The sequence below is a fragment of the Pelophylax lessonae genome (genome assembly GCF_965119305.1).
Source record: "Pelophylax lessonae genome assembly, chromosome: 5".
Taxonomy (NCBI): Eukaryota; Metazoa; Chordata; class Amphibia; order Anura; family Ranidae; genus Pelophylax; species Pelophylax lessonae.
The window spans coordinates 228,846,922-229,123,499 of NC_138772.1; the positions used below are offsets into that span (position 1 = coordinate 228,846,922).

Sequence of the window (276,578 nt, forward strand, 5' to 3'; positions counted from 1 at the left end):
CCCCACTCGGATAGACTGGCATCCGTGGTGATAATCGTCCAATAGATTGGAAGAAATGACTTCCCCTGACTGAGCATTGGTGACCGAAGCCACCAAACCAGAGATTCCCTGGTCCGTTCGCTCAGCCGGATCCGATTGTCCAGGGAATCGGGATTCTGGTTCCATTTGAGAAGAATCTCCTTTTGAAGAATCCGGGTATGAGACTGGGCAAACGGTACTGCCTCGAAGGAGGCCACCATCAGTCCCAGAACCCTCATGCAAGTCCGCAGGGAAGGCCAGTTGACGGTCAATAATAACTGAGTCGTCGACTGAATCTTCCGGAGTTTCTCCGCCGGGAGAAACACTTTTGCCAAGGATGTATCCAAAGTTAGGCCCAGATAGTTCAGTCTCCTGGTGGGGACCAGGGATGATTTCTGCCGGTTCACCAGCCACCTGAACTCTTCCAAAGAGATCATAGTGATCTCCAAGTTTAGCAACAGAGCCTGCGGAGACTCCACACGGAGTAGAAGGTCGTCTAGGTAGCCTAGAACCAAAATGCCCCGCTGTCGCAACAGTGCCAAAACTGGGGCCAAGACCTTTGTGAAGACCCGGGGAGCAGAGGCGAGACCAAAGGGTAACGCCGCAAACTGATAATGGTTCTCTCCCACGGAAAAGCGAAAGAAACGCTGATGTCCTGCGTAAATGGGAATGTGAAGATAGGCATCCTTGATGTCTATGGACGCCAGAAAATCCCCCTGATGCAGGGAGGCCACTACTGTGCGAATGGGCTCCATCTTGAATTTTTGCACCCGGACAAAATGATTGAGTGCTCTCAAGTCCAGAATTGGACGCACCTTGCCCTCTTTTCTGGGTATTGTGAATAGGTTAGAATAGAACCCCTGAAAACGTTCTGTCCAAGGAACGTGGACCACCACTCCTTGTTGCATCAAATCCGTCACTGCCCCCCGCAAAGCTTCTAAGCAATCCGGGGATAGTCGGATATTGGAAGGGAAGAACCGCACCTGTGGAAGTGATCGAAAATCGATCTTGTATCCCGACCGCATGATCTCTTGAACCCATTTGTCTGGAATCCTGGAGAGCCATGGGTCCGGAAACTGGTGAAGACGTCCCCCCACCCCAGATATGGGTGGGGGCGCACCTTCAGGCTGTAGTGGTCTTATCTTCAGGTCTGGCAGAGCCGGACCTTTGTTTACCCGACCAGCGCCCTTTGAAACCCCCTGGGGGGGCTTTGGAGGACTTCGCCTTATCGCCCGCCCCAGAGGAGCGGAAAAACTTTTTATGAGCGGAAAAGGAAGGTCCCCGTCTGCGACAAGGTCCTTTCCCTTAGTAGCCTGTGGTAAAAAGGTGCTCTTGCCACCAGTGAGACCCTTGATGATCTCATCCAAGGTGGCACCAAACAGGAGATCCCCTTGAAAGGGGAGATTAGCCAAAGCTTTTTTGGAAGCTTGATCCGTCGACCAGCATTTTAACCACAGCATACGCCGAAGGACCACCGCCGAGATCAATACGCGCCCCATTAATGGAGCGGCATCCAGGGGGGCGTCACAGACAAACTGTAGCGCTTGTACCATCTGCTCCAGCAAGTCCGATACTGCCGGGGGGAGACTTCTCCCCTCCAGATCTCGGCGTAACAACTTGGTTCACTCTGTCAATGTTTGTGCAACCAGAGCAATGGTGAACACTGGCCTAAAGGCTGACCCTATCAGGGAAAATATAGAGCGGGATATAGATTCCGCTTTACGGTCCACCGGATCCCGAAAAGACGGAGCGTCCTCCACCGGGATAACAGTAGCTTTATTCAGTCTGGAAATCGGTGAATCCACCGACGGTGGTACCGTCCATTTATTAAGGAGGGATTCTTCAAACGGATAGCGTCTAGCAATCCGTTTGGAAATACCAGGGGCTCGTTTTGGACGGACACATTCTTCCTTAATTATATCTTGAAAACATTTGGGCAAAGGAAACACCTTTGCCATCTTGGTAGGCTTGCGAGTACCAAAAGCAATTTCAGTATCAACTGCTTCCGTAGGTATAACCTCAAGTCTTAAAGTTTCCCGCACAGACACAATCAGTGCATCTACCAGCGCTTCATCTTGCGCTATAGCGGAGGCAGAAATGTCTTCCTCACTATCCGAGTAGATGGGATACGAGACACTAGCCCCAGAAGAGGGACCTGCAGCCGCCGCGACAGGCTCAGAATCTGTATCTGAAGTGTCAGACGAAATAGGGGTAGGCGGGGGTCGCTTTCTCGCCCCCCGTCCCTGATAGGCCACCTCCACCAGGGATACTGGAGGGTCCTGCGGCCACCTCGAGGGGATCAGGTGGGGATACATGTGTGGCAGGGTCCATGATAAATCCAGGAACACCTGTCAGCAAACAAGGATTGCAAAAGAAAAAACTTTCCTTTGTTTTTTTGTATGTAATCCCCCAGCGCAACAGCGCCCCTCAGTGGCACCTGCTTCGGAACCCCCACAGAGAGAGAGAGAGAGACCCCAAGGGCTCACCACCTGATGCACAGAAGCTTCTACCGAACTGCTCTCAGCGCTGTCCTTACAGAACAGGAAGTCTTATGGATCGATTTACCCGGGTAAAGGAGGCGGCTCCGCCCCTTTACACGTCTTCCGGCACTCCCACCGCTGCTCCTCGAGGCAGGCTGGGTGTATCCAAGATGGCCGCCCCCATACAGGAGACATTAGGCTACGCCAAAATGGCGGCCCGCGGAAGGATGGCGGCTCCGTGCGGCTGCATCGCTAATAGAGGACTCCCGTGCGATAGGTAGGTGCCTGATAATATCACCCCTCTGCACGATTGTTTACACAGTAACGCCAGCGGCGCCCTGTCTCCATCCTTGACCAACATCAGTCATGGATTCCTCAGTCATTTTACAATGCAGGCTTTCCTTGCAGCGACAGACTCATACAGATTGTCAGCTCCCAAATCAAGCCTCCTGGAGTGGTATTCCTTACTCACCAACTCATACTAGAGAGGGGGAGATATGTGGAGTGTGTCACAGGATAGAGGGGAACCCGGGATCATGAGGGTCCGACCATCCCACGGAGGGGCCCGCGTCTACTCACAAAACCCGACAGGGGGAGAGGGGGAACATTCTACTCACCATACCGGAACAGGCGGGCACCCACTCCTGACAGAACCCCTCTCCACCGAGGTGGGGGAGCTGTCGGCCAATACGGACGCCGTGACTCAGATTCCGACTGGTCGTAGGCGACCTGGCGAGACGTTTAACTCGCGGGGCCAGTCCCTGTCAGTGGGACTATGTCGCGGCCGACCCAGCGCGAAGCTAGGGCCTGCACGCGCTCGTAGGCCGGCTGGGGTGACCACTGGATCTCAACATCCAGCCCGTCGCCCAGATCCAGCATAATTGCTTGAAGATCTCACAGGAACAAAAAACTGGAGAGAAAAATCTAACTAAAAAAGATTTATCTAAAAAAGCTTGCCAGGACCAGAGATCCCAGCAAGGAAGGTCCTTACTCCTGACTAGGCAGAAAAAAACTGACATCCTGTAGCAGGGAGAGAGAGGATATACCCTCTGGGACTGCCCCTAAGGTGTGGCCAGAACGTTTTTCCTACCTAGTGTCCTACTCCTGTAGGGGGCAGTATAACCCTACTGATATTAATCAAAGAGGACTGCGTCTGTCAATGAGCGACAGAGAAAATAAACCAAAAAAAATGTGGCAGACTCCTAAGACTACTGACTTTTTCTGCCGTCCCCTTTCTATATTTCTATTCATGTCAACAGTTATGCTCTTGATACGGCTTTTTCAAACTAAGGCATGCTGTGAGTAGGAGGGGTAATACTAGACTAGCCCCTGTTTTTTGTTGGTAGTGTCCAAATCCTCCTGTAGGCAGCAAAACAACCCAAAAGTCTCCAAATTTCTTTGTCCCTCGAACCAATTTTGGGGTTTACACATACTTTAAGATCAAATGTTGACCTTGCATCTCTTGATTGAAGGAAATCTGTCACGATAGAAAAATATAGACCACCATTTAAAACTACCTTAAAAATTATAGTTAGTATGTTGATTTTCTGTCTTTAATACTTGAAATCACAGAACAAGTATGCAACCAAGTATCCACAAGGGCAGCTTGTGTACTGCTCTTACACAGGTTAATTGTGAATTTTTCAACATGGATGTTGAATAAGAATTGCATTTACATTTAAATGACACCACAGTTTAATTATACATTTACAAAATGTATTTTACATTTTGTGCAAATAAATTGTCAGTGTGTGTTGTTTAAAATAATAACAATAGTAATATATTCTGTATAGAAAACTGAAAACCATACTCCATGAGACAAAAGACCTGGAAAAGGTTGGTTTTGACTTTAATCGTTATTAAACCCCAAAAAACTAAATTGTATTATATTGTTCTTAAATGTGGTGGCTGCATTTCTTTTTTTTAGCCCTTTTTACTTTATTTTCACCTTGTAATCCTGCCAGTAAGTCTGTTATTTTTTTAACTCCCTTTAACAGGCTAATTTGACCAGCAAAATGACAGTTAGAGAGTAAAGATAAATCTTTTAATTCTGACATAAAATATCTCAAAAGTAGAAAAACGGTTGCTGTAACGATTTAAAAAGTCTTAGCTAGAGTTCGACTTTAATTTGTTGGTCAAGTCAATCTAAATCTGCTAGTGTATCTAACACTACACAGATTGAAAATGCTGATGTCCAAGGGTGTCTCTGTTGCTCCTCCATCCAGAGTGGAGACACCCTGAGACAGGAAGAGTGTTACTGACAGAATCATGAGGTGAAAATAAAGGTAAAGATAGCCTAAAAACAAAAAACAAAACAATGCAGCCACCACATTTAAGAGTTGGTAAGCTGCAATATATTACATTTTTGTTTTCAGCTTTAGTACTGCTTTAAGACATATGCAACAAAGGAAAAACAGGGATACGTGCAGTCTACACTAACCTCTCAGGAATCACTAATTTAACAAACTACACTAAAAATAAACTAGAAACTGGTTGCTGTAACAACTCAAATTTCTTTTTGTTGCATTAATTGCAACCTGGTTGTTACTCAATTTGCTTTGGGTGTACTTACACTGTACTTGAATAGGAACCTCAAATGGCCTCAACATTTTGCAACTTTATTCTACCAATAAAAGGCATCCTTAAAAATTACTGAAATTAGTCCTTCAGGTGGATCTTTGTTCTTCTTTGACAGAATCTTTTGTATCGCGAACTTCTTCCTTTTCAACGTTTTCCTTTTTTCTTTGTAACATCTTTCCACCTGTGAAGCCTAGAAATCCACCGCCAATCGCAGCTGCAACACCCGCTACTTTAAATCCTGCTAGCAAGCCAATTGGACCTCCAACTATACCACCAATGAGAGCGCCTGCTGCGGGAAGCACTGCCAGCTTGTATTTTAGAGCCTAAAAGTGAAGAAAATAAATTTACATAAACTCCTAAGCATACAATACAAATCATGTGAAAATTGAAAATTAATTTTCTCTTTCTCGCCCAATAAGGGACACAGGAAGGCATAAACCTTTGGCTACTGCTAAAGGAGAAACAGACACTGGAAACAAAAATAAAAAAACGCAGGCCACCCTGGAATAACTCTTGTTTCTACCAGCATGTCTTAATTTTTTGCTAGTGTCCTATGAGAATGGACTCCTTTTCTCAGCTTCACTGATTTAAGTCTTAACCTACTTTGTTCTTTAAACCAAGATTAATTTTGGTGTAACTGCATAAAGGGGTTATGTTACAGCATGCGATAAGGTGGTCACGTGACTCATTTCCATAAATTATTGCATGGGGTAAATTAAGTCCAATTCATAAAAAATAACAATTACCGCGAAATGAAAAATGTTCCGGTAAATATTGTTTAAATACCATGCGGTAAGCTCTTAAGTCCAATTCACAAAAGGAACAGAGAGTAAAAAATATGCAATATTTACCACTAGGGTTTTGCTGGCGGTACCTGTCAAAAACCTCCAGACCCCCACGCTGTTTTTTGAGAAATAGCTGGTTGCTAAGGAGCAGGTCGGGAAGCTGGCCGTCGCGTCCCTAATGAAGGATGACTAATCAGCTGTCAGTGGGTTCCCTGCTGACAGCTGAATGTAAAAAAAAACATGCTGACCCTTAAAAAATAATGAAAAATAAACAGCGTGGGGTCCCCCCCAATGCACACCAGGCCCTTCGGGTCTGGTATGGATTTTAGGGAGAAACTCAGGCCAAATTTAGAAATAAAAAATGGTGTGTCCCCCCCCCCCCCACAAAAAAAATCCATACCAGACCCTTATCTGAGCATGGAGCCCAGCAGGTCAGGAAAGGCTGGGTCGTTGACGTAGTGAGGGGGCAGTGCAACCAGGTGGCCCTGCTCTTAACTATATAAGAACTGTCAAGCAGCAGGGGAGGCATTCAGCGTTTTTTTTTTCAAGTGCGGCGGGCGGCGTGATTGATGATGGATTTACATCGGGGACACTGTTTTTTTATTTTTCAGATTCCAATAAGCCCCCTGCCCACAGACCCAGACAACCACTGGCCAGGGTTGTGGGGATGAAGCCCTTGTCCACATCAACAAAGCACCTTGCCCCTATGTTGGTTGGGAAAAAAGGCCTCATCTCATCAGACCTGACTGGTGGTTATAGGGGTCTATGGGCAGGGGCTTATCAGAATCTGAAAACGCCCCTTTGAACAAGGGGCCCCCATATCCCGGCCCCCCCCATGTGAATGAGTATGGGGTACATTGTACCCTTACCCATTCACCGAAAAAGTGTCAAAAAAGTAATAAAAACACAGACAGTTTTTGACAATTCCTTTATTAAAAAAAAAAAAAAAAAAATTCATCATCAATCACACCCCCCACCGCACCGCCGAACCTGCAAAAAAAAAAACATCAAAGAAAAAAAAAAAACACCTCTACTCGTGAGAATGGGTGACCGCGGAATGAACAGTTCTTTTATAGGTAAGGGCGGGACCACCTGGCAATGTCACCAGGTGCCAGGTGGCACTGCCCCCTTGTGATGTCACTGACCTAGAATGCACCAGTCCGTGATGTCACAAGGGGGTGGTACCACCCTTACATGTGTAAGAACTGTCAAACAGCAGATGAGGAGGCATTCGGCGGTCAACCATCCTTTGCGGGCAGAGCTTTTTTTTTTTCGGTGTTGCGGGATAGACGATGAATTTACATCAGGGGAAACTGTTTTTTTTTTTTTTATTTTTTTAATAAAGGAATTGTCAAAAACTGCCTCTGTGTTTTCATTACTTTTTGACATTTTGGTGAATGGGAAAGGGTACTATGTACCCCATACTCATTCACATGGGGGGTGGCTGGATCTGGGAGCCCCATTGCAAAGATTCAGATTTCAATAAGCCCCCTGCCTGCAGACCCCCCCAACTATCGGCCAGGGTTGTGGCCCTTGTCTCCTTCAACATGGGTACAAGGTGGTTTGGGGGTGGGGGCAGAGCCCCCCCGTGCCCCAAAGCACCCACTCCTCATGTTGAAGGCATGTGGCCTGGTATGGTTCAGCAGAGGGGGGCGCTCGCCATCTGGTAGGGATTTTGGGGGGGCCCATACCTTTTTGTTTTTTTTTTTGTTTTTTTATTGCCAGCAATTTAAATGTCATTTTGTTTTTTGTTTTTTTTTCATTTAGAAATTACATTTTTGCTGCAGCATGTCCTCTACATGCTATAGATGGTATGCATGGGAGAGCAAGCTTTTTTTTCAAACATTTTAATTGTCAGCATATTTTGTTTAACATTCATCTGTCAGCGGGAACCTGCTGCAGCTGATGAGTCATCCGTTGTTAAGGACTCCGTGGCAAGCTTTCCGGCCCACTCCTTAGCAACCAGCTCAATGCTGTAAATTACTGCATGAAAAAAATGCGGTGATTAGCGCTCAATAGAAAAAATATGGCATTTGTAATTTAAACGCACAATTCCTAATGAATTGCACTTTTACAATTCAGCAATATTTTACCTCATTTTTATTAGCCTTTATTTAATTCTTAATGAATTGATTCCTGTGTCTCTGCATTCTCACAGCTAGCTGGCACAGCGGTCCTCCGTCTTGAATTTTGGTCTTACAGTGACCGGACCCTGCTGGATCAGACACCGTGGCGTGAATGTGGAAGTTAATCCCTTGCACTGATTACTGCTTAAGCACTTTCAAGGATGGTTCTGGCTAAGTTAGCTTTCCAGAGTTCTGCATTGTCTCTGTGCTCTGTCTCTGAAGTCTTGCTTTTGTGAGTGGGCCAATCAGGCCAGGCACTAGGAGTTCCCTAATCTTTATTTTTGATTTCGCTTTTCCTGCTTGCTTGCTTTGAAAGGAGTTATTGCTGTGGGACTAAATGCTGATATTCTGCTGAGTGCACATGGCCTCTTTTCCTCCTTTCTTCTGCTCCTGCTACGAGCCACATCAGACTTCAATCCCAGATCTGTTCCTATTGTCCATCTGCAGTGAAGCTTGGTCATCTCTGCCTGCTCTATTTGACAGCTACCAACTGCCCAGATTCTGAGGTTCTCAAAGCCTAGCCTCCTACCTTTATTTAGTCTGTTTTTGGATTACCACATTTAAAGCTGCAACATTTTCGCAATTCTAGATATGGGGATTGGAGTTTGTACTCAGCACACTGTACACTAATGGGGCGCAGGTCTGCCTGCAGCATGCCTCTTGTTGGTACTGATGCATGTAGCATGGAGTCATGTTACTCGTTAGTACTAGAGTCTATCCCCTTCTCATAGTCCTCTGTGGCGATGTACTCTGTTGGGTGTTGCTGGGCCTGCTAGGACAGTGGTTCTCAACTCCTGTCCTCGGGACCCACTAACAGGTCAGATATTTAGTATTACCTTGGGGAGATGCAGACTAGAATACTGCAATCACTGAGCAGCAAATGATATCACCTGTGATGCATTTCAGTTATCTTGCAAACCTGGCCTGTTAGTGGGTCCTGAGGACAGAAGATGAGAACCACTGCTCTAGGAGGTTTTCTTTTCTCAGTCTCACGTGATATGTTGCAAATTGCCAGGCTTATCTCTTACCCTGCCCATCTCTTACCCTGCCCAAAGAGGCCACAAATGCACTACTGTTCTGTCCTCTGCAATCCCAGTGACTCATCTGCACAGCTGCTTCCAAGCCTTCAACATTGAACACTCAAGTTGCTCACTAATGAGCATCCCGCAGAGGGACCGCAGTCTTCTACTATTACTCCTAAATTGAAAGAGACAGTTTCAGCCCTCATTGATGTGGTATGCTACACCCTAAACCTGCTAGTCTTTCAATTCTACCAGCACTGTATCCCACCTTGGATTCTACAGTGCCCCTAAAGACTCCAGAGACATCGTATTGAATATGTAGTAACATTTGGACCAATCTAACTATGTGTATACCTTACCTGGCCAATGCCCCTGGAAGCTGGAAATCGCTAAATTAAACACTGCTACTTCAGTGATCTCCATTTGCTTCCGGGTCCTGTGCTGGGCAGCTGCTCTGCTGCATTATTAACACAGGAGGTTGGCCCTTTGGCATAGGCTCCTTTAGGAGAATGCTTTGTACATTCTGAATGAAAGCAAAGCATTCTCTGATTGAATGAGGTGGAGAGTATGATGTCACCTTGTCCAATTACAGAATGCATTCCGGAGGTAAGATTGCCACCTTCCTTAGTGAAGGTAACGTAAGGGGCTGGCTTGCAAGTCCTCTACGTTTACCACTTTTCAGAAGTGTACCTTTACTACACCCTCAATTTCCATGCTGAGACCCCCTCCCAACCTTGGCTTTCCTTCCACCCGCAAAACCCGGAATTCCAGGTGTGCCAAATCCACCGACCAGTCCTCTTTGGCATGAAGGTGTACCCCCCACTTTCTACTTTACTAGCTTTTGTGGAAACTTGAAAGTCTTGCAGTCTCAAGCTAGTGCTTTGTTTGCTGCTTCCTCCTTGTGTTCTCACCTCCAAACTTTCGGTATCTCCTCAGAACCTAGGTGATCTTCATCATTGACTCTTTGACAAAGAGGGCTATTACTCCAGTCCCTACTGCATACATTTTAAAGTATAACTAAAGGCAAAAGCTTTTTGTTTTCATTTTGGTAAGTAATTTTGGGGTAAGGGAGGGTTATAATCCCTGTCAGATATTTTTTGCCATCTCTGTCCTATTGGGGAGATCTAGCTTCACTTAACTTAGACTGACCAGGAAGTGTGAGGAAATTCCTATAAATTAGCTGCAGAAGACGTCTGATGACGAAACGCGTACAGCGCCGTCACATCACTTCCGGTATCCTGTTGGAACGCATTGCGTTCCAGGACGCCATTATCTCGCTCTGAACTGACTTTTTGAATGTGAGTACCCATCTTTTATATACTGATCTGAATAAAGATTTTAAACAATATCACACTATCGAGCCTTTCTTTGCCCTATGTGACCCTCCCACCCATACACCATCGAGTGACCGGACCTCACTCACGGACCGCCGGACCCCATACCACTAGGAGAAGACCCCACTAAACCCGTTCTCCTTTGGGACATCTGGGAGCACCATTGGCTGCCCATTACACCTCCCCCTATACAGAAGGGAACCAAGAATCCAGAGGAAGGAATACCCAGCTATATTCCAAATACCCGCTCTATACCCCTGTGTGGGGTGGGTATATCTGGTTAGTAGGTCTTTTTACTAGGGGTCACCCCGCACCTTGCCAGTCACCCACCTTGTGGTCACCGTAAGGTTATTTCCACTTTTTTGGTACACCTACCAAGATATGGACTAATTTCTTTTTCTTTTTTCCAAGTATCGGCTTATTGGACTGTATTTCCAGCCACACACTTCAAATTAAATTTTTTGGGCACTATTTTGCACCATTTGGTGTGTCACTCTCTCACCTTATCTTTAATAGCATACTCTTATGCTCAATTTTCATTTTATCTTTCAGTGCTACCATTTAGCACTGCACACTAATAGTTCACATTTTTTTTCACTATTGCACTTTCTCTATTAATTCAGGGTTCATTATACCACTTATTTATTTATTTATTGAGAAGCATTTTGTAATTTTTTACGCCTCCTGCTGGTCATACATTTGTATTGTATTTTATCAGGTGCTGATTGCACATTGCTGTTTTCTATCTATCAAGTTTTTATTGTTTTTGATACGCACTTTTCTCACGCCCCTTGTTGGCTATTCACTCTTATTGCACTGTATTTATTGTCGATTGTATATTAATTGAAATTGTTCACCTATTTATATATTTATTTGATTTATTTTACATACCATTATTTTGTGTAACATCAGACTACAGGTTTTACACTTACTTATTTAGTTATTTGCACTTTATAGATTGGCAGCGCCAATACCCCAATTTTTATACACCACCAGATTAGTTTGTATATCGCAGTGTGAACTGTCAATTCGGACATGAATTGGATCGCATAGGTGTGAACACCCATGCGATTCGATTCTGGTGAAGACCAAAAAAAGGGTCCTGTGCGACTTTGGTCTGAATACGATGCAAATTCAGCCATGCAATCTGTATGGCTGAATTCGCAACGCACAGACATTGCATGTGATTTGCAGAGCAGTGCGCTCCGAATCACATGCAATGTCTGTCATTGCATATATGTGAACCGGCTCTTAAGGTGGCTGTGGAATAGATGATTCTCTTATTTAATTCCTACTACAGCCACCTTAAATTACTGCAGATAGTGAACTGAGCTGCTGAAGTGTTGGAAGAGATAACAAGTGGTGGCAAAGGAGACAGTCAGACTGCAGGCATGGTGGCACAGGAGACAGTCAGACTGCAGGCATGGTGGCACAGGAGACAGTCAGACTGCAGGCATGGTGGCACAGGAGACAGTCAGACTGCAGGCGTGGCGGCACAGGAGACAGTCAGACTGCAGGCGTGGTGGGACAGGAGACAGTCAGACTGCAGGCATGGCGGCACAGGAGACAGTCAGACTGCAGGCATGGTGGCACAGGAGACAGTCAGAGACTGGAGAGATGGTACAGTAAATCAGTAAATGGCCAGAGACTGCAGACATGGTGCAGGTACTGTGGAGATGGATGCTACTCCCCCTCCATCTCTGTAGAGGTGGAGATGTAGCAGATCAGTGTACACAGCTCTAGGACCTGGGCAAACATGTCCTCCCTCTAGAATTTTACTGTTCAGTGTGATCCCTGTTCCCTCCCCCTCCTCTGTGTGCAGGCATGGCCAGACTTCTCAGTTTACTCTCACCCCCCGACCCTTACTCACGTCTCATCAGCATGTCCTGATCCAGACAGCACACAGATCCTCTCATACTCACAGCCAGTCAGCTCAGCAATGTCCCAGTCCAGACAGCAAGTTCTCTCCCTCCCTCACTCAGCTACGGCATCCTCCTGTGTATCAGCAGCAGGGAGATAATGGAAAAACGTGTGGGCGGGCTCAGGCAGGAAGCAGACAGTGACACCCAAGCACCGCCCCTATGACGTCCACTCACAGGAGGGCATCCAATCACAGGACGGCAATCGGAGTGGGAGCGTTCGGGCGCATCGCTCTGCGCCCCGGGGACACTCTAAAGAGCCACCAATCAGCATACCAAAAACTGGCACATGATGGGAAAATCTCCATCCCTCTCCATAGCAACAATGTGTCCGGCGCCCCGCTGCATTAAAGGTACACTTTTTTTTTTTAATGCTGATGCTACGATGACTAGCCTGAGGGGGGGCGGCGCCCCTGCGCCCCCTATAGACCAGCCGCCACTGCTTTATGGGGATAACTCAAAATGTTCTATTACTTTCACTTTCAATGATAAGCACATATCATCAATAAATAGAGAGGGTGAATTTTGCCACTGAAGGCACATACAGCAAAAAAAAGAAAATCTAATAGGTGTTCTAATTCATCTCCAGTCTGTCCAAAACTCTACTCCAAACTACTGACCATTCCAAAACCCAAAGGGGGCATTCACCCCCCATCCTGTACTTGCCCAAAATGCTTACTATCGTGTCCAAAAACTCCTGATGGATGAACGAGATTTTTGCCTCTGTGTATCAAGGGAAAGTTCTGTCCTGGGTGGAAATAAAGGATGCTTACCCACATATAGCCATCTTTCGAACATGTTCTCCAAGGTGCTAGCTCCAGTATTGGACCTTTTCTGCTCTTAAAGTGGAGTTCCACCCTATTTTTATACTTACCTCCATCTTCTCGCTCCGGGTCACCTGAAAAAGAAATGGATAATCGCATATTTTTTTTTTTTTTACTTACCTCGTAGCGAAGAAAAAATACTTACCTTACTTCCTTCTTCCTCCTTCCTCGGCCGCGGCCCGTCGTCACTTCCTGGCTCTGCAATGATTCCTGGGAGCTGAACGTCATAGCTCCCAGGAATCATTGCGCCTGCACCGGCCCCGACGTCAGTTCCGGGGCGCGCGCGTCATCCCCTTCTAAACAGCTTCTGGGCATGCCCAGAATCTGTAGAGGGATGACGCGCGCGACCCGGAAGTGACGTCGGGGCCGGCGCAGAGCATCGTGGGACCAAAGAAGGCGGAAGAAGACGCCGAAGGGGATCTCGCTGGCTTCAAGCTGCCCACATCTGAGATGGCAGCGCTGGACAAGACGTTTGCAAGGTAAGTATTTGTCCTAACAGGTAAGTGCAACCCGGGACAGATCAGAGGCTAGCCATTGTGGAATGTACTAGCCCTTACTGTCCAGGGGGTATTAAAAAAAAAAAAAAAAATCCAGGGTGGAACTCCGCTTTAAGGTATCCCAGTTGTGGGCTACCTAGATGAACTAGACAGAGTCCAGAATGGAGAAACCGCTCCAAGTGAGACAAGAATCAGGTGCCGGTCGCATCCGCAATCCAAAGTCACATGAAGCAAGAAGGAATGACCGCACTTCCGATAAAGTTGAAAAACGGAGTGTATTTATTCCACAAACGAATAGCAAAATATAATACATACACACTGTGAGTGTTGGACAAAAACGGTAGACGCGTTTCACGACTAGATGTGTCGCTTACTCATTACTTATTAATGAGTAAGCGACACATCTAGTCGTGAAACGCGTCTACCGTTTTGTCCAGCACTCACAGTGTGTATGTATTATATTTTGCCATTCGTTTGATGTGGAATAAATACACTCCGTTTTTCAACTTTATCGGAAGTGCGGTCATTCCTTCTTGCTTCATGTACCTAGATGAACTACTCTTGAGGGAGCATTCGGTGAAGCCTCTGGAGGACAAGTTGTCCCTGACTATCCAGAAGTTGCAAAAGTTCAGATGGATCCTGATTCTTTAAGAGTTGCTGCTATTTCAGTCCCATCACCAAATTTCTGGGTCTGATGCTAGACACATACTAGTCCAAGGTATACCTTCCCCAGGAGAAATTTTAGACTCCAGTTTTAGGTTTGTGCACTCCACTCCAGGAGACCTCATACTGTTGAGAGTCTTGGGTCTTCTGATGGCCTTTGAGAGGCGGTTAGGTTTGCCCAGTTCCATCCATTAAATCTGCAATGTGACGTTCTGTTAAAAAGGGATAAAACGATCTTCTTTCTGGACACACCGATTCCTTTGACACCAAGGGCTAGGCTTTCCCTGTCCTGGCGGCTTCAGATTTCAGCTCTGACATCAGGGTCATCATTCTACACCATGTTTTGTAAGATCCTGACAACAAATGCCTGCTTTTCAGGCTTGGGAGTTAATCATGAGCACGCTATCAGGGGACAAGATTCCAATGACGACCAAGTCCTTTGCACTGAAAAACATTCTAGAACTTTTGAGCCAATCTGGCTGTTTTAGAAAGAACTGTGGTGACTGGGGACTAATCCCCACTACAAGGAACTTAAGTAGGACATCAGCTAGCCTAATAATTGTTTCATTGACTTGAAAAAGCTGCAGGGCATTTTGTGTATGATTTATTGTGGCTCAAGGAGGGCCTGCATTCTTCGTTTGTGTATATAATTTCTTTATGTGGTAAAATATTTATGAAGGCTGCTCCTGGAAGGGTCTAGCGTGATTAATCCTCTTTGATTGATTTGGTTTTACCCGAAGGATTATAACTTCCCTCCGTGGACTTCAAGAAAATGATTTTTTGGGTAGTACAAATAAAAGGAAAATTTTATTGAATACTTAAACTATTTTCAATAGCGTAACTTTCATTTCTTGGTGCCTAGTCATAGCAGCATATTAGTGACAGAGCTCCGCCTCTGACCACTCCCTCAGAACCAGTAAATAGCATAAAAGAGAAATAACAAGGACCCTATTATTCTCGGTAACAATCTACATACTGAGGTTGGGCTTGTATGCTGCTTTGGAGAGGCATCAGGAAAAGAAATAACAGTAAGTATTTGATACAATTTTCATTTCCTGGTGCCTACACAGCAGCATACTAGCAATAAATACCTAAAAATAAAAAATGTGTATTTTACGCTGACCTGCTATAAAATGAGAACTGCTGCAACCTATAAATCCTGGAAATGTGGATTAAGGAGAAATAGTGCAAAAAGTTCCTAATAATATAAGTTGAACTACCAAAAAATATATGGCAAACCAAATGTCATATGAACAGCAACTGTCCTATAAAAAGCGATAAAGTTGTAGTGCGAAAAGAAAAAAGTAGACTAATCCTGTAAATCAATTATGCATATCATACTCCTGTGATTGATGTAGGAAAACACATAAAATAATCTTGCAAAGAACAATAAAGTGCTAATGTGAAAATTGTGTACTGTCCCTTTAAATCAAATGTATAAGAATAAATCAGCAGATAACACAATGTTTCATACAAACATAAGTGTTAGTGGTGATAGTGCAAAAGTACAAATTTGTGTGAATCAGTCCAGTCAGTGGTGTATTTTGGTTTCGTGCTGCCCTAGGCAAGACTAAAATTGGGCGCCCCCCCCCTTCCCTTCTGTGTAAATTTGCCCACCCCTTCCTGTTTAACGGATGTGACGCCCTCCAAAATTGAAGGACTGAGAGAGGGGGGTGGGTGAGGGAGGGTGTGAGAAAGAGAAGGGGTGGGAGGGAGAGAGAAACAGAGGGTGGGAGGGAGAGAGACAGGGGGGTGGGTGAGGGAGGGTGTGAGAGGGGGGAATGAGAGAGAGAGAGAGAGAGAATGGGGTGGGGTGGGAGAGAGAGAGAGAATGGTGGGGGGGGAGAGAGAGGGGATGAGAGAGAGAGGAGGGATGAGAGAGAGGGGGGATGAGATAGAGGGGCCCAGATGAGAGAGAGAGAGAGATGGGGATGAGAGTGAGAGCGAAAGAGATAGAAGTGGGGGAGAGGGAGAGAGGGGTGGGGGAGAGAGACAGAGAGGGGGTGAGAGAGAGAGGGGATGAGATAGAGTGGAGATATGAGAGAGAGGGGGGTGAGAGAGGGGGGATAGGAGAGAGAGAGAGGGGTAAGAGGGGGAATGAGAGAGAGGGGGGGTGAGAGAGGGAGAGGGGGGTGAGAGAGGGGGAAGGGGGAGAGAGAGAGGGGGAAGGGGGAGAGAGAGGGAGGGGGGTTGGAAACCCCGTAGCCCTGTCTGCAGTCCCTCCTGTGCCCCCCTGTCTGTGGGTAGGTGTGTGATGCACCTACCTCCCACCCGTCCTCGTCTTCTGGGCCCTCGGTCAGCCTGTCTTACTGTTGATGTCCCAGCTGGGACTGGAGAGGAAGTTTGATGAGTGCAGGCTCTAGGAAACCCCAGGGATGCTGCACTCGCTGCTGCTTAGGACAGGATGGTGCTGTGGCAGTGGAGGTCTTCTTCCTCTTGGGCTCTCAGTTCTAGCCAGCCTCCAGAGCTGAGCAGCAGCTGCTGTCGGCGGTGGATTGGCTGATTTTGCTCTGTTGCCATGAACCCCACTGTTACGAACCAGCGGGACTCTTTGGGCCCCACGAGCACTAGGCGCAGAGGAAGGGGAAGTTAAACCCTCCTCCACTTTGAATTATGGGCAGGGCCAGGGAGTCACGGCCATGAAGTCACTTGTTGCTAGACGCCAGCCGGCTCTAGAAAACAGTGGCCAATAGAGTCTCAGGTGGAAGCGGGGGCAGTTATTTTGCCGACCCCCTGCAAAGTGCCGCCCTAGGCCTTTACAGCACTGGAATCAGTAAAGTGCTTTATTGAGAACATTAAAATATGCACTTACAATGTGGTAGAAATATTCAAGCAGTTTAAAACAAGCTGGCCGTGGGGTCATCTATCAACCAGCCGTGTCAAACGCAGTCTCCATCCAACACATTTCCCCAAAACTGGCGTATTTTGGGATTGGCACCTAGCATTAGCACCTTTATGCTAGTATATAACATGGTGTTTTCTGATGATTTATTACAGGTGTATATCATATACATTTGATTTAAAGGGACAGTACAAAATTTTCACATTAGCACTTTATTGTTCTTTGCAAAATTATTCCATGGGTTTTCCTGGATCTATCACAGGAGTATGATATGCATAATTAATTTACAGGATCAAAGTCCTCTTTTCTTTTGTTTTGCACTAGCACTTCATAGCTTTCCATACGACGGTTGCTCTTCATAGGACATTTGGTTTGCCAAATATTGTTTGGTAGTTCAACTTATATTTTTAGAAACCACACACATTTTTGCACCATAGCAGAAAATACCTAGCTGACATGGGTCTGTTGAAGCTCAAAAATGGTTTTACTGAGAATTAGAAATTGAAGTCTTGATCGTCAGTCTTCCAAACTCCACCATTGTCCACCATAAGTTTGACTTTCCGTGATGCCAAAGTTTTATTGGGTGCTTCTTTCCCTTTGTTCTTCCCCCTGGGGATTACAAAAAGTCTATTCGAAACTCTGAAGTAGTGGTGGCCACAAAGTAGACCTTTAAGACTCTTAAAATGTCCAGCTCATGTAAAGAACCAGTTCAGGAATCTGGGAAGCCCATGGTATTAGTCAGGTGATAAGCTAATGCAACTTTGGGAACAAAATGCTCCAACAGATGCAACTCTACCCTGTCCATTAAAAGGAAGATATATGGCTCATCTCAATTTGAGGCTTGCATCTCTGACATTTTTTTGGCTGTGGTTATGGCTACAAGAAAGCCTGCTTTGTATGTTATATTTCATAAAGACAGTTCTTCTGTTGGAGCAAGGACTGCTTTGCCAGGAACTCTAGGATTAAAAAATAAGTTCCACTGAGGAAAAGGGAACCTCATGCCTCCCTGAATACTTCCTGGCTGCTGGAAGCACATCATTTCTGGACTGGATTACCTCTGCTATGTGCTTTGGTCTGGATGACAGCCCCCAGTGGATAAAGCTGATGTGACAGGAACTTTACTCTTTATCAAATGTGAGTTGCCAATTGTTGTTTTTATCAACATGTTTTTTTTTTTTTTTACTGTACTTAGACGTGCTCTCTGCTGTTCCTTTTTGTTACTTTAGAGATTCCTTCAGTCTCTTGAGGATCTGCATTGAATTTATGAAGCCAGCAGAATCAGCCCTTGATGTGCCACATATGGACTTTATGAATGCTTTGCTGAGCATCCATTTTAGAGGAGTTACTGTTTGACAGCTTATGCAACAACAGTGTTTTTAGGATCAAACTTTACCTGCCACGAAAGACACAAACTTGCCTTGCATCTGCACATATATGTGAGCCGTAGGTACTTTTCTTGCCTTCAGGACTGTAGAATTAATTACTGCAGAACAGCCTAAGCCCTAAGGTTGAACATCTCCAAACTTGCAGGGTGAGCTAGTGTGGACTCGGGTGGACAAAAGTGAGGGAGGTGAGGGAAGAAAGGATTTGGATCTCGAGGACTAGGGTTGAGGTGAATGGCCAGTGGAAACCATGGCCTTCTTAGCCAAAAAGGCAGAATAGCTATGGCCATTAACTTCTCCCATAAAAGCGAAAGAAACCTCATGATAAGAGGTATCAGAAGGAAGGAATAAGCCAAAGTACAACTTCACTGACAGGAGAGTACATCTACTCCCTCGGACAAGTGATTAGGCAGGCAGGAACCTAGGTAGCTTGCAGTTGTCTACTGATACAAAGAGGTCCAATTGAGGGAAGCGCCAGAAGCCCATGATCTGACCGAATATGTGCAAATGGAGAGACCAACTGTTATGATCCGAAAACTCATGACAATTGGTCTGCCTCCATAGATATCCTGGCTGGTATATAAACTACCCTCAGGTCTATTACGTTTCCTCTTGGCCCACAGCATGATTGGAGCTACCTCTCTGAGGAGCGAGTTGCTGTGTCTACCAGCCTGTTTCTGAGAATGTTGTCCATTTGGAGAATGACTGGCTGCCTCGTGACATTTGCCATAGACGTTGTCAAAGCCAAAAAGGCTGCCCAAATCTCCAGTACATTGGATACTACTTCTAGGGTCTGGAACTTCCATCTCCCTTGGACCTTGAAACCTTCACAGTGTGATCCCCAACCTTTCTCCCTGGTGTTTGTAGTAACTATGGTCAATGTTAATGGACCTAATGGGCAAGATTTTTCCAAAAGATTCTTCCACCAATGGAGGCTCTTGCACATGGTAGGAGAGATCTTGATTATTTGAGTAAGGTGTTGCTTCTTCCACTACGTTAGGAAACCCATTTGAAACAGCCTTAGGTGCTAATGTTCCCATGGGATTAGGGGAATACAAGCCAACATGACAATTACTAGACTCAGACACTGTCGACAGGTAAGGAGAGGAGATCATTTTGTGGACCTTCTACCTGATGGACATGACTTTTAAAAGGAGGCAGGGACACCAATTCCTCATGACATCTGCTTTGTCAGCACTAGCTGACTCTTCTTGTAGTTAAACATCCGGCTGAACTTTATTGAATCTCTCTGTGGTCTATGAGCTGTTCTGGACTGTAGGCCAGGAGGAGGATGTCATTGAGATAATAGTGGACCCAGAGGCCCCTTTCTCGGAGGTGGGCCAAAATGAGCAATTTAGTAAAAGTTCTGGTCAAGGTTCACAGGCTGAATGGGAATTTCTGGAACTAAAGATGGGTATGGCCTATCCTAAATCTTAGGTACTTTTGACAAAAGAAAAAGATGGGAATGTGTTAATACGCATCCTGGAGGTCAATTAATATCTTCCAGTCCCCCAGCTATACTGTATTACCTTGGTTTTGAAACCTCTGTGGGAATGAAAGAATGAGAAGAAGGAATGCCAACGAAGGTCCAAAAGTGGCCATACTTGAATATTGAAATTAACCAGGGATCTTCACAAAGATCCGTCCAGACCTGTGCAAAATGCCTTAATTTGGCCCCAACTGCAAATGCCTGGGTGGTCAGCCAGTGAAAATTATTTTGAGGAGTCTTGGGAAGCAGTAAGGGTCTTCTGTTTTTATGTCTTTAAAAATAATGCTTGAGTACTTTTCCAGTTTCTTTTGGGCTCTGGACCTGCTGAAATCGATTTAGAAAAAACTTTGTGCGTCTCAGCTTCTTGTCCTGTGGTGAGAGGATGCATTTTCCCCCTGTGACCCTGGAGATGGCTGTTTGGAAGAGATATCAGCTGCCCAAGGCTTTGTGGTGATCAGGTGCTCTGGTTGAACGCTGAGTTGTATCAATTGTTGATCCCCCCCCCGCCCTCCCCTCCTCATGAACTCCTCTTTCTGCTTCAAATCATTTAGGGCTCTGATGATGCCCTCTTTGGGTAGGTCTCAATATATTTAGTCCACAGTGAGATTCAACTGGCGTTAAGGGCACTGGCAGGTTTGCACGTCCCTCCCCCCGGCCCCTGGGTAAGAATTCTTAAAGGTCTAGGTCAATCTGCATAATAATTGCTTCCTAAAAAGAGGCAGAATCTTCCATGGTAAGCGCAGCATTATTCGCCAGGCACATTATCACGTCATCTTCCACTGGAAGTTATTCAAAGCTGCAACATCAGATTCCGCCAGTGGAGAGAGCTTGCTGAGAAGATTGAGGAAGAACCCCCCTATAAGCGTTAATTTAATATTACAATTAAGGTTATGGGGAGAATCAATACTAACACCTTTTGGCACCACCCCTTTAATAACTGATAATCATACAATAACCCTTCTCCTTTCTCCCACCGGTTGGAGAAGGAGAAGGTAAATTGGGACTTTAATTGTGTCTTAAGGAGGACATATCCAAATTTAAAATCAATACAACTTTATTACAAAGAAAAAATCCAGTTAAAAAGACCGTACACAAAAGAAAATCAATAGACATAATCACGCTCTACATCTTGACCACATATGCGCAGTTTCAAAAAAGTGAGATGGATTGATGCATTTCATGATATTCTTGCTTCCTCGGGATCCATGCCCTTGTAATGGTAAATAATATGGCTCAAATGATCTGCAGCAACAGATTAACAAAAAAAAGGGAAGTACAAGGCTAACATAATAGACCTCAAGGGATGGTGTAGCAAATATCCCCTAAGAAAAAGACCTTAAAAAATGCCAAAGCATGCAGTGCTCACCATGTATGCCACCAAATTGAATATCCGTCACATGCAAGTGTGACGCCATTTTATTGCACCATCATGCGGTTCTTCCTAAAGATTGGGAGGCTTTGATATGTCAAGGGCAGTACAGTATTTGGTGACACCTTCTTTTCTCCACTAGCATGTGACAGATCTTTTGTGTACTCTCTTCTTAACGGAATTTTAACATTGTTAGAAAGTTGGATTGGATTTATATTTCTATAGGTCCTCTTTAAGGCACAAATAAAGTCCCAATTTACCTTCTTCTCCAACTGGCAGAAGAATGGAGGATTATTGTATTTAGTTCTTTAATCTATTACATTAGCGTGAAAAAGGATTGAGGTTTTTTAAGATAAGGGAAATATTTCCTAGTTTTCTTAAGAGACTGCTGTCTCTTCCCAGCCTATGGCCTGCTTGACTACCTGGATATATGGCTCGAGGGTTCTGTTTCTTTCTTCCAAAGAGGAGGTAGGTTCTTCTGTCTGTTGCTCACTTGAGCGTGATACTTAGGCAGAATGCTGAAAGGATGAATGATCCGTGGAAGGACATGGCTGAACTGGGTTATCACTCTTCAAGCACAGAATTGAGTGGGTGCTGGCACTGAGAAGTTAGTAGTCAATTCTAAAAATGAATCCCTGACAACTTGTTTAAGGCGGAGGTGGCCACCTACTGGCTTTCTTGATCTCAGTTGATAGCTAAATCTCCTAGACCAGTGATGGCGAACCTTGGCACCTCAGATGTTTTGAAACTACATTTCCCATGATGCTCATGCACTCTGCAGTGCAGTAGAGCATCATGGGAAATAGTTCCAAAACATCTGGGGTGCCAAGGTTCGCCATCACTGTCCTAGACAGTCTCTGCAAACCAGGTTGTTCGCTATAGTGGGAGCACCACTGGCTCAACATGCTTTGCCCCTGAGGCGATCCAGAGAAGAGGAGGAGTGGTGAAGTTTCCTTGAGCTTTTCCTGCCCCGAGATGAGTGTCTTCTGTGTTCCTCGTCCAACTCGTCATAACACTTTGAAGATACTTTGGACCTTTTAGAGCTTAAATGTACAGGGCCTGAACAGAAACGTAACCAGTGTTAGGTGCACTTATTTACATAGATCCAAGCTTACCTGACCATAGGTTCCTTACCTAAAAAACATGTGAGGGTCTTGTAAAGGTGGCAAGTGACTCAAAGGTGATGGCAAAGGTGCTAGAGTGAGGAGCTAGTATAGTGGTAAGCTAACATAAATTCAAATGAAAAAGGTAAGCATCCAGACTAGGACGACTGCAGAACCCTCCCTGCTCAGCGTGCTGAAAATACAGGATTACGTTTGCTGTCAAAATATGTGGCTTCTCTGCAATGAGAGGTGATGCAATGGCCCCCAACATTTTAAAAAGGCGAGGAATATACAGCCACTATTCCCTCCCTACCTGCCACTGCCAACGGGCAACTTAAAGCTAACCAAGATATCCCCCATGCTACCCCAAACCTACTCTGCATGCACAGTGCTAATGCCCACCCCAACACCATGCTGTCAGGCAGCATCTAGAAGATAGGAGCGGGTGAACGTGCAAAATCCAGCAGTATCACAGGAAGAGATGCAAGTAAAATGAAAAAAAAAAAAAAAAAAAAGACACAGAAAGGGGAAAGCAAGCCTAAAGCAAACAAAAGCAACCAGCAGATACAGCAAAACTTGTAAGGCAAGTAAAAACAATAAATGCGCACACTGCTCACCCTGCTTTTAACCAAATAAATAACTTCATCCAAGCAAGTGACAGTCCTAGTGAGGAGACTCAAACCCTAAAAGACCCACAGAGCAACTGCATTTTTCAGGACAGGGACTGCATCAGGGAGAGCCAGAACCTGTGCGGATTGCTGCTCTGAGGCAAAGGTAGGGACAATGTACTATTCACTAGCATTATGAGGTGTGAAGTATGTGGGGGGAAAATTGAGAATACTGGGATGCCAGGTTCTAATAAAATATGTGCTATTCAGTGGTCCTGAAAGAGTGGTCTGAGGTGGAGCTCTATCACTAGTATTCTGCCATGTAGGCACTAGGAAGTCATATTTTATTAGTTCCTCTCCTCCCATCCGTACCCCCTTGAAGAACAACTTCATCTTTAAGTCAAGTTCTTTTATTAATTAATATTAAGTCAAGTTTAAATCTTTTAATAATTCCCCCCTAGCCCTCTGCATGCAGCCCACTTGGAATATTACCTCATTTCCAGATACAGAAGTCTCCTCTTACATGGCCCTACCTGGCTCCTCTTCAAAATGAGCATGTGTGCTGCAGCCCCATTCATATAGCCCAGGAAGCAGTATTCTTGGCAGCCTACAACGGTCTCCCAGAGTTTGGTGCATTCATATGGATAAATGGGCCACAGTCATGTATATTCAGTATTTTTTTTTTGGGGATATTTCTGTTTATTAAAAGTTTTCAAGAAAAGACAACACATTACACAGCACAGTGCCACGCAGGGCAACCACAAAACAAGAAAAAAAAGGGACAACATGTCACCCAAAACTCCCACCCCCGGCTCCACCCAGTGGTCATCATAAGTAAAAGAAAAAAAACAAACAAAACAAAGCCCCCGAAGGAAGCAGGACAACCCCTTGAGGTTAATTAAACACAGCATCAAAAAAGTCTCTTAGTGCAGAAAAACAGCACACATGAAACAATTAGCATGCGACAATAGCAGTCTTTGATCTCAAAGGAAAAGCAAATAAAAGGAAGAACAAGGAAATACGAACATCTACAGTGCAGCAGATAGGTGACACAGGCATTCAATATCCCACCTCACATCCCCCACATTATAAGCACAAAATAGGTACAATACAACAGGCCCTCTAAGGCTGTTCATCAGAGGTTGAGCCCGGGGAGTCAATCCATACCTTCCACACCTTATCAAACTTACGAGGACACCCTCTGCTGAGATACGTAGCCTTATAGAGCGGAGTCACTTTGTTCACCAGACCTTTCCAAAATCGGACGGTGGGGGCCAACGGGCTCTTCCAGTGTAGGAGCAAGGCCTTACGGGTATAAAAGAGGAGCAAGCTAACAAGCGTACGAATGGCCCTCGCCGGGGCCAATTCCTCAACCAAGCCCAGAAGACACACCTCAACTGAATCAGGGACCGGGACAGCAACCACAGCCGTAATGCATGCCAGCACAGCAGTCCAGTAATCCCGAACCACCGGGCAGCGCCAGCACTCCGCAGAGGATGTGGGAAAGATACAGGCCAGTCTCGCCGGTGTATAATAAATCCTATGTAGGAATTTAAAATGTATCAGGCGGTCCCTAGCAGAGACCAGGTAAGCAAAGGGAGCACACCACATATCATCCCAATCATCACCATCCAAGTCTGGTACCTCCTCCACCCATCTAGCCCCACACTTACGCACCGCCAAGGGAGTAGTAACAAACAGTTCCTTATACAAGGCAGAGAGGGTTTTTGGCATAACCTCAACTCGCAGAGCAGTCTCCAACGCAGAGGACTCAACCTTTACCCGGGAGGCATTAAATTGCGCCTGAAAAGTATGACGGAGCTGAAGATGGCGGAAGAGATATTGATTCGGCAAGGCAAAACATTCCTTCAGGGCATCAAAGGAACAAAGATCTCCACCGGAAGTAATATCCCCCAGCGTCTTGATTCCCCTAGACACCCAGAGGGCAGGATCCGGAATCGAGGCAAAGTGAGGAAACCTAGGATTTCGCCACAGCGGAGAGGCAGGGGACACCCCAGTTGCTCCAGGTTCCATCAGTGCCCGCATGCAATCCCAGGCCTTGATGGTGGAGCGCATTGTATCAGTCAGAGGAAAATCAGCCCCCGCACCGCGATACAGAAGAAGACGAAGGCTCTCATAGGAACCCAAGACAGCCGCCTCAAGTACCGTGGCAGAGTCCCCATCATCCCCACAAAGCCACCTCCTAGCAAACACTCCCTGTCCAGCCAGAAAGTATTTAAAAAGATCAGGCAACGCAAGTCCCCCTTGACCCCAGGGCTCCTGGAGTACCTGCAGGCCAATCCGCGGAGGGGAGCTACCCCAGACAAAGGACCCAATTAGGCCATGGACTCGACGGAAAAACGAGCGGGGGACCCATACCGGGGAGATTCTAAGGAAGTATAAAAAGACAGGAAGGAGTTTCATCTTCACCAGGTTAATGCGCCCCAAAATCGACAATGGCAAGTCCCTCCACACCTTTGCCCTACGCTTAAAGACATCAAGCAGAGGAAGCAAATTAAGAGCAAGATAATCTGCCACCCTAGCCGAGACCCTGACCCCCAAATAGGTGAATTTGGTAACCCACTTCAGCGGCAACTCACCATCAGCCGCAGCACCTGGATCCAATGGTAGTATGGTAGATTTGTCCCAATTAACCCTGAGGCCTGAAAAGTCGGCAAAGGTGTCCAAAATATGTAAAACCGCATGCAGGGAGCTATTGGGGTCCCGCAAAAACAGGAGCATGTCGTCCGCATAGAGAGCAAGACATTCCTTAATCGAGCCAATCTCCAATGCACCAACCTCCGGGGACGCACGCAGTGCTATAGCCAGGGGTTCTATCATCAGGGAGAACAGGAAGGGCGAAAGAGGACAACCCTGCCTGGTCCCCCGGCCTACCCCAAAAAAGGGAGACAAAGATGACCCAATCTTCAACGCCATGCGAGGGGTAGAGTATAGGAGAGAGATCCACTTACAGAACTTAGGACCAAACCCCATGCGCCGCAACACCTGCCCCATATACACCCAGTCCACTGTGTCAAAGGCCTTGGCTATATCCAGCGACACCACCACTCTAGTACCCATAGAGGCATACGACACCTGCAAATGGGTAAACAGGTGGCGCAAGTTGGTGTCCGTGGATTTACCTGGCATGAAGCCTGTTTGATCAATGTCCACCAAGGAGGGGAGGACCCTAGCCAATCTAGTAGCCAAGACCTTTGTAAGGATTTTAAGATCAACATTGAGCAGGGCAATGGGGCGGTAGGTAGGAGGAGCAGAGGGTGTGGTCCTTACCCGGCTTAGGGAGGAGAACATAGGCCTCCAGCATAGAGCCCGGCAAGGCTCCCTCGTCAAAACAGGCAGCATACAAGGCCTGAAGTCTGGGGGCCAGGGAGTCCGAAAACTGTCTATACCATTCCACCGGGAACCCATCCGGGCCCGGCGATTTATTAGGAGGGAAGGAGGAAATGGCTTTCTCCATCTCCTGCATAGTGATATCATTATCCAACCAGGCACTATCATCATTCTCCAGAACCGGTATCAGCAGAGCAGCCAGAAGGCACTCCAGATCCCCCAGGTCATACGCAGGCAAGGGCGAATACGTGTCAGCATAGTAATCCACAAAGACCCGAATAATCTTTTCGGAGTCCCTAACCAATTCCCCAGTGCCGGACCTAATACAGGGTATACTCACCGAAGGCCTCTGATCTGCCACCAGATAAGCCAGCAGTTTGCCATTCTTGTCCCCTTTCTCAAAAAGTGACTCCGCTCTGTCTTAAGTTAGCATGGGCAAAGTCCGTATCCAGCAGAGCCAAGCGTCTACTGGCCTCCTCCAGGGCCGCATAAGCAGCAGGCCGTGGAGTAGCCGGAGTAGTCAGCCTCCAGCCCACGGACCTCCAATAGGACAGCCTACCTAGTAGCATTAGCGTCCTTACGTGATGCCTTAATTGCAGAAATATAGTGACCCCGCATAACAGCCTTAAAAGCATCCCATAACACCACCCCAGTAGTGGAGGAGGCATTCTCCTCCCAGTATGCAGGCATTTGGGGCTCCACCAGTTGCACCACCCGCTCCACCTGCAACCAGCTAGGAGACAGGCGCCACGCACCCCTCGCACCCTCAGTTGCCATCCGCAACGGGAGCAGGAGTGGATTATGGTCAGATAACCCTCCAGCCAAATAGGTGGCATCCTGCACAAGCGAGAGACAATGGTCATTGGCAAAGGCCAAATCTATCCTGGATGCCGTCCTGTGAACCCCGGACCAGCAGGAATAACCCCGTACCCCCGGATTTTTCCAACGCCACAGCTCAGTGAGCTGGGCCTGCCGAAGCCCATGACAGTAAGTCAGGGGCCGGCGCCCTCCGCGGATTAGAGGTGTCCAGTCCGCCATCCAGGATAGCATTAAAATCTCCCGCCAGCAAAAGGGGAAGGTGCATGTAAGGAGCCAAAGTCACCAGGAGGTCCAGGAGGAGCTGAGAGTGAAATGGCAGCGGCAGGTAGACACTAACCAAAACTAGTGTTTTTTGATGTAATTCCAAAAGAACAACATACCGTCCTCAAGGATCCGTAATCACCTTTTTTACCGAGCAGGGGGCGCTCTTACCAAGCAATATAGATACCCCACGGACATACGTGGAATACGTGGCATTAAAGATTCGTTGGATCCAAGGCCGTTTCAGAGAGAGCACCCTGCCCCCATCCAAATGTGTTTCCTGGAGGAGGATAATGTGAGGCTGAACTGTTTTAATATAATTTAACACTGCCGTGCGTTTCACCTCATCGTTAAGACCCCGTACATTCCATGACCAAATCTTAATTAACCCAGCCATGGTGTAATAGTGTGGGAGATAGAGCGGATGAGGAGGGAGACCAGGGACAGCCCAAAGAGCCATCCCCAGCACCCAGCCCCAACCGCACAACCTGCAAAGAAAGACATGCATGCAATGTAAAAAAAATGCAAAGAGCAAATACCAGAGGCGTGTAATAAGAAAATCTGACCACTAGATGGAGCCCAGAGCCTAGAAAAAAAAACATCCCTGCTGTAATACCCAAAACCTGAGAACAAAAAAACAAAACAGTGGTATCCAGCCTAATCCCAGAACCCAAAACTGTAGTTAAAGGCATGGCTGCGTCATAGAACAACAGCCGGAAAAACCCGTGTCCACAAAAGACTGCCCAACCAGCAGGCCGTCAGTCCAATTGCACAGAAAAGGAAAAAAGAAAAACTCCCAAAAATGCAAAAAAAAGTTCAGCGACGTGCAAAAAAAGTGGAACAGAGCTCCCATGGGCAACAGTCCAGTCCACGACCCCACTTTAAAATACCAGAAGGGCACAATGTATAGCCAGGGATAATCCAGGGGGACAGCCGAAACACGTGGAAAACAAAACAGGAGAAAACCCCCCCTCCCCACCCCCCCAGAATCCAAGTCCAGAAGGACATCAGCAGACAGGGTTAGAAGCCAGAGGGGTAAAACAGGTCATCTCACAACAGGATAGGCACAGCAGGCATCAAAGCACTGGTATAGGACAGCAATTAGATGGATTCCAGCCAGTCCGCAGCCTCCCCCGCTGAATTGAAAAAAAGTGCAGATCCCTTGTAATCCACCCGCAGCTGACTCGGATACATCATGCCATATTTCAGTCCCTTGGCCCGCAAACCTTTACGCACCTCAGTATAGGACCTGCGCTTCTTCTGCATCTCCCCGAAAAATCAGGAAACAACATGATCTTGCTGTTTTCAAACTGTAGCTCCTCCCGCTTACAGGCCTCAGTGAAAATACGGTCCCTATCACGTAAATTCAGAAACCGGACCAGAAACGGGCAGGGAGGTGCCCCGGGCGGGCGAGCTCCGGTGGGCACCCTGTGGGCCCTTCTCCACCACATAGGTAGGAGGAGGGGCAGGCAGGTGAAGCAGATCACAGAAGAATTGTTCAGCAAACTGAGTGGGATTAGATCCCTCAGCCTTCTCTGGTAGGCCCACCACTCTGACATTATTGCGGCGCTGTCTATTTTCCGCATCCTCCATCTTATCCACCATGGCATTCACTTGGGCCTGCATAGCAATAATCTGGGCTGAAAGAGAGGCCGTAACATCCTCCACTTCCGTTTCAGTCAGGCGCCCCCGTATTTTATCCAGATCATGGCGGATAAGGGTGCATTCAGAGGCCAAATTATCAATTCTAAGCATCAGAGCAGTCTTGCACCCATCTATGGCAGCTAAAATAGGGGCTGCAGAAGAGAGGAGGCAGCCTGTGCAGGCAAGATGACGGCGGCCGCGCTGGTGCCTCGCTTCTGGGCCTTCCGCTGCGGCCGCGGGGTGGGTACAGAAAGTGCAGATTTTTTCCCCCCGGCATCAGTTCCCAGCCGATGCCCGAGGTGGATGGGGACAAAACCGCCGCTCTACAGGGTCCAGGGGCCGCGGATGGAGGCAGATTAAATTAGGATGGTGCTGAGCTCTTGAGAAACACGTCCGGCGCCGTCTACATCCCGGCCACGCCCCATATTCAGTATTAAGAATAGAGTAGAGGCGAATGAAAAATTAAAACTGTTGGCCAGGATGTGCAGGTCTGCCCAAGTTTCAGCCTGCTGATCTATTAATGGAAGCCTTGAGATTGTGTCGGTTTTACGTACCAAGACATGATGTGGGTGTATGTGCCAAGTGCACAGGTGTCAATAATGGGGTGTCTTCTCCAAACACAGTGCCATAAATGCCATACTCCTCACTGACTAATACTGTACTCTGTGCAGTACATACACTCCATACTGCTTCACTCGGAACCCTATACTCTGTGTTATATTTTTTATACCGCTAATATTAACCTTATTGTCATATTAATAGACAAATTATCTTCCACCAAGATTTTCAAATTTGTGTTGCATGTATGTATACACCAGTAGATGTTGAACGTTTCAGTATATCTCAAAATTTATGAAGTAGTCTGAAATTCTATATCACAAAGCAGTAATAAACCATGTACTATGCATTCATGTCACCCGCTTATAATATAGGGCAACCTAGCCATTCAGCAATATCTTCTGAATTTAGTTTAAAAAAAAAAAAGAAACTCTTAACTTTGTGCCAAGTGCAGGATGTCTGATTCCTAGTACTTAAAGAATGAATGTGATAGCATATCACAGCAGAGATTGATTTCTTCTGTACTAAGCCCTCCTTCCTACCCATGTGTCATTCCTTTCTTATTTCCTTAATTGCTGTTTCCCTCAGCATTAAAGACGGCAGATCAATTGGGTTAATACAGAAGATTGCTAGTAGGCAGAGTACCATTGATTCAACAGCAGGGGAATATTCCTACCTTCCCCAGGTTTTTGGTTCCCTCTTCAACATTCACAGCAGCAGTGTTGACATGGTCTTCAATGCTGTCAATCTTCTCCTGCTGAGTCTAGATGCAAAGGAATTATGAGTGAGATTTCCTGCTGAGAAGCAGCAGAAAGCCAATACACACTATTTAATTTTTGTAATCAGGGACCCTGCAGCAGCTTTCATCTGCAGCACTGTGTAGCTGCACAGCTGTTAATGGCAGCTCACTAATAGCACCTGATAAACAGTGCTGGAAGGAGGAAGAAATTAAAATTAAAGCTTTAACCATTAGACACCCATCTTCTTTTTCTGCAGTTGCTCTAACATTTTTTTGAAGGAATCAACATGCTTTAAAACAAAAGTCATATGTTGCTGCTCTTTTAATATACAGTAGAACATTTAATAGTATTGATTGGTAACATATGCAATTGCTTATTTATTTTTTCTTATATTAAGAAAAATCTAAACTGAAAGAGTATAGCCACTGTAGAATTAATGGAAGCTTCCGTTGCGGATTTGTCCTTGAAGAAGCATGGCTTGCATTGTTAAACTTTATTTATTACCAAGGGTCACCAAGCTCCTAATAATCATGTGCACAGTATTTTTAAATTTGACATACACATGCTTGTTTCAAGCCAGTGAGTTACCAAATGGTTAAGAAAGGATAGGGATGACAACAATGAAGCACATACTGTACTTAAAAGTACAGCAGTCAGCAGTGGAGTTCCCATATTTTATCCTGATAGATTTGTTAAAAATACAAAACAAAACTTGAAAGCAAACACAGATTTTTAGGGTATCAGTCACAGAAACTTGCACAGATATTTGCCATAAATATAGAATAACATTTTATTACAGTATTGTTAAAAGTAATAAAAAGCATGTAAATACAAACACTCTACAACGCTTGCTTTGTTTTACCAATCCACGTTATCTGACACAACATTTGAGTTTTAACCACTTACCCACTGAGCACTTAAACCCCCTTCCTAACCAGACCAATTTTCAGCTTTCAGTGCTCTCATAGTTACATAGTTAGTGAGGTCGAAAAAAGACATCCGTCCATCCAGTTCAACCTATGATGTGCGTGTGTGTTTGCTGTTAACTGTACATTGTATACATACCGATTCTGATACTGGAACAATCACCCTTCGTAGTAGCAAGGCTTGCACCACCACAAAAAGACCTCACAGGCGGACTGGGAAAAAGGCAGGTTGGAAGGAAAGAACCTCTCTGGAGGAGAAGACCGAAAAAACTCGATCTTGTAGCCGGACCAAAACAGCTTGTGGACCCCTTGTCTTGAAACAGGGAAATCCACAAGTCCAGAAAAAGGTGAAGACGTCCTCCCCCACCCGAAGGGGTGTTTGTCTGCAGGTCTGGAAGGCCCCATCGGCATACCAGACCAGTCCCTCTCGGGAGGAGTTCCTTCCAGGGAGGCTCCAAACAGATGATTTCCCACCAAGGGAAGATCACATAAGGCCATCTGGAAAGTCTGATCTGCAGACCAGCATTTTAGCCATATCGTGCGCCGAAGGATTATTGCTGTCACAGCCAGCCCAGAGATTAATGGAGCCACATCCAGAGAGGAACCACAGACTAACTACAACCCTTGGACTAACTAGTCCACCAGCTCCGCAAAAGCAGGAGGAATCTGTTCCCCCTCCAGATCCTGGCGCAAAAGCTTGCCCACTCTGGAAAGTCAGGGACACCATGCACTGGTGAATATCGGCCACAGAAGACATGTGATGGACCAAAGTCTACGCTCTACCGTCAAAAGGATATTTTAAACCGGAGACTCCTGCAACGGAAATAGGACAGAATTATTCAGCCTGGAAACCTGAGAGTCCACCACAGGTGGGACTGTCCACGCACTCAACAGAGACTCTTCAAGGGATACCGACTATCGAAACGCTCAGACACTGCCATATTGCGTTTAGAGCAACTCCACTGACTCGTGACAATTTTGTCAAAGTAGGTGGGAAAAGGGAATACCTTTGCCACTTTAGGGGATCTGAGGGCCCCATGAGGACCGGTGCCTCTGATGCAGCAGCAGCTGCATTCCCCATGTTTAAAGTTTCCTGCACCGATGCAATCAGTGCATCCACCAGTGCCCTTGCATGCGCATTTGCAGTAAAAAGAGGAATCATCCTCACTGCAGAGTACCCGCAGTGTGTGGACGCAGACCCAGTAGAGTCGCCCCGACAAGCAGGGGAGGTCGTTGACCACAGTCCCACAAAGACGCCGGCTAAAGGTCCACAAAAAGACCACCTATTAGGCCTAATGGCCATCCACCTTAAAGGACATAAAAGGACATAGCCACCTAGAAAGGGGAAGGGAGGCCCGCCATAACACAGACGCACAGGCAGAGTACCCCCATACAATAATGGTTGCTTCACTTTTCTAAAAAAAAAAAAATGCAGCCTCCAAGACGCCCCCGCGGATCAAGGGGGCACCAGGGAATGTCCACCCCGCCCCCAGGGGGCGGACACCCGTCCACTGCTTTATCACCCCGACAGCAGCTCGAACAGCCTGGTCAACAGCTCGGTCAGCTTGGCCAGTAGCTCAGATAGCCAGGCGCGAAAAAGGCGCAAAGCCAAGGCCTAAATTTGGAGGCCGATCTGGACGTATGTCCGCCGGCAGCTCTGTTAGTTTGATCAACAGGTCAGTTAAGAGCTCGGACAGCCCAGTCAGTCACTCAGACAGCCAGGTTCGTCAGCCATGAGTAGGCTGCAAAGCCACAGCCTCAATTTTTGGCCTGATTCGGCCGTGTGAGGCACACATCCGTTGGCAGTACCGTCTGCTCACCTCGGTCAGGCCTCGATCAGCTTGGTCAGGCACTCGGACAGCCGCGAGTAGGCCGCAAAGCTGTGGACTAGATTTTCGGCCCGATCCAGCCACGTGAGGCGCAGACCCGCGGATGAGGAGACATCCGCTCTGCCCCAGCCTTTAACCACTGCAGGGAGCCCAAAGAACATTCCTACCCCAGTCACTAACCCCCAGGGGGCCGGGAACTTGCTCAAAGGCCCCCGTGTGCGATCTGGACAGCCTGGTCAGCAACAACCACATCCACCCCCCTATTGGAGCAAGTGGAAAAGCCAGCTCCTACTTCACCCAAAACACTGTGACTGTTAGAGGGGCTGGGCGGAATGGAAGGGAACCCGGGGGTTCGAACAACCCAAGGAGGGGGCCCACGTCCACCCCGAGGGACCACAAAGGGAGAGGGGGGGACACTACCTACCACACCATGGAACCAGGTGGGCACCACTCCGGGCAAACCACCTCCCCATCTTGGAATGGGGGTGTTGTGGGCTAGAGGTACGCTGCGACTAAGGCCGCGACCATCGTGGGCGTCCTCGCAGGCCAGTCCCTGTCCAGTGTATTATGTCACGGACGACCTATCGCAGAGCTGAGGCCTGCACACGCTTCTTGGCCAGACTGGCGAGACCCTAAGAATCTAGAATATTCAGTCCGTTGCCTAGTCCGGCAGTTGATTGTAGTTCTCACAGGAACCAAATTGAATGTAGTTCTCACACGAACAGAAAATAATAAAAGAAAAAAATTCAGTTTTAAAGGAAAAAATGCCAAGACCAGAGATCCCAGCAATGTGCTTGGTCCTTATTCCTGACTAGGCAGAAAAAAACTGAATCCTAGAGCAGGAAGTAGGAGTATACCACCTGGGATTGCCCCATGGGTGTAGTTAAAGTTCTGTTAACTTTATTGACCATTTTCTGCCTAGTGTCCTACTCCTAGGAAGTGCAGCATAACCCATTCAACTAATGAAGATATATGGCTATGTCCGTCAACGAACGAAAGAGAAATATTTTTTCAGAAACAGAAACGGTTCCATACCAATATAAGCCCAGAGACAGAATAAGTACTGTGCTGACACACCAGAAATATGTCCTCAGAGACAGAAGTATTGTACTGATACCTCCAGAAACATGTCTTCAAAGACACATTTAGTACCATACTGTCATACTGATACACCAAGACACATTTAGTACTATACTGTCATACTGATACACCCCAAAACTTGTTCACAGAAGTACAATCAGTACAATACTAACAGCCAAAAACATGCTGGCATAGACACATGTACAGTGTATAGAGTGCACTCAATACTTGTTCGGGACTCCTTTTGCATGAATTACTGCATCAATGCGGCGTGGTATGGAGGTGTGGCCTGTGGCACTGCTTAGATGTTATGGAAGTCCAGGTTGCTTTGATAACAGCCTTCAGCTTATCTGCATTGTTGGATCTGGTGTCTTATCTTGCTCTTGACAATACCCCACAGATTCTATATGCTATGGGGTTCAGGACAGGCGAGTTTGCTGGCCAATCAAGCACAATGATACCATGATCATTATACCAGGTATTGGTACTTTTGGTAATGTAGACAGGTGCCAAATCCTGCTGGAAAATTAAATCAACATCTCCATAAAGCTGGTAAGCCAGAGGGAAGCATGAAGTGCTGTAGAATTTCCTGGTAGAGGGCTGCGCTGACTTTGGACTTGATAAAACACAGTGGACCAACAACAGCAGATGACACGGCTCCCCAAATCATCACTGACTGTGGAAACTTCACACTGGACCTCATGCAACTTGGTTTCTGAGCCTCTCCTCCAGACTCTGGGACCTTGATTTCCAAACAAAAATGCAAAATTTACTTTTATCCAAAAAGAGGACTTTGGACCACTGAGCAACAGTCCAGTCCTTTTTCTCCCTAGCCCAGGTAAGACACGTCTGACGTCTCTGGTTTAGGAGTGGTTTGACAAAAAGAATGCAACAGTTGTAGCCCATGTCCTGGATACTGTACGTCTGTGTGGTGGCTCTTGATGCACTGACACCAGCAGTAGTCCACTCCTTGTGAGTCTCCCCCAAATTCTTGAATGGCCTTTTCTTCACAATTCTCTCAAGGCTGTGGGTATCCCTGTTGCTTGTGCACCTTTTTCTACCACACTTTTTCCTTACACTCAACGTTCCATTAATATGTTTGGATACAGCACTCTGTGATCAGCCAGCTTCTTGAACAATGACCTTTTGTGACTTACCCTCCTTGTGGAGGGTGTCAATACCTATCTTCTGGACAACTGGCAAGTCAGCAGTCTTCCCCATGATTGTGTAACCTACTGAATCAGACAGAGACCATTTAAAGGAACAGGAAACCTTTACAGGTGTTTTGAGAAAATTAGCTGTTTAGATTAGGACACAAAATTCGAATTTTCTGAGATAATGAATTTTGGGTTTTCACTAGCTGTAAGCCATAATCATTGCAATAAGAAGAAATGTTTGACATATATCCCTGTGTAATGAATCTATAAAATATATGAGTTTCACTTTTTGAATTGAATTACTGAAATAAATTAACTTTTTGATGATATTAAAAATTTTTGAGATGCACCTGTAATGTGTAGGTGCGTGTAGACCTCTAGGTGTTAAGGTTCACACCCGTGTGTTTATGCACTTTCATCAAAAAGGATGTTATATAGGAGTTCATTAGGAAAGCACCTAAAATGCATGAAAACTGGGGTACTTCAACTATCCTGATATTGATTAGTCAGACATAACTGCACAATGAACAAAAGCTCATAATTTCTTGAATGTACTGTAGGATCATTTCCTCGGTCAAATGGTGCAAGACCCAACTAGAAACTTCTGCTGGACCTTCCAATTTCAAACAATATAGAGCTGACTGCAGATGTGGAAGTAAGGAGTAATTGAGGAAACCGCAATCACAGTGTAATTACATTTGCCATAAATTACAGGAAAGGGAGACTAAAAGAAAGAATAAGTACACTAAATTTCAAAAGAATCAACTTTACTAAGCTGCACTCCATACTACATGATACTAAACGGGACCAAAATTATTTCAACAAAAAGAACAAAAAGAGGAAAAGTGGAAGGACATATTAAACATCAGCATTCCTCAGTGCATTCCACCAAGCAACAATTATAAAAGAACAAATGGTAAAACATAAGTGGCTAAGTAATAAGGTGAAAAGGCAGGTTAATGGGAAAAGGCTGTCCTTTAAAAAATATAAAAGACTGAAGGATTATCATCAGCGTTCAAAAACTGCAAAGAATGCAATAGGAAATGCAAAAGCATGAACAGGGCAGCTAAAATAGATTACAAGTGACATGTTGCTGAGGTGAGTAACAATATTTTTCAAATGCATTAACAGTAAGAAAGTTAGGTCAGAATATATTAGCCACATCAGGGGAAGTTGGTCACAAGAGACAGGGAGAAGACAACTGCAAAAAAATACATTCTTCTCCTCAGTTTATACAAATGAAAAGGATGTTAATAACATTACTGTATACTAAATGTACCCTTGCAGCTGACATAAACCTGTGTGGCAGATAGATCAGAAAAACGTAATGTGAATAAATCAGCAGGAACAGATAGTCTACACCCGAGAGTTCTAAAACTCTGAACTACTGATTAAACTAGATCAGTGATGGCAAACCTTTTCACCCCAGATGTTTTGGAACTACATTTCCCATGATGCTCATGCACTCCGCAGTGTAGTGGAGTATCATGGGAAATATAGTTCCAAAAACATGTGGGGTGCCAAGGTTGGCCAATACTGAACTAGATGGACTAGTGTCTTTTTTTTTTTTAACATAACTATGCAACTCAACCATGTCATAGCCAGATCACTGTTCCTAATTTTGAAGGACAGCTTACTGCCTGGAATGGTACCAGCTAAATGGCAAAAAGCAAATGTGGCAGCAACATTAAAAAATAGGATTTTTCCTACAGCTTACGTTTAAAATCCTTTTCTTGGAGTACATCACGGGACACTGGTAATAACAACTATTTGGGTTATACGCCACCTATAGGTGAATTTACACTGGCAACCAATAGACAGGAAGTTCCTCCTATATAACCCCTCCCATACAGGAAGAACATCAGTTTTTGAAGCAAGCACTAAAGATCCCAGAAAAGAGGGGAGGGAGCTCTGTGTCCACTGATGTACTCCAAGAAAATTATTTTACAGGTAAGCTGTAGGAAAAATCCTATTTTCTTTATCGTACATAACAGAGCTGGTAGTAATAACTTTTTGGGATGTCCTAAAGCAATGCCCTTGAGGGGAGGGGGAAACAGAGTCCCAAATTTGCTCCTGAATTACTACCTAATTGAGCCCCTTCACGGGCTCTAACGTCCACTTGGTAGAATTTTGTGAACGTATGAACTGAAGACCAGGTAGCAGCTTTGCAGATCTGGGCCAAAGATACTTCACGGTGCACTGCCCATGAAGCACTTACCCTTCTGGTAGAGTCGGCCTTTAAGCTAAAAGGCGGGACCTTTCCTATCAAGCCAAAAGCTTGAGAAATGACCTGACGAATCCGCCTAGAAATAGTGGAGGAAGTTGCCGCCTGATCTTTCTTAGGCCCATCCGGCAATACAAAGAAAGCATCAGTATTACAAATCTGTGCTGATCTGGTTAAATAGACTTTAACCACACAAACAACGCCAAGAGAATGTAACAACCTTTCCTCAGTAGACTGAGAATTAGAAAAAAAGGAAGGAAGATGTCCTGGTTCAAGTGAAAACCAGAAAACACTTTAGGGAGAAAAGAAGGATGAGGAGGAAAAACTACCTTATCCCTATACAGAATTAGAAAGGTTCTTTACACAAAAGAGCCACTAACTCTGACACCCTACTAGCTGAGGTTATAGCAACCAAATAGACCAGCTTCCTCAACAACAGCAGCAAGGGAATAAGCCTGATAGGCTCAAAAGGCCGCTCCTGCAAGGCCGTGAGAACCAGATTCAAGTCCCAAGGACAAGGGGTGTTTTAACTGGCGGAACAATGTGAGTCACACTGTGCAAAAAAAGTCCATACCAAAGGCTGCGTGGCCGACGGTCTCTGGAAAAAAATTGACAAGGGGGAGACTTGTCCTTTAATGGTTCCTAATGCCAATTTCAAGTCCACCCCTAACTGAAGAAAGGCAAGAATTCTCCCAATAACATACTTTCGCAGATGCCATTTCTTGGATTCACACCAAGAGATATATAGGCTTTCCAAACTCTGTAATAGATTTTACTAGAAACTGGCTTCCTGGCATTGATTAATGTGGCCAGAACCGAACTCGAGACCCCCCGGTCTCTTTAATATTCTGGTTTCAATAGCCAGACCATCAAATTCAATGACCGTAAAGCAGGGTGGAATATGGGACCTTGAGATAGCAGATCCGGACTACATGGCAGCAACCATGGCTTCCCCACTGCTAACATTATGATTTCTGTGTACCAAGACCTCCTAAGCCATGCTGGGGCCACCAGGATCACCGGTTTCCCCTCCACCTGTATCCTGTCCAGCAGCCGAGGTAGAAGCTGAACTGGTGGAAATGCATAAATCAGGTCGAACCCATGACCAAGGAGTCACCAAAGCATCTATTCCGATCGGGATCGGATCCATGGATCTGGAAACAAAGTTGTCCAGTTTGTTGTTGAATCCTGGATGCCAAAAGATCTACATCGGGAGTACCCCAACGTTGACAGATCAGCCAAAACACTTCGGGGTGTAGGGACCATTCCCCTGGACACAACTTCTGGCGACTTAAAAAGTCCACCTGCCAGTTGTCCACCCCTGGAATGAATACTGCTGACAGACATGGAACATACCTCTCTGCCCACGTTAGGATATGGTTCACCTCTTTCTGAACCGACTGGCTTCTGGTGCCGCCCTGATGGTTGGTATAAGCCACTAGGGTCGAGCTGTCGGACTGAATCCTGACAGGACACCCCTGTAGTCTGGACGTCCAATAATTCGTGCCAAACGGGCAGCTCAGATTTCCAAAATATTGATGGGTAAAATATTTTCTGCCCGAGACCACGTTCCCTGGGCAGACAGATCCTCCAGGATAGCACCCAGCCCAGCAGGCTGGCATCTGTGGTTACCACTTTCCAGGCTATCGACAGAAAAGATTTACCCTTGATTGAGTTGGTGGGAACTAACCACCAATTAAGTTCCTGCCTTACTCTTGGGGGAAGGAACATTGGGCAATCCAAGGCTTGGACCTTATTGTTCCAGGCCAAAAGAATACTGTTCTGAAACAGTCTGGAGTGGAACTGCGCATAAGGAATCGCCTCAAGGACACCATTTTGCCTAGCAGCCTCATGAACAGTCGAATAGAGGGAAACATTTTCCCCCTTACAAACCAAACTAGCTTCTTTAGAGCCAGAACCTTCTCTGATGGCAAGAAAATCTTCGTCTGAGCAGTGTCTAAAACTAGACCTAGATATTGGTCAGTGGAACAGGCCTTAAGGCCGACTTTTCTCTGTTGATAATCCAAACCAGTCTCTCTAAGAACTGGATTGTAAGAGACACATCTTGTGTCAGACCTGGGCTTGAATGATTCTTGAGCAGCAGGTCGTCCAGTTATCCTATTACTGAGATGCCTTGAGCCCTTAGAGCCCTTAAGGAAGCCAATACCGGTGCCAATACCTTTGTAAACACCCGAGGAGCTGTAGCAAGGCCGAAAGGCAGAGCCACAAATTGAAAATGGCACTGCCCCACTGCGAAACACAGAAACTTATGATGGCACCTGAAGATTGGCAAATGAAAGTATGCATCCCTGATATCTATGGAGGCCAAAAAGTTTCCTTTTCCTGGAGAGGCTACTACCGAGCGGATTGATCCCATGTGAAAACACCGTGCGGTCAAATATTGATTCAGAGCCTTGAGATCCAGAATGGGTCTCACCTCGCCATTTGGTTTTGGCACTTTAAAGAGGTTTGAATAAAACTCTGTGAATCTTTCGCTGACTGTAACCTCCACAATTTCAACCCTGGATCCACAGGTTCTCTAGCGCCTGGAACAAGGACCTCCTTTTTTCTGGGCATGTAGGAATATTTGAGCCTAGAAACCGATAGTGAGGAAACTCTCAAAACTCTATCATGTAGCCCCGAGCTACAGTGGATAAGACCCATCTGTCTTGAACCACTCGTTCCCATGTTTTTGAAAACTGTATAAGTCTTCGCCCCGAGTGAGTGGGGGCACCCTTCATAAGGTGGAATTCAAAGCTGTTTTAACAGGCTTTTGGACCCAGGGCTTTTGACCTTGAGGCTTTCTGAAACCTGATGGCTGAGGCCGTTGAAACTGCTTTGAAGATGCTGCATTGGTAGGGACAGTGACACTCGGAGCCTTAAAAGACGGGTTTTCATTCCTTCTCTTAACAGGCAATAATGCACTGCCCCCCCCCCCCCCCCCCCAAGATTTACTGGATATATTTATCCAGATCCTCACCAAAAAGATGTTCCCCATGAAACGGTGAAAGCTGTCAACAATTTTTTACAAGGCATTTCTGCCGACCAATTTTTCAGCCACAGAACTCTGCGCGTATGAACAGAAAGGAGGGCCACCCGGGATACTTGTTGGATAATATCCTTAAGCCCATCAATTGAAAACAACAAAGTGCGAGAAATGTCTGCTAAATCATCTGCAGATTCACTCTGAATAGGCAGATCCTTAGATAGCCTCTTAAAACAGTCCTTCAAGGACTGACAGACCCCTATAGCTGCAATGGCTGGCTGAACAGCAGAGCCAGCAACAGTAAAGTAAGCCTTAAATAAGGACTCCAGTTTCTTATCTGCTGGATCCTTAAACACTTGAGCATTATCAACCGGACAGGTTAAATACTTATTCACAGAAGAGATGGCAGCGTCAACAGACGGCATAGTCCATTTTTTCTTGAAATTCTCCTCCATAGGAAATCGCAAAGAAAATCTAATGGAGGCATGAACAACCTGTCAGGATAATCCCAATCTGCATACACCAACTGCTGCAGCAGGGGGTGAAAAGGAAAGGTTTGTACACCCTGCTGAGGACATAAAGAGCTCAGCGAGGAACAAGAGGCCTCAGATACCTCAGAAGGGGGCAATTTAAACCCAACCCGCATCATTTCAGTAAGGGACTGAATCAGCAATCTTTGGGAGTGAGATGCTGTAAATGGTTCCTCAGACTCAGAATCCTTGGAAGAAGAAATATGTTCAGCCTGTGACTCCTCCATGTCACCAATGGCTACCTTCTCATCATCATCTACTGCCCAATCTGGTTCTAGACCAGAAGCTCCCATAGGACCTAGGGCTATAGGCCTTACCTCTTTGCTGGGCCCAGGTGTAAGAGATGGAGACCTATTCCTTTTCTTCCCACCCTGAAAAACAGAAGAAATCATCCCGGCTATTTTATCCTCTAGGCTAGCCAGGGCAGATGCCAAGTCATCCTTAGTAACATAGGGAGAAACAGGAGCATCAGAGGCAGCAACAATACCTGATAGACGTAAAGGCTCGTATTGGCCAGTAGCTTCAGGTCTTTTTGGGGAAGAAAATGCAGTGGAAACTGGATTAGGAGTATTTAATCCCGGTGCGGCAGTACTTGACCCTTTCCCTGCTGCGCCCCAGCGTCTTTTTCTGGAAGACATTGCTTTAATCATAAAGAAGACACAAAATTAAAAAGTTTGCACTGTAATGGTATCCTGCGCTGGGACACCATTTTGTCAAGCAACCATTTTGTGTTACTCCAGCTGCCATGACAGTTTGAAAAGCCACTCGCTCACCCAGCCCCCTCCTCGAGCTAATTAACTCCTGGGTCAATTAACTTAAGAATGCGAGCTTCAAAAGAGCTGTTACTTCAAAGAACCTTATCTAGGAACCTTGTCTCAGCACATCCTGGAAGATGTCCACTAAGGCTGACCAGGCTGGGTTGTAAATTCCCGAGCCAAATTGTTAATTTGAGATGTACCAAATACATCTAACAAATCCATACCCAATTCATAAATGCAGACAGGAACATGACACATAACAAAAAGTATATATTTGGATGAGAAATAAAATACTGAACAGAACAAGATCATACATGATCACGTTCGCTCCTATGGAAGGACAAGCTAGCTGTCAGATGCCTTACGGGTCAGAGGTTACTTGGAGAAAACCTGTGTTGGTGTCTATATGTGTAAAATTCAATGCAGCACAATAATATATCAGTTTCAAGAAGGCCGCTGGTAGATATTGGAAGATATGAATTATGTTATAGATCTGTCTAAACGGGAGGTTCCTTGCCATTGTCTGAGCCTAGGGTCGCCCTGGGCCACTGTGTTTATTGATCAAGGACCTCTGGTGACACCCCTGGGGTCTCAGAGAAAAGGAAAGAAGCAGATGTTTTTTTCAGTTCTCCTGTATCATCAAAGAAGAAAACATCTATCTATCACTTTGGGAACCGGCTCAGCTTCTGAACTCTGATAATACAAGGACATTGAATGCAAGTACCTTCATTTCAAATTCTTTATCTTATTTTTCTAAATTGCTGAATTGTGTCTCTATTTCTTTGTAACCCATTTTTCTGTAAATATTTCTATTTTGCACCAATTTTAACCTTTTTATTAAACCTTATTTTGAAAAGTGTTAATCTTGTCACTAAGCTCTTAATGCAAAGCTACCCAAGAACCTGTCTCTTGAAGAGCGCTAGTGTCTAGAATAAATCCTCTGGACCTTCCTGTCTGCGGTGACAGTGCGTGTTACAGATGATTATTCTAAAATCATAATTGGTATTTCTAAAATTACGAGCGTCCGCTGGGGTCAAACGTAGCGGTGGTGGCAGAGAAAGGGTTAATTGCTTAATTAGCCCGGTGACAATCGCTCTCAGCCTGCTGGCATCTAGATTGTGGTCCCGCAAGCTGGAAAATCTTTGTGCCAGGTGCAGCTGAGAGTGGCATTGTTACGCAAGTGACGGCAGGGTGTGAGATTGCCTGGTCCTTGGTCACGAGTTGGATGAGAAGGCCAGGGGTCTGATACCAGCCACCGTCACATATTGGCTGGCAGCGTACGTGGGATAGTTTTGCATTAAGAGAATTTAGTGCACTGTTAGGAATTAGCTCTGCACTGAAGGATTTTAATGGTTGTGGAAAGCAGTCCTTAGAGACAAGCTGGTGCATATTTTTTGTTTTTTAAAAGAGACATACAGCAACCTCTACTTTCTACAGCTCTTTCCTATCTTTGCTTTCTGTTCTATCGTTTCTGCTTGCAAACATGCCTGGTTTATCGGATTATAAGAAAATGAGCAAAAGTGAACTGAGTGCTGAGTGCACATTGAGAGGGTTTGACGCCAGTGGCAAAACTCGTGAAGGAATGATTCATGCCCTGCAGGAGCATGATATCCAGCCAAGCCAAAATCTGGCAGAACCAGAAGAAGAGGCTTCCATTTCTTCAGAGCCCAGTGATTCAGGAACGGCCTTGCAGGATGGGCCAGCAGAGAGTGACACTGGAGTATCACTGGAAGTCACCCCCCAGCCACAGCATGAGCGGACCAGCCCCAGCTTGCCTGCAACCAGCATAGACTCTCCTCAAATGCAGGAAACCCTACAACGTATCAAGGAAGTGGATCCTATGGCGTACATGCAGTTTCTGGAAAGCCAGGCTGAGAAAGAGGCTAGGGAACGCCAGGCTGAGAGAAAGGATGCACAGAGGGAGGCTAATCGTCGGCACGAACTGGAGATGGCTAAGCTCCAGCTGCAGCGACAGACTCAGAACCTCGGATCCCTAGAGCACAGGGACACCTCTCTGCTTGTGAGCCAGGCAGCCAAATTTCCAAGTATGGAAAAGGACAGTGACATTGATGTGTACCTACTGTCATTTGAAAAGACTTGCCGTCAGTACCAGCTGCCCCAAGCACAGTGGGCCCGGTACCTGACGCCAGGGCTGCGAGGCAAGGCCCTGGACGCTTACGTCAAATTGCCAACAGCTGTCACAACCCACCTGGGGTCTTGCAGTGGAGAGGGAACCCAGTTGCAGTGGAACAGCACTCCCTTACAATCACGACCCTCAGGAGTCCCTGGAAGTGGGAACAGGGCCCCGTAGGGTCTGTGGTGGCACGGAGGCCTTTAATGAAGAGGCGGAGGTAAGGTCGACAACTCTAGAGTCAGGTCTGGCAGGCAATCAAGGAGTATCCACCTGAGGGAAAAAGGATCAGGAACCAGGAACACAGACAATGCAATTAGCAGACACACAGGAGCAAGGAAAATAACCAAGCACTGACTGGAAGGTGTGCTTGGTTTATATAGGGAGCCAGGATCACATGACCCGCCACCTCCCACCAGTAGGTGGGGCTGCCAGGGGCTATAAAGGGAGGTCAGAGACCCAGCGCCATCTTGGTTTGCTTCATAGAACCTGATCTTACCAGATCTTCAACTCTCCTCTCTCCCTCTGTGTAAAACACAGTAACCAAATGGCGGCCGCCATCTTGCCATGACAGTGTGCCGCTGCAGTCCTCAGAGGTGAGGGGAGGAGAAGGAGCCACCACAGACCCAGAGGGGGTGTCTCTGCGACCGGCAAGCACCGAGACTCTGTTGCGAGAACGCGCAGGCGCCCAGACGCAGGTGAGTACGCGGCAGTGCCGTGACAGAGCCCCCTTCCTAAATGCGACCTCAGGGCGCGAAATAGGGTTGGTCGGCCAGGGTGTCTTCTGTGGAAAGCTCTAATCTTGGCAGGATATTTCCTCTGGGCCATACCCTTTCCAGTGGATGAGATACTCCAGATTTCCCCTACGACGTCTGGAATCGAGAATCTCTTGGACTTCAAACTCTTCAGAGCCATCCACAACCACTGGAGAGGGTGGAGCAACAAAACAGGAAGGAAATCTGTTGGGTTTCCAAGGCTTTAGGAGGGATACATGAAAAACCGGATGTAACCTGTAGGTGGAAGGGAGATCAAGGCGGACAGCCACAGGAGATAGGATCTCGGTTATAGTGAAAGGCCCTATGCAACGTGGTCCCATACTTCCGTGAGGGGCAAGACAAACGCATATGTTGTGTGGACTGCCAGACTTTGTCTCCTGGCACATAGGTGGGTGCTGGGGACCTTTTCTTGTCTGCATATCCTTTGTAGCGTTGTTGTGCTATTTTCAGGGTCTGGTACAACATAGGCTTAAGATGTCTAAGTTTGTTCAGTTGTGAGGCTACATCGGGCACTGTGTTTGGACAAGGTAGCTCTGGAAGGGCACATGGATGGAAACCATAGTTGGCATAAAAAGGTGTCATCTTGCTGGAGTGGTGCATGTGGTTGTTGTAGGAGAACTCTGCTGTGGGAAGCAGAGATAACCAGTCGTCTTGCAGATGTGTAGTGAAACAACGAAGATATTGTTCTAGAATCTGGTTGGTACGTTCTGTTTGGCCGTTGGTCTAGGATGGTAAGCCGAGGATAAACATCGTTGGATCCTTAGATGACGACAAAAATGGGACCAGAAATGGGAGGTGAACTGGGACCCACGGTCAGTGATGATGGTTTGGGGTAATCCATGTATCCGAAAGATGTTTTGCAGGAACAAGGAGGCAGTCTTTGAAGCAGATGGAAGTCCTACAGAAGGAATGAAATGTGCCATTTTTGTGAATCTATCCACTACCACCATGATGGTGTTGTGTTTGTGTGATAAGGGTAGATCCACAATAAAGTCCATGGTCCTCGAGGAACTGCAGGAGGTTGGAGAAGACCCACAGGTTTTATCCTTGGGGTCTTTGATCAAGCACAGACATCACAAGAAAGGACATAATCCCTGACGTCCGATTTAATAGAAGGCCACCAATAATAACGGCTAATGTTTTCAAATGTCTGGGTAATTCCTCCATGGCCTGCTGAAAGGGTATCATGGAACTGGCCATTTACCTCTGGAGTGAAGGTGGTATATACAGTTGTTCACCATGGTACCATAAGCCTTGTTTCTGGATCAGAGGAGGTATCATCACCGGTGGTTGGACCGATGAATTGCGTAAATGGTCTAGGAGTGATACCTGTATTGCTAGGAATTGGTTTGGAGGTAGGATGGTGTCTTGGGTTTGATCTGTTGGGTTTGTCTTTTCATACATGCGTGATAGAGCATCTGCCTTTTGATTTTTTGACCCAGGGCGGTAGGTGATCTGCAAATTAAATCTGGAAAAGAATAAAGCCCAGCGGGCTTGACGGGGACGCAGTCTCTTAGCAGTACGTAGGTACTCTAGATTACGGTGGTCTGTATATACAGTTACAGGTAAGGGTGCTCCTTCAAGGAGATGGCGCCATTCCTCTAGAGTGTTTTTGACAGCAAGAAGTTCCCTTTCGCCCACGTCGTAGTTTATTTCAGCGGGCAGGAGTTTTCGTAAGTAGAATGCCACGGGGTTAAGTCGATCATCCCTCTCACCTCTTTGGGACAGGATACCCCCAATGGCAATATCGGAGGCGTCAAGTTCAAGGAAGAAAGCTTTCGTAGATTCGGGCTGGATGAGAATAGGAGCCTGGGTAAACAGTTCTTTTAGTTTCTCAAAGGCCTCTTGAGCTTGGTTGGTCCATGTGAACAGGTTGTGGCTTTTTGTCAGGGCTGTAATGGGGGAGCATACCTGGGAAAAACCTCTGATAAAACGTCTATAGAAATTGGCAAACCCAATGAAGCGCTGCACAGACTTCTTGTCCTTAGGGGTAGGCCATTCCAGGATAGCTGTGATCTTACGAGGGTCCATTTGTATTTGCCCCGGAGAGATCAAGTACCCCAGGAATTCCACGGATTCTGTATCAAAAACACATTTCTCCAATTTGGACTAGAGTCTGTGCTCACGGAGACGGAGAAGTACCCTTCTCATATGCTCGCTATGTTCAGCAGAAGAAGAGGAGAAGATCAGGATGTCATCTAGATATATTACGACGAAAGAATCCAGTATATCACGGAAGACATCATTCAGGAAGTCCTGGAATGTGGCCAGAGCATTGCAGAGCCCGAAGGGCATGACGAGATATTCAAAATGTCCGTAGCGTGTCCTGAATGCTGTCTTCCAATCATCCCCCTTGCGTATGCGGACCAGGTTATATGCCCCTCGTAGGTCTAGTTTCGAGAAAATCTTTGCTTTCCTTAATCGATCTAGGAGCTCGGGTATCAGAGGTAAGGGATATCGATTCTTAATAGTGATGTTATTCAAGGCACGGTAGTCAATACATGGGCGAAGACCTCCATCTTTCTTACCAACAAAAAATATACCTGCTCCTGCTGGTGACGTGGAAGGTCTGATGAAACCTTTGACGAGGCTGTCAGAAATGTACCCTTTGAGGTGCGCGAGTTCAGTTTCCGATAGAGGGAATACACGTCCATAGGGGATAGGGGCACCTGGGAGCAAATTGATTGGACAATCATATGGACGTCTTGGGGGCAACTGATCTGCATCCTGTTTGTTGAAGACATCCTGGAATCCCTTGTATTTGTCTGGCAAGATAACTGGAGGGTCAAGGTTTATCGTGAGTAGATGCGTGGGTGTCTCTTTTAAGCAAGTGGTGGTGCAAAAGGTGGAAGAGAAGGTGAGAGTACCCTTGATCCAGTCGCTGGATTGTGGTCACGAAGCCAGGGAAGGCCGAGGATGAGTGGGAATATTGGTGAGGGTACAATATCCAAATTGATAGTCTCTTTATGGTGACCAAGGAGGAGACAGATGGGACCGGTTTCATGTAGTATGGGTCCAGTTTTGATAGGAGTCCCATCTACCACGAATAGGGATAAGGACGTGACTTAAGTTGCATAGGCAGATGATGTGATCGGATTAAGGTCTGGTCTATGAAACACCCGCTGGCTCCGGAGTCGATGATGGCTGTAATCTGGAGATCTCTACTTCCCCACTGGAGAGAAAGAGAAACAGATAAGCAAGAAGCAGTGGATGGAACAGTAGAAGTCCAGGAAGAAGGGGCTAAGGAACCCTTACCAGGTGAGGTTGTGGGTCGGACTGGGCATGACCGGAGTTGGTGATCGGCTTTCCCACAATAGAGACAGAGTCCTTGAGAACGGCGTCTCTTGCGTTCTTCTTCCGTTAGTGGACGACAAACCATGCCTATTTGCATAGGTTCTTCGGATGAGGAAGAGGACGGAGAAGCAGAAGGCATAGGCCCTGGGGAATCCAAGGACCGGAGATTAGTTGGAGCCTGTCTCTCACTTCTTCGTTCACGGAAGCGTCGGTCTAATTGGGTGACTAGGAGGATCAGACCCTCCAAGGAAGGGGGTACCCCAACTCTGGCTAATTCATCTTTTAAGGCCTCGGATAGTCCTAGTCGGTACTGTTCTATCAGGCCAGTTTCATTATAACCAGTGTCAGACGCCAACTCCCGGAAATCCGTGGTGTAGTCCTCCACAGGTCTTCTTCCTTGCTGGAGGGAACGAAGGGCTGAGCGAGCAGCGGAGGGTCTCAAAGGGTCATCATATAATGTACGCATAGCTGCGGCAAAAGAGTCCCAGGTCTCCAATATTGGACTTTTTGAGTGCAGGAGTTGGTGTGCCCAGGTTTGTGGTTGACCTGACAGCAAGGCAATGGTTGTGCGGACCTTCACATAATCATTGGGGTAGGTGCGTGGTTTTAGGACGAAGAATAGTTCACAAGCTGTGATGAATGATCGCAGTTCAGACTTCTTTCCAGTAAACTTGTCAGGCATAGGAATGGCTGGTTCTGGGAATGCAGTTAGTACCGGACCAGTGGCTGGGGGCAGTGTTGCCAACCGCCCGTAGATTTACGGACAGCCCGTAAAATCAGGGCACTTTTCTCCTGCCCGTAAATGCCCGTAGCAGGAGAAAAGTGCCAGTAAATCTATGGCGGAGGCGGAAAGGTTAGAACTGCGCGTGCGCGGCGCGCAGTTCCGGATTCGGAGATCCCCGAAGCGAGCCGAGTTCTCTTCTCTTCTCTCATGTGACGTCAGCCCCAGCTTCCCCCCTCCCTCTCTCGCACACCAAGCGCTGCGCGTCAACTATCCCCGCCCATCACTTGTGGAATTAAAATCAACAGCATGGCACTCTGCTCCTGAAATCCCGCCCCCAGCCCCTAGTGAAGCCCTCCCAGTCTATCATCCCAGTGGGTGTGTCCGGCCGCGCCTCCCCCCTTGTGGTTGCCTAGCAGCGGGACTTTGTAGAAGGGAGCGCTGCCGGGAAGAAGGAGAAGAAGACGGAGGAGAGGACCAGAGGGGAGCCGGTCACTGAGGAGAGCAAAGACTTCTACCAACTCCAGATCCGGGACCTGGAAGGCCGCCTAGAGAGGTGATTAGGGGGGGGCACTACAACTCCCAGCATACCCTAGCTGAGGTTAGAGGAACCACAACTCCCAGCATGCCCTGTCTGAGATCAGAGGGACTACAAGTCTCGGGTGTGGTAGCACTATAACTCCCAGCATGCCCTGACTGAGGTCAGAGGGACTAAAAGTCTCATGTGTGATAGCACTACAAATCCCAGCATGCCCTGGCTGGAGTAAGAGAGACTACAAGTCTCAGGTGTGGTAGCACTACAACTCCCAGCATGCCCTGATTGGGGTCAGAGGGACTACAAGTCTCAGGTGTGGTAGCACTACAACTCCCAGCATGCCCTGATTGGGGTCAGAGGGACTACAAGTCTCAGGTGTGGTAGCACTACAACTCCCAGCATCCCCTGGCTGGAGTGAGAGAGACTACAAGTCTCAGATGTGGTAGCACTACAACTCCCAGCAAGAGAAGAGGACTGGTGAGTGGGGCTCCGAGCCTCCGACAGCTAGCAGAGCAGACTGGAGTAGAGAGATGAGTCAGGGGGCAGAGGACATCAGTGTCCTGCTCCTGTGCCCCCTTCACCTCTCCACAGGCAGTGTCACAGCTTCACTCTGCAGTAATGTCACTGATATGGCTATGGAGAGGTGAAAGGGACTTAGGAGGAGGACACTGATATGCTAATATGAAGGGGGACATAGGAAGAAACTACTGTGAGGGATGAGGAGGGCACTTCCACGTCCGCAGTCTCTGACCACCTCCTGTTCCATGTCCGCAGCCTCTGACCACCTCCTGTTTCATGTCCGCAGTCTCTGACCACCTCCTGTTCCATGTCCGCAGTCTCTGACCACCTCCTGTATCATGTCCGCAGCCTCTGACCACCTCCTGTTCCATGTCCGCAGTCTCTGACCACCTCCTGTTCCATGTCCGCAGTCTCTGACCACCTCCTGTATCATGTCCGCAGCCTCTGACCACCTCCTGTTCCATGTCCGCAGTCTCTGACCACCTCCTGTTCCATGTCCGCAGCCTCTGACCACCTCCTGTTCCATGTCCGCAGCCTCTGACCACCTCCTGTTCCATGTCCGCAGCCTCTGACCACCTCCTGTTCCATGTCCGCAGTCTCTGACCACCTCCTGTTCCATGTCCGCAGCCTCTGACCACCTCCTGTATCATGTCCGCAGCCTCTGACCACCTCCTGTATCATGTCCGCAGCCACTGACCACCTCCTGTACCATGTCCGCAGCCTCTGACCACCTCCTGTATCATGTCCGCAGTCTCTGACCACCTCCTGTTCAATGTCCGCAGTCTCTGACCACCTCCTGTTCAATGTCCGCAGTCTCTGACCACCTCCTGTTCAATGTCCGCAGTCTCTGACCACCTCCTCTTCAATGTCCGCAGTCTCTGACCACCTCCTGTTCAATGTCCGCAGTCTCTGACCACCTCCTGTTCAATGTCCGCAGTCTCTGACCACCTCCTGTTCAATGCCCGCAGTCTCTAACCATCTCTTTTCTTTTATCGTGTCTGCAGTCGAGTCTGGAGAGGAGTCAAGAGTGAGAGCGCCGCCGGGATGGGGGTCACGGGAGAAGTTAGATGTGTGGGGTCCCGGCCTGCGGAGTGGAGACCAGAGCCGTCTGACTGAGCCCTGCACAGTGCACCTGAGGGGAGGTCAGTGAGAGAGCGCCGCCAGACCAGTCTGATAGGGGGGGGGGGGTCACTGATGTAAGGGGGAGAGAATACAATAACATAAGTGGGCACTGACTTTTGTTTAACTTAAACTCATTGCTAATAGCACTATCTACATGTTTATAGTTTAATTATTCATATTTGCACGGTTTAGCACTGAAAACGGCTATTTTATGTACATTTTTGCAGTGCCAGTTAAAAATTGGTGCCGTCCGTAAATTTTGGATGTTCTGCCAGTAAATTTCACTCCGGGGGGTTGGCAACACTGGCTGGGGGTGAGTCTGGAAGGGGTACAGACTGAGCCCTTCTTTGTTCATGTTGAAGAAGCATAGCGTTACTGGCTCGTAGATCTTGGTCGGCTTGAGCCAAGGCTGTCATCTGTTGGGTGAGAGCAGTAATAGCTTCGGCTGTCCCTGCGGGTTCCATTTTTGCGGCTTGGTTATTATGTCACAACCCACCTGGAGTCTTGCAGTGGAGAGGGAACCCAGTTGCAATGGAACAGCACTCCCTTACAATCACGACCCTCAGGAGTCCCTGGAAGTGGGAACAGGGCTCCGTAGGGTCTGTGGTGGCACGGAGTCCTTTAATGAAGAGGAGGAGGTAAGGTCGACAACTCTGGAGTCAGGTCTGGCAGGCAATCAAGGGGTATCCATCTGAGGGAGAAAGGATCAGGAACCAGGAACACAGACAATGCAATTAGCAGACACACAGGAGCAAGGAAAATAACCAAGCACTGACTGGAAGGTGTGCTTGGTTTATATAGGGAGCCAGGATCACATGACCCGCCACCTCCCACCTCCCTAAGAGACCCAGCGCCATCTTGGTTTGCTTCATAGAACCTGATCTTACCAGATCTTCAACTCTCCTCTCTCCCTCTGTGTAAAACACTAACTGCATGGCGGCCGCCATCTTGCCCAGACAGTGTGCCGCTGCAGTCCTCAGAGGTGAGGGGAGGAGAAGGAGCCACCGCAGACCTGGAGGGGGTGTCTCTGCGACCGGCAAGCACCGAGACTCTGTTGCAAGAACGCCGCAGGCGCCCAGACTCAGGTGAGTACGCGGCAGTGCCGTGACAACACAGGATGTCGATTTTGAGGCCATAAAGGCTGCGATCATCCAAAAATACCAGTTGACTCCGGAAGTGTACCGGAAGCGATTTAGGTCTCTGCAAAAGGGGCCTGGGGACTCATATGGATGTGGTAAGTCACTTACGCACCACAGTGGACTAAAGACTTGAACGCCATTTCTTTTGAGTCCCTGGAGGATCTTATGATTGGAGATCAACTCTTGCACATCTGTCCTAGAGACGTCAGACAGTTTGTGTTGGAACGGAAGCCAACCTCTGCCCAAGCAGCAGCAGAACTGGCAGATACCTACATCCACACTCTGGTATCTGACCATCGCAAGGCTCCTCTGTATGGCACGAAAGGAGGGAAATCGCACATGGAAACACCTCCTGCACCTATGAGTCATGTTCCCCAGCAACCAGCACCTGAAATCCCTGGTGTCATCTTCACTGCAACTGACACCCGCAGATGCTACACCTGTGGGAAAGCTGGACATCTCAGGACATAGTGCCCTGAGCAGAAGAAGATGACATCACCTGGTCAGCCGGCCAGCAACTCTTCCTCAGTGCTGTTTGTCCGCAGGAGATCCCGAGTGACCGCCGCCAACTTGCAGTCAGTCACCGCGGGCAACCGGACTGTAACTGGTTTCCGGGACACAGGAGCTGAAGTCACCTTGGTCAAACCAGAAGTGATAAGAAGGGACATCATCCCTGGAAAGTTTTTTACCCTCACTGGAGTCAGGGGGACCCACTCACGAGTACCCCGTGCCCATGTTTTCATTGATTGGGGTGCTGGAAGTGGGATGAGGGAGGTGGGAGTCTCTGAGGAAATCCCCACAGCTGTTTTGTTGGGTGCCAATTTAGGTACCCTTGTTTCTTACTACACCCCTGCTAAGAGCACCCTTGAACTCTCTGGACTTAACAAGGTACTGTGTGCAGATGTTGGGCTAATGTCTGGGCAACCTATGGATTGACAGAGGGAGGGGGAGGGGAAGGGTAGAGTTGAATTACCAGGTCCTCCATCTTCTGAAGGAGAGGAGGCCCCCTTGCCTGTGAAGTTACCAGGGGTATGCTTTAATAATGCTGATGATGATGATACTGATGATGCTAATGATGATAATGCGAATGATGTTTTGCCAAGGTTGGTGGTCACTCGCAGTGTTGCAAAGGCAGCAGAGATGCAGGCCCTGGTCGTAGAACAGCAGGAGGAGGTCTCTGTGCCCTCTCCCTGTTCTGACCCTGTGGACTCCACCTCTGTTAAGCCTCAGCAGCTGTCTTTGTTTGCCACAGGACGTCTGGCTGGGACTTGTAGTTCCGCCTGTAAGCCAGCACTGCAGATCGACCAGACTCTCAAGCAACTCAGGAGTGGAGCTGATTGGCCCCCTGCTGAGAAGAGTAAACAACAGTTTGACTGGGACAGAGAGCAGATAGGTGTGACAGGCCAACAGGCAGGAGGCCTGGAGACTGAAGGGGTTAAACAGCTGCATATTGTGTCCAGTCAACCTCACCAACATGTATTGAAGGTGTCAATTGATCTGGTTTGTAAGGATCCCTGTGAGATCAGAAGGACCAGGCCTGGAGTGAAGCACCAGGGTTTGTGGCTTAACCTGATTCTTACACAGCGTCCTAGCACAGCACATGCCAGGGGCAAAGTTAGTACCCCCTGAACTGGGAAAGACAGATGTCCTGTTAGCGGTAGATGACACTCAGGGAGTGGGCTTGGGCCTTGAGCCGAAACCACCCTTCTCCCTCCAGGTATCTATGCTGCTGGCAGTGCTTACAGCATGCCGTGTCAGAGATATTGGAGACCATGGGAGGGCACACCATGACGTCCATGAGGTGGGCGCCTGGGTGTCTGCTCCCCCCATACCTGCAACCTCCCCTGTCTCACAGGAGGCGCAGGCCGATGGGGAACAGGAGACCAAGAGAAGGCTTTGTGTAGCCTTTAGCAGGCTGAATGCCAGCCCTGCGGTTGTGGCCTACCCCGTGCCCAGGAACCATGAGGTGTCAAAGCAGCTGGCTGGTGCCCGCTGCCTAACCACCTTGAACCTGAGCAGGGGGCGTGGACCAAACCCTCTAACCTGGAAGGCTCAGGACAAGCAAGTCTTCACCACTCCATGTGGCTTGACTGCATCTAAGACAATGCTAGATGGGGTTGAGAATGCATCAGACACCTCCCTAAGGGTCATGCGTGATCAACGGGGAGGGGTTGAACCTTGTGCAGTGGCCTGCTTTAGGGGCCTGGTAGTGTTTGGCCCTGTCTGGGTGGGACACCCAGGGCTCCTGTCAGCAGTCCCAAACAATCTGGCATGGCCTAGTTTGACAGTTCTGATCAGTAACTGTCAGATGGACATGTCAGTGGTTTGGTACTGGGAACAGCAGTGAGGAGTAGGAACCCAGAGATCTGGAACTGAGGCTACCAGGACCTGGCCTATTCCTCAAACCAAAACATTGGTTACGTCATTCCTGGGTACAGCTGGCTACAGGAGGATGCTAGGGTGCGACTATAGTGGCTCAGCTGAACCTGTGACTGACCAATCCAACGGTACCCTGGTTAAACTGGCATCATTGACGCCAGTGTGTCAAAAGGACCGTCCGGCCCTGACGGAGGTACTGGCCAGTGCACCTAGGACGTGGGGCCCGGAATTTAAACGCCCAGTCCCGACACAACCCTATGCCACTAACTTTGGGCCAGATGCCATCCCTGAGCAGAGGTGTCTTGTGATCATGTGGGCACCACGGACGCTCGCCCATCACAAACCACGTTTTCTGCCAAACTGTATTGATAGGAAGAACAACCCACTCCTCAGAGGGAACTTGGTTCTCCAGCAATACTATTGGACCAGACCGCACACAGGTGAACGGCTTAGCGAGGTGGACCTGTGGGGTGACAAAGTGAGCCTGCAACAGTTGGTTGCGTCAGGAGGGAAATTGCAGTCCCCTCCTATGCAACCGCCTGAGGGGGGAGGTGTAATGGTATCCTGCACTGGGACACCATTTTGTCAAGCAACCATTTTGTGTTACTCCAGCTGCCATGACAGTTTGAAAAGCCACTCACTCACCCAGCCCCCTCCTCGAGCTAATTAACTCTTGGGTCAATTAACTTAAGAATGCGAGCTTCAAAAGAGCTGTTACTTCAAAGAACCTTATCTAGGAACCTTATCTCAGCACATCCTGGCAGATGTCCACTAAGGCTGATCAGGCTGGGTTGTAAATTCCCCAGCCAAATTGTTAATTTGAGATGTACCTAATACATGTAACAAATCCATACCCAATTCATAAATGCAGACAGGAACATGACACATTAACAAAAAGTATATATTTGGATGAGAAATAAAATACTGAATGGAACGAGATCATACATGATCACGTTTGCTCCTATGGAAGGACAAGCTAGCTGTCAGATGCCTTACGGATCAGAGGTTACTTGGAGATAACCTGTGTTTGGTGTCTATGGATGTAAAATTCAATGCGGCACAATAATATATCAGTTTCAAGAAGGCCGCTGGTAGATATTGGAAGATATGAATTATGTTAAAGATCTGTCTAAACGGGAGGATCCTTGCCATTGTCTGAGCCTAGGGCCGCCCTGGGTCACTGTGTTTATTGATCAAGGACCTCTGGTGACACCCCCTGGGGTCTCAGAGAAAAGGAAAGAAGCAGATGTTTTTTTCAGTTCTCCTGTACCATCAAAGAAGAAAACATCTATCTATCACTTTGGGAACTGGCTCAGCTTCTGAACTCCGATAATACAAGGACATTGAATGCAAGTACCTTCATTTCAAATTCTTTATCTTATTTTTCTAAATTGCTGAATTGTGTCTCTATTTCTTTGTTATCCATTTTTCTGTAAATATTTTTATTTTGCACCAATTTTAACCTTTTTATTAAACCTTATTTTGAAAAGTGTTTATCTTGTCACTAAGCTCTTAATGCAAAGCTACCCAAGAACCTGTCTCTTGAAGAGCGCTGCTGTCTAGAATAAATCCTCTGGACCTTCCTGTCTGCGGTGACAGTGCGTGTTACAGATGATTATTCTAAAATCATAATTGGTATTTCTAAAATTACGAGCGTCCGCTGGGCTCAAACGTAGCGTTGGTGGCAGAGAAAGGGTTAATTGCTTAATTAGCCCGGTGACAATCGCTCTCAGCCTGCTGGCATCTAGATTGTGGTCCCGCAAGCTGGAAAATCGTTGTGCCAGGTGCAGCTGAGAGTGGCATTGTTACGCAAGTGGCGGCAGAGTGTGAGATTGCCTGGTCCTTGGTAACGAGTTGGATGAGAAGGCCAGGGGTCTGATACCCGCCACCATCACATGCACCACGGTAGATTTACTGTGATCCAGCATTAACATCTATCACAGAAAAAACACCAACTTTTTTCTTTGCCATGTACTGTAACACATTGCCAAACATGTTATATTATTTTTAAACCTGCACCTGCACCGCACAAGTCCATATGTATGCAATATTCCTTAGCACTGAAGGCTGCTCTGATGCAAGTAAGAAGAAAACTTGAGGGAAACTGTAAAGGAAAAACAGGGGCCACTCTAAGTGCAGTAGGAAGGCTTTAATATAAAATGGCAATTAAACACCAATGTACTCACAAACGAGTATGTACAGGGAGCATCATATACAGTGCCTTGCGAAAGTATTCGGCCCCCTTGAACTTTTCCACCTTTTGCCACATTTCAGGTTTCAAACAAAGATCTAAAACTAATTTTTTGTGAAGAATCAACAATTGGGACACAATCATGAAGTGGAACAAAATTTATTGGATATTTCAAAGTTTTTTAACAAATAAAAAACTGAAAAATTGGGCGTGCAAAATTATTCAGCCCCTTTACTTTCAGTGCAAACTCTATCCAAACTCCAAAAAGTTCAATGAGGATCTCTGAATGATCCAATGTTGACCTAAATGACTAATGATGATAAATATAATCCAACTGTGTGTAATCAAGTCTCCGTATAAATGCACCTGCACTGATAGTCTCAGAGGTCCATTTAAAGCGCAGAGAGCATCATGAAGAACAAGGAACACACCAGGCAGGTCCGGGATACTTTTGTGGAGAAGTTTAAAGCTGGATTTGGATACAAAAATATTTCCCAAGCTTTAACCGCTTCCATACAGAGCCGTTAGACCCCCTTCTTGCCCAGACCAATTTTCAGCTTTCAGCACTCTCACACTTTGAATGACAATTGCTCAGTCATGCTACACTGTAACCAAACAAAATTTTTATCATTTTTTTCACACAAATAGAGCTTTCTTTTGGTGGTATTTGATCACAACTGGGGTTTTTTTTTTCGTGATATAAGCAAAAAAAGAGCAAAAATTTTGCAAAAAAAAACACTTTTTTTTAGTTTCTATTATAAAATTTTGCAAAAAATTAATTTTTCTTCATACATTTGGGCCAAAATTTATACTGCTACATATCTCTGGTAAAATTAACCCAAATGAGTGTATATTATTTAGTCTGTGTGAAAGTTATTGAGTCTAGAAGCTATGGTACCAATTACTGAAAATTGATCACACCAGATGTACTGATGGCCTTTCTTGAGGCCCTGAAATGTCAGGACAGTACAAATACCCCCAAATTACCCCTTTTTGTAAAGTAGACAGTCCAAGGTATTTAGTAAGAGGCATGGTGAGTTTTTTGAAGTTATAATTTTTTCCCACAATTCTTGGGAAAATGAAGAAATTTTTTTTTCTTTTTTTTCCCCAAAACGTTGTCAATTTATAAGCTATTTCTAACACATAGCATGTACACAGCAAAAATGACACCCCAAAATTCATTCTGCTACTCCTTCTGAGTATGGTGATACCACATGTGTGAGACTTTTACACAGCCTGGCCACAAAAAGAGACTCCACGTCCAAGTAGCACCATAAGGCGTTTTAGGAGCATAAATACACATAAAACTTTCTTACTACCTATCACACTTTTCAAGGCCCTAGAGCACCAATACAATGGAAAAGTCCACAAAATGACCCCATTTTGGAAAGCAAACACTCCAACGTATATTCTATGAGGCATTATGGGTCCTTTGAACATGTCATTTTTTTCCACAAGTTTTTGGAAAATGTGGGGAAAAAATAAAAACTTTTTTTTTTTACACAAAGTTGTCAATTTATAGGATATTCCTAACACATAGCATGTACATAGCAAAAATGACACCCCAAAATACATTCTGCCACTCCTCTTGAGTATGGCAATACCACATGTGTGAGACTTTTTCACAGCCTAGCCATATAGAGGGGCCCAACATCCAAGGAGCATCATCATGCATCCTAGCCACTTGCCTAGGCCTATTTTTGACATTTGGTGTTTACAAGCTAAAATCATTTGTTTTTGCTAGAAAACTATTTAGAACCCCAAAACATTATATATTTTTTTAGCAGAGACCCTAGAGAATAAAATGGAGATTATTGCAATATTTTTTTATCACATCGTATTTGCGCAGCGGTCTTCCAAGCGCAATTTTTTGGGAAAAAATTCACTTTTTTGAATTAAAAAATAAGAAACCAGTAAAGTTAGCCCAATTGTTTTCCATAATGTGAAAGATAATGTTACGCCGAGTAAATAGATACCCAACATGTCATGCTTCAAAATTGCGCACGCTCACAGAATGGTGACAAACTTTGGTACTTAAAAATCCCCATAGGCGACACTTTAAAAATTTCTACAGGTTGCTATCTTAGAGTTACAGAGGAGGTCTGGGGCTCAAATTATTGCTCTTGCTCTAACGATCGCGACGATACCTCACATGTGTAGTTTGAACACTGTTTACATATGTGGGCGGGGTTTCCGTATGCGTTCGCTTCTGTGCGTGAGCTCGCGGGGACAGGGCGCTTTAATTTTTTTTTTTTTACTATTTATTTTTTATTTTTACACTTTTTTTTAAAAAAAAAAAATTGATAATTTTTATTTCTATTACAAGAAATGTAAACATTACTTGTAATAGAAAAAGGCACGACAGGACCTCTTTTGTGAGATCTGGGGTCAAAAAGTCCTCAGATCTAACAAGTACACTAAAAGATAGAAAAAAAAAAAAAATTAAATAAAATGAAAAAAAAAAAAAGGGACCTTTAAACTGGTTGCTAGGCAACGACGTTTGCCGTAGCTCCGGTCCTCCAAGACCATAGAGTCGAGTGAGGGCAAGCTTGCCCTCACTCGACATCCTATCTGTGAGGATCTGGGACCGGATCGTTTTGCCCGCTGCCGGGTCCGGTAAGCGGGAAAAAGGACCAGAATGCGGCGGGAGGGGGGGGGGCACCTCTTCCGCCACCCCGGAAGGTTGATCCCGCGGCGAATCTGCCGCTGGGACCACCCTTATCGGAAAGCCAACCGTCCACCGTTTAAAAAAATACCAGGGTTATGGCAGCTATCTGCTGCCATAACACCGGTATTTAGGTTTAAACGGAGAACGTATATAAACCTTTTTGGACTTAGACATGGTGGCTGTATGAAGGGTGACAGGTACTCGGGTACTTTGCTGGGCAGGTGACAGGTACTCTGGTACTGATGAGCAATTGGCAGGTACTCGAGTACTCCGATAGGCAGGTGACAGGTACTCGGGTACTCTTATGGGCAGGTGACAGGCAGGTGATAGGTACTGATGAGTAGTACTGATACTGATAGGTGATACTGATACTGTACTGATGGGTACGGATGATCAGTACTGATACTGATAGGTGATAGGTACTGATGGGTACTGATGAGTACTGATGAGTACTGATGAGTAGTGATGGGTACTGATGAGCAGGTGGCAAGTATTCGGGTACTTCAGGTGTCAGGTACTCTGATGAGCAGGTGGAAGGTACTCGGGTACTCTGATGGGTAGGTGACAGGTACTTGGGTACTCTGATGGGTAGGTGACAGGTACTCCGATGACGAGTACCCGAGTACCTGTCATCAGAGTACCCGAGTACCTGTCATCAGAGTACCCGAGTACCCGTCATCAGAGTACCCGAGTACCCGTCATCAGAGTACCCGAGTACCCGTCATCAGAGTACCCGAGTACCTGTCATCAGAGTACCCGAGTACCTGTCATCAGAGTACCCGAGTACCTGTCATCAGAGTACCCGAGTACCCATCATCAGAGTACCCGAGTACCTGTCACCAGCCCATCAGAGTACCTGTCATCAGCCCATCAGAGTACCCGAGTACCTGTCATCAGAGTACCTGATGGGCTGGTGTCAGGTACTCGGGTACTTTGATGGGCTAGTGACAGGTGCTTTTTATTGGGGGGGGGGCAATCAGTGTGGTTGGGGTGCACTGTACTTGGTAACTAGCTGTTACCACAATCTCCTCCTCACACAGGATCAGTGTGTGAGGAGGAGAACACGGTGACAGTTACCGTGTTCTCTGATGACATTTGTGACCGGCTGTGATTGGACACAGCCGGTCACGTGGTAAAGAGCCACCTAGATCGGGGATGGGCTCTGTCCGAGGGACGAGCCTCGTCCCCGATCGCCGCGCTGCGCGCCCCCGGGGGGTGCGCATTAAGAAAGGAACGAGCGGCTCGCGCTGGAGCCGCTCATGTGATCGGCTGTGATTACCACGTGATCGGCTGTGTCAAACAGCCAATTTTATTGGCTGTTTACCTTGATCGGGGTTGGGCTCAGTCCGAGGGACAAGCCTCACCCCCCGGGGGCGCGCAGTAGCGGGGAGATCCGGGCGCCGTCATATGACGGCGGCCCGGATCGCTAAAGCCATGTTGCCGACGTCATTTTACAATGACTCGGTATTGAAGTGGTTAAACATCCCAAGGAGCAAGCGATAATATTGAAATGGAAGGAGTATCAGACCACTGCAAATCTACAAAGACCTGGCCGTCCCTCTAAACTTTCAGCTCATACAAGGAGAAGACTGATCAGAGATGCAGCCAAGAGGCCCATGATCACTCTGGATGAACTGCAGAGATCTACAGCTGAGGTGGGAGACTCTGTCCATAGGACAACAATCAGTCATATACTGCACAAATCTGGCCTTTATGGAAGAGTGGCAAGAAGAAAGCCATTTCTTAAAGATATCCATAAAAAGTGTCGTGTAAAGTTTGCCACAAGCCACCTGGGAGACACACCAAACATGTGGAAGAAGGTGCTCTGGTCAGATGAAACCAAAATCAAACTTTTGGCAACAATGCAAAACGTTATGTTAGGCATAAAAGCAACACAGCTCATCACCCTGAACACACCATCCCCACTGTCAAACATGATGGTGGCAGCATTATGGTTTGGGCCTGCTTTTCTTCAGCAGGGACAAGGAAGATTGTTAAAATTGATGGGAAGATAGATGGAGCCAAATACAGGACCATTCTGGAAGAAAACCTGATGGAGTCTGCAAAAGACCTGAGACTGGGACAGAGATTTGTCTTCCAACAAGACAATGATCCAAAACATAAAGCAAAATCTACAATGGAATGGTTCACAAATAAACATAACCAGGTGGTAGAATGGCCAAGTCAAAGTCCAGACCTGAATCCAATCGAGAATCTGTGGAAAGAAATAAAATATAATAATAATAAAGAAAGATACAAGTAAAAATAAATATAAAAATAAAAATGAAGGAAAAAATAACAAAAAGAAGAATTAGAAGAAAAAGAAAAATAATAAGAAAATAAATAAAATGATAATGAATAAAGTGAAAAATGGAAAAATGACTCTAACAAGGAAAAGAGTGAGACTTGTGAAACAATAAAAATCTTTAATCTTTCTTCACATGCCTTGTCTGAGTCAGAGGGCTTAATTTTGCTCCATCCTCATCTCCCAACCCATTCACACTCTATAAAGATCTGAATAGCTTTGTACGGTTACTCACCCTGAAATGACATTTCAGTGTACAGACCTCTAAAAATAACTCCATACAGTCAGTTTCTCTGATTGAGGAGACGCAACCCGTTTCAGAGATTGATGCCATTGGACAACTTCTAGAGGAACTTTACATTAGAGATGAAGATGAGGATTTGGTCCTCTTCACACAACACCCCTCTACGTCTCCACCTGTGCAGCATACAAGCTTTCAACCTAAATACAGGTTTAATCCTGTGCAGTCCAAGGGTCCATATGTCCAAACATTTTATCAGGTGGTTTTCATTGACATTAAAAACATGTGTAACATTAATCATAATAATAAATCGTCTTTATATAAATACTTCAATCTGACCCAAAATGAAAGGAAAGCTCTTACTGACTTGTCTAACAATCATGTTTTGATTGTTAGGATGAAAGATAAGGGAGGAGGTATTGTAGTCCAGAACAGAGCGGACTACCTCAAGGAGGCCCAGCCATTATTGAATGACACAACCACATATAAAACTTAAAAATGATCCATTACCAGGTTTCATAACTGAAGCCCAAGCACTTACAGCACAGGCTAAGGAGGATGGGATCATAAATAAATTACAGCACAGGCTAAGGAGGATGGGATCATAAATAAATTTGAACATGCGTTTATTCACAGAGATTTCTACTCCACACCATACTTCTACCACATCCCTAAGGTGCATAAGGACCAAGAGAACCCGCCCAGTAGACCTATAGTTGCGTCCATGGAGAGTATTACAAACTCTTTCTCTCAGTATGTGGATCAGTTCCTACAGCCTTTGGCGCAGGACCTGCCGTCTTACATTAGGTATGGAGTCCATCTGTTAGAACTTTTGACACCTTATACCTGGGAACCCACGTACTTATGGGCATCCCTGGATGTGAATTCTCTCTATACATCCATTCCCCATTCCGTAGGTCTCCAGGCCATTACTTTATTTTTAATGGATTCTTGCACTATAAACCCAGCACAGGCCCAATTCATTGTGGATGCTACTTGCTTTTGTCTAACCCACAACTATTTTGAATTCGACAGTGATTTTTATTTGCAAACAAATGGCCCAGCTATGGGGGCAAATTTTGCCTCCAGCTATGCCAATTAGACTATGGGTATGTGGGAGGCCAACCACATTTGGAAGAACAACCCATATATCTCCCATATAATTTTCTATGGGAGATATATTGATGACATTGTGGTCATCTGGGATGGCTCCGTACCCACATTTTTGGAATGTGTTAGCCACTGCAATGCCAACCCATATAATCTATAATTCGCCTCGGTATCTAGCTCTGTGGAACTAGCATTTCTTGATCTTATGCTATATCACAGAGAGGGTAAAATTGAAGCAAAAAATGACACCAAGCCCACGGCCGGCAACTTATTCCTACACTTCCAGAGCTGCCACCATCCTAGGTGGATCCAAAATATCCTGAAAAGCCAGTACTGTAGGCTACGGAAAAATTGTAATAACGATGAGGATTATGTAGAGCAGAGTGCTTTATTAAAGAAAAAAATTGCTGATAAAGCCTTTCCTGAGCCCTTTTTGGACGCAGCACACGATACGTATTTAAAAGGTTACATAAGAAACAAGAAAGCTACACCGGAAACACAGTTTACCACACCCAGATTTGTAACACAGTTCCATAATAAATTTAAGAAAATGGAACAAGTGTTAACTAAACATTGGTCCATCCTTTTGGAGGATCCACATCTTTGGGAGAGTTTACCATCTAGGCCTAGAGTAGCATATAGGAGAGCCAGGAACATTAAAAACATGGTAGCCGCTAGCAAATTAAAAAGCAAAATTCAATCTCCCATGCAAAAGCTAAGCCTTATTCCTCTTACAGGCATGTACCAATGCCGTAAAAAAACGTGCCTTACTTGTAAGTATGTGACCCATGGCCAAAATACCATCAAAAGGCAAAACTTATCCCATTAGGAAGTTTTATAATTGTTCCACGGAATTTGTCATCTACTGTTTGACTTGCCTATGTGGTCTTTTTTATGTTGGGAGGACTATCCGCACCCTGAGAAAGAGGTATGGAGAGCATCGTCCTTTTGTGGAAGCGGGAGACAACAAGCATAGTGTCCCCCGCCAATTTTTAGTACATCATGATCGATCCTCCCTTAGGCTCAGGGTGTGGATTTTGGAATCCATACCAGTTACCTCCTCAACAGCCCAACGCTTCAAATGCTAATGCCAGAGAGAGGCATTCTGGATATATACTCTGGACACTCTGGTGCCGGGGGGGGCTCAATGAAGAAATATAAACCAATTCTTTAATCTAAAATTTGGACATCATAGCTCAACATTCTACTTTGACAGTTACCAATACGCCATTTTCCATTTTTTGGCAACTTTTCCCATGTGGCTGCAATATGGACACAAGCATGCAGCCTTATGCGTATATATTGCTATTATTATTATGATTTTTATTAGTTCCTTTTTATCATCATTTTCATGTATTATTATTATTATTATTATTATTATTATTAATATGATTTTGATTTTTATCATTACGATTTTTATTATTACTATTTTCATTATCATTATTTACCATTTTTCACTTTATTCATTATCATTTTATTTATTTTATTATTATATTTTTATTCTTTTTCTTCTAATTCTTCTTTCTTCTTATTTTTTCCTTCATTTTTATTGTTATATTTTATTTTTCTTTATTATTATTATTATATTTTATCATGTATCAAGATATTATTAAGATTCACAGTCAATTATATATCTTGTTTATATATATTGTTTGATATATATATATATTCTATATATTATTTTGTATATTGGTGATATCATTACTGTCACTATTATGTTTAGTTTCAGTTCTGTGTCACTAGTGTTGAGTTTTTAATTTTACTTTTATGTTGATAGCTTCCGGTGTGTGAATAATTCGTAATTAGTATTTGTGCATTTTAATAGTTTCTTTGCTGTTTTATTATGAATCACGCCAAATAGCATATCCCTATCTGTATATAGCATATTGTATTATTGGCCGCCTTATTTGTGCCCCTTGTGGACCTGCAAGTAATGGCCTTTAGGACCCAGCGGATGTTTACTGGCATCCATCCTATAATTTCCCTTGTCCAAGATGGCGCTACAGAGGCCTGAGGAAGGAGAGCATGCTCCGCAAACCCGTCGCCACCTGCATCATCACGTCACGACTGGTAAGTGACGTTGGAGAGTGTAAGACTGAAAAACCTCGCGCTTATGGTGAATAGATCTCAAAAAATTATATTGAATGAATAAATATATATGTGAGCTGCCTGCTGCAAGAAAAAAAGTGCAAATGCTTTTTTTAAAATGTGTTGATCAGTGATTGCGGCGCTGCTACAAAGTGTTTACGTGCATAAATAACATATAATACCATAAAATTCTCTAATACATGAATAATAAATAAATAATTGATATTAGAATAATATTTTCATAAAGTGCAAATCTCTATGCTGTGCTGAAAATTGTGCAAAAAATGACTTGTTAAATATCATAAATAAACAAGTGCAAAAAATAGTGCTATGCTAGAGTCCATATAATAGTCCTTTTTTCCAAATTATAAAAGTGCTGGTGCTTATTCCGTGCTGCTTGTGGGGTTTCCCCCTTTGTAGATCTACTTACCACAATGTGGCTTATACAAAGCAGAAAGTGATGGCCATGGTAATCCTTAGATTCCTTGGTGGTTCCTGAAAATCTGTAAGAATCCTTTTCCTTTTTAGATAATCCCAGATATCCTCATAAAAACAAAAGGCTTTCCATAGTGAAGACCGTTTAAAATTTGGATTTATTGAGGTAATAAGACAATGGGATACTCACAAACATGTTAAAAATAAAGACATCATGAGAATCAAACAGATATTTATATATGAGCAGACGGCACCAGCCTAAAAGGATTAATAATAGAACGACTCCAATAGACGCCGTATGAAGAGAGCAGGTTCCACATTCACTCTCTAGAGGGCAGTGTGTCCATAAATCGGCTATTATAATGATCGCAATCACAGTATAGATCATCTTTTATTTGTAATAAATCTGAGATTTAACTAAATCACGAGATAGCAATACAGCATTACAAACACGCAGCTAAGTGAAATACATAAGTAATTAGTTAGCACTGAGCGGTAACCGGAAGAGCCGCATAATGCATGAGTATTTATAGCACAGTGACAGGCTCGGTTAGCTAGCTACAGAAGACGCCGTGTTCAACAGCGAAACGCGTCTAGCCATTGGCCAAGCGGTCTGTCACATGATATCCAGTCGGTGAAGCGCACGCTGCGGGAGCAGCTAACCACCGAGCCGAGTGTATATCCACATGTCTTTGTTTTTAACATGTTTGTGAGTATCCCATTGTCTTATTACCTCAATAAATCCAAATTTTAAACGGTCTTCACTATGGAAAGCCTTTTGTTTTTATGAGGATATCTGGGATTATCTAAAAAGGAAAAGGATTCTTACGGATTTTCAGGAACCACCAAGGAATCTAAGGATTACCATGGCCATCACTTTCTGCTTTGTATAAGCCACATTGTGGTAAGTAGATCTACAAAGGACGTTGGAGAGTGCCCCTGCGTTCCAGCTACCAGGAAGCGCGGACATCCATCAGCTGTTACCGAGCGTCTGAGACCGCTGGAGCCATCCTGAATCACTGCTCCCATGGACGGACCATTGACACTACTATATGATGCTCCCTGTACACACTCGTTTGTGAGTACAATGGTGTTTAATTGCCATTTTATATTAAAGCCTTCCTACTGTACTTAGAGTGGCACCTGTTTTTCCTTTACAGTCAAGTTCCTCCACTCCCAAACTTGCTCATCCTGCTATGAAGTAAATGGTGCATCCCCCCCTGCCAACATTCTGCTGTTCTACTTTAATGATCCCAAAGCCCTCCAGGTCTGCCTTTACTTTAATATATCTCATAGCCCACTAAAGTTCCTCACCTGCAGGCTTCTTAATTACCTGGCCCACCAGGATACCAGACCACCTGTGGTCATTACTTTACAGTCCCCTGACGGTGGCCTTATTATTAATCCCAAGCTATTCACCACAGAGTTCCGTAATTTCTTTTGTACCTTGTACTTTGTTGACTTTGATGAAACAGCTGCCATCAGCGAGGGACCTGGATGGGGGGAATTCAAGTACACATAACTGGCAGCACCATTTAAGGAAAATTTTGCAGTGGGAAAAGGATCAGTAAAATCTTTTTTTCATCGAGTTAAGCTTTAATTTTTATTTTTTCCTGCAGATGTCCAAGGTTCGAATAGCACCATATTGCCATCATCACATCCTTCCAAATGTTCCTCTTCTGGGATTCACCCAGCAGCTCCCAATGTGGATTACTGGCACCGGCAAGGAGCACATTATCCTTACTGTCCAAGTTAAATAATTTTCATGGCTTCCCACTTTCATGCCAGTAATCCTACCCAGTAGCCCTATTGCTCAGTGCCAACCACTGGTAAGATAGAAAATAGAAGGGTTCCTGCACAGGAAGTTGAAACACTGTAATTAAATCGGATTTACGCAGTATTCTTAAAAATAACTTTTACTATACTTTAGGTTTGAATGAAATTAGAATCCACAATTGGTATCTGTAATTGGTAGCGGTTAATAACATACAGGTAGTGCAGAATTATTAGGCAAATGAGTATTTTTGAGGATTAATTTTATTATTGAACAACAACCGTGTTCTCAATGAACCCAAAAAACTCATTAATATCAAAGCTGACTATTTTTGGAAGTAGTTTTTAGTTTGTTTTTAGTTTTAGCTATTTTAGGGGGATATCTGTGTGTGCAGGTGACTATTACTGTGCATAATTATTAGGCAACTTAACAAAAATCAAATATACTGTATACCCATTTCAATTATTTATTTTTACCAGTGAAACCAATATAACATCTCAACATTCACAAATATACATTTCTGACATTCAAAAACAAAACAAAAACAAATCAGTGACCAATATAGCCACCTTTCTTTGCAAGGACACTCAAAAGCCTGCCATCCATGGATTTTGTCATTGTTTTGATCTGTTCACCATCAACATTGCGTGCAGCAGCAACCACAGCCTCCAAGACACTGTTCAGAGAGGTGTACTGTTTTCCCTCCTTGTAAATCTCACATTTGATGATGGACCACAGGTTCTCAATGGGGTTCAGATCAGGTGAACAAGGAGGCCATGTCATTAGCTTTTCTTCTTTTATACCCTTTCTGGCCAGCCACGCTGTGGAGTACTTGGACGCGTGTGATGGAGCATTGTCCTGCATGAAAATCATGTTTTTCTTGAAGGATGCAGACTTCTTCCTGTACCACTGCTAGAAGAAGGTGTCTTCCAGAAACTGGCAGTAGGACTGGGAGTTGAGCTTGACTCCATCCTCAACCCGAAAAGGCCCCACAAGCTCATCTTTGCTGATACCAGCCCAAACCAGTACTCCACCTCCACCTTGCTGGCGTCTGAGTCGGACTGGAGCTCTCTGCCCTTTACCAATCCAGCCACGGGCCCATCCATCAAGACTCACTCTCATTTCATCAGTCCATAAAACCTTTGAAAAATCAGTCTTGAGATATTTCTTGGCCCAGTCTTGACATTTCAGCTTGTGTGTCTTGTTCAGTGGTGGTCGGCTTTCAGCCTTTCTTACCTTGGCCATGTCTCTGAGTATTGCACACCTTGTGCTTTTGGGCACTCCAGTGATGTTGCAGCTCTGAAATATGGCCAAACTGGTGGCAAGTGGCATCTTGGCAGCTGCACGCTTGACTTTTCTCAGTTCATGGGCTGTTATTTTGCGCCTTGGTTTTTCCACACGCTTCTTGCGACCCTGTTGACTATTTTGAATGAAATGCTTGATTGTTCGATGATCACGCTTCAGAAGCTTTGCAATTTTAAGAGTGCTGCATCCCTCTGCAAGATATCTCACTATTTTTGACTTTTCTGAGCCTGTCAAGTCCTTCTTTTGACCCATTTTGCCCAAGGAAAGGAAGTTGCCTAATAATTATGCACACCTGATATAGGGTGTTGATGTCATTAGACCACACCCCTTCTCATTACAGAGATGCACATCACCTAATATGCTTAATTGGTAGTGACTTTCGAGCCTATACAGCTTGGAGTAAGACAACATGCATAAAGAGGATGATGTGGTCAAAATACTAATTTGCCTAATAATTCTGCACTCCCTGTATTTCCTGCGAACATGAAGCATACTAACAAGCAGAGTGTAGGAAAACACAAATGTGCACATTATGGTGTTTTGTTTTCTCCAACTAACAGGCATCTATCATTGTCTGGTACAAAAAGTTATATTTTGAATGACCACCTGAATACTGTAGTTCAATACTCATATTATGTCTTCATATTCATTATGTTTACAGGTACAGTGAACAAAGGAAACTTATGAATTTAGAACAGGTATTGGCTGATAGAATGTGGCATATACTGATTGTATTATCTGTACCTATATTAGACTGTCATGTAGAAAAAATATTACTGTCAATTAGTAAATGCAAATTACATTATTCCTTCTTATGACAATAAAATGTAATCAATTTACATCCTCTGTCATCTGTGTTTATGTATATGTGTCACTGACACATTTTTCCACTTTGCACGGAGCATTCAATCAGCACAACAAAACGTGATTACTACTTAGCAATTGACTAATCATGTTGTGTACAGGAGGCAACTAGAAATTCCAGGGAATTGCAATTTAAGTAAGAGACAACAGCATACTTACATGTACTAGGTGCGAAAATTCATTAACCATGTCATTCAGGTCAAGTAAATCCTAATGGGAAAGTGAACAGAAAATAAAATGTAAAAAATGTAAATGCAAAACAAGCCTGAGATCCTTCATTTATCAGATAATATACACACAGTACATAAGTAAACATGGCAGCATTGGGGACAAGGCCAAGACACGGCGCTGTGAAGACATGTCCCTAGACAGCTCCCTTCCCCCTGTGATATACTTCAGCTGTAATATACAGTTTTGACCTAGTCACCCACATGCCCAAAGGCAAGAAAGTCTCTAAACCCCAGCAGGAAATTATTGAGGACTTATTTAACCCCCCCCCCCCCACTCACTTTGGAAACAAGATCGACATCTGTTCCCAATATGGTGCGGCTTCGGGAATTTGGCTATGCTGCACAAGACCCGGAGCCACAGGAGAGGAGTGCAGGTAGGGATGTGCTGCTCTCTCCCTCCACCCATGCTGCCTACAGTGCCATTTCGACTCCTAGCCCGCTGGCTGCCCAAGCTCTTTTAGACACATCAAACCTCTTGTTCCTACCCACTAAAGTGCGGATGACTGACAGTGAACTCAGAGAACTCTGCAAGTTGTAAAGCAGATATAGACTTTCTTGAGGCACACATTAAAGAGCGCTAACATGAGAAATTGGCCTTGAATACAATGATTGATCCTCCCTAATATGGTGGGCTTCATACCCGATAGAGAGGCTAAAGTAAATACCACAGGGACATGGAGGTCATGCTGGATAACAGACCAGGCAAGGATGTCCCCTTTCCCCCATCGTTTGTATCCTCACATTGCAACCCCTCCTATGCCATGTCAGGGCAAACTCAAACATCTCCAGTCTACAAATATCTCAGGAGGAGCACAAAGTCGCAGGTTATGCAGACGACCTGTTTTTCTTCATCACCCAGCCTCTCACCTCCCTCCTGAATTTCATGGAAGATTTTGGAAGTATAGTGAGTTATCTAACTTCAAAATACATTTTAAAATTTCAAGGCTTTAAACATTAATCTCTCATAGGCCACTGTTGATGCACTGAGGCCTCACTTCACATTTAAGTGGGCTCACTACCACATTTGCTACATGGGGACCAGTGTTAATTTTGTCAACGAAAAGGTGTTCGTCAAAGTTTTCATCAGTGGCATTTTTACATTGACAAAAACTAAACAAAAAGTACAGCACATTTTCGTCCGCTGACGAAAACTATGACAAAAATCAAACCCGTTTTCGTTAACGAACCAAACGGGACAAAAATGTGAGGCAGGCACATTTACTAACTTCCAGTTTTCACTGAGCTTCACCTGCTTACGCTCTCATCAAACAAGTGAGTTGAAGCGACTGTGTGCACAATCCTTGACGACTGCCAGAGACCAGAGCAGCACTGTGCATTACAGGCCATCCCTTAGACCTGGGAATACCATCCAGCACTGTGCAACATTACAGGCCTCCTCTGACAAGTGACCACCGTCATGGTGGCATCCAGAGCACTGTGCATTACAGGCCATCCCTCAGACCTGAGACCACCATCCAGCACTCTGCAGCATTACAGGCCTCCCTAGACCACCGTTCAGAGCACTCTGTAGCATTACAGGCCTCCTCAGACCACCATCCAGAGTGGCTAAATCTGTATCTGTGAATTTGTTCAAACCTTAATACCATAAATAATAACATGATAATGGGATTTTTGACTTACCATAAAATCCATTTCTCTGATTCTCTGATGTTCATTGACGGACAAAGCTCCTGATTCTTCTTAACCATTGGGTTATACTGCCTCTTACAGGAGTAGGACACTAGGCAGGAAAAAGCTCAACTATGCCTATGGGCAGTCCCAGGGGGTATACACCCACTCTCAGCTATAGGCACTGAGTTATATTACAAGCAGTGTCAGAAGAAAGCCAACTCCACAGAGGGGTGGGCGCTGTATCCGTCAATTAACTTTAGAGAAATAGATTTTACAGCAAGTCAAAAATCCCATTTTTCTTTTGTTCATTGATGGACACAGCTCCTGATTCTTCTTAACCATTGGGACGTCCCAAGGCAGTGTTAAACATGAGGGGTAGGAAAAAAGCAGAAAAAAATTTCCAAAGCTAACTACAGCCAACCAAATAACATGAAGCTCAACCATAAACAAATGAAGCTGAAAAAAACAATATATCCTCAAAGAGGACCAGTCCTCTTAACAGCAGCCAGCAAAACATTGCGGCCAAAAGAAGCATCTACAGATGCCAACACATCCACTTTATAAAAATTTTGTAAAAGTGTGCACTGACGACCAGGTGGCCGACTTGCAAACCTGCGTCACTGAGACACAGGAGACACTAAGCGCACTAATAGAGTGCTCATTGACAGGGAAAGGTGGAACCTGACCCCTGATGCAATAGGCCTGAACCACCGTCTGTCTGATCCATTTGGAAATGGTCACAGAAGAAGCAGACAACCCTTTGTGAAGTCCGTCCGTGAACACAAATAAAAGAGTCTGACTTCCTAAAAGACTCCGTAGCTGCAGGGTACACCCTAATTGCCCAGACCACATCCAAGGCATGCAAGGTAATTTCCTTTGGCCGACACAGGGAAGGCAACACAATGTCTTTATTCAAATGAAAGTCAGAGACCACCATAGGAAGGAATGACACACAGGAGCGAAGCACCACCTTATCCTTGTGAATCATCAATAAGGTGGACAGGATAACGCTGCCAGTTCCAACACCCTGCGCGCAGAGGTGATAGCCACCAAAAAGACCACCTTCTGGGGCAGCATAAGCAGGGAACCTCCTGAATATTTTCAAAGGAAGGCTTCCGTAGAGCTGAAAGCACCACATTAAGATTCCAGGGCGGCAACTGAACCCGCACTGAAAGAACCAAATGTCAGAAACCCTGAAGAAAGGTCACTGGAAAAAGACCGCCAAAGCCGATACCTGGCCCTTGATGGTACTCAAGGCCAATTTCTGTTCAACCCCCCGTTAACGGAAGGTTAAGATCCGACCAACCGAGAATGAACCCCATGAGACTCACACCACGCAATGTACGTCTTCCACGTACAATGGTAGATCTTCCTAGAAGTAGATTTCCTAGCCTTCAACAGCATAGGAATCACCAACTTAGACAAACCTCCATCCTTCAGCACTTGGCGTTTAACAGCCAAGCAGTCAAAGCCAGCGACTGTAAAGTAGGATGGAAGATCGGTCCTTGGGACAGCCGATCCTCCCTGAGAGGAAGCCCCCAAAGAGCATCAACAACCAGCTGTACCTGATCGGCGAACCAAGACCGGTGAGGTCAGTCTGGACGGAATCCCTTCTGCTTTGATCCTGCACAGGAGTCGTGGCAAATTTGAGAGGGTTGGAACGGATCGGTCAGCCCACCTTAGAATGCCGGTGAGGTCAGTCTGGACTGAATCCCTTCTGCTTTGATCCTGCACAGGAGTCGTGGCAAATTTGATCGGTCAGCCCACCTTAGAATGCCGGTGAGGTCAGTCTGGACGGAATCCCTTCTGCTTTGATACTGCACAGGAGTCGTGGCAAATTTGAGAGGGTTGGAACGGATCGGTCAGCCCACCTTAGAATGCCGGCTACTTACAGAGCCGCCAGGACATTACTTGTGCCCCCATGGTGATTGACATAGACCACGGCCGTGGCATTGTCCAAATTAATTAGTACCAGACACCCCTGAAGACGAATTGTCCAATGAGCCAGACAAAGGCTGATCACTCAGAGTTCCAGAACATTAATCAGCAGTCTGGACTCTGCCACAGTCCAGACCCCCTCCCTGAGCACATGTGTGCTGAGGACGCCTCCCACCCGGACAGGCTGGCATCTGTGGTGACAATCGTCCAGTACAGGGGGAGAAGTGCGAGAGAACGAAGCCACCTCTAGAGACCGTGGATCCTTGTCCCATTTCACCAGAATCTCTTTAGCAGAGATCTTGTGTGGAACTGTGCAAACAGACCCCCTCAAGTGTAGACACCATCAGGCCCAGCACCAACATGCAAGCCCAGAGGGATGACCATCTGATGAACAACAGAAGCTGAATTGTCTCCTGCAATGTCTGGAGTTTTTTCTGAGGAAGAAACACTCTGGCTGAGGCCGAGTCCAGTGTCAGGCCCAGATAGTCCAGTTTTTATGGACAGAACCAAAGCAGACTCCTGAAGGTTCAGAATCCAACAGAACTCCCTCAGAGTTCGCAGAGCAATCTCCAGTTGTCCATCAGAGCAGTCGGAGACACCGCTCGCAGAAGAAGATCGTCCACGTACCCCAGTACTGCGATCCCCGGCTGACTCAAGCAATGCCAGCACGGGGCCAACAATCTTGTGAAGACCCGAGCAGCGGAGCTGTTGCACGCGCTTCGAAACATGTAACCGCCCCCTCTGACGTCACTTCTGGTATGTGCGTTCCAGGCTGGTCTCGAAAACCAGGTGGCCATCTTGAGGATCTAGGAGGGCAGTGACAGCAGACCTGCCGCTTTGTCTGTGTGGGATTACGAGCTTGCTTGACATCACATTCCTGTGAGCGTTTTTAACCGCATTATATCAACAAATACTGGTGTTGCTGCACTTAGAAGCGCCTTAATTTCTGTTCATCATGGAAGAACTCAGACTGCAATCCCCCCAACAGTCCCCCCCCCTTTTTTTCCCTCTCTCTTTTTTGAGTACCCTGGTCAGCAGATACCTACATTTTCTGGGCCTTGAAATGTGTTCAATGAATCCTCTCTTTCTGTATATGTCAATGAGGTTAACAATTTAACAATGCCTGGGTATCATATCATTATATGCCTTTTGTTGACATTCCACACCCTCCATGCGTTTTCCTTGGGTGCTGTGTTTATTTTTGTCCCACCATGTACTTTTAACTATGTCATTTTGATAAAAAAATGTAAATATGTTTTTTTTTAAATGGTCGTTTTAAAAGTAGAGCTACTTTTTTTTTTTTGGACAGAGTAGGGGAGGGTTACAACTAGGGATCGACCAATTATCGGCAACACCTATATATCGGGGGCCGACATGCACTTTCCCCGATATATCGGAATCGGCCCCTGAGGTTACTGATATTGCCAATATTTAGGGAAAGTGCATGTACCGGGGTGATGCCTGCAGCTAGAGGCATCACCCCGGTACCAGTGTCCAAAGCCGATGGTCGGCTGACTTGCAACGACAACCGATGCGGCTGAAAAGCTGCTCGGCTGTCATTACAAGGAGTGGGAGGGGACGTCCCCCCTCTCCCGCCGCCTTTCGCGGTGGGACGGAAGACCCGGGCATCCTACCTCCACCGCCGCTGAAGAGAAGACCTGGGTCTCCATGTAAAAAACCCTGAAGTGATGTCATGACATATATATATTCCGGGCTATCCAGAAATGCAATGCTTCTGTTCACCATTTGCAAGTACAATTTGGCAGCCTGACCGAAGCTGTGTTATTGATCTGTCAGGACCTTCAGAAGGTTAGAGAGCACACTACTGCAGCTGAAGGCAGGATTAGTGAGCTGGAAGATCAGTTGCCCCCCTCGACCAGGGACTTTCAGGACACTGCTCGGCTGACCAGGGCCCTGGAAGCGCCGGGCTGAAGACATGGAGAATCGCCTTCGGCGAAACAATGTCAGGATCGTGGATCTCCCAAAAAAGGTGGAGGGTAGAGATCCCACGGGCTTTGTTGAACTCTGGCTGACAGACATTTTTGTCAAAAATGCCTTTTCCCCTCTTTATGCCGTTGAGAGGGCCCACAGGGCCCCCCTCGTCCCCTCCAGCCCGGCCGCCCTCCACGCACCATGCTTGCATGCCTGCTTAACTACAATGATAGAGACTATACTGCGGCTGGCCAGGGAACACCATGATGTCCAGTTTAATAGAGTGAGAGTCTCTTTCTACCCTGATTTCTCAGCTGACGTCCAAAAAAACAGGGTGAAATTCTCTGCAGTTAAACAACGCCTGCGGCAACTGCAGGCCTCATATGCTATGTTGACCACGTTCTACGTCCTCGCCCGCCTCCACTGGAGGGAGGTGATTGAGGCAGGTGTCCCTCCTGTTGGCTGTTGAGGGGTCAAAGTGGTGTACTATTATCCCCCTGTTTATACCGCTGTGGAGACCTGATGGGAATGTCCAATCATTCTTGCTGATTTAGAGCTCAAGGGATCTGACCATACCGCGGACCTTTGGTTCATCTAACTGTTCCAATTTACCCCCTTAACTGTTGCTACCTCTCTGCCCCTACTCTGTATCTGTTGGGTTCAGTAGTCCTAAGTAGTGGGGTGCTGTTTCATCTGGAGAGTTCTCCAGCCCTGTTTGTTTTGGTGCTGGGTGGGCTGGGCCTTTTGAGTGATGGTTTGCTTTGCAGCCCGGGGAACATGCCCACCGGCACCCCAGTTCTTATATTGCCTGTTTCATTTAATGGCCCTGTTGGCCACTTATATGAGTCCAACCGGGGCTTGCCCTGGATACTATACCTGCATCGGTGAATTTAGTCTCCACACTTCTGCACACCCTAGTATATATGCAACGAGGCCTGCATTGTCATCTGCTTGTGGGCCCCTTATTGTATTAATTACATTCCAGCCATAGTGGGATCCTTCGGGAGCTGGTGGCATACTTGATAAAGCACCCTGAGGTTCCTGTATATATTATTGGTGATTTTAATTGTGTATGTGACAGGACTCTTGATAGACACTCTGCCGTGGCGGGGGGGAGGGGGCTCAGGTCGTACGACCCTGGCTAAACTGGCCGAGGAATTGGGATGGGTGGACCCATGGCGACTCAGACACCCCGATGAAAAGGTTTTTTCATGCTTTTCCAAAACTCATATGTCGCGATCCCGTATAGACCTGTGCCTCTGCTCCAAGGCCGCGCTCAGATATGTCTCTAGTATTAGGTATGATCCGAGGGGTGTGTCTGACCACTCCCCCCTGGTCTTATACCTGGAGGTGCGGCCCAGTGCTACCTTGCGGAAAGCTCCCTGGAAGCTGAAAGCCTTTTGGCTGAACCGGTTTCCCTCCGACAATGACATCAAGACTAAGTTGTTGGAGTACTGGCAGGTACATGCTGGTGAAGGGGAGCTTGGAATTAAATGGGAGGCGTTCAAGGCCTACATGAGGGGTCTGTTTATAGCTGAGGTTCAATCCATTAAGAGGAAAACGGCCGCTCAGGGGTACAGGCTGAGGAGTTGGTTTTTCTGCCTGGAGGCTCGTTTTATTGTGGACCCCTCGGAGGCCAAGCGGGAGGGCTGGTTTGCGGCGCAGGAAGCCCTCTTGCGCATCAACACCTCTGGGGCTGAGAGGAAACGATTTTTCAATCTTTTACCATTTTATGAGGAGGGGGAGTGTACTGGACGCCTCCTGGCTAAAATAGCTCATTCCCATCAGACTTCCCCCTCGATTGGGGCCCTAAGGGGGAGTGAGGGTCGTTTAGCGAATACTCCTGATAAGAGTCATGGATGTTCTGGTGTCGTACTACTCGTCTTTATATCAGTCGCGGCAGACCCACTCTATGATGGATCTCTTGGAATATGTGGAGGCCATCCCACTGTTGTCCCTGTCTGAGTCAGAGAGGGGCCTTCTTGATGCCCCCCTGACTCTGGAGGAATTGCACCATGCCACTTCCCTCTTTCCTAATACTAAAGCCCCGGGCGAGGATGGGATCCCAATTGAAGTGTATAAGACATATGTGGAGGAAACGGTGTTGCATCTTCTGGAGGTATTTATGGAGGCGAAACAGAACATGCGGCTGCCCCCTTCAATGTGCAAAGCTAACATTATTCTCCTAATAAAGCCAGGTAAGGATAGACTGGATCCGGGTTCTTACAGACCTACCGTATATCCCTTCTGTAAAGTGACAATAAAATCCTAGCGAAGGATCTGGCATTGAGACTTAATCAGGTTATTGCCTCCGTCATCCATTCGGACCAGTCAGGGTTTATGCCTCAGAAGTCGACTTCTATTAACTTTCGCAGGCTTTTCCTGAACCTGCAATCTCCGGTGGATAATGGTGGCAATAGAGCTTTGTTATCCTTAGATGCGCAGAAAGCATTTGATAGCGTGGAGTGGGGCTGTTATGCATAAATTTGGGTTTGGGTAGGAATTCTTCTCCTGGGTTCAGTTTCTTTATTATTCCCCTGTGGCGCCAATCCGGGAGAATGGGCGCATGTCCCCTCTCCTTTTCGCTCCACCGGGGCACTAGGCAGGGCTGTCCTTTGTCCCCGTTGTTATTCTCACTAGCTATAGAGCCCCGTGCTGCAATTATTAGATCTAACCAGAAAATTGTGGGCTTTAAATACGGCGCCTTGGAGGAAGAAATCATGCTATACGCGGATGACACCATGCTTTCACTGGGCGACACGTCCCAGTCCCTTTCGGAAGCAATGTCTGTTATTACGGACTTTGGTTCCTACTCTGGCCTCCTTATTAACTGGACTAAGTCCTCTCTGATGTTTCTGGATGTGGCACCTGGTGGCCAGTCCTTGTCAGCTGCGGGAATTCCCATTTCTAGTGAATTCCGTTTTTCTGGTATACAGGTCACCCCTAAACCGTTAGATTTTGCTAGCCTTAACATAACGCCCCTGCTATTTAGATTTCGGGAGAAGGTGAAAGTCTGGTCCCGGTTCCGCTTGTCTTTAGTGGGTAGGGCCAACCTGATTAAAATGATTCTTATGCTGCAATTGTTATATGTCCTCCATAACTCTCCGGTGGTCATTACTCTGAGGGTGTTCCATATTGTCAACTCCATTTTTAGGTCTCTTCTGTGGTTGTCTAAAAACCCCAGGTTTAAGCTGGAACACCTTCAGCGACCTAAGGACTTTGGGGGTCTAGCACTCCCAAATCCATGGCTGTATTATTTGGCTTACCATTTACAGCATGTAGCCCGGGCTATGGGGTGTGGTGTGGGGGGGGGGGGGGAGTCCACTGCCCTTCTCATGGCGGGAGGATCAGTGGATACAGTCCCCAGCCCCTGTGTTTCACTTTATGTCCGAGGTGGGTTCCCTTTAGGGATTCATATCACACTGCTATTCCTTACTATTGTGTTCCTTTTTGTAACAGCACCCCCCTGCGCATGGCAGCCTACTGGGAAAATGATGTTAGCTCCTTTGAGGATGAGCAGTGGGAGGAGGCCCTTCAGGCGGTTCAGCTAAGCTCTTTCAATGTAGCACAGAGGTTGTCTCAGCTCTATATACTTCACAGGTCCCACTACACCCGGCACGGCTGCATAGGATGGGTAGGCGGGACACACCTCTCTGTACCAGGTGCATGAGGGACCATGGGGATTAAGCGCATCTTCTGTGGCGGTGTCCGAAACTCCACGTATACTGCAAGGGGGTGTTCGACACTCTGTCGGGGGCTTTTGGGATCACACTGTCAGAGGATCCTAAGCTGTGCCTGTTGGGAATTATGGGCGAGGTCCAGATCCCTGAGATTACCAAACAGGTAATTCTGAGGGCCTTGTTTCAGGCCAGGAAACTAATCTTGAGGCACTGGATCTCCCCGAGTCCTCCTTCTATTAAGGAATGTATTGTCTAGATGGGGGAGGTGATTAGATTGGAGAAATACATTTATCAACACAGGGGTAGCCCGGGCAAGTTTGAGAAGCTGTGGACTCCCTGGCTGGCAGTGCCTGGCTTAGCGCCGGTGGATCTGGTGCTGGAAAGACTGGTAGCTGGTGGGCTGTGAGTGTAATCTTTGACACTTTTGTGGGGTATGCAACTTGATAGTATGTGGGGGGCGGGAATGTCTCTTGTTTATATGAAGGTTACTGTGGGTTGCCTGCTTGGGTGCCAGGAGTGCTGTATTTTCTCCTATTTTGTTTGGTTACTGACTGTATGCAGGATGTTTATCACATTTGTTTGTTGTATGTATTTTGGGGGGCGTGCCTGCCCTGGACTCTGACTTGGATTTGTTTTCTTTGCACAAAGTTTAATAAAGTATTTTCTTGGTATAAAAAAAAAAAAAACTATATCGGTCGATCACTAGTTACAACCCCTGTCATATTTTTTTTTCGCCATCTGTGTCCCATTCGGGAGATTTCCCTTCACTTCCTGTTCCATGGCCTAAACAGAAAGTAAGAGGAAATCCCTGCAAATTGAGGGAATTGCTTGAGGATTTCTGGTCATCAGAACTAGTGTCCCAATTGGAAGATTTCCTATCTATTACTTTTCTGGGGACAACCCAAAATTTGGCATTTTCTTTTACTTTCATTTTCAATAATAAAGTAAATGTAAACAGGACAAATTGAGAATGAGAATCTCATTAACAGGGGCACAGACAGCAAAAAAAAAAAAAAAAAAAAGACACGTGTCCTTATCCCTCTCCACTCTATCCTAAACAAAAAAAAAAAAAAAAACTTTTGCATTTAGTTATACTTTAACAAAATACAAAAGGTAATGCATTGAATGTGTACCTTTTGCAGCGAATTCCAGGATTCTGAGGCAATCTGACCTTGAATTTCTAAGAACTGTGCATCAATTTGGCTCTCAGAATCTTTTACACAAGAACCTACAGAAAAAGTAAACAATTTAGAAAGTGAACACCAAAACCAAGGAAACACTAAAACTGCTACAGCCCTTCCCTGTGGCAACTAGAGTACTTTTACCCATGTACCAGTTCTGTTCTTCCTGGACTTGAAAAATTAAAAGGGTTTCCTTACTTGCTAACAACATTCAAGATATGAGTAAAAACGAAAAAACAGACACTAACCCATTTCTGCTCACAATCTGTATATAAACATTGCCACATTCTAAGAAATATTTTTATAAACACCACCGCTATGAGAGCTGACACTATGTGTAAGATTTGTTAATACTGGCGCACACAGAATCTGGTGCAGCTCTGCATAGTAACCAATCAGCTTCTAGGTTTTGTCAAAGCTTAATTGAACAAGCTGAAGTTAGAAGCGGATTGGTTACTATCCACAGCTACATGAGATTCTGTGTGCACCAGTTTTAGTAAATTACCCCTTTGTGTGCATTGGGACTTTCAATCCTGCTTCTTACTGATAGCCTAAATGGAGGAAAGGATTGGGACTTTAGATGAAGTGGAAACCAGAACGCTGGGAAATATGAACAATAGAACCATTTTGTTGCTATACACCAGCAATTAACAAAGTACAACATGTGAAATGTCAATTCCTTTATAATCAACACAATCAAAACACTTGGGTCAGTCTGATATATGTGCAAGTACAACGATTATATGTATATATCAAGAGTATAGGGACTGAAGGCACTCCGTATATGCCACATAGTCCATAATTATTCCATTGTTGTCATAGTATAGATAGTCTGCAGGGTACACCATGGCAATGAATGCTGAATCATCAACTTGCTGCAGCAGTCATGGACCTAGTTTGTATCGTGTGTATATAAAAAAAATACACAAAAATACAATAAACGTACAAAAGGTAAGTAGACGTTAAAAAATGATTAAGTAGCGATGGAGTCCTGTATGGTTGAAAAATTGATGACATCCTTGTAGCTCTACACGTTTTGTGGTTTAATACCACTCTTCAGCAGCGGATGCCAAAAACTCTGTAAAAAGTATAAAATGTTTCAATAATCTATTGGTCGACTAAAATCGCATACATTCAAATTAAAAGGGAGGAAATAGTTGACCAACCCTATTGTTACTTACAAGGTGACTCATTGGCATTGTGCGGTCCTGTGGATGCAGGGCATCGCATGTGCCTTTCCCGGGAGCTGTGGTGGTAATCCCCGCGGTCCTGCCAAACGCACCACACACATCCCCATATAAAAATGAAGCGCAATATGGTGAAAGAAAGTAAGTGGTGACTGTGTTGCTGTGATTGCTGTGTACTGATAGCCTAAGACCCACTAAAGATAGGGAAGCAATCTCAGAGGTTTCCAAACACGTGATTACGATCTAAACTATGACAGGACAAATGTCTAACTCACTTTGTAGGGATTTCCGCAAAATTACAATATAACAGTAATAAAAAAAAATTCTTGAACCCCTTCATGACCAAAGGTATTCAAACATTTGTGACCAGGCCAAATACTGATGCTATAGTATGCTTTGGTTTACTCAACAATACCAAAATATTTTGCACATAATTTTATTAGCATACACAAGGCCTTTGTTTAGTTATTTGTATAGTGCTCAGTACCATTCTAACACAAGCACCTAAAGCAACAACCTGCTGCTGGGGTTTTACATAAACAGTTACTTTTTTTACTGGGCTTAGAATACTGTGCAACGACAAATGTAAAAAAGAGCAGTATTCTGCTGTAGGTAACATGCAAAACAGTGGACAGTGTGCATTGGTCTACAGTATATTATTGTTGGAAGCATGTGCAGAGAGCTTGAAACTGCTTGCTCTGTGGCATCCCCAGTGACTGTGGTGCCCTTGGCCATAACCTATGTGGCCTAGAGGCAAGTCTAGCCTTAGTACAGGGCACATACATTTTTTTAAATTTACTTTCACAGGCTTCAAATGAGTCAAATGAGTTCTGATTGCAAGGATACAGAAAGGTAACCTTCCTTTCAAAAAAGGTAATCTAAGTGAACTACTCATGGGAATACCAGAAAAAGGAACTAGGCTGGACATAGGGTCTAGAGCAGGGGTCTCCAAACTTTCTAAACAAAAGGCCAGTTTACTGTCCTTCAGACTTTAGGAGGGCCGGACTGTACCCAGTAGGAGTAGAAACAGTCCCAACGTCAGTGGGAAAGACTATGCCCCATTGTTTGTTTTAGTGAGAGTAATTGTGCTTAATTATTGGTGTAAGTGGGATGAATGGTGCCCCACTGTTGTCACGGGGCACCATCATTGCTGTCATTGGAAGGAAATGTGCCCCCTTCATTGGTGTCGGGGGGGGGGGGGATTATGGCCCATTGTTGGTATCAGTGAATGAAATAGGACCCCAAGGGCCAGGTAAAAGCAAGATAAGAGCCTTTAAAAAAATATAGAGCTTTGAAAAATAACAGGTGCCTCCGAAATACACGGAGTTGTCAGGTCCTCGTTAGGAAAGCGAGCAGCAGAAAATGTGACCTTATTGAATTAGAAAGTGTTCAGCAAAGGGCAAAAAAATTAATGAGGGTGATAGAGATCCTCAGGTATAGAGTTCAATTACACAGATTATAGTTATTCACTCTGAAGAAGAGGCACGTAAGAGGAGATATGAATATAACATATCAAAGGTGACTCTAGTTAGGGAGATAAACCTTTTACGCTAAGGTCCCTGAAGAGGACATGTGGCCACGATTTGAGGTTAGAAGAAAGGAGAACCTTAAATTGCGGAAAGGGTTCTTTACTGTTAGAGCAGTAAAATTGTAGAAATACCTCCGCCAAGAAGTAGCTAAGAGTGTCGACAAACTTCTAAAAACCTTTACATGTCTTTCTCAGGAAGCAGAATATACAGGGCTATTGTTAGAGAATAAAAAATCACATGCGTCTTTTTTCAACCTTACAAACTGTGTATCTAAGTATAACTGTTTCCAGATGACCTTTTAACCACTGCTGGATCGGAAGGTTTTACCCCCTTAATGACCAGGCCATTTTTTGTGTTACGGCACTGCGTTACTTTAACTGACAATTGTGCGGTTGTGTGAAGCTGTACCCACATAAAGGTTATGTCCTTTTTTCCCCATAAATAGAGCTTTCTTTTGATCACCTCTGCATATTTTATTTTTTGCGCTATAAACAAAAAAAAATATTTTTTACTTTCTGCTATAAAACAGCCAATGAAAAAAAAAAATGTAAAGAATCAAGTTTCATCAATTTAGGCCAATATATATTCTGCTACATATTTTCGGTAAACAAATCCCAGTAAGTGTATATTAATTGGTTTGCGCAAAAGTTATAGCGTCTACAGACTATGCAATTTTTTTATTTTTAGTTTTCAATAGTAATGGCGGCAATCCGCGATTTTTAGCCTGCGGTGGACAAATCGGACATCTAACGGACACTTAACACTTTTTGGGGACCAGTGACACTAATACAGTGGTCAGTGCTAAAATAAAATGCACTGTTACTGTACTAATGACACTGGCAAGGAAGGATTTAACATCAGGGGCGAACAAAGGGTTAAGTGTAACATCTGTAAACACAGCCCCCACTTGTAGGGTTTCACTGACTTTTAGCTTCGGGCCCTATGACCTGTGTTGCATTTAGGCTCTGAAGACCTATGAATATTTACTATGAATATAAAAGAGGTATAATTCCTCCTACCTTTTCACAGATCTCCTCCTGCTGAGGCAAGGTCACACTCTTGCTTCTAGCCTCTGGTGGAACTACTAAATGACAGTGCCAAGAGTAGGTCCAAAGAGGTGACATCCCTCAAAGGATAGGCAAACCAAATATTCATTGGATAGCTCATCAATGTTCCATCCACGTAGCCAGAGTGTCCTACGCATTTGTACAGACATCCGTCCCATGTGAGCTACACATTTCAAGGCTTGTAACAAGCTGTCATAACAAAAGCATAATGCTCCAGGCTTTAGCTATAGCTGCTCTAAAAAATGAGGAATCCTCTTTAAAGGTTTTTTTTTACGCATTCTAACATGATGTGCAAGATCAATGTTACTGCCAACATAGGGTGGAAGGCCAAACTAGTTGATTTTAGCTGGGATTTAAGTAGAAAATGCAACTGTTTGTCAGTAAAGTCCAGAAAGGTAGCTACCCCATCATCCCTTTTAGTGGTACTTCGGTTAATGTGGATAAATGGTACATCTAAGTTGGGTATAGAACACTGGTTTACAAGCCTCAATGGGAAAATAGTCTGCCATACATCCACGTGGGGACCAAGATCCTTCAGGGTGTTTCAAGCCTACATACAAGAATGACTCAAATAGCAGGTGAAGCGGAAAGGTCTTTGCAGCTGTAGGAGCTCTAAAAGACACATGGCTTGGAACGGCAGGCTGTTTCTCTGAATAAAGGGTGATACACACTGCAGCATTATGGTCTGAAACAACCCCCTGTGTATCAAGGTCAACAAGCTTGATAATCATAGACCCTAGGCTATAGGCCAGTGATGGCGAACCTTGGCACCCCAGATGTTTTGGAACTACATTTCCCATGATGCTCCACTACACTGCAGAGTGCATGAGCATCATGGGAAATGTAGTTCCAAAACATCTGGGGTGCCAACGTTTGCCATCATTGCTATAGGCTGTTACCTTCAGGCAATTGGACACTAGCACTCCCCCCAGGCAATTGGACACTAGCACTCCCCCTAGGTATATTACTATATGACTAGGGGCAAGAAATGAAGTAATACAGAGTAATAAAGAGGAGAGGGTGTCCTGTGTCCTGTACAGTATTCCAAGATATTAAATTTACAGATAAATCTAAATTCCTTTCATCCTAATCCACAGCACAGGACATAGGCTGGATATTCATAGACCCCGGGACATCCCTGAGCAATGAAACAGAGGGGTGGGCAATAACAAGGCAGGTAGAACAATGCAAAAAGGCCTAATAAAAACACACAAAAGATCAAAGGCCCAAATCAGCGTGCAGCTGAAAAAACCTTGCGGCCATATGCTGCATCCACGGGGATCTGGACGTTCACCTGGTAAAACCTGGAGAAAGTATGAACCCAAAAACCAGGCGGCAGAATTATAAAGCTGGACAAGCAGGTGATTAATGTTAGAAAACTCAAGAAACCCCAACTGATCTGGATGAGTGAGCATATACAGGTACTGGAGGTACAGTCCCTTACCTTTGACAGCATAAGCCCTCACAAGGAGTTGTCCTATTCACCTTGCAATATTGGACTTAGAAGCAGAGTGTGCTTTATGAAACCCTGTCAGCAATACAAAAAAAAAAAAAAGAGGCCGTGGCTGTGAGATAACTCTGACAGCTTTGACCTGACCATGTCCAGCCAATAGAAACAATTTTTTTGGGGCGTGTGGAGCAGGACACAAAGAAGGACAATGTCCTCAGTTTGAGTATCAACTAAAATACAGATAAAAATGGGAGCAAAACCATGAACCATTTATACACAATTGCCGACTCACCATATGCTTTGGTGCGGTCTGCCTAACTAGCATAACTGAATCTAAAGAAAAACTGGACTAAGGGAAGTCCAACATGAAAGTAGTTACCTCCAATGGACCAGGCGGATTAACTTATTTTATTAAATACTGTATAGTACAAAAATTACAAACTGTATCTTACAAAAGTCAGTACACTACTTACATTTTTGTAAGTATTTTATTAAATGTTTTCATGTGAAAACACTGAAGAAATTACACTTTTCTACAATATAAAGTAGTTAGTGTACAGCTTGTATAACAGTGTAAATTTGCTGTCCCCTCCAAATAACGTGACACACAGCCATTAATGTCTAAACCGCTGGCAACAAAAGTAAATACACACCTAAGTGAAAAGTTTCCAAATTGGGCCCAAAGTGTCAATATTTTGTGTGGCCACCATTATTTTCCAGCACTGCCTTAACCCTCATGGTCATGGAGTTCACCAGAGCTTTACAGGTTGTCACTGGAGTTCTCTTCCAATCCTCCAAGATGACATCATGGAGCTGGGGGATGTTCGAAACCTTGCACTCCTAAGCCATCTGTTTGAGTATGTCCCACTGATGCTCAATAGGGTTTAGGTCTACAGAAATGCTTGGCCAGTCGATCACTTTTACCCTTAGCTTCTTTAGCAAGGCAGTGGTCATCTTGGAGATGTGTTTGGGGTCGTTATGTTGGAATACTGCCCTGCTGCTCAGGCACCGAAGGGAGGAGATCATGCTTTACTTCAGTATGTTACAGTACATGTTGACATTCATGGTTCCCTCAAACTGCAGCTCACCAGTGCCAGCAGCACTTCTGAAGCCCCAGACCACGACACTCCGACCACCATGCTTGACTGTAGGCAAGACATACTTGTCTTTGTACTCCTCATCTGGTTGGCGCCACACAAACCCGACAACATCTGAACCAAATAAGTTTATCTTGGTCTCATCAGACCACAGGACATGGTTCCAGTAATCCATGTCCTTAGTCTGCTTGTCTTCAGCAAACTGTTTGCGGGCTTACTTGTGCACCATCTTTAGAAGAGGCTTCCTTCTGGGACAACAGCCATGCAGACCAATTTGATGCAGTGCACAGCGTATGGTCTGAGCACTGACAGGCTTACCCCCCAACCCCACCCCTTCAAACTCTGCAGCAATGCTGGCAGCACTCATAGGTCTATTTCCCAAAGACAACTTTTGGATATGATGCTGAGCATGTGCACTCAACTTCTTTGGTCGACCATGGCAAGGCCTGTTCTGAGTGCAACCTGTCCTGTTAAACCGCTGAATGGTCTTGGCCACCATGCTGCAGTTCAGTTTCAGGGTCTTGGCAATCTTCTTATAGCCTAGGCCATCGTTATGTAGAGCAACAATTCTTTTTTTCAGATCCTCAGAGACTTCTTTGCCATGAGGTGCCATGTTGAACTTCCAGTGACCAGTATGAGAGCGCGAGAAAACCAAATTTAACCATTTCTGGACCGGAAGATTTTCCCGCTTAATGACCAGGCCATATTTAGCGATTCAGCACTGCATTACTTTAATGGACAATTGCGCGATCATGGGATGCTGTACCCTAATAAAATTGATGTCCTTTTTCCCCACAAATAGAGCTTTCTTTTGGTGGTATTTGATCACCTGTGCGATTTTTATTTTTTGCGCTATAAACAAAAAAAGAGCGACAATTCTGAAAAAAAAACAATATTTTTCACTTTCTGCTATAGAACATTCTCAAGAAAAAAAAAAAAAAAAAAAAATTTTAGGTCAATTTGTTTTCTGCTACATATTTTTGGTAAAAAAAAAAAAAATCACAATAAGCATATTTTGATTGGTTTTCGCAAAAGTTATCACGTCTACTAACTACGGGAAAGATTTGTAATTTTTATTGTTTTTTTTTCTTTACTAGTAATGGCGGCGATCTGCGATTTTTAGCGGAACTGCAACATTGCGGCGGACAGATCGGACCCCTAACTGACATTTTTGACACTTTTGGGAGGACCAGTGACACTACAGTAATCAGTGCTAAAAATATGCACTGTTACTGTAATAATGACTGGCAGGGAAGGGGTTAACACTGTGGGTGATCAAGGGGATAAATGGGAGCCTAGGGGAGGGATTCTAACTGAGGGGGGGGCGTGGCTTGTGGAATGATCATAGAGACCTGTGTTCCTATATAGAAGGATCACAGTCGCTCTGTGATCATTCCAGGGTAAAGAACGGTCAACTGTGTTTACAACAGCTGCCCGTCCTTTTCTCTCAGCGGGGAATGATCGCGGGTGTCAGGCGGCAATCAGAGCCACCTGCCCCATGCATCCGTGTCCCCGCTGCCGGCGCGCGACCGACGTAGATCTACTTCGGTATTTGCGCAGGAGGGCCGCACTGCCACAGTAAATAGGCGGCGGGCGGCCGGTAAGAGGTTAACACACCTGCTCCCATTCAGACCTGAGACCTTGTATCACTAACAAGTCACATTATACTGGGGAGGGAAAATGGCTAATTGGGTCCAATTTGGACATTTTCACTTAGGGGTGTACTCACTTTTGTTGCCAGCGGTTTAGACAATAATGGTGTGTTGAGTTTTTTTGAGGGGACAGAAAATTTACATTGTTATACAAGCTGTACACTCACTACTTTATATTGTAGCAAAGTGTAATTTCTTCAGTGCTGTCACATGAAAAGATATAAAATATTTACAAAAATGTGAGTGGTGTACTCACTTTTGTGAGATACAGTATATACTATTTTACCATAAGTATTGGGTCGCCTGTCTTTACATGCACATGAACTTTAATGGCATCCCAGTTTTCGTCCATAGGGTTCAATACTGACTCTTCTGGGAAGGCTGTCCACAAGGTTTAGGAGTGTGTCTATGGGAATAATTGACCATTCTTCCAGAAGCACATTTGTGAGGTCAGGCACTGATGTTGGACGAGAAGACCTCCTTCGCAAACAACTGATGACACACTCGTTGTTAAGGATGCTGCGGCCGGCTTCCCTGACCGCTCCTTAACAACCAGCTATTCACTGTGCCCTGATCAGGGCTTAGCATGCACTGTGCAGCGCACAGTGCATTGTGGGGTGCTCGGCGGGATGTCGCCACGCAAATTTCGGTGTTTGCTAAACGGACAAACAGGCGATGTTCGGGCCAAACTTATGCTCAGTCATAACCGTTTGCCCCACACTAGTGCCAGGGTTCGGCATGTGGAGGACAGGGTTGATACAGAGCCTTGAAAAAGTAATCATACCCCTTGAAATTTTACACATTTCGTCATGTTACAAACAAAAACCTAAAATGTATTTTATTGGGATTTTATGTGCTAGACTAACACTAAGTGGCACATAATTGTGAAGTGGAAGGAAAATGATAAATGGTTTTCAAATTGTTTTTACAAATAAATATCTGAAAAGTGTGGTGTCCATTCGTATTCAGCCCCCCTGAGTCAAGACTTTGTAAAAGTTTGGAGAACCATCTTTTGTTGCAATTACAGCTGCAAGTCTTTTTGGGTATATCTCTACCAGCTTTGCACATCTACAGGGGTTGAAGTTTTTGCCCATTTTTCTTTGAAAAATAGCTCAAGCTCTGTCAGATTGGAGCACAAGAGCACTATTTATTATCGATTATACTAGATATATTTGGACTTTTGTATATTTTGGTTTCTATGGGTTTACATGATGCTAGCACTGTTTTTTTTTTTTTTTGTATTTTCAAGTTCCGCGCACATGGCTAATGTGTAAGGTAAAGTCTACAGGCTTGAAAAGCACAGTTTGTAAATGGATAAAAAAAACTGGCTAAAAGACCAAATTCAGGGAGTAGTGGTTAATGATTCTTACTCTGAATGGTCTAAGGTTATTAGCAGTGTACCCCAAGGTTTAGTGTTGGGACCCATACTTTTAAATATATTTAAAAATTATATAGGGTCTGGGATTAAAAATGGGATTTTTGACTTACCGTAAAATCCATTTCTCTGATGTTCATTGACAGACACAGCTACAGATTTTTCTTAAACATTGGGTTATACGGGGCGTGGCCTGGAACGTGATGGGATAAGTCGCATGTGGTGAGAGCTCCGTCTACCCGGTCTCCGTTATACTCATCCTGACCCGATATCCTGGACTTTACTCACCTTTTCTCGTTCCCCGTCTTCTCCTGATCCTCCGGGTACTATGTCTCCGCCTAAGAGAGGCACGACGGCCGGTTCCCAGCTTGAGAAGTTTCGCCGGCAGGATCCGGCCTCGCCGGCCCAAGATGGCGCCGGCTCCTCCACCCCGCCAAAGCCTACGACGGAGGAGACATCCAGGGTGCTAGAGGCCATCTCCCTATGTCAAAGTACCCTTACCTCCAAGATCGAGGAGGTCAAGATCGACATCTCGTTGATCAGGCAGGATATGTCCGCGCTGAGAGACCGGGTCACTGAGGCTGAGACACGGATCAGTGCGGCTGAAGATATCCTGCATCCCCTGCAGCACTCCGCCGAGGACATCACACGGCAACTTCAGCAGCTCCATTCCAAGCAGGATGACATGGAGAACCGGTTGCGAAGGTGCAACCTTCGGTTTATTGGCCTGCCTGAGCGTGCTGAAGGTACTGATTCGGCTGGATTCCTGGAGGATCTCCTTGTGCAGTGCTATGGACGTGACTCTTTCTCGGTGATGTTTGCGGTGGAGAGAGCCCACCGCATCCCTGCACGTCCCCCTCCCCCTGGTGCCCCGGCCTGCACACTTATTGCCAAGTTCCTCAACTTTCGGGATAGGGACAAGATTCTTCGCCTCTCCAGAGACAAGGGGAACATTCCCTTCCAGCAGGGCCATGTCGCTGTGTTTCCGGATTTCTCTGGGGAGGTTCAGCGCCAACGGGCTCGGTTCCTGGAGGTGAAACGCCGCATGAGAGCTCTACATTTAAAATATGCCATGTTATATCCAGCTCGCCTTCGGGTGGAAGTGGATGACCGAGTTCAATTCTTTGAGGACCCTGCCTTGGCCATGGACTGGTTAGACCGGCGTAATGTGGCCCCTACCTGAAGCCCCTCACTTCCCCTGCTGACGGTCTTGGACTGTTTCCTTCCCTTTTGAATCTCCTGCTGAAGCGCCGAGGGATTCCGGATGGATGTGCCTGATGCCTGGTCGGCCTGTCCTTTTGTGCTTCCCCCTAATTTTGTTTCTTTATCCCCCCCTTTTTTTTTTTTTTTTGGACTCTCTGGTACCCTGGTTTGTCTTTCTGTCTCGTGCCCGGAGACCGTTCATACTGTTTGGAGGGGAAACCTTTTTTTCTTTTTTCCCTCCCTCGCATTATGGGAACTGTACAATTTTTTTCGTTACCGTTATTACTGTTTTTTTGGGTAGCATTGTTTGGCTCTAATGGACCTACTGTGCGATCCTGTTCCTTTTGGAATGAGATTTGTTCTCTCTCCACGTTACTCAGTGAGACTTTCGCCCCTGATTACTGCTGTTGGATTTTTTATGTTTTTCTTATTTTTACTCCTGACTGATTTTTTTATTTTTACAAGCTATCCGTGTGAATTTGGAAATGCCTTAAGTATAGTGCCCCTGTCCTCACCTGTCCCCTGTCATGGGGCTCAGGTGGGATGCCGGCGAAATGACTTATATGCTGTTTTTTCTTTGTCTGTTCTGTTTGGGGATTATGCTTGCACATGTTGGGGGTGGTGCAGAGCCGGGTGGGTTAGGGGTTTCTGTTTTTTCTGTTTTTTTTGCTGCCATGGGGTCCCCACATGCTGTTTTTCTGTGCCTCTTGTCTAACCTTGCCCTTCGGGGCCTCCTATGCTGCCAGTGCGTACCGTGTCATGTCCACCTTGCTAGCTTGGGGGGCTCCCCCCTGCTGCTGGTAGGGTCTGCTGCCACAGGTTTTTTATTTTTTCAATGTCATCTTTAACCTTTTTGACTTGGAACGTCAGAGGTCTTGGGGATAGAGTGAAGCGTACGGCTGTTTTTTCCTACCTGAAACGTCAGCACGCTGACGTGATTATACTAGCCGAGACTCACGCTGCTGGATCCATGCAACTCGCGCTACGGCGCCCATGGATTGGCTGGGCGTTTCACTCTACCCACACCACCTTTTCCAGGGGGGTCTCGGTATTGGTGGCCAAGTCGGTTCAGTTCGCCGTTCATGAGGTTGAGCTGGACCCTCAGGGCCGATATGTCTTCTTACGGGCTGTTGTTGATAATTCACCTGTGTTGCTTCTGGCATGGTACATCCCGCCCCCCTATTGCTCAGGTGTCCTCACAGAGGGGTTTTCCTTCATGTCTCGACACCCGACTGTTCCAGCCGTATGGCTTGGGGATTTTAATGCTGTGCTGAATCCGGGCCTAGATAGGCTTGGGCAACCCGGGAGTGACCCTCTTCCCCTTCATGATACCCGTTTTGCTCGTATGTTGTCAGATTTTGCACTAGCAGACACTTGGAGGCACCTTTACCCTGCCCGCAAGGCATATTCATGTTTTTCGTCTACTCACTCATCCATATCCCGCATTGATCTCATTCTGGTTTCCCGTCATCTCCTTCCCAGGCTGCAGGGTGCATTTTTCTGCCTGCGCATATTATCTGATCATGCCCCGTATTGTGTTACTCTCCGTAGGACGGTAGTACCCCCCGTAGTGATTTGGAAGCTTAACCCCTTCTGGCTGACTATTTTGACGAGTATTGCCAAGCTGGGGGGTGAGTGGCAGTTCTACTTTGCCTCCAACGCGGGCTCGGCCTCTCCAGTGCATGTCTGGGATATGTTTAAAGCACACGCTAGGCGGTTGCTTAGCGAGCATGTTAACAGGCATAAGCGGGGGGGCGAAGCTTCCTATGCTCAGGCCCTGACTCGGTTTAGCGAGTTGGAGGCTGACTATGTGGGGGCCCCCTCCCCTGCTGGCTTGGCTGATGTTAGATTGCAGACTCGAGTCGCTGACCAGTTATGTTATGAGAGGGCCAAGCGTCGTATGTTTTTTGCGAAGCAGCGGTTTTTTGAACATGGGGAATGCCCGGGTAGATTACTAGCATATCTTGCACATCTTGACTCCCGACCCCCTGTCGTGGTTTCACTCCTTTCCCCTTCGGGGGATTTGGTGTCGAAACCGGCGGCAGTGGCGGAGGAGTTTGTCGCGTTTTTTTCGGACGTCTACAAGACTAGGGCGAAGTATTCTGATTTGGAGCTCCGAACGTTTCTTGATCAGTTTTCTTTTCCTACACTGACTGATGAACAAATTAAAACTCTTGAGGCTCCCATTACGGAAACGGACATAGCTACTGCAATTTCCCTTTTTGCACGCTCTAAGGCCCCTGGATCAGATGGCCTGCCGGTGGAATTCTACCAAACCTTCTCTGAGGTCTTGGTCCCTAGGCTTCTCGAAGTATATCAGGCGGCCTTTGAGGCGAGTGCTCTCCCGGACTCTATGACAGAAGCACTTATTGTGCTTATTCCTAAACCAGGTAAGGATCCTCATCAGCCGGGCTCGTACAGACCGATCTCCTTGTTACAAATAGATGTCAAGATTTTAGCAAAAGTATTGGCTCTGCGTCTGAACAAAGTGATCCTTTCGCTTGTTCACGCAGATCAAACAGGGTTTATGCCTGCGAAAAATACTGAGTTTAACACCAGGCGTTTGCATATGAACATCCAGGCATCCCATTCGCAAGTTGGCACCAGGGTGATAGTATCGCTAGATGCAGCCAAGGCGTTCGATTCGGTGGAATGGCCATACCTCTGGCAATGTCTACGTTGTTTTGGCTTCGGCCCTAATTTTGTTAAGTGGCTTTCCATACTTTATACTTCCCCGAGAGCGCGGGTGGTGGTGAATGGATGGACCTCTGCTGCTTTCCCCCTTTCGAGGGGGACGCGTCAGGGGTGCCCCATCTCTCCCCTTCTATACGCCTTGGCTGTTGAACCACTTGCTATGGCCTTGCGGGACCACCCTGGTGTCACTGGCTTGAGTTCAGGTGCTCTGGAGGAGAAGGTCGGGCTGTATGCTGATGACATGGTCCTGTACTTGGCTGATTCTGGATCCTCCCTGACTACTGCCCTCCGCCTTATCGAGGACTTTGGGACCTTCTCGGGTTTGAAAATCAACTGGGATAAATCCCAGATATTGCCTATTGATCTCTTTCCACCCCCACTGGAACAGGCATCCTTGCCCTTGCAGAGGGTTAGTTCGCTCAAGTACCTGGGAATTCAGGTGTCTTGTGACCTTTCGGATTATGTCCCTCTGAATGTTGAACCCCTGATCTCCTTGACCAAAAGTAAGACGCAGACCTGGTCTAAACTGCCCTTGGGTGTCATGGGTCGTATAGGTTTAGTGAAAATGGTGTTGTTGCCCAAGATTCTGTATATTCTCTGGCACTCGCCGGTTTATATTCAATTGAAATATTTTCGGGTTTTGGAATCTGTTCTTAAGTCTTTCATATGGGGTTCGTCCAGACATAAGTTGTCTTGGAGGGCGCTGAAGTGCCCAACTAGGCTGGGAGGCCTGGCAGTCCCTGACCTCGGCTTGTACTATATTGCTGCACAACTCTCTCATTTTTTCTATTTTGACAAACTTGACAGGCTACGCTTTGAATCTCTTGTCTGTGCGCAATCCCCTGGCCATTTCCCACACCCCTTCTGTGATATCCTCAGAGGTCTTGGGGGAACGCCGGGGGGTTCCGGTAGGCATACCTTTCAGTTTCATACCAAACGGATTTGGGATCTGGCAGTGGTGAAATTGGGGTGCCCCCTATTCCATGACGATACACCCCTGTGGTTCAACAGGCATCTAAGGGAGCTGTTGCTGATCCCTGACCCGAGGATATGGATACAGCATGGCATTTATCTCTTGTCCCATGTGCTCCACGATGGTCGCCTCAAATCGTTTGACAGGCTGAAGGCTGAGTTCCATTTACCGAATTCTATGTTTTTCCGATTTCTTCAGTTGCGCCACGCCTTCTCTGCACAGTTTGGTGACGCTTGTCCCCATTTGCAGCCTTTGGATGTTCTGCTGGTCGCGAAGGGGGACAACCCACGGCAACTGATCTCTATGTTTTATGATATGCTTCTTAACCCCTCGTCGACGCAGTTGGCCTATGCTCTTAAGGCCCCCTGGGTAGACTGTGCTGGTGACGTGGATGATGATGATTGGAGTGAGGTGCTGGAGGTGGGTAAATTGGTGTCTCCCAAGATGTCTGACAGGTTGACACAAACTTATATTTTACATAGATGCTATCTTACACCTGTCAGGATGGCGAAATTTGATCCTTCCCGTTCCCCTGATTGCCCCAAATGCCTCCTGTCTCCCGGGACATTTGAGCATTTAATTTGGCGATGCCCTCGTATTAATGGTTTCTGGCAACAAATTGTTCAGTTCCTACATGACCAAATGGGGCTCCCCGGTCTCTTTGGACCCTAGGCAATGCCTACTAGGTTTGTTCCCAGATTTAGAAGTTGACAAAAAGTCTTTGAAATTTATTCACGAAACGTTGTTTAGTGCCCGTAAGCTGATAGCTCGCAGCTGGGTGCAGTCCTCGCCTCCTACCCTGGCCGCGTGGATTGCTGACATCAACGCTACCCTCCCATATAAGAAGCTGATTTATGTTGGTAGGGGGTGTCCTGCTAAGTACAATAAAATTTGGGATAGATGGCTACAGTCGTCGCTGACATGTGCAACCTAGGAGTCCACTCTTCATATCGTGTAGATGAGGTTGTGCTTCGCTCCACAGTGTGCACTGGCTGGGTGTTGAATCACATGGTGAGGCTTGGATGGGCCCTTGTGGCCCGGGTGGGGGTCCCCATGGCAGTTTTTTGTTTTTTTTAATGGGAATTTGTTGGGGGGGGGGTTTTCTTTTGTTGTTTATGTCTATGCTACTCAGATATGGTCGACAGTACTGCATTTATCACCTGTGTTTTTTATATTTGCTGTACAATTTTTTTTGGTTTAATAAACTTTGACTTTGATTCAAAAAAAAAAAAACATTGGGTTATACGGCCTCCTACAGGAGTAGGACACTAGGAAGGAAAAAACTTGACTACGCCTATGGGCAGTCCCAGGGTGTATACACCCACTCTCAGCTATAGGCACTCAGTTTTGTTACAAGCAGTGTCAGAAGAAAGCCAACTCCACAGAGGGTTGGGTGCTGTGTCCATCAATGAATATCAGAGAAATGGGCTTTACAGTAAGTCAAAAATCCCATTTTCTCTTTAGTTCATTGACAGACAGCTCCTGATTCTTCTTAACCATTGGGACGTCCCAAAGCAGTGTTAAACATGAGGGGTGGGAAAACATCAGAAAAAAATTCCCAAGGCTAACCATAGCCAACCAGGTAGCAGAGCTCAACCATAAACAACTGGAGCTCACCTGAAAAACAATACACCCTCAAAGAGGACCAGGTCCTGTAAACAGCAGCCAGCAAAACCTTGTGGCAAAAAGAAGCATCCACAGATGCTAATACAACCACTTTACAAAAAACTTGTAAAAGTGTGCACCGACGACCAGGTTGCAAAACCTGCGTCATTGACGCTTGAAGACAGGAAGCCCAGGAGACATTAACCACTTAAGCCCCGGAGGATTTGGCTGCTAAAAGACCAGGGGGTATTTTGCGATTCGGCACTGCGTGACTTTAACGGACAATTGCGCGGTCGTGCGACACTGTACCTAAACGAATTTGACGTCCTTTTTTTCCCACAAACAGAGCTTTCTTTTGGTGGTATTTGATCACCTGTGCGATTTTTTGATCACGCGCTATAAACAAAAAAAGAGCGTCAATTTTGCAAAAATAACAATATTTTTCACATTTTTTTATATGAAATTCCCAAAAAAAAAAAAGTAAAAATCAAAATTTTTTAACATTTTCGGCCAATTTGTTTTATGCTACCTATGTTTGGTAAAAAAAAAAAAATCGCAAAAAGCGTATTTTGATTGGTTTGCGCAAAAGTTATCGCGTTTACTAACAAAGGGAATGATTTTTGTAATTTTTGTTGTTTTTTTTTCTTAACGCGTAATGGCGGCGATCTGCGATTTTTTTTGCGGTACTGCGACATTGCGGCGGACAGATCAGACCCTTGACTGACATTTTTGACACTTTTGGGGTTACCAGTGACATTTCTACAGTAATCAGTGCTATATATGCACTGTTACTGTAAAAATACACTGGCAGTGAAGGGGTTAACTTTATTTGAGAGGGAGGGGCTGTGTGTGTCCCTAGGGGCGTGATTCTAACTGTGATTGGCTGTGGCTTGAGGTGTAGTTACACTGATCAACGGTTCTACATAGTAGAACCGTATGATAAGTGTTTCTACACAGGGAGAACTGACAGGCAGCTTGTTTACACAAGCTGCCTGCCTTTCTCCCGCCGATCACCGAGTGACCACACTCATCGGGTCCGCTCATCGGGTCCGCCGGTCACACGCGCGGGGGGGGGCGTGACCGTGCGGGAGCGCGCCGCCGGCGGCGCGCGCTCGCTCCCCAGACCCTCCCAGGCTAGTGACATACCGATGCGTCACTCTGCCTGTGAGGGGTTGACCGCCGCAGCATGTGTTCGTGCGGCGGTCAGCAAGCGGTTAAGCACCCTAGTAGAGTGCGCCTAAACAGGGAAAGGAGGGACCTGACCCCTGATAATGGAAATGGTTGCAGAAAAAGTGGACAACCCTTTGTGAGGTCCGTCCGTCAACATAGAGTCTGACTTCCTAACAGACTCCGTAGCTGCCAGGTACACCCTAATTGCCCGGACCACATCCAAGACATGCAAGGTCATTTTCTTTAGACGTTTAGGCCTGGGACACAGGGAAGGCAACACAATGTCTTCATTCAAATGACAGTCAGAGACCACCTTAGGAAGGAATGACAGACAGAGGCAAAGCACTACCCTATCTTTGTGAAAACACCATAAGGTGAACGACAGGATAACACTGTCATTCCCGATACCCTGCATTAAGAGATGATTCTTCTGGGGCAACGTAAGCAGTAACCTCTCCAATATTTTCAAAGAGAAGCTTCAGTAGAGCTGAAAACACCACATTAAGATTCCAAGGCAGCAACAGAGCCCGCACTGAAGGAACCAAATGTCAGACACCCTGAAGAACAGGTACGCACCAGAGAGTGAGTGGCCAAAGGTCGTTGGGAAAAAAATGCCAAAACCCGATACCTGGCCCTTGATGGTACTCAAGGTAAAATTTTGTTCCACCCCCCCATTGAAGGAAAGTTAAGAACGGATCCACCGAGAAGGAGCGAGGATTAACCCCAAGAAACTCACTTCCACGTATGATGGCAGATCTTCCTAGAGGCAGATTTCCAAGCTTTTATCACCGATTCGAATAAACGTCAACCCTTCAGCACCTGGCGTTCAACAGCCAAGTCGTTGCTATAAAGGCAGGATGGAAGATTAGTCCTTGGGACAGCAGATCCTCCCTGAGAGGAATTCCCCAAGGAGCATCTGCGACCAACTATACCAGATCAGCATACCAAGACCGGCGAGACCAGTCTGGATCCACTAGAATGACCGGAATCCCTTCTGCCTGAATCCTGCACAGGAGTCATGGCAGAAGTTTAAGAGGGCTGGAACGAATAGGTCAGCCCACCCCTGAAGACGATTGTCCAATGAGCCAGACAAAGTCTGATCACTCGGCATTTCAGTACACTAATCGGTAGTCCAGAGTCCAAAACCCCTGAGCACGTCTGTGCTGAAGACGCCTCTCCACCTTGGACAGGCTGGCATCCATGGAAACAACCGTCCAGTACAGGAGGAGAAGGATTTTCCTTGTCGAAGTGCCAGAGAGCAAAGCCACCTCTCAAGACCCAGGATCCTTGACCCATTTCCCCAGAATCTCTTTTGCAGAGATTTTGTGTGGAATTGTGCAAACAGACCGCCTCAAAAGGTGGACACCATCAGGCCCAGCAAGTGCATGCAAGCCCTGAGGGATGACCGTCTGCTAAACAACAGATGCTGAATTGCATCTTGCAATGTCTGGATTTTTTCCAGAGGAAGAAACACTCCGGCTGAGGCCGAATCCAGAGTCAGACCCAGATAGGCCATTTTTTGTGGCCAGAGTAGACTCCTGAATGTTCAGGATCCCACTGTCACAAACCTGGTTGGAGGCTAAGGTGACGAGAGGGCTCCCCTTGCGGCAGAGGGTGCTGTGCCAAAAGGTGCACGGGTTGTCTGCAGGTGTAGCTGTGTCAGGAATCAGATCTGCAGTAGATAAGACAGTCACTTGGATCACTGGAAGTGCAGGCAGGTTAGTGCAATCAAGGTCAGAAGCCAGGCCGAGGGTCAAACACAGGTAGTCAATCAGGAGCAGGCAGGGCGAAGTCCGTAAGGCAAGCCAGGTTCAGAGCAGGAGAAAGCCAGAGCAGGTCAAGGATAGCTGGGTCGGTAACGGGTAATCAATCAAGCAGGAGTTTCAAGGCACAAGGAAATCAGGTACTAGCTGAAGATAATCCAGCAATGAATGGCAGCCAGTTTATATAGGAAGTGGATGTTGGAAATTGGTACATCTGCCATTTCCTGACAGTCCTGCGCGGCCATTTTGGAAATTGGCATATCTGCTATTTCCTGACAGTCCTGCGCGGCTATTTTGGAAATTGGCATATTTGCCATTCTTTAAGTTCTTCCCTGACACCCACCAAACTCCCTCAGAGCTTGGCGAGCAATCTCCAGTAGGCCATCGGAGCAGTCAGGGACTCCGCTCGCAGAAGAAGATCGTCCAGGTACCCCAGTACCACGATTCCCAGCTGACTCAAAAAATGGCAGCACCGGGGCCAACACTCCTGTGAAGACCCGTGGTGCAGAGGAGAGACCAAAGGCCAGCGCCACAAACTGATAATGCTCCGCATCCATGGCAAAATGGAGGAAGCGCTGGTGACCAGCACATATTAGAATGTGCAGGTAGGAATCCTTGATGTTGATCGAATCCAGAAGAAATCCTCCTGATGTAGGGACGCCACTACCATGTGAATAGACTCCATGCAGAGCTTCTGTACTCGCACAAAGCAGCTTAGCGCCTTGAGGACCAGAATTTGATGTACCTTGCCTTCCTTTCTGGGGACTGTAAAGAGGTTTAAGTAAAAAAATAATTGAAAATATTGAAAATGTCCCGAAGTCGGAACCAGAACAATCACCCCTTGAAATAACAAGTCTTGCACTGCCCCAAAGAGAGCCCATAAGTGATCTGGGGACAAGTGCAGGTTAGAAGGGAAAAAAAAAAAAACCTTTCTGTAGGTAAAGACCGAACTCTATCTCGTAGCCTGACCGAATAATATTGTGGATCCACTCGACCTGTACCAGAGAGGTCCATGGATTCAGAAACCAGCAAAGGCGTCCCCCCCACCCCGATACGGTTGAGGGCACCCCTTCATGCAGAGGCAGCCCTGTCTGCAGGTCTAGAAGAGCCCTGCTCATGGCTTGCTAGACCGGGTCCTCTTGGAACCTCTGGTGGAGGCCCTGACTTTTGATCCCTAATCTTGAGTTCCTGAGAGACGAAGAGGCCGCTTAGGAGCCAAGGAGAATGGCCCACATCTACAACGTGGCTCTCTGCCCTTGGTAGCCTGCGGAAGAAGAGTACTCTTCCCCCTTGTGAGACCCTTGACAATGTCAACCAAGGAAGTTCCAACAGGCGACCCCCTACAAGAAGGAGATCAGATGTTAGAAGTCTAGTCTGCAGACCTGCATTTCAGCCAGACAATACGCCGAAGGACCACTGCTGATACAGACATTCTAGAATCAAGAGGAGCCGCATCAAAAGAGGCATCACAGACAAACTGTAGCCCCTGGACCAACCGGTCGGCCAGGTCCGCAAAGACAGGGGGAAAATATTCTCCCTCCAGGTCCCGGCGTAAAAGCTTAGCCCACTCGGTCAGAGTTTGTGACACCAGGGCAATATTAATTACCGGCCTAATTGCCGAACCAGCCACAGCGCACATATGGCGGGCCAGAGTATCCGCCCTCTTATTAGCTGGACCTGTAAAGGTCGCTGACTCCTCAACCGGGAAGAAGGTAACTCAATTTGACCTAGAACACGACGTGTCCACAACAGGTGGGTACCTTTTATGCAGTAAATCCTCATAAGGATACTACAAGCAAAAAACGCCTAGCAACCACTGCGTTTTGGACAACCCCACTGTTTGTGACAATGTTGTCAAGGTAGGCGGAAAGAGGAACACCCTCGCCGCTTTGGAGGGCCTGTGGGTGCCAAAAGGAACCGGTGCCTTCGATGCGGCATTAACCGCAACCTCCATTTTTAAAGTTTCAGGCACTGACACAAACAGTGAATCCACCAGCCCCTATTTAAGCGTGGCTAGAGAAGCAAAGGAATCCCCACTATCTGAGATCTTAGGGTGCGTGGGCGCAGACCCAGTAGTGTCGCTACATACTAAGCTCACCCAGAAAACATAATCAGGGGAGGCCACCAACTGCGATCCTGCAAAGTGCGAGTCAAGAGTCAACAAATGGACCACTTATTGGACCCCGCAAAAAAACAAGGGAGTCGCTCTTCGAGCCGTCCATAGAGGACATAATGGGACATAGGCACGCAGACAGGGTACCCTTGCTAAAACAAGGCAGGTGCCCCCCACAACAATGGCGGCAAGACTGTCATTAAAAATTAAGCACCCCCACAGCACCACCCGGTTCCGAGGGAGGTGCCAAGCTGACCATATGGCCCAGCAGGCTGCAAGCCATGGCCTAAATTTTTGTGGGGGGCCTAGCCGCAATTGCACGGATCCCAAGATGCCCAAAGGAAGAGTGGTGGCTTCAGCTACATGCACTGGGGCTGCCCCCCAACGGCGGCGCCCAAGTCGGCCGTCGCGGGCTCCCGGTCGCTAGGACGTGAGTCCCAGCCGGACTGGGGGGACCCTAAGGATCTATATTATCCAGTTCGTCGCCCAGTCCGGCACTTGATTTTAGTTCTCACAGGAACAAAGTAAGAAAAGAGGAAATAAAATTCCATTTAGAATGAAAAAATTGCCAGGACCAGGGATCCAAGCAAGGAACTAGGTCCATACTCCTGACTAGGCAGAAAAAAAACTAAGTGCCCATAGCTGAGAGTGGGTGTATATCCCCTGGGACTGCCCATAGGCATAGTCAAGCTTTTTCCTGCCTAGTGTCTTACTCCTGTAGGGGGCAGTATAATCCAATGGTTAAGAAGAATCAGGAGCTGTGTCCGTCAATGAATGAAAGAGAAAATAAGATTTTTGTAAGATCTTACCGTAAAAATCTTTTTCTCTGATGTCCATCGACAAAGACGCAGTCTCATCTCCATGAGCTGAGTTGGTTATGCTGCCACCTGCAGGAGTAGTCTAGGCAGTACGTTAGTACAAAACGTTTAACATATACACGCCCACGGGGCTGTCCCTCCCGGCATAGCCCACACTGCCACAGCCCAGCACATCAGTTTAGTTGCAAACAGGGAAGACAAAAGAACCATCCCCATACAGAGGGGCGGGTGCTGCGTCTGTCGATGGACATCAGAGAAAAAGATTTTACGGTAAGATCTTACAAAAACTTTATTTTCTCTATCGTCCATCGACAGACGCAGCCTCATCTCCATGAGCTGAGTGGGAAGTCCCAAAGCAGTATAGGCATGAGGGGTGGGAAAAACGCAACTAGACAGTAACGTCAACTCAAAGAGGCTAAACCTAGCCAACCAGGCAACATGGAGCTCAACCGAAAACAGGAGCTCACCCAGGTAAAAGACCCCTAAGAGAATAACAAAAAAACATTCTCTCACGAAACAGCAGCCTTCAAAACCTTGCGGCCAAAAGAGGCATCAGAGGATGCCAACAAATCCACCTTGTAAAATTTGGTAAAGGTGTGCACAGACCACCAAGTTGCTGCCCTACAAACTGGTACAACAGAGGCCTGATGGCAAAAAACCAAGAGGCACTCAGCGCTCTAGTATAATGCGCCTTCACAGGCATAGGAGGAATCTGACCCTTGATTGAATAAGCCTGAACAATCATCTGCATCTCAAAATGGTAGCAGTGGACGCAGCCAAACCTTTGCAAGGACCGTCTGGAACGACAAAGAGAGAGTCCGACTTCCTGATGTAACCGTCAGATAAACCCTTATCACCCGAACCACATCCAGAGAGTGCAAGGCAACTTCTTTGTGATGTTTATGCTTAGGACATAAGGAAGGCAACACAATGTTTTCATTCGGGTGAAAATCCGGCACCGCCTTAGGAAGAAAGGACGGATTAGGTCGGAGGACCACTTTATCCCTGTGGACCACCAAATAAGGCGAACAACAGGACAGCACCGCCAACTCAGAGACTCTGCGGGCAGAAGTGATAGCCACTAGGAAGGCAACCTGCGACAAAGAAAGCAGAGAAATCTCCCTAATATTCTCAAAAGGAGGCTTTTGAAGAATATACAAAAACAGATTAAGATCCCACGGCGGTAACGGGGATCTCTGCGGAGGAGCAAGATGATGCACCCCCTGAATGAAAGTGAAAGAGCAGCCAACGGACGTTGGAAGTAAATAGCCAAGGCGGACACCTGGCCCTTCATAGTGCCCAAAGCTAAGCGCTGCTCAACCCCTTTTTGTAAAAAGGTCAAAACCCTAGCTATAGTGAAAAAGCGAGGGTGCAGCTGCAGCTGCAGCGATTCACAACATGCAATGTACGATTTCCACGTACGATGATAGATCTTCCTAGATCTCGACTTCCTGGCCTTCAAAAAGGTAGGAATCACTGAATCAGAGACCTCTATCCCTCAACACCTTGCTTTCAACAGCCAAGCCCTTAAAGCCAGCGACCGTAAAGCAGGATGGAAGATAGGTCCTTGAGATAGTAAATCTTCATGCAGAGGAAGATGCCATGGAGGATCCACGACCATATTTACCAGTTCTATGTACCAGGATCGCAGAGGCCAGTCTGGTGCCACCAGAATGACCAGAATGCTTTCCATCGCCGCCCGGCGAAAAAACCTTGGCAGGAGAACGAGTGGAGGGAAGGCATAGATGATGCAATACTGACTCTGCCACCAGAGCATCTGTGGTGTCGGCCAGAGGATCCCGAGACCTGGCCACAAACCTCTGAACTTTCCTGTTGAGGCGAGACGCAAACAGATCCACCTCCAGAGTCTCCCACCAGGCACACAGGAGATGAAACATCTCTGGATGAAGGGACCATTTCCCTTGACCCAACACCTGATGACTAATCTGCCTGCCAATTCTCCATACCCGGGATGTGGACTGCGGAGAGAGCTGGAACATTGTGTTCTGCCTACACCAGAATCTTGGCCACCTCCTTGGCTGCCAGGGCCCCCCTGGTGCCCCCTTGGTGATTGATGTAAGCCACGGCCGTGGCACTGTCTGACTGAACCCGAACCGGAGGGGGCCTCCTGCATTCTTATTTTTTTATGAGGATTTTAAGAAAGTGAGGCATCCAGCATCCCTGTTGCTATCCGGTTTATTACCAATCCCAAGGAGATTATTCCAGGTTGACCACATTCAATTATCTGAGAGTGAGACATCCAGCATCCCTGTTGATATCCGGTTTATCACCAACCCCAAGGAGATTATTCCAGGCTGACTACATTCATTAATCTGGTGAGTGGGGTCACCTAAGGGGAACACAGGCACCTTTGATACAGCTGCATCGGAGCACATTATGCACAACAGCACTGAAGCACTATTTTGCACAAAGAACTGTTTTATTTAAGGACTTTTATGCACAGTGAATTTCATCCATTAAGGAATATATTGATTGTTTATTGTTTTTTTTTTATTGATTAGATATTGATCAGATCACATAACAGCACTAGCACTTGATGAGATTTACCATATGTTGATACTTATTATTGATTATTTTGCACAACTATTTAATAGCACTTAGCACTTTCATATGATCCAGCACATATATTCATTTATTGCAAAAAGAGAGAGGCAGCGCTGACTACTTCACTTACACATCCATAGAAGCATCACACAGGAACACCAGAGCCTAGATCACCTGGTCCAACAGTTCCAGCTGTTCCGGAGGAACAGTCTCGGGGTCCAAAGACTCCCGCAAACCCCTAATCCATTCTGTCACTGTTTTGAAAAACGGTTTCAAAATGGAACCCGCCAGGACGTGAAGATGGCGGGAAAGGGATTCCACCCGCCTGTCCACTGGATCCGAAAAACCAGTGAATCCTCCACAGACAAAAGGGTAGATTTGTTTATTCTTGAAACAGGATGGTTCACCTTAAGCGGCACCCATCCGTTTGGAGACCCTTTCAGCAAAAGGGTACCGGCGTTTAAAGCGTTTTGGTACAACTAACATGTGCTTAACGCGCCGGCATTGGTCATTCACAATATTGTGAAAAGTGTCAGGACAAGGGAAAACCCTTTTAGGTTTTGGAGAGCCAAAATCCACCCGCATCCCTGCCGGCGTGGGGTCATCAGCCAATTTTAAAGTATCCCGTACTGAAATAATCAGGGCTTCGACTAATGCGCGTTCCCGCGCTGCAGCTGAAGAGGACAGGTCCCCTTCACCATCTGACTGTAAGGACAGCGACCTCTCAGGTAGGGGGGTGTTGGGGCGACCCCATCAGCCTCTGAATCGGAGGACACCTCCATAGATGGAGAGGGCAGCAGCCATTTTCGGCTATCAACCTTTTTCATGACTAAATCAACTTTAGTCGCCAGGCTTTCCAGGGCTGCTTAAATTACGGCCAGCGACTGCGATCCGGACTGTCCGGGAGTCGCACAGAGCGGGTCTGAGGGTGATTGCACAGTTTGGGACTCCATATTGCAATTTGCAAAAAACGGAGTACTGTCGCTTTAAGAGCGCCGATCGCGGTATTCACCACCGATCACAGCGGTCTGCAGGGAACCCCTTTACACTAAACTGACCCTAAGTACTGTACCACCTCAGACAAACCGTCCTCCTGATTCTTCCAGCAGCATGGAAAGAAAGACCGGAAGTGACCTCGGCCAGTAAGAGGAAACAAATGGACAGGAAGTGATGTTGCCTGAGGAAGGTCACACTGCTCAGCATAGCACAAGGGCTACACAAAGATGGATGCCCATACAAATCAATAGGAAGCTACAGGGAAAATGGCTGCCCCATAAAAGTCTATGGGGAAAAATTAACATTGGCCCCACTTAAGATGGCGGCGCCCACGGCGAACCATGCGGCTAAGGACTGACACATGAAGGCCTCAGAAACCACAACAGGGACCAGCAAGCCCAAGGTACCATGTCACCCCCCCCAGGGTGCCAGGGGCTCCAGACACAAAGCCACCGCAGGGACAGGGAAGGGGGGAGGGTAGGACACACAGACCGGGCACCGGGCAGGCCAGGGGGATCTTTTGCAAGGCACAAATCCCATTATCCCCAGGAGAGGGCCCACATCCCCCGAAGGCCAGCAGGGGCAAGGTGGGCACATTTACTCACCATACCATGGACCGGTGGGCTACGCTCCGGGCAGACTGCCTCCCACCCAAAGTGGGGGTGCTGCTAGCCGAGGGGTACGCTGCGACTCATGGCATTCCAGTCGTCGCGTCACGGCGAGACATCCGCTTGCAGGCTCGTCCCCATCCGGAAAAGGGGCACCGTCGTGGCTAGTCCTAGGTCGGGACTATAACCTGCTCACGCTCATAGGTCAGACTGGGGGAACCATAAGGATCTAGATTATCCAGTGCGAAGCCCCAGCCGGCATCGTTGCTTGTACATCACTAGGAAATTCTCCCCTGAACACTAGCTAGCAAGTGAGTAAAGAGAAAAAAAAAATATTCTGAAAAGAATAAAAAAACTGAGACCGGAGTCTCAGCAGGAAACCTAGGTCCTTCTTCTTCTCTAGGCAGAAACAAACTGATGTGCTGGGCTGTGGGAGTTAAGCCTGGAGGGACAGCCCCGTGGGCATGTATATGTTAAAAGTTTTGTACTAACCTAGTGCCTAGACTACTTCTGCAGGTGGCAGCATAACTCACTCAGCTGATGGAGATGAGGCTGCGTCCGTCGATGGACGATAAAGTACAATTTCAGTCTTTGCAGATAACACCAAGCTATGCAGTAGAATAACGTCCTTACAAGATGTCTCCAACTTACAAGCGGACCCCAATGCACTATTTATTTGGGTAACTAGGTGGCATTCAAGGTTTAATGTTGATGAATGTAAAGTTATGCACTTGGGGGCTAAGAATATTTATGCATCATACATACAAGGGGGAGTACAACTGAGGGAATCAATAGTGGAAAAGGATCTGGGTGTTTTGGTAGATCATAAGGCTTTAAAATACCATGCAATTCCAAGATGCAGTTTCCAAAGCAAGCAACGTTCTTTCTTGTATTAGGAGAGGTATGGACTCCAGAGAGACAGATATTACTTTGCCCTATAAATCCTTAGTATGACCTCATCTGGAGAAAGTGCAGAGAAGAGCAACCAAACGCATAAAAGGCATGGGGGAGCTCAGCTATGAGTAAAGATTAGAGAAACTGAATTTATTCTATTTTAAGAAGAGGAAATTAAGGGGATTATGATCAACATGTATAAATACATAAATGTTCCATATAGTGAACTTAGTGTTGAGTTGCTCACTTTAAGCCCATCACAGAGGACAAATGGGCACTCTCTACATCTAGAAGAAAAGAGATTTAAACTCCAAAATACGGAAAGGTTTCTTCACAGTAATAGTTGTAAAAACGTGGAATATACTTCTTCAAGAGCGGATTCTGGTTAGTTCAGTAGATTGCCAAAAAATAGGCTGAATTCTTTCCTAAATGTACATAATATAACTGGATACTAACATTTACAGGTAAAGTTGATCCAGGGAGTATCCAATTGCCTCTCAGGGATCAGGAAGGAATTTTTTCCCCTGCAGGAACAAATTGAGTAATGCTTTACTGAGATTTTTTGCGTTCCTCTGGATCAACTTTGGGTATAAGATTGTATGATCCCCCCCCCCCCTTTTTTGGTTGAATTGGAAAGACTTGTGTCTTTTTTCAACCAGACTAACTATGTAACTATGTAACGGACATCCAAACTCTTTAGAGTGAGGGAACTCCTTCATTGTGAAGAAGGCTCTGGGGTTGACTTGTTGGACTTTGTGTTCCAAGTCATGCATAGAAAGCAGGGGCTACATTTTTGCTTTGAAGGCGAAGCCTGGAAAGAACGAAAGGGCGTCTTCTTTTTGAGGAGGAGAACCCCTGGGGAGAGGGTTTTTTTTTAATCTTGGAAAGACTTTTCCACCTAGAACCTTTTTTTATGAACATGTCAATTGCATCAGTAAAGAGATGAGCGAGATGTTTTTTTTACCCACTGCTTTAGTTGTCCAGACTTTAAAGCCATGAAATTCTACGCAAATCAACAGAAATCAAAGCCATTCTTGAAATTTGTGTCATGACTTGTTCTAGAGCATCAACACAGAAAAGTAGGGCAGAAGGCAAAGTTTGTAAGTTCTGCCAGAAATTTGTCCTGGAATCCAGGATTCTGTTAAATGTTCGCTCCCCGTGTCCAATTAGCTACAATTTGAGAAACTGAAATTGCATCAGTAGCCAGTTGCAGGGCTGGACCTGCAGAAGCAAAGAGAGCCTTTAAGAGTCTCAAATTTTCTGTCAGCAGAACAAAGGAACATCTACTATAAGGACAGTAAGATGTTTATTTATAATGGGGACTGGGTCTACTACTGGAACAATCCACTTTTTTATGAATTCCTTTTCCACTGGATATAGCTCAACAATGATTCTCAAAGGAGTGAAAATCTTTAGGATGAATCCAATCTTCATACATTGCCTTATTCATGAATTGAGAATGTCTCTTTAAACTTGTCATGTCTCTTAGTACCTAGGGAAATGAAGGAAATCAAGTGCATCTATGCTAAGGATCCCCAAAGGATTGATTGCACATTACAGGAGGGGACAAAGCGGTCTGCACTTTAATGTAGTGATAGAGGGTGGATGAAAGCCCAATATAGCGTAGGGATGGCTCGCAGAGATGGGGCTCACATGAAACCACCAGGGATCTAGAAGCATCACTTGGTAAGAGATATCATGCAATGGAGGGTTCCAGTGAGAATAACCTTTAGAGACAACATCATTGCAGAGATGGATGGTGATGGTTATAACATGTATTCTGTTTATGTTGTTGGCTGGCATGGATACTATTTGTCCCCACCCAGCGTACACGGAGGAGGGGGAGGGATTTGTGCTAGCACATTCACAATAAATTTGGGCCTGCAGAATGACGGACCAGCACTGAGGAAGGGAGGTGCCTCCCAAAACGCGTCAGCGGTCCTACGACATGTCCTTTCCACATCGAGGTGCACTCATTTTATGCGATTTTTGCTCTTCATGTTTGGGAGTATGTTTTTGGCATTTTATTAAACATTTTAAAGGTGTCCAAGGGTAATGCACTAGGTGCTTGCGCCTACTTTCTTTTCTATATTTTAAGGACACGGACTACTAGAAGCATGTCCTGTGGTCTGGACGAGACCAAGATAAACTTTGAGCATCTGTGGGGCATCCTGAATCGGAAAGGTGGAGGAGCGCAAGGTCTCTAACATCCACCAGCTCCGTGATGTTGTCAAGGAGTGGAAGAGAACTCCAGTGGCAACCTGTGAAGCTCTGGTGAACTCCATGCCCAAGAGGGTTAAGGCAGTGCTGGAAAATAATGGTGGCAACACAAAATATTGACACTTTGGGCCCAATTTGAACATTGTCGCTTAGAAGTGTACTCACTTTTGTTGTCAGTGGTTTAGACATTGATAGCTGTGTGTTGAGTTACTTTGAGGGGACAGCAAATTTACACTGTTATACAAGCTGTACACGCACTACTTTACATTGCAGCAAATTGCCATTTCTTCAGTGTTGTCACATGAAAAGATATAATAAAATATTTACAAAAATGTGAGGGGTGTACTCACTCTTCTGGGATACTGTATATATATATATACACACATACATACATATTTATATATACATATTTATATATATATATATATATATATATACACTCACACACATACATATACACACACATATATATATATATATATATATATATATGCACACATACATATACACATACATACATATATATATATATATATATATATATATATATATATATATATATATATACACACACACACACACACACACACACACACACACACACACACACATATATATATATATATATATATATATATATATATATATATATATATATATATATATATATGCGCAACATTTTTGTTTTTGCCCCCATTTTTCATTAGCTGAACCCTAGATCTAAGACTTTTTCTATATACACAAAAGGCCTATTTCTCTCAACTATTGTTCACAAATCTGTCTAAATCTGTGTTCGTGAGCACTTCTAATTTGCCAAGATAATACATCAACCTCACAGGTGTGGCATATGAAGATGGTGATTAGAGTGCATGATTATTTCACAGGTGTGCCTTAGTCTGGCCACAATAAAAGGCCATTCTAAAATGTGCTGGATTGGGGGGAGGTCCAGGGGGGGGGGTCCGAAAACCAGTCAGTATCTGGCGTGACCATCATTTGCCTCACGCAGTGCAACATATCTCGTTCGCATAGAGTTGGGGATTGTGGTCTGTGGAATGTTAGTTCACTCCTCTTCAATGGCTGTGCAAAGTTGCTGGATATTGGCAGGACCTGGAACACGCTGTCGTATACGCCGATCCAGAGCATCCCAAACATGCCCAATGGGTGACATGTCCGGTGAGTATGCAGGCAAGCAAGAACTGGGATGTTTTCAACTTCCAGGAATTGTGTACAGATCCTTGCAACATGGGGCCGTGCATTATCATGCTGCAACATGAGATGATGGTCGTGGATGAATGGCACAACAATGGGCCTCAGGATCTCGTCACGCTATCTCTGTGCATTCAAAATGCCATCAATAAAATGCCCCTGTGTTCCTTGTCCATAACATACGCCTGCCCATACCATAACCCTACTGCCATCATGGGCCACTCGATCCACAACGTTGGCATCAGCAAACTGCTCACCCACACAACGCCATACACGCTGTCTACCCTGTACAGTGAAAACCGGTAATCATCCGTGAAGAGAACACCTCTCCAAAGTCACAGACACCATCTAATGCGAGCATTTGTCCACTCAAGTCGGTTACGACGACAAACTGCAGCAAGGTGGACACCCCGATGAGGACGACGAGCATGAAGGTGAGCTTCCCTGAGACAGTTTCTGACAGTTTGTGCAGAAATTCTTTAGTTATGCAAACGGATTGTTGCAGCAGCTGTCCGGGTGGCTGGTCTCAAACGATCTTGGAGGTGAAGATGCTGGATGCGGAGGTCCTAGGCTGGTGTGGTTACACGTGGTCTGCGGTTATGAGACCAGTTGGATGTACTGCCAAATTCTGTGAAACGTCTTTGGAGATGGCTTATGGTAGAGAAATTAACATTTAATTCACGGGCAACAACACTGGTGGACACTCCTGCGGTCAGCATGCCAATTGCACGCTCCCTCAAAACTTGCGACATTGTTTATTGTGGCCAGCCTAAGGCAAACCTGTGCAATAATCATGCTGTCTAATCAGCATCTTGATATGCCACACCTGTGAGGTGGATGGATTATCTCGGCAAAGGAGAAGTGCTCACTAACACAGATTTAGACAGATTTGTGAATATTTGAGAGAAATAGGTCTTTTGTGTACATAGAAAAAGTCTCAGATCTTTGAGTTCAGCTCATGAAAAGTGGGAGCAAAAAGCAAAAGTGTTGCGTTTATAATTTTCAGTATATATATAATACAGTGCCTTGCGAATGTATTCGGCCCCCTTGAACTTTGCGACCTTTTGCCACATTTCAGGCTTCAAACATAAAGATATAAAACTGTCATTTTTTGTGAAGAAACAACAAGTGGGACACAATCATGAAGTGGAACGAAATTTATTGGATATTTCAAACTTTGTTAACAAATAAAAAAAAACTGAAAAATTGGGCGTGCAGCAAACTCTCTCCAGAAGTTCAGTGAGGATCTCTGAATGATCCAATGTTTACCTAAATGACTAATGATGATAAATAGAATCCACCTGTGTGTAATCAAGTCTCCGTATAAATGCACCTGCACTGTGATAGTCTCAGAGGTCCGTTTAAAGCGCAGAGAGCATCATGAAGAACAAGGAACATACCAGGCAGGTCCGAGATACTGTTGTGGAGAAGTTTAAAGCCGGATTTGGATACAAAAAGATTTCCCAAGCTTTAAACATCCCAAGGAGCACTGTGCAAGCAATAATATTGAAATGGAAGGAGTATCAGACCACTGCAAATCTACGAAGACCTGGCCGCCACTCTAAACTTTCAGCTCATACAAGGAGAAGACTGATCAGAGATGCAGCCAAGAGGCCCATGATTACTCTGGATGAACTGCAGAGATCTACAGCTGAGGTGGGAGACTCTGTCCATAGGACAACAATCAGTCGTATACTGCACAAATTTGGCCTTTATGGAAGAGTGACAAGAAGAAAGCCATTTTTTAAAAGATATCCATAAAAAGTGTCATTTAAAGTTTGCCACAAGCCACCTGGGAGACACACCAAACATGTGGAAGAAGGTGCTCTGGTCAGATGAAACCAAAATCGAGCTTTTTGGCAACAATGCAAAATGTTATGTTTGGCGTAAAAGCAACACAGCTCATCACCCTGAACACACCATCCCCACTGTCAAACATGGTGGTGGCAGCATCATGGTTTGGGCCTGCTTTTCTTCAGCAGGGACAGGGAAGATGGTTAAAATTGATGGGAAGATGGATGGAGCCAAATACAGGACCATTCTGGAAGAAAACCTGATGGAGTCTGCAAAAGACCTGAGACTGGGACGGAGATTTGTCTTCCAACAAGACAATGATCCAAAACATAAAGCAAAATCTACAATGGAATGGTTCACAAATAAACATATCCAGGTGTTAGAATGGCCAAGTCAAAGTCCAGACCTGAATCGAGAATCTGTGGAAAGAACTGAAAACTGCTGTTCACAAACGCTCTCCATCCAACCTCACTGAGCTCGAGCTGTTTTGCAAGGAGGAATGGGCAAAAATTTCAGTCTCTCGATGTGCAAAACTGATAGAGACATACCCCAAGTGACTTAAAGCTGTAATCGTAGCAAAAGGTGGCTCTACAAAGTATTAACTTAAGGGGGCTGAATAATTTTGCATGCACAATTTTTCAGTTTTTTATTTGTTGAAAAAGTTTGAAATATCCAATAAATTTCATTCCACTTTAGGATTGTGTCCCACTTGTTGATTCTTCAAAAAAAATTACAGCTTTATATCTTAATGTTTGAAGCCTGAAATGTGGCAAAAGGTTGCAAAGTTCAAGGGGGCCGAATACTTTCGCAAGGCATTGTATATATAAAATGTGTGTGGGACTAATTTGTTTTTACCATTAGGTGGGGGGGGGGGGGGTCCCTCTGAGAACTGAAAGAGAAATAAACTAAGCGAAAACATCTCAGTTTCATAAACCGTACACCCTAGTGCAGTGATGGCAAAACTTGGCACCACAGATGTTTTGGAACTACATTTCCGATGATGCTCAACTACACTGCAAAGTGCATGAGCATCATGGGAAATATAGTTCCAAAACATCTGGGGTGCCAAAGTTCGCCATCACTGCCCTAGAGCATGTAGATTTCCTTCCAACTCAAGTAGGGAAGGTGGGGATTGAGAAGAAACTTGGCAACTTGAGCTCTCAACAAAGACCAGTGTTAAAAACTAGCCCTGCTCTCATAAAAGGGAAACATTGTCAGGCAGAGGTTTGGGTTTTTTCAACTCTTCGGCAGAGCGGGCGTTTGCCTGAATTTTGATGCAATTTTCTTGCAACCTGCCTTCTGTCACTGCTATTAGTGAGGGTGGCCCCTGTGGGGTACTCATGAAGTAGGGAGCAGAAATAGGGTAAGCAGGTCTGATGAAGGATACACTGCATCCCAGGTGTCAGCCTTCCTATAGCTATGTCCAAAGAACCTTATAAGGGCTCTTGACAGAAGTGGTGGTAATAGTGTAACCTGCACTGTGATGTAACTCCTAGTCACCCACCTGGGAAGTTTAAACACCCAATAAGTGAATAAACTCAAACACATTCCCGGATTCCAGACAGTTATGCGTAAATATGAATACGAATCAGGGAACATGTAACTATGTGATCTTCAAGTAATGAAGATAATAATTCTCATACTTGCTGTAAAGCTACAGTATCGGCCCAATATTGGGGAAAACCTGCCTTTCCCTGTCAATAGTCCCTATATAGGCCCAGGCTTTATCTTCCAAGGTGGGTATACTCCCAGAGGTGTCTTCTGGGTATGGGAAACATAGGAGTTTACTGTGGCCCTGGACCTGTATAGCACCCTGTGGCTAACTACACTCATTGCATATAGTGCCAAGGTGAGCGCCAAAGCAGGATTTAGTGATTGAAGTAACATTACATGCCATCCCAACAGCATGGCGTCCGTGTATGATTTCCAAGGTATTACCAAGGTTACACCAATCTAGATGCACTGTTTTTACTGATATAGTAGAAGGCAGTAAAGAATTGACTGAACATCCAAAATCCAAAATAAAATAAAGGGAAATAAAGAAAACTAGTCAAGCATTGTTGTTTTCCAGTTGTTTTCGGATATCCTTGGTCCTGAGGGGGCAGCAAGACCAGTAGTCATAGCCATCTAAGCCCGTTGGAAGCATTCCTCTTTTCCCTCCATTGTTTTTTCACTTGAGCGCAGGAGGAATGTTTTGCATCTTTGAATATACAACCTGTGTCCTGTACTGTATGATTAGAATGAAGGCCCCTGTTATAACTGGTGTTTTTTTTTTTTTTAAGGGTGAGGTGCAGTGGCGGCTGGTGCTCAAAATTTTTGGGGGGGGCGCAAAAAGAAAAATGTAATAGGTATTGCTTCGCGCCAAAAAACGCAGTAAAAAAATTGCGTGACTTTGAAGCTGTGCCCCCTTCAAATGCAATGAACACTGTGCTGTGCCCCCTTCAATGCAATGAACACTGTACTGTGCCCCCTTCAATGCAATGAACACTGTGCTGTGCCCCCTTCAATGCAATAAACACTGTGCTGTACCCCCACAATGCAGAGTTCAGCGTGCATGCCCCTTTCAATTCAGAGCGCCACAGCATTGTCCCCAATCACTGCAGAGCGCCACAGCATTGTCCCCAATGATTGCAGAGTGCCCACAGCATTGTACCCCAATGATTGCAGAGTGCCACAGCATTGTACCCCAATGATTGCAGAGTGCCACAGAATTGTACCCCAATGATTGCAGAGTGCCCACAGCATTGTACCCCAATAAATGCAGAGTGCCCACAGCATTGTACCCCAATGATTGCAGAGTGCCCTCAGCATTGTACCCCAATGATTGCAGAGTGCCACAGAATTGTACCCCAATGATTACAGAGTGCCACAGAATTGTACCCCAATGATTGCAGAGTGCCACAGCATTGTACCCCAATGATTGCAGAGTGCCACAGCATTGTACCCCAATGATTGCAGAGTGCCATAGCATTGTACCCCAATGATTGCAGAGTGCCACAGCATTGTACCCCAATGATTGCAGAGTGCCACAGAATTGTACCCCAATGATTGCAGAGTGCCACAGCATTGTACCCCAATGATTGCAGAGTGCCCACAGCATTGTACCCCAATGATTGCAGAGTGCCCACAGCATTGTACCCCAATAAATGCAGAGCGCCACAGCATTGTACCCCAATAAATACAGAGCGCCTCAGCATTGTACCCCAATAAATGCAGAGCGCCACAGAATTGTACCCCAATGATTGCAGAGCGCCACAGAATTGTACCCCAATGATTGCAGAGTGCCACAGCATTGTACCCCAATGATTGCAGAGCGCCACAGCATTGTACCCCAATAAATGCAGAGTGCCCACAGCATTGTACCCCAATGATTGCAGAGCGCCACAGCATTGTATCCCAATAAATGCAGAGCGCCACAGCATTGTACCCCAATAAATGCAGAGTGCCCACAGCATTGTACCCCAATAAATGCAGAGTGCCCATAGCATTGTCCCCCAATAAATGCAGAGTGCCCACAGCATTGTCCCCCAATCAATGCAGAGTGCCCACAGCATTGTACCCCAATAAATGCAGAGTGCCACAGCAATGTACCCCAATAAATGCAGAGTGCCACAGCAATGTACCCCAATAAATGCAGAGTGCCACAGCAATGTACCCCAATAAATGCAGAGTGCCCACAGCATTGTCCCCCAATCAATGCAGAGTGCAGCGTGCGTGCTCCCTTCAATGTAATGCACTTACCTGGCGGCAGCGGCGGGTTCTTCCCTCCTCGATCCAGTCCGTCCTCTCTGCGGCGGCGGCGGGAAGGAGAGCGGCTTCTCCCTCGTCCTCCGAGCGGCGGTGAAGGTGAGTGACTGACTCACGCACCGGCACCGCCCCCATTGTGACGTCAGGGATCGGATGTCCTGGATGATGATTGGTCCAGGCTGGAGACTTGCGATCGGGTTACGCCCCCAGAAGGCTGCCGATCGGCGCCTCTTCTGGGACGTAACCCCACCCCCCCCCTAGCCACCACTTCCCTTACAAAGGCCGGCGAACCCAATTTTTTTTTTTTTAAAACTTTATTTGTTCGCTGTCATTTTTTTTTTTTTCTTTTTTTAGGGGTAGGGGGGTGCACGGGCCGCCACTGGTGAGGTGCCTCGATAATTGCTGTCTACATTGTGCTGCAGCCACATGTGCTTGTCCTGTTTTTGTCCTGTGATGTAAAATCAATTTCAATAAATGTTACAATGTTATATTATTAATTCTTACATAGTTACATAGTAGTTGAGGTTGAATAAAGACAATAGTCCATCCAGTTCAACCTGTGTAGGCGCGCGTGGCCGTAATCATCTCTCATACCCCTTAATGTTCTGATCCTTGAGATGTACGTCCAAGAGTCTTTTGAAAGTAGCCATACTTCCCGCAGAAACCACCTCTTGTGGTAGAGAATTCCACAATCTTGTAGCCCTAACAGTAAAGAACCCCCTGCATTGCCTGAGGTCAAAACGCTTCATAGAGCCAGCATGCACAAATGTACCTGGTGCATCTGAAGATACCTTGGCTTTAGAACAAGAGCCAGCATGCCTTGTCTGCAATACACTGGCACGTCCTCATCCAGCATGGTCTAAGGGTTCCTGGTATAAACCATTGCAAGAGATATATGGTCTGTAGAACTACAAGAATCCAGCATGCAGTGGGTACCCACTACAAGTCACAGCATATACAAAAAGTAGGCTATAGAGCTACAAGAGCCAGTATACTTGGTTTGCTATATACTAACATTGCATTATCCACAATTGTCAAGGGTACCTGGTACAAGTCACATCAGGAGACAAGTGGTCTGTAGAACTACAATAGCCGGCATGCATTAGGGGAACCTGGTACAAACTGCAGCACATTCAGACTACTAGTCTGTATAACTACTACAGAGCCAGCAGGATCTGGAGTACCTGGAAAAAGTGGCAGCAAGTAATATGCAAGCTGTAGAACTACAAGAGCCAGCTTGCACTGGATACATGGTACAAGTTACAGCATCTACAAATACTGTAACTAGGATATAAAAATGCAAGAGCCAGCATTCACTGGGGTACCCAGAAGAGGTGGTGGCATGGGGTACCTGATGGAAATGACAGCATATACAGATATTTTATCTATAAAACTACAAGAGCCAGCCTGCCTTGCAGATAGTTAGTCTGTAGAACTACAAGAGCCAGCCTGCCTTGCTTGCTATGCACTAACATTGCATCATCCAGTGTAGTCTAGGGTCCTTGGTACAAGTGACAGCTGGAGAATAGTGGTCTAGTGGACTAGGTTAAAGAACTACAAGAGACAGCATGCCTTGCTTGCTATCCTATACTGGTTCCCAGTATAAGTGACAGCAGGAGATGAGTAGTCTGTAATGTCGGGTTCAGCAACATGGACAGCGCAATGTTTATCAGCAGTCATTTACCGGTGGTGGTCCGTCCACTAGTTTCCGACTCGGTGCGGCAGCGTGACTGACGCACGCGACGTGACGTCAGCGGGGTCAGTATGGGGCCATGGGATGTCCTGGATGAGGATTGGTCCAGGCTGTAGACTGGACCAATCACAGCCAGGATATCAGAAAGTGGGGGTGTCCAATCGCAAAGACTTGCGCCCAGGTTACGCCCCCAGAAGGCAGCCAATCGGCGCCTCTTCTGGGATGTAACCCCCCCCCCCCCCCAGCCACCAGTGCCATTACAGAGGCCGGCGAACCCAATTTTTTTTTTTTTACAACTTTATTTGTTCGCTTTGTAATTTTTTTTCTCTTTTTCTTTTTTTTAGGGGTAGGGGGGCGGTGTCCTGGCGCCCCCTATGCATGGGCCGCCACTGCACCTTTGCCTGAGCAGAGTCCAGAACCATTCCCAGATAGGGAAGGCGAACCGAAGGAGACAAGGTCGACTTCTGTACGTTGATGGTCCATCCGAACTCCTGGAGCGTCTGTACTGTAGTGGATAAATCACGCAGCAGGTTCTGGCTGGCACTCGATCTTAAGAGGAGATCGTCCAGATATCCCAAGACCGCAGTGCCCTGTGCCCTTAGCAGGCCCAGAACAGGCGCCAACACCTTTGTAAAGACTCTTGGAGCCAAAGCGAGACCGAAAGGTAACGCTACAAACTGATAGTGTTCCTCCGCTATTGCGAACCGAAGGTACCTCTGGTGACCCTCGAAAATGGGGATGTGTAGGTACGCATCCTTCAGGTCTATAGAGGACAGGAATTCCCCGGAACTTCCGAACGCACACGAAGCGGTTCAGCGCTTTCAGGTCCAGATTAGGACGTACCTTGCCCTCCTTTCTAGGCACAGTGAACAGATCGGAATAAAACCCCTGAAACCTGTCCCGATGAGGCACCGGGACAATCACCCCCTGGGCAAGGAGGTCCTGCACCGCTTGATGCAGGTCCTGCAGGCGCCCTGGGGTCAAATGAAGATTTGAGGGAAAGAATCTGTCCGCCGGCCGGGAAAGAAATTCGATCTTGTACCCTGATCGAATGATTTCCTGAACCCACCTGTCCGGAATTCGGAGCAGCCAAGGTTGGAGGAAACCGCGCAAACGTCCCCCCACCCCTGAAATGGGTGAGGGCGCCCCTTCAGGCAGAGGCGGATTGACCCGCCGCACCGGCATTGCCGGACTTCTGCTTGCCCACCCAGGGCTTCTTCTGGCTACCTTGGCCCTTGAAGGGCTTGCCCTTGGTTTGATTCCTAAAGGCACGAAAGGAGCCTTGATTGGGTCGAGAGGCGGAACCCCGCTTGCCACGAAAGGACTTATTCTTCGGGTTCTGGGGCAGCATCGTGCTCTTGCCCCCCGTGACGCCTTTTACCAATGCCTCGCCAAAAAGGCGAGAACCTGCATAGGGAAAATCAGCAACTGTTTTCCGAGATGTCTGGTCAGCCGACCAGCTCTTCAGCCAGATCAGTCGACGGTTAAGCACCGCGACACTCGACAGGCGTGCGGCCAAAGGGGCCTCATTTAAGGCCGCATCGCACAAATACATGACTCCTTGGTGCATTTGATCCACCATAGCCAGCGTGGCAGGTGGGGCAGAATCAGACGCGAGGTTGCGTCTAAGCACCTTAGTCCAATCCGCCACCGCCTGAGCCAGCAGAACGGACACGAAAATAGGTTTGAGCAAGGAACCCGCTACCGTGTAGGAATGGCGAGCAAGAGACTCCAACCGCCTGTCCGTGGGATCCCGAAACACCAAGGTGTCCTCAGTGGGAATCAAGGTAGCCTTGTTTAACACGGCCACAGTGTGATCCACCTGTGGAGGCACACACCAGCGCGAGTCCGTAGCCGGCGCAAAGGGATAAAGCAGTTTAAACCGACTAGGTACCGTGAATGGACGTTTTAAATTGCGCCACAGTTCATTCACAGTGTAATGAAACTCAGCGGGGCAGGGAAAAACCTGCGCCGACTTGCGGGTCCTGTGTGTACCAAATGAGGACACAATGCCCGGAGGACTGGGCTCATCCTCCAAGTGTAGTGTTTCTTTCACAGAAGAAATCAACTCATCCATAGTCGCGCGTTCTTCAGGCGACCCCGGGGAGAATCATTAACCCCCTCCACCTCCGCCTCCCCCTCAGACCCCAGTGGGTCCAGGGATGAGAGAGACCCTTAAAAGGGCACCCCAGCCACATCACCATCTGAATCAGAGGAGAAAGACAGTCTAGGCCTTTTCCTAGCAGCTCGTTCAGCCATCAGCACCTCCATTTTGGACACTAAAGACGCCACTACGGCAGCCAAATCAGGTATAACAGGGGGCACAGCAGGACTGGGGTGCCAAAACTTAGTGCAAGCCCAGCGTCTATTAAAAAATATATGACTGTAGAGGCCACGGCAGAGAATAGTGAGAAGCAAACATTAACAAAATCAAAACATAATAATGAAAGTACCAAGAAAAACCGTAACCAGAAAACAGCAGAGATGGGTGAAGGTAACAGCCTCGATCAGTCAAAAGACAGCATACAGATGGATAAGGGGCAGTTGAATAAAAACCCTGATCTTAGTGGAGAGGAGGAACAAAGGGATAAAAACCAACTGCCCACAAGAGATGAAATGAAAGAAATGTTTTAAAATTTAGAACAGTCCATCAAGAAAGATATGGCAATCCTATAGGAGGATCTAGGACACATGGTAAGAAGAGTAGAAGAAGTAGAAGAGATAACGCAACATCAAGGAAAAGAAATGAAGACACTCAAAGATGACCTTCGAAGGACACAAATGATACAAAGAAACCTACTCTATAAACTAGAAGACCAGGAAAACAGGGACAGAAGGATAAACTTAAGAATCCATGGACTCCCAGAAAAAGGGCAAGATGAAAATCTAGAAGAAATGTTGGAAATAATTTTCAATCCCTTATTAGGAAGAGAAATAACAAAATTGGAAATTGAAAGATCTCACAGAATAAGGAAGCCACAAAACGCACCAAAAGAATCCCCAAGAGACACAATAGTGAGATTTCACAGATACGAAACAAGAGCCCAGATCTGGGAAAAATTAAAATGTCGTCCTTTATTGAGATATGAAGGAACAGAGATACAAGTATATGCCGACTTGTCAAGGGAGACATTGGCAAGGAAACAGAAACTGAAACCAATGCTCGAAATACTGAAACACAATATCCAATACTTCTGGGGATACCCAGCATGCTTAGGAGTCAGAAGAGAAGGGAAGATATTAAGACTAAGATTCCCGGAAGAATTGGAGGATTTCTGTGAGAACCTAAATATTCCTATACCCGATATTCCTGGATGGACTGCTATAAGGAGAAAAAGAAGTGAAGAAGAAGATCAACAGTGGCACATGAAGACCAAGAAAAAATCAGAGAGATGGGGCGGCGGGAGGGGGACCGGCGGGAGGAGGGGTGGCAGATGAGAGATAGGAAAGAGAGAGGAATAAGAGACCCAGAGGGGACACTGGGGGACTAAGCGACTCTTTTCTAACACAGCTCCAGGGGAAAGAAGAGTGGAGCTAGGCGTTCAGGTGCAGAGCCACACCCTTGGGGTAAAAGTCGATATAAAGGTGGGAGGAAGTTGATCGACAGTAGAGGCCCTAAAGAAGGGGGTCCGACAACCCACCAATATGCTATTCGGAGGTTGTGAGGGGGGGAGGTGGGAGGAGGGAGGGAGGTGGATGGGGAGAGGGGGGGGTGGGGGTGGGGGTAAGTGGGAGAGGGGAGGAGGGAAGGAAGGGGGGGAGGGGGGAAATGATCTATAATCTAGTATATCCACTCTATTTTTTCACGTTAGATAAGTTTGATTTTCCTTTTTTTTTTTTTTCTGGGGAAGGATGTAAAGCATTTCTCAACTTTATAATTAATGACAGAAATTAGTCATGTAACATATAATATTAGAGGATTAAACTCTCCAGAAAAAAGACAGAAAATGTTGAAAGAAATTAAAAATATGGGAGCCGATTTAGTTTTGCGACAGGAAACCCATATCCTACACTCATCTAATATCAGGTTGCATTCAAAAGAACACCCCACTTGGTATTATGCCGACTCTACGTCAAAAAAATCAAAAGGAGTGGCCATTGGATTTACCAGGGGAACCACCCACTTCGTGCTGGAAGAAAGGATGGCAGACCATGAGGGAAGATTCCTTTTTTAAAAGGGAAATTACTTACAAAGGAGGTCACTTTGGTAAACGTTTACTGCCCAAATGATAAACCTATGGAATACCTTGGGAAAATCTTAGATAAACTAATAGATTTCGGGAAAGGATGGGTAATATTGGCAGGAGATTTTAACTTTTGCCTAGACCCAGAAATAGATTGTACGTCGGCTGTACAGAGGGGTAGAACAACACAGTTGAAAATGATCAAAAAGGAGTTATTCCATTGTCAATTATTGGACTCCTGGAGAGTTTTACACCCGAAGGAGCGAGACTACACGTTCTACTCTTCGGTACATAAGACATAGTCAAGAATTGACTATACCATGATAGACCATAGAGGGATTGAATCTGTGACAGAGGTTAAAATAGGGATCAGAACATGGTCAGATCATGCACCCGTTAAAATAAAGTTGAAATTATCAGGGGGACAAGTTAAAACAATCACCTGGAGATTAAATAAGGAGTTATTGAGAGAAAAAAAATGGGGAGAAGAAATTAGAAAAGAATTAGAATTATACTACCATATTAATGAAAATGAAGAAACTTCAAAAAAACATACTCTGGGAGGCACACAAAGCTTACATGAGAGGGATCTTAATCTCTAAAGGGGCAAGAAGAATAAAAGAGAGAGTAGAACATAAAGAAAAACTGATAAAAGAGATATACGACTTAGAACAAAGGCATAAAAATACACAGATAGCCGGGATCCAACACCAATTAGTAATTAAAAGAGAAAAATTAAAAGAATTACTAGAACAGGAAATCAGACAAGGGATTAAGAAAACCATCAAAGAGAACTACCATGGAAATAATAAGATCGGTAAAAAACTTGCGAAGATTATAAAAAAAAAGAAAGCAATAAATTATATAGAGAAAATGAGAGATGCAAAGGGGGAAATGGTATACACAACGACTGACATAAAAAGAATATTTCAGGAATATTATGGGAAACTATAGAATATCAAGGAAGCAGAAGAAGAGAGGGACTTAAATAAAATAGGAAAAATTAAACATTACTTGAAAGAGGCAAAACTACCTAAAATACAACAGGATAAACTAGACCAACTAGAAGCCCAAATTACTGAAGAAGAGATAAGTATAGCCCTCAAAACCACAGCTTCAGGGAAAAGTCCCGGACCAGATGGGTTTACGGTGAATTATTATAAAAGACACAAGGACCTGCTGATACCCAAATTAAAAGATTACTTTAATGGATTAGGACAAAAGTATGGCATAAGTAAGGAAGCCCTCTTGGCATCAATCACGGTAATCCCAAACTAAGGAAAGGACGCGACTGTGTTTTCAAGTTATAGACCTATTTTGCTCTTAAATATTGATACGAAACTCTTTGCAAAAATACTGGCAACCAGAATGAAAAATCTAATGAAGGAATGGGTACACAAGGACCAAGCAGGATTTATATCCGGGAGACAGGGTAGAGACAATGGGAGAGAAACTATCCTATTGATGCAGCAGATGGCTACGAGTGGAATTGGGAGTACGAAACAAGGATTTTCACCTGGAAAAAAGTTTAAAATTAATACACAGTTCTACAGTAGACATGAACACAATTGAAATCAATTATAAATGCATTGCAAGATGGTATATTACCCCCGATAAAGCCCATAACTACCAAAAAGAAAAATCAAAAAACTGCTGGAGAGGTTGTACAAAAGTGGGTACAATGGCCCATCTATGGTGGGAATGCCCAAAAATTTGTAAGTATTGGAAGGAAATCCTAGGCCTAATTAAAAATATCACAAAAATAGAAATCCCGGAAGAACCCTGGTATTGCTTATTCCATGGCATAAAAAATTCATTAAGGCAATATAAAACAACACTGATACCCCATTTGATGAATTCCGCAAAAGGATTAATACCATTATTTTGGTAGAAAGAAGAAGCACCAACTATAGGAGATTGGGTACAGAGAGTAGAGAGAATAAGAACGTTGGAATACCTAAGGGAATGGGAGGAAGATGAGAGAGAGGGGTGGGGTGATATATGGGAAGATTGGAAGGAGTTTAAAAAAACAAGAGAATATACTAAATGGAGTAAAGAATAAGAGAAGGAAAAATAGTATGAAAGGGAGGGGAAATAGAGGGAAAACAAGGGAAGGGATGTGATATATAAATGGAAAATTGATGTGTTTTTTATTGCATGCAATATATGTGTACTGTCTCTTTCTTTTAAAAAATAATAAATACATTTATAAAAAAAAAAAATCTGAGGATATAGGAGAGGCAGAGGAGGGCTTAGGGCGCTTTTTACTAGTGGTATTTTTTTAAGACCAAATCCACTAGGGCCCTAGCACAGTGTCACTTTAAGAAAACTGCAAAAAAACTGACCCACACCGCTGCACCAGCGGTACTACAAGTCCCAGCCACTACCACTGCAGACAGCAGGGTGAGAGAGAAAGAGAGAGATCCCCAAAAACATATCACCATCCGATATGGAGGAGAATAAGATCGATCTGACTGTGCAGAGAAACGATCTTCACAGGAAGAGGAAGTACCTGGGCCCTCACTAGAGTAAAGGCCTAGCTGCTCCCTGCTGTCCAGCGTTCGCGGACTCTGAGAAAATGGCCGCCCAATGCATTCCTATGGGGAAACCACAAAAACATGGCCGCCCATGTATTTCAATGGGAACTTCTGAAAAATGGGACTGAACGATTCTACAAGAAAATGGCAGCCCCTTCGGCGCGCCATGTGGTCTCCAGGACCCCCTGAGAGGTCCAATGATCTAGTAGCTTTGGGGGGTCCCCAGCAGAGACCCCCCCACCAGGATTAACCCCCCCAGTGGGTCCGCTATGGCGGCATTGACGCGTCCCCTTCCCCGAGGACCCCCCATCGCTGACTGAGATTGGGACCTTTAGGATGGTGGGGAGGAAGGCCCTGGGGGAGCCTGGTACATACAGAGGGGCCAGGGGAAATGGGGGGTATCCGAGGGTCCAAACTTCCTGGGGAGGGGCCCATGTCCACCCTGAGACCACCAGAGCTATGAGGGGACACTGCTCCCCATACCAATGACCTTCGGGTGGGCGCCACTCCGGACAGACTACCTCGCCACTCGGGGTGGGGGTGCTAATGGCCAAGGGGCACGCTGCGACTCAGGCCGAACCAGGTGGTGTGCATCCTCGCGGGCCAGCCCCCGTCCATTGGGGTTCTGTCATGGCAAAGCCTAGCATGGGGCTATAACCTGCACACGCTCGCTGGCCTGACTGGGAGACCTTAAGGATCTAGGATATCTAGTTCGAAAACCAGTCCAGCTGTTAAATGCAGTTCTCTCAGGAACATAACTAACTAAAAAGTGTAAATTTTAACAAAAGTTCCCTTTAAAATAATAAAAAAAAAAACAAGCTAAGACCGAAGTCCCAGCCAGGAACTAGGTCCTATTTCTAAACTAGGCAGAAACAAACTGAATCCTATAGCAGAGTGAGTAGGTGTATGCCTGCAGGAACTGCCCCATAGGCGTAGTAATGTTTTTTCCTGCCTAGTGTCCTGTAGGGGGCAGCATAACCAAATGGTTAAGAAGAATATGGAGCTGCGTCTGTCAATGAACGTTAGAGAGAAGGAAATCAAGGACGTAAAAATTCAAAATGAACGACAGATTGCAAAGATAGTAGGACAAACCCCCAAAAATTCTTCAAATATAATAATAGTAAAAAGATTAGGTCTGAGCATGTAGGCCCTTTACTAAATAATCTGGAGTGGGTGACTAGGGCCTAAGAGAAGGCAAAATTTTTAAATACTTTCTTCAGCTCTGTGTATACAAAGGAACATGGGGAGTTCATGACAATAATTTAACACAGTTCCCCACACATGGCTAATGTGTAAGGTAAAGTCTACAGGCTTGGAAAGATCAGTTTGTAAATGGTTAGAAAATTGGTTAAAAAATAGAATTCAGAAAGTAGTGGTTAATGATTCTTACTCTGTATGGTCTAAGGTTATCAGTGATGTACCCCAAGGTTCAGTGTTGGGACACTTACTTTTTAATATCTTTATAAATTATATAGGGTCTAGGATTAAAAGTACCTCTTCAGGCTTTGCAGATGACACCAAGCTTTGCAGTGGAATCATTTCCTTACAGGATGTCTCCAACTTACAAGCTGTTTCATTGAGCAACTATGTGGCAAATGAGGTTTAATGTTGATAAATGTAGAGTTATGCACTTGAGGGTTAAGAATATGCATGCATCATACATACTAGGGGGGGGGGGGGGGTAGAACTGGGGAAATCCATAGCGGAGAAGGATCTGGGTGTCCGGGTAGATCCTAAGCTTAATAATAGCATGTAATGCCAAGCTGCGGCTTCCAAAGCAAGCAAAGTCCTTTCTTGTATTAACAGAGGCATGGACTCCAGAGAGAAAGATACAATTTTTCCCCTGTACAAATCATTATAAAGACCTCATCTGGAATATGCAGTTCAATTTTGGGCACCAGTTCTCAAAAAGTATATCAGGGAACTGGAGAAAGTGCAGAGAAGGGCAATCAAACTCATAAGAGGCATGGAGGAGCTCAGCTATGAGGAAAAATTAGAGGAACTGACTTTATTCTCTCTTGAGAAAAGGAGATTAAGGGGGGATATAATCAACATGTATAAATACATAAGGGGTCCATATAGTGAACTTGGTGTTGAGTTGTTCTCTTTAGGGTCAACAAAGAGGACAAGGGGGCACTCTTTACGTCTAGAATACAGATTTTGTCTCCAAATACAGAAAGGTTTCTTCACCGTAAGAGCTGTGAAAATGTGGAATAGATTCCCTCCAGAGGCTGTTCTGGCTAGCTCACTAGATTGCTATAAAAAAGGCCTGGATTCTTTCCTAGGTGTACATAATATAAATGGGTACTAATATTTATAGGTAAAGTTGATCCAGAGAATATCCCATTGCCTCTCGGGGGATCAGGAAGGATTTTTTTTCCCCTGCTGTAGCAAATTAGATCATGCTTTGGTGGGTTTTTTTTTTTTGCCTTCCTCTGGATCAACTGCGGGTATAGGATTGTGTATATGGGATTGTATGGTTAGGTTTACTTTACTGTTTTTTATTTTTTATTGGTTGAGCCAGATGAACTTGCGTCTTTTTTCAACCTGACTAACTATGCAACTATGTACAGCCCTACTGGCCTTACTCGCTAAGTGAGTCTTCAGAGACAGGATCACACCTGAGGCTCTGCTACAGGTCTGGACCAGGAGATTGTTCCGTGGCTAACACGCACAGTACTTTCTGGTCTGAAAAGAGCTACAATTCAGAGCCCAAAGGTCACAATTAAATAAACGAGGAAACCTTGATCTGCAAAGCCGCTATATAGAGACCAGTTCAAGTAGCGATGTAGCAGGGAATCCTGAATTAAAGATGCAGAAGAAAAAAAGTCTGTAAAGAGAAGCAGAAGGAGAGCAAAAAAAAAAAAAAAATAGACATTTGTTTCAGCTGAGCTAAAAAGAGCACTCGTTAAATAGAGGCTGGCTTACAGCTTTTTCAGTGACAGCATAATCCAACTCTTTCTGAATTTAGGCTTCCCTCAATGGGACAATGGAGAAAATTATTTTTGGAGAACAATAAAGATTTTCCCCAAACAACATTATATATTGCATAATTTTTGCAAAACAAACAATAAAGAGGTTATTGCAAATCAATAGGCCCATAGCTAAATTGTAACAAATGCTTTGGTACATAAGGGGTATACAGGCGTGGGAGCTCAAGTGGTTAAGGTATACAATTGTACATTTATTACTAAAGTAGGATAGACTTGTGAGCCAGACACCAGGTAAATTGTGCTTTAGTGAAGCAAATAAATGGGTTTTCAGCCTGAATTAGTTACCCACACTTTTTCTTGATTTTCTTCAGGGGTGTCATTAGGTCCAGGCAGTGAAGCAAGGTGACCTCTGAGGATTCTTTCTTGGTGACAAATGCAGGAGTTTTGTAGTAATTAACTAAATTGAGATATCAGTCTAATAAGAGCTGCTCCAAGTTGCATTTTTTCTGAACTTGACATACCCAGTTTATGCAATTTGTGGGCATTCCCTCAAACTTTTCACAATTTTTAACTAATAAAGTAGTTAAACGTTAAAGCCACAAGATTTCCCCAGAGATATCTTACTTAGTCTAAATGACAGTAAGTAAATCTTTTACCTTTAGAAATGGAGTTCTGCTCTTCAGAGAAATTTTCCTCATTTATGAGTAGATTTTCCGCTGAAGCTGAGTGCATTTTTAAAAAATTAGTTATTGAATCTAAAGCCAATTTTTTTACAGGTTGCAACACTGTTGTTAAGGTCTGGATATCCTCATTCCTCACTTTCAGAAAAAGTGACTCCATCTCTCGGATGTTGGCACGGAGTTGCTATAAGAAATAATAAATACATTTAGTCAGTTTTTTTTCCATGTACAATTTACGTGCAAATAATGGAATGGAGTTCATAAACATAACAACAACAGAATTTTAAGCTTGCTATAATCCTTACAGAAAACATCATTTGGAGAGGATCTTTTTTTTCCAACAATAAAAAAATATTTCACTTTCAGTACATGATATTGCATGTACTAGTGCGAAAAACAATGGGACAGCCAAGGTAAAAGCATTAGTATAGTATAGTAGTAGAGTCAACAGGAGCAAGGGTAGCAGTGGCTACTAGACCTTATGGTGTAATTTTACTAAACACAGACTGTTCATAGTTACATAGTTGGTAAGATTTAATAAAGACACCAGTCCTATCCAGTTCAATTCGCCTGTGTGTGTTTATGTCACTACAATTTCCCATATCCCTGCACATTGCGTTCGTTAAGATGTCCATCTAAAAGTTTTTTTTAAATTATCGACACTCTCGGCTGACCCCACCAACTGAGGAAGGGAGTTCTACATCCTTACCCCGCTAAAAGTAAACCTCTATGCAGTTTAAGGTTAAACTGCTTCTCGTCCAGCTTCATTGAGTGGCCATATGTCTTCCTAAATTACCGGAGACTGAATAATTTTCTCTCTATGCTAGAATCACCATTTACGTTGATATTTTGAGATCTTATCTCCTCTTGTAGTTGCCCAAACTTTATTTTATCAGGGTCTTATTATAAAGGTGCCATATTCTGTTGCAAGGATATTACTCTGCTTAGCTTTGTATTGTCAGCAAACACAGAGTAAACTATTTATAGCAACCTCTGTATCACTTGTGAATGAGGTGAAACTTTGCTAACTTCCATCATCCAATTATTTGCAAGCAAAAATTTGATTTTTTTTTCCTTGCACATGATTAGGTAACTTCACCACGTTCACTAAGCTCTGGGAAAAAAATCCCCTTGCAAAGTGAACAGCCCTTTTGCCTTAAGTAACAATTTTTTCTATGCGCCCCATTCACGCCACTGCGGTTTGATGTGTGATGCAGTACAGTTCAGACATAGCACACTGGATGGCACTGCATGTCACCACACACCAGCGCAACACACCGCGCTGCTGTGCAGTCACATGAATGAAGTGTCACTATGTGACACTTCAAATAAAGTTAAAATAGAAAGAAAACAAGTAAGCAGTGTAATGTGCTGAATTACACATCGCACTGCGTCCTACCGCAGCGGACACTGACACTAGTCTGCATGGTAAAACACTGCAATAGTGTGACTTTAACCATAGGTTACCACAACATAGTATACCATATTTATTAAACATGATTAAAAAAAATCTCACATTAAAATTCCTTAAATTTCTTTTGTACAGTCAATAAACAATAAAAAAAACCTCTACTCTAGACTCATAGAGGACATAATAGAACATAGCACCCCTTAAAGGTGGGCCGCCCGCATTGACGTGGACGTGCATGAAGGGTACCCCCATTGACACAATAATGGTGGCAAGACTGTCACTAAAAATTAAGCGCCCCCAGGGCACCACCCGCTTCAAGGAAGGTGCCAAGCTGACCATATGGCCCCGCAGGCTGCGGCCTAAATTTTTGTGGGGGCCCAGCCGCAAATAGCACGGACCCTCAGTTCGGCAGATGCCCAAGGGGGAATTTGGGGGCTTCAGCTAGACCCACTGAGGCCACCCCCTAACAGCGGCGCCCAACTCCGCCGCATGGCCTAGTAGGGCGCAAGCCGCGTCCTAAATTTTGAGGGCACCTCGCCGCCAGGACATGAGCCCCAGCGGATCCCACCACCCAGGGCAGCGGAGGGGAAGGCGGCTGCCCACACAATGGTTTCAGCCATTCTTACAGGAGCTGCCTCACATAGGTTCCACCGAGTAGGCTGCAGCCTATATTTTATGCTGAATCCGGCTGTGTAAGGCGCGTACTCCCCCAGCCCAACAACCGCCACAGGGAGCCCCGAGGATATCCCTGCTCTAGTCACAAACCCCCAAGATGGCAGGGAACCCTGCTCAACCCCCCATTGTGGCCCAGGAAAAACCCGGTCAGCAGCTAGGTCAACATCAGCAGCTCAGCCAGAAGCCTGGTCAGCAGCAACTACAGCCAACCCCCCATAGGAGCAGGTGGCAAAGCCAGCTGACAACCGCAACCGGGGACGCGCCCGACCTAGCACAGAGTTGAGGTCTGCGCGCGCACGCTGGCCAGACTGTGGAGACCTTAAGGATCTAGAATATCCAGGCCGTCGTCCAGTCCAGCAGTTGAGTGTAGTTTTTAGAGGAACAGAAAATAATAAAATTCCATTTAAAAAGGAAAAAAATGCTACGACCAGCGATTCCTGCAAGGAACTAGGTCCTTACTTGTGACTAGGCAAAAACTGAATGCCTATAGCAGAGTGTGGGAGTATTTCCCCTGGGACTGCCCCATAGGCATGGTAAAGCTTTTTCCTGCCTAGTGTCCTACTTCTGTAGGGGGCAGCATAACGCAATGGTTAAGAAGATTCTGGAGCTGTGTCCGTCAATGAACGAAAGAGAAAAACACATTAATAAGAATCGGGACATACTAAGATGGCCGCCAATCTGGGAACCCAGAAACGGCGGTGTGACGTCAGCACATAAGGCCCCACCCAACATTTTTTGTGCGCATGCACGTCATCAGGGGATACAGATACCTTAGGTAGGCATTGGATGGGGACCCCACGCCACCGTTTCAGTAATTTATGCATTTTATTGCTTTATTCTATTCATATCATATTTAGTTGCAGGCAGAGGGAAAACATGCAAACTCCATGCATGTAGTGTCATGGTTGAGATTTGAACCAAGGACCCAAGTGCTGCTAGGCATAAGTGCTAACTACTTGCTGCCAATATATGTTAAAGGTGTAAAAATAGTAACCAAAAAAAAAAAAAAACGTGAAAATATTAATTGTTCATAAAATAGAAACAAAAAAAAAATTATCAAGAAAATAATTGAATGGAGAAAGAGAAAAAGTAAATTAGGCCTGATTAGAGTATACTAAGGGTTAATAAAGAGTTATTTCACTTGTATGCAGATGCAGTCACGAGTCTGGTATCGTTTTTTTTTTTTTTTCTTCAGCCGCCAATGCTAAATATTGAAACAGTGATCCAAGTAGCTAAATAGCCACTAGATACATTATTATTACATTATTATTATTATACAGGATTTATATAGCACCAACAGTTTGTGCAGCGCTTTACAGTGTGGGGGAAGACAATACAGTTACAGTACAATTCAATACAGGAGGAACCAGAGGGCCCTGCTCGTTAGAGCTTACAATCTAGAAGGGAGGGTACATGTGGGAAAAGGTGGTTCCCCCTACCGCCTTTCCCTGCTTTCCTTAGCTCTCCTGTTCCACTGGTTCTGCCCACTGACCATAGAGATGAGGGAGAAATAGAAGTTCCCTGATCATCTCTGTGGTCTAAAACAGAGTTTTCAATTGGGATGCCGGGGGCAGCCCACACAGCTTTCACTTTTGCGGGCAAAATACAGATAACCGCATAGAAGGAGGAGACAGCCCAGAGGAGGAAAGGGATGTGCTCTCCCACCTCTCTGTACACAGACCTTAAAACAGTAATCCTTTAACAGTCGGAATGTACATAAAGCTTTGTTTCATTTTGCTGTACCAAGGGCAAAGAGGGGTATGTGGGGGGGGGGGGGGGTGAGGGGAGTGTGTGCTAGGAAGGGGGGGGGGTTTGTGTCAGAATAGGAGGGGGGGCTTTTAGAGGGGGAGGTTTGTGCTAGATGGGGATTTTTTTTTTGGGGGGCGGGGGGGGGGGGAGGGTTGTGCTAGCAGGGGAGGATTTACATCCTTCTGACCACTTTACTCTGCTTTATAGAATACACTTTAGGGCTTTTTCACACCAAGTGCAGTGTGGTAAAACATGTGAAATTGTGCATTTTCTCGCACCACACAAAAACGTGTTGCCTTTTGCAGTTGCGCATGGGTTCTTTCCTAATGGCACCCCCATGCATCCACCAACTGCATGTTTGTTTGTGCCCACTTAAACCCATGGTACCATAGTACCGTGTATTTTGGTAGGGCTCAATATAAAAATCATGCCAGCACCTTTTTGCCATGTTTCATGAGCATAGAGCAGCCTAATAAAAAACAGAACATGCAAAAAAGTGCTCTGGCTCAGTCACGCCCCTCAGACTGGTGTGCCCTGGGGTTATACACAATTCTAAAGGGCCCCTGAACTACAAAAAGGTTGAAAACCAGAATCAATAAGGATTTTGTCACTTCTGGTTTGTTGTTTACCCATTTGACCCATTTTGGTTTAATCAGATGCTTTTGAGGGCTGAGGAGCGGCCTCTACCCCTCTCCTCTAGACCCCAGATTTCACAGTAAAGGGTACCTGTCACTGTCCATGTTATCACAGAGGGTGTTGTGCAATGAAGTTGATAAAAATGGGATTTTTGACTTACCGTAAAATCCAATTTTTCTGATGTTCATTGACGGACACAGCTAATGATCTTCATGACCATTGGGTTATTCTGACCCCTACAGGAGTAGGACACTAGGCAGAAAAAGAATCTGGCTATGCATATGGACAGTCCCAGGGGGGTATACTCCCTCACTCTGCTATAGTTACTCAGTTTTGTTAAAAGCAGTGTCAGAAGAATTTAAACTCCGCAGAGGGGTGGGTGCTGTGTCCGTCAAAGAACATCAGAGAAATGGATTTTACGGTAAGTCAAAAATCCCATTTTCTCTTTCATTCTTTGACAGATCCTTATCTTCATGATCATTGGGACATCCAAAGCAGTTTTAAACATGAGGGGTGGGAACAGCAAATACCCAAGGCCAAACAGTAGCCAACCAGGTAACAGGAGCTTAACCAAAAACAACTGGAGCCCACCTGAAAAAAACAATACACCTTCAAACAGGATCAGGTCCCCTAAACAGCAGTCTGCAAAACCTTGCGGCCAAAAGAAGCATCTGCAGATGCCAACACATCCACTTTATAGAACTTTGTGAAAGTATGCACCGACGAACAGGTGGCCGCCTTGTAAACCTGCAGCACTGACGCCGGATGATGGAAGGCCCAGGAGACAATAAGTGCCTGAGTAGAGAGCGCCTAAACAGGGAAAGGAGGAACCTGACCCCTGATGGAATAGGCCTGAATAATTGTCTGTCTAATCCATCTGGAAATGATCGCAGAGGAAGCTGGCAACTCTTTCCGAGGCCCATCCGTGAGCACAAATAGTGAGTCTTACTTCCTAAAAGACTCAGTAGCTGCCAGGTACACCCTAAATGCCCAGACCACATCCAAGGCATGCAAGGCAATTTCCTTCGGATGTTTTGGCCTGGGACACAGGAAAGGCAACACAATATCTTCATTCAAATGAAAATCAGAGACAACCTTTGGGAGGAACAACGAACAGGATAATTGCGCACAGAGGTGATAGCAACCAAAAAAGCCACCTTCTGAGACAGCGTAAGCAAGGGAATCTTAAAGGGAGGCTTCTGGAGGACAGAAAGCACCAAATTGATGTCCAAAGGCGGAAACAGAGACTGCACTGCAGGATCCAAATGTCGGACCCCCTGAAGAAAGGTACGCACCAGGGAGTGTGTGGACAAGGGTCAATGGAAGAAGACCGCCAAAGCCGACACCTGGCCTCTGCTGGTACTCAAGGCCAATTTTTGTTCAACCCCCCCATTGAAGGAGCGTCAAGATCCGAGCCACTGAGAAGGAGTGAGGATGAACCTCAAGAGACTCACACCACGCAATGTACGTCTTCCACGTACGATGGTAGATCTTCCTAGAAGTAGATTTCCTAGCTTCATTCCCAGTAGACGACTACTATGTGGAAACGCGTCGGAGGGAGCCTAGCCTGCGCTGACATTTGACACGGACCGTTCTGCAGGCGGCCGTGCATGTTTAAGAGCTTTTCTTCATCTGTAAATTCCATTGGTGATGTAAGTGTTTGCCTTTTTTCAATAAATTATTTTATGTGGGTAATGCACTATCACCTCCTTTCTTTTTTTATGAGGCATATCCTCTTGGTTTTTGTGCCTGGAGTCAGCGGTCTTATGCAGTTTTGAAGTGGACGTGTTTTGTGATATCCCCATGAGAGTCTTCTTCTACTCTTCACCATCTTTGAAGTGGATTTTCTATTACATCAGTCCTAAGCTTTTATCTCCCTACAGTGGGTACGGAAAGTATTCAGACCCCCTTAAATTTTTCACTCTTTGTTATATTGCAGCCATTTGCTAAAATCATTTAAGTTCATTCTTCTTCCTCATGAATGTACACATAGCACCCCATACTGACAGAAAAACACAGAATTGTTGACATTGTTGCAGATTTATTAAAAAAGAAAAACTGAAATATCACATGGTCCTAAGTATTCAGACCCTTTGCTGTGACACTCATATATTTAACTCAGGTGCTTTCCATTTCTTCTGATCATCCTTGAGATGGTTCTACACCTTCATTTGAGTCCAGCTGTGTTTGATTATACTGATTGGACTTGATTAGGAAAGCCACACACCTGTCTATATAAGACCTTCCAGATCACAATGCATGTCAGAGCAAATGAGAATCATGAGGTCAAAGGAACTGCCTGAAGAGCTCAGAGACAGAATTGTGGCAAGGTACAGATCTGGCCAAGGTTACAAAAAGATTTCTGCTGCACTTAAGGTTCCTAAGAGCACAGTGGCCTCCATAATCCTCAAATGGAAGACGTTTGGGACGACCAGAACCCTTCCTAGAGCTGGCCGTCCGGCCAAACTGAGCTATCGGGGGAGAAGAGCCTTGGTGAGAGAGGTAAAGAAGAACCCAAAGATCACTGTGGCTGAGCTCCAGAGATGCAGTCAGGAGATGGGAGAAAGTTGTAGAAAGTCAACCATCACTGCAGCCCTCCACCAGTCGGGGCTTTATGGCAGAGTGGCCCGACGGAAGCCTCTCCTCAGTGTAAGACACATGAAAGCCCGCATGGAGTTTGCTAAAAAACACCTGAAGGACTCCAAGATGGTGAGAAATAAGATTCTCTGGTCTGATGAGACCAAAATAGAACTTTTTGGCCTTAATTCTAAGCGGTATGTGTGGAGAAAACCAGGCACTGCTCATCACCTGTCCAATACAGTCCCAACAGTGAAGCATGGTGGTGGCAGCATCATGCTGTGGGGGTGTTTTTCAGCTGCAGGGACAGGACGACTGGTTGCAATTGGGGGAAAGATGAATGCGGCCAAGTACAGGGATATCCAGGACAAAAACCTTCTCCAGAGTGCTCTGGACCTCAGACTGGGCCGAAGGTTTACCTTCCAACAAGACAATGACCCTAAGCACACAGCTAAAATAACGAAGTAGTGGCTTCACAACAACTCCGTGACTGTTCTTGAATGGCCCAGCCAGAGCCCTGACTTAAACCCAATTGAGCATCTCTGGAGATACCTAAAAATGGCTGTCCACCAACGTTTACCATCCAACCTGACAGAACTGGAGAGGATCTGCAAGGAGAAATGGCAGAGGTTCCCCAAATCCAGGTGTGAAAGACTTGTTGCATCTTTCCCAAAAAGACTCCTGGCTGTATTAGATCAAAAGGGGGCTTCTACTAAATACTGAGCAAAGGGTCTGAATACTTAGGACCATGTGATATTTCAGTTTTTCTTTTTTAATAAATCTGCAACAATGTCAACAATTCTGTGTTTTTCTGTCAGTATGGGGAGCTATGTGTACATTCATGAGGAAGAAGAATGAACTTAAATGATTTTAGCAAATGGCTGCAATATAACAAAGAGTGAAAAATTTAAGGGGGTCTGAATACTTTCCGTACCCACTGTATGTCTGGTAAGAACTAAATTCTACCACCGGGTGTCACCATCTCACCAATTGTCACTTTGATTGTCATTATTGGGAGTGTTGTTGCGGTAAAAGGCCACCCAACCACCAAGAATATTTATTTCTTCAAGCACTGTTGTCTGCCAGCGTCACATCACTTTGGCACAGACTTTTTGCACTGCATTGTTTTCATTGGTTTAAGCAGACAGTCATCATTCACACAAAGTTTTTTACACATTGTGTTGCTCATTATTTGCACTTAACTTATTGATTTATTTAGACTCACCTTGTCATTTCAGTAGCACACTATTGTTTGTTGCTTCATTCACTTTATTTATTTTTTCTAGTGCTGCTTTGATTTGTTTTATATTGTTTTGTGCACCTTCACAAATATATACACAGTTGATTGCAGATCTCACAGGAAAAAAAACAGGAGAAAAAAATTCTACCGAAAAAGAAAAAATTGCCAGGACCAGAGATCCCAGCAAGGAACTAGGTCCTTACTCCTGACTAGGCAGAAAAAAAAACTATGTAACTATAGCAGAGAGAGGGAGTATACCCCCTGGGACTGCCCACAGGCATACCCAGATTCTTTTTCTGCCTAGTGTCTTACTTTTGCAGGGGGTAGTATACCCAATGGTTATGAAGATCAGGAGCGATGTCCCTCAATGAACGAAAGAGAAAAAAATAATTTAAGAGACGGTGTAAAAAATTTAATTTAAATAAAAATAAATTCAAGCGCCCGTGGTGCTCACATGCAAACGCTGATCGCACCAAACATTTGAGGCATCACTGCGCACGTCAGAACGAGAGCAATAATCCTAGTGCCAGACCTCCAGTGTAACTTTAAACTAGTAACTGTAAGGTTGGCTTGGTAGTCAAGTGGTTAAAAAAACAACAACCTTTTTCCACTTGTAAGGTTGCTTTAACTGACATAATCTGTGGATCGAAGTTCATCCCTTTGATATGCAGATGAATGAACAGAATGATACAACAGTGACAATATGTTACATTGTATCTTTCTGTAGAATCTGTGCAAGTGTTATTTATAGAGACTGCTTTTTCTGATAGCTGAAGCTCCCGATGTTCTGCCCAAAACTCAAACTCGCAAAAATCTCCAACCACGTTACTTCCGGTGACTGTTCAGCAGCAATAATTAGAGATTTGGAGTTGCTGTTTTCACAAAACACCGGAAGCCTATACACTCCGGTAGACAATATAATGAGTGAACATTGTTAGTCATTGTTAATTGTACAGAATACTGTACAGTCACCAGAGAAGACGTGGTTGGAGATTTTGGCGAGTTGGAGTTTTCGGCAGAACACCGGCCTTCTGTATGTAGACAAAAATGCTTTGGTTTATTGGGGAGGGGGGTCCCCTGGCAAACAGGCAGAGACACTGGATGTGCTACACACACTCTGTGTACAATGATGACCTTTTTTGGGCATGTGTAGCATGCTGAAATTCTGCAACTAGTTAATCCTTCCACAGGTATGGGTTAGCTACCTTACATGGTTAAGCTAACTTTACCATTTTACATGTACACATGAAATACAAAATGTATGCCACAACCCCTTCAACAACTTACTTTTTTTAAAAGCAAAAACCATATAGGTTTTAGAAGATAACATTTTAATTTTTAGATACTTTTATAAATAAAAATGAAATACCCTATACTATTCTCATAAGAGCACTTTATAAATCCAGATAATATGTAAAAAGTGTAAAAAGCTATAAATAAGTGATTTAGGTTAAAAATTATGACTCCATAGTTAGTTTTAATTTTTCATGATCCCTCTAAAATTCCCTTTGAATTTTATAGGATACTACAGTACATGTATCTTTTTGTATGTATGTATGCATGTGAATCCTAATTGTGTGCCTGCATTTTTTTTTTTTTTTGTAAATTTTCTTTTATGCTTCCCTTTTTTACATAGCACCAATCGGACATGTCTAATTTAGAGTATCATGTCCTTGCTGCACAAATAAGTGATACTTCATGTATTAGTTCAACAGACTTTTAAAAACAATAGCATTTCCTATTAATTCTTTCTTTTATTCACAACAAGTTTTTATCAAGACACAGGATAGGTTTCTGTAGCACAATATTTATTCTTGTAATCTTTTTAGTGGCATTATTAATATGTGTAGCACGTTAGTAAACATGGGTAATGCGCTTGGGTAAATAAAAAGGATAACATTTCTAATTATACAAGCATGGATTAGATGTAGAGTGGCTGTGCATATATTTGTCTAAAATTCTCTGTACAAATTCACTTACTTCAGTTGTTATTGTCCAGACAAAGTTAGAGATATTTGATTTGGTCTACATGGTTAAAGTTGGAGTTAACTGTTTCAATGTATAATTTATAAGACCTGTACCTGAATAAATCTATCTTTTTGTCCATTTTGTAACTAGGTGAACATCAATATACAGTTAGTAGAAAAAGCATTGGGTTACCAGAGAGCCCTGTATAGAAAAGCTATAAGGGGAGGAGGGTTAGGAAGGGATTTTATTTACTTTGCTGTTTTGTTCGTAATTAAGAAAAAAAAAAAAAAACCTGAGCTGATGCCTCCGGTAAATATTGACTAAAGGTTTTCTAATGCATTTACAAGCATCTAATTTGAAAGAAAAGTGTGCACAAGAGAGCGTTTAGTATCACAATAATTAATCTGATTTATTTGCACACAAACAGAGCAGAAGTCCATTGGCAAACAGTTAAATTGCTTACAGGAAAAAAATATATATGAGCAGTATGTACTATCAATTGGCTAATTCAAATACTACAAAAAAATTGATTTTTGACTTACCATAAAATCCTTTTCTCTGAAGTTCATTGACAGACGCAGCTCCATATTCTTCTTAACCATTGGGTTATGCTGCCACCCTACAGGAGTAGGACACTAGGCAGGAAAAAGCTTTACCACGCCTATGGGGCAGTTCCTGAAGGCGCACGCCCACTTACTCTGCTATAGGATTCAGTTTTGTTGCAAGCAGTGTCAGAAGTAAAAAAAAAAAAACCCACTCAGAAATAGAGGGGCGGGTACTGCGTCTGTCAATTAACTTCAGAGAAAAGGATTTTACAGTAAGTCAAAAATCCAATTTTCTCTATCGTTCATTGACAGATGCAGCTCCATATTCTTCTTAACCATTGGGCTGTCCCAAAGCAGTATTTGCATGAGGGGTGGGAAAACAACACAGAGAAAGAACGTAATTCCCCAAAGGCTAAACTTAGCCAACCAGGTAACATGGAGCTCAACCAGGAACAACTGTAGCTCCCCTAGAAACTACATACACCCTCAAAGAGAAAATAACAGCAGCCTGCAAAACCTTGCAGACAAAAGAAGCATCTGAGGATGCCAACACATCTACTTTGTAGAATTTAGAGAATGTGTGCACAGACAAACAAGTTGCCGCCTTGTAAACTTGTATTACTGACGCCTGATGGCGAAAGACCCAAGAGGCACTCAGCGCCCTAGCAGAATGCGCCTTCATTGGGAAAGGTGGAACCTGACCCTTAGGTGAATACGCCTGTACCACTGTCTGCCTGATCCATCTGGATATGGTCGCAGCAGACGCAGCCAATCCCTTCTGAGGTCGTTCCGTGAGCACAAAAGGAGAGCCTGATTTCCTGAAAGACTCAGTAATAGTCACCAAAAAAAGACTACCCTCTGTGACAGTGTAAGCAGAGGAATCTCCCTAAGTTTTCAAAGGGAGGTTTTTGAACAGACAGTACAAAGCTAAGATCCCACAGAGGTAACGGGGACCGTATCGAAGAAGCCACATGACAAACTCCCTGGATAAACGTGCGAATCAAAGGGCGATGAAAAAACTCCGCCAAAGCCGACACCTGGCTTTTAATAGTACCCAAGGCCAACTGCTGCTCAACCCCTCTTTGGAGGAAAGCCAATATCCTAGCCACTGAAAATGAGCGTGGATGCACCTTAAACGATTCACACTACGAGATGTACGATTTCCACATATGATGATAAATTTTCTTGGAAGTAGATATTCTAGCCTTCAACAGTGTAGGAATCACTGAGTCAGAGAGACCCCTATCCTTCAATACCTGGCTTTTAACATCCATGCCGTTAAAGCTAGCGACTGTAAAGCAGGATGGAAGATCGGGCCTTGAGACAACAGATCTTCTCTGAGAGGAAGTCTCCAAGGAGCATCGGCAACCAACCTTACCAGATCTGCATACCAAGACTGGTGAGGCCAGTCTGGGGCCACCAGAATGACCAGAATCCCTTCCACCTCTATTCTGCGCAGAAGCCTCGGCAGAAGTTTCAGCGGAGGAAACGCATAGATCAGCCGATACTGACCCCAAGGAGCCACCAGTGCGTGTGTGGTGTCTGTCAGAGGATCCCAAAACCTGACTACAAACCTCTGTACCTTCTCGTTGAGCCGAGAAACGAACAGGTCTACATCGGGTGTCCCCAACGGACACACAACAGGTAAAACACCTCTGGGTGCAGGGACCATTCCCCCTGATCCAACATCCAACGACTCAAGTAATCCGCCTACCAGTTCTCCACTCTGGGTAAATGCACGGCGGAGATGGCTGGAACAAAATGTTCTGCCCATATTAAGATCTCGGCCACTTCCCGGGCCACCAGGGCACCCCTGGTGCCCCCTTGATGATTGACATAAACCACGGCCATGACATTGTCTGATTGAATCTGAACTGGACAACCCTGCAGACGATTTGTCCAGTGACTCAAGCAAAGCTTTATCGCTCGGAGTTCCAGAATATTTATCTTTCAGAGTCCAGGTCCCCATCGACACAACACTTTCCAAATACTCCCCCCCCCCCCCCTTCCCAGCCAGACAGGCTGGCATCCGTGGATACCATGGACAAATACAATTGAAGGAAGGGCTTGCCCTGATGCAGGGCCAAGGAACAGAGCAACCACAGAAGAGCACTTCTTGCGTTTTGACTCAACCTAATCAGATTGTTCAAAGATTTTGGATCCTTGACAAGAATACACCTTTGCAGAGGTCTCGTGTGGAACTGAGCAAATGGAACCGCCCCGAAGGTAGACACCGTCAGGCCTAGAGCTCGCATGCAAGTCCGCAATGAGGACAGAGTGCTGGATAACAGCAACCAAATCGCCCTCTGCAACTTTTGCAGCTTTTCCCGGGGAAGAAACACCCTCGCCAAGGCTGAGTCCAGAGTCAGTCCCAGATAAAACATTTTGGAGGCTGGGACCAGAGAAGAATTTCTGAAATTGATGGTCCAACCGAACTCTTGCAGAGTCTGTACAGTTCATGACAGATTGCCCGCCAGAACTGAGTGGGAGTCTGCTCTTAAGAGGAGATCGCCCAGGTACCTTAGTAATGAAATTCCCCGCTGTCACAGTAATGCCAATACCGGAGCCAACAGGTTGGTGAAGGCCCTGGGGGCGGAGTTGAGACCAAAGGGTAACGCCACAAATTCATAATGTTCCTCTCCTACAGCGAAGCGAACAAAACGCTGGTGTCCAGCGAAATAGGGATGTGCAGATATGCGTCCTCGATAACGATAGAGGCCAAGAAGTCCCCTGATGTAGGAACGTCGCTAATGGACTTTATTTGAAACCTCGGTACCCGCACAAAGCGATTCAGAGCCTTGAGGTCCAGAATTGGATGTACTTTCCCTTTTTTCCTGGGAACAGTAAACAGGTTTTAATAAAACCCTTGAAAGCCTTCCCAAGATCACCCTTTGCGACAGCAGATCTTGTACCGCCCTCGTAGATCCCTTAACTGATCTGAAGATAGGCGTATCTGTACTGTTTGATGGTCAGGACCTGACCTTGAGCTTGATCTTGTAACCTGATCGGAGCAGCACGTGGGCCCATTTGTCCTGAATCAAGGAGGTCCCTGGTTCCGGACAGAAAAAGAAGACTTTCCCCCCACCCCAGATACGGGTGAGGGCATCCCTTCATGCAGAGATTTGTCCGCAGATCTGGAGGGGCCTGTTCTCGGCTTACCCGACCACGTCTTCTTGGAACCCCCAGATGACCTAAATGGCTTAGGTCCTCTCTCCTGTGTGCCGAAGGCACGAAGGGGCCACCTGTTTGCTGAAAAATAAGGGCCCTGTCTATTACGCAGTGACTTGCCCTTAGCGGGTAGAGGAAGAAGAGTACTCTTCCCTTTGATCAGTTCATCTAACAAAGACCCAAATAGGCATTCCCCGGAAAGGGGAGATCTGATAGAGCCTTTTTAGAAGCCTGGTTTGCAGACAGCCAGCTCCGTCCGCCGCAAGCCTTGGCCTAAATTTTTGGCCGTGTGAGGCATCCTCCAGTCAGCTTGGTCAGGCACCTCATCTCGGTTAGCTTGGTCAAACACCTCATCTCGGTCAGCTCGGTTCAAGTACCCGGACAGCCGCGAGTAGAGCGCAAAGCCGCGGCCTAAATTTGGGTCTGCCGTCAGCTCTGTCAGCTTGATCAGCAGCTCGGACAGCTCTTTTAGGAGCTCGGACAGCCTGGCCAGTCGCCCGGACAGCTTGGTCAGTCACTCAGATAGCCAACTCCATCAGCCGTGAGTAGGCTGCAAGCCACGGCCTCAATCTTTGGCTGCATGAAGCATCCGCCGGTCAGCTTGGTCAGGCACCTCATCTCGATCAAATAAAATCAAGGGGGGTATCCTGCGCTTAATAATGAATAAGTAAAATATAATAAAATGACATAAAACAAATGACATAAAACAAAATAGCAGCTAGAACACTGGATTCATAGTAATCCCATTCATATTGTGTGTCAAGTAGTGCAGCGCTATAAACAACAAAATTAATTGTACTTAAAAAATTAATAAATTGATATACAATTAATAATGGTGCAATATAAAAATGAATCAATTGCACTAAGTCATAAGTCCATTCAGCATATATAGATGGTGGAGAGTCCACTTAAGGGTGAAGATCCCAAGATGTGAAAAGCAATGGAAACAAACAGTCACCCGTGCGGATAGGCAAGATGGCAGCTTACCGCAATGAGTGGGCCTCCAAATTAATGGATGGGCCACTAAGAGCATAAGGTAATAACTCCTATGGACTGGGTTCTCTCCTCTGCATGAACGGACCAAGCTTCGCTAGACTGCATCAACCCCTCACTCGCTCATAGATCCAGAAACAACTCCGATATGTATGGCAATATGTAGAGGATAAAAGCATTCATAGCGTAATCCCGTTTGGCAGTATAAAACAGCTTTATTTAAGGTTCTACTTACATGGCAGTAGATCAACACAAACGAGTAACATGTAAAAAGCGGCGTCCCGCTATAGTCGATACAAAGCCGGCATCTTGGGGGCGTGGCAAACGCGATGTCCGGAACCTCCCGACCGGTTTCGTCAGAGTGACGTCGTCAGGGGCGTGGTTACCGGACATCGCGGTCACGCCTTACAAATACCCCATGCAAGGATCATATCCGGAACCTCGTCCAATCACGGACGAAAAGGGCGGAAGTGATGAATCTGACTTCTGGCCATTGAGGGCGGAAGTACACTGAAAAGACAGCAGCACCAAGGAGGACAAAGGATTCAGGGCAAAGCAACTAATTAGCCATCCTCAATTAAACTAATCAAATAAGGACAGCAGTAGTTACTTAAGCAAATGATATAAAAAAATATACTTGGTATCGTATGAAGAAAAAACGGGACTAAATGTATATAGAAATTACCGATGTTAACAAGCGCCATCTAGTGGCCAAACAATGTATTGTCATAAAAATCAAATTATGTCCCTTATGGCCTTAATGTTGAGGGGGACATTAACTGTTTTATCAACAACAGTTAAATGTTGCTGAGACGGGAAAAGCATAATTATGCTCCATTCCACTCAATATTTGCGTATGAATATAAATCTTCTATTTATATATTTTTTGTTATTATGTGGTAATTTTTTTAGGTTTTATGACTCTTGTTTTTGCTGACCAGCTAGAGATTATTGTCAGGTTGAAATGTAGGGTTATGAGTTAAAAGGGAAAAGTGCTGCAATCTGCCTTTTGGCCTTATTTTTTCTCCTTTTTTTTCCATTAAGTCAATAATTTTGATTTTTATGACAATCGGACCCTTGACTGACATTTTTGACACTTTTGGCGGTACCAGTGACATTACTGCAGTAATCAGTGCTATATATATGCACTGTTACTGTAAAAATGACACTAGCAGGGAAGGGGTTAATTTTATTGGAGAGGGAGGGGTTAATGTATGCCTGGTGCTTACTGACGTGTAGGGGGGGAGGTGACTGAGTGAGTCATGGACAGATCGGATGTCCAGCTATGCTGAACAGTCCGATCTGTCACTCCCTGCCACTATGGAGATCCGTCCGCTTGTGTTTACACAGGCGGGTGGATCTCCACACTAGATCCCCGGCGATCGGGGCAGAGCAGCGGCGATCGCCGCTGCTCCTCCCCTGGCCCGACTCCCACTGTGAATGAAAACAGCAGGAGCGAGCCTCCGGCGGCGCGCAAGCGCCGCCCAGAAGGGGGAGTGTCTGACGACGTTAATACTACGTCGTCAGACGATAACGAGCCACTCTGCCGCAGTAGTATTACTGTGAGCGGACGTAAAGTGGTTAAGGATCTAGGATATTCCGACCGAAACCCATTCCGGCTGTTAAATGCAGTTCTAGCTAAAAATTTAAAATCTTAACAAATCTTTCCTGCCTAGTGTCCTGTAGGGGGCAGCATAACCCAATGGAGCTGCGTCTGTCAATGAACGAGAAAGAAATGGGATTTTTGACTTACCGTAAAATCCATTTCTCTGACGTTCATGGATGGACACAGTTCCTGATTCTTAACCATTGATCTATATTGCCCCCTACAGGAGTAGGAAACTAGGCAGGCAAAAGCTTGACTACGCCTATGGGTAGTCCCAGGGCGTATACACCCACTCTCAGCTATAGGCACTCAGTTTTGTTACAAACAGTGCCAGAAGAAAGCCAACTCAACGGAGGGGGGGGGGGGGTGCTGTGTCTATCAATGAACATCAGAGAAATGGATTTTACAGTAAGTCAAAAATCTAATTTTCTCTTTCATTCATTGACGGACACAGCTCCTGATTCTTCAAAACCATTGGGACGTCCAAAAGCAGTGTCAAACATGAGGGGTGGGAAACAGCAGAAAAAAATTTCCAAGGCTAACCATAGCCAACCAGGTAACATGGAGCTCAACCATAAACAACTGGAGCTCACCTGAAAAAAACAATACATCCTCAAAGAGGACTAGGTCTTCTAAACAGCAGCCAGCAAAACCTTGCGGCCAAAACAAAGCATCCGCAGATGCCAACACATCCACTTTACAAAAAAACTGTGTAAAAGTGTGAACCGACGACCAGGTGGCCGCCTTGCAAACCTGTGTCACTGACGCTGGGTGACGGAAAGCCCAGGAGACACTAAGCTCCCTAGTAGAGTGCACCTTGACAGGGAAAGGGGGAACCTGGTCCTTGATGCAATAGGTCTGATCCATCGGCAAATGGTCACAAAAGAAGCGGACAACCCTTTGTAAGGTCTGTCCGTGAGCACAAATAGAGAGTCTGACTTCCTTAAAGAGTCCGGTATGAATTGACCGAACCACATCCAAGGCATGCAAGGCAATTTCCTTCGGATGTTTAGGCCTGGGACCCAGGAGAGGCCACACAATGTCTTAAAATGACAGTCAGAGACCACCTTAGGAAGGAATGACAGACAGAGGCAAAGCACCCCCTTATCCTTGGGAATCACCATAAAGGTAAATGACAGGATAACACCGCCAGTTCCACACCCTGCGCGCAGAGGTGATAGCCACCAAAAAAGGCCACATATTGGTGCAGCAAAGCAGGGAAACCTCCCAAATATTTTCAAAGGGAGGCTTCTGTAGAGCTGAAAGCACCACATTACGATTCCAGGGCGGCAACGGAGACGGCACTGAAGGAACCAAATATCAGACATCCTGAAGAAAAGGTATGCACCAGAGAGTGTTTGGCCAAAGGTCATTGGAAAAATTTCTGTTCAACCCCCCCCCCCGAAGGAAGGTTAGAATCCGATACACCGAGAAGGAGCAAGGATGAACCCCAAGAGACTCACACCACGCAATGTATGTCTGCCATGTACAATGGTAGATCTTCCTAGAAGTAGATTTCCTAGCTTTTAACAGCGTAGGAATAACAGACTCAGACAAACCTGCATCCTTCAGCACCTGGCATTCAACAGCCAAGAAAGGAGAGGGCGGCGCCAGCTTAGTATAGTACAAGTTTATTTAACACTGTTAAAATTGGTGACTCACTGTCCGAGGTTGGGTGAGACCGGTACACAAAGACTGCTAGGGTCATCCATCTTCCTCTTCCAGGATAGTGGTCATAGGAGAAGGTGGTGAGGTTCCAGAGGTATAGCCGAGCCGCTGTGGGGCTGCTAGTTGTCACTGGCCGCGGCGGAGCATGCACAACAGGGCTCCGACTGCCGACTTCTGATCCCTGATGACATCACTTCCTGGCAGGAGAAAAATAGGGGTTGCACACGTTCGGAGCATCCGTGCTCCTTCGTCAGGCGATGGGAGTGTCTCAGGTGGGGCAGGGAATTTATACCCTGTTGCCGGACTAATTGCAAAGACATCTGTCTGTGGGGGGGCAGAGCCAAAAGACTCTAAGAAAGTCATCTCAGTAAAAACACAATTGGGGATACATGTCTCTAGGAAATCCATAAAAGTACATAAAAATACATAAAAATACATGATGGTATTACATAAAAGAGGACTTATAAGAATAAATCCCATAAAAACAATACTGACATGGCCATGGGAAAATAGATCGGTAATGTGTGTATACATCTACATGATAAAACGGTATTGGAGGGAAAAAATAAAAATAGAAATAAATGTAAAGAAAAAAAAAATAAATAAACATAAAAATAAAAATAAAACTAAATGTAAATAAAAATAAAAATAAACATGAAAATAAAAGTAAAAATAAAGATAAAAATAAAAATGAGAATAGAATACACATACATACATATATATATATATATATATATATATTACATACATATACACATAATATATATATATATATATATATATATATATATATATATATATATATATATATATATATATACATACATACATATACACATATACATATATACACACATACATACATACATATACACATATAAAAAAAAATAAAATATATATATATATATATATATATATATATATAAAAATATTGATGGAAAAAAATATATATATGTCACTGATAGGGAATGATGTGTGGATGTATGAGGTGTCACAAGTATATGTGCAATATTTTAGAGTGTGCTATTGATTTCTAATCCCTCGTTTAGGCCTCCTGGCGCTAGAGTGTCCAGGGTATAAATCCAGTAGTTTTCTCTGGTACACAGTCGCTTGAACCGTTCAGCAGGGGGAAAGTGTGCAGGGATGGCTTCCAATACCCACACTTTGAGTCCATCGGAGCTCTTGGGATGATACTCAGTAAAGTGTCGGGGGACGCTATGTTTATCGGAACCTGTTTCAACAAGGTTCCGATGCTCTCCAAAGCGTTTGCGTAAGGTCCGTATAGTACGGCCTACATAAAGTAGGTTGCAGGGGCACACGAGGCAATAGATGACATATTCCGTCGAACAAGTGTAGAAGTCAGTGAGGTGATGGGTTTTTCCATTGTTTGTGAATTCCTTTAGACCGTGTCTCACGTTTGCATGTTAAGCACCTGGTCTTACAACATTTGTACATTCCCTTGATTTGGAGAAAGGAGGTGAGTGATGAGTTAGTTTTTGGTCTAATGGAGCGGACCTGGCTTGGTGCTATTAGAGTTTTGAGGTTTTTTGCGCGCCTGTATGAAAAACGGGGGCGCTCGGTGAGGTCTGCACGTAGGTAAGTCAGTATTGTTTTTATGGGATTTATTCTTATAAGTCCTCTTTTATGTAATACCATCATGTATTTTTATGTACTTTTATGGATTTCCTAGAGACATGTATCCCCAATTGTGTTTTTACTGAGATGACTTTCTTAGAGTCTTTTGGCTCCGCCCCCCCACAGACAGATGTCTTTGCAATTAGTCCGGCAACAGGGTATAAATTCCCTGCCCCACCTGAGACACTCCCATCGCCTGACGAAGGAGCACAGATGCTCCGAACGCGTGCAACCCCTATTTTTCTCCTGCCAGGAAGTGATGTCATCAGGGATCAGAAGTCGGCAGCCGGAGCCCTGTTGTGCATGCTCCGCCGTGGCCAGTGACAACTAGCAGCCCCACAGCGGCTCGGCTATACCTCTGGAACCTCACCACCTTCTCCTATGACCACTATCCTGGAAGAGGAAGATGGATGACCCTAACAGTCTTTGCGTACCGGTCTCACCCAACCTCGGACAGTGAGTCACCAATTTTAACAGTGTTAAATAAACTTGTACTATACTAAGCTGGCGCCGCTCTCTCCTTTCTTGCATCTCTCAGGGCTTCTCCACGCTTCAGCCGGCTGCCGCGGACTATAGCTTCCCTACAGTACCAAACTTTGTTCCCCCCCCCACGCAGCCCCATAACCCCCCCCTCCCATCCACCCACATTCCTTGTACCATCTTGGGATATTAGAAGAGCGCCATGACACCCCCCACTTTCATTCAACAGCCAAGCCATCAAAGCCAGCGACTGTAAAGCAGGGTGAAAGATTGGTCCTTGGGACAGCAGTCCCCAAGCAGCATCCGATACCAGCTGTACCAGATTGGCGTACCAAGACCGACGAGGCCAGTCTGGAGGCACTAGAATAACGGGAATCCCTTCTGCCTGGATCAGGCACAGGAGTCATGGCAGAAGTTTGAGAGGCTGGAACGAATCGGTCAGCCCACCTTAGAATGCCTGCTACTTACTGAGCTGCCAGGACACTTCTTGTGCCCCCTTGGTGATTGATAAAGACCATGGCCGTGGCATTGTCCGTATAAATTTGTACTCCATGGACTCCATGTGGAACTTCTGTACTCGCACAAAGCAGTTTAGCTCCTTGAGGTCCAGAGTTGGACGTACCTTGCCTTCCTTCCTGGGGACTGTAAAGAGGTTTGAGTAAAAACCCCTAAAAATGTTCCGAAGTCAGAACCGGAACAATCACCCTCGAAGTAAAAAGTCTTGCACTGCCCCAAAGAGAAGTGTAGGTTGAAGGGAAGAACCTTTCCGGAGGATTAGACCGAACTCGATCTTGTAGCCTGACCGAATAACTTTGTGGTCCCACTTGTCATGTACCAGGGAGGTCAATGGATCCAGAATCCAGTGAAGACGTCCCCCCACCCCAGAAACTGGTGAGGGCGCCCCTGCATGTAGACGCAGACATGTCCGCAGGTCTGGAAGAGCCCGCTCCTGGGTTGTCAGACCAGGTCCTCTTGGAACCTCTGGTGGAGGTCTTGACCTCTGATCCCTTGTCTTGAGACCCTGAGAGGCGAAAGGCCTCTTATGAGCCGAAGAGAGTGGCCCACATCTATGATTGGGCTTCTTGCCCTTGGTAGTCTGCAGAAGAAGAGTACTCTTCCCCCCTGCAAGACCCTTAATGATGTCATTCAAGGAAGCTCCAAACAGGCGATCCCCAACAACGGGGGAGATCAGATAAGGCCTACTTAGAAGTCTGGTCCGCAGACCAGCAGTTTAGCCAGATAATACACCGAAGGACCACTGCTGATACCGACAGCCTATAAATCAAAGGAGCCACATCCAAAAAAGCAACACAGATAAACTGTAGCCCTTGGACCAACTGATCTGTCAGCTCCACAAAGATAGGGGGAAGTTGTTTCCCCTCCAGGTCCCGGCATAAAAGTTCAGCCCACTCGGTCAGAGTTTGAGACACCAGGGCAATAGTAAATACCGGCCTAAGTGGCAAATCAGCCACAGTGAACATATGGCGAGCCAGAGGCTCTGCCCTCCTATCAGCTGGATCTTTAAAGGCCGGGGACTCCTCAACCGGAATTAAGGTAGCTTTATTTAACCTTTAAACCGACGGTCCCACCCTCATAAGGATAACGCAAGCATAAAGCGCTTAGGAACCTCTGCGTTTTGGAAAACTCCACTGTTTTGTGGCAATCTTGTCAAAGTAAACAGAAAAGGGAACACCCTCGCCGCTTTTGGGGGCCTGTGGGTGCCAAAAAAGGGACCAGCGCCTCAGACGCAGCATAAGCCGCAACCTCCAATTTCAAAGTGTCACGCACTGACACAAACAGTGCATCCGCCAGTGCATTTTAATGCGCGGCTAGAGGAGCAGAGGAATCATCCTCACTATCTGAGCACTCAGGGTGCCTTGACACAGACCCAGTAGGGTCGCTATATACCAAGCTCACCCCGAAAATATAACAATCAAGGGAGGCCAGAACTGCGATCCCGCAAAGGGGACGCCAACCACGGGCCCACAAGTGGACCACCTACTAGACCCCGCAAAAAACAAGGGGTCGCCCTCCAAGCCCTCTATAGAGGGCATAATAGGACATAGCCCCCTTAAAAGGGGCTGCCCACTGGGACACACACAATAATCCGCCCCAAAACCCTCCAAGAGTAGAGAGGGACAGCTACTTACCACACCAGGAACAGGGTGGGTACTGCTACAGATGGGACACTGCTCCATCGTAATGTGGGTGCTGTCGGCCAGGAGGAAGCGCTGCGACTCAGGCCAAAGCCAGTTTGTATGCGCCCTCGCAAGACGTGTAACTCGCAGGCCAGCCCGACCTAGCGCGGAGATGTGGTCTGCACGCACTCGCTGGCTGGACTGGGGGGACCCTAAGGATCTAGATTATCCAGTTTGTCGCCCAGTCCGGCACTTGATTGTAGATCACAGGAGCAACATAATAAAAGGAGGAAAAAAAATAGATTGTCTTACCGTAAAATCCTTTTCTCTAATGTTCATTGAAGGACACAGCTCCAGATCTTCTTGACCGTTGGGTTTATATTGCCCCCTACAGGAGTAGGACGCCAGGCAGAAAAAAGTTTGACTACGCCTATAGGGCAGCCCCAGGGGGTATACTCTCACTTCCTGCTATAGGTCTTCAGATTTGTAACAAGCAGTGTCAGAAGAACATAAAACTCAACTCAATAGAGGGGCAGGTGCTGTGTCCGTCAATGAACATCAGATAAAGGATTTTATGGTAAGACAAAAATCCAGTTTTCTCTTTCGTTCACTGACGGACACAGCTCCAGATCTACTTGACCCTTGGGACGTCCCAAAGCAGTGTCAACATGAGGGGTGGGAAGAAAACAGCAAGAAAAACACACTTTCCAAAGGCTAAACATAGCCAACCAGGTAAAAACAGGAGCTCAACCAGGAACAACTGGAGCTCCCCTGACAAAAAAACACCCTCAAAGAGGACTAATCCTCTTCAACAGCAGCCTGCAAAACCTTGCGGCCAAAAGAAGCATCCGCAGATGCCAACACATCCATCTTATAACATTTTGTGAAAGTGTGCACGGACGACCATGTGGCCGCCTTGCAAACCTGCACAACCGACGCCGGATAATGAATGCTCAAGAACACTAATCGCCCTCATAGAATGCGCCTTAACAGGGAAAGGAGGATCCTGATCCCTAATGGAATAGGCCTGCACCACTGTCTGTCTGATCCTTTAGAAATGGTCGCAGCAGATGTGGCCAGCCCCTTACAGGGTCCATCCGTAAGGACAAAAAGAGAAATCAGATTTTCGGAACAACTCAGTCGCCGCGAGGTACACCCTGATTGCCCGAACCACATTCAAAGAATGTAAGGCAATCTCTTTAGGATGGCTAGGAGACAAGGAAGGCAACACAATGTCTTAATTTAAATAGAAACCAGAGGCGACTTTAGTAAGGAATTACTGGCAGGGACGAAGCACCACTTTGTCTCTGTGAACCACCAGATAGGGTTACATAGTTACAGAGTTAGTCAGGTTGAAAAAAGACACGTCCATCTGGTTCAACCAAAAAAAAAAAAAAAAACAGTATTGAAAACCCAACCATACAATCCCATATACACAAACCTATACCTGCAGTTGATCCAGAGGAAGGTGAAAAAAACCCAGCAAAGCATGATCCAATTTGCTACAGCAGGGGAAAAAAATCCTTCCTGATCCCCCGAGAGGCAATCGGATATTCCCTGGATCAACTTTACCTAAAAAAAAAAAATTTTTAGTACCCACTTACTTTATATTAAGTACACCCAGGAAAGAATCCAGACCTTTTTTTAAACCAATCTAGTGAGCTAGCCAGAACCACCTCTGGAGGGAGTCTATTCCACATTTTCACAGCTCTTACGGTGAAGAAACCTTTCCGTATTTGGAGATGAAATCTGTTTTCCTCTAGACGTAAAGAGTGCCCCCTTGTCCTCTGTGTTGACCTTAAAGTGAACAACTCAACACCAAGTTCACTATATGGAACCCTTATGTACAGTATTTATACATGTTGATCATATCCCCCCTTAATCTCCTCTTCTCAAGAGAGAATAAATTCAGTTCCTCTAATCTTTTCTCATAGATGAGCTCCTCCATGCCTCTTATCAGTTTGGTTGCCCTTCTCTGCACTTTCTCCAGTTCCAGTCCAAGCGGTAGGCAGAAGCGTAGTTGATAAAACAGGCCAGGGTCAGTTCACGGTGAAGCAGTCCAAACGATGGGCAGAAGCGTAAAATCGGTAAAACAGGCCAGGGTCAGTTCATGTGAAAGCAGTCCAAACAGTAAGCAGAGGCATAGTGGAAAAACAGGTCAGGGTCAATTTACGTGAAAGGCAATGGAATGGTTATTTAAGGAAACATGGAAAATGGTCAGCAAACATGAAAACGGGGAAATGATTAAAATATGGGCTAATATTTTATGGATGTATGATAAAGTCAGAAGCATTCTCCAATGCACAGGCCAGGTTGGGAGGGACAGTCCGGACAATGGTAGCAGGTATCTCTACGAAATCCTCTTTTGCTGCATACACAACATCTTTTTTGGCGTCTTCGACCTGCTTAAGATGGTGGAATGTTGTCTGGGAAGTGGCACTCATGAAGTCGGCTAACAGCATCAGAGCGAAGGTTTTCTGGGAGGGGTTCCTTGTTGATAGATGAGGGACGTGACAATTTCTTGGATGAATTTTAGGAAGGGGGTGGGGCTTTCCATGGATTTGATGTAGATAACATATGCATTATAAATGGCCAATTAAATTAAATAAACTGCTAAGTAGGGCTAAAGCAATTGGTCATTAAAATCCATCCCGCCCCCCCCCCCCCCCAATGTAAAGATTATAATCCTGGACGCACATTGGCTTTTGAATGGGACCTCGTCTTCTTCAAACCTCAACTGTGGTGTCATTATGGATGTTGGACATCATATTTACATTTCTAATATCCTTCCACCTCAAGGCCAGCACTTCGTTGCTTCTCAAAGCTGCTTTTTCCCCCTTTTGCATTTTTTTATTGACCAAGGATTGTTCTGTTCTTTGTGGTGGTTTCGCAGGCCAGGGTTTTTGCAAGGTATAGGTGTTTGAAAAGGGGCAGGCTGGTATAGTAGTTATCCAGGTAAATATGATAACCTTTGTTCAGCAGTGGGTACGCCAGGTCCCATACAACTTTTCCGGTTGTGCCCATGTAGGCCGGGCACTCAGGGGGCTCGAGCTGGGAATCTCTTCCTTCATATATGCGGAACGCATACAGATATCCCATGGCTCTTTCACATAGTTTGTAGAATTTGACCCCGTATTTGGTCCTTTTGCTAGGAATATAATGTTTTATTCCTAGCCAGCCTGTAAAGTGTAGCAGGGACTCATCCACACATACAGTAGCTCACAAAAGTGAGTACACCCCTCACATTTTTGTACATTTTTTGTTATATCTTTTCATGTGACAAAACTGAAGAAATTACACTTTGCTACAATGTAAAGTAGTGAGTGTACAGCTTGTAGAACAATGTAAATTTGCTGTCACCTCAAAATAACTCAACAACCATTCATGTCTAAACCGCTGGCAACAAAAGTGAGTACACCCTAAGTGAAATGTCCAAATTGGACCCAAATTGTCAATACGTTGTGTGGCCACCATTATTTTCCAGCACTGCCTTAACCCTCCTCTTGGGCATGGAGTTCACCAGAGCTTCACATGTTGCCACTGTAGTCCTCTTTAGTCCTCTTTCACTCCTCCTTAATAACATCACGGAGCAGGTGGATGTTAGAGACCTTGCGCTCCTCCACCTTCCGTTTGAGGATGCCCCACAGATGCTCAATAGGGTTTAGGTCTGGAGACATGCTTGGCCAGTCCATCCCCTTTACCCTCAACTTCTTTAGCAAGGCAGTGTATTTGGGGTCTTTATCATGTTGGAATCCTGCCCTGTGGCCCAGTCTCCAAAGGGAGAGGATCATGCTCTGCTTCAGTATGTCACAGTACATGTTGGCATTCATGGTTCCCTCAATGAACTGTAGCTCCCCAGTGTCGGCGGCACTCATGCAGCCCCAGACCATGACACTCCCACCATGCTTGACTGTAGGGCAAGACACACTTTTCTTTGTACTCCTTACCTGGTTGCCGCCACACGTGCTTGACACCATCTGAAACAAATATATTTATCTTTATCTCATGAGACCACAGGACATGGTTCCAGTAATCCATGTCCCTAGTCTGCTTGTCTTCAGCAAACTGTTTGCAGGCTTTCTTGTGCATCATCTTTAGATGACAGCCATGCAGACCAATCTGATGCAGTATGCGGCGTATGGTCTAAACACTGACAGGCTGACCCCCCCACCCCTTCAACCTCTGCAGCAATGCTGGCAGCATTCATACGTCTATTTCCCAAAGACAGCCTCTGGTTATGACGCTGAGCACGTGCACTCAACTTCTTTGGTCGACCATGGCGAGGCCTGTTCTGAGTGGAACCTGTCCTGTTAAACCACTATAGGGTCTTGGCCATCGTGCTGCAGCTCAGTTTCAGGGTCTTGGCAATCTTCTTATAGCCTAGGCCATCTTTATGTAGAGCAACAATTCTTTTTTTTTCAGATCCTCAGAGAGTTCTTTGCCATGAGGTGCCATGTTGAACTTCCAGTGACCAGTATGAAAGAGTGAGAGCGATAACACCAAATTTAACACACCTGCTCCCCATTCACACCTGAGACCCTGTAACACTAACGAGTCACTTTGCGACCTTTTGCCACATTTCAGGCTTCAAACAAAGATATAAAACTGTAATTTTTTGTGAAGAATCAACAAGTGGGACACAATCATGAAGTGGAACGAAATTTATTGGATATTTCAAACTTTGTTAACAAATAAAAAAACTGGGCGTGCAAAATTATTCAGCCCCTTTACTTGCAGTGCAGCAAACTCTCTCCAGAAGTTCAGTGAGGATCTCTGAATGATCCAATGTTGACCTAAATGACTAATGATGATAAATAGAATCCACCTGTGTGTAGTCAAGTCTCCGTATAAATGCACATGCACTGTGATAGTCTCAGAGGTCCAATTAAAGGGCAGAGAGCACCATGAAGAACAAGGAACACACCAGGCAGGTCCGAGATACTGTTGTGGAGAAGTTTAAAGCCGGATTTGGTTACAAAAAGATTTCCCAAGCTTTAAAGATCCCAAGGAGAACTGTGCAAGCGATAATATTGAAATGGAAGGAGTATCAGACCACTGCAAATCTACAAAGACCTGGCCATCCCTCTAAACTTTCAGCTCATACAAGGAGAAGACTGACCAGAGATACAGCCAAGAGGCCCATGATCACTCTGGATGAACTGCAGAGATCTACAGGTGGGAGACTCTGTCCATAGGACAACAATCAGTCGTATACTGCACAAATCTGGCCTTTATGGAAGAGTGGCAAGAAGAAAGCCATTTCTTAAAGATATCCATAAAAAGTGTCGTTTAAAGTTTGCCACAAGCCACCTGGGAGTCACACCAAACATGTGGAAGAAGGTGCTCTGGTCAGATGAAACCAAAATCGAACTTTTTGGCAACAATGCAAAATGTTATGTTTGGCGTAAAAGCAACACAGCTCATCACCCTGAACACACCATCCCCACTGTCAAACATGGTGGTGGCAGCATCATGGTTTGGGCCTTTTTTGCAAGGAGGAATGGGCAAAAATTTCAGTCTCTCGATGTGCAAAACTGATAGAGACATACCCCAAGCGACTTACAGCTGTAATCGCAGCAAAAGGTGGCGCTACAAAGTATTAACTTAAGGGGGCTGAATAATTTTGCACGCCCAATTATTCAGTTTTTTATTTGTTAAAAAAGTTTGAAATATCCAATAAATTTTGTTCCACTTCATGATTGTGTCCCACTTATTGTTGATTCTTCACAAAAAATTACAGTTTTATATCTTTAGGTTTGAAGCCTGAAATGTGGCAAAAGGTCGCAAAGTTCAAGGGGGCCAAATACTTTCGCAAGGCACTGTACCTGGGAGCTACTGGGAATTTACCCCGGCCGGGGCCAAGCCTCTTGGTTTACAAAGTGCTAATGGGCTCCTAAGCGTGTGACTTTCCACAGACGACAGATTTTCTTCGTCCATCTCTTTGGATACCTATGACCTTACTGCGCAGTTGCGTAAGACGGCATGGATGGCCGCTGCCTGTTTGTCGAGCCATCGTCCTGAGTGAGCAAGTGGGCTCTTCCACCTGCCTATGGTTCTATGTTGAGGCACCGTTGAGACATGTTCTTTTTTCTACTATTTTTGTAATTGGGAAATCGCACACATTGCAAGTTTTTGATACCTGTTACGCTTGGTCGCTTTTGCAAACTAATTGTGTCCACAACTGGTTACCTGCCTGGTCTAGAGCGATGGCCGCTCAGGGAGCTTTTAGGTTTACATTAGATAAAATTGATGTACCTCTCTTTATTATTGGGGATTAGACACCCCCCGCCCAGTCCCTGGCTTCTGCCAGGGGCACGGCTCTATCCCGTTTTATGGAGGAGCTGGCATGGACGGATGTGTGGCGCTTGAAACACCCTGACGCGGTCCAGTTCTCTTGCTTCTCAAAAAACACTCCTCCCTCTCATGCATTGACCTGTGTGTTGGGTCAGGTTCTGCCATCCCTATGGTGGATCGGGCGGAGTACGCATTGAGGGAGATATCGGATCATTCCCCGTTAGTAGTTTGGCTAGCCGTGAGACCACAGGTCACTTTACGTAGGGCCTCCGGGCGACTGAATGCCTTTTGGTTGAAACTCTTCCCAACGGATAATAATATTCTGACCTCCATCTCCTCATATTTCCTGGAAAATGCTCTCTACGGGGACATGCTCTTGAGATGGGATGCCTTTAAATGTTTTCTTAGGGGGGTCATGATTAGAGATGAGCGGACACCTGGATGTCCGTGTTCGGCGGTGTGACAGAACCCACTGTCACTGTGTGTTTTGGAGGGGACTGTGCGCAAGCCTCCTACCGACAGACTATGGGCCAGAAGATACTGGAGTTTGGCGCTGCAGCCTTTTGACTTTGCCATCCACTACTGCCCTGGGAAGCAAAACGGCAACGCCGACAAATTATCCAGGCAAACAGACATTGACTCTTTGGGATTTGTTACCCGACTAATTCAGGCACAGACCAGTTGGAGGTCTAGTACCTGGATTAGTCTACCTTTGGGGGGAAGAGATGTGACGGTACTAACCGTCACTATGGGTGACGGATCACCCTGTCCCTGGATTGTAAACCCCTTTGTGTCATTTTCTTATGAGTTTGGGACATTGCATTTTATTTTCCCTTTATTCATCCTCTGAACAACTGACTCATGGCATTGAGTTAATGTAATGTAATGTTACAACCCATCCCCCCCCTCCTGTTTCTGTGTCTAAGTGTGTGGATTCATGGCAGACAATGGTCTGAGTTGGAGACATCTCTCCGCAGGGGGTGTGTATTAAGACTGCATGTTTCAAATGTACAAATGTTCAGTTCTCATTGGTTGGTCCCTGTTCCCTTCCCCCCCTTCTGTGGAAAGGCTAAAAGGGAGTTTCCCTAACTGTATGTAAAACTGGTGTCTTGGAATGTAATAAACAGTTTAAGCTCTGCATGGCTAACCCTCAACACCTGTGTGGATTGTCTCGTTATTGAGGGGTTAAGGGCTGGATATGGCTTCTCTGCAGGCTGTGGGTGCGTTTGGAGGACAGGAGACACAGATCCGGCGGATGTGCCCACCTGGGGTACAAAGATCCGTTACAGGCGGGTTCGGCCGAACTTTAAAAAAAAGTCCGGGTCCGTGTCCCGGACTTTTGCCGAACTTTTCCCGAACACCATTGAAGTCAATGGGGACCCGAACTTTCAGGCACTAAAATGGCTCTAAAACACCAATGGAAAGGGCTAGAGTGCTGCAAATGGCAGCAAAACGTAGTTAAGAGCATGGCAAGTGCTCTGCAAACAAATATGGATAGGGTAATAACTTAAAACAACAAAAAAAAAAAAACAGAAAAATAAAACAATGTTCTTCATCTCTGAAGGACGAGGCCCATATGGAGTAGGAGGGAGGTTGAGGTGGTGGTGGATGTGGCGGTCTCATAGGCGTGCGCACAGGGTGTGCCGGATGTGCCTGGGCACACCCTAATCACCTAGGGCACATAGCATTATCGCTCTGTTTGCCAGTGAGGAGATGGGAAAGATCTCCCTCGGACCTGCTCTGCTCTATTTCACTTTGCCAGCAGGGAGAGTAATGTATCGGGGCCATGTACATGTAGGCAAACACATGCATGTGTATTTAAACTTTGGGGTGCACACCCTAATGCAATAGGCTGCGCACACCTATGGGCGTGTAGGTGGAAGCAGCGGTGGAGGAGGACCAGGGCCGGATTAAGAGCATCATGGGCTTGGTGCTGAGGATTTTGAAGGGCCTTAAGGGCCGTGCCTTGGCATGCACCCAGAGGAGGAAGGGTGCAGCCATGCATGCCTAATTCAACATGGGATGCTGTCTCTGAAGCCCATAAACACATCCATGCATCGGCAACTGTCCCTCCTTGTCCGGCCTTCGTGCTGTGTGGGGAGGTTCTGAGGGAGCTGCCTGGGGAAGCGAGCATAGAAGCCAGACTTCTGTGTTTACAAGTGACAGAAGAGCGGTAACAGTGAATATGGCCAACCCGGGGCCTATATTAAGGTAGGGGCCTGGAGCTTCAGCTCCAATAGCCCCTACGTTAATCTGGCCCTGAGGAGGACGAGGTAGCCAACACTGCTTCTTTTCAGAAATTTTAAATGAGGGTACACCCCAAAAGAGTGAGAAAGAGCAAAAATAGAACAATTGCTGGGTAAGGTCGGTATCCATCGCTATTCTGCACAAGGTACGGAAAAGTCCCGTGGGATCCATGCCTGGTTCATTTTAATGAACGTGAGCTTGTCCACATTGTCTCTGGACAGGCGGCTGCGCTTGTCTTTGATAACGCCTCCAGCCGTGCTAAATACCCGTTCAAATAATACACTGGCTGCAGGGCACGCCAGCACCTCCAAGGCGTAAAGGGCAAGCTCAGGCCATGTGCCCAACTTGGAGACCCAGAAGTTGAAGGGGGCAGACCCCTCATTCAGTACGTCTAGGCGTGTGCACACATACTGCTCCACCATGTTCGTGAAATGCTGCCTCCTGCTAAGACGTTCCATATGAGCTGCTGGTGCTGCTGTTTGTAGTGGTGTGCTGACAAAGCTTTTCCACATTTCGGCTATGCTAACTCTGCCTTCTGAGGTGCTGGCGGTGCCCTGGTTGCATTGGCGACCTCTTCCTCCTCCTCCTCTACCTTGTGCTTCCACTATGGCCCCGCTGTCAGGTGGGAATGCCAGCAGCATCGCCTCTACCAGCGTGCGCTTGTACTCGCGCATCTTGCGATCGCGCTCCAGTGAGTGAATTAAGGACGGTACGTTGTCCTTGTAACGGGGATCCAGCAGCGTGGCCACCCAGTAATCAGCACAAGTTAGAATGTGAGCAACTCGGCGGTCGTTGTGGAGACACTGCAGCATGTAATCGCTCATGTGTGCCAGGCTGCCCAGAGGCAACGAAAGGCTGTCCTCTGTGGGAGGTGTATCGTCCGTGTCCTCTGTATCCCCCCAGCCACACACCAGTGATGGCCATGAGCTGGCCTGGGTGCCACCCTGCTGTGAACATGGTTCCACCTCCTCCTCCAGCTCCTCCTCCTCATCCTCCAGAACTGTGCCCCTGCTGGACAATTGTGTCCCTGGCGTTTGTGTGTGCAGGAACCCACCCTCGGAGCCCCTTGTGAATGACTGCCCTGAAAGCCTTGGAAATGTTACCTCTTCATCCTCCTCCTCCTCCTCCTCCTCCTCATCCTGTGCCACATCCTCTTCCATCATCGCCCGAATTGTTTTTTCAAGGAGGCATAGAAGTGGCATAGTTAAGCTGACAACGGCGTCATCGGCACTGGCCATGTTGGTGGAGTACTCAAAACAGCGCAACAAGGCACACAGGTCTCGCATGGAGGCCCAGTTATTGGTGGTGAAGTGGTGCTGTTCCGCAGAGCGACTCACGCGTGCGTGCTGCAGCTGAAACTCCACTATGGCCTGCTGCTGCTCGCACAGTCTTTCCAGCATGTGCAAGGTGGAGTTCCACCTTGTGGGCACGTCACATATGAGGCGGTGAGCGGGAAGGCCGAAGTTACGCTGCAGCGCTGACAGGCGAGCAGCAGCAGGGTGAGAACGCCGAAAGTGCGCACAGACGGCCCGCACTTTCTGCAGCAACTCTGACATATCGGGGTAGTTTTTAAGGAACCTCTGCACCACCAAATTCAGCACATGCGCCAGGCAAGGGATGTGCGTCAAAACGGCTAGGCCCAGAGCTGCTATGAGATTTCGCCCGTTATCGCACACCACCAGGCCGGGCTTGAGGCTCGCTGGCAGCAACCACTCATTTGTCTGCTGTTCTATGCTCCTCCACAACTCCTGCGCGGTGTGTGGTTTTTCCCCCAAACAGGCAAGTTTTAAAACTGCCTGCTGTCGTTTACCCCTGGCCGTGCTGAAGTTGGTGGTGAAGGGGTTACGCTGTCCGGATGAGGAGGCGGTAGAGGATGAGGAAGCGGAGTAGGAGGAGTTAGGAACAGGAGGCAAACTTAAGCGCCCTGCAATCCTCGGTGGTGGAAGGACATGCGCCAAATTGCTATCCGCCTCAGGCCCATCCGCCACTGCATTTACCCACTGTGCAGTTAGGGAGATATAACGCCCCTGACCGTGCTTACTGGTCCACGTATCGGTAGTTAGGTGGACCTTGCCACAGATGGCGTTGCGCAGTGCACACCTGATTTTTTCCCCCACTTGGTTGTGCAGGGAAGGGATGGCTTGCCTGGAAAAGTAGTGGCGGCTGGGCACGACGTACTGTGGGACAGCCACCGACATAAGGTTTTTAAAACTGTGCGTCTCCACCAGACGGAATGACAGCATTTCAAAGGCCAAGAATTTTGAAATGCTGGCATTCAGGGCCAGGGATCGCGGGTGGGTAGGGGGGTACTTCCTCTTCCTCTCAAGTGTTTGGGAGATGGAAAGCTGAACGCTTCCACGGGACATTGTGGGGATGGTTGGTGACCCAGGTGGTGGTGTTGCTGACAGATCCTCTGTTTGCGGGGTGGCAGGTGCCGGTATCACTACAGATGTGGCTGGAGCGGCCGAGACTGCAGCAGAAGAGGAAGCAGGATGAGCCAGAGACGTTTCTTGGTTTTGAAGGGGTCTACTCGACTGCAGCTCGTGCTTTGCACTTAGATGCCTGATCATGCAGGTTGTGCTCAGGTTGAGAAGGTTTATGCCTCGCTTCAGGCTCTGATTGCACAGGGTGCAAACCACTCGTGTCCTGTCATCAGCACATTTTCTAAAGAACTTCCATGCTAGAGAACTCCTTTGAGCTGACTTTGGTGCGCTCATTCCCTTGCTGCGTTGGGCAGTAGCGGGCGTAGTGTCTAGGGCACGGCCGCTCCGCTTCTGCACCCTGCTCCCTCTTCTGCTGTGCTGGTGGCTCTGTGCGACCACCGCCTCTTCCTCCAAACTACTCAGGTCACCTGCATGACGTTCATTCCATGTGGGGTCGAGGACCTCATAGTCCTCCACATCATCTTCCACCCAGTCTTCACCCCTGCCCTCCTTGTCGGTCTCCACAATTCTGAATGCCGCAGCAGTTGGCACCTGCGTTTCGTCATCATCGGAGACGTGCTGCGATGGTCCTTGCATGTACTCATCTTGAGAAATAAGTGGTTGGGCATCGCTGCACTCAATCTCTTCCACTTCTGGGGCAGGGCTAGGTGGATGGCCCTGGGAAACCCTGCTAACAGAGTCCTCAAAAAGAAGAAGAGACTGCTGTATGGCTTGGGGCTCAGACTGCTTGCCTGATTTCCAAGGGGGTGAGGTGAAAGACGGTTGGACATTGGCTGCAGGTGCCAACTCTGACCTTTCTGCAGTAGACTGGGTGGGAGACAATGTGAAGGAACTGGAGGCACTGTCAGCAACCCAATCTACTATCGCCTGTACTTCTTCAGGCCTCATCACGTCTAGAGGCGCATTATGCCCTACCAAATACTGCTGCAGGTTCTGTCGCCTACTCACACTTGAGGAAGGTGTTTCACTTGTGCGTGTAGCTGGCACAGATCAACCACGTCCTCTCCTTGCAACAGGAGCTCTACCAGCAGCACCACGACCCAGGCCACGGCCCCTATTTGACGGTCTCCTCATATTTCTGTAATTTATGATCTTGCCCTAGAAAGGAGTTTATTGAATAGTGGAACAAAACAACAACAGTATCGCACGGGTGTATCTGACAGTCAAATATGCAATAATGCCGCAATTTAATGTTTTTTACCCCAAAAGCGTGTATATTGAATAGCGGAATAGGAAAAAGGATAAAAAACGGTGTATCTCACATGTACAAACACAGACTAGGCCCCGATTAAACATTTTTGTACCCTAAAGGGAGGATGAGGAAGAGGAGTAGGAGGAGTTGGGAACAGGAGGCAAACTGAAGCGCCCTGCAATCCTTGGCGGTGGAAGGAGATGCGCCAAACAAATTTAAAAGGTGTATCTCACACGTACCGATACAGACTATGCCGTAATTTAATTTTCTTACACTCCAAAAGGGTGTATATTGAATAGCGGAATAGGAAAAATGTTATAATACGGTGTATCTCACACGTACAAACACAGACTAGGCCCCGATTACAATTTTTTGTACCCTAAAGGCAGGATGAGGAAGAGGAGTAGGAGGAGTTGGGAACAGGAGGCAAACTGAAGTGCCCTGCAATCCTTGGCGGTAGAAGGAGATGCGCCAAACAAATTTAAAAAGGTGTATCTCACACGTACCGATACAGACTATGCCGTAATTTAATTTTCTTACACTCAAACAGGGTGTATATTGAATAGCGGAATAGGACAAATTTTACAAAACGGTGTATCTCACACGTACAAACACAAACTAGGCCCCGATTACAATTTTTTGTACCCTAAAGGCAGGATGAGGAAGAGGAGTAGGAGGAGTTGGGAACAGGAGGCAAACTGAAGCGCCCTGCAATCCTCGGCGGTAGAAGGAGATGCTCTGTAACGCTCCTGCGTTTTTATTGTAAGCTGGATTTGCAGCTGCAGAATCTCCACTCAGTAGTCATGTAGAGATGTGTTGGAATACCAGATCCAACTCTCCAGACTCATCACTGTGGGCCTGTCTGCTTCAGCATACAGATATACACACACTCAATAAGATGTTCCTGGAGTTATGGGATGTATATGATAGTATGGAAGTGATGTGCTGAAGGGGCAGGTGTGAGCAGTGACAGTAATGGTAAGCACTTGATAGTAATGTTCAGGAGAGTAGTAGATGGTAATAGGTAGAATGCAGATAGGTTAGTAATCATGTATGGTAACAGGTGGTAAGGACAGCAGATGACATAGACAGGATAGACTAACCCAGTGCAAGGATAGATGGTAGTAGACTCAAGAGCTAGCAATCTATGTAACAGTGCAGATGGTAGAATTAGTATGCATAGATAGTAACAGTCCTTAATGTGCAGAAGATGACAGTGTAAGTTAGTTATGGAGGATTCCCCTGTGGGGTACTTATCACTAGTAAGGTTTAGTAAGTAGAGGGGTCCAGTAGTGAGGGAGTGATCCGGTAGCGAGATACGGGATCAGTTGCGAGGTTCCGGTCTGTTCCAGGTAAAGGCAAATAGCTGGAGGTTCCGACAGCAAGACAAGGCTTGTGAGCATGTAGACACACATTGAACGAACAACGTGAGAGAGAACGCCGGCGATTGAAATAGCCGCTCAGCGACGCTCAGCGATGACGTCATCCGTCTTAAAGGTGTATGCGTTCCACCTAACTAGAAAGGTGGGACGCAATGTTGAAAGGAAAATGGTAAATAAGGGTACCAAAAGGTACCAGAATCTTACAGTACCCCCCCCTTAAGGCCGGCTCCGGAAGGCCTATAGCACTGGTTTCTCTGGGTATTTCGAGTGAAACCTTCGTATAAGCCTAGGTGCGTGAACATCAGAGGTATCCAACCAGGTGTCGTCTTGGGGTCCATAGTTCTTCCATCTTATGAGATATTGGAGTCTTCCTCTGTGGATACGAGAATCCAAAATCTCCTTAATCTCATATTCTTCTCCGCCTTCAACTTGTACTGGAGGTGGAGGCAAGATGGTAGGCCTTATTCCTTGGTTAGGAACATGTGGCTTCAGTAGCGACACATGAAGGATGGGATGTATTTTGAGATCTGCCGGTAAGGTGAGTTGCACTGCAGCTTTTCCAATGAGTTTCTTAATTGGGAAGGGTCCCAGGAATAAAGTTCCAAGCTTTTTGCTAGGGATCTTTAATCTTAAATTTTTTGTCGATAGCCAAACGAGGTCCCCAATAGCATATTGCTGAGAAGGTCTTCTACGAAGGTCGTAGTACCTTTTTTGTTGACTATGAGCGTGTGTGATGGTAGTATTAAGTAAACCCAGAGAGTCTTTTATTTGGGTAAGATAATCCGAGGCTACTGGGTTACTTGATGGTAAGATGCGTGGTGGAAGAAGTGTGGGATGAAACCCATAGTTCAAGTAGAACGGACTTTGCTTAGTAGTACTGTAGGTTGCGTTGTTATAAGCAAATTCCGCCAGAGGGAGGAGGTCCACCCAATCATCCTGTAGGTATGATGTGTAGCAACGCAGATATTGTTCTATACACTGGTTGACTCTTTCAGTCTGTCCGTTGGTCTGAGGGTGGTAGGGAGAAGTGAGCTTTCACTCAATCCGTAGTATTTGACATAGAGCTTGCCAAAATTTGGAGATGAACTGTGAACCACGGTCGGATAAAAGAGTCTTTGGAATTCCATGTAACTTGAACACATGTTTCATTAGTAGTTCCGCTGTTTGTTTAGATGAAGGTAGTCTGCGAATAGCAATGAAATGTGCCATCTTTGTCAGATGGTCCACTGACACTAGAATGGTATTAAATCCTTTGGAAGGTGGTAGTTCTACTATAAAGTCTAAGGACACAACTTCCCATGGGACCTGGGGTATTGGTAGACTGCAGAGTAGACCAGATGGTTTTTTTAGTGTCAATTTTGGACCTTGCACAGATGTCACATGAAGAAACAAATTTTTGTACAGACGTCTTCATATCAGGCCACCAAAACTGCCTGGTAAGCAAATTAACCACTTGCCGACTGCCTAACGCCGATCTACGTCGGCAGTCAGCCCCTCACAGGCAAAGTGACGTAGGGCCACGTCACTAGCTTGTGAGGGTCTAGGGAGCGAGCGCGCGCTCCCGCGTGGTCACGGACCCCCCCGCGCGTGTGACCGGCGGACCCGATGTCCGCCGGTCACTCGGCGATCGGCGGGGGAAAGGGAGAATGTCAGGCAGCCTGTGTAAACAAGCTGCCTGTCATTCTCCTTGCTGTTAGGATACTGATCACTCGGATCTAGTATGTAGATCCGTTGATCAGTGTCCATACAGCTCAAGCCCCAGCCAATCACAGTAGAAAGCACGCCCCTAGGGATACACACAGCCCCTCCCTCCCAAATAAAGTTAACCCCTTCACTACCAGTGTATTTTTGCAGTAACAGTGCATATATATAGCACTGATTACTGTAGAAATGTCACTGGTAACCCCAAAAGTGTCAAAAATGTCAGTCAAGGGTCCGATCTGTCCGCCCCAATGTCGCAGTACCGCAAAAAAAAAAAATCGCAGATCGCCGCCATTACACGTTAAAAAAAAAAAAACAACAAAAATGACAGAAATCTTTCCCTTTGTTAGTAAACGCGATAACTTTTGCGCAAACCAATCAAAATACGCTTTTTGCGATTTTTTTTACCAAACATAGGTAGCATAAAACAAATTGGCCGAAAAAGTAAAAAAATGTTGATTTTTAAATTTTTTGGGGGGGAATTTCATATAAAAAAATGTGAAAAATATTGCTATTTTTGCAAAATTGACGCTCTTTTTTTGTTTATAGCGCGTGATCAAAAAATCGCACAGGTGATCAAATACCACCAAAAGAAAGCTCTGTTTGTGGGAAAAAAAGGACGCCAAATTCGTTTAGGTACAGCGTCGCACGACCGCGCAATTGTCCGTTAAAGTCACGCAGTGCCGAATCGCAAAATACCCCCTGGTCGGAATGGGGGTAAAATCTTCCGGGGCTTAAGTGGTTAAGGGTTTTCGTCATACCCATATGTCCTGCCATGGGCACATCATGTGATAATTCCAAGATCTTGGTGCGCATAGTAGGGGGTATGTAGAGTTTGTCGTGGTAATAGAGGAAGCCTTCTGCATCAGTACTTAGTTGTGGTGGAGGTGAATCCAATCTTATACTGTGCAAAATCTCTTCCTTCAGGGAACGAACAACACCAATAATACGTTCATAGGGTATTATAGGAATAGAAGGGATTTCGGCGCAGTTATCTTCGGTTAATCGTGATAGCGCATCCGCTTTTTTATTTTTGTCTGCAGGCGTGTAGGTCACTAGGAAGTTAAATCTTAGGAAGAATAATGACCATCGTACCTGCCGGTGGGAAAGAGTTTTGTTAGTCTGGAGGTATTGAAGGTTTTTATGATCTATATATATATATATGAGTATGGGTAATTGGGTACCTTCAAGTAGATGTCGCCAATTCTCCAGTGCCAGTTTTATGGCAAGCAACTCCTTTTCACCCACTGGGTAATTCACCTCTGGGCTGCTTAGTGATTTTGAGAAGAAAGCAACTGGGTGGAGTGGTGAAGTATTTGTTGGTCGTTGGGAGAGAACTGCTCCTACTGCCATATTTGACGCATCTACCTCCAGAATATATTGGAGGGATGGGTCTGGATGGCGTAGTATGGGAGCAGAAGTAAAGCTTGATTTTAACAAGCGGAAAGCTCCATTTGCTTCTTCTGACCATTTGAATGGTTTCTTTATACTTGTAAGTTGTGTGAGAGGTCTCACAATAGCAGAGAAGTTCTTGATGAACTTCCTATACAAGTTTGAAAATCCAAGGAATCGCTGTAATGCCTTACGAGTTGTTGGTATAGGCCAATCCAGAATACAGGATATCTTGCTCATATCCATCTTGATTCCGGTTTTGGATATGATGTATCCTAAGAATAATATTTCTTCCTTATGGAATAGGCATTTTTTTAATTTCACGTATAGATTGTGTGCGAGTAATCTGGATAACACAAGTCTTACATGTTTTATATGTTCAGACAGAGATCGAGAATAGATAAGTATATCGTCCAGATATACCACAACACAGACATCAAGTAAGTCTCTAAAGATGTCCTTTATGAACCTTTGAAAAGCTGCGGGAGCATTACACAACCCGAATGGCATCACAAGATATTCGAATAATTCGTATCTGGTTCTGAATGCCGTTTTCCACTCATCTCCGTCACGGATTCGGATTAGGTTGTATGCCCCTTTTAGGTCCAATTTAGAGAAGTAAGTAGCCCCACGCACTTGTTCAATGAGTTCAGGGATGAGCGGTAAAGGATAGCGATCCTTTATTGTAATGGTATTTAATTGCCTATAATCGATAATAGGCCTAAGACTTAAATCCTTATTGCGGACAAAGAAAAGTCCTGCAGCTGTGGAAGAAGTAGAGGGTCTGATGAACCCTTTTGTCAAATTCTCATCCAAGTATTCCTTGAGATGAGAGAGTTCATCCTGTGAAAGAGGATAAACATGACCGAAAGGCAATTTGCTGTTAGGGAGTAGATCGATAGTGCAATCATAATCCCTATGGGGAGGCAACACTTGAGCATTTTTCTCAAGGAATACTTCGGACAGATCCTGATAGCATAGTGGTGCAATCTCGTCTGACACCACAGACAGGATCTTTCCATAAGATGGGAGGTTACACGTAATCTCACAATAGTGAGAAGGGAAAGTTAAAGTCCGTCTTTTCCAATCTATGATTGGTTGATGTGTGTGTAACCAGGGGAGTCCCAATATAATGGGAAAATGGGGTGAAGATAGTATATCAAAGGAGGTGGTCTCCATATGAGACTCGTTAGCAGTGACAAGGAGTGCTCGTGTCTGATTGGTGATTGGACCAGAAGATAGCGGGATATCGTTAATGAAACTAACAGAAACAGGTTTAGGTTTTGAAATAATAGGTATTTTATTTAAAGTAACAAAATGTGTATCGATATAGTTCCCACAAGATCCTGTGTCGATCATAGCCTTGGTAGTAATCCTAGTCTGGTCCCACTGTAATGTTAAATGAACAAAGAGATAAGGTTTAGAAAAGGAAGTCGTTAATCCCCCTAGCAAGACATGTGAACACTCACCCTCTTTTTTGCGGACAAGGGGACAGACGCTTATCGAATGATCCGGGGATGCGCAGTACATGCAGAGATTACTGGATCTTCTCCTGACTCGTTCAGTAGTTGATAAAGGTGGGCGTATGGTTCCTACCTCCATAGGAGTAGGGTCAACGGCCGAAATCCGAGAAGGACTAGACAATGGCATTCCCATTTTCTCAGCCCTTCTTTCTCGCAGTCGCCTGTTAATGTTGATACCGAGTTGTATTAAGGCATCCAAAGTGCCAGGTAAATCCGCTCGGGCGAGCTCGTCTAACGGCTTCTGACAACCCGAGTCTGAACTGAGTTCGCAGAGATGTATCATTCCACCCTGAATCAAGGGTCCATCTTTTGAACTCTGCTACAAAGTCTTCTACAGGTCTCCTTCCTTGTTTTAAAGCCCTCAATTGGATATCAGCAGTACTCTGCCTATTGGGGTCATCATATAAACTAGCGAGTTCCGCTAGGAATAAAGGATAGGAGTTGAGAAGCTGATCATTTTTCTCAAAGAGAGAGTCTGCCCAGGCCCGTGGATCACCCGTTAAGTATGAAATGACGGTACAGACTTTAATTTGATCAGTAGGGTAAGTACGAGGTTTTAGCAAAAAAAGCAACTGACATGCGTTTTTGAATTCACAAAATTTTTTCCCATCACCTGTAAATACTAGAGGAGGGTTTATTTTGGGTTCAGGGGGCTGAGCAGCAGTAAGCTGGGAAAGACGGGTTACCTGCTGTCTCAGAGTCTGATTGTCTTCTTTTACTTCAGTAAGAGCAAGTATTAATGCATTTACTTGTTGTGTTAATTGTGTCACTTGAGTGGGTAATTCTGCTGAATCCATTTTTTTATGGTTCGTTCAATCTGTAACGCTCCTGCGTTTTTATTGTAAGCTGGATTTGCAGCTGCAGAATCTCCACTCAGTAGTCATGTAGAGATGTGTTGGAATACCAGATCCAACTCTCCAGACTCATCACTGTGGGCCTGTCTGCTTCAGCATACAGATATACACACACTCAATAAGATGTTCCTGGAGTGATAGGATGTATATGATAGTATGGAAGTGATGTGCTGAAGGGACAGGTGTGAGCAGTGACAGCAATGGTAAGCACTTGATAGTAATGTTCAGGAGAGTAGTAGATGGTAATAGGTAGAATGCAGATAGGTTAGTAATCATGTATGGTAAAAGGTGGTAAGGACAGCAGATGACATAGACAGGATAGACTAACCCAGTGCAAGGATAGATGGTAGTAGACTCAAGAGCTAGCAATCTATGTAACAGTGCAGATGGTAGAATTAGTATGCATAGATAGTAACAGTCCTTAATGTGCAGAAGATGATAGTGTAAGTTAGTTATGGAGGATTCCCCTGTGGGGTACTTATCACTAGTAAGGTTTAGTAAGTAGAGGGGTCCAGTAGTGAGGGAGTGATCCGGTAGCGAGATACGGGATCAGTTGCGAGGTTCCGGTCTGTTCCAGGTAAAGGCAAATAGCTGGAGGTTCCGACAGCAAGACAAGGCTTGTGAGCATGTAGACACACAGTGAACGAACAACGTGAGAGAGAACGCCGGCGATTGAAATAGCCGCTCAGCGGCGCTCAGCGATGACGTCATCCGTCTTAAAGGTGTATGCGTTCCACCTAACTAGAAAGGTGGGACGCAATGTTGAAAGGAAAATGGTAAATAAGGGTACCAAAGGTACCAGAATCTTACATGCGCCAAACAAATTTAAAAAGGTGTATCTCACATGTAGCGATACAGACTATCCCGCAATTTAATTTTTTACACTCAAACAGGGTGTATATTGAATAGCGGAATAGGACAAATTTTACAAAACGGTGTATCTCATACGTACAAACACAATCTAGGCCCCGATTACAATTTTTTGTACCCTAAAGGCAGGATGAGGAGTAGGAGGAGTTCGGAACAGGCAGGAGGCAGACTGAAGCACCCTCAAATCCTCGGCAGTATGAGATGCGCCCCAAAAATTGGAAAGGTGTATCTCACACGTACCGACACAGACTATCCCGCAATTTAATTGATACCCAAAGGTTTTTATTGAATAGCGGAATAGAAAATATGATCAAAAAAAGTGTATGTATCTCACACGTACAGAACCACACTAGGCCCCAATTACTATTGTTTGTACCCCTAAAGGCAGGATGAGGAGTAGGAGGAGTTTGGAACAGGCAGCACCCTCAAATCTTCAGAAGTATGAGATGAACCCCAAAAACTTGGAAAAGTGTATCTCACACGTACCAACACAGACTATCCCGCAATTTAACTGTTCCCCAAAGGTTTTTACTGAATAGCGGAATAGAAAATATGATCAAAAAAAGTGTATGTATCTCACACGTACAAAACCACACTAGGCCCCAATTACTATTGTTTGTACCCCTAAAAGGCTGGATGAGGAGTAGGAGGAGTTTGGAACAGGCAGCACCCTCAAATCTTCAGAAGTATGAGATGAACCCCAAAAACTTGGAAAGGTGGATCTCACACGTACCAACACAGACTATCCCGCAATTTAATTGATACCCAAAGGTTTTTATTGAATAGCGGAATAGAAAATATGATCAAAAAAAGTGTATGTATCTCACACGTACAGAACCACACTAGGCCCCAATTACTATTGTTTGTACCCCTAAAGGCAGGATGAGGAGTAGGAGGAGTTTGGAACAGGCAGCACCCTCAAATCTTCAGAAGTATGAGATGAACCCCAAAAACTTGGAAAAGTGTATCTCACACGTACCAACACAGACTATCCCGCAATTTAACTGTTCCCCAAAGGTTTTTACTGAATAGCGGAATAGAAAATATGATCAAAAAAAGTCTATGTATCTCACACGTACAAAACCACACTAGGCCCCAATTACTATTGTTTGTACCCCTAAAAGGCTGGATGAGGAGTAGGAGGAGTTTGGAACAGGCAGCACCCTCAAATCTTCAGAAGTATGAGATGAACCCCAAAAACTTGGAAAGGTGGATCTCACATGTACCAACACAGACTATCCCGCAATTTAATTGATCCCCAAAGGTTTTTATTGAATAGCGGAAAAGAAAATATGATCAAAAAAAGTGTATGTATCTCACACGTACAAAACCACACTAGGCCCCAATTACTATTGTTTGTACCCCTAAAAGGCTGGATGAGGAGTAGGAGGAGTTTGGAACAGGCAGCACCCTCAAATCTTCAGAAGTATGAGATAAACCCCAAAAACTTGGAAAGGTGGATCTCACACGTACCAACACAGACTATCCCGCAATTTAATTGATACCCAAAGGTTTTTATTGAATAGCGGAATAGAAAATATGATCAAAAAAAGTATGTATCTCACACGTACAAAACCACACTAGGCCCCAATTACTATTGTTTGTACCCCTAAAAGGCTGGATGAGGAGTAGGAGGAGTTTGGAACAGGCAGCACCCTCAAATCTTCAGAAGTATGTGATGAACCCCAAAAACTTAGAAAGGTGGATCTCACATGTACCAACACAGACTATCCCGCAATTTAACTGTTCCCCAAAGGTTTTTATTGAATAGCGGAATAGAAAATATGATCAAAAAAAGTGTATGTATCTCACACGTACAAAACCACACTAGGCCCCAATTACTATTGTTTGTACCCCTAAAGGGCTGGATGAGGAGTAGGAGGAGTTTGGAACAGGCAGCACCCTCAAATATTCAGAAGTATGAGATGAACCCCAAAAACCCCAAATATTCAGCTCTGCTGCAGGCCACAATTTAATTTTTTTTAACCCAAGGCTGTATATTGAATAGTGGAATAGAAAAAAGTGTATGATTTTTGAAACCACTCAATAATAGCACATGTGAACTGAACACAGCAGTGTATGATCAGTCAGCACAGCACAGCTGAAGGAAAAACGCTGCACACAGTGACTGATAGAAAAATACTTTTCTCCCTCCTCCTCAGTGGGCAAAAAAAATTGTGTTCACTGCACCCCACACACAGCAAAATCGATGTGGACCACTGACTCCTGCCTATCTCCAGCCTCTCCCTAAATGGATTGATAAGATCGTAGATCGGTCACTGAAAACCCCTCCCACACAGCAAAATCGATCGTAGAAAACTGACCCTAAAAATCAGCAGCAGCCTCTCCCTTAAAGGATTGATAAGATCGTAGATCGGTCACTGAAAACCCCTCCCACACAGCAAAATCGATCGTAGAAAACTGACCCTAAAAATCAGCAGCAGCCTCGCCCTAAAATGCCTACAACTCGCCCTGCCTAACACACTCCGACCTGTCCCTCAATTCTATGCGGACACAAATGAGTTTTGCTTGCCTGTCTGTCCCTAATCAGCAGCCAGCACGTATGTGTGCTCTGTCCCTGAACTAGTACACAGCAGAATGACGCCGCACGGCGCTGGCTGGAACTTATAAAGACTTGGTCACATGCTTCAGATGGCCAATCACAGCTACTAATACATTTGTAGGCATGGCTGGGATGGCTTAAGGCACACCAGTTAAACGCTTGTTGATTGGCTGTTGAAAGCCCGCCATGAAAAGCGCGCCAATGCAAGAAAAACCCGGAAATAAAACTACCGAACACGGATTTTTACCCGAATATACTGTAAAGTTTTCGGGTCCGTGTTTGGGTAACAAAAAACCAATTATTCGGTATGAACACGAATAATACAGTCCGTGTTCGCTCAACCCTAGTCATGATACATAATATCAGGGGAGTTCATAATAATTCTAAGCGCTATGAGGAATAATTAGGCCTGCGAGCCTGGGAGCTGGAGGAGGAGTATATCACTAACCCCACTGATGATACGCGAGATGCCTACTTGTCTGCTCAGGCGATCTGGGTTAAGGAAATTAATTCCAAAGCTGACAAAAAAAGGTTCTTTGACAAAACTTGGTTTTATGAAGAGAAGGAGCGGACAGGCCGCCTGCTTTCACGAATTGTGGGGGCGCCCTCCTCGGCTTTCCCCATAGGTGCCCTTAGACTCTCGAATGGTCACCTGATTAACACTCAAGAGGATATCCTAACTGAACTAGCACGTTTTTATACTGACTTGTACTCCTCTCAAGTGACTTCTACTCCGGAGGACCTACAGCTTTATCTGGAATCTGTCTCCCTTCCCTCCCTGACGGACCATCAGAGGGCGGATTTGGAGGCCCCTATCACGGAAGATGAGCTGCGAGAGGCTGTCGCCTTGTTCCCAGGTTCCAAGGCCCCCGGTGACAACGGACTCCCCATAAAATTATATCATCAGTACTCAGAGATACTGATACCTAAACTTCTGGAGGTCTTTAATAAGGCTAGAGAGGGGGGTGCTCTACCAGAGTCCATGACTAGGGCCTGCATTGTCCTTCTGCTTAAACCCGGGAAGCCCTAGGCTGATCCTGCTTCGTATCGGCCTATCTCCCTGCTTCAGGCAGACGTGAAAATCCTGGCGAAGGTACTAGCGAGAAGGTTGAATAAAAGCATTACACATATCATCCACGAAGATCAGGAGGGCTTCATGCCCAATAGATCTACTGCCCTCAACCTCCGGCGGCTATTTAACGGGGGGATCGGGCCTTGTTGTCCCTGGACGCCAACAAGGCTTTCGATAGTGTGGAGTGGACCTACTTATGGGCGGTAATGGCTAAGTTTGGATTTGGTCCAACCTTTACATCCTGGGTGCGACTGCTTTACCACCATCCCCGGGCTTCTATACGGGAGGGGGGTAGGCTTTCCCGTACCCTTAGTTTGGGGAGAGGTACGAGACAGGGGTGCCCACTATCTCCGCTTTTATTTGCGCTAGCCATAGAACCACTTGCAGCCCGTATTAGGGTGCACACCTCCATAGTTGGCTTCCAATTTGGCCCCATCCAGGAGAAGATTCTGCTGTATGCAGATGACATGCTCCTGATGCTGGGTGACATGGGGAACTCACTACGTGCAGTCACGGCCACTATTACTGACTTTGGGCGCTTTTCTGGCCTCACCATTAACTGGTCAAAGTCAGCCCTCCTTCCGCTAGATGGGAGTGTAGATCCTTCTCTGGAATCACTCTGTCCGGTTGTGACCTCCTTTAAATATTTGGGTGTGGTGGTCTTGGCGGACCCACTGCAAAAATGTCACCTTAACATAGCCCCACTACTGGTGAAATTTCAGGGCAAGATCAAAATCTGGAACAAACTATGGCTGTCTGTGGCAGGTAGGGTGAATCTCAAAGATGATCCTCATGCCACAGCTGCTGTACTTTCTACATAACACTCCTGTGGTAATCACACTGAAAATATTTTGTGTGGTGAACACATTCAGATCTCTTATTTGGAAAGGACAGACGGCCAGGATCAGAAAATAACAATTACAGAAGCCCCAGGAGGAAGGAGGTCTCTCACTTCCTAACCCCTGGATATATTATCTGGCCTCCCAGCTGCAGCATCTGGTAGGTGCTTTGACCGGGACGCAGGGTGGTTCTACATTAGTGGTGATGCGACACTTTACCGGTGCCGTTGAGATACCGGAGGGTCTGGAGGCGCAACTTTTTTCCAAATCAAATAAACTGTACCCCACCTATAGGCTTATACAAAAAGTGTGGGATAAGGCAAACAGCTGCAGCAGGCATCAGGGTACACTACATATAGCCCACTCTGGAACAACTGTACATACCCTGAACTGTGCAAGTTGGACCAGGCAGGCAGGTGGCGTACTTATGGGGTGACCCACCTTAAGTATGTGTTGGTTAATGGGTCTCTATTGCCATTCCCCCAGTTGCAAACTAAGTTCTCTATTCCCGGGTCTATGCAGTTTTATTATATGCAATTACAACATGCTGTGCAAGCCCAAATCTCCTTGCAACACTCACAGCTATCTCCCACTCCTGTCTTCTACCTAATGCAACATTTTACTTCTACTAAGGGGTTCATCTCCAGCTGCTATGTTTCCTTACTGGGAGCCTACCTGGAGATGTACCCCAGTGGGGCGTGTGAGAACTGGCGCACTGATGTGGGGGAAATTCCTAATGAGCAATGGAAGGAGGTCTTGGAATCGGTCCGTCTGTGCTTGCTTAATGTGTCTCACCAGGTGTCTCAACTGTACATTCTCCTCAGGGTACACCACACCCCACTGAGGCTCCACTCCATGGACATCCGGCCGGATGATTTGTGCAGCAGATGTGAGAGGGAAGTAGGGGACCTGGTGCACTTATTGTGGAGATGCCCGAAGCTGCACCGATATTGGTCGGGGGTGCTTTCCACTATTAATAGAGTCCTGGGTTTGGGGATTCCTCAAGATCCCAGACAATGCCTCTTCGGTATCTTAGAGCATATAGTGGAGTATAAGTATTTACGAGAAGCAGCGGGGCGGGCCTTGTTTCAGGTTCATCTACTCACTCTTCGTCATTGGGTAGCCCAAGACCGCCCAGACCTACAAGATGTGGTTAGAACAATTGGGCACCATTCTCCGCATGAAGAAATCTATATATCAGCACAGGGGTTCTACTGCTAAGTTCTTTAAAGTGTGGGGAGTGTGGCTGAGTTCTCCGGGTATGGCCCCAATGGAATTGGTCCTGGATCGGTTGTTACTTTAAATTAATGGAATTATCCGTGGTCGAGACCTAACAATTAAGAGGGAATCTGTCCACTTTTAGTTGTTTTTCTCTTTATCTTTGCCTGTTTGAGGTGGTCTCCGACCTGTTGTTGTATTTTTACCATTGGCTGAGAGCTGTATTTCTTTATAAGTATTGCAATGATATTTTGACTGTGTGTACCATAACGCAGCCCTCAAATTTTCCACTCGCCTGCTCGCATTTTGCGAGTGGAAAATTATGTAGGGAGAGCGTGGGGCTGCTCTGGGAGCCGCTCAGGGGAAGAGAGAGATGAAGAGGAAAGCTGGCCGGATAATGACAGAGTGCAGATCATCGCGCTGTAACAGCTCGGGAGCTCGCCGACACACACAGTCCCGCCTCCTAGCCCGGCTTCTTTGATAGACAGAACACCTGGCCAACCAGGACGTGTGACGTCTATCAAAGGAGGCGGGCTAGGAGGTGGGACTGTATGTGTCGGCGAGCGCCCGGCAGTTACAATTAAATCTGCTACAGCGGGATGATCCTTTCTCTTACCCTAAAGACACAGTACGTGACCCGATTGTGGAGAATATACATTTCCCCAAAAAGAAGTGGGGGATAGCTCTGAAGGGGGGAAATCATCTCAAGGTATTCTCCTATCCAAACCCTCTTTTAACTCAAAGAGTTAGTTTCTTCATTGCAATTGCTTTCTAATGTAACATAAATAATCTTGAGAACCTCCTCTCCTTTGTTATTGTCATACTTTTAGAATGAATGTATGGGCTGTTTAGCATGGCATTTAGAAGCACTAGGGATGATTTATTAAAGGCAAAAAGACTATTAATTTTGCAAGGAAGTTTAGCAAATGAGGCGATGCCCTGAGTGATAAAAAAATGCTGTTTTTTTAATTTTCTTTGCATGTGATTATGTATTCTTGGTCATAGTCAGGAAATTTGTATTGCAAAGCGCCACAGGTGAAGCTGCGTTAACAGGCTCAGGTAAAGCTGCATTGATGGGCTCAGGTGAAGCTGCATTGAAGGGCACGGGTGAAGCTGCTTTGACGGGTACGGGTGAAGCTGCATTGACGGGTACGGGTGAAGCTGCATTGACGGGTACGGGTGAAGCTGCATTGACGGTACGGGTGAAGCTGCATTGACGGGTACGGGTGAAGCTGCATTGACGGGTACGGGTGAAGCTGCATTGACGGGCACGGGTGAAGCTGCATTGACGGGCACAGGTGAAGCAGCATTGACGGGCACGGGTGAGGCTGCATTGACGGGCACGGGTGAGGCTGCATTGACGGGCACGGGTGAGGCTGCATTGACGGGCACGGGTGAGGCTGCATTGACGTGCACGGGTGAGGTTGCATTGACGTGCACGGGTGAGGTTGCATTGACGTGCACGGGTGAGGTTGCATTGACATGCATGGGCAAGGCTGCATTGATGGGCACTGGTGATGCTACATTGATGGGCACAGGGGAGGCTGCATTGATGGGCACAGGGGAGGCTGCATTGATGGGCACAGGGGAGGCTGCATTGATGGGCACAGGGGAGGCTGCATTGATGGGCACAGGGGAGGCTGCATTGATGGGCACAGGGGAGGCTGCATTGATGGGCACAGGGGAGGCTGCATTGATGGGCACAGGGGAGGCTGCACTGATGGGCACAGGGGAGGCTGCATTGATGGGCACAGGGGAGGCTGCATTGATGGGCACAGGGGAGGCTGCATTGATGGGCACAGGGGAGGCTGCACTGATGGGCACAGGGGAGGCTGCACTGATAATCTTTATTGATGATGCTGCACTAATGGTCACTGATAGGTTGCATTGATGGGCACTGAAAACGTTGTTATTAATGTTTATTTTTGTAACTTTTGCATTAATGCAAAAACATTTAACAGTGTAATTTTATGAGATAATTTATGAGGGCGTGTTTAGGGGCGGAATTAGGGGCGGGGCAGGGTAGGAGTTGGGTGGGGCAACTGGTGGCGAGTAACCCTTAAGGCCTGGCTAGTAGCTCAGGACTTTAAATTTTGAGCCCTGCCATAACGTGTATTATTGTGTGTTTTCTCAATAAACCTTTCTTTTGATTAAAAAAAAAAAAAAACATGAACAGCAAAGATGTATCACATAGGAATAGAAGTGGTGCTCTCTCAAAGTAACAACAGTTCCTTGCATGCTTATATAAATAAAGGAATTGATCCTGGGGTGGATAAAACAGAATTTTTGTAAAATCTTACCTGTAAAATTCCTTTCTCTGAGTCCTCCGACAGTCGCCGCCTCCTCTAAGTCATCACTGTTGGGTATTGACTTCCGCTCCGCAGGAGCAGCTAGGCATAAAGACTTGGTCAAAAGAACATAGGCATTTGCATATACACACCCATGGGGGCTGTCCCATCTGGTCAATACCCCCCTGCAGTGACCACTCCCAACTCCGTTTGGTTGCATAGCAGTAGGTAATAAGAACCCCAAAAGAGGGGCGGGGGCGGCGACTGTCGGAGGACTCAGAGAAAGGAATTTTACAGGTAAGATTTTACAAAAATTCCATTTTCTCTTACGTCCTCCGACAGTCGCCGCCTCGTCTAAGTCATCACTGTTGGGATGTCCCAAAGCAGTATAGACATGAGGGGTGGGAGACGCAAGCGTAGAAAAGGCAACGCAGTACCCACATCACAGAAAAGAATCTTACATGCACCGTAAGAGAACCCACTGGGCAACAGAAAAAAGCAATGCTCAACAGGAGCAACAGCCCAGAAAAGCAAATACCAACAGCCAGGGAACCAGAAAAAATTCAAGGGTCTTTCATGGCACTGCCGCACCGAGAACCTTGCGGCCAAAGGAAGCATCAGCTGATGCCAGAACATCTACTTTGTAGAATTTGTAAAAGGTGTGCACCGACGACCAAGTCGCAGCCTTGCACACCTGGGCCACCGAGGCCCGAAGCCAATAGGCCCAGGACGCACTCAAAGATCTGGTAGAGTGCGCCTTAACAGGGAAGGGTGGAACCCGTTCCTTCCAAGCATAAGCCTGCTCAATGGTCTGTCTGAGCCATTTGGCAATAGTTGCTGCGGACGCAGCCATGCCCTTCCGAGATCCCTCAGGAAGGACAAATAGGGAATCCGTATTCCGAAAGGATTCCGTAGATGACAGGTAAACCCTGAGCGCCCTGACAACATCCAAGGAATGCAAAGCAATCTCCTTCGGACGCTTAGGCTTCGTACAAAGCGAAAGCAGGACAACGTCCTCATTAAGGTGGAACTCAGTGATCCCCTTGGGAAGAAAGGACGGGGGTGGTCTCAAAACCACCTCATCCTTGTGAATTATTAAGTAAGGGGAGCGGCAAGACAACGCCGCCAGCTCTGACACTCTGCGAGCCGAAGTGATCGCCACTAAAAAAGCAACCTTTTTTGACAGCAGAGTCAATGATATCTCCCTGATGTATTCAAAAGGGAGCACGCTGTAACACGGACAGAACCAAGTTCAAATCCCATGGAGGTAAAGGCTCCTTCCTGGAAGGAGCCAAACGTCGCACACCTGGAATGAAGGTGCGATTCAAGGAATGAGACGCCACAGGGCATTGGAAAAGGATAGCCAGTGCAGACACCTGGCCCTTTATCGTGGCCAGCGCCAGGCGCTGGTCCACTCCAGACTGGAGGAAAGCCAACACTCTCGACACCGAGTAAGAGCGAGGGGAGAAACCCCCTGGACTCACATCAGGCGAAATAAGCTTTCCAGGTACGGTAATAGATTTTACCAGAGGAGGTTTTCCTAGCCTTGATTAGAGTAGGGATAACCTCAGGGAAGAGACCCTTGTCCCTCAGGACCTGGGTCTCAACAGCCAGGCCATTAAAGCCAGCGACTGTAAAGCAGGATGGAAGATCGGTCCCTGAGACAGTAGACCTTCCCGCATTGGCAGTCGCCACGGAGGCGCCACTGCCAGGTGAACAACGCCGGCGTACCAGGACCGGCGAGGCCAGTCCAGTGCCACTAGAATCACTAGGTGCGGTTCCGAGGTTAACCTGCGGAGGAACCTGGACAGCAACTGAATCGGAGGAAAGGCATACATCAGACGATACTGATGCCAAGGGGCCACTAACGCATCCGAGGCGTCCGCCAGCGGATCGCGCGTTCTTGCCACGAACCTTTCCATCTTTCGGTTTAGCCGAGATGCGAACAGATCCACGGCCCGGGGATCCCCACTTCGCACACAGCATTTGGAAGACCTCCGGGTGTAGGGACCATTCCCCCTGGTCCAGGGTCTGGCGGCTCCGATAGACGGCCTGCCAATTCTCCACACCCGAAACGTGAACTGCTGAGATCGCCGGCACATGAGTCTTGGCCCAAGACAGAATGTCGGTCACCACCCGGGCCACCCGAGCACTCCTGGCGCCCCCTTGGTGGTTGATTTAATCCGCCGCAGTAGCATTGTCCGTCTGTACCCGGACAGGACGATCCGACCACTGGAAGAGACAGAGTTTTATGGCTCGCAATTCCAGCACATTTATCGGAAGGGAGGATTCCTCCTCCGACCAAGTGCCCTGGGCAGACAGGTTGCCCAGGACCCCACCCCATCCCGACAGGCTGGCATCCGTGGTAATCACCGTCCACACCAGCGGACGGAAGGACTTGCCCTCCGCCACCAACGGGGGCTGGAGCCACCCCAGAAGAGCCAATCTGGTCTGACGGTTCAATGAGACACTCAGATCCAGAGACTGAGGCAGTCTGTCCCACCTGGCCAGGATCTCCGCCTGGAGAGCCCGCGTGTGAAACTGAGCAAAGGGTATCGCCTTGAAGGCCGACACCATCAACCCCAGGCCCCGCATACAGGTCCTGAGTGACGAGGACGGATTGTCCCTGAGGGACTTGAGCTCGTCCTGCAAGGTCCGGAGCTTTTTCTCCGGCAAGAACACCATTGCCTGAGCAGAGTCCAGAATCATTCCCAGATAGGGAAGATGAACCGATGGAGACAACGTCGATTTCTGAACGTTGATGGTCCATCCGAACTCCTGGAGCGTCTGTACCGTGGAGGACAGATCGCGCACTAGGTCCTGGCTGACACGCAATCTCAAAAGTAGATAGTCCAGGTAACCCAAGACCGCAATGCCCTGAGCCCTCAGCAGGCCCAGAACCGGCGCCAACACTTTGGTAAAAAGCCTTGGTGCCGAAGCGAGACCGAAAGGTAACGCCACAAACCGGTAGTGGTCCTCTGCGATATCAAACCGAAGGTACCGCTGATGACCCTCGAAAACGGGGATGTGCAGGTACGCATCCTTGAGATCTATCGAGGCCAGGAATTCCCCTGGGTTCAGAGAAGCCACCACCGAGCGGAGAGACTCCATACGGACTTTCCGAACGCGCACAAGGCGGTTCAGCGCTTTCAGGTCCAGAATAGGACGCACTTTTGCCCTCCTTTCTGGTACAGTGAACAGATTTGAACAAAACCCCCGAAACCTGTCCCGATGAGACACAGGGACAAGCACCCTCTGGGCAAGACGGTCCTGAACCGCGTGGTGCAGGTCCTGCAGACGCCCCGGAGGCAAATGAAGATTTGAGGGAAAAAATCTGTCCGCCGGCCGGGAAAGGAATTCGATCTTGCATCTTGATCGAATGATTTCCTGAACCCACTTGCCCGAAATTCGGAGCAGCCAAAGTTGGAGGAAACCGCGCAAACGGCCCCCCGCTCCAGAAATGGGTGAGGATGCCCCTTCAGGCAGAGGCGGACTGACCCGCCGAGCCAGCAAAGCCTGACTTCTGCTTACCCGCCCAGAGCTTCTTCTGACTGCCCTGGGCCCTGAAGGGCTTGCCCCAGGATTGGTTCCGAAAGGCACGAAAGGACCCCTGAGTGGATCTAGGCGCAGAACCCTGCTTGCCTCGAAAGGACTTGTTCGTTGGGTTCTGGGGCAGCAAGTGCTCTTGCCCCCTGTGACGCCTGTCACCAGGGTATCCAACGCCTCGCCATAAAGGCGAGAGCCAGCATAGGGAAGATCAGCAACTGTTTTTGCGAGGACTGGTCAGCCGACCAGCTTTTCGGCCACATCAGTCGCCGGTGAAGCACCGAGACACTAGAGAGGCGAGCCACTAAAGGGGCCTCATGTAAGGCCGCAGCACACAAATACATGATTCCTTGGTGAATTTTATCCACCATTTCCAGCCGGGCAGGCGGAACATCATCAGACACGAGGTTGCTCCTAGGCACCTTAGTCCATTCAGCCACCGCCTGAACCACCAAAAGGGATGCGAAAATGGGTCTGAGCAAAGAGCCCGCCACCGAATAGGAATGGCGGGCAAGAGACTCCAACCGCCGGTCCGTGGGATCCCAGAAAACCGGGGTATCCTCAGCAGGAACCAGTGTAGCCTTGTTTAACACGGCCACAGCGTGATCAACTTGTGGAGGCACACACCATCGTGATTCCAAAGTCGGAGCAAAGGGATAAAGCAAATTGAACCGACTAGGCACCAGGAATGGACGTTTTAACGTGCGCCATATTTCATTAACCGTGTAATGAAACTCAGCGGGCCAGGAAAAAAACCTGTGCCGACTTGCGGGTCCTGTGCGTCCCAAATGAGGACACAACGCCCGGAGGACTGGGCTCATCCTCCAAATGCAGTGTTTCCGTAACAGAAACAATTAAATCATCAATGGTCGCCCGCTCTGCAGGCAATCCCGGGGAAGAGGTATTAACCCCTTCCACCTCTGCCTCCCCCTCAGACCCCAGCGGGTCCAAGGATGAGCCAGACCCTGAAAAGGGCACGCTCGCAGCAGCCATATCACCATCTGAATCAAAGGAGAGAGACAATCCGAGCCTCTTTTTTAGCAGCACGTTCAGCCATCAGCATTTCCATGATTGACACCAAGGACAGCGACAGCGTCCAAATCAGGTCTCAGAGGGGCCACAGGAGAATTGGGGACCCCCACCAGAGTTGGGGGGAATATTCTGTCCCGATAATCCATTGCTCAAACGACAAAGTGCAAAAGAAAAAATTTGTACTGCCCCTTTAAGAGCGCTGCGGAGTGCGCAGCCCACCGCTACAGCTACAGTGACAAAAGACCCCCAAACAGGAGAAGACAAAAACTGAGCTACAATGACAATACAGAAAAAATTATTGAGAGCAATAACCTGCAGAGCCCCGCAGAGTGTTGCCACCGATGTCCTAGGCTGAATGTATAGGCTACACGACTCAGGGAAAATGGCTGCCCCATTGGATTGCATTGAAGGCTCCGCCAAAATGGCCGCCGAACATGCGGTCGGAACGATCGTTCAGCTACCGCAAAATGGCGGCGGATGGCGCCAAAAACAGCATGTAGATAGCCCACAAAGAAGCCCAACATGCCTGCCCATTCTTAAAATGGCGGACCGCGCGGTTTTCTCGCGGTTTACACGCAGTCTGTACCCCCCAAGCACCGAAGTGACACAGGGACAGGGACTCCCAAAAACACACAGCACCGCAGTGCATGTACAAGTGATCCCCGCAGGGATCGCACCAGGGATTCACACAGGCACAGACATGGGGAACACACAGCAACACAGACTGCCACCCCAGACAGAGGCCCCACACAGAAGTACTTACCTGTACCAGATGGCGTGGGGAAGCCTCTCAGAACGGAAAGCCGCTGTCCTCATCTGACAGGGAATGCCGTTAGCCAGGGACATTGCACTGCATGCAGGGCAGATGCATCCATGTGAGGTAGCCACCTCACGGCTGCATCTCTGCTGCGAGCAGGGATGGGTCGTTCATAATGCCAGGGCAAACCATAGCTGAACGCTCGATGGCGGGCTGGGGGTCCATCTGACCCTCTGCCCTGGAGAACCAGGGCGGTCAGTCCGAATCCCAGCTCCGCAGGAATCCATCTTCATCCGAAGAAATCGACTAAAAACTAAAGCTGACAAATAAACAGCTAGTAAAGCAAGAGAAAACTGACATTTTTAAAAGAAAATCAAATAAAAGAGATCAGATAGGCTGAGACTGTAGCCCCAGCACAGGGAAGCCTAACTGCTCCTGACGCTAGGCAGAAAGAAACTGAGTTGGGAGTGGTCACTGCAGGGGGGTATTGACCAGATGGGACAGCCCCCATGGGTGTGTATATGTAAATGCCTTTGTTCTTTTGACTAAGTCTTTATGCCTAGCTGCTCCTGCAGAGCGGAAGTCAATACCCAACAGTGATGACTTAGAGGAGGCGGCGACTGTCGGAGGACGTAAGAGAAAATAGCAGTTAAATAATAAATCATAAAATATACTAGATCATCCACTTCATCCAAAAATGCATTGTGATTCTAGATCAGTGATGGCGAACTTTGGCACACCAGAAGTTTTTGAACTACATTTTCCATGATACTCAACTACACTGCAGAGTCAATAAGCATCATGGGAAATGTAGTTCCAAAACATCTAGGGTGCCAAGGTTCGCCACCACTGTTCTAGATCTTCCAGATCAGATAAAGGGAGGACTCCTCGATGGTTTTATACACCGATTGAGAAGATAAACTATATTACAAAAAGTATTGGGACACCTGCCTTTACAGGCACATGAACTATAATGGCATCCCAGTCTTAGTCCGTAGGGTTCAGTATTGAGTTGGCCCACTCTTTGCAGCTTTAACAGCTTCAACTCTTCTGGGATGGCTGTGCGCATGGTTTAGGAGTGTGTCTATGGGAATGGTTGACCGTTCTTCCAGAAGCGCATTTGTGAGGTCAGACACTGATGTGGATGGGAATGCCGGGCTCGCATTCTGTGCTCTAATTCATCCCAAAGGTGTTGAGGTTATGACTGTGCAGGCCAGTCAACTTCCTCCATCCCAAACATGCTCAACCATGTCTTTATAGACCTTGCTTTGTGCACTGGTCCAAGTCACTTTGTGGAGGGGAAATGATGGTGTGGAGTTGTTTTCCTGGGGTTGGGCTTGGCCCCTTAGTTCCAGTGAAGGGAACACTGAAGGTGTCAGCATACCAAGAGGTTTTGGACAATTTCATTCTCCCAATCTTGTGGGGATGGCCCCTTCCTGTTCCAACATGACTGCGCACCAGTGCACAAAGCAAGGTCCATAAAGACATGGGTGAGCAAGTTGTGTGGAGTAACTTGACTGGTCCTGACCTCGACCACTGGAATAAATTAGAGCAGAGACTGAGAGCCAGGCCTTCTCGTCCACATCAGTGCCTGACCTCACAAATGGGCTTTTGGAAGAATGGTCAAACGTTCCCATAGCCACACTCCTGAACCTTGTGGACAGCCTTCCCAGAAGAGCTGAAGCTGTTATAGCTGCAAAGGGTGGGCCAACTCAATACTGAACCCTACGGACTAAGACTGGGATGCCATTAAAGTTCATGTGTGTGTAAAGCCAGGCATCTCAATACTTTTGTTAATATAGTGTAACAGGGAGCCTCAAACTATGGCCCTCCAGCTGTTGCAGAACTACACATCCCATGAGGCATTGTAAAACTCTGACATTTACAGACATAACTAGGCATGATGGGAATTGTAGTTCCTGAACAACTGGAGGGCCATAGTTTAAAGATCCCTGGTGTAGAATAATACTTAAAAGTCAACTTGTAGGATCACAGGAAAGACTCTTAACTGATAAGATCTTCCAAGTATAATAGTTGCATCCATAACCTGGAACTAGCCCATTGGGGTGATAAAGCCAATTCATAAACACTGTGCAGACGTTGTCCAAGAACTTTGAGCCCTCCAGAAGTGGAGAGAGTGTCAATGTGGATTTAGCCTGTAATTTATAGTAGATGTAAATATCCACACATGGACTTCTACAGAGATCACTGAGACCACTTACATACACTGTCCTCAGGTCTCCAGATAGATTTAAACTGCAATTAATTGTACATGAATGTCCACACACAGAGTTCTACAGGGACCACCAAGACCATTCATGCATGGCTTGGATGTCACCCATATTGCTAGAAGCCCCTAAAACAGATGTCCAAAAAAGATATAAAAATCCCCTCACTCTCCTGGAACTTGAAGTTGCAGGAACTTCATTCCTGGTGTAAAAGCAAAAAGTACATCCATCATGGTGAAATATAAGGAACACCACCACAGGATCAAGTTGAGGAAAAACTGGCATCTGACAGGTTTTATTGGTATACCAAATTTCTCTGAGACTGCCTAGCTACAGTAGTGGATATCACCCTCAAATATCAGGTAATAAAGATGGCCCCCAGTTGAAGAATGATAAACAGTGTTCCAGCCCCTTTTCCTTGAATACCAGGGTAATCCATTGTCTCATCGAGTCCATCCCACCAGGAAAAGCCCACCAAAGGCACGTCAGCAGTGTGACATCGCCACGCCCACGCGCCGGAAGCGCCACAACGCAACATACGTCACAACATATAAAAAAAACCTTATGATGCACATGCATACACAACACCACGATGGGCTTAGTATGACTGTGCCCCACTCACTCCCCCAAGTGGCTAAAATGGAGAATCACTAGTCTATAGGACAGGCATAACCCGGGGGGCACCCAAAAGGGACAAACAAACCAGAACATAGAAACCAACAAGCAGCAGACACTGGTACCTAAAGATTGAACATTACATTAAAATCAAAACACCCCAAAACCAGTATAGCCACTCTGAAATATACAAAAGAGTTACAAGACAGGACTAAAACTAAGTTTTTCATTAAACCCTGCAAGATTTGTTGCCCATAAGTCCAAGATACACTTGGATTCTCACTAATTTTTTTTTTTTTTTCTTAGGCGCTGCTGCTCTCCAGCACTCCCACTGGGTGATTGATAAGCACTGAAACAACACAAAATAAAGCGCACTACTGCCCTAGTGTAATACAGTTTGTTGATTCCAATGTAAACTTATACGAATTGGAATCACATGATTCCAGATTAAAATCGGCATGTCCCAATTCATCACATCTTTCCGCGATGGCTGCTGTAAGATCCAGGTGTATTTGAGCTCGCAATGAAGCCTACTGACAGTTGCAAGCCACAGAAACCAGTCCTCGGCGTGCCGATGCTACCGCGCATGTACCCAGTCCAGCCGGCACCATGCACCATAGCCAGGAGACCATGATACAAGGGAGGAGCGGAAGGACGCAAGGACACGCCATGGCTTCCAGGCGTGGCCTCCTTTACCAAGTTACGCCCACCCAGCAAACACAATGTGTTATATGTAGCCCAACCAACTCCTCCACCAGCCTGAACATACATACGTACGCACGTACGTACGTACACACACACACATACACATATATATATATATATATATATATATATATATATATATATATATAAACTTTAGGATGTACTTTTGAGATAGGAGTTGCACAGAGTATTTTGCGGGGTGACATTTCCTTGACTTCAACCAAGCAAAATGGGCTTTCCAGGTGAGATTGTGGATTTTATAGGAGGCCAATTTCCTAGCCTTCAAGAGGGTAATGATAGTCAAGTCCAGTAAGCCCGTCTCTTCGATCTCTTTAAGTACCTCACAACATTCTGCAGCCCCGTCTTAGATTTCTCTATGTAACTCACAGCATTCTGCAGCCCCTTCTTGGAGACCAGAGTGATTTCCAAGGGGCGCGCTGCAGCTGCAAACATTGTACCTCCCTTATTACTCTCCAGTGGTACTTTAGGATGTTATGAGTGTGGCAAGATCTCAGGGCATCAACTACATCAGCAATCTGCGGCTTTCCAAAGACTGCGCGTGTATGTATTTTGCTTTTTACTTACTTGCACAGTACGTCCAGCGTTAATATGCTCTTTGTGCAACTGATCCCATGATTTACATTTTCGATACTGAAGAAAGAAAAAAGGTAAATTAGGACAAAGCTTCATATCTTCAGCATATTTTATAAATCAAAAATCATATTCCTTCAAACAAACCTGTACTTTGAAAAACATCAGGCTGACTCAGAATTTTACTGTTTTGTTCATTTAAGCACAAGAGAATCCATTTTGATTGCAATGTCCATATCATATCAAACTGAACTTTTTTTCCTAAAATGCTTTTTCTCACCCCCTCCCCTCTCAACGTCATAGTTTCCCAACTGTTAGAGATAGCTGCTGACATTTGAAATGTGACATTATTCTATTTGCTGGTTTTTAATAACATCTCACACCACCCTATTATCTTCTGTATAATATAAAATCGAATAATAAACTTTGAGAGTACGCATACTTTAAACACAGAGTTTGCATCATGTTTATCTGTTCCTGCATATACAGAGTTAATTTTATCTCAGTGTCTCAGCCAGAAAAATCCCTAACAGTTTTTGGTGAGTCAGCCAGGAGTGGAGTGGACAGAGTCTCCAGAAGCAACTGAGCTCCGATTGGAACCATCGGGATTGTAGCCTCTATATGCCTTAAACCCTTAAGCCCCGGAAGATTTTACCCCCTTCCTGACCAGGGCCTATTTTGCGATTCGGCACTGCATGACTTTAACGGACAATTGCGCTGTATCTAAACAAATTTGGCGTCCTTTTTTTCCCCACAAACAGAGCTTTCTTTTGGTGGTATTTGATCACCTGTGCGATTTTTTGATCATGCGCTATAAACAAAAAAAGAGCGTAATGGACGATCGCGAGTGCCCGGCGGACATCAGGGCCGCCGGGTACACGCGCACGCGGGGGGGGGGTTCCGTGACCAAGCTGGAGCGCGCATCCGGCGGCGCGCGCTCGCTCCCCAGAGCCTCACAGGCTAGTGACGTACCCCTACATCACTTTGCCTGTGAGGGGCTGACCGCCGCAGTATATGTACTTGCGGCGGTCGGCAAGTGGTTAAAGAGATTCTTCAGCCAGCTATAAAAAAAAAAAAAAAGTCAGCAGCTACAAAAAGTGTAGCTGCTGACTTTGAAAAAACAGCCACTTACCTGTCCCATGGTCCAGCGATGAGCTCACCTCAACTGTCTTTATCCTCTGCCCTTCCTCGGTGGCGCCGGCATCTTAACTATGGGCACCCGGCTGTGACAACTTGTGGCTACACAGTTGTGTGCCCACTGCGCATGCGCAAGTCTTGCGGCACATTCTGGATTAATGGATGCAGTCTCCTGGGACCAGTCAGTGTCCCAGAAGACTGCAGGGGGAGGGAGGGGGGAGAACTTCCGTTGCCGAGCGCCGAACGGAAGTGGGAGCAGGTACCTGTCAAAATCAGGTACCTGCTCCCCCCCCCCCCCCCACTCCTCAAAAGTGCCAATTGTGCAAGAGGAGGATGATTCCTTAAAGTGGAATTTCGCCTTTTGGGTAGAGTTCCTGCTTTACGCTAGTTTATATTTCTATCTTTCCTTTGGGTACTTTTGAAATTCAACAGAAGCCTTAAAGAAGCCCTTCAGACTTCAAATCTTACAGTTTGTATGTCATTTTAGTCTACAGAGTCAACAATGCGACTGGACATGTAACTACACAAGCTTCAACAGCTAAACCAGGGCAGCCATCAGGGGGGGGGGGACAGCCCATACACATGTAGGGGGCCCGGGCGTTCTGAGGGGACCAGCCGCCTAGGCCCCAACCAATGAGACCGAGTTGTTGCTGCTGTAGTAACTAGCAATTGCTAATGCAGGATGTCTCCAGAGGAAGCATATGCAGCTGAAGGGATGTTTCTTTGCTGGATTGCGCTGTCTCTTTGATGAAATATGAGGCTGTCTCTTTGCTGGATTGGGATATCTCTTTGCTGAATATACAGTATGGGGCTGTCTCTTTACTGGTTGGGGATGTGTCTTTGCTCAATATATAAGGGCCGTCTCTTTGCTGGATTCGGATGTCTCCTAGCTGAATATATGGGGATGTCTCTTTACTGGCTCGGATTCATTTTCATAAGTTGTAAGAGTGTCAAAATATCAGTGGGTGCACTGAAGGACTCGGTGGGATGGCCAGTGGGCGGATTCGGTGGGACAGCCAGAGGGCGGGCCCCGCAAAATGTTGGTGATCAGGCCCGGAGGGGCCCAGGCCTAAAGCGGTGTAAGGGGCCCCAAAATTTCTGATGGCTGCCCTGAGCTAAACTACTACTATATAGCAGGCAAATGCTCACGTAACTACATGTTGCAGACATACAACTCCAAATGGGCCAATTCCTCTGAAATCACTACTGTAAAATATCAAGAAGATTGATACAGATAAGCCAGACCTGAGACTTGTATCCATTACACTGCAGGATGATTTAGGAAGCGGTGCTTGTATACAAGACTGAGGATTCAAGGGATTGTAAAGGCATAAGGTTTTTTTTTGTTCATCTTAATACATTCTATGCATTAAGATAAAGAAAAAAACTTCTGTGTGCAGCAGCCCCCCTCATGCTTACCTGAGCCTGTCTTTATCCAGCAATGTTGCAGGAGTGTCTTAGCTGCCTGGGTCATGGCTATAAATAATACACATTTGTAAAATCCTTAAAGCGGAGTTCTAGTCTAAAACTAAACTAGGACTAGAACAAATCGAGCATCCCACCTCCCCTCATTTTTGGATATCCTTTTGTTTTTTCGTATGTTTTTTGTTGTTCTCCAGCTGGACTTCAATTCTACCTCGCGTGGTAGGTCATTTCCTCCTTTGCATCGGCTCCTCCAAATCCCCCCCCAATGCCTTCTGGGACCTGTGTGTGTACCAGAAGATGACAGGACCATTCAGAAAGCACAACACGACTCGCGCATGCGCAGTAGGAAACTGGCTATGAAGCCTGAAGGCTTCACTGCTGGTTTCCCTTAGTTGCAATGCCGACACCTGCACCCGAGCCGATGTGCAAGTGAATTGGCTTCTGGGGGGGGGAAGACGTTGCGGGATCCCTGGACAGGCAAGAGTCCTTCTATTAAAGTCAGCAGCTACATTTTTTTTAGTGTCTGGAACGCAGCTTTAAGTCGGCTGAAGAATAAATAAATTCTGGTTAAAGGGTTAAAATTCGCTCTTGACTGTAGATGCTCTTGCCAAGATGCTCTTGCCTGTTTGATAAATTTCAAGCACTTATGGACAAACATAATGTTGTCCATGAACTTAATTATCAAGAGACATATCAGTATTATTCCTATTAAAGATAGGTGAATTGTTTCTACTGAGATTTAAAACTCAAATCTTTCCAATGTCTCCTTATTTCATCGCCCTAGGGAGTTAGCTTCTTCTATTAGGTCTTTAGGGGTGTAGTATAAGGGGCTTGTGCAACCTGAAAGATTTGATTATCAGAACGGCTGACAAATAGGGGGGGGGGGGGTACTGTCATTTTGGACAAAAATGCCTATGCATCTGAAGTGACTAAAAGATTGGAGGATAATGCAACTTATGTCCCTTTGAAGAAAGATCCAATGTGAGCATAATAGAGAGAATTGTCAATAGGAGTTACCAACAAGGAATTTTGGACAAAAAGGAGAAATATTTTTTGGTTCCAGTGGCCCCCCAAACCTCGATTATCTACTACCTACCAAAGATTCATAAGAATCCTGTTTGCTCCTCAGGACGCCCTACTGTCAGTGGCACTGACTCTGACTTCCCAGGTGGGCAAATATATTGATTTTTTTTCTTCCGCCCTTGGTTAAGAATATGCCATCATATATCCGGGACACAAAACATACTATTAATCTCATCAATAATTATCATTATCGAGAAGGATGTTGGTTGCTGAATGCTGATGGTACATCATTGTATACTCTCATACCATATACTTGGGTTGTTCAGCGGTTTCCTATTATTAAGGGAAAAACTCAGATTTTTCTGTCAGAAGGAATTTATTGCAGATCTCCTCAAGTTCGCTGCCACCCACAATAATTTTTGTTTGGGGGGGGCATGTTTTTCCTCCAAAATAGAGGAGCTAAATATGCCCCCAGTCTGGCCGATTTCTTTATGCCCAAGTGGGAGGAGGATGTCATCTATGCCCAGCAGAGACCAGAGGTGGTCCTATGGGCCAGGTTTATAAATGACATCCTCCTCCTTTGGGATGGTGATCTACAATCTTTGGAGTCCTATATGAAGTTTTTGAAAAGAAATGAAGGGGCATCGTAATAAATGAGGCCAACCAGAAAAAAATTCATTTTTTGGATTAAAAAAGTTCGGTTGAAGAAGGTCGATTTGTTACCGCTACTTTTTTTAGACCGACGGATTGGAATTCATACATTCCAGTGGACAACTGTCACTACCAACCATGGGTAAAAGGAGTTTCCTGCAGACAGTTTATGTGTCTAAGGCAAAATTGCACCGGATTAGAAGATTTTGAGATTCAGGCTAATGTTCTCAAAAAAAAGATTAGTGGAGAAAGGATATGATGCCACTTCTCTGGAAGATACTATTCATTTTGTTCAAAAATTGGACCGGAATTTCTTTCTGACAGAGAAATCTAAAGGTGTTAAAGAAGGGGGGGGGGCGATACAATTAGGTCCATATATATATATTTTTTTTTTTTTTTCAGGTATTTACTAAAAATAACATATTCAAGCTTTAGTTATATAATGGGTATGGGCTGAAAGTGCACACTCTCAGAGGAAGGATTTAGGAATTACAGCTCTTAAGAATAGCCACCCCCCTTTTTCAAGGGACCAAAATAATTGGACAATTGAACCAAAAGCTGTTTCATGGTCAGGTCTGGAGTTAATTCTAAGTGTGGTATTTGCATTTAGAATCTAATGCTGTGAACCTACATCATGGGTTCAAAGGAGTTGTCTATGCAAGTGAAACAGGCCATTGTAAGGCTTCAAAAATTAATCAAATCCATCAGAGGAATAACAGCAACATTGGGAGTGGCCAAATCAACAGTTTGGTACCTTCTGAGGAAAGAAGAATGCACCGGTGAGCTCAGCAACATAAAAAGGCCTGGACGTCCACGAAAGTCAACAGTGGTGGGATGATTGCAGGATCCTCTCTATGGTAAAGAAAAACCCATTCACAACATCCAGACAAGTGAAGGACACTCTCCAGGAGGTGGGGGTATATCATTATCAAAGTCTAAAATCAAGAGAAGACTAATGGTGGCCATACACGCACAGACTTTCGGCCGAAAATGGTCGATTTAGGAAAGATCGTTCGATTATCGGGCCGTTAGTGAACACAATTTTACCAATGATTTCGATACCGTGCCCGGCTAATGTCGATGGATCCATAGCGAAAATTCTTATCGACTCAACGAAAGTGTACACGTCTATGGTAAAATTGAAACGAAAATAATATACTGAATCGTACTGCGCATGTCTTTGACATATCAGTGAACCGGAAGAAGAATCTATAAACGAAAGTTTATTGTTATCGAACGATCATTATGCTCAGCAAAACAATTCTTGAAACGAGTTTATTCTATCGGTTAGTGGCCAATTCGCTTTCGACCGCCGAATACTCGTTCAGTCTGCAAACGGCCGAAATTCTGTGCGTGTATGGCCAGCATTAACGAGAGCAAACACAGAGGATTCACCACAAGGTGCAAACCATTCATAATCCTGAAGAATAGAAAAGCCAGATTAGACTTTGCCAAAAAAATCTAATAAAGCTGGACCAGTTCTGGAAAAACATTCTTTGGATGGATAAAACTAAGAATAATCTGTACCAGAATGATGGTAAGGAAAAAAAAAAGTGCAGAGAAGGCTTGGAATAGCTCATGATCCAAAGCACACAATGTAATCTGTAAAACATAGTGGAGGCAGTGTGATGGCATGTGCATGCATGGCTTCCAGTAGCACTGGGTCATTGGAGTTTATTGATGATATGTCAGAAGACAGAAGCAGCCGAATGAATTCTGCAGTGTTTAGAGATATACTGTCAGCCCAGATTCAGCCAAAACGCATCAAAGTTGATTGGACAGTACTTCACAGTACAGATGGACAATGATCTAAAAACACATTGCAAAAGCAACCCAGGAGCTTTTGAATGAAAAGAAGTGGCATATTCTGCAATGGTCAAGTCAATCACCTGATCTCAACCCAACTGTTGGCATGCATTTTAACTTATTGAAGGCATAACTAAAGGCAGAAAGACCCACAAACAAAGAACAACTGAAGACATCTGCAGTTAGAGCCTGGCAAAGCATCTGAAAGGAGGAAACACAGTCTTTGGTAATGTCCATGGGTTCCAGACTTGAGGCAGTAAAGGATTCTCAACAAAATATTAAACATGAACATTTTATTTAAGATTATATTAATTTGTCTAATTACATTTGACCCCCTGAAAAAGGGGGGACTGTGAATAAAAATGGTTTAAGTTCCTAAAATTTGTACTCGATATTTATGTTGAATTAAAGCTGAAAGTCTGCACTTCAAATTAATTTTGGATTGTTTTGTTTTAACTACATCCCATCCGCGCTACAGCCTATATACGGCTGCAGCGCGGACTCGAATTTTCGGGAGGCCGTTTTTAAACGGCCCCCCAGAAGCAGGCTCCCCGCGCGCTCCCGCGAGCGCGCATCGGGGAGAATCTGTGTCGGCCGTGTCCCTTGGACACGGCCGATCACAGATCGTGGTGAATGGCCAATCACAGCGGCCATTCACCACGTGATCGGACCATCCAATGAGAGATGATCTCATATGTAAACATATGAGATCATCTCTCATCGCCGGCGCTCCTTCCTCACACGGAGCCTGCAGTGTGAGGAAGGAGGGGGAGCCTCACAGCGCTGGGGACACAGAGACATGTAATCAGGGCACTGATCACCAGTGCCCTGATTACTGCAAGGTAAAAAAACATACACACATTGCCCCCAACAGTGCCCACAGTGCCCGCCATCAGTGTCCCCCCATCAGTGCCCACAATCAGTGCTGCCAGTCAGTGCCCATCAGTGCCTGCTCATCTAGGCACTGATGAGCACTGACTGGCAGCACTATGGGCACTGAGTGTGGGCACTGATGGTGCTGCCCACCAGTGCTCATCAGTGCCGCCCATCAGTGCTCATCAGTGCCACCCGTCAGTGTCCATCAGTGCCATCCGCCAGTGCCCATCAGTGCCGCCTCTCAGTGCCCATCAGTGACGCCCGTCAGTGGCGCCTCTCAGTGCCCAGCAGTGCCGCCTCTCAGTGCCCAGCGTGCCACCTCTCAGTGCCACCTCTCAGTGCCCAGCAGTGCCGCCTATCAGTGCTCATCAGTGCCGCCTATCAGTGCCACCTCATCAGTGCCCATCAGTGCCACCTCATCAGCGCACATCAGTGAAGGAGAAAAATTTATTTTCAAAATTTACTCGCAGAAAATAAGAAAAACTTTTTTTTTTTTTCAAAATTTTTTGTCTTTATTCTTTTTTTTTGTAAAAAATAAAAAACCCAGAGATGATTAAATACCACCAAAAGAAAGCTCTATTTGTGTGAAAAAAATGACAAAAATTTCATATGGGTACAGTGTAGCATGACCGCGCAATTGTCAGTCAAAGTGTGACAGCGCTGAAAGCTGAAAATTGGCCTGGATGGGAAGGGTGTTTAAGTGCACAGAAGGCAAGTGGTTAAATTTTATTCTGGTGGCATACAGAGCCAAAAGTATAAAAATTATGCCCAAAATTGTGTCCAAATATATATATATGGACCTAAAACTGTAGATTTGGATTTGCTTTTGTTATTTCCTTTTCTCCATAACATAATGTTAAGAGAATTATGGGTAAACACTGGCAAATTTTACAAAATAAAGGAGTGTTTCGTCCACTTCTACCCCCTAAGCCCTGGGTTCTTTATAGAGGGGTTCCCTCTCTGAAAGATTGTATTGCCCCTGATACTCTTAACCCCCCCTTTTTCATAATTTAGTGGGTTGCCATGAATGTAGAAAGTGTCAGGTTTGTAGTATGAACAGAATTAAGGATAGAAAGATAACTATTTTTACCTTCTCAGCAACATCCAGGACATTTTATATTAGACTCTTTATCACATGTACCACCACTCATGTGGTATACATGCTTCAGTGTCCATGTGGTCTGCATTATGTGGGCAGGACCACACGGGCACTGAGTGTGTGACTAAATTAACACATCAATAACATTAAGAAGGGTTTCAAGGGTCAAAGTGCGCCCCGACATTATAGGAAGGTCCATAACAATCCCTCTGGGGGAAGAGTTTTTTGGGTATTAATATATTTACTCCTCACTGTAGGGGGAGTGCTAGTAAGAAGGAGATTTCTAAATTGGAGAGGAAATGGATCTACACTTCGAAATCCTATACCCAGTATGAGCTAAACATTGATTGGGACTTTAATGCTTTTATTGATAATGCTTGAGGTTCTATCATCTTTAGGTTTATAGGATATACTTTTATTTTCGAATTTTGGTCCCATTAAGGCTTTATTGGGGACTTAAGCCCCATCATTTTATTTATTTTTATTCTGTAATTTTTAATGCATCCTTCGGTCATTATCGCATTTGTTTTTTAACCATAATATTACATACTGATTTTTCCCGTCTTCACTTGACCTGCATTACATTTTTATTCCATTAGAGTGAGTTTGACCTTCCCCTTCACACAGACAAGGGGGGGGAGGGGTCAGAGAAACAGAAAACATTTTTTATCTTAATGCAAGGAATTCATTACGGTAAAATGTTTTTTAGCTTCAATATAACTTTAAAGAAGCTCAAGGTTGCTGGTTGAAAGCACAACCCTGCTGGTTGTAAGTGTAAAAAAAAAAAAAAAAGCACACAGAAGGGTGCAAACACCTAGTGCATTAAAAATTGTTTATAAAAAACAAACACAGCCAAATCCATACTCCCAAAAAATTTAGGGAGTTGCAATACACCAAATCACGGTCCAGTGGGGGTATCACGTGGCCTGACGTTATTTACCACTGCGTCTGATGTGTTCTGGACACGCCCCCTTCTTCAGAGCTAAGGCCTTATCCCATCTGAGGAGGGCTGCCCCAAGGAGCATACCAGAAGAAATCTTTCACACTACCATTGATGATCTGGGACTTTATCGCAGTACTCAAAGCTCTGGAGGTGTTTGGTTTGTTATTGTGCTACACAGCCGATGACTGATCAGTGTACCGGCTCGCTACCGGTACCACGTGACCGCCGTAACCAATCACAGGAGGTCACATGACAGTTGCACACAATGGATAGCTTCCTTTTATACCATCCAATGCGTACAATTGTGTTGCTAGCTGTGATTGGTCAGTGTGATCATATGGTACAGTCAGGGCCAATCACAGCCCATCTGTACCATGTAATTAGCTATTTCAAATCTCAGCTTTTAAAACAAACTGAATGAATCAGTTTCATTCAGTAAAATGCTTGCTTATATCAATGTAATGCACAGCTATAAGCAAACTTAATGTGTAAAAAAAAAAAAAAAAATCCTGATTACTTACCCAGCGTAGTACAATATTACTATGGTAACATATTGCTCTGTTCACAGCGTGTCAAAATTGTAAATAGGGTAAAAAAAAGTCATAAAATTAAAAAAATAAATAAAAATTACATTTTTTTGTTTTCCGTACTGTCACCAGTTATTGTCCCTGATCACCGCCACACCAGTTATGACAGTCTGTACTGCACAGGTGACCGTATGCAAAATAAAAAAATAAATCAATAGAAAAAGAGAAGAAGAATAATTTTAAAAATGTTTTTTTTTTTTTTTTTTTTTTCATTTCTTCATTTTCCAAAAAATTACAACTTCAAAAAAACTTGCCATGTCTCTTACTAAATACCTTGGACTGTCTTTTTGGGGGGGTATTTGTACTGTCCTGGCATTTTCAGGTCTCAAGAAATGAGATCAGTATATCAGGATTGATCAACTTTCAGAAATATACCATAGGTTGTAGACTCTATAAATTTCCTACAGACTAAATAATATACACTGATTTGGGTTATTTTCAACAAAGAAATGTAGCAGAATACATTTTGACCTAAATTCATGAAGAATAATTATTTGCAAAATTTTATAACAGAAACGAAGAAAAACTTTTTTTTTTTTTCTAATTTTCAGTCTTTTTTTCGTTTATTTAGCAAAAAGTAAAAACCCCAGTGGTGATTAAAACCACAAAGAGAAAGCTATAGTTGTGTAAACAAAATAATAAAAAAACTTAGTTTGGGTACAGTGTTGCATAACCGCACAATTGTCATTTAACCACTTGCCTACTAGGTACTTAAACCCCCCTCCTGCCCAGGCCAATTTTCAGCTTTCAGCGCTGTCGCACTTTGAATAACAATTGCACGGTCATGCTACACTGTACCCGAATTACATTTTTATCATTTTTTTTCAAACAAATAGAGCTTTCTTTTGGTGGTATTTAATCACAACTGGGGTTTAGATTTATTGCTGAGCAAAAAAAGACCGAAAATGAAAAAAAACAAAAAAAGAAAAAAAAAACTGATTAGGTGGCACAGATGGGTGGCACTGGTAGGTGGCGCTGAAGGGCACTAATAGGCAGCACTCATGGGCACTAATAGGTGGCACTGATGGGCAATGATAGGCACTGGTATGTGACACTTATGATGGGGCACTGATAGGTGGCACAGGTGAGCACTGATAGGTGGCACTGGTAGGTGGTGGACACTGGTGGGCACTGGTAGGTGGCACTAGTGGGCACTGGCAGATGGCACTGGCAGGTGGCGCTGGTGGGCACTGGTAGGTGGCACTGGTGGGCACAATTTGCCCTCTCCTCTTCGGGACCGATGTCCCTCTGACAGCAGCCGGCAATTGTTTTTTTTCTCCTTACACTGACAGTGTGAGGAGAAAAAAACAGCTGATCGCCGGCTGCTGTTTACTTCACATGATCAGCTGTCATTGGCTGACAGCTGATCACGTGGTAAGGGGGTGGGATCTCCCCCTTACTCTGATCTGTGATCAGGAGAGTTTCATGGACTCGCTGATCACAGAGCGAGCCGGGCCGCTCCGCACAGGACGACGTCAATGTATGCCCTCCCGACAATTTAGGTCCGCGCTGTAGCCGTCTTTCGGCTATAGCGCGGGTGCCAGGTAGCTAAAGTGCGAAAGCTGAAAATTGGCCTGCCCAGGAAGGAGGTAAAAGTGCCCAGTATTCAAGTGGTTAAATTGACAAATTGTGTAGGATGTTGCCTTGCTGTGTATACTGAACACATATCACACTGCAATCAGCACTGTACCTATACTGTCAGACAGCCAATTAAACTGCCTGACAGTGTCAGAATTTTACAGGTACTATTGGGACTAATACAACTAACAGTGCAGGACCAGCACTGTCAGGCAGGGGGAGCAGTCTGCTTGCCAATGCCAGGCAGAAAAGCATGATGGCAGATTTTATAGGGGGGGGGGGGTAGCAGAAAGGGTGTTAACACCTTGAAACAACCCCTCTCCATATGCCTATAGTAAAAAGAGTAAATTTTTCAAAAGAAAAAAACACCACTAGTGGATAAACTGCAAAGGGTGTACATACTTTCGTTTATACCACACATTTTATTATTTTTCCCACTATGTTTGATTCATCAAATATATAATAGTTGTATATAACAATTTACAGAAACAGGTCAGGCTCAAGTTTGTCAACATTTTTTAAATTAAGTAACACTAACCTTCTCAATGTTTAATTGATGGTTGTTCAATCTTTCCAGATCTGTTGGAATAACTACTTTAGTAAACTTTAGCACAGCACTTTCAAGGCGACGGTATGGCACTTTTTGTTCACTTTCCATCTTTTACAGGGGTGGAATTACTTTTTCTTTTAATTTTCACCTGTAAAATTAGTATTTCAAAAGTATTAGCATGAGGCATTCTCAATTCAAAATTGAAATAATCAGTTCAACAAATAAATATAGTCCGACATGATTTTCAATCAATCTTTGAAGCCCATCCACCATAATATGTGTAGGGAAATCCTGGAAGAGAATATAGTGCTCCTCTCCCCAACAAACAGGTGCTCCACCACGTGTGACAATATAAATGCACTCAGCAGAGCCCCAAGGTCTCTAGGGCCAATCAAGCCTTTCATCAAAACAATAGAAGATCTAGTGGTCAGGATTTCTTCAACAGCATCCAAACACTTCTCCAATGGTGGTATTCTTCCATCAAGCAGTTAACACCAAGTACCATAAATGAACAGCAACCGGATGATCGTGCAATACCATTTATTAAAATGTATTCCTAAAAGTATATGTACAAAAATGCACTTACATTAAAATGTTCCCAGAACAGCACCACCCCGATCAGCCTGCACAGTACACTGGCAATCCAAATCTCACTACAGGAAACCATTCGCCCAGCCACTACCTACTGAAGCCCTTCATGTTTCACCAAGAACCAAATGTGATGCCACTGGTTATCCACACGAGGTCAGGGTGGCTGTCTGTTACCATGGAGAGATTAGAGCCCGACTTTACCAGTTTTTTTTGCATTATTTATAGTTAGTTTTATTTTTATGAATTGTAGAGGTTTTTGTATCGCATGAATCTACAAAGAGATAAAAATATTCCAATAATGAGACCAATAATGAGTGGACGTTCTGGTCAACTAAGGACATCCACTAGCCCCTATATATCCTCCATATATGTTTCAATGCAAAAGGGTAATTAATTAATTTATTCAGACATCTTTTAGGCTCTGTTAAAACATACAGCCATGAGTTTATTTCAAATATGAGGGATATTAATATATATTTAGTGAATATTTAGCAAAGAAAAAAAACTTTGTGAAATTTTGAGTGCAAACTGAAAATATAAAGCCCAACAATAACATGGATATACAAACTTCGCACTGATGGATATATTGTATATCCACCCCTCCAACATATAGAAAAAAGAAGGGTCTACTGGTGAAGCAGTATCACCATTCATAACCTACGACACTGTATAAACCATAAATGTCCAACAAGTCTTGTGATTTATAACATGTTTCTCAACACCTTTGTTCCCCCCACTGTGCAGGAATAGTAGCCTACCTATACCAAATGTATTTTTACTATGGTTCTGTTGTAAACCCAAGTCACTGTACACTTATAGCAACCAAAAAGGCTAAGCAGTCAGGTGCTGGACAGAACTATAGCAGGTTAGGAAATGCTAGGCAAAACCAACATTTCTTTTGAAATGGTTCTGTATCCAGCACCTATGGCTATGGGGAAGTATGGGGGTATTATTGGGCATTGGGTCATCAAAGACACCGTCTGTGGTAGTACCAACTAGTAGTGGCAGAATTACTTGTAGTCTGGCAAGAAATATGGTTAGGAGGCTTGTACAGAATTATTGACAGTATAAAAAAAAATTATAAAAAAATTAGGTGGTTGTACCACTTTGTAAAACATGTTATCCACTTGAAGACCAGGCCTATTCTGACACATTTTGTTTATAAAGTAAAAATCAGCATTTATTTGCTAGGAAATTATTTTGAACCCCCAAACATATATTTTTTTTCCAGCAGAGGCCTCAGAGAATAAAAATTGGATTTTTGTCTTACCGTAAAATCCTTTTATCTTAAGTTCATTGACGAACACAGTCTTCTGATCTTCTATCAATAGGGTTATGCTGCACACTACAAGAGTAGGGCAGTAGGCAGGAAAAAGTTCTGTCTACGCCTATGGGCAGTCCCAGGGGGTATACCCTCTCTCTTCCTGCTATAAGATGTCAGCTTTGTTTTAAAGCGTTGTCAGAGAAAATAATACCAACCCAACTCAAAATAGAGGGGCGGGTACTGTGTCTGTCAATAAACTTAAGAGAAAAGGATTTTACGATGAGACAAAAATCGAGACAAAAATCCAATTTTCTCTGTCGTTCATTGACGGACGCAGTCTTCTGATTTTCATATCAGTAGGGACGTCCCAAAGCAGTGCCATAAAATGAGGGGTTGGAAAAGCAGAAAAAGAAGTCCCCAAGGCTAAACCATAGCCAACCAGGCAACATAGGACTTATCAGAACAACAAGATGAGACCCACCTGAAAAAAAACATTAACCACCCTCAAGGGAGACTAAGAACCCCCTTAAACAGCTGCCTGCAAAACTTTGCAGCCAAAAGAGGCATCTGAAGATGCCAACACATCCACCTTATAATATTTTGGGAAGGTATGAACAGACCACCAGGTAGCCACCTTGCAAACCTAAATCACAGATGCCTCAAGGCAAAAAGCCCAGGAAGCCTTAAGCGCCCGAGTAGAATGCGCCTTAACAGGTAAAGGAGGAACCTGACCCTTAATTGAATAAGCCTGCACCACCGTCTGTCTGATCCATCTGGAAATAGTTGCAACAGACGCAGGCAGCCCTTCCTTAATCCCATCCGAGAGTACAAACAGTGAATCTGACTTCCGAAAAGACTCAGTAGTGGCCAAGTACACCCTGATTGCCCGAACCACATCCAGAGAGTGCAGTGCAAATTCCTTGGATGTTTCGGCTTAGGACACAAAGAGGGTAATATGATGTCCTCAAAGTGGAAACTGGAAACCACCTTCGGGAGGAAGGACGGATTCGGATGAAGTACCACTTTATCCCTGTGAACCATCAGATAGGGAGAACGACATTACAAAGCCGCCAGTTCCGACACCCTGCATGCAGAACCAATAGCCACCAAGAAGGCCACCTTCTGGGATAAGGTAAGCATCTCCTGAATGCTTTCAAAAGGAGGTTTCTGGAGAACCGACAGTACCAAATTAAGGTCCCACGGTGGCAACAGAGGTCGCACCGGAGGTACCAAGTGTTGCACCCCCTTTATAAAGTTACGCACCAGGGAATGGGTGGCTAATTGCCTTTGGAAAAAAATTGCCAAGGCCGAGACCTGACCCTTGATAAAACTCAAGGCCAACCTTTGATCAACTCCCCGTTGAAGAAAGGCCAAGATCCAAGCCACCGAGTAAGAGCGAGGGGGAGCCCCAAGAGACTCAAACCACGCAATATACGCCTTCCACGTACACTGATAGATCTTACTAGAAGTCGCTTTTCTTGCTTTAAGCAGAGTGGGGATCACTGAAGCAGACAATCCCCTGTCCTTCAGCACCTGGCTTTCAACAGCCAAGCCGTCAAAGCCAGCGACAGTAAAGCAGGATGGAAGATTGGCCCCTGAGACAGTAAATCCTCCCTGAGAGAAAAAGTCTCCAAGCAGCGTCCGCGACTAGCCTGACCAGGTCGGCGTACCAAGCTGGGCGAGGCCAGTCCAGAGCCACAAGAATGACCGGAATCCCTTCCGTCTCGATCCTGCGAAGAAGTCTTGGTAGCAACTTGAGAGGAGGAAAGGCATACATCAGCTGCTACTGACCCCACGGGGCCACCAGAGCGTCTGAAGTTTGCCAGACAGTCCCGGGAGCGGGCCACAAACATCTGCACTTTCCTGTTGATCCGAGACGCCAACAGATCTACATCTGGCATGCCCCAATGAAGGCACAACTGCTGGAATACCTCCGGATGGAGAGACCATTCCCCTGCATCCAAGGCCTGTCGACTTAGGTAATCCACCGGCCAATTTTCCACCCATCGAAGGATGCCTGCCACCTCCAAGGCCGCAAGGACACTTTTGGTGCCCCCATTGTGATTGACGTAAGCCACGGCCGTAGCACTGTCCGATTGAATGCGCGCTGGACAACCCTGCGGGCTGCGCAGTGGACTAGGCAAAGCCTGATCGCTATTAGCTCCAGAACATTGATCGGAAACCTAGGCTCTTCCAGGGACCAGACTCCTTGAACAGAAACCCTCCTGAGAACCCCTCCCCACCCAGACAGACTGGCATCCGTGGTGACAATTGTCCAATATACGGGGAGGAAGGATTTTCCTTGCTTGAGCATCGGGGACCAAAGCCACCAAATCAGGGACTCCCTAGTCACCTGGCTCAGCTGGATCTGATTGTCCTGGGAAGTTGGATTCTTGTTCCATTTGAAAAGGATTTCCTTCTGGAGGATCCTCGTGTGGAATTGAGCGAAGGGAACTACCTCGAAGGACGACACCATCAGTGCCAGAGAACGCTCATACAGGTCCGAAGGGACGACCATTTTCTGGATAGCAACAGCTGAACCACGGTCTGGAGTTTTTCAGGAGGAAGAAACACCCTGACTGAGGAAGAGTGCAAAGTCAGGCCCAGATAGTCCAGTCTCATTGAAGGGACCAGGGACGACTTCTGAAGGCACAGAATCCACCCAAACTCCTCCAGAGTTCTCATGGTGATCTCCAAATTTGTCACCAGCTCCGTGGGAGACTATGCACAGAGAAACAGATCGTCCAAGTAACCCAGGACCGATATCCCTCGCTGTCAGAACAGCGCCAGGACCGGAGCCAACACCTTTGTGAAGACCCGAGGAGCAGAGGCGAGACCAAAGGGTAACGCCACAAACTGATAGTGATCCTCTCCCACAGCAAAACGTAGAAACCATTGATGTCCTGCACATATTGGGATGTGAAGGTAGGCATCTTTGATGTCTATGGAGGCACCCCAGGGGAACACTTAGAGCAGTCCCATTCTTTTTTAAGCATGTTGTCAAAATACGCGGGAAAGGGAAAAGCCAGTTTGAATGGCTTGTGAGTGCCAAATGTAACCTGCGCCTCAGTCACAGTCGCAGCTGCGTCCTCCATTTTTAGGGTCTCACGCACAGATACAACCAATGCGTCCACCAGCGCCTTTTCATGCGCGGCAGTGGAGCATGAAACGTCCTCCTTACTATCAGAGGAGACAGGGCACGAGGTAGTCGGCCCGGCAGGGAGACCCGCTTCTGCGGAGTCAGACTCAGAACCTGAAACATCAGATGAGGCAGGGGTAGGCGGAGGTTGTTTTTTAGGACCACGCCCCTTAAAAGGCCACCTCCACCTGGGACACAAACGATTCCAGGACCACCGAAATTGCATCTATGGACAGCTGGGAGCCGGAGGGCCCTACGGCCTCCCTGAGGGAGTCAGGTGGGGACACATGTTCCGCAGAATCCATGTTGCACCAGGGGAACCCGTCAGCAAAAAATGTAAATCTAAAAAACGTCCCAATGCGCTACAGCGCCCCCAGTTGGTCAGGCAGCACGCACTGGGGACCCCCAGCAGAGGAAGAGAGAGAAACCACCCAGACTCGCCACCCTACACCAAGATGCACCAGGAGGCCCAGAACATCTGTACAACACGTGTCAGCAGTGATCTTGATGCAGAAAAGAAAGATCTGAAGATCAGCACTCAGGGTATAGGGAGGGGCTTCACCCACGAAAACGCCTCTAGAAACTCCCATTCCGTGATTCTCTACCAGAAAAATCCACCGAAAAAAATGGCGCCAGGTATACCAAGATGGCCGCCGCTTCACGCAGAGCACATGGGCTACAAGAAAATGGCAGCCTGTGGAGCCACTGAGGACCCTCGTGGGGACCCCCCAGCCTCCTGAACGTGATAGTTTGGAAGGTGGGCCCTGGAGTGACCGGTAGAACCCCCCGCACGATCGTTTATCTGTCGCCGGCGGCACACACCCCCCCCTTGCCCCCACCTGTGGCCTGAAAAACTCAGACTCAACCCCCTGGAATAGTCACCCCTTCCCAATATCCCCAGTAGTGGGGGGGGGGCAGTAGGTGGGGGGGGTACATGACAGGACAGAGGGGAACCCAGGATTGTGAGGGTCCGACCGTCCCAGCCACAAAAAATGGGGAACATTTACTCACCATACCGGAACAGGCAGGCGCCATCTCCTGACAGAACCCCTCTCAGTCGAAGTAGGGGGGCTGTCAGCCAAAAAGTAACACTGCGACTCGGGCCTAGACCCGGGTCATATGCGACCTGACGAGACGTTTAACTCTCAGGGGCTAGTCCCCGTCCAGTGGGACTATGTCGTGGCCGACTCAGTGCGGAGCTAAGCTCTGCGCGTCATTGTTGGCCAGCTTTGGTGACCACTGGATCTATACATCCAGCCCGTCGCCCAGATCCAGCAATTGCTTGTAGATCTCACAGGAAAAATTCCGGAGAAAAAAAGCTAACTAAAAAAATTATCTAGAAAAAAAAAAACTTTGCCAGGACCAGAGATCCCAGCAAGGAACTAGGTCCTTACTCCTGACTAGGCAGATTAAAACTGACATACTATAGCAGGAAGAGAGAGGGTATACCAGCACATAAGGTGGATGCACATCGGCTCTGCATGAAGGATGGCACAAAGCTGCCATCTGAATGAGCCCCTATGATCCTACTAGCACTTATTCCCACTCTTGTCCTTCGCCATATTTTTCTGAAATGTATATGGCACAACTGGAAAAAAAAATTTTTTTCAACCAAAAGGGTTATTTCAATCTAAAATTACACCCTGTTAGGACTGTTCGTCAGATACTGCATTACTATCGAGCTGCCCATATTGCTTTTGGCTTAAGGCAAAAGAGGGTTTCTACACATATTGTGCAAATATGTTATTATTTGCTATCAGGGTTCAAAAGAAAACAGGAATCTATTCATGTGAATTATCGGCTTGTGCTGGATGTTTAGCCTTTGTTCCAAGAGTGTGTTCACAACATGATGTCTCACTCCCAACAGGAAAAAGGTGCAAAGCGATCCCTCTACCTAAGAGCTCAGTATGCATGCTATATTGGATCACTGGTTGTGAGAAATTATTTATTTACAATGTCACTAACATTCAACCAGGTATCAACATTTAGTAAATATAAAAAAATAATAATATTTTCTTCATGTGAAAAATATTTGTTAGGTGGATCTATATGTGGCTGTACGCATAGGGGGATAAAACTACACAGAGGACATTAGATAATTTTTAATTTTCTTATTTATTTATTTTTCTCTGTGACAGAGGGAAACCATTTTATGATTCATTTACTTGCTGTTCACACTGAATACTTTGTCATGAGTTGCATGCCATTGCTTATATATACTGTATGATTAGACAATGTCTAGGAAGTGGTATTGAACCAGACACATGGGCCATGGATCTACAGTAGGATATCTTGTAAACATCTAAAGCTGCCAGCTGCCCATACTTACATTGAAATTTGTCTGGTTCAGCAAGGACCAGCCATATCGCAGTCCATGTGTGGATACTGTAGTTGAACAGTACCAATTAACTTATGTTTAGCCACCGCGTTTGTGTCTTTTGCTAGATCAGCATTGCAGGCAAAAGGCATATCATGACATTTTGGGAGCCTTTCCTCTGTCAGAATACAAAGACACAGCTGGGAGAATTCCCCCATCTACCTCAAAATTGTTCATGGGGGAATCTGGTCAGTTTTTTTTTGTTAAGCCTGCTGTCCAACCCCACCATTATATTCTAACTACCATCATACATAATTCTTCCTTTTTGGCAGGTTATAAAGAACCAGTGTGATATGACTAGTGGCCAAAACATTGTTTTAGACTGATATACAACCTAATTATTACGAATGGGGTTTCGTCTTTCCCAGTGGCGGAACTACCAAGGTCACAGCAGGGCCCTGGCGTCTCGCCACCGTTCGGGGGCCCCCAGACCCGGCATCCCGCCCTGTACCTCCAGCTGGCAGCTAACTATAAAGTGGGGGGGGGTGGGAGGGGGCGATCGGCAGCTCTGTGATGTCTATGACTCTGTGGAATATCCCCCCGGCTAGCAGTTTACTTCCTGAGTGGAGAGGGGAGGGGCCTGCAAGCTCTGCTCCCTAGCTCGGCCCCCCAAATCCGACTGCTGCTTCTTGCCTCTAGGCTTCTCCTGTAAGGTAAGCCCGGCACCTGAGCACACTGCCCCCCTGTCACACTGCCCTCTCACAATTCCCCAGTGTGATAGGTGGGGGGGTAGTGTAATAAGAGGGGAAATTGTTACAGTAGGACACACAGTATGCAGTGGGACACCTGTCACACCGCCACTCTACCTGTCCCACTGCCCTCCCCCCACCCCCAGCCCCCACATTTAAATACTTCACTGGGAAAATAAACAGTGTGCTTACTATACTCGCCTATTTTAGATTTAGAGTACATCTCATTCAAATACATCCAGGAAATTACCTTCAGTGGGATTAGTGGCTCCAGATATTGAATATAATGAGTCCTGGCTCAATTAATTCTACACTTGTAGAAGCCAATTATCAACTTTTATCAAGATGGTACATGGTTTAACAAAGGTTGGCAAAGTTGCAACTTGATGCATTGAACAATTCTCTCTCTCTACACAAGGCCTACAAGACCTACACAAGTCTGGAAAGGGCTACAAGACTATCGCTAAGCAGCTTGGTGAGAGGGTGACAACAGTTGGTGCAATTATTCGCAAATGGAAGAAACACAAAATAATTGTCAATCTCCCTTGGTCTAGGGCTCCATGCAAGATCTCACCTCGTGGAGTTTCAATGATCATTAGAATGGTCAGGAATCAGCCCAGAACTACACGGGAGAATCTTGTCAATGATCTCAAGGCAGCTGGGACCATAGTCACCAAGAAAACAATTGGTAACACACTATGCCGTGACTGAAATCCTGCAGTGCACGCAAGGTCCCCCTGCTCAAGAAAGCAAATGTACAGGTCCATCTGAAGTTTGCTAATGAACATCCGAATGATTCAGAGGAGAACTGGGTGAAAGTGTTGTGGGCAGATGAGAACAAAATCGAGCTCTTTGGCATCAACTCGCCGTGTTTGGAGAAAGAGAAATGTTGCCTATGACCCCAAGAACCCCATCCCCACCGTCAAACAGAGGTGGAAACATTATGCTATGAGGGTGTTTTTCTGCAAAGGGGACAGGACAACTTCACCGCATCAAACGGGACGATGGACAGGGCCATGTACCAACAAATCCTGGGTGAGAACCTCCTTCCCTCAGCCAGTGCATTAAAAATGGGTCATGGATGGGTATTCCAGCATGACAATGACCCAAACACACACGGCCAAAGCAACAAAGGAGTGGCTCAAGAAGAAGCACATTAAGGTCCTGATCATTGTTATGACTTTTCAATTGACCAATTTCGCATTTCCTTCCTATATCTAACGTAATACTCTATCACCTATATATGTGATAACCTTGTCCATTACTATATATTCTACACTATACTACTTTACTTACAGTTTTATGACAGATTTGGAAGGTTTACTCTCTTACTGCACAAAAAAGGTTCAGGCGCTATTCCTGGGCAAAATGTTCCTGTAATGTCCTGGCCTAAAGGTTACAAGACTGATATCACAGTATATTGACTGCACCGCTGATCGCCTAATCCTTAACACGGGATGGTGTATGGAAAAGTTCAACAGAAAAAAAGGATGGCGCTCTGGCGTGCATGAAATAGAGTGAAACACCCCAAAAAGAGTTCACATATAAAGTCTTAAAATTTATTATGCACATCCAAGGTAAAATAAAACAATTATCATACTTTCCAGCCGAACCTTGAAGCCTCTGTATCTCCTTGGAGTGCTGTGGAGATCCCAGGTGAAAGTCATGGGACACAAGCACCTCAAATTCCAAACGAGAAGAGAAGAAGGCACTCTCTGGTGGAAAAAGCTAGCCCCCAATAGCGAAGGCTCGCCAGGTCCAGTGTGCGGCCGCTTTCTGAGACCGGGGCCAATGAGTTGGACTACCGCTGTGTCCGCCGTGAACACCGGAAGTCGCAATCAGATGACGTCACCAAAAGGGGGCCGGAAGTCACCCGCGGAGACAAAGAAGAAGCCAGGCGGGACGGAGAAAGTAATGCAATCGCTTCTATGGAGCCTCCTGTTGCCACAACTACATGTTTCGCTACTGTGTAGCTTTGTCAAGTTGTGGCTATTGGCAACTGGAGGCATTAAGAAGCCGAAGCTGTAGGTGGGATTAAGCCGACCAGCCAATAGAAATCCCTCAAATGCTGAACCAAGAAAAAAAAACTGGAAAATGAATAAAAATATATATATATATGTGAATAACCAAAAAAAAAAAAAAAAAGGGAAAAAAAGAAAGAAAAATAAGCAAAAAATAAAAAATAAAAAATGAGAAATAAAAAATAGATAAAAAATGAAAAATAAAGAATTGAAAAAATATGTATATGTTTTTATCTAAAGGAAAGAAAAAAAATAATAATAAAAAGATATATTATTTATATATACAAATTAAATGTGTATAAAAAATGTATGTAAAAAATCCCAGATACCTAAAAACTTCCCGACCATAATAGGAGATCCAGAGTGCTTCATGGTGGCAATAAATATAGCACTAAAAAACTATAAACCCATCTCCAACTGGAAGCATATGCCTAAACATATGCCAGGTTTAGTGATTTGAAATGGTCATGGTGGTAGGAGTAAAAAACACTGCTCATGCTAGGATATTTACAATTATGTGCTGGGGGCTAGTTGCACCCCTAGCACATGCGACTTACTGCTGGCGGGTACTGTTGTTGGTTACTTCTGGTGGGTACTGCTGGCGGGAAATGCTAGTGGAAAATGTGAGGAGTGGCGCTGGAGGAAGGATGCAGAGCCGATGCTTCCTGTATCTCTCAGTCTCCTCACAGGTGGAGTGCATTTGATATCACTCCGCCTGTGACAGGACGGAGCCGAAAATATACACGAAGCATCGGTTTTGTCACAGCTGACACAGACAGCCGGGACATCGCACGGCACTTGGGATGTCTGGCGACAAGACACCTGCCTCAGTGTAGCCCAGGCTCCAGGCCGCTAATTCTAGTCACCAATGCGACCTGGCGCCTGTTGAGCCCTGACTTATGTATTTATACATGGTGATCAAATCCTTCCTTACTCGATTCCTCTCAAGAGGGATTAACCACTTCAGTTCCCAAAAGGTTTTACCCACTTCCTGACCAGAGCACTTTTTGCAATTTGGCACTGTGCTGCTTTAACTGGTAGTTGCGCGGTCATGCAATGCTTTTTTTTCCCCCCACAAAGAGCTTTCTTTTGGTGGTATTTGATCACCACTGAGATTTTTATTTTTTGCAATAAAAACGAATCACCGCCTTTAGGCTTTCTAAGGGCGTAAATTGTTGATTTCACTCCACACTACCAATCACAGTTGAAGTAGGAGGTCATGAAATATCAAGACAGCACAAAACCCCCCCAAATGAACCCTTTACAGAAAGTAGACATGCCAAGCTATTTTCTGAGAGGCATGTTGCATATTTTACAGATCTCGCTTTTTGTCACAAAGTTTTAAAACCTGAAAAAAAAAAAAAAATTACATTTTCCTTTTCTTTCTTCATTTTCCAAAGCAAATGAGAGCTGCAAAATACTCACCATGCCTCTTAGCAAATACCTTGGGGTGTCTACTTTCCTAAAAGGGGTCATTTGGGGGCGGGGGGGGAAGTTGTGCTGTCTTGGCATTTTATGGCCTCCAAAACTGTGATAGGTAGTGTGGAGTGAAATCAACAATTTACGCCCTTAGAAAGCCTGAAGGCAGTGATTGGTTTTCAGGTTCCTGTACACAGCTAGGCTCCCAAAAAGTCTCACACATGTGGTATCCCTGTACTCAGGAGAAGCAGCAGAATGTATTTTGGGGTGTAATTCCACATATACCCATGGCATGTGTGAGCAAAATAGAATTTAGTGACAACTTTGTGTTAAAATAAAAACGGAATTTTTGTAAAATCTTACCGTAAAATTCCTTTCTCTGAGTCCTCCGACAGTCGCCGCCACTTCATAATCTTCACTAATGGGGTTATTGACCTTTGCTCCGCAGGAGTAGCTAGGCAACAAGATTTGTTAATATCAAAGCTTTTAGCATATCACACTCCTAGGGGGTGGTCCCCTCAGTCAATACCTCCCTGCTTCCTGCATTCTCAACTCAGTTTCAGTAGCATAGCAGTAGAGTACATAAACCCCAAAAGAGGGGCGGGGACGGCGACTGTCGGAGGACTCAGAAAAAGGAATTTTTTCGGTAAGATTTTACAAAAATTCCGTTTTCTCTTACGTCCTCCGACAGTCGCCGCCACTTCATAAATCTTCACTAATGGGGACGTCCCAGAGCAGTGTAGACATGAGGGGTGGGAAAAACGCAGCCGCGCCTAAAGCAACGCAGTACCCACATCAGAGAAAGGAATCTTACCAAGTAAGAGAACCAACTGGGCAACAGGAAAAAACGTGCTCAACAGGAGCAACAACCCAGGAGAACAAGTAACCTAGGGGTAAAAACACCCCAACAGCCAAGGACCCAAACAAGGGACCCTAAGGCACTGCCGCACTAAGAACTTTACGGCCAAAGGAAGCATCTGCCGATGCCTGAACATCCACCTTGTAAAATTTTGAGAAGGTGTGAACGGACGACCAAGTCGCCGCCTTACACACCTGGGCCACAGAAGCCGGATGACGATAGGCCCAAGACGTACTCAGAGACCGGGTAGAGTGCGCCTTCACAGGGAAAGGAGGAACCTTCCCCTTCAAAGCATAGGCTTGCACAATGGTCTGTCTGATCCATTTGGCGATGGTAGCAGCCGACGCCGCCATGCCCTTCCGAGGTCCCTCTGGAAGGACAAATAGAGAATCTGACTTGCGAAAGGATTTCGTCGACGACAGGTAAACCCTGATTGCCCGAACCACATCCAAGGAATGCAAAGCCACCTCCTTTGGATGCTTAGGCTTCGCGCAAAGCGAAGGTAAGACAATGTCCTCATTGAGGTGAAATTCCGAGATCCTCTTCGGAAGAAAAGAAGGGTTAGGTCGTAAGACCACCTTATCCAAGTGGATCACCAAGTAGGGAGAGCTGCAGGACAAGGCCGCCAGCTCCGATCGTGGCCAACGCCAAGCGCTGGTCCACGCCCGTTTGAAGGAAAGCCAACACTCTCGATACCGAGTATGAGCGAGGGGAATACCCCCTGGACTCACACCAGGCAAAATACGCCTTCCAAGTACGGTAGTAAATCTTCCCCGAAGAGGCTTTTCTAGCCTTAATCAAAGTGGGAATGACCTCAGGGGAGAGACCCCTATCCTTTAGGACCTGGCTTTCAACAGCCAGGCCGTTAAAGCCAGCGACTGTAAAGCAGGATGGAATATCGGTCCTTGAGACAGGAGATCTTCTCGAAGAGGCAGACGCCACGGAGCGTCGACCACCAGATTCACGAGGTCTGCGTACCAAGACCGGCGAGGCCAGTCTGGCGCCACCAGAATTACCGTGTGCGCTTCCGAGGCCAACCTGCGAAGGAGCCTGGACAGCAGCTGAATCGGTGGAAAGACATACATCAGACGATACTGATGCCAGGGCGCCACTAACGCGTCTGAGGCGTCTGCCCGAGGATCGCGCGTCCTTTCCACCTTGTTGTTTAGACGAGACGCGAACAGGTCCACATCTGGGGAACCCCACTTCGCGCACAACATCTGGAAGACATCCGGGTGAAGGGACCATTCTCCCTGGTCCAGGGTCTGGCGACTCAGATAATCCGCCTGCCAGTTCTCCACCCCCGGAATGTGAACTGCAGATATCGCTGGGACGTGCGCCTCGGCCCAAGACAGAATGTCGGCTACTTCCCGAGCCGCTCGGGCACTCCTGGTGCCCCCTTGGTGGTTTATATAGGCCACCGCTGTGGCATTGTCCGTCTGCACCCGAACCGGACGGCCCTGAAGCCTGTCCGTCCAACGCAGAAGGCAGAGAATTATCGCTCGCAATTCCAGAATGTTGATCGGAAGGGAGGATTCCTCCTCCGACCAAGTTCCCTGGGCGGACAGAACGCCCAGAACACCACCCCAGCCCGACAGGCTGGCATCCATGGTGATTACCGTCCACGACAAGGGACGAAAGGACTTGCCCCCGACACCGCCGGGGACTGGAGCCACCATAAAAGACGCCTTCGGGTGAGGCGGCTCAGCGAGATCCGCAGATCCAGAGATTGCGGACGCCGTCCCACTTGGCCAAGATCTCCGCCTGAAGATCCCGCGTGTGAAACTGGGCGAAGGGAATCGCCTCGAAAGCCGAGACCGTCAACCCCAGGCACCTCATACACGTCCGGAGGGACGAGCACTGATTGTCCCTGAGGGACCTGACTTTGTTCCGAAGCACCCGAAGCTTGTCTTCCGGCAGGAAGACCTTCGCTTGAACAGAGTCCAGGATCATCCCCAGGTAGGGGAGACGAGTCGACAGACACAGCGTTGACTTCGGGAAATTTATCGTCCAACCGAATTCCTGCAGAGTCTGCATCGTGATGGACAGGTCGTTCACCAGGCCCTGACCGGTCGCAGACCGAATCAAGATATCGTCCAGATACCCCAGGACAGAGATGCCCTGGGCTCTCAAAGCCAGGACCGGCGCAAGCACCTTGGTGAAAACCCACGGAGCCGAAGCAAGACCAAAGGGTAACGCCGCAAATTGGTAATGATCCTCCGCAATGGCGAATCGAAAGTACCTCTGGTGACCCTCGAAAATGGGGATGTGAAGGTACGCATCCTTCAAGTCGATGGAGGCCATGAATTCCCCCGGAACCAGGGCAGCCACCACCGAGCGCAAGGATTCCATGCGGAACTTGCGAACCCGCTATCACGTACCTGGAGATGAGCCTGACACTGTGAGGAAGGCCTCCCTTGCGCCTCCGACTCGGGACCCCTGATAGTGCAAACAGGGGACACCGGAGTGTAGAGTAGCACGAGCGCCTGGAGACTTGCTTGAAGCGGACGATGGCTACTGGTGAAGTTGCCAGAGAAGTCCGATGAGCCGGGTGTTGTGCAGGCAGCAGGTGCTGGAAGCAGGGTTTCCTGGATAACAGGAAGAGCTTCCCAGGCAGGATGGACGGATCTGGGAATGACAGAAGCGTAGTAAGACAAGCCGGGTCAGGAGCCAATTGGTAACGTATAAGCCAGTAGGAGCAGACAGGAAGAGTGGTCACGGGACAAGCCAAGGTCGGTGCAGGTGGAGATCAGAGAATCGTCAGGACAAGCCGGGTCTGGAACTAGGAACAAGTGCAGGTAAACAGGTAACAGGTATCCAAGGCTGAAGACAAAGCAGCACTGAACCTGTGTGCTGATCAAGCTTAAATAGTGCTCTTCCTTGATGAGAAGGTTGGAGCCAGGATTAGGCTGTGGGTTTAACTCATCCTCTGCCAGAACCTTCCTGACATGGCCCCCCCCCAATGGGCAGCCTCCGGATGCCCAACTGGGCCATTCTTGCTGGGTGGGCCCGGTTGAAAGCCTGTATGAGTCTTTTGGCATGGATGTTTTCTTCAGGTTCCCAGGAATTGTCTTCAGGACCATACCCCTTCCATTTAATCAGGTACTGTACCTGATTCCTCCTTTTCCTGCAACCCACAATTGCTTCAACCTCAAATTCCTCTTCACTGTCCACAATTACTGGCTCGGGGGGACCTGTATTTCGCTGCGGAAAAGGATCAGGGATGGCAGGTTTTAGCAGGGTAACATGGAAAACCGGGTGGATTTTAAAGGAAGCTGGTAGTTCCAATTCATAAGAGACGTCATTGATTCTTCTTTTAATAGGAAAGGGACCCAAAAATGTAGGTCCAAGTTTTCTTGAGGGACAGGTAAGCTTCAAATTGGTTGTGGCCAACCATACCTGATCACCAGGTTCCAATATCAGCTCTCGCCTTCTTTTCCTGTCAAAGAATTTTTTATTATTTTCCTGAGCCTTAGCCATGGTTTCCTGAAGTAACTCAGTGTTGGATGCAAAAAAGTCCTGGACAGCAGGGACAGGACATTCAGGTACTGTGGTGATCAGAAAAGAAGGATGGTAACCATAATTGGCAAAGAATGGAGTCCGCTTGGTAGCCGAATGTTCAGAGTTGTTGTATGCGAACTCCGCTAGTGGCAACAGCGTCACCCAATCATCCTGGGAAAAGGACGAAAAACAGCGTAGATACTGTTCCAGTGTCTGATTGGTCCTTTCCGTTTGACCGTTGGTCTGTGGGTGATATGCTGAAGAAAAGGACAGTTCAATATCCAATTTCTCACAAAGGGATTTCCAAAATCTGGAGGTGAACTGGACTCCGCGGTCGGATACTATGTTGGCAGGAACTCCATGCAGTCTCACAATCTCTTTGATGAACAACTTGGCTGTATCCATGGCCGAGGGAGTGCCCTTCATGGGTAAGAAATGCGCCATCTTGGATAGCCGGTCTACCACCACGAAGATGGTAGTGTAGCCTTCAGATGGCGGGAGTTCAACGATAAAGTCCATTGAAATCATTTTCCATGCTCTGTCAGGGACTGGTAAGGGTTTGAGCAAGCCCCAAGATTTAGACCTGGGGGTCTTGTTCCGGATACATGTAACACAGGTTTCAATGTACCTTTTACAATCCTTCTGCAGATCAGGCCACCAAAAGGTGCGTTGAAGTAGCTCAGAGGACTTATGGACTCCAAAATGTCCTGCAAGGGAATGGTCATGGCAGAGACCCAAGACAGGGACCTGCAATCTCTCAGGTACAAATATTTTGTTATTATGCCATAAAAGTCCGTCCTTAACCTGTAAGGAAACTCCGGGAAGTGGGGAAATATCCTTAGAGGCCTGTTTGAGCTGTAGCAGTAAGTCGTCTTGCAGTAACAGGAAGTTTCCTGATGACAGAATTGTATCTGGGACTGCAGATCTCTCAGCATCAGAAAACATACGGGATAATGCATCCGGTTTTGTGTTCTTTGATCCTGGCCTGTAAGTGACATGAAAGGAAAATCTGGAGAAAAAGAGAGCCCACCTGGCCTGGCGGGGTTTTAAGCGTCTAGCTGCTTGCAAGTATTCTAGATTCTTGTGGTCTGTGTACACTAGAATAGGATGGGCTGCCCCTTCTAAGAGATATCTCCACTCTTCCAAGGCAGCCTTAATTGCCAAGAGCTCTCGATCACCGACGTCATAATTTCTCTCTGCCGAAGATAACTTGCGTGAGAAGAAGGCAACGGGGTGTAACAGAGCTTTGGCTCCTGCCCGCTGCGACAATACTGCTCCTACAGCCGACTCAGATGCGTCTACTTCTAGGACGCAAGGCAGACCAGGATCTGGGTGTCGAAGGACTGGTGCAGAGGTGAAGAAATCCTTTAGGGTTTCAAATGCGGTCTGTGCCCCAGGAGTCCACAGGAAACGGATACCTTGTCTGGTTAACTGAGTGATGGGGGAGATGATTGCGGAGAAATTCTTGATAAACTTCCGATAAAAGTTTGAGAACCCTACGAACCGTTGCACCCCTTTTTTATCAGTGGGAACCGGCCAGTGTAAAATAGCAGAAACCTTTTGAGGATCCATTTTAATACCTTCTGTGGAAAGAATCAGACCCAGGAATTGGATACTCTGTCGACTGAACTCACACTTCTCAGGTTTTGCGTATAAGCCATGCTGTCTGAGACGGGCAAGGACATTTCTTACGTGTTCGTGATGGTCTTCTATGGTGGAGGAAAATATCATCAAGATAAACAATAACAAACAAGTCCAGAAAATCTCGGAAAATGTCATTAACAAAGTGCTGGAAGGTGGCTGGGGCGTTGCAAAGCCCAAAGGGCATCACTAGGTACTCATAGTGCCCGAAACGGGTGCGAAATGCTGTTTTCCACTCATCACCTTCCCTGATTCGCACTAGATTATATGCCCCCCGTAAGTCCAATTTAGTAAAAATGGTGGCACAGCGGAGTCTCTGGAATAGTTCCGGCACTAATGGTAACGGGTAACGATTCTTAATCGTAATTTTATTTACATCACGATAGTCCACACAGGGGCGGAGCGAGTGGTCTTTTTTTTCTACAAAGAAAATCCCAGCTCCTGCCGGGGATGTGGAAGGGCGGATAAACCCCTTTCTCAGGCTATCATCAAGGTATTCCTTTAGAGCGGAAAGTTCAAGTTCAGTGAGTGGGAAAATCCGTCCGAAGGGTATTTCGACTCCGGGAAGAAGCTCGATAGGGCAATCGTATGGTCTGTGAGGGGGAAGAGTCTCTGCTCCCTTCTTGCTGAAGACGTCTAAGAAATCGTGGTAGATTGCAGGCACAGAAGAACACGATTCGGTGTCAGAGTCCATACACAGTAATGGAGACAGGGGGTCTTGTGATTGGAAGAGGCAGAGTTGTTGACAGTAAGAGGACTGGAATTTAATCTCTCCCGTTTTCCAATTAATGCAGGGATTGTGTGCCTGCAGCCAAGGCATGCCCAGAATGATGGGGAACAGTGGTGAGGTGATAACATCTAGGCGTAGTAACTCTTTGTGGTTACCCGATATGGTAGCATGCAAGGGAAGAGTCTCTTGTGTGACAGGTCCAGATCTGATACGAGATCCGTCAGCCAAATGGATAGTCAGTCCCTGTGATCTGGGCCTTAGCGGAACCTTTAGCTGAGTCGCAAATTTCAGGTCAATAAACAGCTACAGGCTCCTGAATCAATAATGGTGGGTGCCTGGATAGCCCCTTCTGGAAGCTGTAATGAAATAAGCACAGTCAGGTGAGATGAATTGTGGAGGCTCAACCCTTGGTTGGTAGAAGAAAGGGTTAGACACTTACGGCTTTTAGCTGGACAAGACCTCACATAGTGTCCATCTTCTTCACAGTACAGGCACAAGTTTTTCAGACGCCGGCGTTGACGTTCTTCTGGGGTGAGGGAAGGACGGATTATGCCAAGCTGCATTGGTTCAGAAGAGTCAGTGGTGGGAGGAGCGGATGCTGGGAATGTCGGACCAGAAGGTCTGAAGACTCGAGGCATCATCCATACAGGTCTGGATTGACCAGATGATCTTTCTGCACGACGCTCCCTTAGGCGTCTATCGATCTGGATCGCCAGGTGTATCAGGGCTTCCAGAGTATCTGGCACCCCTACACGGGCCAATTCGTCTTTCAGAGAGTCAGATAGTCCCATACGAAATTGGTGGCGGAGGGCAGCATCATTCCAGTTAGTATCAGCACTCCACCTTCTAAAGTCAGTTACATAGTCCTCTGCTGCTCTGCGGCCTTGCTGAAGGGTGTAGAGGGCGGCCTCAGCCGTAGTGGTTTTCTGCGGGTCCTCATATAACTGGGCCATAGCTCCAAAGAACAAGTTTAAACAGGATAAGCAGGGATCCTTTTGTTCAAGTAAACGGTGGGCCCAGGACTGGGGTTCGCCTTGTAGAAGGGAAATGACGAAGCCTACTTTAGTGGCCTCGAGTGAAAAAGTCCGGGGTTGTAATGCAAAATAAAGTTCGCAGGCATTATGGAAGGACCTGAACTTGCTGCGATCTCCAGAGAACTTTTCCGGGGTAGGTACACGAGGTTCTGGAGGCAAAACCATGACTGTAGGTGTAGCAGGAGATCCCCCCTGGGCGTTTGGAGAGGAGGCTGGCGGGGTAAGTGACTGGACCCGTTCTTCAAGTCGGTTATAGCCTTCTTGTAAGTCTTTGACTGATTGGGTCAGTGCCGCCAGGTGATGACATAACTCGTCCATAGGGGAGGTTCCTCGGTCAGGCTCAGACATCTGGCTGCTTTGTACTATCACGTACCTGGAGATGAGCCTGACACTGTGAGGAAGGCCTCCCTTGCGCCTCCGACTCGGGACCCCTGATAGTGCAAACAGGGGACACCGGAGTGTAGAGTAGCATGAGCGCCTGGAGACTTGCATGAAGCGGACGATGGCTACTGGTGAAGTTGCCAGAGAAGTCCGATGAGCCGGGTGTTGTGCAGGCAGCAGGTGCTGGAAGCAGGGTTTCCTGGATAACAGGAAGAGCTTCCCAGGCAGGATGGACGGATCTGGGAATGACAGAAGCGTAGTAAGACAAGCCGGGTCAGGAGCCAATTGGTAACGTATAAGCCAGTAGGAGCAGACAGGAAGAGTGGTCACGGGACAAGCCAAGGTCGGTGCAGGTGGAGATCAGAGAATCGTCAGGACAAGCCGGGTCTGGAACTAGGAACAAGTGCAGGTAAACAGGTAACAGGTATCCAAGGCTGAAGACAAAGCAGCACTGAACCTGTGTGCTGATCCAGCTTAAATAGTGCTCTTCCTTGATGAGAAGGGTGGAGCCAGGATTAGGCTGTGGGTTTAACTCATCCTCTGCCAGAACCTTCCCGACACCCGCACAAAGCGGTTCAGAGCTTTTAAGTCCAAAATCGGATGTACCTTGCCCTCCTTTCTGGGCACAGTGAACAGATTGGAATAGAACCCCCGAAATCTGTCCCGATGAGGCACCGGAACCACCACTCCCTGGGCCCGCAGTTCCCACACCGCCAGGTGCAGATCCTGCAAGCGCTCCGGAGACAGCTGAAGATTTGAGGGAAAAAATCTGCTCGCCGGCCGAGAGAGAAACTCGATCTTGTATCCAGATCGAACGATTTCCTGAACCCACCTGTCCCGAATGCGGGCCAGCCAGGGTTGAAGAAAACCGAGCAAACATCTCCCCACCCCAGAACCGGGTGAGGGCGCCCCTTCAGGCCGAATTGGTATGGGCAGCGGACCCGGACTGGCCGGACTTCTGCTTACCCGCCCACGGCTTTTTCTGGGAGCCTTGGCCCTTGAAGGGCTTGCCCTTATATTGCGACCGAAAGGCACGAAAGGACCCCTGAGAGGGCCTAAACGAGGTATTCTTATTCTTGTGAGTTTGGGGTAAGAGAGTGCTCTTACCCCCTGAAATTCCCTTTATCAGAGTATCCAAAGACTCGCCAAAAAGGCGAGATCCCGCGTAGGGCAAATTAGCTAAAGTCTTGCGAGATGATTGGTCAACCGACCAACATTTCAGCCATATCAGGCGGCGGTTCAATACCGCCACACTTCAAAACCGCCACCGCGTGATCCACCTGAGGCGGCACACACCAGCGCTCATCAGTGGTGGGTGTAAAGGGATAACGTAGCTTGAACTTACTTGGCACAGTAAAGGGCTTCTTTAAATTGCGCCATTGCTCATCAACAGCGCGCTGAAATTCCGCAGGGCAGGGAAAAACCTGCGCTGTTTTGCGTTTCCTTTGCGTCCCATAAGAGGACATCAAAGCAGGAGGACATGGTTCATCCTGCAAACGCAGTGTTTCCTTGATAGAAGCAACCAACTCATCCATGAGTGCAAGCTCTTCAGGCGAGCCAGGGGGAGAATTATCAACCCCTTCCACCTCAGCCTCCCCCTCAGACCCCCCAAGGTCCAGAGATGAGCGAGACCCTGAGAAGGGCACTCCAGCCATAGCAGCCCCATCGCCCTCTGAATCAGAGGAAATAGACAATCTGGGCCGTTTTGCGGATTGATCAGCCATTAGCATCTGCACCTGAGAAGCCAGGTTCGCCACAATAGCAGCCAGATCAGCCCCCTCGGGGGATGCAGCAGCCCCTTGGCCCCCCACCAGGGTGGGAGGAAACTTGCAATCCTGAGAATCCATGCCCCAGCAATTAATGAAAAAAGGAGGACTGCCCCTTTAAGACCGCGGCGAGCGCAGCCCACCGCACACTACTGTATGTACTAACCCCCACAGGGAGAAGGACACTGAGCAAGGAAACACAGGAAAAAGTAAAGGTAAAAACCTGGAGAGACCACACAGGCTGCTGCCACCGATCGCTGTTCCAGAGTAAAAGGAAGTGATGCAATGACTGACCGCCCTATAAAGCCTATGTGGGCTACACAAACATGGCCGCTTGGCTGAGGCACTTTAGGCAATGAGAAAATGGCGCCGACATGTGGTTGTACTATCGATCGCCGTCAAAATGGCGGCGTTTGGCGCCAAAACACTGTGCCGTACCACATAGGGCCGGTCACCATAATTTTTGCCGCAAAAAAATGGCGGGACGCAGAAGCGGCCGCCCGCACAGCATGTCCAAGCCTAGTCTGCCCCATACCCTCACATAGCAGAGCGGGAGAGCCCCCCCCCCCCCCCCGCAGCCCACAGAAAGGCAGCTATTCCACACAGGAATCTGACAGGGAGCTCAGCAGACACACAGACATGCAGGGTCACACAGTCACAGACTGACACCCAAAACAGACAGGTCCCCACATAGAAATGTACTTACCAGTCCGGATGGCGTGGGGAGCCTTCTCCAGCGACACAACCTCTGCACTGAGGACAGGGAGTGTCGCAGTCAGGACGCCGTGGAACTGCGGTGCGAAACCGCAAATGGCGTCCGGTGAGGTAGCCACCTCACAGACAGCATCCCTGCAGCGAACAGGGATGGGTCGTTCAATATGCCAGGGAAACCTGAGCTGAACGCTCGATGGCAGGCTGGGAAGCCCCTGGCCCTCAGCCCTGGGATCCAGGGTGGCCAGACCGAGACCCAGCTCCGCATGATCATCTTCATCCGAAGAAACTAAACTAATGCTGATAAAAAGAACAGCTAAGTAAAAGAAATAGAAAAATACTCCAAATAAAATCAAAAAGAGGATAGAAGGCTGAGACTGAGAGCCCCAGCACAGGATCAGCCAGCTACTCCTAAGCTAGGCATTAGAAACTGAGTTGAGAATGCAGAAAGCAGGGAGGTATTGACTGAGGGGACCACCCCCTAGGGGTGTGATATGCTAAAATGCGGGTGAGAAATAGAGGAAGAAAGTGCTTAGTGCATAGTATATAGTGCAAACATGTGTAGGTGTATATGCCAAGTCACTGGCTAAAGGACGATTTAAAACAATCACCTGGATATGACAAAAATGTGGCGATTTATAATAAATATAGTGGTGGAATACTTTCCAATAAATAACGGTGAGATTAATATTATGGTGAACGATAAGGTAAAAAGGATAAAAAGGTAGTTGCTACAATACAAAGCGGAGAGAGTGCTATGAATGCCTTCTTAATGGTATATCTCCAAAAGAGCCACAAGAGGTCGCACTTACCCTATATAATGGAGCCGAATAGGGTATAAGAAAAATACCTCAAACCTTTTCCCAGAATGTCCTCACGGACCGATGGGTTCCATCTGGGTATAAAGGGGAGAAGACAACGAACCTCTTAGTGCAGTAGTGAAGGAAAATAATCCAAAAGGCTTGTAGTAACTCACGCTTTAGGATGCAGCAGATCAGCTCAGACTCGTGCAGGCAACGCTATGGAAGCTTCCGCGTTCCAACTGGGGCGAGCTGCGGACCGGAAGTGACGTTAGGTTCCGCCCTACGTACGTATTCTCCTTCACTACTGCACTAAGAGGTTATATATATATTTTTTATATATATATATATTTTTTTTTTTAACTGTGGTGGTTTTTTTAACCTCCTACAGTGCTGGAGTCACTGATTTTACGTATTGTGAGAGCAAACCATGTTGCTGTCAAAATAAGCAACTCAATACTGCAGGGATATCCCTAACTATAGGGATAATATAAAAAGTAGGGATGTTGAATTTATCTACTTTCAAGAAAGATGCCTCTCGCTTGGACATCAACCCCGCCTCCAGAGCCGTTTGTAACTTGCGATTGAGGACAGCGACAAGGGAGGGAAATGGATTGGTAGATAGTTTAAGGTAAGTAGTGTGGTCCTGGAGTTGACGAAATACCTCTGCCTCATATAGGCCTTCACTCCAAGACCACGTTGCCACACTTGTCGCTGCCCTTAATCACCAGGTCCGGATCTGTTGAAGCTCCTTAAGAGCTTTTCTTTCATTGGCTGTAAGATTGTCAGTACCTTTATTTGTCCAATATTTGGACCATATCAAGAAAAAGCTTGAGGTTACTAAATGTTTAAATTAGTGACATCTTGAGAGATCTAATTCTAAGATTAGAATCACGTCTAATGGGTTGTTCCATTTCTAACTCAGTGTCACTTCCACAGTTCTCATCCAGGAGGGACATCAAAGTTCTCAACGTTTCCTGTTCCTCCTCATTATTGGGGCCCGTGGTGGGCTCAGTGTCTGAACTTCTAGTTTGATGCCACACCTGGAAGATCACTTTGCAGAGGAATAGATTAGGATCCTTATAAACCTCAAACTCATCTTGATGAGTAGTGGGAGAAAAGGAAAGCCCTCTCTGAAGTAGTTTTATGTGTAGTTTTTTCCAATTTGAAATTGGACAGGTTAATGACCTTCATGTCCTGAGTGGTGTTATTGAGCTCCTGGGATTCGATTACTTCCTCTGGGGTCTGATTCTTCCCCTCTTTTGAATTTTGTTGGGATTTCTCTCTTTGCCTTTTGCGTCTCCTCAAAACTTTTAAGCCTTCCTTGGTTACATTCTTCTTGCTGGTATTCATTTTTGTGTCTGACCCGATCTCCTGTATTTCCACCTCCTCTAAAAAAGTAACTGACTTGTCTCCACATTCTAAGTCACTTTCTGAGGAAGAGAGTCCCCATCGACTAGAAGTGCAGGATCTCTGGTGGAAATATCTCGATCTACTTCTACCTCTCGCTTTATTAGGTAAGAAGATGTCTCCTTTTTCCCAGTCAGTTAAATTCTGTCGTAATTTCTCAAGTTTATTAGTTTTGAGATTATGTTGAATCCTTTCAGTTTCTTCTTTTAGTTTTTGTTAAGTTTTTCAGATTCTGGGTTATTCCTGAATGAATCCAACAACTCAGCACTATGATCAATTTCCCCCTGTATTTCCTTAAGCTGTGACTGTTCCTCCTCAATAATGATTTGCAATAATTTAATGCCTCTATCTAAACACTCCCTCTGCCAGATCTCCAGAAATCTGTGAGTGTCCAGATGTTCGGCAGGTATAATTCTTTCTCTAAGTCCCCTGGGGATGATATGGGACTCCGAGATGTCCCACTTTCTATTAAGAAATTTAATTGTAAGTTTTTTGTGATTTTTAAATCGTTTTTTTAACAGGTTCTCCCTCTGAATTTGGGATAATAGGTTCCCTACAAAAAGCGGACTGGATCTCCAGATCAAAGGTTTCATCAATCCTGTATGCCATTGAACAGACAATCAAACCACACCACCTGGAATAGGGGACGGTATCACTCGCAGGAAGTGGTGGTCAAATATTCAATCAGAATTAACTGAATAGAGTCAAATAAATAAAATAAAAAAAAAAAAAAATATATATATATATATATATATATATATATATATATATATATATATATATATATATATATATATATATATATATATATATATATATATATATATATATATATATATATATATATATATAGGGGGATAGTGGGATCCACGGGTATTAGAAAGGAATAATGAATCCAGCATACAGAGCAAGAACAGCAAGGATAATACCCTGGATCACCATAGTACTCCCTAGTAGTTAAATCAGAAAAAGGTGAAGCACCGGAAGGTGCTGCTCCTATCACAGTGAACTGTGCAGTCTCCAACCCCAAGCAGTATATATATGAAAAAAGGATGTGTGTAACAGCTCTGTAAATGGTGTACACAAGAAAAAGTGGGTTGCTAGATGGACACTCGGAGCATTTAAGACAGTTCTTTATTGAAACCTTGATTGAATAATAAAAAGACACAACCACAGCATGTCAAAGTTAACCAGGGAAAATAAAAAAGACAACGTTGTCTAATAGGGATAGGGGAAAAAACAGCAGCTGCTCATACTTTACCCAAGTCCATACAAACACCAATCAACACAGTATCAGCCAATATTATCTAAATCTGGATAAACCATATAAACAATCTTGGATTATATGGATGTAGGTAGAACAAGGTAGATGTGGATAACAGTTCTCCGTTATGTGACAATTCCAAAACAGTGGCTAGTAATAGGTTGGACAGCATGTGGGCTACACTCAGCATATATATGGAGATCACTCGTGGTCAGCAGGAGAAGCTTGGGGTCAGGGGGGAGTCACTGTACAAGTAGCCGATAGTCCCTAGTAGATAACGTATTCAGAGAACAAGTGTGGATCTCAGTGTATCAGGGAAGTGCAGGCATGTAGGTGAACACTCACCCCTATAGACCTCCACTAAGTGCCACACTGGTGCTCGTCTCCAGGAGCCGTGTTGTGCTGATGCTGCCACCATCTCTCTTCCATCCAGTAACCACCTCCTGCTCAAACTGCTGTCAGCTACAGGGTGTATGTTTGCCGGTCATAACCCAAGGTCACGTCAGTGCTGGTGACGGGATGCTGACGCGTTTCGTTGGCAAGCTACGCCAACTTCATCAGAGCAAGGAGGGATAATTTAAGCTCCCCTAAATAGTCCCCCGCACACTTAATTACTGAATTAATAACCAGTCAGCTGTTTCTCTCAATGGGGCGGGTGAACCTTTCTTTGTATAGGGGATAACCACTCCTTTCACTCCCGCACTCATCAGCAATTTAACTCATGAACCATCTTAACAAAAACTATTAGATGCAGTGATGTCTGTTCAATATTGACAAAAATACTGCAAGACAGATTTTCTGAATGTGGAGCATCAAGCTATTAGGAGTTTTATACAATGAAAGTATGTTTTGAGGAGTAGAAATACATATATGTCACAGCATTCTATGGAACAATATACAAAGGGAAATAAGAGATGCCAGTAAGTGGTCAAATACCGTAAGGAAGTAGATGAGATGATGTACAGATAATAAATCAATTAATGACAAATAAAAAAAAAGGGGGGGAGGGAAAGAAAGAGGAGGAGAAGGGGGGGGGGGGGGAGAAAAAAAATAGCGTGGTGAACGGAAAAGGGCTCCGGGAGAGAAGATTGCCTAATTTCCGGTGCCTGTGTTTACATTACATAGGAAAAGACTGTCACAAACGTGGCAAAACACAGTCCTTCGACGGCTTGATGTAAAAGCAGAGGAAGTGAAGAAAGGTTGATTTCCAAAAACTGGAGAGTACAAAATCTAGTGGAGCTCCAGTTTCCAGGGGGGTATCCTGTAAGCAACACTTTGTCAATGGGGCACAGAACAAGATATCCAAGGTCTGTACATGTACATGTTGGAGTCCTTCTCTTTGCGTGGTTTACACCGGACGGTTGATGACTCAGGAAACGCCAGAAGGGGTATTATCCATGGTTATTGAATATACTGGAGATGTGGGTGTGCTGAAGGAACGCTCCCTATATGCTGTCCTGCCACGAGAGTTACACTACATGCCTGTTTGACCACTCATTCTGGTAAGAGTGTATTTACACAGAGCACAGTGGTGGAATTTCATCATGTGTTGGGAGCGGTACCTTTCTTCACTTCCTCTGCTTTTACATCAAGCCGTCGAAGGACTGTGTTTTGCCACGTTTGTGGCAGTCTTTTCCTTTATGTCCCCAGTACATGGACTCTATTTGAGGATTGTGTTATATGCATATTATACATTTATTGTGATGATTCATTAATGTGTTATTTTTTCATATATCTATAGCGCATTTACTGTCACCTTTAGGCGCTGCACTTTTTGTATTTTTTGTTTGTTTGTGGATCCATCATATCCCAATGTGCTGGCAGCCTAGTTCTTATTTTCTTTTTTCTCAGCTCTCTTCAGTTGAGAGGTGGCGGCCTTGTGCCTGGCATTTATTCATTGGTGTTGAGAACTAGCGCGGCTCTCGTCTCTTTTTTTTTTTTTACATTACATAGGCACAGGATGTTCTGCAATTGGTCAGAACCGATCACCAATTCCAGGCCATAAATCATTGGCCTGGACCTGATGGCTGATTGTTTCTGTCATATCACGTCAACGTGGGAACTATGGGCGAGCATGCATCACGTACCTATATGTGATTTTGCACAGCCTGGGCGCCCTGCCGCCCATATGCGGTGGGTGGTCCGGAACTGGTTAAAATCAGTTCAATAAATATTTCCTCAAAGCGGAGCTCCTCCATGCCTCTTATCTGTTTGGTTGCCCTTCTCTGTACTTTCTCCAGTTCCCCAATATCCTTTTTGTGAATAGGTGCCCAAAACTGAACTGCATATTCCATATGAGGTGGTAATGATGATTTACACGGAGACAAAATGATGTTTCTCCCTTTGGAATCTATACCTCATTGACTCCCCCAGCTGTTCTCCTCCTAGTACGCATGATGCATGCATGTTTTTAGCCTCCTAGTGCATACCTTTGCATTTATCAACATTAAACATCATTTGTCACATACTGCAGTTGTCAAAAAAAAAAAAATAGTGCATCAAGGTTGGCTTGTAAGTTGGAGACTTGTGCTCTTAACCACTTACCGCAAAGTAACGTATATTTATATCGGCAAACTTTGCAGTGTTATACCGGGGTGATGACTCTAGCTAGGAGGCATCACCCCGGTACCGTTGTTTAGAGCCGGCGGTCAGCTTTCCGGCGGTAATGACCGATGCTGCTCGGAAGCTGCTCGATCGTTAACCCGGCGAGCGGGAGGGGACGTCCCCCCCTCCCGCCGCCTTCCACGGCTTTGCCCGGGTCTCCCACCGGGAGACCCAAGCACCCAGTCGGCACATCCGCCAGCTGGATGGAGTCCCGATCAAAGCTGGAAGCGGCTTCGATCTGGTCTCCGATGACGTAACCCAGAGGTGGCATCCATGACGTCACGTCCGGGTTACTCTGCTGCTAAAGGCGGCAGATTCAAAAAATGAGTGTATTCAAAAATGCAGTTTTCGGCGTTTTGAATACATGGAAGTGTAGTGGAGGGGTCTAGGGTCTTTTAGACCCTCGATTCCTCCATAAAGAGTACCGGTCACTGCATATTGCTGTCACAAGGGATGTTTACATTGCTTGGGACAGCAATAAAAGTGATCAGATTTTTTTTTTTTTTTTAAAAACCTGTGATAAAGTAAAAAAAAAAATAAATAGAAAAAAAAAAATTTTAGCCGCCCCCGTCGACGTTAGCTCGCGCACGAAAGAAAACGTATATGGAAGTCAAGCCGCAAATGAAATCACTGTTCAAATCACACATGTGAGGTATCGCCCCGATGGCCAAAGCGTGAGCAATAATTTAAAAAAGAGAGCTACACTCTAACTCTAAACTGGTAACCGTTAAAACATTTTAAAGCGTCGCCTATTGAGATTTCTATTGACCGTAGTTTGTTGCCATTCCACGGGTGTGCGCAATTTTAAACCAAAACATGTTGGGTATCTATTTACTCGGCATGACATCATCTTTGACAATATACAAAAAATGGGCTAACTTTACTGTTTAGTTTTTTTTAAGTGCAGTGAAATGTGATTTTTCGAAATCTTTCCAAGAAAATGGCGTTCTAAAGACCGCTGCGCAAATACCGCGTGACAAAAAATATTGCAATGACCGGCACTTTATTCTTCACAGTCTTTGCTAAAAAAAATATATATATATATATATATATATATATAATGTTTGTGGGTTCTAAATAGTTTTCTAGAAAAAATACTGATTTTAACTTGTAAACAAAAGTCTGAAATAGGCCTGGGGCTTAAGTGGTTAACCAAACTATCAAATAGCTGCTATCATAACTGATCACATGTGCAATACGATAGCAACTGCAGATTAAACAGAGACTACACAATATTAGAAAATCTGACAAAATATCTGTACTCAGAATGATCTTTCGATTTTCTGTTCATTATTATACTACTTTCGAGAGCCAATTAAAACTGTTCAGTTGGAAATTTCTGAAAGGTCATGCTGGAAACTTTTTCTCATTAGCTACCAGAATGAACAAAAATATTAAATTAAAACCCGCGCCAAAATATATGTGAACCAGTGCTACCTGAAGCTGCTGCTCACTTAGGCAAAAGCCAAGATGGAATAAGACATTATAAAACACAGCGCTACCAGGAAAGTGATAAATATAATCCTTCAATAAATAAATATATCAATCTAATTCATAAATGTAAAGTGCACTTAATGATAAAAAAGTATATATACAGTGCCTTGCGAAAGTATTCGGCCCCCTTGAACTTTACGACCTTTTGCCACATTTCAGGCTTCAAACATAAAGATATAAAACTAATTTTTTGTGAAGAATCAACAAGTGGGACACAATCATGAAGTAGAATGAAATTTATTGGATATTTCAAACTTTGTTAACAAATAAAAAACTGAAAAATTGGGCGTGCAAAATTATTCAGCCCCTTTACTTTCAGTGCAGCAAACTCTCTCCAGAAGTTCAGTGAGGATCTCTGAATGATCCAATGTTGACCTAAATGACTAATGATGATAAATAGAATCCACCTGTGTGTAATCAAGTCTCCATATAAATGCACCTGCACTGTGATAGTCTCAGAGGTCCGTTTTAAAACGCAGAGAGCATCATGAAGAACAGGGAACACACCAGGCAGGTCCGAGATACTGTTGTGGAGAAGTTTAAAGCCGGATTTGGATACAAAAAGATTTCCCAAGCTTTAAACATCCCAAGGAGCACTGTGCAAGCGATAATATTGAAATGGAAGGAGTATCAGACCACTGCAAATCTACGAAGACCTGGCCGTCCCTCTAAACTTTCAGCTCATACAAGGAGAAGACTGATCAGAGATGCAGAGGCCCATGATCACTCTGAATGAACTGCAGAGATCTACAGCTGAGGTGGGAGACTCTGTCCATAGGACAACAATCAGTCGTATACTGCACAAATCTGACCTTTATGGAAGAGTGGCAAGAAGAAAGCCATTTCTTAAAGATATCCATAAAAAGTGTCCTTTAAAGTTTGCCACAAGCCACCTGGGAGACACACCAAACATGTGGAAGAAGGTGCTCTGGTCAGATGAAACCAAAATTGAACTTTTTGGCAACAATGCAAAACGTTATGTTTGGCGTAAAAGCAACACAGCTCATCACCCTGAACACACCATCCCCACTGTCAAACATGGTGGTGGCAGAATCATGGTTTGGGCCTGCTTTTCTTCAGCAGGGACAGGGATGATGGTTAAAATTGATGGGAAGATGGATGGAGCCAAATACAGGACCATTCTGGAAGAAAACCTGATGGAGTCTGCAAAAGACCTGAGACTGGGAGGGAGATTGGTCTTCCAACAAGACAATGATCCAAAAATAAAGCAAAATCTACAATGGAATGGTTCACAAATAAACGTATCCATGTTTTAGAATGGCCAAGTCAAAGTCCAGACCTGAATCCAATCGAGAATCTGTGGAAAGAGCTGAAATCTGCTGTTCACAAACGCTCTCCATCCAACCTCACTGAGCTCGAGCTGTTTTGCAAGAAGGAACAGTGGCGGCCGGCCGATAGGGGCCGCCGCCCCCCCCCCAAAAAAAAGATAAAAAAAAAAGAAAAAAAACAATTTTTAGCCCACTAGGGGCGCCGGACTCATTGGTGACTATAGGGGGGGGGGGTTTCAACCCGGCAGAGGCGCCGATTGGCTGCCTTCCGGGGGGTCACCAGGGCGCAGAGCACTGCGCTACAACACTCCCCTTTTGTGATGTCTTGGATCATGATTGGTCCAGACTCCAGGATGGACCAATCATGATTCAGGAAATCCCTGCTGACCTGGGGGCGGTGCCGATGCGTGCATCAGTCACTCACCGTCACCGCCCGGTCACCTTCCCGCCGCCACAGAAGAAGAGTCTCGAGAAGAGGAGAAGCCGGCGCCGCCGTCACCTTCCCGCCGGTTCCCGCCGCAGAGAGAGGCCGAGAGGGAAAAGCCGCTCACCTTATACCAGTATCGAGGAGGGGAGAAGCAGCCGCCGCCAGGTAAGTGCATTGGATTGAAGGGAGCACGCACGCTGGTCTCTGCAGTAAATGGGGACAATGCTGTGGCGCTCTGCAGTGATTGGGGACAATGCTGTGGCGCTCTGCAGTGATTGGGGACAATGCTGTGGCGCTCTGCAGTGATTGAGGACAATGCTGTGGCGCTCTGCAATGATTGGGGACAATGCTGTGGCGCTCTGCAATGATTGGGGACAATGCTGTGGCGCTCTGCAGTGATTGGGGACAATGCTGTGGCGCTCTGCAGTGATTGGGGACAATGCTGTGGCGCTCTGCAGTGATTGGGGACAATGCTGTGGCGCTCTGCAGTGATTGGGGACAATGCTGTGGCGCTCTGCATTGAAAGGGGCTCGCACGCTGAACTCTGCATTGATGGGGGCACGGCACAATGTTCATTGCATTGAAGGGGGCACAGCACAGTTGCATTGAAGGGGGCACGCACGCTGAACTCTGCATTGTGGGGGCACAGCGCAGTGTTCATTGCATTGAAGGGGGCACAGCACATTGTTCATTGCATTAAAGGGGGCACAGCACAGTGCTAATTGCATTAAAGGGGTCACAGCACAGTGTTTATTGCATTGAAGGGGGCACAGCACAGTGTTTATTGCATTGAAGGGGGCACAGCACAGTGTTTATTGCAATGAAGGGGGCACAGCACAGTGTTTATTGCATTGAAGGGGGCACAGCACAGTGTTTATTGCATTGAAGGGGCACAGCACAGTGTTTATTGCATTGAAGGGGGCACAGCACAGTGTTTATTGCATTGAAGGGGGCACAGCACAGTGTTTATTGCATTGAAGGGGGCACAGCACAGTGTTTATTGCATTGAAGGGGGCACAGCACAGTGATCATTGCATTGAAGGGGGCACAGCACAGTGTTCATTGCATTCAAGGGGGCACGCACGCTGATCTCTGCATTGAAGGGGGCATGCACGCTGGTCACTACATTGAAGGGGGCACGCACGCTGGTCACTACATTGAAGGGGGCATGTACGCTGGTCACTACATTGAAGGGGGGCATATACTATTTCCTGTACCATGACCTGTGCTATGCCTATACCCTATCTGTGCCATGCCTATAAAATATCTGTGCCATGCCTATACCATCTCCTGTACCATCACCTGTGCCATGCCTATACCATCACCTGTGCCATGCCTGTACCATGACCTCAAAGTCATGCAATTTTTTACCGCGTTTTTTTGACACGAAGCATTACCTATTACATTTTTCTTTTTGCGCCCCCCAAAAAGTTGGAGCACCAGCCGCCACTGAGGAGGAATGGGCAAAAATTTCAGTCTCTCGATGTGCAAAACTGATTGAGACATACCCCAAGCGACTTACAGCTGTAATCGCAGCAAAAGGTGGCACTACAAAGTATTAACTTAAGGGGGCTGAATAATTTTGCACGCCCAATTTTTCATTTTTTTATTTGTTAAAAAAGTTTAAAATATCCAATAAATTTCATTCCACTTCATGATTGTGTCCCACTTGTTGTTGATTCTTCACAAAAAATTACAGTTTTATATCTTTGTTTGAAGCCTGAAATGTGGCAAAAAGGTCGAAAAGTTCAAGGGGGCGAATACTTTCGCAATGCACTGTACATATCAATAAATATATATAAAAATATTGCAGTATATCAAAAATGCTAAGTGCTAAAGTGAAATTGTGCAAAATAAAGTGCAGCCCAAAAATATGAGTTCACTGAGTTGTCAGATAAAATGCTGGACAAAAAGTGCTTGAAGTGCTCCACACAGTGATAAGTGCTCCAAAACGACCCTTTTGGGGATCCACTCACCAGATACTAGGAATAATCAAGCCTCAGAAGCAGTTATTCTCCAAGATAGCCCAGGGAATGGATGGATCAGCACACCACCAAACAAGCCTCCAACTTTTGATAATAGCCCCCTCTTGGTTAGATACTCAAAAAGGAAGGGAAGAAGCCAGACATAGTGAAGCCCGCAAAAATTTATTTAAATCAATATCATTAAAAAACTACTCACAAGTGTAGAAGTATAAGACAGCGTTTGTAAAAACCACATAGTTTCGCCCACCTATAATGGGCGTTATCATGTCTATGATAACACCCATTATAGGCGGGCGAAACACGTCGACGTACTTCCTGCGGACGGCTTAGCCACATGACGTCACTTCCGCCTACTCGTGGAACGCACGCCGGCTAGCAGTCCCGGAAGTGGATGCAAGATATGTTCCGATGTGGTTTTTACAAACGATGTCTTATACTTCTACACTTGTGAGTAGTTTTTTAATGATATTGATTTAAATACATTTTTGCGGGCTTCACTATGTCTGGCTCCTTCCCTTCCTTTTTGAGTATCTAACCAAGAGGGGGCTATTATCAAAAGTTGGAGGCTTGTTTGGTGGTGTGCTGATCCATCCATTCCCTGGGCTATCTTGGAGAATAACTGCTTCTGAGGCTTGATTATTCCTAGTATCTGGTGAGTGGATCCCCAAAAGGGTCGTTTTGGAGCACTTATCACTGTGTGGAGCACTTCAAGCACTTTTTGTCCAGCACTTTATCTGACAACTCAGTGAACTCATATTTTTGGACTGCACTTTATTTTGCACAATTTCACTTTAGCACTTAGCATTTTTGATATACTGCAATATTTTTATATATATTTATTGATATGTATATATACTTTTTTATCATTAAGTGCACTTTACATTTATGAATTAGATTGTTATATTTATTGAAGGATTAGATTTATCACTTATATCACTTTCCTGGTAGCGCTGTGTTTTTTAATGTCTTATACCAGAATGAACAGTTTGTGTTTAGCTGGTAAAATATTCATCCTCATATTAAAAAAACGAGTGAGCAAGATAGCACGTGATTGAAAACAAAGTAAGACCTGTAAGAAGATAGATAACAAATAAAAGGGTAAGAATTATTAGTGATAATTATTATGAATAAAATAAAAAATATAATTATTTCTATTATTGTTACCATGATTCATTTCTGTATTTTTTATGGGAATAAAATTTCTTTATAATTATTTACTTCATTTATTTGCGAATAAAAGGTCACATGCACATTGCATCACTTTCAATTCTACGTTGGAACGTAGCTACATATGTGGGAAGTTTTCCTCTTTTGTACAAGCAATTTTCGTACTATTAATTGTTTTAACCATTTCACTCTCTTCAAACTGCACAGGCGTGAGATCGAGAGGTGCATGCTGGGAAGCCAGCTGCACTGTATCCCGGAAGAAAGTCTGACCGGGCTTTTAGATGCCCATACTTAAGATGGAAGCTTCCAGGCTCAAGAAGGGACTGTGAGTAACATTGGATTAACATGGAATATAAATGATTACATATGCAGCTTATGCCAATTTGCATGGCATAAGCTGCGACCATCCTGGGACTGCTTTTAAAAAAAATAAACAAAATAATAATGGCGCTTCACTTTAAAGTGGAACTAAACCGCTTGTGAACTTTACTCCAATCCTCTTCTGAGCCCCTATGTTTAAAACATAACGCTGCATATGCAGATGCACTGCTAGTCTCTTCCAGGTAACTGGAGGAGGGGAGAAGAGGCAACAATTGTAAGAATATTTATAAATAGTCTTTACTATCACTTTTAGCATTATTACTATTCAAAATCTAAATGCAACCTCAAAAAGACTAGAATTCTTTCTGCAAAAAAATTAACATACTCACTGTTTATGGGGCCAATATGCCTTTACCAAGCATTGCATCTGTGAAAGGAAAAAAAAAAGATTAAAAGAATGAAAACTGTTGTGGCCACTCTATCTCATCAGAGCTGGCAGTTACAGACAACTTGCCAATAACGTACAATCCTCTTAAAGCGAACTGACATAACAAAATATATACAACATAACTTTAAAGTGGTTCTAACCTTCTGAGTGCAGCTCCCCCTGCACCCCCCCCCCTTATACTTACCAGAGCCCCATCTCGACCCAACAATGGCTCTCTCCCTACCCATAGGCTCAGAGACAGCAGCAGGAGCCATTACACACCATCAAACCTCTACATTTTCTGTTAGGAGTAGAGGTTCACTTTAGGAATACTTACAATTTCTAGGATGTAAAATTTGACAATCAAAACCTGACATGCCTGTTAAAGCAAAACTAAAGTTCTGCTGTCACAAACTGAGCAAGCAGGCTCTTTATTGCAGAAGAAACATGCAATGTCTCTTATGCAATAAATGAAACCTACCCGCCTGCTCGCTGTCTTCTCCAGCATGTAAAATGAGTTTTGCATGTGCAGCTCTGCTTATAACCCTGGCTCAGTTCCTGTGTGCTGGGATCACTGACTTCTGCACATGCGTAAGAGTGGCGTCATCCCGCGTCGACCAATGAAGACGACCGAAGAACCTCACCCAGAAGAAGATGCCACCACTGGACGAGCACTGTTGAAGGAAAGGTAAGTTTAACTCTACTTTAACCACCTGCCGACTGTGCTATAGCTGAATGATGGCTAAATCGCAGACGGCTAGTTCTGGGAGGATGTCATATGACGACCTTCCGTGATCGTCCTCACCGTGCGCCCGCTGCTGTGCTCAGGAGGTGTGCTCTGTGATCACAGTGTCCAGAGGACACTGCTGATCACAGATCTGGGTTAAGAGCCAATCAGCAGCTCTGTACCATGTGATCAGCTGTATCCAATCACAGCTGATCATGGATGTAAATAGCAGCCGGTTATCAGAACTCTTTTCTTCATGCTGACAGCATGAGGAGAGGAGAAGAGAGCCTATAACCAGCTTCTCTAAAAAGGACATGTACACTGATAATTAGGGCACTGATTATCAGTGTCCTGATTATCAGTGCAGTCCAAACAGTGCCCACCAGTACTGCCAATCAGTGCCACCCACCAGTGCTGCCAATCAGTGCCACCCACCAGTGCCGCCTCATCAGTGCACCCTATGAGTGCCCATCAGTGCAGCCTCATCAGCGCACATTAGTGCCAGTGCAGCCTCATCCGCACACATCAGTGAAGGAGAAAAATTACCCGTTTCCACAATTTTGTAACAAACTATTAGAGCTGCACGATTCTGGATAAAATGAGAATCACAAATTTTTTTTTGCTTAGAATAAAGATCACGATTCTCTGGCGATTCTTCGCGTAACATCATCTTTTACATTATACAAAACAATTGGGCTAACTTTACTGTTTAGTTTTTTTTTAAATTCATTATCATTCATTATTCAAAGTGTATTTTTTCAACAAAAAAAAAAACTGCGTTTGAAAGACTTCTGTGCAAATACAGTGTGACATAAAAGATTGCAACCATCGCCATTTTATTCTCTGGGGTCTCTGTAGCTAAAAAATATATTTGTTTGGGGGTTCTAAGTAATTTCAGGAGTTTAGCTTCAGGCGACAAAAACTTAGATGTGAACAGGGGCCATTGAAATGAATGGGATTTTGCTTGTTGGGCGTTTTGAGACTTCAGAGATGAGCGTTTTACCAGCTGAAATACGCTCAGGTGTGAACCCAGCCTTAAGCTGGTTAGACACTATACAACTTTTGTTGTTTGATTTCCTTTAGATTTACCTTCAACTATGTAGTGCAAGGGCCTGCCTGATTGTATACAAATTGAAAGTGTTTCGGTTTGACCACATATTATATGCAGTGGCGGCATATAGGGGGCGCAAGGGCGTCGCCCCCCCAAGGCTAGTCACTGTAACATCAGCATTAGAAAAAAAAAAGTGTACCTTTAATGGCAGCGGGGAGCCGGACACATTGTGGCTATGGAGAGGGGTGGGGGTTTTGGCATCACGTGCCAGTCTCTGGCAAGCTGATTTGCGGCCCTTTAGAGCGTCACACATCAATAGAAAGTATATAAAATATTTCCGCTATGTGTGATACAACGTTGCACATCGATACAAAGTATATAAAATATTATTATTATTAAATCCTGTATAATAATATAAAATATTCCCGCTGTGTGTGACACAACATCACACATCGATACAAAGTATATAAAATATTCCTGCTATGTGTGACACAACGCCACATATCAATACAAAGTATATAAAAATATTTCCGCTATGTGTGACACAACCTCACACATCGATACTAGAACTGCACGATTCTGGATAAAATAGGAATCATGATTTTTTTGCTTAGAATAAGTATCACGTCTCTCTCACAATTCTCGGCGTAACAACATCTTTACATTATCCAAAAAAATTGGGCTAATTTAACTGTTTAATTTTTTTAAATTCTGTAAAGTGTATTTTTTCCCCCAAAAAAACTGTGTTTGAAAGACTTCTGCGGAAATACAGTGTGACATAAAATATTGCACCGATCGCCATTTTATTCTCTGCTAAATATATATATATATATATATATATATATATATATATATATATATATATATAATGTTTATGGGTTCTAAGTAATTTTCTAGCAAAAAATACTGATTTTACCTTTGAAGCAACAAGTGTCAGAAAATGGCCCTCCTTTTCAGACGGAAGTTCATTCCTTTGATCTAAAAGAACGAAATGATACATTGTAAAACATTGTGTTTATAGTTATCTTGCAGCCTTTCCAATGTTGATAAACATTTGCTGGGGCTCTTTTTTTTGACAGCTGTGAGTGAGCAGAGAACAGCTCTGTAAGGCTCCATGTACACGGGACGTTGTTAAAAGTCCCTTTGAATGATGGAATTTTTAGGACGTTTGAAACGTCCGTTCGGTCGCGTTTGTACCCGCGTTTAGCGGGCGTTTAGCGGCGTTTGGGTTTAGAAGCGTTCCTAGAGGTCAAAAAAATTATTCCACTTTAAAATGGAAAAACGCGAACGCTAAACGCGGGTCATCGCGTTCAGACGCGTTTAGACGCAGAATAATTGCGTTCTAAAAAAAGTCCCTGAACGCAACTGCCTGCAAATGACTGTAAACGACCATGTGTACATGGACAGATAAGATAAAATGTAGATGGGTTCAGGGGCTTCTGAAAAAAACTCAACTGCTCCTAAACGACCATTTCCAGCGTCCCGTGTACATGGACCCTAAGAATCGAGGACATGCTGTTTAAAATTCGTGAGGGGGGTGAATCGAGATCACGATTTTTTAACGATTAATTGTGCAGCTCTACAAACTATGAAAACTTTTTTTTTTATTTTCAGTCTTTTATGTTTATTTAGCAAAAAATAAAAAAAAAACTCAGTAGTGAATAAATGCCATTAAAAGAAAGCTCTATTTGTGAGGAAAAAAATGATAAAAATGTTGTTAGGGTACAGTGTTGCATGACCATGCAATTGTCATTCAAAGTGCGACAGCACTGGAAGCTGAAAATTGGCCTGGGCATGAAGGGGGTAAAAGTGCCCAGTAGGCAAGTGGTTAAAGCCTAACTCCAGAATTTAGTGAACTTTATAGGTCATTTGGACCAAGGTGGTCGGAACAAACTATCACCTTTACTAAATGCATGCAGAGTCTGTCAGCTCTGTATAAACTGTACGTAGTCTCAGCTACATATGGTACACAGCGCTGTGAATGATAACTGTCATGGTTGCCTGTGTTCTCAACCCAACGGTCAAGCCATTAACCACTTCAACCCCTTTTTAACGTACCCGTACGTCCTCGGGTTGAAGTGGCTTTACCGGGAGGATGATATCCCAGTACCAAAATTTTCAGCAAGCGATGGGCTGTTCTGTAGAAGTGGTCTGAGTGGCTCTCCAGCCACCTGCCCATTTCTACAGGGTGCAATAGAGGGATCCCCCCTCCTACCAGTGCCTTTACCAGGTTCTCCTCAGTGATCAGTGCCCACCTCCCCTCTAGGATTGTCACTTACTGTTTCTGTTTGTTGTTCACAAGCCGTTACCAGCTTATACAGTATCTGAACAAACTGATCTCAGTTTGATCAGATGCTTTGGAGGGCAGAGAAGAGATAAGGGGTCTAATAGACCCCAGATTTCTCAATAAAGAAGACCTGTCATGGTCCATGCGATCACACTGGATTTTATTCATCCCTTGTGATAGCAATAAAGTTGATCAAAAACAAAAAAAAAAAAAAGAAAAACAATGTAAAAGAAAACATTTTAAATAAAATAAAATGACGCTCATGTGAAAATTTGAACACATACATGGATCCTGCACTCATATGTAGATAATCATCCCATGAAAATCAGAGAGAAAGCAAAAACTTTAGTGACTGACCTGTCACCTCCTGTGTAACTCTAAACCAGTAACCTGTAAAGACTTTTAAAGTCTAGAGCTAGAGTTTTAGGTACCGTATGTTGTCACCATTCCACAGGCATCTGCAATTTTAAAGCATGGCATATTAGATATCAATTTACTTGGCATACCAACATCTTTTATATTTTACCAAAAAATGTGGTATTATATTGTGTTTGTGTGCACTAAAATTCCTTAAAATGTATTTTTCCCTATAAATTCATGGTTTAAAAATGGCTTGTCAAATATGCTGTGACATGAAAAAAATTTGCAATAACCACTATTTTCTTCTCCAGGGTCACTACTTTCAAAACATACACTATATTACCAAAAGTATTGGGACGCCTGCCTTTACACACACATGAACTTTAATGGCATCCCAGTCTTAGTTTGTAGGGTTCAATATTAAGCTGGCCCATTCATTGCAGCTTTAACAACTTCAACTTTTCTGGGAAGGCTGTCCACAAGGTTTAGGGGTGTGGGAATGTTTGACCACTTTTCCAGAAGCCCATTTGTGAGGTCAGGCACTGATGTTGTACGAGAAGGCCTGGCTAAATACAGTTTTCCCCATTTTTATAAGTGATCGCATTCCCTCTGTTCTCAGCTGCATAAGAGCTAGAGGACGAGAAGCAACAGTGAGCTGAGCTTGCCAGCGAATGGCTGTGAAGGGGAGGCATGTCAGCCAAAGTCTGATCATTGGAGAGCAGACTGAGTTCCCAGCACAGCTAGAGAACTGACCAGTGTGCTCTCCTGCTTAGTGTGGTCAGTTTTTAATAGGAAAGCAGAGGGACTAGCAGGAACACCAGGGATTTCATATAAAGGAATAAATACAAAGAGAACGGGATACTTTCTCATACAAGTACATGGTACAGCAGGCACATATCAGAAATAAAAAGTGTAACAAACGCTTTAAAACTAGGGTTGCCCCTAGAGATCAACCGATTATCGGCAAAGCCGATATATCGAGGGCCGATATGGACTTTCCCCGATGTATCGGAATCTGCTTTTTATTTACCGATATTTTAGGGAAAGTGTTTGTACTGGGGTGATGCCTGCAGCTAGAGGTGTCCATAACCGACGGTCAGCTATCTTGTAATGACAACCAATGCGGCTGAGAAGCTGCTCAGCTGTCATTCCAAGGAGCGGGAGGGGACGCCCCCCCCTCCCGCGGCTTGGTGGGACAGGAGACCCGGAATCCAACCTTCACCGCCACCGCCTGACCGGGTCTCCATTTCTTTGAATTTGGCGCCACTGCGTACCCTGAAGTGATGTCATGACATGACATCACTTCCGGGTACTGGCGGCGCCAAATTAAAAAAAAAACTGGCGTTTTGAATGCTTAAGTGCAAAGGAGGGGTTTGGGGTCTTTTAGACCCCCCGATCCCTCCACCACAGTACCTGTAGACAGTATAAAAAAAATAAAAATACAGATACCCGATGACCAAAATATCGGTATATGTATCGGCGGTAAAAAAACGATATCGTCGATCACTAGTTGCCACCTCATCCCTTTAATCCAGGACACATTAATTATACAGGTTCTGAGGCTGATATAATGCACATAATGCACCAAGTCAGTTTAATTACCACCTTAAAGCGGTTGTAAACCCGAAAATGAAAAAAAAAAAAAAACACCTGCAAGACAAAGCCATAATGAGCTAGTATGCATCGCATACTAGCTCATTATGCATTACTTACCTTAGAACGAAGCCCCGACGTGGACCCCCGGACATCGCTGTTTAGGAGATATTAATTATACCTACAGGTAAGCCTTATTATAGGCTTACCTGTAGGTAAAAGTGTCAAAAAGCGGGATACTACCGCTTTAATCAGCCACAGAACCTGTGTAATTGATGTGTTTTCTGGTGGCAATCCCTATATAAAACACACCCATGTTTTGAACTCTCTCTAACCTACCACTAAAAAATACATGAATAACACACAGAAAAGTTCCTCAGTGTGAAGATCAGCCCTTCCTTTCCCATACTAACAATATTGTTAGAGACCTAAACAGTGTTGGACGCTACACAAACGTGTGTGATTCCCTCAGTGCAGGCGCAGCTGTGCAGCCAGGAGAATACTGAAGGCGAATGGGTCAATACCTGTTCAGACCGGCCAATCCTGAACAAATCAGCGGCTAATGAGAGAAAGCCCAGCTACCGACTCATCCTTAGGACACCGGCGTGGAACGCGGAAGCTGCTCTCCGCTTGTTGACATGCTGGTCACATGACCCAGCACAAGCTCTGACATCGCTGTGTCATGTGACCGCTCTGGCTTGGCAGCTGAAGGTGTGCTGGCATGGTGCAGGCAGCGTGATAGGCGAGGTGTAAGTGACTAGAAGGGAGCTGGAATTAGCAGGTTCATGTGTACATGATGCCTGTCTTATGAAGGTTTTGCAATTTCTTTTTCTTTTTTTTTTGCAGTTGTCCAAATTTCTATAGTATCACCTGCTCTTTGGGAGAGCTACAACATTTCTTTTGGCATCTCTTTTTTAACCACTTCAGCTCCAGAAGGTTTTACCCCCCCCTAATGACCAGGCCATTTTTTGCGATTTGGCTCTACGTTACTTTAACTAACAATCGCAACGCCGTACCCAATTACAATTGATGTCCTTTTTTCCCACAAATAGAGCTTTCTTTTGGTGGTATTTGATCACCTCTGCGGTTTTTAGACTTTGTGCTATAAACAAAAAAAGATCGACAATTTTGAAAAGAAACAATATTTTTTACTTTCTGCTATAAAACATTCCCAATAAAAAAATTTAAAAAAAAATCTAATTTTTTTTTCAGTTTAGGCCAATTTGTTTTCTGCTACATATTTTTGGTAAAAAAAAAAAAATCCCAAAAAGCGTATTTTTATTGGTTTGTGCAAAAGTTATAGTGTTTACAAACTTTGGGATATATTTTTGGTCTTCTTCTATATTTTTTTATCCTTTATTAGTAATGGCGGCGATCAGCGATTTTTAGCAGGACTGCGATATTGCGACGGACAGATCGGACCCCTTACTGACACTTTTTGGGGACCAGTGACATTACTACAGTAATCAGAATACAGTGGGAGCGAGCCTCCGGCGGCGCGCGCGCTACCCACAAGGAGAGGAGTCCAGCGACGTAGACCTACGTCGCTGGACGATAACCAACCACTTTGCCGCAGTACACTCCATGTGATCGGTCGGCAAGTGGTTAAGGGGTTAAATGTAAGCCTAAATGTGCTTGCTAACTGTGGGGGAGGGGGGGTGGGCTCTGTGACAGGCACACAGAGATCGGTGTTTCAGTTTAGCTGAAACACACAAACTCACTGTGCCTGTCTGATAGAAGAGCCGCCTGCTTTGTTTACATAGGTAGGCAGCCCTCCTGACAGTTTCTCTGAAGATCGCGGGAGGGCGGTGGCGATCGAGCCTGCTCCTTCCGCAGTCTGCCACCCGCTGTGTCTAGATCTACGTGATTATGCGCAGCCGAGCCACCCTGCAGAGCAAATCTGCGTGGGGCGGTCGGCATGTGGTTAAATAAATAATGTATATTTTTTTTTTTGCCAAATAATGTCTTTACACATTATGTTGAAACAAATCTAAGGCTGGTACCTCATAATGGGGCAATGAGGGAGACCCTACGAATCCTGTTCGGGTTCCCACATCGTACCTGTTTTGTACTATGGGTAGGGGAAGCCTGATGGGGAACTGAGAGACTAGCCATCGGCTGTCAGTCAAATCCTATTTCAGGGGTGGGGATGATCCACACTGTCTGTGTCTATGGATGCAGGCAGCACAGCTAGTGATTAAACTCGCAGGTATGCCAGGATAGAAAGCGGCTTCCTGTGGTGGCACACTGTGAAGGGGAGAAGCCAGGAGTACTGACGGGGGACCTGAGAAGAGAAGGAGCAGGGTAGCTCTGTGCAATTCCATTGCACAGAGCAGGTAAGTATATCATGTTTGGAATTTTAATGAAAAATGTATTTTACTTAACCACTTGCCGACTCCCGCACGACTATTTACGTCGGCAGTCAGCCCCTCACAGGCAGAGCGACGTAGGGCTACGTCGCTAACCTGTGAGGGTCTAGGGAGCGAGCGCGCGCCGCCGGAGGCGCGCTCCCGCGCGGTCATGGACCCCCCGCGGACCCGATGTCTGCCGGTCACTCGCGATCGTCCGTTAGAGCGGAGAAAGGCAGGCGGCTAATGTAAACAAGCCGCATGTCATTCTCCCCTGTGTATGAATGGTGATCATATGGTTCTACTATGTAGGACCGTTGATCACTGTTCATACGCCTCAAGCCACAGCCAATCACAGTTAGAATCACGCCCCTAGGGACACACATAACCCCTCCCTCTCAAAAAAGTTAACCCCTTCCAGCCAGTGTCATTTTACAGTAACAGTGCATATGTATAGCACTGATTACTGCAGTAATGTCACTGGTACCCCCAAAAGTGTCAAAAATGTCAGTCAAGGGTCCGATCTGTCCGCCGCAATGTCCCAGTACCACAAAAAAAATCGCAGATCGCCGCCATTACGGGTTAAAAAAAAAACAACAAAAATGACAAATCTTTCCCTTAGTTAGTAAACGCAATAACTTTTGTACAAACCAATCAAAATACGCTTTTTGTGATTTTTTGTTTTTTTTTTACCAAACATATGTAGCAGAAAACAAATTGGCCTAAAATGTTAAAAAATTTTGATTTTTACATTTTTTTTTTTTGGGAATTTCATATAAAAAAATGTGAAAAATATTGTTATTTTTGCAAAATTGACGCTCTTTTTTTGTTTATAGCGCAAAAAGTAAAAATCGCACAGGTGATCAAATACCACCAAAAGAAAGCTCTGATTGTCCGTTAAAGTCACGCAGTGCCGAATCGCAAAATAGGCCCTGGTCAGGAAGGGGGTAAAATCTTCCGGGGTTTAAGTGGTTAACCACTACTTTAAAGCAACTTCTGCTCAAACTTTACTTGTAAAAGAATAAAGATACTACGTGCCTCTCCTGCTGCTCACACCAACCATATCACTACTATGTCCTGTACTAACAAAGGGGGTCGCCAGAAGGAACTACAGCGTGCAACGAGGGACATAGCAAATTAACATTCCTATACAATTAGTGTTGGTTTAAAAACTTATTTCACTGAAGGATTTCTCTACAACAGAGTGGTGTTCGGTGTTGTGTGCAGTAGGAAAGATCTGTCTTTACTTCATTATTTTGCAAGGTAATTTTCCTTCAGCAACTTTGAGTGACAGAATCGCCTTATACTTTAGAGCCACCTGGCTTTTTAATTGTACAGCTGTCACTTTCCTCATGAAGTTAGGCATTGACAAGATCACTTAAGCCCCGTACACACGCACAGATTGTTGACCGTAAATTGTCGGCCAACGTCCGATCTGCCGTTTGTAGGCTTTTTAGTATGATGCTTCTGACAACCAACTGCGAATTTTCGGCCGAAAAAAATCTGGTGTGCATGCTATAAAATTTTTGTTGGCCAACAAAGAACGGCCGATTGTTCGTCAGTCAGTACAAATTTCGGCAGACAAAAATCAGATGATCAAGACTGGGCATGCTCAGAGAAGTAAAAACACACGAAAAGTCATCCATCACATGACATCACGTCTGAAGTTGGTTTTTGTTGGCCAACAAAAGTCCAGTGCAAGTCTAGAGCACATTTCAACCAACAAACAACACTGGACAAAAGACGGCCGATCGGTTGGCCAACAATCTGTGCGTGTGTACGGGGCTTTAGAATGCCTCATAGCAGTTTGTAGTAGCTTCTCTATGCAGGTAAGGGTGCCTGTAGATAAAACTAAACTGTGCAGTTTTGATGAAAGTTATATGATGCCTTTGCTATAGTTGTGGACCATTTACATACAGTACCTCCCAACCCTGGCTGAAAAGCTCCCAGAGATGGCATCATCCCATCCTGGCTTGCTGCTAGGATGTTGCTAAGGCTCTCCAAATTGATTCAAACCCCCTCACATTCACTCTCTCACCTCTGTCGCAGGAAACTCTGAGTTAAGCGATGTTGCGACAGAGGAGATAGTGGACCACAGATGTGTGGGGGTATGAGAGTTCCCTCCTGTGATGGTGGGGATGATCAGTAACATTTGAGAGTGTCTTAGCAACATCCAAGAACGAAGGCAGGAAGTAATGATTCAATCTCTGTGATTTTTTTCAGCCAGGCTTCAGGAGGTATGTACATAGCTCCCAATTGTTCCTGATTTTGAGGGACTGTTCCTGATTTGGAACAAAGTTCCTCTGTCCCTCCTCCCTCCTCATTTGGCCCTCATTTTGGTCTGCTCTATATAGTTGTATATAAAATGCACTTTTTATCTTTCAAAAAAATGTTTTCCAGTGCTAAACCTTTTACCGACTTCTAAAATGCTGTGTTTGTAAATGTCAAAAGCCAGTATAAAGGAATAGTAGTGGTAACGAAAAGCAGTTGTGGGTTTACCTAATCTTTTTTTTTTTTTGTATAATTCTCCTTTAAGTGGGGTGTGCACAGTGGTGGGATTCAAAAATTTTAGTAACCAGTTCCAACTTTTAAGCATGGTGTCATTTTTTTTATCTAATGTCAGTTAGTGTCCAATCTGTCCGCCGCAATGTTGCAGTCTCACTAAAAATCACAGATCGCCGCCATTACTAGTAATAAATAATCAAAAATGACATAAATCTTTCCCGTCAAAAATGACATAAATCTTTCCCATAGTTTATAGATGCGATACATTTTGACAAACCAATCAAAATTAGCTTATTGCGATTTTTTTTTTTTTTTTTTAAACCAAAAATATGTAGCAGAATACAAATTGGCTTAAAACAATGAAAAAAAATTGATTTGTGTGTTTCACCACCTCAGGGGTCTCATCATCCCCGTCGGGCAGCAGTAGGGCCCCTGGGACTCTCTGTAGGGAAAGAGTTCCAGGTGGGAGATAGCCACGGAGAAGCCTTAAGATGAGAAGAAGTCCCTGTCCCCAGGGGAGAAGGGGTCATTGTCCCCAGAAAAGGAGTCCCTGTCCCCAGGATAGAAGGGGGTCCCTGTCCCCAGGGGAGAAGGGGGTCCCTGTCCCCAGGGGAGAAGGGGTCCCTGTCCCCAGAAAAGGAGTCCCTGTCCCCAGGGGAGAAGGGGTCCCTGTCCCCAGGGGAGAAGGGGTCCCTGTCCCCAGGGGAGAATGTGTCCCTGTCCCCAGGGGAGAAGGGGTCCCTGTCCCCAGAAAAGGAGTCCTTGTTCCCAGAGGAGAAGGGGTCCCTGTCCCCAGGGGAGAAGGGGTCCCTGTCCCCAGGGGAGAAGGGGTCCCTGTCCCCAGAAAAGGGGTCCCTGTCCCCAGGGGAGAAGGGGTCCCTGTCCCCAGGGGAGAAGGGGTCCCTGTCCCCAGGGGAGAATGTGTCCCTGTCCCCAGGGGAGAATGTGTCCCTGTCCCCAGGGGAGAAGGGGTCCCTGTCCCCAGAAAAGGAGTCCCTGTTCCCAGAGGAGAAGGGGTCCCTGTCCCCAGGGGAGAAGGGGTCCCTGTCCCCAGGGGAGAAGGGGTTCCTGTTCCCAGGGGAGAAGGGGTTCCTGTCCCCAGAAAAGAAGGAGTCCCTGTGCCCAGGGGAGATAGAGTGGGGTGGGGGATGGGATGGAGTGTGGGGAATATGGGGTCGTCTCACTCACCATGACAAAGCTGCAGCTCACTCATCCTTGGTCACCTGGGCTCCCTCCAGCAGCACGGATGGGTGATCAGCATCGCTCAGACTCCAACCGAGGGCGACCTGTATATCACAGGGGGGAGGAGGGGGGCTGCCCTTGCAGACAAGCCTGCTGTGTGCTGTGTCCTCTGGCTCTCATAGGGCTTCTGTACAGCAGCAACTGTGTTTAAAATTCATTTACCCGGGAGCCGACTCGGGGGTGGGGGCGGGAGACTTTGCTATGCGACACTGCAATGAGCAGGAGAAAGGAAGCGCCAGCTGAGGGAATTTCAGATTGCTGCCTGCTGCCTTGATCTCTGGCTTGCACCGGTTCTGCGAACTTGTTAAATGTTAGTAACAGGTTCCATAGAACCGGTGCGAATCGGCTGAATCCCACCACTGGGCGTGCAGGGATGTGTCCTATGCCTACATACTTTTGCATCCCATGTTCCCATCTCAAAAAGTTGGGAGGTATGTATGTAACTGGCCTACATCCAAAGCAAAGGCATCATTTAATTTTGGTTAAAGCGGCACAGTTTGTCATGACTACAGGCGTAGGTCATTTTTTGATAAAGGTGAACCAACCCTTTGAAATCTTTTAAATCTCAAATAGATTAAAGCCAGCTCACTTAGAGAATGTTGTTGACATAGTATGTAAATACAGGTAAAATTTCCCTTGAACTCCTTCTAGGGGGGCTTACAGCATTAGGTGTCTTGGTAACTGTGCGACTCCTGATGTTCAGGCCAGTCATTCCACCATCCTGGCATCGCTCTGCTGCTCACATGTAACGCTCCTCCGTGCCACAATTATGCTTGCAGTGGTAGAAAGAGGGAGAGAACTGAAAAGTACAAAAGGCACTTCCCTCCTGGAAATGAAAATATATAAATATTGCTTGGAAAAGAAGAAATATATAAAAATGTAATAGTTCAATACATTTTTATTGATTTCAACAAAGAGAACACAGGGGTAGGAATAATCCAAGTGCCTGCAAGGAGATGAAAAAATATACACACGTATAAATAAGTGCATCAGTCAAAGATACTGCATGAAGTAAGGACACATTTAGCCAGAAGAGCGCAATAATCTGCCATATTGCACTTCTGTACGTTTAAGTTTTTAAAGTTCAGATCTGTCTTTGTTTTTGTTTTTTTGTCTACTTTCATGTAATTTGAGGTCCATAGAAGTCGATGGTAATCCATGAAAATGCATGTATGATGCGTGTTCAGCCCCTGGTAATGAGCCTACAATAGTTGTTTTATTGACCAACATGATGACCCTAGCCTAATGAGACCCTGTAATCAAATCTCACTTTAATTTTTAACACTTGAAGCAGTAGATAATAATATCTTTGTACAGTATGCCATGGCAGGTGTTTGAAAGTCCCTGTCCACCAAAGTACTGCAATAGAGGATAACAAGTAGGCTGAGCTGTGAGTTGGCAGTAAAAATGACTGGCTAGCAACTGTGAATGTGTACTAGAAAATCCCTGTATATCAGCACTGCATAGGCAGGGAATGACCAAGCACTGACAGCCCTTACTGCAGCGGCTGGCTCCCTTATGTTTGACTCCCACAATCCGTGTTCTCACACATTAGACAGCAAAAGGCTGATCATGGAAGTTGCACACAGGGTAGTTCCAAGCAGCAGCCTATTTTCTCTTACGTCCTCTGACAGTCGCCGTCTGATGGTATTAGCCTTCACTAATGGCCACTGGCGCCCTCTGCAGGAGCAGGCTAGGCAAATAATTGATTATCAGGTTAATACAAAAAAACTTTTAGACCTCTGCACGCCACTAGGGGGCCATCCCTCAGCCATTATCCTGAACCCAATCTGACATTACCTCAGTTTTACGCTGCCCTAGCTCAGGAGCTGGTTAGGTCTTTTTCTGCTGGGACTCTGTGTCTCAGCTTTCTTTATATTTTTCTTTCTGAAATCATGTGTTTTCTTTGCACAATAGCTTTTTATTTATCTCACTATCACTAGTTAGTCAGGGATTCCTTTCCTGGAGGACTACAAGTAACTGCAGAGCTGGGCCTCGGACTGGGTATTATAGATCCTTATGGAGTCCCAGCCTGCCAACGAGCGTCGCAGGTTACTGGTATGCCCAGGCCTCGCAACGACAGTGCCCCTCCGAATGGGGACGAGCCTGCTGAGCTACGTCTTCGCTGAGGATGTCTCATCCCGGATTGCCCGCGTTACCAGCATCTCTCCGTGGCTAACGGCACCCCCACTTAGGGTGGGAGGTCTCCCGTATCTGAGCGGTGCCTGCTTCCTGGACTGGTGAGTACTGATACCCCCTTGTCCCTGGGGACGTTTGGGGGGTTGTGGGCCCACTCTTAAGGGATAGCAGGGCTGGTTGTCTCTGTAGGATCCCCCTTCTGGCCGGGTTGCTAGTTCTCCCTCCTTCCCTGCTCCCGCTTGGGGCGCTGTATGGGGTGCTGTAGGGGTCTCCCAGGGGTCCCTGATGATAGCCAGAATGTGTTTGTACACATTTTTTGCTGCCGTTTGGAGCGGCCGCCATGTTTTATGGTGTGCAGATTCTAAGCTCTGTGTGAGGACAGCAGCCATGTTGGGATTCTGCACAGACTCTCGATCGGGCGCCATCTTGGATGTGGGCAAATGCCCAGTAAGGGCAAGCGGCCATTTTCCCTGTGACATTTGTCATTGAGTTTCAATAGGCACCTTTTGTCTGGGCTCGAGGGCTGGGCCTCTAGCGATGTGAGGTCACTTCCTCCTTCTTCACACTCTCCTGTAAAGGACGCATGGTGGCTAAGTACTGACAGGCTGGGGGATTTTTGTTCATTCCTCTGCTATTTTTCGACCAAATCGAATCTTACTTGTGGCCAGTGTGTTTTCACAGGGGGCTCTTTCTGTTAGGGCAGATTGCGGGGGATGGGTCGTGGAACCGCCCATTTAAAGAGTCAGTGCCCCTTTTTTCATTTTGAGGCAAAATGGACTCCCAGGATAACAAATTCCCCGCAGACCTGGTGGGGGCTTCAGGTACACCTGAATCCTCTTCCATGGCCTTCATATCTGCTGCGCTTGCGACTCTAGCGTCCCAGGTGCATCTGCTGATGTCAGACCGCTCCTCCAAAAAACGGCCTGTACCCTCCCAGTCCTCTGATTCTGAGCCCGAATTGGTTGCCACGGACGATGGTCCCCCTGAGGGGTCCCGGTCCCCCGCTTCTGAGAGGGAGGAGGAGGAATCTTCCTCCTTGGTAGCGTGGGAACGCGCTACAATGGATGCTCTCATTAGGCCATAAAAGAAACTCTCAATCTTGACGATGAGCCGTCTCAGTCGAGTAAGCGGTCCGCTTTTGGGTCCTGCAGACCCCAGAAGTTGGGTCAGGCTTTTTCCTGCCCTGCGGAATTTCACGAGATTGTGAATGACCAGTGCCGGCACATTAAGCACATGTTGGTGGTGCCTAAGCGTTGAGCGGTGTCCCCAAAAGTGGACCACACTGTGTCTAGGCTGAATAAGTCCACCTTGATGCCAGTATTTATCTGGTGGCGGGTTCCCTGTTGAAACCTGTGTTTGCCTCTCTGATGGCCTCTCAGGCGCTCACGACATGTTGCAAGGGGCTTCACAGCACTCTGGTGGCGGAGTCGGCATCTCCGACTGCCCTTGCCATGGTGGATCAACTCATCCAAACTGCGATGTTCCTGTGTGACGCGGCCTTGGACGAGGCTCCATTGGTCGCCCGGATGTCAGCGGTGGGGATTGCTATCGGCCGCATTACCTGGTTAAAGAGCTGTTCGGCTGAGTGTCTGAGGTCCCCTATGAGGGGGGTCGTCTTTTTGGGGAAACTCTTGATGAGTTAATTAAGGGGCTCACGGGAGGTAAGAGTACTCTGTTGCCCCAGGTCACTAAGGGTAAGTCCCCCCCACATGCGGAGGGGACTCTCCTTCAAGACTTAACGGAATTCCTTTCGTGAATTTGGGCCGCAGGAGAAGGGTAAACCCTTCTGACCCGCCGGTGGCCACAAGAAAACGTGGACGGGTAAGCCTAAAGCCAGTCAGTCCGGCTCGACAGCCCAGTCCAGTCTTCCTGAAGGGACGCCCTCACCCTTTGTCGGGGTGGGGGGACGTCTGCGTTACTTTCAGGAACCCTAGTTGTCCGGCATTCAGAACAGGTGGGTTCACAAACTGATTCGTACAGGGTACAAGATTGAGTTTCGATCTCGCCCCGCAGAAAGGTTCTTCCCGTCCAATCTCCAGCTGTCCCCCGATTGTCTCAGAGATCTCATAGGGGCAGTGCACAATCTGATTGCACAAGGAGTTGTTGTATCCGTCCTTCACAGAAACGGTTTAGCGGGTTTTACTCCAACCTGTTAACGGTGCCCAGAAAAGAGGGCAAGGTGCGTCCAATTCTGGATTTGAAGTCTCTGAACCGCTTTGTGCGGGTACAGAAATTTAGGATGGAATCCATCCGGTCAGTGGTGGCATCGTTAAGGCCTGGGGACTTCCTGGCCTCCATCGTTTTAGAGGATGCGTATCTACACATCCCTATTTTCGAGGGTCATCAGAGGTACCTTCGATTCGCGGTGGCTGGGGAGCACTACCAGTTCCTGGCGTTGCCTTTCGGTCTTGCTTCGGCTCCCAGAGTTTTCGCCAAGGTGTTGGCCCCGGTTCTAGCTTTACTGCGTTTACGGGGTATTGCGGTCCTCGGTCACCTGGACGACCTCTTGTTCAGGTCGAACTCATGTGTGACCTTGGCGAGCGATCTGGACGTGACAGTTCAGATGTTACAGGAATTCGGGTGGACCGTCAATTTTCAGAAGTCAGCACTGACTCCCTCAACTCGTCTTCAGTACCTGGGGATGGTCCTGGACTTGGCTCAATCTCGGGTCTTCCTTCCGGTGGACAAACTCGGGACTCTGCGGGACGAGACCACGTCTCTCAGGGACAACGATCTTTCCTCCTTGCGGACCTGCATGCGGGCTCTGGGTCTAATGGTCTCGGCCTTCGAAGCAGTTCCGTTTGCTCCGTTTCACACCAGGACTCTGCAAGCGGAGATCCTGGCCAGATGGGACAGGACGCCTCAGTCCTTGGAAAGGAGGATTTCATTGAGTCCTCCTGTGCGGTCGGATCTCTTGTGGTGGCTCCAGTCACTGTCCTTGACACAGGGCCAGACCTTCTGGCCTCTGTTATGGTCGATTCTTACCACGGATGCCAACCTGGGCTGGGAAGGAGTTCCGGGCAAGCTTTGTGCCCAGGGGACGTGATTGGCGGGGGAGACTTTGCTGCCGATAAACGTCTTAGAGCTCCGTGCGATCAAGCTTTGTCTGTTCCGGTGGTCATCTCCGCTTCAGGGGTGTCTGGTCTGGGTGCAGATGGACAATGCCACGGCTGTGGCTTATATCAATCACCAGGGGGGCACGAGCCCGAGCGGCCAAGGAAGTGGCCGAGATACTATCTTGGGCCGAATCGCACTTACCGGCAATCTCGGCGGTTCACATTCTGGGTGTGGACAACTGGCAGGCAGACTATCTGAGTCGCCAGACTTTGGACCAGGGGGAATGGTCCCTGCATCCGGAGGTGTTTCACCTCCTGTGAACCCGGTGGGGGACCCCGGACGTGGATTTGTTCGTGTCTCGTCTCAACAAAAAAATCAGCAGGTTGGCGTCGGAACAGATGTCAGTCATTCTAGTGGCCCTGGACTGGCCTCGACGGTCCTGGTACGCGGACATCGTTCAGATGGTCGTCGAACCTCCCTGGCGGCTTCCGCTGCGAGACAATCTTCTGTCTCAAGGACCGATCTTCCATCCTGCTTTACAGTCTCTGGCTTTAACGCCATGGCTGTTGAAAGCCAGGTCTTGAGGGATAGAGGTCTTCCACAGGCAGTCATTCCTACCTTGTTAAAGGCTCGTAAAGCCACTTCAAGGAAGATTTATCACTGCACCTAGAAAGCATATATCGCTTGATGCGAGGCGAATGGTCTTCACCCTCGTTTCTTCTCGGTGGCGAAGGTCTTGGCCTTCCTGCAGAAGGGCGTGGATCAGCGTCTGGCGCTGATTACGATCAAGGGTCAGTTGTCGGCCTTGGCCATCTTTTTTTCAGTGACCTTTGGCGTTGCATTCCTTGGTCCGCACCTTCATTCAAGGGGTGTGGCATTTGGCTCCCCCAAGGAGAGCTCCTTTGCCTCCATGGGATCTAAATTTGGTTTTGTCTGTGCTACAACAACCTTTGAGAACATCAGAGAGATTCCTCTGTCTGTGTTATCCCAGAAAGTTGCCTTTCTGGTGGCCATCACGTCGGCTCGCAGAGTGTCTGAATTGGCGGCTCTGTCCTGCCATTCTTCTTATCTGGTGCTTCATATAGATCTGGTGCTTCATAGAGATAAGGTGGTTCTGCGACCGAATCAGTCGTTTCTTCCCAAGGTGGTTTCTTCATTCCACCTCATTGAGGATATCGTGTTGCCTTCTTTGTGTGCATGACCCAAGCATCCTAAGGAGTTTGAATTGCATTCCCTGGATATGGTCCGGCCGGTCAAGGTCTATCTGTCCGCCACGGAGTCAATTCGACAGTCTGATTCTCTATTTGTTCTTCCTGAGGGACCTCGGAAGGGATTGGCCGCCTCCGCGGGACCATTTCTAAGTGGATCAGACAGACGATTGTTCAGGCCTATTCCATTAAGGGTCGGATTCCTCCTTTTCCGGTAACGGCCCATTCTACTCAAACCGTTAGTGCCTCTTGGGCTTTTCGCCATCAGGCTTCTGTGGCTCAGGTGTGCAAGGCGGCGACTTGGTCCTCCATGCACACTTTCACAAAGTTTTACAAACTTGATGTTTTGGCATCTTTGGACGCTTCCTTTGGCCGCAATTTTTGAGTGCGGCAATTGTTTAAGGGGACATTGTCTTTACTGTCCCTCCTTCTTGGGGTGTTTTTTTTGTTGTTTTTGAGTTTGTTCCAGTTTTTTCTTGTGGGCTCAGGTTGTTACTGGCCCGGCTGCTTACGTTACCTTCTAATTTGGTTGCGTTGCTTTCCAACCGCTCATACCTGCTCTGCTTTGGGACGTCCAATTAGTGAAAGCTAATACCATCAGGTGGCGACTGTCAGAGGACGTAAGAGAAAATAGAATTTTTGTAAGAACTTACCGTAAAATTATTTTCTTTATAGTCCTCTGACAGTCGCCGCCCCCACCCCTCTGTTTTTTTGGATATGGGGGTTGTTGCCTTCCGGTACTGCTTGCTACAAACTGAGGTAATGTCAGATTGGGTTCAGGATAATGTCTGAGGGATGGCCCCCTAGTGGCGTGCCGAGGTATAAAAGTTTTTTTGTATTAACCTGATAATTATCTGCATAGCCTTGCTCCTGCAGAGGGCGCTATTACCCATTAGTGAAGGCTAATACCATCGGGCAGCGACTGTCAGAGGACTACAGAGAAAATAATTTTACGGTAAGTTCTTACAAAAATTCTATTTTTTATCTTTTTTTATATCATTCATATGCTTGTGGGCAGGTCAGGGTGACAGAGTGGTCATCAAGTCCTTCATGCTTCCCTCCTCGTTGGACGCCAAGCAAGGGTCACATGACTGGCCTACCCCAGGGTGAGTTCTTCTAGGTTACTCTAGGCACCTGTAACAGGATCACTTGACTATATATGGGGTACCTTTTACTTCTGTGATGTTTCATCAATGCCCTGGGACAAGGCTAAGACTACCGTGGGGGAATACTCTACCTTAAGGCGGCCTTTGCTGTTCTGGTGTACACTTACACCATAACTGTTCTTCAAATAACTCTTGGTTCCCCGTGTCAATGTACACCTTCTCCGTAACTTGAATTTAGGAGGAACATGCTAAGAGGAACGTTGCTCTGGGAGACAAACCTTTGGTGGAAGGAGTGCCAATAACCTCTCTCTCGCTGCTAGAGGACATTCCACCTGCCACAGGTAGACGGTACCGAAAGGCTGCTTGTTACTTTTCCGTTACCCTAGGTAACCTTTTATGTTTTCACACTGTACTACTGTTATAAGGCAGGTGGAAGCCTGTCGTGCAGAGAAGGCTTACCGTTGCCGGTGGGCGGAGCTTGGATGGAAACCCGAGGTGAGTAGCACAGGATAGCCTGAGGTGCGGGGTCTAAGCACCCACCGGTCTTCACCAGAGCCTCTGATGGTGAGGATGGATTTGGCTGCAGGTGTATACCAGGTCGCGGTCCCCAGGGTCGCCCCACCAGGGGGTAACCGGTCAAGGACCGAAGATGGATGAGCCAACAAGGAGAATCCAGAACAGTAGTCAAGACGAGCCGGGATCAGGACAGGCAGCAAACAAGCGAGGTCAGGAACGAGCCAAAGGTCAACAGGTATCAGACAGGAATCCAAACAGGAAGCAGGTTCAGAACACAGGAGAGCTGAAAACAACACAGCAAAGTGCAAATGCACCAGCTGCCTTTAAATAGGCCTCCTTTGGCGCCAAAAACATCCGGGTCAACGTGTGAGAACGCATAATGTGCGTGGGGTCACGCACGTTAGCTAATGCGTATTAGCCAGGCGCTAATTCGCGCATGGGTATTAACCAGCCGCTAATTTGTGCATGCGTATTAGCTAATTAGCATCTTCTAACATTGCCCCCCCCCCCCTTAAGGGCAACCTCCGGGTGCCCAACAAACTCCTTTTCTGTGGATGGGAGAGAAAAAATGCCTGGATTAAATCTGCAGCATGGATGTTCCACTCCGGTTCCCAGGAATTCTCTTCCGGTCCATAGCCTTTCCACTTGATCAGGTACTGGAGCTGGTTACCTCTCTTCCGACAGTCAAGTATGGCCTCAACTTCATATTCCACGTCTCCATCCACAATCACAGGTTCGGGAGGTCCAGAATTTCTGCCAGAGTAGGCATCAGGAACCACGGGCTTTAAGAGGGTGACATGGAATACAGGATGGATCCGCAGGGTATCAGGTAAGGATAATTCGTAAGCAACGGCATTGAGTCTCCTTTTAACTGAAAATGGGCCGATAAATTTAGGAGCCAACTTCTTGGACAGGCAGGCCAAGTGGAGGTTAGCTGTGGACAGCAAAACCCGATCACCAGGTTGGAGGATTAACTCTCCCCTCTTTTTCTCGTCAAAGGTTTTCTTGGACGCTGCCTGAGCCTTGGTCAACGTTTCCTGCAGATTGTTATTACTGGTGACAAAGTTGAAAATGTTCTGGACTGCGGGAACTCCGGATTCAGAGGAAATGTCAGGCAGGAAGGAAGGACGGAACCCGTAATTGGCGAAGAAGGGGGATTGCCCAGTGACAGAATGTTTGAAATTATTTTATGCGAATTCCGCAAATGGTAATAAGGTTACCCAGTCATCCTGGACAAAGGTAGTGAAGCACCGGAGGTATTGCTCCAGGGTCTGGTTAGTCCTCTCGGTTTGACCGTTGGTTTGTGGATGGTAGGATGAGGACATAGCCAGGTCGATCTTCAGGAGCCCACATAATGCCTTCCAGAAACGGGACGTGAATTGCACCCCTCTGTCAGCGATGATACTGGTAGGTACACCATATAGTCTTACTACTTCCTTGAGGAAGATGTCTGCAGTCTCTTTCGCGGTGGGAGTACCCTTGAGTGGTAAAAAGTGGGCCATCTTGAAAAGCCGGTCCACAACCACAAAGATGGCAGAGAACCCTGCTGAAGGAGGCAGTTCCACAATGAAGTCCATGGTGATTGTCTGCCAGGGCCGGTCAGGAACTGGGAGTGGTTTGAGAAGCCCCCAAGCCTTGCTTCTTGCGGTCTTACTCCGAGAGCAAGTGGTGCAGGAAAGGACATAGTGTCTGCAGTTCTTTTCCATCTCGGGCCACCAAAAGGTGCGTTGCAGAAGGTCAAGAGTTCTTTGGATGCCAAAATGACCGGCTAGAAGATGATCATGACACGCACCCAGGACTGCCACTTGGACGTCCTCCGGAACAAAAATCTTGTCCCCGGCCCATAACAAGCCATCCCTGCGTGACAGGAGAGTTCCTGGCGGGTCAGAAATATTAGCCGAGGCTTGTTTGAGACGGGACCTCAGACCTGTGAGAAGAAGCAGAAAGTTATTTTCAGACAGAATGGTGTCAGGTACTGGGACCTCTTTAGGGTTATCAAACATCCAAGACAGGGCGTCTGGTTTGACATTTTTAGATCCAGGTCGGTAGGTGATGTGAAACGAAAACCTAGAGAAGAACAGTGCCCATCGTGCCTGACGGGGTCGCAGACGTTTGGCAGATCTCAGGTACTGGAGGTTTTTGTGGTCTGTGAAAATGAGAATAGGGTGTGCCGCACCCTCAAGCAGATATCGCCATTCTTCTAGGGCGGCTTTAATAGCCAGAAGTTGCCGGTCTCCCACATCATAATTCCTCTCCGCCGTGGAGAGTTTTCGGAAAAAGAAAGCTATTGGGTGCATCAGGTCCTTGACCCCCTATCTTTGGGAGATGACTGCCCCAATAGCGACTTCTGAGGCATCTACCTCAAGTAGGTAGGGTAAGGTGGGATCTGGATGGCTCAGGATAAGAGCAGATGTAAAGAGCTTCTTTAAAACCATGAAAGTGGACTGGGCCTCAGGAGTCTAAGAATAACGGACATCTTTCTTGGTGAGCTGGGTGATGGGGGAGATGATGTTGGAGAATCCCCTTATGAACCTCCTATAGAAATTGGCAAAGCCGACAAAGCGCTGTACTCCTTTCTTGTCAGATGGCGGAGGCCAATCCAGAATAGCAGAGACTTTCTGGGGGTCCATCTTTATTCCTTCCGTGGAAATTATTAGCCCCAAAAATGAAATGCTGCTTTGCTCGAAGTCGCATTTTTCGGCCTTGGCATATAGACCCTGCTGGCGGAGGCGGCTGAGAACATTTTGGACATGCTCGCGGTGTTGTTCCAGGGATGCGGAAAAGATCAAAATGTCATGCAGGTATACAATGACAAAGATGTCCAGCCAATCCCTGAAGATGTCGTTCACGAAATGTTGAAACATAGCCTGAACAGAGGCCGAACGGCATCACTAGATACTCAAAGTGTCCGAACCGGGTGCAGAAAGCCGTCTTCCACTCGTCCCCCTCTCGGATGCGGACTAGGTTATAGGCCCCACGAAGGTCCAATTTTGTGAACAGGGCAGCAGACCTGAGTCTCTGAAAAAGCTCAGGAAGGAAGGGGGTAGCGGTTCTTAATAGTGATCTTGTTTAGATCCCTGTAGTCAATGCAAGGTCGAAGAGAGTGATCCTTCTTTTCCACAAAGAAAATGCCTGCTCCCGCCGGGGAAGTGGATGGGCGGATGAACCCTTTTTTTAGGTTTTTGTTCACATAATCCTTCAGTTCGTCCAGTTCCCGTTTAGATAAGGGATAGATCCGGCCGAACGGAATCTCAGCCCCAGGCAGCAATTAGATGGGACAGTCATACGGACGATGAGGGGGCAAGGTCTCGGCGCCCCGTTTACTAAACACGTCCAGAAAGTCGTGGTAGGCCTGGGGCACGACGGAGCGTAGGTCAGGCTCAGACACAAGACAGAGTAGGGCTTTGGAAGCTTGGAGCGGCATGGGTAGGCAGGAGTTCCTGCAATATGATGACAGGAATTTGATGGCTCCTGTGGTCCAATCGACCTGCGGGTTGTGGGCCTGCAACCATGGTAACCCCAGGATAACAGGAAATAACGGAGATGCAATAACGTCCAGACTTATCATCTCCTTGTGGCTAGACGAGGAGTCCATGGGAAGAGGAGGGGTTTCCTAGGTCACAGGTCCGGATTTAATGTGGGATCCGTCAGCCAGAAAGATGGTGAGGCCGTGGGTCTTAGGCTGGAGAGGTATGTCGTGTTGAGCAGCGAAGGTGCGATCAATAAAGCAGCTGCAGGCTCCTGAATCAATAATCGCTGTAACCGGGACAGGACCTTCCGAGAGCTGCAATGACACAGGGAAAGCTAGGTGAGAAGTATTGGTAACGTGATTCCGATATTCAAAAAGGGCCAGAGACATATCCCGGGAAATTATAGGCCTGTCAGTCTGACATCAATAATATGTAAACTTTTGGAGGGGATGATAAGGAACTATATCGTAGAGTATGCTAAAGACAACAACATCATCAGTAGTAACCAGCACGGGTTTACAAATGGGCGATCTTGTCAAACCAATCTCTTAGCATTCTACGAGGAAGTGAGCTGTGAGCTAGATAGGGGGAGACCAGTGGATGTGGTGTACTTGGATTTCGCTAAGGCGTTTGATACAGTTCCCCACAAGCGCTTAATTTATAAAATAAGGTCTGCAGGTATCGACAGCAGGGTTTGCTCTTGGATACGGAATTGGCTAAAAGGCCGTGTCCAAAGGGTAGTAATAAACAGCGCATACTCAGACTGGTCTGAGGTAGTAAGCGGGGTGCCCCAGGGCTCAGTCCTGGGACCAACCTTGTTCAATTTATTCATAAACAGCATTGAGGAAGGGATCAGTAGTTCGTTATCAGTTTTTGCAGATGACACAAAATTGGCCAGGGCAATAACTGCACAGCATGAAGCAGATATCCTACAGAATGACCTGGACAAAATTACGGAGTGGGCAACGACATGGCAAATGAGGTTTAATGTGGAGAAGTGTAAGGTTTTGCACTTGGGGACCAAAAACATAAAAACACAATACACGTTAGGAGGGGAACCCTTGGGGGAATCAAAAATGGAGAAAGATCTGGGAGTCTTAGTTGATGATAGATTAGGCAACAGCATGCAATGCCAAGCGGCAGCTTCCAAAGCCAACAGAATATTAGCATGCATAAAGAAAGGGATGTATTCCAGAGATAAGACTATAATCCTTCCACTTTATAAAACTCTGGTCCGACCGCATCTGGAGTATTCTGTCCAGTTCTGGTCGCCAGTCCTCAGGAGGGATGTGTTGGAGCTGGAGAAAGTCCAGAGAAGGGCAACTAAACTGATTAGGGGGTTGGAGGACCTTACCTATGAAGAGCGGCTGCAATCGCTCGATTTATTTTCCCTGGAGAAAAGACGTCTGAGAGGGGACATGATAGCAATTTATAAATATCTTAATGGGGATCTCAGCTTAGAAGAAAAGCTGTTCATTCGAAGGAATTGCATGAGGACTCGAGGACATACAATGCGATTAGAGGAGAAGCATTTTAACCTCAGGCAACGTGGGGGGTTCTTTACTGTTAGGGCTACAAGATTGTGGAATTGTCTACCACAAGAGGTGGTTTCTGCGGGTAGTATGGTGACTTTCAAAAGACTCTTAGACTTACATCTCAAGGATCAGGAGATTGAGGGCTATGTTAGATGATTACAGTCACACACACCTACACAGGTTGAACTGGATGGACTATTGTCTTTATTCAACCTCACCTACTATGTAACTATGTAACAGATGCCACACAACTGGGTGGTGGAACAGAACGAAACTTGCAGAGTTTTGCAGGGCAGGAACGCACATAATGGCCGGCTTTCCACAATAGAGACAGAGGTTACCCATTTGCTGACGACGCCTCTCTTCTGGAGACAGGGCTGGTCGCATGATCCCGAGTTGCATGGGTTCGGGCATATCTGGAGTGGCACCGGTAGGAGCAGGACAGACATGGACTGGTCCAGTCGGGGAAAAACATGCGGGAGGAGTTACCCGTGGCAGCATCCAGGTTGGCCGAAACTGTTGTGGAGACCGCTCTGCCCGGCGTTCTCGGAGCTGGCGGTCGATCTGAATGACCTGGGAAATCAGACCTTCCAGGGTGTCAGGTATACCCACTCGGGCTAGTTCATCCTTCAGTCCTTCGGATAAGCCCAGGCGGAACTGATAGCGCAGTGCCGCCTCGTTCCAGGAGGTATCGGAACTCAGGCGGCGGAAGTCGGTGACATAATCCTCGACGGGCCTGCAACCCTGCTGGAGAACGTGAAGTGCAGCTTCTGCGGTGGAGGACCGCTGCGGATCATCATAAAGTTGAGCCATGGCCATAAAAAATGATGAAAATGAGTCCAGATGGGGACTGCCCTCCTCTAGAAGCCGATGGGCCCAGGATTGAGGCTCGCCTAGGAGCAAAGAAATGACAAACCCCACCTTGGTGACCTCCAGGGAAAAGGTCCGGGGCTGCAAAGAGAAGTACAATTGGCAGGCATTACGGAAGGCTCAGAATTTACCCGGTCTCCGGAGAATTTTTCGGGGTTCGGAACACGGGGTTCCGGTGGCAACATCACCACCATGGGACTAGGAGCAGAACCTGCGGACGCTGCAGAGGTGGATGGAGCTGATGACACTGGAGAGTTGCGGATTGTAATCCTCCCTCTAGCTGTGTGTAACCATCCTGGAGGGTCTTCACAGCTTGCGACAGGGCTGCGAGGTGCTGGCAAATTTCCTCCAACGGCGAGGCCTCTCTTGCAGGCTCCGACATGGCTGTGTTGTACTGTTATAAGGCAGGTGGAAGCCTGTCGTGCAAAGGTCAGCAGGTATCAGACAGGAATCAAACAGGAAGCAGGTTCAGAACACAGGAGAGCTGAAGACAACACAGCAAAGTGCAAATGCACCAGCTGCCTTTAAATAGGCCTCCTTTGGTGCCAAACGTCCGGGTCAACGTGTAAAAACGTGAGAACGCATAATGTGCGTGGGGTCACGCACGTTAGCTAAGGCGTATTAGCCAGGCGGTAATTCGCGCATGCTTATTAGCCAGCCGCTAATTCGCGCATACGTATTAGCCAATTAGCGTCTTCTAACAACTACTGTCATACTGATGTCTTCATACCCTAAGTACTCTAGTAACCTGAACCACAGGATGGCGCCAGTTATTTCCATTACACCCCTTTAAGCAACTTCAGACCAGGAGGGAACAAGATTTCCTTTACTTGCAAAAAGCATGTGGCCTCCTCAAATGGTGACAGTACAGTGCATGCATCCTTTATCTGCAGCCATTGGCATGGGGGGAAAAATTAGGGCTGGCCTAAGCCTGTTGTTGTGCCATACTCACACAAGTACTCGATGGTCTTCTGCTGAATGTGCAGCCACTGCAGCATTGCCAAAGTCAAGTTCCACCTAGTGGGCATGTCACAAATCAGGTGGTTTATGGGCAGGTGGAATTCCCACTGAATTTTAGCCAACTGAGCTCTGGCTGTGTATGAGCGCCTTAAATGGCTACAGACTCTTCTGGCCTGCTTTAGCAGATCTTCAACCCTGAGTACCTATTTAAGAAATGTTGCACTACCAAATTGAGGACATGTGCCAGGCATAGCACGTGTCAACTTTCCCTGTCCAAGGGTTGACAGGAGGTTTGTGCCATTATCACACACCATCATTCCTGGCTCCAGCTGGCATGGTGTGAACCCCCTCTGGGCCTGCGCGTGAAGAGCTGCAAGAATCTCTGCTCCGATGTGGCTCCTGTCCCCCTAGACAGACCAGTTGAAACACTGCATGGCACCTTTTAGCCTGACTTGTGGCTCATAGGACAATTCAGCAGAGGAGAGCATGAAAGAGGAGGAGGGGGTAAAGCCGATAAATCTCGCATCATCACCACTAGCTGTATGGAGACATTGCGGTGCAACAGGATGCAGCACTGAGCCCTGTCCTGCATCTTTTCGAGTTTCAAGCGGAGTTACCCATTGTGCTGTGAACAAAATATGTCTTCCCTGACCATGCTTGCTCGACCACGTGTCAGCAGTAACGTGGACCTTGCGGCTGACTGGCTTGCCCAATGATGCCACAACATTGCCTTCCACATAATGTAGAGCTGTACGTGAAAAGAAATAGCTACTGGGAACCTGCCATTGTGGTACAGCACATTCTGCAAAATCACATAAGGGGGCAGAATCCACCAGAAGGAAAAGCAGGAGTTGTAAAGCCAGCAGCCTTGGCAAGCTTGAATTTAGACACTGGGCGTGTGGGTGACCAGTGACTATTTTTTTTTTTCACTGTGCACCAGTTTGAGCAGAGAAATTTGCCTGGTATAGTCTACAGATAGTGGTGCTACTGGAAGATGGGCTGCCAGGACCTGGGACACCCTGTATTATACCATCATCATGTCAGTGGAGGCTGCTGAGAGGTCATGAGGTATAGTGGGGATAGACCAGAGGAAGACTGGCTTTCAGGTGCTATTGGCAATGGGCTGAGATGTGGGAGTTTAAATGCATTCTCAAGCATGTGGTACCCAAATGGCTGGTGTTTTTGTTACGCTTGATGTGCTTGAGGCAAAGTTTGCAAATTTCAACAGTGCGATCAGCTGCACATGTGCTAAAAAAGGCCCAAACAGCTGAGCTGTGGGAAAAGGGTCTTGAGATAACAGCTCCACAATCTGGTGGATAAGGGTGGCTGGACTCTTCCATTAAGCTGCCTATTTGGGGTTGTTCCTCTTCCCTCACTTTCCTCTGCTCTATTCGGCACCCAAGTTGCATCAGTCACCTCATCATCATCATCATCCCCTCCATCCTCATTATCACTGGAGACAACTTGGCAATACGCTGCAGCTGGGGGAACATGACTGCCAATTTGTTGTTTACCAGTGTTCTCCCCTCTCTGTAGGCTCGTGTTTCTACCTTCCTCAAACTCAGAACCAGCCTGTGGACACTTACGCTGCTGGCCCCCCTCACAGTTCCATGGAAACGTCTGCCTCTCCTTGATGGCCTCCCAGACATGATGGGGGTGCGCTTATCAACAAAATGTAACAAACATGTGGAAATGTGTACGTGGATGCAATTTAATCAATAGAAAGTGGTGTTTGGTGCACTGCAATATACTGTGTTAAACGTGCACCTGCGCACTAAAATAAACAGCATTAAACGTGCAGTAATGCACTGAAATATACAGCATTAAATTTGCAGTAATGCACTGAAATATACACTGTTAAACATGTAGTAACGCACTGAAATATACTTTGTTATATATGCACTAACACATTGAACTATAGCACTGAAATATACTGCTTTCGACCTGCAGAAACGCAATGAAATATACAGTGTTAAACCTGCAGTAACACACTGAAATATACTTTGTCAAACGTGCACTAACGCACTCAACTATATTGGGTTAAATGTGCAGTAACGCACATGAATTTTCAGCATTAAATTTGCAGTAGCGCACTGAAATATACTTCATTAAATGTGCAGTAACGCACATTTGTGTTTGTTGCACTTTAACTTGAGTACTCACTACACAGACACACTCCACTGAAACATTACAATATACTGCAGTAAAACTGCACTAGCGCAATGAAATTTACTGTGTTAAACGTGCATTAACGCACTGAACTATACTGCATTAAACGTGCAGTATTGCACTGAAATATACTGCGTTAAACGTACACTAACATACTGAACTATACTGCATTAAACATGCAGTATTGCACTGAATTATACTTTGTTAAACATGCACTAATGCACTGAACTATACTGCGTTAAACGTGCAGTAGCGCACTGAAATATACAGCGTTCAACGTGCAGTAATCCGCTGAAATAGACTGCGTTAAATGTGCAGTAACGCACTGAAATATACTGCAGGAAACCTGCTCTGACAAAATAAACTGACAGTAAAGTAAAAATGAATGGTCAAACTACACTCACACTGCACGATCACTAGATTCACACTAAACTGATATTCTACACTGACAATAGAATCCCTATTGTACACTATAGAACACTAACTCGCTAGCAGCACCAAACAGAGCCCTGTTCTAATCCTCGCCACGCCAATATCACACTATAAATGGCCGCTATGGGAAGAATATTTTTATAGTGTGGGACGGGAATAACAGCAATGAGCCATGACTGGATAGAGTCATCATTATTTTCTGCAATCATGGCTCGGACAATGCTCTGTGCCCTGATTGGGCAAAGCTTTCATTGCTTCAGCCAATCAGAGCTTCCAATGCCCTGTGCAGTGAGTTGTGGTTGTTCGGCGGGCCAAACAAACTATTAGGCGCCCTGATAATTTAGGTGTTCAGCCAATGTTCGGCCCGAACTCATGCTCGAGCCGAACTGTTTGATCAACTCTATTAACCACTTGCTGATTGTATACTGTAAATATACAGCAGCAAGGCGGCTCTGCTGCGCAAGATTACAAACCTAGTATGTGATCCTGCACTTCCAGCCCTGGGGGACACAGCAGGATCTGATCGACGGGTACGGCGGACTCTTTGTCCGCCAACACCTGCTGATTGCCGCTTTGTCAGTACAGAAGGTATGGATCCTGTGTCTCTGCTAAGCAGGGGCATTGATCAATGCCTCCCCTTAGTACTAGCATTTCCGCCACAGTAGTAAAGCACTGGTCAGGCACATATTTAACCCTTTGATCGCCCCTGATGTTAACCTCTTCCCAGCAATTGTCATTAATACAGTGAAAGTGCATATTTTTTTTAGCACTGATCACCGTATTAGTGTCATTGGTACCCAAAAAGTGTAAGTTATTGTCCCGACTGTCCGCCGCAATATCGTAGTCCGGGTATAAGTTGTTGATCTCAATTACTAGTAAAAAAAATAAAAATATCCCATAGTTTGTAGACACTATAACTTTTGCGTTAACCAATCAACATATGCTTATTGTGATTTTTTTTTTTTTACCAAAAATATGTAGCAGAATACATATTGGCCCAAATTAATAAAAAAAATTGGATTTTTAAAAAAAAAATTTATTGGATATGTTTTATAGCAGAAAGTAAAAAAATATTGTTTTTTTTTCAAACTTGTCGACCTTTTTTTGATTATAGCGCAAAAAAAAACTGCCGAGGCGATCAGATAACAACAAAAGAAAGCTCCATTTGTGGTACAAAAAGGACTGACGTGTTGTTTAGGTACAGTGGCGCATGACCGCGCAGTTGTCAGTTAAAGTAAACCGTATCCCAAAAAAAGCATGTTAATGAAGTGGGGGTAAACCTTCTGGAGGTCAAGGGGTAATAGTAAAAAGGTCAGGTCTGAGCATGTAGGCCCTTTACAAAATAATCTGGAGTGGGTGATTGGGGAAAAAGAAAAGGCAAATTTATGAAATATGCAATACAAGGGGACAGCGCTCAAACTTATATAGTGAAAAAAATATTGATATACAATAATCTCAAACCGTGTATTCAATAATATAAAAAAAAGTGCTAAAGAGATAAAGTGGCTGTGCTTGAAAAGGTTATTGGGATAAGTAGTATTAATCCCTTTAACCACTCTACAACCGCTCACAGTAATACTACTGCGGCAGAGTGGTTCGTTATCGTCCAGCCATGTAGTATTAACGTGATTGGACACTCCCCCTTCTGGGCGGCGCTTGCGCGCCGCCGGAGGCTCGCTCCCGCTGTTTTCATTCACAGCGGGAGTCGGGCCAGGGGAGGAGCAGCGGCGATCGCCGCTGCTCTTACCCGATCGTCGGGGATCGAGTCTGGAGATCCGCCCGCTGTGTGTAAACACAGCGGGCAGATCTCCATAGTGACAGGGAGTGACAGATCGGACTGTTCAGCATAGCTGGACATCCGATCTGTCCATGACTCACTCAGTCACCTCCCCCCCTACACGTCAGTAAGCACCAGGCATACATTAACCCCTCCCTCTCCAATAAAATTAACCCCTTCCCTGCCAGTGTCATTTTTACAGTAACAGTGCATATTTATAGCACTGATTACTGCAGTAATGTCACTGGTACCCCCAAAAGTGTCAAAAATGTCAGTCAGGGGTCCGGTCTGTCCGCCGCAATGTCGCAGTCCCGCAAAAAAAATTGCAGATCGCCGCCATTACGCGTTAAAAAAAAAACACCAAAAATGACAGAAATCTTTCCCTTTGTTAGTAAACGCAATAACTTTTGCGCAAACCAATCAAAATACGCTTATTGCGATTTTTTTTTACCAAACATATGTAGCATAAAACAAATTGGCCAAAAATTTTTAAAAAAATTGGTTTTTACATCTTTTTTTGGGGGGAATTTCATATAAAAAAATGTTAAAAATATTGTTATTTTTTCAAAATAAACGCTCTTTTTTTGTTTATAGCGCAAAAAGTAAAAATCGCACAGGTGATCAAATACCACCAACAGAAAGCTCTGTTTGTGGGAAAAAAAGGACGTAAATTTCGTTTGGGTACGGCGTCGCACGACCGCGCAATTGTCAGTTGAAGTCGCACAGCGCCGAATCGCAAAAAGTGGCCTGGACGGAAGACAGCAAAATCCTCCGGTGGTAAAGTGGTTAAGTGCCAAGTGCAAACAGTAATAATAATAGCACAATCCTTGGTGAAAAAAGGTGCTAGTGCTAAATGATATCCAATATCAATAATAATAATACAGTCCTTAGTGATGTGTTTTATGAAAAGTGCTGGTGCTCAATAAGGTGCGATTCCACATGCAGACACAGAGAGGAGAATCCATCACCGGGTGTTCAGTGAATAACTGTTTGAACCTCCTTTGGCAGCAATAACTTCAACCAAATGTTTCCTGCAGTTGCAGATCAGACGTGCACAACGGTCAGGAGTAATTCTTGACCATTCCTCTTTACAGAACAGTTTCAGTTCAGCAATATTCTTGGGATGTCTGGTGTGAATCGCTTTCTTGAGGTCATGCCACAGCATCTCAATTGGGTTGAGGTCAGGACTCTGACTGGGCCACTTCAGAAGGTGTATTTTCTTCTGTTTAAGCCATTCTGTTGTTGATTTACTTCTATGCTTTGGGTCATTGTCCTGTTGCAACACCCATCTTCTGTTGAGCTTCAGCTGGTAGACAGATGGCCTTAAGTTCTCCTGCAAAATGTCTTGATAAACTTGGGAATTCATTTTTCCTTCGATGATAGCAATCTGTCCAAGCCCTGACGCGGCAAAGCAGCCCCAAAACCATGATGCCCCCACCACCATACTTCACATTTGGGATGAGGTTTTGATGTTGGTGTGCTGTGCCTCTTTTTCGCACAATACTTGCCAGAATACTTCCACAGAATATTTTGCCAGTACTGGTGTGAAACATCCAGGTGCTCTTATGCAAACTGTAAACATGCAGCAATGTTTTTTTTTGGACAGCATGGCTTCCTCTGTGGTATCCTCCCATGAAATCCATTCTTGTTCAGTGTTTTACGTATTGTAGATTCGCTAACAGGGATGTTAGCATTTGCAAGTGACTTTTGTAAGTCTTTAGCTGACACTCTAGGATTCTTCTTCACCTCATTAAGCAGTCTGCGCTGTGTTCTTGCAGTCATCTTTACAGGATGGCCACTCCTAGGGAGAGTAGCAGCAGTGCTGAACTTTCTACATTTTATAGACAATTTGTCTTACCGTGGACTGATGAACAGCAAGGCTTTTGGAGATACTTTTATAACCCTTTCCAGCTTTATGCCATTTATGTAATAAGTCAACAATTCTTAATTGTAGGTCTTCTGAGAGCTCTTTTGTGCGAGGCATCATTCACATCAGGCAATGCTTCTTGTAAAAAGCAAACCCAGAATTGGAGGTGTTGGTTACAGCTGCCCTGCCCTATAAAGGGCAGGGCAGCTGTAACCAACACCTCAAATCTCATCTCATTGATTGGACTCCAGTTGGCTGACATCTTACTCCAATTTGCTCTTGGAGATGTCATTAGTCTTGGGGTTCACATACTTTTTTCCACCTGCACTGTGAATGTTTACATGATGTGTTCAATAAAAACATGGCAGCATTTCACTCTTTGTGTGTTATTAGTTTAACCAGACTGTGATTGTCTATTGTTGTGACTTAGATGATGATCAGATCACATTTTATGACCAATTCGTGCAGAAATCCATATCATTCCAAAGGGTTCACATACTTTTTCTTGCAGCTGTATATATGTGATCCTGCACTTCCGGGTATTGGGCGCAAGTGCACGCTGCCGGGGGCTCCCTCCTGCTGTGATTCTACAGGACGGGTCCTGCAGACCCGATGTCTGCCAGGAATCCACTGATCGCTCGGTACACAGGCAGAACTCCAATCTGCCTATGTAAACCAGGCAGATTGCCATTCTGTCAGTATGGAAGGCATTGGTCCTGTATTCCTGCAAAGCAGTGGCAAGGATCTATGGCTTCCCCTAGTAAAAGCACCTCCCAGACTACAGTAAAACCCAAACCAGGCACACAGTTAACCCCTTGATCGCCCCTGGTGTTAACCCCTTCCCAGCCAGTGTCATTAGTACAGTGACAGTGCATATTTTTATCACTGATTACTGTAATAGTTTCACTGGTCCCCAAAAAACCGTCAAAAGTGTCAGTTCGTGTCCAATTTTTCCACTGCAATATCACAGTCCGCCTATAAGTCGCGGATTGCTGCCATTATAAGTTAAAATAAATTAATATATAATAAAATATGTAGCAGAACACATATTGGCCTAAATTGATGATGAAATTTGATTTTTTTACATTTTTTATTAGATATGTTGTATAGCAGAAAGTAAAAAAAATGTTTTTTTTATATTTCAAACTTGTCTGTCTTTTTTTTTTTTTTTTTGTTTATAGCGCAAAAAATTTAAAACGCAGAGGTGATCAAAAACCACAATTTGTGGTTCTATTTGTGGAAAAAAAAATGGATGAAAATTTTATTTGGGTACAATTTCGCAATCGTTAGTTAAGTAACGCAGTGCATATAGCAAAAAATGGCCTGGTCATGAAGGGGGGTAAATCTTCCAGAGCTGAATTGGTTAAATTGGCATACAAATATCTATTTGAAAGCAAATCTTTTATTTTGTGGAAACAACATGGTGTGGCAGATTTCTGCCTGTCACAGGTTGTGTCATGCCCCTCCAGCCTGTGTTTTAGAATAAGAGGGTCCGCCGGGCACACGCGCGAGGGGGTCCCTGAGCGAGCCTCCGGTGGCGCTCGCTCCCCAGAGCCTCACAGGCTAGTGACGTAACCATGCGTCACTTTGCCTGTGAGGAGCTGACCGCCGCAGTATATGTACTTGCGGCGGTCGGCAAGTGGTTAAAGGGAGCTTCTATTCTTGACAGAAACTGATGTAATCGCAGCAAAAGGTGGCGCTACAAAGTATTAACTTAAGGGGGCTGAATAATTTTGCACGCCTAATTTTTCAGTTTTTTATTTGTTAACAAAGTTTGAAATATCCAATACATTTCGTTCCACTTTATGATTGTGTCCCACTTGTTGTTGATTCTTCACAAAAAATTACAGTTTTATATCTTTATGTTTGAAGCCTGAAATGTGGCAAAAGGTCACAAAGTTCAAGGGGGCCGAATACTTTCGCAAGGCACTGTGTGTGTATATGTATATATATATATATATATATATATATATATCTGACTGACCATTTCTGTTTGTTATTGGCATCAAGATTTGAAATTGGATCATTCTAACTGCAGTATGATTGGTTTAAATTTTTATCTTGCTAATTTTAGGCTAAATTTAGCCATAGTAAATGGGGCAGTTATGATGTATTCTTAAAAATAGATTAACTTAATAGAAGTTTATTTTACCAAAAACTATCTGGACTTTTAACAAGTCTCAGTGCATGGTGTAACAATTTATGTCCATGCATTTCTTTTAAACATTGAGTTGTGAACATCTGTTGGCTTAGAGAAGTCACGTGTCAAATCTGTTAGATTTTGTTACCATCTTTTGTGTACTCATGGTAGGCTCTTAATCATATTCTAGAAGTTATGGGTTTTTGGTTACCTTGATATTCTGTAATAATATTCTATGATTATATTTCTCACATTACCTGTGTGATACATTTTATTGAATTTTATTCCACATTTTGTGTTTATTACCAATTATCATTTTGACATTATTCTGCACTGAATTATTTAATAAATATATATATATATATATTTTGCACAAAATTGTATTCTTCTTATCTTCAGGTTAGTGCCACTTAAAATGATCTTGTATTTTTGTTGATTTATGGAAATAAGTTAATCTCCTTATTTACAGATATTTGCTTATTTGCATAAATAGACACTGTTTATCACAGCAGTATAAACATTCTGACAGTCTTTAAATGGGTTTTGCCTGCCAAGTGAGAAAAGGGGTATAATTCCTGCTATGACCCCATACAAAGAAATTAAGGGTGCCGTTTCATACTCTAGTGCAGGGGTCTTCAAACTATGGCCCTCCAGTTGTTCGGGAACTACAATTCCCATCATGCCAAGTCATGTCTGTGAATATCAGAGTTTTACAATGCTTCATGGGATTTGTAGTTCTGCAACAGCTGGAGGGCCGTAGTTTGAGGATCCCTGCTCTAGTGGGTCCCTATATGCTGACAACCGCTGAGAGTGCAGGCAGGGAAAGAGCTTGTCTCAGCTCCATAGAAGTCAGTAAGAAAGGAAAATAAGTCCCAGGAGCCATCACACAAAACACTCATGTAGACAGTGGAAGCCTCAGCCAAGACTATATCCAGGCCACAACCCGACATGTTTTACTCTGCCCACGCTGCTTAGTAATGGCCTGGACCGAGTCTAGGCTGAGCCTGCATCCACTCTTTACATAAGAGTTAAGTGTGATTAGTGGCTTCTGAGGCTTCTTTTCTTTCTAACTCCTGCCATGGCCATGAAGCAAAGCATTACAGCTGTGGCATGTGTATACTCTGCTCGCTGCCTTCCCTGCTAAAGGCAGGGCAGTAAAAAATGAAGCTCAACCACAGGGTTTTACCCCCCCCCCCCAACAGCAAATGTATATATGAGCCCTAAGTGTGCTCTGACTGGATAGTGGAATGCATAGAGTTGCCTAATGGAATCCCCTAGTGTTGCAGGAAGCTTTACAGGTTTGGGCATTAGCATTTTCTAAAAGCTGCTTAATAAAACATGGTAATCCTTATACTTCCCCCTCTGTTTGCTTGAATCATCTTCACTATTATCTATTTATAACAATGGCATATTGCATCTCCCATGGTAAATATCCAGCTTGACATGATTCTTTTACATTGGCCATGAGCCTTTTTTTAATACTTTTTTTTTTTTTTTTTTTACATATAAAACCAAGACACCAAATGATTGCCAAGTCTAGAAAAATACTTTAATTACCAATTGCTATTAATCAAGTATTAATACTCTTAGGAAAACATGAAATATGCATTTATCACTACAATACACAATATTGCATATAATTTAAATAATCAAATCTGCGATAAAATTATCAAAATAAAACACATTAAAAATCTAACATACAGTACACAAACATTAGTATGACATTCAAAATTTTAATGCACAATCATTCAACATTTAGTGCGGGTACAAAAACAAATTTCTTACTTTAAAATTTCCAAGTATGAAACAACTTTAGCAAAATATGAGAGAAGTAAAAGTACTAAAACAAGTAATCAACAACACACTGTAAATAGGCTAATTTAAAAAGTGTGTATGTACTACAGTATGTGGTTAGTAAAAGTCTTATATTTTTACTTAGAGTGGTATCAGTAAATCAATGATTAGATTACAAATAGAATAGCTGTGAGGACATGCAAAATCCTCATAAGGACTACAATTATCACTGGTAGGTAAATCTAACCATATTTATGTTCTTATCCATTATTTAAACTTAATAATCATCAAGTCAAAAATATAAACAATGAGAAAACGTGTTTTTTGTATTAACAAGTAGACAATCATGACATTACACATTAAAAATATACATTTATGTTGTAACAACAGTAGAAACATTTAAGAAAATAAACACACTCACAGTATAGTTTATGGTGCGTTTATAGTTCAGATGTGATACCATGTGATCAGTCTTTTATTTTAGCTTTCTTTTCTGTTTTTTAAAAAAATATAAGGCAGTGCTGCAGAACACATGCACTCACACACATTATATACGGTATATATGAGTTGATTTATAAAGAATCTGCATAGCCATTTCCAGTGAAAGTGCATGTACATTCGGTATTTGGGAATGGGGCAAATATGTACAGTAAATAAGCCATATTCTGTGCTGTTCCATTAAAAAAAAAAATATATTTTACATAAGAAAATACTGTATTTGGCCACTATGGAAGAATAATAGAAATTCCTATGATATTTAGCTCCATCTAGTGGCCTAATATGGTATTTTCTGTTTATCCCCCCCCCCTTCTGGACCGCCCCACGCAGATGTACTGTGGCAGGGTGGCCCTCCTGCACGAAATCACGTACCTGTACGTGATTTTGTGCACTGGGTCTGGGGCGATTGGACACAGCGGGAGCTAATCAGTGGGTCAGGCAAAACTGATGTTCGACGGCACCCTGTGCTCATTCTCAGGAGAGGAAGAACGATGGTCTATGAGAGGAGAAGATGGAGATCTTGTCTTTCTGCTAAGCAAGAACACAGATCTCAGTCTGCCCCCAGTCAAAGCATCCCCCACACAGTAAGAAAGCACTCCCTAGGCGCACGTTTAACCCTTTGATCGCCCCTGATGTTAACTTTTTCCCGGCCAGTGTCATTAGTACAGTGACAGTGCATTTTTTAAGCACTGATCACTGTATTGGTGTCACTGGTCCCCAAAAAGTGTCAGTGTCAGATTTGTCCTCCACAATGTCGCAGCCCCACTAAAAATCGCCGCCATTACTAGTAAAAACAGTAAAAAAAAAAAAATCCATAAATATATCCCATTATTTGTAGACACTATAACTTTTGCGCAAACCAATCAATATGAGATTATTGGGATTTTTTTCCCCAAAAACTTGTAGCAGAATACATATTGACTTAAATTGACAAATAAATTAGATTTATTTACATTTTATTATTGGGTATGTTTTATAGCATAAAGTGAAAAAATGTATTTTATTTTTTCAAAATTATCGGTTATTTTTGTTTAAATCATAAGAAAATAAAAACCGCAGAGGTGATCAAATACCACCAAAAGAAAGCTCTATTTCTGGGGAAAAAAGAACATTAATTTTATTTGGGTACAGCTTCACACGTCCGTGTGAATTGTCAGTTATAGTAACGCAGTGTCATATTGCAAAAAATGGCCTGGTCATAAAGGGGGGTAAACCTTCCGGGGCTGAAGAGCAATCAAGGATTTACATTCAAACCGCACAGTACAGACTATTTACATTCATCTTTTGCCACATTAGTACGCAATAAAATATATATTCATTTTCACTGAGCAAATGGCTATGTGAGTTTGTTTTACAAATCACAGTGTGTGTGAAACCGTATCAGTTTGATTCCTTTTTTTTTTTTTTGTTTTGTTTTTTGCGATTTAAGCAGTCTAAGTGCAGTAAGTAACCTGAAATGGTATTAGGGATAGTGGTACACTGCCAAAAGTTAAAAAAAAAAGTCTATTACCAAAAACCAAAAAGTTTAATCAATTACAAAAAGGTTTTTTCAAGAAATGAGTTAACAACCTACAGCTTTTCTGCAAGAATGGAAGTACATTTAGCCTTGAATTTTGGTGCACATAATTACTACAGGTGTCCAATATTTTGCTGATTACTTACAAAACCTCTGTGTTAAAAAGGCATTTAACAAAGGAAGACAGACAAGCATTATAACACTTGGGAGCATATTTAATCTGACATTTACCAAAAATATTCACTGCAGGTAGGTTTTCCTGGTGCATGTATTTTTTTTTCTTTCAAATAACAGTGATTGCTTCACCACTAGTGAATATTTGATGAATACCCCCTTGACTGCTTTATAAATATGCCCCTTAAAGTGACACTGAAAGACATCCCTATTCTCCAAAAATAATCTATACACATCTGCTACTTAATGGGTCTTGTTTTCATGAAATGTTTTTTTCCTGCCTTCCTGTCCTCCGTGAGCTCCCAAACCTCGTTTTCCCTCTTACATCCATTAGGAATGATATGGTCATGTTTACTGCTCTACACACACTACAAATGCAATAATTCACCATTCCTAGTCCATCTCTGGTGTACAGTAAGAGAGGGTTGCTATATTCCTACATACAGTGGGACCATGGGGAATGAACATAGCCACACTCTAACAGGTAATGGGATCACAGCGGGGGAAAAAAAAATAATAATAATTTGGGCATTTGGAGGAGGCTGAGAGCAATAGAAGGTACTTTTTAAATTAAGAATACATACTTGAATAATTTGTTTTTACCCAGAGTTTAGTGTTACTTTAAGTGGCACACTGGCAGCTGTGACAGATATCATCAGAGAAATGACTTAAAGCGGAGTTCCAGCCTCAAAATTTTTTTTCGATAAAAATACCCCCGGGACAGTCAAGGCTAGTGCATTTCAGCAATGATAGCCTCTGAACTGTCCCCGGGTTCACTTACCTTTTAGAAGAAATACTTACCTTGAAAATGTCTTGTCCAACTCTGCCATCTCAGGTGTGGGCAGCTGAAGTCAGAGCGTCCGCTTCGGTGTCCTCTTCAGTGACGTCGGAGTCCCAGAATGCCCTGCACCGGCCCTGCTTGTCACTTCCGGTGCAGGCGCGTCATCCCTGCTCGTCACTTCCGGTGCAGGTGCGTCATCCCTGCTCGTCACTTCCGGTGCAGGCGCGTCATCCCTGCTCGTCACTTCCGGTGCAGGCGCGTCATCCCTGCTTGTCACTTCCGGTGCAGACGCGTCATCCCTGCACAGCTTTTGGGCATGTCCAGAAGCTGTTTAGCAGTGAATGACGTGCCTGCACCAGAAGTGATGAGCAGGGCCGGTGCAGGCGCATTGACTCCTGGGAGCGATGACGTTCGGCTCCCATGAGTCAATGCAAGCAGGAAGTCACGGCGGGTGATTATCCAATTCTTTTTCAGGTTACTTAGAGCAAGCGGATGTCAAATTTTAGTTTTGAGGCTGGGACTCCACTTTAAATATACCTGTTTTATATACCAATATAGCTACATACATAATATAGGAAACAACAATTATGGGACCCAATTAAATCAGTGGGTTCAGTTCCACTTTAGGTCAGCCAGTTAATTTTAAAATGACTTCCAATCTAACACAACTATCCCAAAAACACGCATGAACTCTTTTTCAACAGAGAGCACCACAAAGCACAGCATGCGAATTGTGATGCACTGCAGTGTGGGAATAGTGATTGGCATCACAACACACCTCGCATTTGGAGGCCTGCTTGTTGCATTACTGCACCATAATATTCTGAATGGGCAGTTGCAAAGAAAGTCAAGGTGCCATGGAATACTGTATCCTAAAACATCAAAAGGCACTTGGAAACTGGGGAAACTCTGAAAGGAACATATCTAGTAAACCCAAAGCCAAAACTGAATTTGAAGACAAATTTCTAAACATAAACACAAGCGTGCTCAACTGTTGTATCCGCAAAAAAAATGGTTACTTTGATGAGTCAAACATTTAGAATAAACTTTGCTAAACAAAATGATTTCATGATATATCCCAGTTGTTCATTTGTATTGTGACAAAATTCCAATAACTGGAAAATATATATTAATACTTTTGATTACTGTAATCTGTATTCTATTTTTACTGAGCACATAAAAACCTTTGGCTTTTTCAGATGTCATGTAGATGTTTTCATCTACACATTTGTCTACTTAGAAGGTGGCACAGGAATAAAAATTTTGACGTGGTCACAGTGTATTTATTGCAGCATAACTGAGCTTGTCAAATGTATGTTTCCCTAATATTGAATGTTTCTCTTTATACCTTTTGTTTGATCACTATAAATGTAATATTTAATTAAATAGAATTATTATTATTAGTGATCTTTTGTTAAATTGTTTAGATTCAGTCTATGTAAAAAGTGTCTGCATTTAATTTTAGTAATAGTAACTAAAAGATGAATTCATAGTATGAAAATGTAACTCATAGCAAAGGACTACCATAATGTTATAAACAATTTTAAATGAATCCTTAAAGTGTACCTATGCTTGGAAAAAATATTAAATTAAGCTGAGATCTAGAGAGCATGCACTATAAGGTACCAGAATGTACCTGTCTTGTTAGAATAAGGCTGGCCATACATTTTACAATTTCTTACAATTTTCTGTACAATTTTCTTTAGATTTACCTTCAACTATGTAGTACAAAAGCCTGCCTAATTGGATACAATTGAAAGTGTTGTTTAGTTTTGACCTCC

General features: G+C 45.7%; 1 protein-coding gene across 1 annotated transcript; it reads right to left on the reverse strand.

Moving 5' to 3' along the window:
• Nucleotides 1-5,063: 5,063 nt before the first annotated feature.
• On the reverse strand, nucleotides 5,064-199,490 carry STX17 (syntaxin 17). Its single transcript, XM_082259653.1, has 7 exons — nucleotides 199,353-199,490; nucleotides 187,684-187,749; nucleotides 127,824-128,031; nucleotides 80,047-80,141; nucleotides 69,661-69,711; nucleotides 30,351-30,437; nucleotides 5,064-5,401 (listed from the first exon to the last, which is right to left on the reverse strand). Exons 1-7 carry the CDS (start codon nucleotides 199,470-199,472, stop codon nucleotides 5,165-5,167), a joined length of 864 nt encoding a protein of 287 aa, XP_082115779.1. The 5' UTR covers nucleotides 199,473-199,490; the 3' UTR covers nucleotides 5,064-5,164.
• Nucleotides 199,491-276,578: the final 77,088 nt, after the last annotated feature.

Excerpts from the sequence above, each read along its gene's own strand:
- STX17 (XM_082259653.1), bottom strand. The coding sequence starts at position 199,472 with ATGGAAAGTGAACAAAAAGTGCCATACCGTCGCCTTGAAAGTGCTGTG. Across the intron at positions 128,032-187,683 it reads ACGCTGGACGTACTGTGCAA|CAACTCCGTGCCAACATCCG; the intron begins GTAAGTAAAAAG and ends TATTTCTTATAG. Across the intron at positions 30,438-69,660 it reads AATTTTCGCACCTAGTACAT|ACTCAGCAGGAGAAGATTGA; the intron begins GTAAGTATGCTG and ends CTTTGCATCTAG.